General features: G+C 36.5%; 1 protein-coding gene across 3 annotated transcripts; it reads left to right on the top strand.

The window, feature by feature from the left end:
- Positions 1–77,943: 77,943 nt before the first annotated feature.
- LOC131032372 (lysine-specific demethylase REF6) lies at positions 77,944–206,606 on the top strand. 3 transcript variants are annotated; one of them, XM_057963321.2, is made up of 13 exons: positions 157,551–157,973; positions 158,097–158,138; positions 158,360–159,807; positions 160,017–160,095; positions 160,349–160,416; positions 161,244–161,394; positions 163,317–164,047; positions 164,203–164,289; positions 164,408–164,482; positions 164,675–166,015; positions 166,135–166,344; positions 204,182–205,225; positions 205,495–206,606. In XM_057963321.2, exons 3-13 carry the CDS (start codon positions 158,514–158,516, stop codon positions 205,998–206,000), a joined length of 5,586 nt encoding a protein of 1,861 aa, XP_057819304.2. In that variant the 5' UTR covers positions 157,551–157,973; positions 158,097–158,138; positions 158,360–158,513; the 3' UTR covers positions 206,001–206,606. The 3 variants fall into 3 exon arrangements, with proteins under 3 accessions (XP_057819305.2, XP_057819304.2, XP_057819306.2); XM_057963322.2 differs by lacking the exons at positions 157,551–157,973; positions 158,097–158,138 and adding an exon at positions 77,944–78,527; XM_057963323.2 differs by lacking the exon at positions 158,097–158,138.
- Positions 206,607–288,358: the final 81,752 nt, after the last annotated feature.

Raw genomic sequence — 288,358 nt, 5'->3', positions numbered from 1 at the left:
GGATGTATGTTTTCTATATGATGATGTAATATTTACATGATGGATGTATGTTTTCTATATGATGATGCAATATTTACATGATGTATGTCTTTATGTACTATGTGATGCACGTGCGATGAAATGTTTCCTATTTTTATGATGCTTTTATAATTTTATCTACGCATATTAATCTAAGATGGATGCAATGCAATGCAATGATGACACTACTTTACATGATTGATATTTATGCCATGAATGATCGATTGTAAATGAATGGTTGAATGATATACATGAATTATGTCTTATTATGCAATGCTCATATGCGATGAAATAAACTGACTTATCATGCAGGATGGATGAATTAGTTATTTTTGTTAATGTCCAATATACTCAATCACTTAATAAGAGAGATAACACCATGTTGAAGCTTTTGGCCTTGGAAAAGATGAGCTCTTGTGATCCCATGCAAAATGAAATGCAATCTACTTTAAATATGCAAATGCGAATGAAATACAATGCTGTGATCGGACCGGTCATTTGGTCATTGCTTTTTTTATCATCATTGAGTTGTTAAAATGTGGGAAGTGAGTGCAAACATCGATGATATAATTGAACCATGATGACCCGAGCACTACTTTCCTGGGTTTTGATATTGAAAGTTAGCACAAGAATCGAGGTATAATTGAACCAAGATGACTTGAGAGTTGCTTACGTAAAACAGGCAGTATTAACCATTCCTATGTGCAAATCCAAAATATCCTCGATGATACTCTGATGATCATGTCCTAAGACAAACTTTCACATATTAACGATTAATTTACAGACATTAGACATGAAAATATCATGTTCCTTCCTTGTTCCTCTAGTCACAGACATCCTTGAGTCACTCAGGAATTATGATAGCGAAAATCAAGATATACCAATTGAACCATTGTTGTTAAAGTGTTAAAATCATTTGTCAAAAGATATCACCCATTGATATGTGTTTGTTGTGTTTAACTTGATCGTTGATGGTTGATGATTTGATCTTGTGTTCAACGTTGGATGTGTCTCAATTTTCGCTTGACAAGTGTTGACTAACTATTTTTTTGCCTATTTGATTAAGCTCAAAGCGATACCTTGCCCCTATCTAGGTTCAGGATTTTGCCCCCAGTCTAGAAACAAAATTTATTATGGATATACAACGACGATCCAAGTTTTGGTGAGATGGCGTTTCCTGATTATGTACAAAAGGCTTTATGATGGATACATACAAATGTGATGGATGGATGCAGAAAGAAAACATGAACTCATAGATGGAAGAGCCAATTGACAAATAGTGCCTGTTGCCAGGTTTTCACTATCTGTTTTTATTGCATTTTTCCTCATATTTGATTTTTTTTAATTTTTCATTGTTTTCGCTATTTTTATATTTTTCCGCTTTTTCATTGTTTTTGAATTTTCTGCTTTTTCACTATTTTTGGATTTTCTTCTTTTTCACTGTTTTTGGATTTTCTGCTTATTCAGACATAAAACTTCTTCAGATGCATTGTGTTGATAGGTTCTTCAAACCACTTTCCTTCTAGTGTTGACAATTTTAAGGCTCTAGATTCATATGCAACAACCACAACAAAAGGACCTAGCCAATTTGGTTCAAATTTTCCCTTTTTCTCTCAATCTTGTTGGTTGCATGGATTTTCTCTTAAGACAAGATCTCCCAACTGAAATACTCTCAGCTTGACCCGATGATTGTAGCTTCTTACCATCCTTTGTTGATATGTTTTTAAGTGATCAAAAGCATTTTGGTGACGCTCTTGTAGCAAATCTAGTTCTTGTAACCTGGATACTCTCTGCTCGTCATCTGGATTGAGTCCCTTTAGTGATACCCTTAGAGAAGGTATCTCTACTTCAATTGGTAGTATTAATTTTGACCCATACACAAGGTAGTATGTGTTGGAAATTTAGAGGAATTGATTATGTGTTGCATTGTTGTTTGTCATTAATGGCAACACTGGCAACACTGGCTACACTAGCTGCTTTGGCAGTTTACCGGTATCCTTCTGGTCTCGGTAGGTTGTTTGGTGTCTAGTTGGATTGGATCTGGCATGATCCAGTATGCTCCGATATGTTTGGGTTATGGAATTGTCTTATTCATGCTACTCAGATTCATGTTCAGTCAGTTGGTTTTTGATCTGGTGATCAGATGTTATCTTGTTTTCTAGTAAAATTGGTTTGTGGTTCCAGCAAGGGTTTCACCGGCAGAGCTTTGATGAAGATCTTTGATGAATTACATAAGTGGTATTGGTGAAGCTTCTAGTGGAGATTCACGATGCTAATGGTGATCATGTTTGAGACTTGGTTGATGGAGATCATTGCCTTAGCGTGTGTGGACCTATATTGGGTCCCAATGTATCTAGGTTATGGACCGACTTGATGTAACGTGTGGATTGGACCTCTCGATGTGTTGTCGGGATGTCTTATGTGTTGGATATTATTTGTTTGGTCTCATGTTGACATATTTAATAATTATGTAATTGTATTATTGTTTGGTGGCTGATCTTATTGTTTATGGTCGAGGGTTTGTATAAATATGATGTAAGATCTCATTATAGATCATGGTATGGAATCAAAAGATGTCTAGGAGCGAATAATGTAATAATCATACAGGCAGAGGATTTGGTCAATTATTGATGATCGAGTTGGGTTTATGAAAGAGGTTTTGGGCCTCCAGTATTGAGCTTAATAGGAATTGTACTCATGCATAAGAGATTATATACTTGTAATTCAATCTTCTTTTTGGATTGTTGTCTGATGTTTTATGTAGTCAGTGAGACTCCTTTTGTGATGAGCAGTGTGCTCTAGGCTATTGGCCTTCCTATATGTGTAGGCCCCTTTTTGTAATATTTATTCATTTGATCAATGGATAGATATTATGGGTCTCCAATCCCACCGTGGTTTTTCCGCTTTGAGGTTTTCCACACATAAATCTATGGTGTTATGGTGTTCATCTTGGTGATTACATTGTTGCTTGTTTTTATATGCTTTTATGTTTACCGATTGATAAGTTGTTGTATTAATAAGGTTCAATTTCTCCATTCCGGTAGAACACTGATTCACCCCCCCCCCTCTCAGTGTCCTTGGTTTCCAACAATATGGAGTTGCCCCAGTGGATGTTTGGATGCTAGTGCGATAATCCGATAGAGCAGGATTCAACTGAACATGCCAATCCTTCCCAACTTCATTGACTGTTTTCTTCAAAAAATTTAGGATCGTTTTGTTGGATGCCTCAGCTTAACCATTCCCTTTAGGATAGTAGGGTATTGAGAATCTATGTTGGATTTGGAATCGCTCACATAGTTCTTGCATGTCTTGATTTTTAAAAGGTCTTCCATTATCAGTGATAATGGAGATGGGAATGCCATAGCGACAGATGATATAATTGAGGATAAAAGAAGTTATTTGTTTCCCTGTCACTGATGTTAAAGGCACTGCTTCAATCCATTTAGTAAAGTATTCTGTAGCAGTCAAAATGGACTTCTGTCCATTTGAAGATGAAGGGTAAATCTTACCTACCAGGTCTAGACCCCATTGGGAAAACGACCATGATCCTGCCAAAGGATGTAGCTCGTGCTGGTGCATGTATCAGATTGCCATGAATATGACATTGTTTACATTTCTTAGCATACGTGAAGGAATCTCTTTCCATAGTGGGCCAATAATAACCCAAGTGTATTGGCTAGCGTAAGATCACTGGAATTTGTGTTACAAATACCTTCATGGACTTCATTTAAGGCTTTTTCAGATTCTTCACATTCGAGGCACCTAAGGAGAGTGCTATCTAGACCTCATCTATAAAGGGTATCAATGATAATGGTATAATGAGCGGATTGACGGATAAAGTTATGTTTCTGGTTTCTTGAGAGATCTAGGGGAAGGATATTATCTTTTAAGTAAAGATACGTTGGGCCATAACATGATAAATCAGTTTCTAATATATTGCAGATAATTTGTATGTCAGAGGAATCATGGGCTGGACAAAAGATTTCTTCCACCAAGAACTCATAACGTTCTTGATTCTCTTTAGTTTGTAGAAAAGATGCTATCATTGCCATGGCATCTGCTGCTTTATTTTCATTCATTGGGATCTTAACAAAAGTGATCTCAGCAAAATACTTCTTGAAATCATCAACCATTTTCTTGTAGGGCATTGGTTTATCATCCTTGGTTTGGTACTCATCATTTATCTAGTTGATAACTAGCTGGGAATCGCCATAGATATACAACTCTGTGATATTCCATTCAATGGCCATCTTCAGATTGATGACTAGTGCTTTATACTTTGCAGTATTATTTGTACATGGCAAGATCAACTTGTATGATTTAGAGATAGTGTGGCCCTAAGGCGTTATGAATAGGATTCGTGTGTCTGATCCATGTTTTGTGTAGGAGCCATCAAAATATAGTTCCCAAGTCTTATTGTTGATAGTGAGAACATCTGCATCAGGAAATTCAATGTGTAATAGAGTATCATCGCGAAAGGGCGCTTCAACTAGTTGATCAACAATTACTTGTCCTTTAATAGCTTTTCGATCAACATACTCAATGTTCAATTTACTCAGCACCATGACCCATTTAGCTAGTCGACCTACCAGTGTTGCCTTGCTTAGCTGATACTTTAGAGGATCGATCTTTGCAATCAGCTTAACTAAATGTGTGAGCATATAATGCCACAACTTTTGGGTTGTGAAAAATACTGTTAGGCATGTCTTCTCCACTATTGTGTAATTCAACTCATATCCAACTAGAGTTTTGTTGATATAGTAGATTTCTCGCTCTTTGCCTTCACTGCCATATTGCACCAAGAGGGCTCCTAATGATACTTTTGTAGCTGAGAAGTAAAGAAACAATGATTTTCCTTCAATTAGTGATGCTAGAACCAGTAGAGTTACCAAATATTCCTTGATCTGAGTGAAGGATTCCTCACATTTTTCATTCCATCTGAATGGAACATTCTTGTGCAATAAGTGAATGAATGGGTGATAATGATCAACCAATTGTTCTATGAATCTTCTTATGGACTGCAATCTTCCTTGTAGAGAACACAGTTGATTGATGTTCTTTGGTGATATCATTTCCATTATAGCTTTTACCTTTGTTGGATCAACTTCTATTCCTTGAGTAGAGATGATATATCCCAAAAGCTTGCTTGATGTGATCCTGAAAGCACACTTCTTTGGATTCAATCTCAACTTCTATTTCTCTAACCTGTCAAATATTCTATCGAGAATTTCCAGGTGTCTTTCTCTGGTGTGCGATTTTTCTAGTATATCATCCACATAATCTTCCATGCAGGTATACATCGTATCATGAAAAATGGTGGTCATAGCTCTCAGATAAGTAGCCCCAACATTCTTGAGCCCAAAAGGCATGACGTTCCAACCAAAAGTACCCCAAGGGCATGTGAAGGTTTTTTTCTCTTAATCTTCAAGGGCTATCCTGAATTGTTTATACCCTGAGAAACCATCCATTAAATATAACATTTCATGTCCTATTGTAAGATCTACAATGATATCAATGCTTGGTTGTGGAAAATCATCTTTTGGGCATGCCTTGTTCAGGTCCCTAAATTCACACTCTGATACTCTTATCCAGTTTTGATACAGGTATAATATTTGACACCTAGTTTGGATATGTGACTGGTCGTATGAATCCTACATCCAATAGTTTCTTCAATTCTTATTTGACAAGAAGAGAAATGTGAGGGTGTATCTCCCTGAGTTTTTGTTTGACTGGCTTATCTCCTAAAGCAACATTGATGTGATGCATGATGAGGTATGGATCTAGTCCTGGCAGATCTATGTATGACCAGGCAAAGTTGATTTGCCTTCTCTTGAAGAAGTCATTGTAGTCTTTTCTCTCTTGTTCTAATAAAGATGTTGCAGGATGAAGAATCTTAGAATTCTCTGGAGTACCAATGTTGACTGCTTCTGTAGGTTCAATCACGATAGCTAATCTCTCTTGAAAATGTTTCGGGATGGTATCAAATCTTCCATCTTCAAGCGCCTCTAGGAGGTTTTCACCCTCAAATGCGCCCTTTATTTTATCTTTTGATTGATTTAATGTTTCCATAAAATGGTTTTCAGCATTAGACCTTCTTTTTTATTCTCTAATTTCACTTTTGTGACTGGAAGATTTGGCACCCCCCTGACTAGAAGATGTGTTATTAGATTCATTGGTGGAATCTCTTTTGGGTATTATGGGTTCAACGACATTGAGATATACGGCTATAGCATGTTCATTTGGGAAGGTATCAACTTTATTGATTTCGGTGGTTTCCCAGTCAATATGTTCTGGGTGTATTAAGGGTAAAGGATCGTCTAATTGGTTAATTTCAAAAACTTCAACGGTCATGACAGAGTTGTCAAAGTTTGCGGTTATTTTAGTCAAGGACGTCACTCTCCTTAGGATATGTTCTCCCGATCACCCTCTGATTGGTCTCGGTGAAGTTAGAACCAATCATTTGTGATTCCCATTCAAGTGGCCTATATTCTGATGTTTGGCCCGCATACACATGGAATAAATTGATATATACATCTTTTGTATCACAAGATTCTTTAGAAGATATTTTAGAATATGTATGAAATTCCCACTCATGTGAGTCAGTTTCACTGCTACCTTGTAATCTACAGATTTGTTCACATAGATTATGGGTTGCTTCTTCGATTTTCTTTGCCATTGCTTTTCTTCTCTCATATTAAGCTTCTTTAGGACTAATGGTTACTTCTGCTAGTCTGGCTATCAGATCTTCTTATCTTACATCTAAATCTTGTCATTGTTGATTCTTTTTGTTTTCTCTTATTTTCTTCTTCTTGTTTTCTCTTGTTTTCTTCTTCTTGTTTTCTAGCAGATGCTTCTTCTCTTTGGAATGCAAGTTCCTCTTGTCTTCTGTCATGTTCCTCTTTTGTTGTCTAAAATGTGTTTCTTCTTTTGGAGTAACTTGTCCACACCCTAAGCTTGATTTGTCTTTAGCCATTTGAGATTTAGGTTAGATGGGTTCTAGAAGACCTTCTTTTCTTTTCCCCATAAGACCTGTTCTAGTGTATCCCATTTTTTGTAGGATCTTGAATCCTTTTCCATATTTTCCTACGAGTATACTAACATTATTGATTTTTTGTTGAACTTATTCATCCTTATATAACCATTTTAGCACATCCTCGTCCTCAGTTTCTTCAGATAATGTCCCTACTCTAACAAAGGCTCCATCAAATATCTGAAGAGGTTTTTGTGGGATTTGTGATTGTGAGCTTGTTGGATTTCCATAATATTTTGGGGAAAGTGGCAAAGCCTGTAGAGATACTCTCTCATTCCTTTGTCATTCGGTTTTAGCTTCTTAACAAAACTTTCTAAGGTTGATATCAACAATTTCTCTTAGGATGATGGGATGGGAGAGACTGCTTCTCTGTTATGAGGAATTATGGCATCCTGAGCTAGCCTCAGATTGTTGTAATACTGAGTTGAATCTGCTGAAATTGTTACCTCTTGTCCATTATAAGGGAATTTAACACATTGGTGATATGTCGAAGGAACTACCTACATATCATGGATCCACGGTTTGCCTAGAAGAATGTTATAGGATAGATTCAAGTCTAGGACTTGACAGACTATATCTCTTTGAACTGGTCCTATTCTGAGTGGTAATACCACTATTCCTTTAGAGGATCTCTCCTCTTCATTATATTCTTTGATTGTTATTTTCTTTCTGGGATCCACTGCTTCTTCTGAGAAACTTAGGACATGCACTAAACTCAATGCACAAATATTCAAGCTTGCTCCTCCATCTACGAGAACAGGTTTGATGCATGTTTTGTGAATAAGCACTTCAATGTGTAGTGGAGCATTGTGGGGATGTTGCAATGACATGTCATCATGTTCTATGAATGATAGACATTGAGGAGCTGTGAGGTGTCCCACCATAGTTTGGAACTAATCAACATCCAAGTCTTTAAAGATTGTGGTTTCAACTAGAGCCTTTTCTAATATTTCCTTATGCATTGGTGAGAGTTTTCAGAGCTTTAGTATTGATATCTGTGTAGGGTTTTCTGTAATTGATCCACTATGTTATACTTCCTTGAGTTAGATATTGCATTATTTGTCGCACCAAGAAATGTTACCTTAGCCTTACTTCGATTAATGACATTTGTTGGTTCTGTTGGTGTTTTATCTTTGATGATAATGACATTTACTACATTATCGTAGGCATCAACATAGTTAACTTTTTCTTTCCCTTTGTCATTTTGAGTATTTGATGTTTTACCTTTTTCATAATTGGGCAATGGAGTTTTGAAGGCCACATGTGACTTGTTTATTTTGTGACCATCTACTATGACGACCTCATTGTCAATTAAATCTTGAATAACATGTCTGAGTCTTTGACAATCATTGGTCTAATGCCCTTTGTTTCGATGAAACTCACAAAAATGATTATCATTCCACCAACTTGGTTTAATTTTGGGCTCAAAATCTCTTGCTTCGGGTAGTGTAATTAATTTGTTTGCAAGAAGAGTTTTCAAAGCTGATTACAATGGTTCCCCAATGTTGGTAAATTTTTTGTGAGTATTGGGAAAGAATGATTTTGATTTAGCGTTGTTCTCTTGATTACTCACTGGTGCTCTACTTGATGGATTGAAAATAGGTTGTTGTGGTTTAACATTATTGTTATCACCTACTCCATCATTCACAACATTTTTGTTTCTTGTCCAAAATTTGCATTTATCATTATTGTGATTGTTGTTATTGTTATTGTTGAAGGAGTTTGAGGAATTATTTCCTTCTTTATAGAGCTTCAATTCTCCTTTCTTAACCATAACATCCTCAATTTTGAGGCCATTTTCAATCATCTTTGCAAAACTAGGAGGACATTGTAATTTGAGCCTATAACTCATTTGACTTGTGAGATTATCAATGAATATATCAATCTTTTCATGATCAAGTATTGTTCTAGGATATCTATTGAATAAACATCTCCATCTTTGTAAGAAGGTCATGAAAGACTCCCCATTCTTTTGTTTAATATTACACAAATCCAACATAGTTATCTCATGTTGTACGTTATAAGAGTATTGTAAAATTAATTTGTTTACCAACTCTTCAAATGATCTAATCCCATGTGGTAATTTGGAAAACCACTCCATTGATTGTCCACTCAAACTTCTAGGGAATAATTGCATGAGATATGTTTCATTATGAGCAAATTCCACGCTTATTGTTCAAAACTCTCTGATGTGATCTTGTGGATTCATTTTTCCATCACATTTGTCATATTTTGGGATCTCACAATGTTGTGGAAATGCTACCATGTTCAAACTCCTATCAAAAGGATATGGGCAAATATCTTCTAATGAATATCTCTTGGCCCTTGTTCCATTTTGTATATCCTGAATCTATTATTGTAGAGTTCTTATTTGTTGAGTGAGATTTAAAAGAGGATCATTGACACAATTTCTCCTTGGGTCATCGTGAGTTCTTCTTGTGTCTTCGTGACTCCTTGTGTCCTCATTAGTTCTTCTTGTGTTCTCATGAGTTCTTGTGTAATCATGAGATCTTCTTGTGTCCTCATTAGTTCTTGTATCATCATGAGTTCTTCTTGTGTCTTCATGAGTTCTTCTTGTGTTATCATGAGTTCTTCTTGTTTCCTCATGAGTTCTTGTGTCATCATTCCTGTGATTGAGAGTTTCATCATTTTGCTCATTGTTATTGTGAGTATCACTTGATCCCTCCTTTTGTCTTAAGTTGTTTATGTCAAAACCTTGGGGAAGTTTAGTACCAAATTTTTCTAACATTAGGAAGTATTTCTCTTTTTCACCCTCCAATATTTTCTCCATGAATTTATCAAATTTAGGATCTTGTTGGATTTCTCTGATGTGTGTTGTTCAATTATCTCTTCTTCTATTTCACTTCCTTATATTGTTTTGTCGTGATCTTCTACCATTTCAGGTATTTTATTTCAATTTTTTTTTGTCTTTGATCCCTCGTTAAAATGGGCATACACATGATTTAAATGTTTTACGAGGTTTTGATTTTTTAAAATGCATCTCAGTAAGTGATCAATTGCTGAGGTAAATATGCTAAATTGATGCGACCACTTCTATTGAGAGATAGGGATAATCTTGATCTTTATTGTAAGGCTAGCGTTCTCAAAGGTTCGTTGTCAAACTTGTTTCCACGACCACGCAGATAATCACGATAGCAGTGTAAGAATACATGATGTTTCAATAAGAATTTGCGATTTTCTCTTTCTCAAGATTGTTGTCTAACTAAGCTTCCTCTTTTTTAGACGACACAAAATGGTAATTCAAGTATTTGCGAGTTTGCAAATTTTTTGATCCTAGCTTGGAGTGTAAATTTTGTGATTTTGATATTATAGTGTCATAAAATTGTGACCCCTACAATTTTAACCATATTCGGGGTCCTCACCTTGGCGACGACATCTCCTTCCTTAATCGGGACCTATTTTTGCATTTCCAACCCTTCTCTATTCCTCGTTCATGTCTTGTGTCTACTTTAGACCCTTTTCGGACCCCAAAAAAAGGCAGGATAGTGGCGTGGCGCCCTTGTCCCGATGCCTTAGGGTGGCCCTATGTTCGCCCTGCCCGATCTCCTATGCATTTCTTGTCTTCGAGGTTTGTTATTCCTCTTTATCGACCTTCAGTGGTTGAAAATTAATCCTTGAGGCATGTATAAAATAGAATTCAATACCCTCATTCAAGGACAAATGAAAAACAAAAGGACAGATAAAGAGCATAAGGAGAAGATACAAGATTTCAAGGTCATCATCAAGCATTCAAGCATTCAAGCATTTAAGTCTTCTTCATTCATCCATTGGAGCAACATTACAACATTCATTTGCAAGCATGTGTGTGTTAGGGTTTTGTCATGTTGCATGCTATTTCATACAACATTTGTGATTACATTCAAGAAGCAAAGCAATCATCATCAACAAGTTGCAGATCTACAAGGTATACATGTCTATTGTTTACATTCAAACATTTGCAATTACTTTCTTTATAGGTTGATTCCTCAACTGGGGTTTGATTGAGGCAAACTCCCATCCACAACTCCCCCTTTCTTCTATTTTATGTGTATAGGTTGCAGGTGTGCAGCTGTAATTGCAGGTTTGGGCTTCATTTGCAGAGATGAAAGAACCCTTTTCATTTCACGGATTGTGTGGCGGACCATGTACATTCCTGTCACGGTCCCAATGAATTTTCTCTAAATTTGCAAGGCAGATTCACGTCAGTTTAATTAGCTCAGATCCGAAGTTAAAGCGCGATCCCGAACTGGTAGCACCTCATTTCACTCATTTTATCTCTCTTTTCCACATAGTCAACAAGTCAACTTTCTCATTTACAAAAGAGGGTAAATCACACTTCAACCACTTGCAATCCACTCATAATTAACATCCTTGTTTCCCTTGGATTTGGATCTAGCAGATTCAACCCCTCTTTTGAATGTAAAGTTCTTCCTCCAAGTGAAAATCATCCTAGTGGCTTCCTTTCTCTCTCCTAGGTGGGGAGTCTCTAGGATCCAATTTTCCACTTTACATTTTGGTGAACCTGATGTCTTACACATTAATTCTGATTTCTCATTATTAGATCTGATTAATTGCAATTTTAATTTCAAATTTGATCTATTTGCAAATTTTAGAGGTTAATTGCATAAAAACCCTAATTTTTCATTTTGAGAAAATTAAGCAAGGTGTAAAATTTTAATTACTTATTTCAGATTTGATTTCTATTTCAAAACTACAATTCAAATCTATCCCTTTATTATGAAAATTTAGTGGTTAAATCATAAAACCCTAGTTTTTAAGATTCTTCTATTTTTGACCTTTGACTCCAATTTTGACCGATCTAGACATCTCCAAATCAATTGTTTTTTTGGATTCCGCATTAAAATCATAATCTCTATCATCCCTAAAAATTTCAAAAAATGTTGGTTAGACTATGTGCATTCCCACCACGGTCCTCGACTTTTTTCCTAAAATTTTGGGAGACGGAATTGACTGTATTTTTTTGCTCAGATCCAGAAAATCAGCGTACTTTATCAATTTTAACACTCTCTAAGGTCAAACACAAATTCAAATTTCATCAAACTCACATCTTAAAATTAATTTTCATAAAAAGGTCCTAATTTTAGATCTGCTTTTCCAACAAATTCAGATTTCACTTAAGAGACTTTTAATGACAATTAATAAATTGGATTTACTTGCTCTTTCGCATGTGATTACATTAATTTTTGCATATATTTATCATGTGTCAGATAAGAGTTTCTTCCATTTCCTATTACTTCTATTTCTTCATAGCACTTGGTCATATTGTGTTGTTAGGATTTCCAAATTATTAGATCTCACAGCTTTCATGTATCATTTATGTTGCATTATGGTGATGTTGTTAACAACATGCATTTCCTATGTTAATCACTTTAAGGCTTTGCTAGATCCTAAACCTAAAAATCCTAACCCTCGTACCTCTCTTAGGGTATCTTGTGTGAAATAAATGAGGTCTAATGCTTTACCCAATGATCTTTCTACAAGAGAGAAAGCATTGGAAAGTAATATGGATCCATCTTCTTCTTCTACACACACCCTTGAGCAAGGGGAGAAATATGAAAACATCAACATTCTTACATCTTTAGATCCTCCTTATTCTCCTAGGACCTATCTTCAACATCAAAGTATATGTAGAGAGGATGATGTCATGCAATTTATTCATGACCTTTCTCCTCTCATAGAATTCACTAAAAATGAGCTTTTAGATGATGAAGATGATTTTCCCTAATCTTCCAAAAAGTGTTGGCATTCTGGTGCATTTTGTATGACCGGTGAATGATATGGTTGTCATTGTTGGCAACATCATCTTCCAAGTCTTCATAGTCTATCGACAATAAGTAGACCAGTTTACAAAGGTTAACCAGCTAAGCAATGTGTAGATAGGCTAAGAAATGAGTAGACCGGCACATAAGAGGTCAACCGACAAACAATGAGTAGACCAGCACATAGGAGGTCAACTGGCAAGCAGTGAGTAGACTGGCACAGAAGAGGTCAATCAGCTAAGCAGTGAACAGATAGATATACAAGAGGTAATCGACTAGGTAGATTTTGATTAGTACACCGATAGATTTGGTAACATTCAGTTAACATCCAATTAAACTGGAAGTCTTCTCCAGTTAACCGACAGACTTATTGGCATGAATGACTGTTTTGACAGAGATTCCTGGACTAATTTCTGGAGCGTGATTTATGGCGCGGTAATAGAATTTTGAATATGATGTTTTGGAGGGAAAGTTGGCGACAGATTCAAAGGGTAATAAATTCACATAATTCATTTTGATGAGCTTGATGTTCATGTGTAAAGACATATGTGAAAGTGAACATGGGGGGAGTACAGAGCAGAGTGACAAAGGATCGACAAAGTGAAGAGCCGAGTGACAAAGGACTAGTAGAGTGTAGAGTCGAGGATCAATAAATCGGTAGTGCAGAGCTGAAGGTATATTCAGGAAACCGGTGTTGTGCAGAGCAGAGCTTAAGGTATATGCTATGAGAGAAAATGATGCAATCATGATTGAGAAAGATGAAGAAATGCAAATCCTCACTCAGGAGAATGAGTACATACATAAGCATCTGCATGACAACACAAAAGAAAAGGAGAAGATGATGAAAGAGATTGAATAACTCAAGAGTGAGTCTAAAACTGAAAATGAGAGAAATGAGAAGCTGAGGAAATTCAATTAAAGCTCTGAGAAGATAGATAAACAGTTGAAGGCTCATAGAAGAACAAAGGAAACAATCGGTCTTGGTTACTCCTGTACAGGTCCTATGGAAACTGGAGAATCATCTAAATCCAAAAAGATGAAGGATGATAAAAGGAGCCATTCAAAAGTGAAAGGTATGAAGTTTTCTAAATCCTCTTGTAATCATTGTGGTAAACCGGGTCATAAGACTAATGACTATATAAATAAATCGGTTAGTCAAAAGAAGATTTTCACCTTTGATGGTTACTGCCATAATTATCATAAAAATGACCACACTGCTTATGAGTGTAGATCTCAATCTAGCAGTATGTCAAATAGAAGAATATTCAATGGACATTTCTTTACATGCAATAAGTTTGGACACAAATCTGAAGAATGCAGGTTAAAGTCAAATGTATCAAGTTCACCATTCAAACCGGTTAGACCTAATAAAAGGAATAATCAGTTCAATGTCACATGTTCCACTTGTGGTAATTTTGGTCATGTTGTAGCAAATTGCAGAGTGAGATTGGGGCAAATAAATAATGCAAGACCGTGGAGGACAACTGGTATGGCATGTTTCAATTGCCATAAGATTGGTCACTTAGCCAGAGAGTGTAGGAACCAATTCTATAACCGGTCTGGAGACAAGAACCGCTTTGGCAAGAAGAAAGGACAAAATGAATTGAAAGGAGAGAAGACAATTGAAGAGGTGAAGAATGAAATGAAAAAGTCATGGATTAAGAGAGAAGAAAGTAAAGAAGGAGAAAGTCCTCTGGAAACTAGGTCATCATCCACCGATGATGATAGTTCCTCTTCAAACTAGGCATATTGATGCCCAGGGGGAGTGCATATGGTGAGGTTATTTTTATATCCCCTTTTCTAATATAAGGTTATGTTTATCTGCATAGTTGAGATGCATAAAAGTTAGCCTAAAGTTCTTGTTTGAGAAATGTCTTGTGCGTTAATTGTTTGTATATCGGTATTGGTAACTAACAACCGATAAAAGGCAAATCGGTGTACTTTAAGTTGTAAGTTTCTAATCTAACCATTGTATCATAACACCGATAAATCTCAATGGTTAAATAAGGAAATGTCAACACATTTTATTTACACTGATTTCTTGTGAACTTTCTTGAGCTCTTGTGTGATCAAAGGCGATTGATATCTTGTTAGTAATATTTGTACGGAAAGATCAAGCAGAGTGATAGTGGTGGTTGGTATTTCTGAGAAAAAGGTATTCAAACCCCATTTGAGAAAATTTTGTTTGAAGGTCATTATGGTAGTGCCGATACGACTCCTGTGTTGGTTGAAGCTATCATAGAACCCCAACCCGAGTTCAAGCTACATCCGATGAAAGTCAGTAAGATTGACATGACCAATGCCTTATCATCTATGCCCTCCAGTGTATTATTGGTTGAAGACATTCGCTACTACATTCTGTTGGAACTCATAAAATTTGAGTATTTTGAGAGGACCATTTCAAATTTTTTGCATCTGCACTTTCAAAGAACCACCTAATGAGTCAACCTGATATGCTTGTTTTTGAAGAAGGGTAAAATGGAGCCAGTTGATTGTCAAGGGGTAAGGCTTCGGAAATGTGTCCTACACCTTTCATTTAGCCTATGCAGTGTTCTACAACTTTCAGATTTCAGTTTAGATCAGTTTATCAAGTACCCATTTCAAGGGGTGGACTGAAAGTTGTTCTGTGCACAAATTCAGATTTAATTAAGTGGCCCACTTTGAGGCCTTGCATTTTATGACCAGTTGATCGTCATGTTGAAATTATAATTGCATTGAATTTTATGCATATAGGTGTATCCACATGCCAAATTTCAAGTCCCTATGAATATGTTTGCTCAGTTTGGCAAGCTCAATCCATTTGCAGTTTGTAGCTAGTCAGAGCCTCACTTTGCACGTGTAAAAGTTGCCCCGGTGAATGTCATGTCAGAATGTTTATTCTAGGCTACTGCTACTATGAAAGACAAGCTATGTTTCTAGTTTCAAGTCATAGCCAATCCATTTGATCAGTTTTCCAAGATGGTTTCTTGAGCCTTTTTATTCAGTTTTATGCACTTTCATTGTTGCCTTTGTTAAGTTGCCATTTTCATGAGCTCACCATTTGTATCCAGCCAGCCTTTTGGTCAAACTGAACATTCCACGGTCTTCTCTATAATTCAAGGTATCTATGCCCCAGATTTGAGGATCCATGGAGATCATTCAATATTTTTAGTAAAGGCATTTTGTGGTCCCTGCACATTGATTTATCAGGTTCCTTTGCTGATAGAGCCATTTAATCAACTTTGTGCATTAATATCTCACCACCCGAGATTCATCATGAGGAATGGTTTTGCAGGATGAAATTTAGTATATCAGAGTACATGCCTATCAATTTGTGAAGTCTAGGAAGTTGTTCTGACCAGTTTTTAAAATGTATCTTTGGGTTTAAATGCGAAAATGTGGCACTGTTGCCAGTGAGTTGCAAAACTCAGTTTAATGATCGGATAATGGTGTAAATCAACTCCAGAGGTATGTTCAAGATGCCTGAAAGATTTTCGAGGGTTAGTGACACGAAAATGAAAAAAAAATTTAGTCGGACCCACTTTGGGGCCTGATCTGGCTCATGCCCTTGCAGTGTTAATTTTAAAGGCAAAGTGTTCTTCATGCATGCTAATGCATATCACCACCATCTCAGTCCACGTTATGATCCTTTATGTATTGTTACAATGGTGAAGGAAGCAAGGTACTATAATATTCTAGGAGTGGAGCCTGATGTTCTTGCTTATGAGATTAAGAAAGCCTATTATATTAAGGCAAAGCAACTGCACCCAAACAACAATCCCATTGATGACATTAATGAAGCAATCTCTACTCATGGTGGTGCACCAAATGTATCAGACGCTTTTACAATTAATGGCCGACCTGGTGAATGTGTGGCCTTGTTTTGTGCTATCTGTCTATGCTTGGGAGAGGCGACTGGGGGAGGTACGTTTAAAAGCCAGTAAAACCTTCCAAGCAAATGCTCCTGGCAGGCACAGGGCCACTCTCTCAGTGCAGCATTGAAAAAGACATCAGAAAGTTTTTAAGCTAATACAATTGGCAAGTTTTAATGCCAACCTCCCCCTGTGTGGTGTGGTTTTAGAAACTTTTTAGCAAATGCATTGGCAGGTGTAAGCCAAATTCCACAACCTTTGCCAATCCTCTCTTGCTATGAGCTGTGAGTGGCGTGGTGTCTGAGGATAGCATTAGAAGCTCAAGCAAATGCGATGGGCAGGTATAGAATTAGCTCCTCCCTTCTCTGCATGGTGTATGAATAAGACTTTACTAAACTCCAAGCAAATGCGATTAGCATGTGTAAAGACCATAAAACCTTCAGCAAACGTGGAATGGGTATAATCGATGAAACCTTTCTGCAAATGCAAATTGCCATGGTGTAATAGCAATCCTCCCTGCTGCGTGGTACAATGGAGTATGAGAAGCGCCAAGAAGGTTTCTGCAATTACAAATTGGTAGGTGTAATTCAAAGCCCCTCGACCTTTGCCAGTCCTCCTTGCTGTGTGAGTTTTGAAGTGGTTAACTCAGGAGAACATTAAATACTTCCAAGCAAATGAAGCCAAGTCTTGTATGGCGTGATGGCCATTAAAATTATGGTAAATGCAAATGGTAGGTGGTGCGTGGTTAACAAAGGACATCATTAAAAACCTTCAGCAAAAATGCATTGGCAGGTGTTGCCTTTCCCCTCGCGTGCCTCCCAAGTCCTCTCTGTCATGTGTCTTCGGCCTGTGGCGTTGAAAAGGTTTAGAAATTTCAAACAAATTGCACTTGGTAGGCATAATACCAAACTCCAAAATTTGGCAGCTCCTCCTGCCCTACGTGGTATGATTGATGGAAATGGCATTAAAAGAAAAATATAGTAAATGCATTTTGCAGATGAAATGGTGTTTTGATGCCTCAAAAATTTCTAGTTGAATGTAGATGCTAGGGATGTGTAAAACCATTTATCCCACATTGGTAGTGGGGAGGGACTTTTTAGTATTTAAATGTAAGGCTACACACATCCATAGTGTTAAAGCTTAAAGGCTTTTGACAAGAGGTTGCTTGGCGACCCATTGGACCCCATGCGTGCGCGTGCATCCTGAGGCACCCAAATTTTGTGATAAAAGGGCGAATTAACGAACATGCAAGTTCGAGGAGGATCAACGATTGTTGCTATACCACAATGGAAAGATGCTCAACGGTTAACCATCGTGACATAGCGACTAAATGGTGGGCCCGACAAAAGGGAGCAACTCAGATGTGTTAACGAGCGAGCCAGTTGAGAAAGGTCAAATGATTGTTGTTATTCCGCAAGATGAAGATGCGCGCCAGTTACCCATTGCGGATCAGCGACAAAGCAGTGGCGGTCCAGTGGTGGATGAGGTGGCAAACAGGTGGATTTGCAAGTGAATCACAAGGTGCCACGTGGCGAGGTGCAGAAGGTGGAAAATGGAGTAAAAATTAAAATTAAATATAGTCCCAGCTATAGTGAGAAATGCAAAAATTTAAATGATTAATCTGCATGAGAGATTAATTCACTTGAAGGGTATTTTTTACCCAAAATAACAAGTATTATATGTCATTGGAAAGCTCTCGGAATGGGGAGTTCATTTTTGCAATCAGTTTCAACAAATATCAAATATTTTAAGAGCAGTTTCCATGGGAAAGATGCAAGGAATATTGTCAATTGGGGTTAGAGGACACTTGGCAATTTGTAATGCAGATCTGATCTTTCCCCCTTCTTTACATTCTCAATTCTTCTCATTTGTAATGGTTCCAATATTTTTGTGAGAGGGCTCCAGAATTCTGTGTTTCTAATTCTAATTTTTTCTTCCAAGTTTGTACAGTGTAGTGCTATCTTTCAATAATGGAGTATGATTCTTGTTGTAGGTGTTTCTAGTTGCAGGTTTTACTTGTGTAAGGCATGAGTAGATTTCACATAAAATTGTCTCTAAATATGTATTTCCATGTTACAAATTAAATCCTCAAGGAGGCTGGAATTTGTCATCTCAAGGAGATTGTTGTGATTGTTTGTAGGCATTCTTCAGTGAAGAGTTTAAATTCTGTAATCAATCATAAACAATGGAATGTATATTCAAGATCTGATGATTTTGTGAATGAGATGAGTAATGCATTTATGTAAGATATTAATGCAGGAATATTTGATGATGAAGAGGGATTTGTAGTAGAGGTTTTCATTTACAGTTTGATGTATGACTCCATGCCCTTGGATAAGGCACTGGTCTTGCAGATTCTGGGGATTCTTAGAGATTTAAAAAAAATCAAATATCCATTTACTTTTATGTTTGCAGTTATAGTTGGTCCCACCTATCTCATGCTCCAACTTAGTTGAGATGTCAATGTAGATCTAGCCCATCTGCAGTAACCTCCTTGTTGTTGAGCCTTTTGAGATTTATCTGCTTTTGTTGATATTGTTTTGTGTGTAATGGGTCTGATTCAATACATCAAAGGTACACCCACCTAGGTTTTGCAGAGCCTGAAGAGTAGAAGGATTTAGATCCTTGTTATGTTGTCCAAGTCCTGAAGTTCTTCCTAGATTGAAATTGGCTATTACATAGATAAATTGCAGGTGAACTTGGGTTGTTCATTTTTTGAGAACAACACAGTCACTACAAGCTCAAAGAACTTGGAGACAAATTCATTCAGAATAAATTTAAAGGGTTTTATGTTAATGATCAGTTGAAGGTAGAATATCTACCTCTGAAGACCAAAGGTTTGTCTAATGCTGTCAATTTTCCTGATCAGTTTCATGCCAACTGGGTTAGGTATGTACTAAGAAAAGTTCATGATCAATTTTTGTGGCTAGAAACTCAAGCACCGATCAAAATCACAAAGGATGTAATTCAAAGAGTCAGAGGGTTTAGTGCAATTGATGAATCATTAACCCTAAGAATAATTTCATCAACTGAAGTCACCCGGTTAACCAAATCCCGATGTGATAGTAGAGCAATGACAATTACTGATATTGAGGATGCTGAAGTAAAATTTGCCTCTACCGTGCTGGGTTATAAGGTATATCAATCAAGCCAAATGAATAGTGTACCGAGCAATGTCACACATGCTACATATCGAATTATCAAGGAGGATGCAACCTATGATATTTGTGAGATGATCAAAATCCAATTTACGGTGAACATGGAAAGAATTAAGAAGGACAATCCTTCAAATATGGCTCACTACTGGTATGTATATTTTTCTATGTGCAAATTTTTTTCCCCGGTAAGGGTAATGTAGTATGGTCTGAAGAAAAACCTATCATAATTCAGATAGGTGAAATGATTAGAGATCTAGGAGATAGGATTGGTGAAACAATGTGGGGATACTTCAAGGAATTTCAAATTAGGATGCACAAAAGGGAAAGAATTCCAACCGGTATAGTGCAGAAATACAAAGACAACATTTGCTTTCTTGTAGACACAAATTGTTGTATCATTCAAAAACTTTTGGGTTCCACCTATGGGTTATGAAGTTGTAGCAGACATTATTAAAATACATTTCAATATGCTACTGTCCAAATCGGTAGACTCAAAGGCAAAGAGATTTGGAACCTATGAGGAGGCAAGCTCCAAAATAAAACAGGAACTTCAGGTGCCAATCATGAAAAGAAAAGTAAGAAGAATAATTGATACTCTTGAGAAGAAATATAGAGAAGCATCTGGTGCTACTACCTCCACTGGTGCTAGTGTACAATCAGGGATCAACCCTAATAAAGATGAAGAATTAATAGGTGAAAAGAAGAAAGTGTCAAAGACAAAACCCAAGGGGACTACAACAACCAAGCCTACAACATATACAAAAGAAAAGGATTTAGGTACTCCTGTACCTTTGCCAAGTAAAGATAGACTGATAGGATTGACTTATACCAGAAAGAAGAAGAGTGAAGGAAAAGTTGATACAAAGCTCAAAAAGGATGAGAAAGAGGGTGATATCACTAACACCCAATCAGATGTGGAAATTAAAGAGGTTAGAAGGAGTGGATGAAACAAAGCTCCAACAGTTGATGAATTGGTCCATGGGATCAAAGAATTTGGAGGTTTGTCTAGTGTTGGGAAAACATATTCTCTCAGTAATGAAGAAGACAAAAGGAAAATTGAAGAAGCCCTAATTTGGAACTTGCACAAGTTTTGTAGGACTCCCAGTGAATTATATGGATTAATCCCATCAAATTTACAAAGATCAAATTGAAGGGAGATGGAAAACAACTCTGGTTTTTGAGAAAGAACACAAAATAAAAGCACTCATGGAAGTGCAACATGATTTAGATCTTGATCAAGCTACACTAGTGGCTGAAGCATGCATTCAACATTTCAAGATAAGAAATAGAAATAGGAGAGTGGTAGTAGGTGAATTTGAAGCAGTGCACAAAGAAGGTGTTGCCTTGTGGAAGAAAATCATGAATCAACAAAAGGAAGATGAAGAAGAAATAACTAAGGAAACAAAACAGGACCAAGGTGCAACTGCCCTTGACAAAGAAAAAGGTAAGGAAAAAGACTTTACTGAAGGTTTTGATGTCTTCTCAGTTAATGAGATCATAAGAAATGTTGTGTTAGACATTCTCAATCTAACAAAATATGTTGAGCAACTAGTTCACACTACACTGGTGAAAGAAGCTAATCAAACTAAGCTTCCTGGTCAAGATGAAGTGACAATTGAAGACATACCTTATGAGGATACACCTCATAGAACTTCATTGACACCAAATCCTATTCTATTTGAAGAAGGCAAAAAGGAAGAGAAGAAAGTAGAGGATAAGAAAGAAATGATGGATACTCCTCCGACAAAGAGGAAGTTAGACTTAGAAAATGAAAGTGAAAAGAAGAAGGTAAAAATCATCACAACAACTAGTTCAGAGGTTGAGACTGCAGAAAAGGAAGATGAAACAAAGGAGGAGGAAGAGGGAGAATCGGTCATTGATATAAATAAAATGACTCCCAAGCAGTTGATGAAAGTCTCAGAAAAATTGAAAATTCAAGCTGAAAAGGCTAAATTAAGAGCAAAGAAAAAGAAGGCAAGAATTCTCAATTTTGGCAAGACAATTCTCTCTGACCTAATTCCTGACATTGTTGTTGATGATAATGCCCCCATCATTGATCAATTGAGTATTATTGTCACAACAATTGGTTCAGAGGCAATCGATCCGGAGAAGGTTGTAGTAAGGCAATATGAATCAAAAAGAGGAGAAAATTTAATGGAACAAATATGTCATGCCCAAACTTTTGGGCAAAAAAGGGAACAAATTTTTTTTTTTGACAACATAAACTCATAAAATAATCTACATTTAAAATGAAATCAATTAAGTTTTGTCTTAACTAAGATGTAAATAGAATTGTTTACTAAAGTTGGAATAATTAACTCAATCAATAATGCGACAATAATTAATTAAGACTAATTATTCCCTAAGAGGGTCATCGTAATTTAATTAGTTAATTTAATCAACCTAATTAATTTGCCGCTAATTAAAGTCAAGAGATATTTAAATATCTTGATTGTATTAAAATTATTCCAGGCTAATTAAAATAATGATAATGTTATCTTAATTTAAAGTTAATTGATTGGGCGCATGCAAAGTCAATTTCTTTTAAATACAACCAATAAGGTTAACAATCTCAATAAATATTTTCCAAATATAAATAATTTATACTATAGCCAATTAAATCCCCCTAAACCTTCAAATTTTGACTATTAAATAATTTGGCCAATTTTGACCTCATAGGCTAGAATTCGCATAAAATAATTAATAATAGTCATTAATAAAATTTCCCCAAATTAAATTTAACCTAACATCCATAATTAATTCATTATGAAAATTATCTATAAATTATCCTCATTGATAATCCTTGATTAATAAAATTATGCCAATAATTGCGATAATAAATCTATATAAAATTAATCCCCCAATTTAATATTGCTAAATGTGAAATTATTTTTAAAAAAAAACTTCTAATTTTGGACCATGGAGAAAATTGATTTTAATATAGACTTTTATTGAATAAAGAATTAATTGTGTTATAAATGAGGAGGTAATAATGTCAATGTATTGGGGAACACTTGATATACCTTTACCTAGGTAAATATTTATTGAATCGAGTAATTATATTCATGACTGTATAGTAGAGGTTGATCTAATTAAGTATTACATTTCGCATCTAAAATAAAAGAGACATTTGAGTGAATTTATTATCATCCTTATAAAATTAATTTGTTCTGCTTGATAATAGGAGTTATCATAATTGTTACGTAAGTAATAATCAAATTCTAACGTCTAGGAGTTATATCAAAACCTAAAGCTTCTAGTTAAATTTTATTTCATCGTTCTCTTTAGAAACCCATTTTAATATCAATTAAGGTTTCATTGGAACAACTTGTTAAGTTGTCACAACTAATTAAGCATAGGATGCATATAATTAAGTGTTCAAAAAAAAAATTGTCTATGTTCTTGCCCAAAAGTTTGGGCACGACAAAATATCAGTTGGAAAAGTTGCCCTCTCCACCCTAACAAAAGAAGTAAAAAATATACCTCACGAAGTTGGTTAATTATTGGTCAAATCTTCAAGTTTTACCGATTTAATCAGAGATCTAGAAGACAAAAGAAATCAGACTCAAAAAGAAATTCAAGATCTGATAAGTTCTTTTGATCCTTTTACCAGTTCAGCATCAACCTTTACTGGCAAGGTCAAACAACTTAATCATGAAATCAAAAGGTTGAAAGAAGAAGAGGACAAATGAGGTCTTAATTTGTTAGAGGTACAGTGCTATCTGGCACCAATTATCAACTTCATGGAAATGAACATTAAAGAAGCAAACCACCTCATAAGTGAACCAAACTGCAAGATAGTTGATGATATGGAGGTTTTTATTGCAATTATGCATGGACACTTCACCACCATGAAACATGTAAAATATTCATGGGAACCCTCTTTCAAAGTAGCCCAAGAAAATTTCAAGAGCTTTTTGCTTTACTTTGACAAATTATTTTGTATAGTATTTGCCATTGATGGCAAAAGGGGGAGTTTTGGAGACTTGTACATTGTGAGTTACAGGAGTCAGAAACAGGGACCAGAACTGACACATTTTTGTAGTATTTGCCACCAATACCAAAGGGGGAGTTTGTTGGCATCCTGGTACATTTTGTATGACTGGCGAATGATATGGTTGTCATTGTTGGCAACATCATCCTCCAAGTCTTCACAATCTATCGGCAGTAAGTAGACTGGTTTATAGAGGTTAACCGGCTAAGCAATGTGTAGATAGGCTAAGCAGTGAGTAGACCGACACGAAAGAGGTCAACCGACAAACAATGAGTAGACCAGCACACAGGAGGTGAACCAACAAGCAGTGAGTAGACTGGAACATAAGAGGTTAGTCAGCTAAGGAGTGAACAAATCGGTATACAGGAGGTAATCGACTAGGTAGATTTTGATCGATACACCAACAGAGTCTGTAACCAATAGATTTGGTAACGTTCAGTTAACATCTAGTTAAACCGACAGTCTTCTTTGATCAACCGACATACTTATCGGCATGAATGTTGTTTTGACAGAGATTTTTGGAATGATTTTTGGAGAGTGATTTATGGTGCGGTAACAAAATTTTGAATGTGATGTTTTGGAGGGAAAGTTGGCGATAGATCCAAAGGGTAATAAATTCACATAATTCATTTTGATGAGGTTGTTGTTCATGTGTAAAGACATATGTGAAAGTGAACATAGGGGGAGTAGAACATAGTGCAGAGTCGAGTGACAGAGGATTGACGGAGTGAAGAGCCGAGTGACAGAGGACCAGTAGAGTGTAGAGTCGAGGATCAATAAATCGGTAGAGTGCATAGCTAAAGGTATATTCAGGAAACCAGTGTTGTGTGGAGCAAACACAACCGATGCAGATATAGTATGATTTTCAGTGTGATCTGATCAAGCTATCAGTAGCCACTCCAACAGATCATCCTTTTGTTTCTTTCTAACCATTGCAACTAAAATCCCTTAATAGGGTGGACTTTAACAGGTCCCATTGTAAAAATCCCTTAACCGAGTGTCGTCTTAATTGATGATGCTAAGACCTTTAACAAGGCTACCTTTAACAGGGTAAAGGCACTGACGGGCCTGAATCAAAATCCCTTAACTGGGTGGCACCTAATAGTGTCTTTGTAATCTCGTAAAAGGGATGGCTCCTCACTGGGCGTACTCCAGAAGAGTACAAACTTTGTGAGTTTCTACTCACACCGTGGTTTTCTCCCATTTGGGTTTCCACAAGATAAATCTTGGTGTCACTATGTATCTTTTAATGCATGCATATTCTTTTGCAGTAATTATTTATATTGATGAATTTTAAGTTAGTGAAAACTTAAGTTAAAAGTTTTAATTGATTAAAATCAGTAAAGTGTTGATTCACCCCTCCTCTCTCAGCACCGGTTGGGACTAAAAAAAAGGATAAGCTTGATAAAGGAAAAGAGATTGCCATTTCACATGATACTTCTCTTTCATCTACAAATCCTTTTCTACCTCCTTACACATCAGATTTCAAAGAAATTCATGATCTTGTTCCTCTATCTAGTCAATTGCAACATTCTTATAGTCGTGACTTTCATATAATCACAAAACAAGGTTTTAAAGGACAAGGAATTGGGAAATTTGAGCATGGAATTCATGTTCCTATAAATCCTCCTACACAAACTACTACAAGAGGCCTAGGAAGTGGTACCCCTCTTTCTATGGGCGAATTCCTTAGCCTTCAAAACTTTCAAGATTACCTTCAAAAACAACAAATCAAGAGAGCCCACAAGAATGCTTCTTCTTCAAAGCATCCTTTTTGTTCATTTCATCAAACCCATGACCATAATGTTGATGATTGCCCTAATTTTAAAAAATATATTCAAGATGGCATAAAAAGTGGAAAAATTAGAATTGAAAATAATGAAACTCCTTCTTCTAACAAACCTTATTCTTCATGGGAAGATGATATTTACCATCCTAACATATTAGTTGCAAGAATCTATTGGAGATTGAAATATGACAAGAACATTTCCTTTCCTCCTCAAAATAAAAACAAAAATCTTAAGCAAGTGAAAGGTATTGAATATTGCATTTTTCATGATTTATATTCACATTCTCTTGGAAAATGTTATGCATTTAAGAAATCTGTTCAACTACAATATGATCTTGCACACATTTGTCTCACAGAAGATCTAGCTGTATTTCTTGATAAAAATATCGTGCCTCAGCGATTCTTTTCCCTTCATGTTGCTCTTCATCCTATGGCATAATTAGCCCATTTCATAGGAGCTCTTTATCATTAGTGGTGGTATTGTTTCACTTTAATCTACTTTGGGGAAGCAACATGAAGTCCATTTTTCTTTTTCTTTTTATACATTTATCTCTATCTTTGTGCATCATTCATTATTAGATCTCTTTTCTTGCACAAGGTTATTCTTATGTGAGCATATAATTGTTCTTTGGTTTTCCTCTTTGCTTGGAGAGGGGCATCTTTAATGAGTACTGCACTTCTTCTCTTTCCTTCATTCTCTTGGAACTATTGCCTCTTCTATGGTTTTGATTATCCACAAGTATGATATGCCCCTTAGCAAGGAATGATCTCTTGGGAGGTATATATAATTTCCTTGAGAGGATTTGTTCCACTAGGATGGCATATCACTCGAAACTAATCACCATTAGAAAATTGTAATGTTTCTCCTTGTTCTCCTCACTTGGGCGGCAAGTATTTTTGCTCCTTTCCCTTGTATCATTATTTCCTTCAGGGGCTGCATTTTTCATATGTGATTATCAATTCCTACAATGATATGCTTTTATTACTAATCCCCCTTGGGGAACGTATAACGCTTTTTCTCTCTTCTTTTTGAAGATTACCACTTCTTGAGATATGTATTTCACATTTACTAATGTCTTTTCTTGCATGTGGTTATGTAAGTTCATTGCATATTTGATTATGTTTAATCTCTCTCTAGGATATTGTGTAAGCTCTTCTCATTGTCCCATTAGCTTGGGGGACAATGATCCTTCTCTCTCTCTCTTTCTCTAGGGATCCACTTTTGACCTATTAAGTGGATGGTGTGAGTTCTATTACTTGATGTCATTCCTTGTGTAGAATTGTTGGTTATTGGCTTAAGGATTCTCTCTTATACAAGAAGTATTAATCCTTGACTACGACCTCTTTTACACTTGGTAATGTACATCTATGATAAATCCAACCATCCCTCTAGGGGCTGAAAGTGAGTCATCTCTCATCAAGAATCCCTTTCACCTAGAAATAGGAGGAAGGATTGCATTCTTGTTATTTCCTTTTCTTGTTCTAGAAGATTTTATATTTGTCTAAGACAAATCCTCTTGGGGGTAGATGTCTTTTGAACAAAGATCTCTTCTCCTCCAAGGATCACCTTTACACTTACAACAAGAAATCTCTTTTCAACTATCTTATCCTTGCTTGAAGAGTATCCCCTCTCTTGCTTGGATTTATGATATCGTTTCATAGCAGATATCTTCTTTGTGACGAAGGTAGGTATTATTGTTCTACTTTCCTTAAGATATCAACATTAGTCTATGTTGACATCTTAAGGGGAGGGCACCCACACTGCTCCTTTGTACTATACGTCTCTCATGCATTGAACAATGGGACATTCTTGGAACCAGAGGCAAACCTCTTAGAGCAAGATGTCATCACTTTTTGTACAATAGATCATTCTCGGAACCAGAGCAAGATGTCTTCACTTCTTCTTTTCTTGTACAGTGAGACATTCTTGGAACCAGAGGGAAACCTCTTAGAGCAATCACTTCTCTCTTGTACAGTGGGTCATTATCGAAACCAGAGCATGGTCTCTTAGAGAGAGATGATGCCACTTTTCTCTTATGCGGGGATATTATTCTCGGAACCAGAGCACGATCTCTTAGAGTGAAATATAACACCTTTCTTAACACTTGTACTATACATTCTATACAGGTTGTAGCGTACTCGGGCATAGACTCCTATGAGGTGCTTCGAACCTCACTTGAACACACGCGCATGAGGTTGAGTGGAACTAATGGTGTTCTCACTCTTTCTCTTTACATGGATCACCTAGGAAAGCTCTAGGGGCGAGATTTTCCATGTCCTTCTCTCCATGGAACACCTTTTTTTTATGGGCGAGACGTCCATGGTTTCTTTCTTCTTCACCTTTCTTCTCATGGATCACCAAAGTGTGTATTCATGTTCTCTCTCTTCTTCCTCTCATGAACTCATAGTTTTACTATTGATAGTTCATGGATGATGTCAACTTTTCTCTTTTATGTGATCGCTCATGTTTATGTGATGGCATTGGTCTTTGTGTCCTCATTAGTTGTTGAGACATCTGAGCTCGAGATCTCTTTGGCTAGTTAGTTTGTTGTCTTGTGTCTTGTTCCTGTCGTGTGTCTTTTTGCACTTTGTGTGTCTTGTGCCTTTTTGTTTTGTGTTCTCTTGAATATGTTGGCATGAGTTAAAACCGTAAGATTGGGGGTTTTTTGCTCCTCAATATAAGTGATGTCTTATACTCCTTGTGGTTTTGCTCCACGTCTCTCATCTTCATCTCTCTTTTCTTCTACTTTATCGGCAGTGGTGGCATAAGCCATACTCCCGCTAAAGTGGGGGCTAAATGTAGCATCATAAAATTGTGACCCCTGCAATTTTAACCACATTTGGGGTCCTCACCTTGGCGATGACATCTCCTTCCTTAACCGAGACCTATTTCTCCATTTCCAACCCTTCTCTCTTCCTCCTTCATGTCTTGTGTCTGCTTTAGACCCTATTCAGGCCCCAAAATAGGGTAGGACAGGGGCATGCACCCCTATCCCCTAGGATAGGGGCGTGGCGCCCTTTTCCCCACCCCTTGGGTGGACCTATGTTCGGCTTGCCCAATCTCCTATGCATTTCTTGTCTTCGGGATTTGTTATTCCTCTTTGTCGGCCTTCTGTGGTTGAAAATTAATCCTTGAGGCATGTATAAAAGGGAATTAAATACCCTCATTCAAGGACAGATGAAAAACAAAAGGACAGATAGAGAGCATAAGGAGAAGATACAAGATTTCAAGGTCATCATCAAGCATTCAAGCATTCAAGTCTTCTTCATTCATCCATTGGAGCAACATTACAACATTCATTTGCAAGCATGTATATGTGTTAGGGTTTTTTCATGCTACATGCCATCATACAATTTTTGTGATTACATTCACAAAGCAAAGCAATCATCATCAACAAGTTGTAGATCTACAAGGTATACATCTCCATTGTTTACATACAAGCATTTGCAATTACTTTCTTTCTAGGTTGATTCCTCAATCGGGTTTTGACTGAGGCAAACCCCTATCCACAACCCCCCATTTCTTCTCTTTTCTGTGTGTAGGTTGCAGGTGCGCAGTTGTAATTGTAGGTTTGGTCTTCATTTGTAGAGACTGAAGAACCCTTTTCGTGTCGCGGATTTTGTGGAGGGCCATGTACATTCCCGCCATGGTCTCGACGACTTTTCTCCAAATTTGCAGGGCAGATCTGGGTTAGTTTAATTAGCTCAGATACGAAGTTACAACGCTATCCTGAACTGGTAGCACCTCATTTCACTCATTTTCTCTCTCTTTTCCACATAGTCAACAAGTCAACTTTCTCATTTACAAAAGAGGGTAAATCACACTTAACCACTTGCAATCCACTCAGAATTCACATCCTTGTTTCCCTCAGATTTGGATATAGCGGATTCAACCCCTCTTTTGAATGTAAAGATCATCCTCCAAGTGAAAATCATCCTAGTGGCTTCCTTTCTCTCTCCTAGGTGGGGAGTCACTAGGATCCAATTTTCCACTTTACAGATATGGCCAAGTTCAATAGGAATGATATATCATGTGATAGAGAATGAGGTTATCTTAATCAAGCATTGTAGTTTCGTAATAAAGGATGATAGATCCTGATGAGAAACTATGTTTGAGAGATCAATTTATCAAAGAAAATGTGATGATGCACTTTGAGATGTTGGATCTTGAACTTGTTGGAGATGAATACTTGAAAACCTTAGTGTGTCTAGTTTTGAATTTTCTTAGAAAAAAGATAACCTGATTGAGTGCTCCGAGAAGATGATCTAATCACTATGTTTAAGTATCTGAGAAATTTATTATTTTTGTTTTCTGATTTTGATGCAGTTTACCAGAAACGCTGACAAAATGACCAGAAACATTGTGAAATTGACTAGTAACTCTATCGACAGATTGAAAATGCTATAGGACTGACCAGAAACGCAAATGAAATGACCTAAAACACTATCCGACTGACCAAAAATGTTGAGAAATAGACCAGGAACGTTGAGATAGAGACTAAAAATGCTATTTTGCCAATTAGGGACTCTAAAGTTCAAAACAATGATATTTGGACTGCGTAGATGGTTGTTTTGACTCAGAGATTTGATTTTCAAACTTAGGAAACTGATGTTTAGACCTAGAAAGTGCAAACTTGGAGAGCTAATATTGAAACATGAGAAAGATGACATTCAAACTAAGAGAGATGAAGTTTAGACCGAGAGAGCTGACATTTGGACCGAGAGAGATAAAGTTTAAACCAAGAGAGATGACATTTGGATCGAAAGAGCTAAATTTTAAACCAAGAGAGATGACATTTGGATCGAAAGAGCTAAAGTTTAAACCAAGAGAGCTGACATTTGGATCGAGAAAGCTAAATTTTAAACCAAGAACTTTGAAGTTTAAACCAGGAACTCTAAAGTTTAGACCAGGAACTCTAATGTTTAAACCAAGAACTCTGAAGTTTAAAAATACTAAAGTTTAGACCAAGAACTCTAATGCTTAAACCAAGAACTCTGAAGTTTAAAAATACTGATGTTGGATCTTAGACAATGGTTGTTTGGACTCCAAGAGTTGATGTCTAGACTCAAATAAACTGATGCTTAGACTTAGAAAGTCATAACTCAGAAAGTTAATGTTGAAATTGAGAAAGCAGACCTTCAAACTAAGAGAGCTAAAATTTAGATCGAGAGAGCTATTTTTTTGACTAAAAGAGCTACAGTTTGGATTGAGAGAGCTATTGTTTAGACTGAAAGAGCTACTGATTGGACCGAGAGAGCTATTGTTTGGATCGAGAGAGCTACTATTTGGACTGAAAGAGCTACTGTTTGGATTGAGAGAGCAACTATTTGGACCGAGAGAGCTACTGTTTGGACCAAAAGAGCTACTGTTTGGACTGAGAGAGCTACTGTTTGGACCGAAAGAGCTATACTGTTGTGAAATGTGTAAATTTGACAGTTTGAAGTTTTTGTTTGTAATTTTTGTTGATTTTCAATGGATAATATCTTGACGTGATTCACAAAGACATAAGCTAGATTGTCTTTGTCCCAAAGGACACACAAAGTGTATGTTCAAGAAGCTTTAAAGAAAGCCCAAGTTTTCACAAGTTTTGAATAATTGAAAACACACCATTCAGTCTATCCTAGGGAAATTGGTTTTATTATTACTTCTTAGACCACATCTTGGTACCCTGTCAGCTCACACAGTCGTGGAACCCCCTAAAGGGTGCCCGTGTTTTTGCCTTTGTGAGAGCTAGTGGAGTCCCGTTATAAGCCTAGCAATAAGGTCTCAAAAGGGGAGTTCGCACATACGCTCAAGAGAGACATATGGTGAGTGTCTTAGAGAAATATTCTTCCCCCTCCTTACATTGAGAAGATGATAATGTTTTGAGGTAAATCGGGGAGCTTCTAATTTTAATTGGAACTAGTAAGGGATTTGTTCAACGCGTCGGGGTATAAACTCAATTAAGAGATCTCCCAGCCTTGAAAGTGAAGGTTTAATATACTCGAAGGTATGGAGGAGAGCTATCCTCGAGCACTTCCATTGACTTGATTTTCATCAAATCACATTTATTTTATAGTGGGTTGGAGTAATTGTCATTTAGTCATTCCCACTTGGGTTGTTCCCCTCTCATTGGCCTTATGGGCTTCTTGGGAGGGTAGGCCCGCTAAAGATACGCACTAATGAAAGAAAAAGATGAGTCTAGGTTTCTAATCACCTAAGAAAGGTGAGAGCATACTTGCCTATCATCAAATACACATAAGAGATGTTTGTTCATTTGCATTTGTAATTAGTCTATGTGCCTAATTTATCAAAAACAAGTGTAAAATCCCGCGACTACACACAAAGTTAGTAGTTTATCATGTATCCTTTGACGACGAAAAGGTTTATAACTCCAGTCTTTGACAGCGAAATAGGTACCAACAAATAAAATTTGGGAAAATGACAGTTCAAATGCAGAAATGAGAAATACAGAACAAATCATTAAATTGATGAATGAAAAACCTAGAACGTTGCAAAAACTACTCAAAACGCAATCATGTTGTCCAAAAATGCTATTCTGTGGCCCAAACATGCTGCCAAACAGACCAAAAATGTTGCCAAACAAACCAAAAATGCTACCAAACAGACCAAAAGTACTGCAAAATAGACCAGGAACGTTGCAAAATAGACCAAAAATGCTAAGGTAAGGAAAAAGATAGAAACAGAGTTGAAAAATCCTTTATGAATGCCATTTGGGGTGATGTGACACTAAAACAGAGACCAAGAACGCGAATCTGGAACTCGAAAGAGATAATTTTTGCATCCAAAGAGCTATTCAACTTGTCAATGAAATTTCCTACAAGAAAACTTGTCAAAGATCAAAGGGGCTAGGCCCCATGGTGGGTGCCAATAAATGTGCCGCTAAAACTAAAATCAATTATAATAAACAAGCACATAGATGAAACAACAAATGAGAATAGGGAGCAAATTGAAAACTAAATAAATGCAAACAAATGGCCTCTTTTAAGATGTCCCATCTTCCTCTATTTTTGAGGACCTTGAAGGTGTTAGATTGTTGGATCTCAATGAAGCAATGACCTCCAGAGTGGAAACTCAAAAGTTGAGTAGCTACTTCATGATGATGCAAGTGATTTATTGCATGATTGATAAAATGACTCATTCAAGCTACATGTTTGATAAAATGAAACTAGATTAACATGAAAATAAGATATGATTAATCTAATTAACAATTATTAATAGATGATTAAGATGTAAAATGCTTATAGCAAGTATGTAAAAACTATGAATGCATGGGATCTTTATTTCTCCAAAAAGAGGGGTATTTATAGGAATTCCAAGGCTAAAGCTGAGGTGGCAAGAATCAACAGTCTTGATTTAATATGAAGATATCAAGGGCTATAATTGAAGAAGTAGGAGAAGAGGGACACATGTCATCTATGTGGTGACAAGTGTCAAGGAATCTTTAAAAAAGTGCCCACAAGAAGGTAAGTGTCAAAGGGGAGAAGACATGTGGCAAAGGTGCCATGTGTCTCCAAGAGGCAATATCCAACCCACAGGAGGTTATGATAAGGAAGTTAGGATGTGCAAGATAGGATAGGGTTAGTTATACCCTAGGATTAGATGGAAGGGGTTAGTTTAGTGGGTGGTTAGAAGTTAGGAGCCATGTGCTCATATTTGAATTTATAATATAAATAATAGGAAAAAGGTAATTAATCTCAACAAACTTGGATTGTTAATTTTAATTATGGGATTCGAAGAATTGATTTAAATGGAGGGAATTAATTAATCAAAGGGGGGCTATGAAATGAATTATATAAATAAATCATTTAGATTTATTTACAAGTAGATGAATAGGGAAATTAATCAAATTACTTGTTAATTTAATTAATTGAGAAGGGTTATTAATTAAGTGCGTGCATATTTAATTAATTATCTCCAGACCATTTTTAGGTGTATACATATATGACCCAATAAAAACATAAGAAAAGAGAGACACTTGGATAGCGATTACCAACAAGATAAAAACCAAAAAGGGAAATTAATACATAATCGACAAAGACTTTAATGCAATAATGGAACTTAATGAAAAAAGTGGTGGCCTTAATAGAATAAGTAGACCAATTATTTATTTTAGAGAATTCGTGGAAGAGATAGGGGTTGTGGATTGCCCAACATAATGGTGCATACACCTAGATGAACAAAAGGGTGAGATTTACAAACATATCTAAAAGACTGGATAGATTCTTCATATCTCTTGGTTGGTTAGATGGCCTAGATATAACCAAAGCACACATTCTAACAATATCCACCTCAGACCACTACCTTATATGTTTGGAAATTAAATTAGAAAAGAGACCAAACAAGTCGTTCTTCAAGTTTAGCATGTGGAGAAGAGATGAACAACTTCCTCACCTATTAGAGAAATAGTGGAAAGCATGCAAAAATAATGGGACCCCTGGCTTTGTGTTTCAAAATAAGCTAAATTTTCTAAAATCTAAATTGAAATATTGGAACAGGGAAACAATCAAAAATATATTTAAGGAAAAGGAAAAAGTGGAAAAAAAATTGGGAAAACTAAATGAAAAAATCAAACAAATAGACATGTAACAACATTAAGTAAGCAACACAACAAATTATTGGCACAAGAATAAATATACTGGAGAGATAAATCACATGAGCTGTGGCTGAAATTGGGTGACATCAACATAAAATACTTCCATATGTCTACTAAAGGTCATCAATGTAGGAACAAAATAGAGGAATTCAGAATAGACAATGACACATCTATGCAAATAGAAGAATAATTGGAACAAGAGGTAGTTGACTTCTTTAGAAGGCTACTTTAGGGAAAGAACAACTATGATAACAATAGGGATGACTCGATATTGAATAATATCCCTTGTTGTATAATCAAGGCATATAAAAATATACTAAATGAATCCACAACATTGGAGGAGGTAAGGATTGCAACATTTCAATTACACCTGAATAAATAACCAAGTCCAAATGGTTCCCTAGCATCTTTCTTTCTAGAAACTCATAAAAGACTTTAGAAGAAAGAAAACCTTGTGAAAGACCCAAATAATATGGTCATGGCTGTCATTCAAATGAAATAGAAATGTCATTTCTTCAATGAGTTTAGACCCATTTAACTCTAGAATTCGGTCAGTAAATATTAACTAAAGTCTCGACCAACCAATTAAAGAAGGTACTCAATTCAATTATATAAAATAGAATGGATTCACTCTCGGAAGGGAAATAATTGATATCATAATTGTTGCAAATGAGGTAGCAAATTCAATGGTTACAAACAAAATAAAAAGGGATGATGATCAAACTCAATATAAGCAAGGGCTATGATATAGTTGATTGACAATTTTTAATGAAGGTAATACAAATATTTGGATTCAATAGCTCTTGGAATGAAATGATTCTATATGGAATATCATCAGTAAGATATTCAATCCTTGTAAATGAATCATTAAGTGGATTTTTCAAAGTAATGGATATGCTTAAAGAGGGGGGCCCAATTTCTCCATTCTTGTTTGTGATAATGACAAAGGCAATGGGAAGATATTTCAAAGCCTTAAATAATTTAGGAATTCAGAAAGGCATCAAAGTAGTAGAGGGAATGAATCCATTTACTCATGCTTAGTTTGTCGATGACACAATTTTGTTTTGAGAGGCTGATATGAGGGAATCCACAAAGATTAAAAAAGCATTGAAAAGATACACCAAATTATGAAGACAATCAATGAACAACGATAAATCAACAATAATTTTCTTGAACACAAAAAAGAAAACACAAAAGAAGATAGCAAAAGAGATTGGTTTCCAAATATCAACCCTACCTTCTAAGCATATTAGTGCACCATTCATGCTAGGGACTTGCATATGCAAATATTGGGAGGAAACAATTAACAAAAGTAAAAATAATTTCTCAGCCTAAAAAATAAATGGTTAACCTTAGCGAGAAGAATCACAATGTTAAAATCCCTTCTTGGTGCAGTTCCAATATATGTAATGTCAAACTTTCATATTAAACATACGTTTGAGGATAATCATGTTGACAAGATAGTGAAACATTGAACCATTTAATGATGAATGTCCATTTAATAGTGCATATTGTAATTGGGTGATGTTAGAACTAGAATGGTGCAACCCATGACAAAGTAACTTTGTAGAATTCATTTCAAGCTAAGTAAACATATGATTGGTTACTCCCTCCCTGGTAACATGTCATGTATGGTAACAATGAAATAGAAGTTTCTTCAATAACATCAGTATACAGGTTGATGAAGTTATCAAGAAGATCAAAGAAAGCATATGTGACACCGTGAATGCAAAATGCTTTACTAAGGCAAAACATTCATTTACAAAATGGGGCAGAGATATGTAGAATAATGGTTAGATTTGAAAAATCCAAAAGGAATAATACAAGGTAACAAGAATCCCAAACTAAAGGCCAAGTGGAGACAAATAACACTAGGAAGATGGAATATCAACCTTGACGGGGCAGCAAAAGGAAACCCAAGCCCTATAGGAGTGGGATGCATAATCAGGAACTATAAAAGCAATTTAACCTGGGCTTCATCAAAGAAAATTGGAAAGGTTAGGAGTAATGAAGCAGAAATGGAGGCCTTTGCAATGGGACTTCATTTATGCATCTCAAATAATATAGACATAGAAGGTGGCTCGATGATTTATATAGAAGTAGTAATCAACAATCAAGTCCAAATATGGAGGCTCAAAGGCTAGGCTCAAAAATTTGGGGATCTACTAAAGAGACTCACAAACTACGATGCCCACCATATCTATCGAAAAGAAAGCAATATGGCTGACAAACTTGCCAACTATGGAGTCATCCAAAGGAATTTGGAGGAAACTAGTTTCTTACCCATCAATTGGGATAGGTTAAAGGAGACAATTAAGAAAGAATAAGAGATGTCAAATGAATAAGAAAAACTAAACAAAGGGAATGAAAATCATGAAAGATCGAGGAGAAATCCTAGAAATTATAAGGAATATCTAGCTTAAATAGAAAAGTTGATCTAGCCTAAAAAAATTGCAAAGCGATCATTATTTTAAAAAAAAATTAATACCTAAAATTCAATTGGAATCAGTAGATAAAACCACATGACAAAGTTCAAAAATGGTGCATCACGTGCTTGACCATGATGAAATAAATCACTCAAAGGACATGCTAAAGCAAAAAAGATAGAACTAGAATAGACATATTAAGAATAAAATAAAGGAAAGACTGGAGGTATCATAATTTAACTGGTGGATTGATCGAGAACTTGCATACATAAGACCTCTTATATTCTACATGGATATTCAAAATATTTGCAACCAAAGATTTAACCAGCCAAAGGAGATGAAAGAAGTAGAAAAAAAGAAAGCTCACTATAAACATGGAGAAGATAGAGGCCTTATGGATGGAAAGAACAAATACAAAGTCACCAAATGAATAGGATAGTTAAGGATTCAAGCAAAAAAGAGGCCAACAGAGTCTCAAGAAAGAAAAAAGTAAGGAGTCATAAAATTTTATGACCTAGCAGGACAAAAAGAGGGAATACCAACTCCTTAGAGATGAGGGATTAAAGTGAGTATCTCAATATTGTAACTTTATGTCGAAAAGAAGCCACTAAAACTTTGAGGATATCCATTCGAATCCAAGTTTAGTCTAAGATTAATTGGATTTATCCAACATGTGAAATCAGTGGCCACAAAATGGAGGATTATTTAAGAAGGGATGTGTAGATGGAAACACGAATTTGGGTGACTACAAGCAAGGGAAGAGTAGGCAAAAAAGGATGGTGTTCCATTTTGGTGTTGATTGTATCTACAGGGAAGAGATGAAGGAGCAACAATGTAGAAAGTTCTTTCACTATGATAAGGAAGGCATAATGTAGGCAATCTAATAAGTGGTTGGGGATGGCTTTGGCGAATAGGACCATGTACATGACAGATCGATTTAATTTTTTTTCTTTTTACTAATAATTCAAGCTTTGGGGATATGACATCAATGAAAAAGTGGTAATGGCGGACCAGAGCGGTAGGTTAGGGTTCAGGAAACATGAGGGTTTCCACTACAAAGGTGGTGCAGGATCCAGATGGCCTCTCGGCAGGATCTTTAACAATGGCTAGAACAATGGCTTTCAGAAGCAGAACAACCAAAAAATATGGACATGGAAGGCTCCGGTGACTTCTAAAGGATGGAACAATTTTGGGGACCATGGTGGCAGCTTTTCAGGGCTTGTAAAGCTGGTGCATTTGGTGGTTATCAGGATCTTTACTCTCGCTCGAAAGTGGGTTTTCGAACGGTTCAAGAGAAGTTTTGGTGATCAAAACCCTCCTCTGAGGTAACAAAGGTGTTAGAGGTAAACCTTAACATAGAATATAGTAGGGTCCTTTCTATAGAATTAAAAAATGAAGCATGGAAGGATTTGATTAGTTTTCTGTCTGATAAAGCCCTTTTTTGTTAAATGGGGAGGTGCTTAGCCGACCTTCTCCAAGTTTAGGGACTGGTGTAATAAAAACGGGGGGGAAGGGATGGATCTCAAAACCATAGGAAATGGATACTATCAAGTTTTATGCCCAAAAACTCAAGATAGAGACTGGATAATAGAGAATGGGTCGCTTTTTCTAGAAGGAAAAGGACTCACCATTTCAACTAGGAAACCTAACTTCCACCCCTATGCGGCTTTGGTGGACATTGTCCACATTTGGATAAAACTGCTTGGTCTTCCTCAGGAATATAAGGATTTGGAAACATTAAAACAAATAGGATGCAAACTGGGTTAGTTTCTGATGGCAGAGGAATATGTAGATTCCTTTGATTTTAGCATAGTCTCTAGGTTGTGTATTAACTAGCAGCCTATCCACAATCTCCCTGACACCTTAGAGATCAAAACAGGGTCAGGGTTTTGAAAGCAAAAAATACTTTTGGAAGAAGAGATGGAATCTTGTTCCAAATGTACTACCAAAATTCATCCTCCGGGTTTTTGTAAAAAAGATGAAAAAGGCAAATTTGTGATGCAGAACCAGCTAGTGGAGGAAATCATTTGGATGTCAGAGGGTAACCATTGGGAACAGTACTGGAATAAAAAGGATTGGGTGATTCATAATTTTTCAAAATATGGAAATGATTCAGTATATGATCTCAAGACTAATAATTTTGAATTTCAGAAGGGTGCTATTGATGAATCTTTTGTTAATGAATCAAACTCCTTTGTTTTAACTAGAGGTGACTCTTGGATGTTGGATAAAGAAGTGCCCCTTTCTTTGAATAGATCTGGCTATGCAGTGACTCCTCAGGGAAGGAGTGCAAAGGATGCCTCGTGGAGCCTAGAGGAGACTAGCTCAGAGGGTAGGAGATATTTACAAAGGGAAATCATTGTAGATCAGGAAGTAGAAAAAATCCCTACAATCTCGGAATGAAAGATTTATGGTCAGTGTGTATCCCATGTGGAGGAAAAGGATGCACCCTCGACAACACTGGTGAAACCTAAGAAGGATCTTACTGATATGACTCAACAAGAGACCACTATGGTCCTAGACCCAGAAATTTTTCAGGTCATTTCATAAATGCAGATTGATAACCCTGATCCTAATTTGGAGGAACCTATTTTTAAGGACATTCAAATATCCCCGATAAGAAATCTGGAAAGTTCTTTTGAAGGAGTAAAGAAAAGTGGAGGGGATTTAGTAGATTCGAAATATGAGGGTGACTTCTCCTTCTCACAGGATGGAGATGATGAACTGGGATTAACAGCCCTTGCAGGTACCCAAGATAAGAGAACACTTGAGATGACACTATTGGCAATATGGAGGAATTGATTATGTGTTGCATTGATGTTTTGTCATTGATGTCAACACTAGATGTTATGGTTGGTTACCAATAGACAGGTTTTGGTTACCGGTAGAAGACCTTGTGTTACCGGCAAGGGTTTAAGGTTTTACCGGCAGAGCTTTTACTGAGAATCTTTGACAGGATGCACAAGTGGTGTTGGTCCGACTTCTAGATGGAATTCGGGATGCAGAAGGTGATCCTTGATCATGGATCGACTAATTGGAGACATTGCTTTGGCATGGTGGACCCAGTTTAGGTCCGATACCTATCTATGTTATGGACCGGTATCATGTTAAGTTCTCTACACATTATCAAGATGATTTATAGATTGGTTAATGTTGTTTTGGTCTTGAGCCAACATGGCATATCATTGTAATATGGATGTATGTAATGATCTTATTGTAACATATTTTAGGTGGCCGACCTAATTGGTTTAGGCCTTAGGGTTTGTATAAATTGATGTAAGATCTCATTGTAGATCGTGGTGGTGAAATATGTTCATGGTCATAGAATGAAATCTCATATGCAAAGGAGATTTGGTCGATCATAGGTGATCGAATTGAGTTTAAGTAAGAGGTCGAAGGCCTCTGCTATTGAGCTTAATCGAGACTATAATCAGGCATGGTAGATGCTATCTCTGGCAATTCATTCTTCTAGATTATTGTCCAATTATCTTAAGGTGGTTATGACCTCTTTGTAGTCAGTGAGACTCCTTTGTAATGAGAAGTACGCTCTAGGCAATGTGCCTTCCTGCGTGTGCAGGCCCCTTTATTGTATCACATACTTTTTGTAGAAGTATCTTTTGATTATGGGTAGGCTTCCCACCGTGGTTTTTCCCTTTGTCGAGTTTTCCATATACAAATCATGGTGCTATGTGGTATGGTTGCATTATGTTAATTCTTTGTTTCATTCTTAAGTTTTATTGCTTACAAGTATATGTTTCTGCTATTCCAGTATTCAATATTTATGAGCTTCAATTAAAGGTTATAAAGTGGTTTGATTAATATAATTTGTTGACAACTGATTCACCCCCCCCCCTCTCAGTTGTCCACTAGTTATCCTAACAATTGGTATCAGAGCTTTGGTCCTCTTTTGTAGAAGCTTAACCGCTTGAGGTAGATCCTATGGCAACTAATACTTCAAATCCACTCGCAACTATTTTTCAGAAGAGAAATCCCTAAGATTGATGGAACAAATTATGGGATATGGAAAATATGAATGGAGACTCATCTTAGATGTCTTGGAAAGGATATTTGGGAGATCACTGAGAAAGGATATACACCTTATGATCCGACATCTGGCAAGCCTGCTCCTGCAGACTTCGACAAGAATATTGAAAATGATTGCAGAGCTAGAGAAGCCCTCTTGTGTGCACTTATTGATCAGAAAATCATGGGATTGACTGATAAATCATCGACAAAGGTTATGTGGGATAAATTGCAAACTCTAAATGAAGATGACCCTACTGTCAAAATTGTTAAACTTGATGGTTATCGGGTAAGATATGAGAACTTGAAGATGGAAGATAATGAAAGAATTGCTACATTTATGGAAAGAGTAAATGAGATTGTCATGGGAATTCAATGTTGTGGAGGATCTCTAAGTGAAGATGAAATAGTTTCCAAAGTCTTAAGAGCCCTTCCACCAGCTTACAAGATGAAGGCAACTACAGTTAATGAATTGAGAACAATGGCAAACACTTCAATTAATAGAGACATTTTGATTGGGAAATTATCTTCTTTTGAGCTTGAAGAATTTGGACCCTCTGGAGCTACAAAGTCTGAACCTGCTTTTCATGCATCATCATCTACCTGCAAAAGTGATTGGAAAGCCCTATATGCAAAGGAAATGGAAGATATGAGGAAAGAGGATGAATAATTTGAGAAACTTGAATCCTTATTTGCTAGAAGAGTACCTAAAGGACCAACATGAAGTAAGTATGAAGGAAAAGCACCTTTTAAATGTTTTGCTTGTAATAAGATTGGTCATTTTGCATCTAGATGTCCTGAAAGGAATGCAAGATTTGAAGAAAGAGTTAAGAAATCATTTAAGCCTAATCAGAATAGATATAGATTCAAGAAAAGCAAACAATGCTACATAGCGGATGAGGAAGGAGTAAGTGATGACTCAGAGGATGAACTGGCAGTAGACTCTGCTAGTGGATCCAGCAATGGAAAGAAATGGGTGTTCTATGCTTTAAAGGAAGATGAACCGGAACCGGCTATCATGAATGAAGAAAAGGCCTTGGCAGCAAAAGTTGAAGACAAAGATGAATGGGTAATTGATAGTGAATGCTCACATCATATGACTGGAGATAAAAGAAAATTTTTGTCCCTGCAAGAATACAATGGTGGTCAAGTCAGATTTGGGGATAACAAAGCATGTATGATCAAATGTAGAGGTACTATTTCTTTGGATGGCAAGCATAATACTGATAATGTCTATTATGTAGAAGGTTTAAAGCATAATCTTTTAAGTGTTGGTCAATTGGTGGACAAGGGATTCCAACTTCAGTTTAAAGATAGAAAATGCAAAATCATTAACAAAACTGGTTTGGAGATTGCAACCGGTACTCAGACAGGAGGTAATATCTTTCACTTGGACACTGGTAATAAGACATGTTTGATTTCTCATATTGATGAGAGTTGGTTATGGCATAAGAGGTTGTGTAATATTAATTTTGATTGTATTGTTACCATCAGTTCAATAAAGGCAGTTAGAGATATACCTATGATTATAAAGCCTCATAATCCGGTATGTAAGGAATGTCAATTGGGAAAGCAAGTTAGAACTTCTTTTAAGAGCATACATGATAAATCTAATGACGTGCTTGATTTGATTCATATTGACTTATGTGGTCTAGCAAGGACGAGAAGCTTTCAAGGTGATAGGTATTTCATGCTAATAATTGATGACTATTCTAGAATGATGTGGGTGACTTTTCTTAGGGAGAAGTCTGAAGCTTTTGAGAAATTCAAGATCTTTAAAGCAAAGGTGGAAACATAAACTGGATTGAAAATCAAATGTCTGAGATCATATTAAGGCAGAGAGTTCACTTCTCATGAATTTAACAGTTATTGTGAGACAAATGGAATTAGGAGACAGTTATCTGCACCCTGGACTCCTCAGCAGAATGGAGCAGTGGAAAGGAAGAATAGAACCATTTTGGATGCAACAAGAACCATGATGACGGAAGCCAAATTGCCTCTCATCTACTGGAGAGAAGCAGTGAGTACAACATTCTACACATTCAACAGAGTTCATATCAAAGGTGAAACCGATAAGACCCCTTATGAATTATGGTTTGGACATACACCTACTGTTAAATATTTCAGAATTTTTGGAAGTAAATGTTATATCAAATGGGATGATTCAATTGGGAAGTTTGATCCTAAATGTGATGAAGGGATGTTTAGTAGATACTCAATTCAAAGAAAAGCATATAGATGTTATAACAAAAGATTGCAAAAAACTATGGAGTGCACAAATGTGAAAGTGGATGAGCAATACTAAAATCAATCTATATCATATGATAGGGAACCGGTAGTCGAAATGATCATAACTGAACCGACAATGCCTCAACCGATACAAGACACTGAGACAGTTACACCAGTACAATCAGAAAATTCAACTGTGACTGATGATCAGAACAGTGAACCTGAAGTTTAGAAGACACCAAGGTATGTAAGATTAAATCATTCTGAAGATCAAATCATTGGAGATAGGAACAAGGGATTTATGACAAGAAGAAGACTGGAAAATGAAGAGGTATGTCTTATTTATCAAATTGAACAGGCATATGTTATTGAAGCTTGTAAAGATAAACATTGGTTAAAGGCTATGGAAGATGAATTAGATCAGATAAAGAAGAATGAGACTTGGACTTTAGTTCCTCGGCCTAAAAATAAGAATGTTATTGGAACTAAATGGGTTTTTAGAAATAAACTAAATGAGGATGGTCAAGTTGTAAGAAACAAGGCTAGATTGGTTTATCAAGGTTGTTCTCAAATGGAAGGAATTGATTATGGTGAGACATTTGCACCTGTAGCTAGAATTGAAGTTTTTAGACTATTTCTTGCCTATACATCATATAAGAACTATAAGGTCTATCAAATGGATGTTAAATGTGCATTCTTGAATGGTGAACTTGAGGAAGAGGTATACATTGAGAAGTCTGATGGATTTTCACTGACAAATGATAAAGATATGGTTTGCAGGTTAATGAAAGCATTATATGGATTGAAACAAGCTCCTAGAGCTTGGTATGCAAGGTTGGATAAATATCTTTTGAAGTTTTGAAGCTTGGTTAATGAATTATAAGATCACTGATGATGATGTTTTGATTATTGAAGTATTTGTTAATGATATCATTTTTGGAGGTGAAGATAAACTGTGCATGGAATTCTCTAATAATATGAAGAATGAATTTGAAATGTCCATGATTGGTGAGATGAAATTTTTCTTAGGTTTGATTACCCAAACTAACAAAGGCATCTTTATCTGTCAAACTAAGTATCTAAGGGAATTGTTAAAGAAGTTTGGTAAGGATAATTCCAAACCGGTAAGTACTCCCGTGGTGACAAGTGAGAAATTATCTATCAAAGACAAATCTGCACCGGTAAATTTGACAAGGTATAAGTCTATGATTGGTGGCTTGTTATATCTAACTCAGACTAGACCAAATATTATGAATGCAGTAAGTATTGTTTCAAAATATCAAAGTAATCCTAAAGAAAATCATGAATGTGCAGTAAAGAGGATATTTCAGTATTTGCAAGGAACAACTGAATATGGCTTATGGTATTCTAGAGATGATAACTTCACTTTATGTGCATATACAGATTCAGATTGGGTAGGAGATACTAATGACAAGAAGAGCACTTCTAGTGGAGCTTTATTTCTTGGAAAGAAATTGGTTTCATGGATTAACAAAAAATAGTCATGCATTTCTTTATCTATCGCAAAAGCTAAATATGTTGGAGTAACAACAAATTGCACTCAAGTCTTATGGATGAAGCAAATGTTGAAGGATATCAAGGTAAATTGTAGTGAACCAGTAGTTATCTATTGTGATAACTCTATAGCTATTGACATGTCTAAGAATCCGGTATTTCACTCTAAGACTAAGCATATTTCAATAAAATATAACTTTCTGAAGGACAAGGTGGAAGAAAAGGAAGTCAAATTGGTTTATGTGAACACTAAAGAGAAGATTGCAAATATATTCACTAAACCACAGTCTAAGGAATCATTTAAGTATTTGAGAGATAGGTTAGGGGTATCTACCCCTCCGACAGAAACTTAATTGATGGAGCAGTGCATCAGTCCGATATGCATCATCAACTTTATCCTTTGCTCCGGGTTGATGTAGTGGTGCTACTACTTAGGGGGAGTAGTCAGCTTTGAGATTCACAAAATTTTGATATTTATGTCATATCTTTGGCATTGATGTCAAAGGGGGAGAGAGTTATATGTGAAATATAATGGTTATGGGAGAACAATTTCAGATCAATTTTAGATTGGACTGCACTCCTCAGGGGGAGTTGTTGGGATTTTTTAGTTTTTTATTGTTATATCTTCTATGAGAAATGTTTGGCATTTTTTGGCACTAAGATGTTTCGTTTTTCACATATAGTGTTGCCATCAGTGCCAAAGGGGGAGATTGTTGGCAATATGGAGGAATTGATTATGTGTTGCATTGATGTTTTGACATTGATGTCAACACTAGCTGTTATTGGTGGTTACTGACAGATAGGTTTTGGATACCGGTAGAAGATCTTGTGTTACTGACAAGGGTTTAAGGTTTTACCAGTAGAGCTTTTACTGAGAATCTTTGGCAGGATGCACAAGTGGTGTTGGTGTGACTTCTAGATGGAATTCAGGATGCAGAAGGTGATCCTTGATCATGGCTCAACTGATTGGAGACATCGCTTTGGTGTGGTGGACCTAGTTTAGGTTTGGTACCTATCTAGGTTATGGATTGGTATCATGTTAATGTGTTCTCTACACCTTACCGGGATGATTTATGGATTGGTTAATGTTTTTTTGATCTTGAGCCGACATGGTATATCATTGTAATCTGGATGTATGTAATGATCTTATTGTAATATCTTTTAGGTGGCCAATCTAATTGGTTTAGGCCTTAGGGTTTGTATAAATTAATGTAAGATCTCATTGTAGATCATGGTGGTGAAATATGTTCATGGTCGTGGAATGAAATATCATATGCGAAGGAGATTTGGTCAATCACAGGTGATCGAATTGGGTTTAAGTAAGAGGTCAAAGGCCTCTGGTATTGAGCTTAACCAAGACTGTAATCAGGCATGGTAGATGTTATCTCTGGAAGTTCATTCTTCAAGATTGTTGTCCAATTATATTGAGCTGGTTATAATCTCTCTATAGTCAGTGATACTCCTTTGTAATGAGCAGTACGCTCTAGGCAGTGTGCCTTCCTGCATGTGCAGGCCCCCTTATTGTATCACATACTTTCTGCAGAAGTATCATCTGACTGTGGGTAGGCTTCCCACTGTGGTTTTTCTCTTTATTGTGTTTTTCACCTACAAATCATGGTGTTCTGTGGTATGGTTACATTGTGTTAATTCTCTGTTTCATTCTTAAGTTTTATTGCTTACCGGTATTTGTTTCTGCTATTTCGGTATTCAATGTTTATGAGGTTTGGTTAAAGGTTATAAAGTGGTTTGATTAATATAATCTGTTGATAACTGATTCACTCCCCCTCTCTCAGTTGTCCACCAGTTATCCTAATAGACACTATCCCTCCAAACAAAAGCTAAGGTGGGAGAGAAAAAGAAAAGGGGTGCCAAATCTAACAAGGCCAAGTTGGAGATGGCAAGCAATGTAGCAGGCCAAAGCAAATTGAGATCGGGAAAAGGTTATGCCTTTTCCCGAAAGCAATGAGGACCCTATCATGGAATGTCAGGGACTGCACTACCCCTAACAAGATCCGCTTGATCAAAAGGTGTCTTTATCAAGTGAGACTAGACATTGTTTTTTTGCAAGAAACAAAGATTAAAGAAAAAGATTAAAGAGGAAGTTTTAATCTTGGAAATTTAGTCTTGTGGGAGCTGAAGGTGCTTCTGGAGGCCTTGCTTCTCTTTGGTGGGACTTGGTTGTTGATGTGGATGTCATTAGGACAAACAAATGGTGGCAGTGGATGAAGATAAGATCGAAGCAGTTACACACCAACCTTTTCCTTATCAATATTTATGGGCCTAGCAATTCAAATTTAAAATTGCAATTGTGGTCTGAGCTATTAGACATTCTGAGGAATTATAGGTAAATCTTGTTCATTCTTGGTGGAGATTTTAATGCTCTACTACATCCTTCAGATAAGATGGGTGGTGTAGGTTGGAATAGACAAAGTCATAGAGACTTTAGTGCATTTGTAATGGATTTTGGGCTTCTTGAAATTCCCTTTAGGACAGGGGACTTCACTTGGACTAATAGGAGTGGTTTTATGAACATATCTAAGTGGTTAGATGGATTTTTTATTGTTGGGGATTGGTTAGAAAGTCACTAGAATTGTGCGACTAAAATTCTACCTATAACAAGCTCAGATCATTATCCAATTTGCCTCAGAATTCAAGATGACAGTGCTCTAGAGAGGTTCTCTTTTAAGTTGGAAGAAATGTGGCTAAGGGATAGTAACATAAAAAATTTAGTGGAGTAGTGGTGGCGTCATATCCCGAAAAGATCAGGTAATAAAGTCTTTATTTTTTTCAAAAATCTATAGTTTTTAAAGGAGCAATTCAAGAAATGGAATGGAGAATCCTTTTGTAATATTTTCAATGAAAAGTTAGGGATTGAAGAAGAGTTAAAAACACTTCATGAGCAGATCATTAGTCAGGGAATGGATGAAGATGTTTTTAATAAATAATTTTTAAAAAATAAATGCTACTCAGAGGTATTAGCTAGAGAGGAAATCTTTTGGAGACAAAAGTCTAGGGAAACATGGTTGAAGGATGGAGAGAGAAACACAAAGTTCTACCACACTTCAGTAAAGGTTAGGAGGACTCAGAACAAGATATTTTCTATAAAGAAGAAAGAAGGGGTGACTGTTTCAGATTTAAATCAGAACAACTTGGAGGCGATTAAACATTTTTCAGATATTTTTAATGGTGAAGTGAACCCTGGAGGAGATATGCATCAAATTTTGGAGGTCATTCCTTCATGTGTCAAGGAAGAACATAACAAAATGTTAATGGACCCGGTGTCTTTGGAGGAGGTGAAAAAAGTTGTTTTGGGGCTAGGGTTAGACAAATCCCTAGGGCCAGATGGCTTCCATGCCCTTTTTTGTCAATTTTTTTAGGACATTCTGGCAAATGATATCTTGGATGTGGTGGAGGAATCAAGGAAAGGGGGATTTGTTTTAAAGGATTTCAATAACACTTTTTTTGCTTTGATTCCAAAGAAGGTGGACTACACATCCTTTTATGATTTTTGTTTGATCTCTTTATGTAACACCATATATAAGGTGATATCCAAAGTAATTGTGAATAGATTAAAACTTGTTCTGGAATTGGTGATATCAAGTGAATAAAGTGGATTTGCCCCTAGTAGATCAATTTATGAAGGTATCATTCTTGCACATGAAGATTTTCACTCTATTTGGACGGCAAGGACATAAAAAATGATGGTTAAGGTGGATATAAGGAAAGCTTATGATGAGGTAAATATGAACTTTCTTATACAATTCCTCTCAAATTTGGTTTCAGTAAGGAATGGATTGCATGGGTGCAAAGTTGCATCAGCTCCCCTTGTTTTTTTGTTATTGTAAATGGTAGCCCTCAGGGTTTTTTTTAGTCTAAGAAAGGCATTCGGCAAGGTGACCTTTCTTTTCATCATAATGGCAGAGGTTCTTGGGATAATTATTTCGAAGAAGTGGGACAAAGGGTTATGGAAAGGTGTTCAAATTGCAGAAGGTGTGAATCCCCTAACCCACCTACAATTTGTATATGACACATTCCTGGTGGGTGATGCGTCAGCTAGGGAAGCTCGAGTTATTCAGGGGACTTTGGATGTCTATGAAAATGCTTCAGGACAACGAGTTAATTGGATCAAATCTGAAATTTTCTTTTTAAACACCAAACCATGTAAATAGAGGGAGATTTGTACAATTTTGGGAATGAAGATGGGAGTCCTTCCCAGTAAATATTTAGGCATCCCTTTCTTTGGTGGTGTGAATAAGTCTGATTTATGAAAAAATCCGATTGATTGTTATCTAAATAAAATCCATGGATGGAAAAATAGGTGGCTTGCTTCAGTTGGAAGGATTCTAATGTTAAGATCAGTTGTATCTGCAATTCCAATCTTCTCAATGATGTGTTTAAAGATTCTGAAAAAGGTGATCAATGTGATTCAACAAAGGATGAAAAAATTATTTTGGAATGGAGCAAATGATCAAGATAAAATCCCTTTATTAGCATGGGATAAAGTTTGTCAAACAAAGTGTAAGGGCGGTGCAGGTTTGAGAGATTGGGACAAGATGAATATAGCTCCAAGGGATAAGTTGGTTTGGAATATTTATACTAATCCATACCAAATGTGGGTAAAAGTGTTAATAGCTGAGTATTTGGACTCTTTAGAAGATCATAGAATTTTCACAATTTGTAACCCCCCTAAAGGGTTGGCTATATGGAATTTCATAGTTAGTTGCAGAGGTGGTCATTGATCATCTAACTTGGCAGATTTGTAAAGGATCGAAAGCTAAGTTTTGGGATGACTCTTGGGCAGGGTTTTCAGCCATCAAAAATATTGGAGATTTCTCTATAATTAAGGATTATTTGGTGCCCATTTGGGGTGATCGTGTAAAAGACTATATGGTGGCTATAGATGGGGACTTTGGAAAGGAATGAGTATGGAAGGATTTGTCGACAATGGGTCTCTCAGTTCAGTCTCAGTGACATCTCATGGATATTCTGGATCAGAGGAAGATTTTTCTGACAGGATCAGAGGACAAGGTGATTTGGTGTGGTGCTCAGGATGGGAACTACTCAGTCAAAATAGGTTATCAATTTTTGGAAGGCAGCGAGGAGGTTCATTCTAGGTTCTGGGATTTTGCATGGTTAGAAGTTAAAGGTAGAATTATAACAGGGGAGAGAAGGAAACGACTTGAGTTTATGGGCCCTTCCAAATGTGTGATGTGTAGCAAGTTAGAGGAATCAATAGATCATTTATTACTGAGTTGTGATGTGGCAGCGAGGTGTTGGTCAGATCTTCATGAGAAATTAAATTGGCAAGGTCCTCTTTAGTCTATCCTCAAAGAGGTTTTTGAAAGTTGGCCAAGACAGCCAAGCAAGTCGACTCTTTCAAGTGTGTGGCGTATTAGCCCCTCTTTAGTCATATGGGAGATTTGGAAAGAGCGTAATCGCAGAATTTTTTAGGACAAAGTTGAGCATGTTAGAAGGTTACTGGGCATAATTAATTGGGCTATTGAAGAAGTTGTTGGTGCATCAGCCTCCCAATCCCTAACATTGACATCTCCTTTTACCTTAATGGATAGCAGAATACAGAGAGCTTGGTCGAGAATCAAAATTAGGCATGGCTCATGGGCTAACAATAGGGGTAATAATAAGAAGGTGTTGGGTGTGTGTTGGACCCCTCCTGATAAGGGTTGGTTCAAAGCTAATTTTGATGGGGTTGCACAAGCAAGTAGAAATGTGGCAGGGGTAGGGTTCATTATTAGGAATGATTCTGGAGACCTAATCAAGTGTGGAGCAAAAATATTAAGGAGGTGCCTGAATAATGAGGCAGAAGCGCAAGCGGCTCTACTAGCAGTTAGAATGGCTAGAAGACAAGGTGTTTGAAATCTTCATTTGGAAGGGGACTCTCTGATCATAATACATGCCATCATGAATGGGGATACTAGAGTCTGACATTTACAAGGATTTATTGCTTTGATCATTGAATTTTTTTTTTTTTTTTGATAATTTCAAAATAAGTCACATTCATAGAGATGGAAACCAGACTGCAGATAGACTTTCTAAATGGGCATTATCCTTTGAGCTGCAAGGCGAATCAAGAATTGAAGATTTTCAAGGGAATTTTATATTGGATGATGTGATTATGTAATTATTAAATCTTGGATGGAGGATGTGTGGTGATCGGCAGATGATGTCGTCTTGTAGTGTTAAACGTGTGATCCCCCCTTTATGAAAAGTGGTTGTGATGTTTTCCAAATGGGTTGGAAGGACGACCCACCTCTGATTGGACCGAAAAGTTAGGAATGACAGCGTTTAGATTTGTCCCATCTTTTTAATGATGGTGAATCCACGGTTTTTTCTCGGGATACCTCATTCCAAATCCTCCAAAAGGATTTGTGAGCATGTTAAGATGGTTGGCATTTTTGATGTGAAGACTCCAAGGATTATGGGAAGTGCAATGGCACGCTATGCAAGGTGGCATGTCAAAATCCTAATCTAGGTTGTGGATGGCATTTAAGGTGGTGAAGTACGCGTGGCTCATGCTATAAAGAGTTTAGTGGTGATATTTATGTGTAAAAACTGATTTGTGAGGCTGTGAATTGGCAATGTGTTGGTTGTTTTAAAAAACTTGGAAGCGAATTTTACAGTGAGCACAAGAAAACAACGGAAGGGGTTCAAGGGACATGTAAGTAAAGAAAGAATGTTGGGATTGTTACGTTTCAAGGAAGTTGAGGTTGTCAATGTGACACTGGGGGTCGTGGGGCCTTATTTTATGGAGAACTCAATGCGGTGGAAAGTTAATTTGGATATAATATCCATGATCATCACTTGGGGACTGGAAATTGGAGAAGACATAGAGACGGTTAAATGGGTTGTCACCTCTATTTTTGAAGATTAGATGCTAGAAGTTTTGGACTCCATTTTGGAGTGGGTTGTGCCTAGAGTAGGTTTGGATTATTCAGAAGGCTTTGACGATGTAAGGGATGCTGATGAAGTTGGCATAGTTTCCTTTGTTAGGTGGGTTGGGAAGGTGGACAAGGAGGCTTATGTGTTGGAAAGAGTGTAGGCCTGGGAGAGGCTCAAAGGGATAATTTTGTGCCATGAGAGAGAAGATAATGAGTTGACATGAGTATGGCCGAAAGAAATTCCCAGAGGCAGGAAAAATAAGATCAGGCGAAGGAGAGTGACTGGTACAAGCTTTGCAGTAGGTGTTGGGATTGTTTAGACTATGCAGAAGCTTTTTATTCTATAGATAAAATGCTAATAAGCGCCATCCTATACTTATAGTAGTTTTACAATTTTTAGTAAATATTGTGGTTATAAGTTGGGTTAGGTCTTTTTTGCAAGATGATGTTTTTACTGGGTAGGTTTGAGTGCTGGTGGCAAGGTTTTGTTGTTTCCCAAGCTTCAAGGAGCTAACTAAGATTTACATAGTGGGAAGGGTTTGGTTTTTAAGGATGATCCTTAATCTGTTCAAGAGTAGAGGGTTTTTCAGTGATGATGATTGTAAGGGTAATTTCCAAAGATGGGTTGTTTTGCAGGCTGGAAATCCCGGATAAATATTTTATGTAATCCATTTTATATTAAGATGTAATAAAATAAAAACTATTACCAACCCCCCAAAAAAAATCAAGCTTTGGGCTCTAGAGAATGGGGACAACAACTTGGGAGCCATCTGGTCGTGGATTACAATTGGCCCATGGTTTCAAGAGTATTAGATGAGATAGATGAACATATTGTTTATAGATTATTATATGGAAATTTTGATCTAGATATGGAAGGAAAGGATGACAAGTTGAAGTTGGCATGGACAAAGTTCCAAAGGGATTTGAAGAGGAAGATTTATCCAATTTTCTTCAAATCATTAATGCAAAACCTGATTCGTTACCTCAAGAAGAGATCACGGGGCTTCATATTAAAGGGCCAGAATATGTTTTTTTGACACCATTTTTCATAATGCATTCTTATTTTTGAGTTAATGAAAGGGAGATACCCCTATCTCATAATTCTTGCTTAAAAAATAAATCTTTTCCATTCAAACTTTCTAAATTCTAACTTTTCTCAATCTCTTTAATAAAATCCTTCAAAGAAGCGTGGTTACAAAATTTCTAAAAACCAAACATATCCCAAATGAATACAATTTTTTTTCATACATTGGTTGAGACAAGCAAGTAGATTCGCTCTATGATCTACTTGATTCGCTCTATGATTTGCTCATATGAACTTCAATATTCACACATACCAAGTTACGATACCATACCATAATTCCACACTTCATCTCACAAATGAGATCTTACATTTATACAAAACCTAAGACCAAATGTGTAGGTCGGCTCACTAAAAATATTACAATTAAATCAATTAAAAATAAGTCTTGATGTGATACAACATGTCGACTCAGTACATTTACAACAATATCCAATCAATAAATCATCTCCATAACATGTCGTGCTGATTAGGAATAGATAACGTATACCGGTCCATAACCTAGACCTATCTGTCGGTAATAACAAATATGTCAACCCGATTAGACCAAAAACAAAAACATCAAAACCAAGTATCCAAACCATGTCTTCGACATAATAAAGTGATCTCCAGATGATAACAAGTCATCGTCAGTACCAGTGAATCATATAACCTACCGACAAGCATATACCTATGACTATGCATAGGTCACTGACCTTACTGGTGAACACAATGTGTTAGTTCAACAGTAAACCAATATAACCATAGTGCCAAATCAACAATGTAGATCTCCAAAAGGATAAGTGTTGATATCATTGACAAAACCAATGCAACACATCCATAATACCAACAATCTCCCCCTTTGGAATTGATGGCAACACTAGATGGAAAAACATCTAAGTGCCAAAGCAAAATGCCAAAAAAAACAAAAACCAACAATCTCCAGAATAGATCAATACCATAAATTAAAACCAAAATACAAAGGGTATATATCTCTCCCCCAATGAGTAATGTTTTTCCATAGATATCTCTCCCCCTTTGACATCAAATGCCAAGGCAGTTAAGAAAAAATACCAGAACATACAACCAACTACTCCCCTTGAGAAGTATCTCTCCTCCATCAAAGCCGAAAAAAGATTTCTCTGTTAGTTTCTGTTGGTTTGATGCCAATCTTCAATCATCTAAGTCTTTGTGGGTGAGGGTATTACCCCAAGCTACTCTCTGAGATATTCAAAGGCTTTGTAAAGATATCTGCAATCTTCTCTTTAGTATTCACATAAACCAATCTTACTTCATTTGCTTCAACATTCTCTTTCAAAAAATTATACTTGATAGAAACATGCTTAGTCTTAGAGTGAAATACCAGATTCTTTGATATATCAATTGTTGTTGGATTATCACAATAAATGATTATCGATTCTTTGCATTTTACATTTATGTCCTTCAACATTTGCTTAATCCATAATACCCGAGTACAATTAGTTGCTACTGCAACATATTTTGATTCTGTTGTTGATAATGATGTACAACTCTGCTTCTTGCTTATCCATGAAATCAATCTGCTACCAAGAAAGAATGCACCGCCAATGGTACTCTTTCTGTCAACTACATCTCCTGCCCAATTTGCATCGATATATACACATAAATCAAAATTTTCATCTTTAGGATACCATAAACCAAGATTTGTTGTGCCTTGTGTTACCCCCATATTTTTGCTCACTCCTAAAGTCTCATAATCAGCTAAAATCAGTTATTGTTAATATTTTAATGCTGAAGTTTTTGTGGCCAAAGTCCATGTCAGCTGAGAGATTTTAACTGTTTTATTTTTAGCTTACCCATATGCCCAAACAATTAAATCTCACTTTTTATGTGTCATATGCAAAAATGATTTCTGGGTTATGCTTTACTAGGCCCATTTATTCTACTGTTAAAATTTCATAACAAACAGAGCTCTCAGTAAAAATTTATGCAGGTTTTTCTATGGAAGCCCAAAGGAACAATTGTCATTGAACTTGAACCTTGAACCTTATTAGGTTCAAAAGGTTCAAGGTTCAACACGCAGCCAAATATGAAAACAAAGTGATAAAGCAAATGTAATATTAGTGCAGTTTGTATTTTTGAACCTTCTGATTGAACCCCGCAGGTTCAAGGTTCAAGTGGTTCAAAAAGTTCAAAAAGTTCAAAGTTCAAATTTCGGGTTCATTGTAATTTTTGGTCTTTGAACTTGAACTTTGAACCTTCTTTGGTTCAAGCCCGCAAGTTCAAGCCCGCAGGTTCAAGTGCGTAGGTTCAAGGTTCAAGGTTCGATTTCAAAAGTTCAAATTCAGAATTCAAAGATTCATCAGATGCAGGTTCAAAGTGTGTGAGTTCCATATTTAAAAAAAAAAAAAAAAAAAAAGTTCAAAAATCCAATAACATTGGCATAGCTAATGTTTGTAATTTTCAAAGTAATTTGGAACCACAGATTTTCTAAGATGGAAAAACGAAGGCTTGGTGTGGGGGGCATAACTTTCAATTGAACTGTTGGATCGCACTGAAATTTTAATATGTTTTAGAAAACCTAGTTTTCTAAATTGTCATCGGAGCGATTTGAAAAATCTAGTCGAGTTAAAAAGATATTTATCTCTGAGTACGGGTCTATCAAAAATTTCGAGATAAAAGATTTGAAGCAAAATAAAAAAAAGTTGTTGGAAGAAGAGGATAAAGGAAAAGATTAATTAATAATCTTTTCAAGAATCAGTTATTGATAACTGATATTCTTAGCTATATATATGTAATGAAAGAAAAGAGAGGGGGTTCTGAAACTGTGATTTTGGAAACGATAGAAGAGTTTTTGATAGGAATTGTGGGAAGTGAAAACGATAGCTGATTATTAATGAAACGTTGTGATATCTTTGAATCTGTGCATTCTGAGATTCGTAATTCTTCTTAGATTGTTATGTGGGCATAATTTAATTTGATAATCAGTTATCTTTGCATTTCCTTTTTGTTCATATTTATTATAGAATGTTGGATGACTCACATGGTGTTAACCTGCTTGATCCCCTTTGCCCTGTGAGGCACGAGAAAGTCTCGATTAAGCTGCTAGTTTCTCCTGTTGAGTTTCCATTTTGTTTTGAATTTATATAGCAAGAATGTTATGAGTCAGAGTCTGTGAACTCTCTTTCGAATATTCTTTTCAGAAATTTCCTATGTGTGGAGTTTTGAAGGCATTTATTTGTGTTGATGGATAAATGTTGAAGCCTTTCGATGCTTTCTGGTTAAAAGTGTTAGCATATCAACTGTATAATAAATTCATTGTAAATATTCTAAGAGGGAGCTATACCTCTCAATTCAGAGGAAGATTATCAATTCAATGATAATCTATCCAACTGTTGGTGCTCTTTGTCCTTTATCACGGGCATTTGGAGTTAGTATGTGTATGTATTTGTTGAGGGACAAATCTGTTCACTAACACCTTGTAGATACCGAAAAATCTTTTTTACTGTTGATTCATGATTTTCTTTAGGATTACTCTGAAACCTTGAAGCAATACATACTGCATTCATTAAATCAAGTCTTGTTTGTGTCAAATACAGTAAACCTCCAATCATAGATTTGTATCTTGTCGAATTAACAAGAGCTGAATCATCCTTCAATGTCAATTTATCAATTGTAGTCATATGAGTACTTACCGGTTTAGAGTTTTTCATACCAAATTTCTTTAGTAGTTCCTTCAAGTATTTTGTTTGACATATGAATATACTTTTATCAGTTTGTGAAATCTACAATCCTAAAAAGAATTTTATCTCCCCAATCATAGACATTTCAAATTCTTCTTGCATCTTGTTAGCAAAGTCCTTACACAATCCATCTTCTCCTCCAAAAATGATATCATCAACAAAAACTTCAATAACCAAGATGTTATCATTAGTCACTTTGTAATATAAGTTGATGTCAACATTACCTTAGTGTAACCAAGCTTCAAAATATATTTGTCCAATCTAGCATACCAAGCTCTAGGAGCTTGCTTCAATCCATACAAAGCTTTCCTTAATTTGCAAACCATATCTTTATCATTTGTCAATGAAAATCCATCAGGCTGTTCAATGCAAACTTCCTCTTCAAGATCACCATTCAGAAATGCATATTTTACATCCATCTGATATACTTTATAGTTCTTATGAGCTGCAAATGCATGAAATAATCTAACTACCTCAATTCTAGCTACCGGTGCAAAGGTTTCATTATAATCAATTCCCTCTTTCTGTGAATATCCTTTACAAACCAATCTTGCTTTGTTTCTGATTACCTTACCATCTTCATTAAGTTTATTTCCAAATATCCATTTAGTTTCAATTACATTTTTGTCTTTAGGTTGGGGAACTAATGTCCATGTATTGTTCTTTTCAACTTGTCCTAATTCATCTTCCATTGCTTTTATCCAATGTTCATCTTGGCGTGCTTCAATAATAGATGCTGGTTCAATTTGAGAAATTAAGCATACCTCTTCATTTGCCAGTCTTCCTCTTGTCATAACACCTTGATACTTATTCCCAATTATCTGATTTTCTTAGTGATTCAGTCTTACATACCGGGGTTTATTTACATGCTGCTATTCTTCAGTCACTATGAAATTCTCTGATGATGCCGGTGTGATTGGATCCACATTCTGTACTGGTGCAATCTGTATTGGTTCATTTATGATCATCTCAACTACCAGTTCAGAATCTACAGACCTTGAATTTCCTCTAAAGTGTTCATCTATCTTCACATTAGCACTTTCAATAATCTACAATATTTTATTAAAACATCTATATGCCTAGCTCTTAGATGAATAACCAAGAAATATTCCTTCATCACTTCTAGGATCAAATTTACCAACATACTCATTTCTCCTAATATAGCATTTGCTTCCAAATATTCTAAAGTATTTAAGAGTAGGAGTATTGCCAAACCATAGTTCATAAGGGGTCTTACCAGTTTCACCTTTGATGTGAACTCTTTTGAAAGTGTAAACCGTTGTATTTACTGCTTCTCTCCGGTACACATGAGGTAGATTTGCTTCCAATATCATGCTTCTAGTTGCTTCCAAAATAGTTTTGTTCTTCCTTTCCACAATTCCATTCTATTGAGGTGTCTGAGGTGCTGATAGTTGTCTTTTGATTCCATTCACTTCACAAAATGTATTAAATTCCTTAGATGTAAATTGTCCTCCTTGATCAAATCTTAAACATTTGATTTTCTTACCGGTTTCATTCTCTACCATTGCCTTGTATAACTTGAATTTTCCAAAAGCCTCTGATTTCTCCTTGAGAAAAGTAACCCAACACATTCTAGAATACTCATCAATAATCAACATAAAATATCTATCTCCCTGTAGACTTCTTGTTCTTGTCAGACCACACAAGTCAATATGAATTAAATCAAGAACATTCTTGGATTTCCCAGAAATACTCTTAAAAGTTGTTCTAACTTGTTTTCCCATTTGACATTCCTTACATACCAGATTATGAGGTTTCACAATCTTAGGTAAATCCCTTACTGCCTTAGTTGAACTGATCTTTACAATACAATCAAAATTTGCATGACAAAGTCTCTCATGCCATAACCAACTTTCATCAATATGTGCAATCAAACATGTCTTATCACTGTTATTCAAATGAAAGATATTACCTTTAGTCTGATTACCGGTTGCAATCTCCAATCCAGTTCTGTTTCTAATTTAGCATTTTCTATTCTTGAATTGTAACTAAAATCCCTTTTCAACTAATTGACCAACACTCAAAAGATTATGCTTCAAACCTTCAACATAATAAACATTGTCAGTATTGTGCTTACCATCCAAAGATATAGTGCCTTTTCCTTTGATTAAACAAGATTTATCATCGCCAAATCTTACTAGACCTCCATTATATTCCTAAAAAGATAAGAATTTACTTTTATCACCAATCATATGATGTAAACATCCACTATCAATGATCCATTCATCTTTTTCCTCAATTTTAGCTGCCAGGGCCTACCCTACTGGTGGGACAGTAGGTGCCAGTTGATCTTCTTTTATTGCAATAAATGCCCATCCATTGTCTGCCGACTCTTCATCAGAATCATTTGTAACTCCTTCATTAGCATAGTAACATGATTTATCTCTGTTCTTCTTAAATCTGTATCTTTGATATTCAGGGTTAGGCTTATATGATCTTTTAGCTTCCTCTCTCAATCTTGCATGTCTATCAGGACATCTAGATGCTATATGACCAACTTTATTGTAATTAAAACATTTAAACGGTGCTTTACCTTCATACTTACTTCCAACTGGACCTTTAGGCATCTTCCTTGCAAATAGTGCTTCAAGTTCTTCCAGATCTTCATTTTCCCTCCTGATATCTTCAAGTTCTTTTTCATAAAGTGCTTTCCAATCATATTTGTCAAATAATGATGATGATGCTATAGATGATGATGCTCTGAAGGCTAAATCAGTCTTAACTGTAGCAACATGACCAAATTCCTCAAGCTCAAATGCTGAAAGTTTTCCAACCAAGGTATATCTAGATACTAATGTATTAGGCATTGTTCTGAACTCATTAATAGCAGTTACTTTCATTTTGTAAGCCGGTGGCAAAGCTCTTAAAACTTTACAAACAATTTCATCTTCACTTAAGGATCCTCCACAACATTGTATTCTTAAAACAATTTCATTAACTCTTTTCATAAAAGCATAAATTTTTTCATCTTCTTCCATTTTCAAATTTTCATACCTGACTTGGTAACATTCCAGTTTTGCAATTTTGACAGTGGTATCTCCTTCATTCAATGTTTTCCAATTTATCCCAAATAGCTTTAACAATAGACCGGTCTGATAATACCATAATTTGTTGATATGATAATGCGCTCATAAGTGCTTCTCTTGCTTTGCAATTATTCTCCAAGTCCTTACCCAATGTTGGTGGATTAGATTGATTCAGAGTAGGACCAACATAGCCATTCTTTGTAACTTCCCATATGTATCTTCCAATGCAATTCAAATGTGTCTCCATTTTGATCTTCCATATACCATAGTTAGTTCCATCAAGTTTAGGACTGTCCTTGAAAATGTTCATTTCCATAGGATCTCCTCAAGCTGTTAGACTTATGCAAAAAGAGGACTTCGCTTTGATACCAATTTTTAGGAACCATAAGGACAACTGAGAGGGGGGTGGGGGGTGAATCAGTTGTCAATGAATTCCAACCCAATTATAAATTAATCCAACTTAATACTTAATACCGGTTAACCAAACTTAATGTTGGTTAACAGATTGGCAGTTTATATCAATACCGATGAAACTTAATGCATGAAACAGAAAGAGAAACAACATCCACAACACATAACAAAAAGATTTTTGACGTGGAAACCCTGTAAGGGGAAAAACCACGGTGGGAAACCTTACCCACAATTAGATGATAGTACTACAAATAGTATGTGTATACAAATGGGGTTTGCACATGTAGAAAAGCCAACCTCCTAGATTACACTACTCAAATGGGAGTCGCAATGACAATAGTAGGATTATTAAATCCTAGAATAATGTATTGCTTCAAAGTGCATCTGCAATGCTGGATTCAGTACTGGTTTAAGCTCTGATAAACACCTTCAAACCTTTCTTTAACCTTCAAATGATATCTGCTTGATTCGCTCTATGATCTGCTCATATGATCTTCAATATTTGCACATACCAAATTACAATACCATACCATAATTCCACACATCATCTCACAAATGAGATCTTACATTTTCACAAAACCTAAGACCAAATGTGTAGGTTGGCTCACTAAGAATATTACAATTAAATCAATTACAAATAAGTCTTGATGCGATACAACAGGTTGGCTTAATACATTTACAAAAATATCCAATCAACAAATCATCTCCATAACGTGTCGTGCTGATCTGGAATAGATAACATATACCAGTCCATAACCTAGACCTATCTGCAGATAACAACAAATATGTCAACCCGGTTAGACCAATAACCAAAAAACAAAAACCAAGTATCCAAACCATGTCTTTGACATAATCAAGTGATCTCTAGATGATAACAAGTCATCATCAGTACCGGTGAACCATATAACCTACAGGTGAGCATATACTGGTGACTGTGCATAAGTCATTGACCTTGCTGGTGAACACAATGTGTCAGTTCAACAGTAAACCAATATAACCATAGTGCCAAATAAAAAATGTATATCTCCAACAGGATAAGTGTTGACATCAATGACAAAACCAATGCAACACATCCATAATACCAACATTGCATGCCCATTTTAGTCTTGGTGGTACTTCAAGATATTTTGATCGAGAAGTTCCTCTTCTCGATGGGGTCTCTTATGGTCAAGATTCACCTAGACATGTGGCCTTGTTTGGCATTTAGCCTAAATACAAGAGATCCTTTCCTCCAATTCAAAACCTTTCTAACTCAATGGCTAATGAGTTTTCTATATTTATTCCTAATAGTTTGATTGATAAGAATGTTTCACTGTGAAGATGTTGTTGGTGGGTAAATTTTTGAGCATGTCGTTAGTGGGTAATGTTTTGGGCCATCACCTAAATATTAATTTGGTTTGAGCTTTCACAAAGAAGAAATGAAAAAACAAGGACCAAGTTGATGTCTCTGCTATGGCTAGGGCCTTTTTCTCATTTTCCTTCTTTTGTGAAGATGATTTATAGTTCATTTTATGTGAGCCCCTGGTTTATTGGCAAATTGTCCTTGACTCTTAAAAAACTAGAGCCTAGTTTGAATTTATTTGATTGTTGTTTTAATCCAACTTTTTTTTGGGTTAGATTGTTGGGTCTTCCCATGGAATTCTCAGTGGAAGATGTTTTTAAAGGGATTGCAAGTTCCTTTGTTCAACTTTTAACTATGGATGAATTGACTTCTTCCCACAAGAGGATGGTATTTTCTCAGATTTGTGCAAATGTTGAATAGTCAGTTGGTTCATCTCCCTTTGTTTATAAATATTTCCTCTAAGGCAGGAGTTTGGATCCAAAAGTTTGAGTTTAAATATCTTTGTTTTGTGTTCTTTCTATGCAAACGAACTGGTCAACGAGCTAGGAACTGCCCTTTGAATCCCTAGCCTAAATCTTAGCCCCAAAAGGAGGTTTGGAAAGAGAAAGGTAATGAGGTGTCTCAGGATGAAGGAAAGAGAAGGATAACCCAAAGAAGGCTATGCCTAAGGATGGTGCGAGAGTTAAGGATATCCCTTGGTTATCTCTACCTAAGGGTGTTTTGGGTCTTGATTCTTCTATCCATCTAGTGGATTTTTTTTTATCTCAGGGGGATTCAGAGATTTTAACCTCTAGTATCCCCTCTTTTAGAAGGGAGGCTTGTATGTCGGTTGGGTCTCTTTGGGGTGTGATTTGGACCACTAGGTGATCTTTGTTACTTCCCCTTATTTGAAGTTTCTTGCTACAAATTTGTTATGGATAGAGGAGTTCCCTATCCATTTTGAATCCTCAATTAAGGATGGTGTCAGCTTGAGAAGGTTGTTGCTCTTGATGATCGGCTACAATTAGTTTGAGATATTGGTCAGGATTAATCTTAGTTGAATAACTTCATTGTAACAAGGGTTGTTGTGGATCAGACTCACCCTACCTCATTTAATTTCAAGGGACTTATAGAATCAATTTTTGTACTTGGTCTAAAATTGGTTGATGGTGTGCCCAATGATGACATTGTGGGTACTCCTTTTATTACAGTTAAATCTATATAAAGAAGAAAACCTTCTTCTCCTCTATCTTCTCAAGGGGTAAATATTAGAAATAGTCAAAAAGTTGATTTTGGGGAATCTAGGAGAAAAGGATAACCCTCTCTTTAGCAAAGTAGGGAAAAAAAGAGTAAGTTGGAAATAGCTAAAGGACTACAAAAGGCTCTTCTGAAGATGTGCTTGGAAAACACACTTCAAAGAAAAATATAGAAGTCATATTATGGAATATTCAAGGGTTAAATCATCCTCATAAGCATGATTTTTTATCTAATCTAATTATAGATCATAAAATGGATATAAAATTGATTCAAGAAACTAAGATGCAAAAGGATAAGCTAGAAAGACTTAAGAATTCCTTATTCAAAGACTATGGTCTCCGAAGCAATAATGTTGATGGAACTTTAGGTAGGATCACAAGTTTTTGGAATCTTATAATAGTCAAAGGATCTCCTCTCTTTGAGGATGTTAATCATGTGGCAACTTTGTTTACTCATCTCTGTGATGGTTCCTCTTGAATTACTTCTAATACTCATGCTCTAAATGTCAAAAATGGCAAAAGAAGAATTTGGTCTAAGCTTTCTAGTTTTAAGGTATCACACTTGGATAATTATGGGAGATTTTAATACCCTTCTTAAAGAAAATGAAAAAATGGGTGGATCTCAAGTTTCTCTAGTCATCCATCTTAACCTAATTGATTTCATCTGGAAGGTCAGTCACTCTCAAATTTGGACCTTTAGGGAGTGAATTTTATGTAGACCAATAGATGGGTTGGTGCTGATTTGAATTAGGTACAGTCGGATCGTGCTCTATTATTCCCTTATTTTATTTTGTTATATTCTTGTTCTATTTCGATATTATCTAGGATTGGATTTGATCACTTCCCTATTGTCCTCTTGACAGATTCTTTGGGTAGGAGAATGTGTTTTCCTTTTCATTTTGAGAGAATGTGTTTAAAACATCTTGATCTTACATATAAGATTAAGGATTGGTGGAGCATCAATTTTGATGGAACTGCTATGTACAGGGTGGTTAGAAAACTTAGATTTGCTAAATCCAATGTGAAGAAGTGAAATAAGTCTTCCTTTGGTCACATTTTCTCTACAAAGAAAATATTACTAGGAAGCTTAAAATCATGCAAAACGCTATTCAATCGAATAGTTATAATGCTGAAACTCAATTTCAGGAAAGTGTTTTCCTGACTTAGCTCCACAATAGTATGTCTGAGGGGGAGGAATTTTGGAAATAAGGATCTAGGGCTATTTGGTGGCAATGTGGGGATAAAAACACTAGGTTTTTCCATCTCTCGACTTTGAAACACAAAGCTTCAAATCTGATTACCCAAATTATCAAAGATGGTAATCTTTTGGAAAAGGAAGAGGATATTATGGAGGCTTCTTCTAACTTCTTCTCTAATTTACTTTCAATTGAGAGCAACGTTGATGCTAATATTAAGTAATGCTTCCTTAATGTGATCCCAAATTTGATTGGGGAAGATTGCAATAGAATGTTGGGTGCTATCCCTTTAGATGATGAAATAAAGAAGGTTGTTTTCTCCTTTGAAGGAAATAATTCTCTTGGCCCTGATAGTTTCCTTATGTTTTTCTTCTAGAATTTCTGGGATATTATTTCAAAAGACATCTTTGATGCCACTAAAGAGTTCTTTGGTAGCAAGTCTATTCTTAAATAATTACTCTACTTTTATTGTGCTTGTGCCTAAGTTTTTTGGGGCCAATTCTTTTGATAAGTTTAGACTGATAAGCCTTTGTAACTTAGTTTATAATACTATTTCAAATTCATGACGCTAAGACTTCAATATGTTCTTCCATGTATTATTTTGCTGCAACAAATTGGTTTTGTTCCGGGACACCAAATCCTAGATTTCATTACTACTATTCATGAGAATATCCACTCGTTTGGTTGCAATAAGAAAGTTGTTTTCTTTCTTGAGTTGGATATGCTAAAAGCCTATGATCATGTTAGTGGGCAGTTCCTTCTTAAGGTGCTTAAATCCTAAGGTTTTGCCTCTAAGGTTCTTGAGATCTTTTGGTAGTTTATGTCAATGCTAAAATTCTCTATGATAACTGTAGTCACATTAATCTGTCCATTTTAATTAAATGAATATTTGCTATTTATTTGATTAAAAATCCACTAGCCATCAGTTAATTAAATTAATATTTAATTAATTCATCTTCAAACATTCTCCTATTAATTAAATAAATTATTCAATGTATTTTAATTAATTCATTATACCAAATTCACAATCAATTAAATGAATAAAATCTATTTATTTAATTAAATCCCCCTTTTCCTCTTTTAAATAAATTAACATTTATTTAAATCATTAAAACCCCCCCCACTTGCATTTTCCTACAAATGCAACTTGCACACACAAATTGAAATAAATTAATTTTATTTTAAATAAAATCCTATTTTCCCTCACCCATCAAATCCACTTGCACTCCTAAACCCCCTTCTAGATTCTTCTAACCCCTTCCTAATTAACCTAATCCATCCCCTAATTATTGTCACATTTCGAAGCAACTTGGAGTCACTTCTAAAAGACTTCAAAGTCTTTGAAAAGCATTTAATGCTTTGTGTGTTCAAACAAATTAACCTCCAAAGTCTTCCAAACCACTTATGGCTCTTACATGACCATTAATGGCTCTTACATGACCATTTATGGTTAATTCGACTTGCACTCATGGGTCTCCTCAAGCATTTATTGCTTTGACCATGGTTATCCCTTTTGCCTTTGCACAAGAGTTTATCCATTGGATAAAAGCTTTATTCTTTGAATAAAGAATTTATTCACTCAACCCAACCTTGATCTTAACCCCCAAGTTGGCTCCCAAGTCATGTCAAGTATTTAATGCTTATTCCCTCTCCTCTCAACCTATCTCATATTGACACTTGTCATCTTGGGATTGGGTTGAAAGTCCTCACATAGATTAAATATCATTCAATCTTGACCCTTGTTGAGATTACTCAATCTCAACCATCCATTGCTCCATTTTTCCTATAAATAGAGCCCATTTCTTCATAATCCAGATCCTAAAAATTTGTTTGCATTTAAGCTATAGTGAATTCTAGAGAGCATTTAGCATAAACCACTAATATAATTGTTATTTTGGCGTAAAATAAATCATTTTAGCATTATAGCATCTAATATTAGTTTTTATCTACATTGGCATAGCATTCAGAGTAATCATCTACAATCTCAAATCTCCATAAGCATCCATAGTGCAAAAAGTTGTTGAGAGCTACACTAGTTTGGAACTTGGAGAGGAGAGGAACAAAGGAGAAGGAGCTAAGAGCATGTTAAGAGGCATTTGGAGATGCCTTGTTATATTTGTTTCATTTGTTAGATATGTTAGCATGATCTTAGTATCTCTTTTGATATGCCTGCTTACGTTAATCTTTGGTTGAATAACACTAACATTAATCTTGTTTCTTGTTGTTTGTGTGTGTTATACTACCACAAGTTTTAATCTAACCTTCCCTTTTTACAGAGCATCAATAGCAATTATCTTAGCATTAGGAAAAGGGATCCTATATCCTCATCCCTCTTTATAATGATGGATGAAGTGTTGGGCATATTTCTTTTAAAAATGGTGGAGGATGGTTCTTTAAATGGTCGCTTTCTCTCCTCTAGTAATCTGGTTTGTATCACCAACAATTTGTTGATGATACCTTAAAATTATTTCTCTCCGAGTACGAAGTGGCTTTTGGTCAAATGATTAGCTATCCAAATAATTCTCTTTTTCTCGAATACTCTAGAGTTGAGATAGAGAAGAATTTCAAATATTATTGGATGTAAAGTTGAGGATCTACTGGCTACTTATCTTGGCCTCTCCCTATGTGGTAACTCTTTCCCTGCTTCATACTGGGTTGGGATGATTGATAAATTCCAGGTGAAACTTGTGAGATAGAAAGGGGCTCTTCTTAGCCAAGCTAGAAAAGTTCAACTCATCAAGGCTACTCTCCAAACTTTACTAGTTTATGCAACGAGCTTGTTTTAAATTCCCTCAAAAATTTTGTAGAAAATTGAGAATATTTGGAGGTATTTTTTATGGTTTGGTATTGAAGAGAAAAAGAGATTATATCTCTTGGCTTGGGATTAGGTATGTAAGCCTATAAAACTTTGTGGCCTTGGTATTAGAAGATTAAGGGAGATTAATTTGGCACTTTTAGCCAAATAGTTTTGGAGGCTCTTTTATTAAAATTAGGAGTAGGATAAGATTTTGAAGAGCAAATATTTTTTAAGCCCTCCTTGCTTAAATCGATTTTTGGATTCCTAGTCTCTTCCTATTGGCTTGATATTTTGGAATTTTATACTAAACTCCAAATTTGTGATCTTGAAAGGTCTCAGATGGTCCCTTGGTAAAGGTACAAAAATTTGGTTTTGGGGATGACTGGTGACTTTGTCATTGCCCCCTCATTGAGCTACCCAATCTTTGACCCTTTAAGGATATTTGCATTAGGCTTTTTGGAGGAAGGATGTCTAACTATATAATCGATGGTAATTGTAAGGATATTTCCTTTGTAGATTGAGGTGTGTTTTCTAGGATCTTTTGAATCAAACACATATTCTTGTTTCACCTTCCCCTAATCAATTTGTTTGGTCTCCCTCCCCTTCTAGGAATTTCTTGGTTGTTGTTGTTTTTTCTCTTCTTGTTTAGCCAATTTCCCCTACCCCTTTTTGGGATTTGGTGTTGAATCCTAATTTAATTTATAAGGTCAATATTTTATTTTGGCTTCTTGTTCAAAACAAAGTGCTTACATTGGATAACCTTTGTAAATATGGTTTTTCCTTGGCTAATAGATTTCTCCTTTGTTTTCAAGATTCAAAATGGGCTTATCATCTCCTCTTGGGTTGTTTCTTTGTGTGGGATGTTTAGTATATTTTTGGTCTTTAGAACTTGTGTCGGGTCTTCCCCTCTTCAATGACTGAATTTTAAGTCCAATATTCTTCCCCTTCACATAATCATACTCTCTTTCCTTTGGTTCTTAATTATCCCTCATTTGGCTTGGGGTGGGTGAAACAAAAGGAACAACACAATCTTTAAGGATCCTTTAAACAACTCTTATGTTTTTTCCTTTAAAACTTGTAGGGCTATTAAGGAAAAAAAAATTAAGTTGGGGTTGTTGACTCCAACGCTAATCTCTCTAATGTGTTGGTGGTTGATTTTGAAAGGAAAGTTGCTAAAAATTGGGGTTTGGAATTTGACATAACTCATCCTATCAAAAAAGATAAATATTCAAGAGATAATGTTTCTTGGAGTTCTCTTAATCTAGGTTGGATAAAAGATTAATTTTAATGGGGTGGCTAAGGGAAATTCAAGGTCAACTGGTTGTTGGGGGGGGGGGGGGGGTTGTTGTGAGATTAATTTGGTAGGCTTCTGTTAGCGATAACACTCCCTTTGGGAGATCGGACCAATCACCTTTTTGAATTAGTTGCTACATATTACTTGATCAAACTCGCTCACTCTTAGGGGTTTAAGAAAGTTTAGGTTGAAGGTGATTCTCTCAACATCATCTAATATTTCAAGAAAATTAAGAAGCCTAGGTAGTCTATTGAGATTTTGATTAATGACTCGTTATTCCTCATTTGTTCCTTTGATAATTTTTTCATCTCCCATAGCTTTAGGGAAGGCAGTAACTTGGTAGATTCATTTTCCAATATGGAGATGCTTAGGATAGATGAGTTTATTTGGCAGAGGGGTGACCCCCTTCCCCTGCTATCAGGATATTATTAATTATGATTTGATTCATGGCTGGTAATGTTTTGTCTTTTAATTAACTTTCCTTGTCCAAAGCCCTTATCGAAGTTTGGGTGTTGAGTCTCATTAATGATTATAAAGATTATCTATACCACTTCATGGTGGTCACAAAGATTATGGGTGTTATTTGTGTCTGGTTTTCTTTGAGGACGAGTTAGAAAGTAATTTTTAGAGGGTGGTTGATAGTAATTTTGTAGGGAAAGTTCCTAATTGTGAATCTTTGGCTTTTTCTCATAATGGGTGGTGAGAGGAATAGTCTTGAGCCTATAACCCACGATGATGTTAGGAGGAATAGTAAGGTGTGGAATTTTTTGAAGAAGGGTGGCGTGATTCCATATGTGGAGAATCTCTATGGTTTGGATCCAAAAGCCACAAAAATATTCTTCTATGGTTGGAAGGATCATACTCTAATAGTTTATGGAAAGAGCCAGAGGAATTTATTACTGAGATTATTGGGATTCCCATGGAGGGAAGAAAAATCTCCAGAGATAAGGAAGTCTTCGAAAGTGATCATGTATAATTTTCTCAAAAGAAAGGAGGGAAACATGTCAATGAAGAAGGCGAATGGTGGATGTCAAGTGAAGTCACTGAAGCCTTTGTGGGTTTCTCTGATTAAGGTAATTATGCAATATTTCACCCTTGATGGTAGATAAACTACTGTTTTTGGTTTCCATTTTACTTTGTTAAACCATTTCAAACAAAAAAAAAAGGTTTCTTTGCCTTTTTATCTATTATCATCTTTGGAGATAAGGATACAAGAACATAGAAAAAATGATATTAACCTAATTCTAGATGAGGGTTTAATCCTTTTAATTCCTAAGCATTTTAAGGCCCTTCCATCTCCCTCAAGGGTGAAAGGTCAAAAGAATGTGTCTCCTTTGGTCAATAATAAGGAGTTGGGGTTTGAGACTGTGGATGAAATGGACATGGAAATAGGGGTGAAGATTCAGAGGAAGAGGAATGAAGTATCAAGGCGAGTGTTTCTTCTTCCTAGAAGGATGCATCCCCCCTTAAACTGTGAAGGGTAAGAGCAATAAAATAAAGAAGGTTAATGTGGCCAAGTTGGGTTCTAAAGGTCTGGTTTTAAGGGATGAGAATTTAACTAGCATGCAAATCCTAAGGGATGAGCAGGATTACAACCCTAGTGTGGAGTACCATAACAAATACGGTAAAGGTTGTTTGGGGGAAGGCCATGATGATGCTGGGAAAGGTAGCTCGGTGTGTTCTCTTCTCCTCCCTTTCCTCCTCAAGGTGGTGAGGATAGAGCTCCCCGTCCTCTTTTTCCTAGACACATGCAAAAAGATTTCCCATTATTAAACTTTAAAAGAGAGGACCTAAATGATCTGCTTGGTGTTGCTAAAGACGCAATTGTGGATCAATTTAGAATGTCTATGTAGTTGCTATTAGAAATTAACCATATCAATGTGAACATTCATTCCATGAAGAGCAAGAATTAAAGCCCTCGAACAAAGAGATGACAACTCTAGGTTTGAGGAGGAAGAGAAGAAAGCGTTGATGATTCTTAAAAATGTTCACTACTAAGGATGTTAATATCTTAAAAACTGATCATGAGGGGCATAATGGAGCGTTAGAGGCAAAGATGAAAAATATCAATGATAATCTTATTAATCTAGTCAATATGAGTTATATGATGATTCACAACATTGTTGACAACATAAAGATCTCAGTGGATAAATGAAAAAAGACGCGTGCTTCTAAGCCTTCCAATAATACTTACATTAACTTGGATAATGTTGATAAGGGTAAACAAGTTATTGATGAGAAGGGTCCATGTACTCTATCTTGGGGTAACCTTAAGAAGACTACAGAGCAAGCTAAGATTAATCTAAGTAATATGAAGAATTTGGCTTAGAATCTTGATCAGCCAGAGGTTGAAGTTGCAAAAGCCCTCAAAAACCTCCATTGGTGTCTTATGGGTTTTTCTTCTTGCTTTTTATTGGCCTATGTTGTTGTCTTTCAAGCTTTTGTGTTTTTGAGTATTTCTTGGTTGACTGTGAGTATCTCTATGGCAACATTTTGAATTTTGTAAAAAAGGTTTTGGTTCCCTTCAAAACCTATTTTACTCTTAATAGCAAACATAACATATTTACTTTTAAATTATATTTTTACATTGAAAGTAAAGTACAAAAATTAGAATTAGACAATTTAAAAAAAAATTGATGTACTAAATTGTAGAATCTAATATACCTACTTTGACTAGTTTGTCTTTGTATCTTCAATCTTCATTGATATATGAATACTACTCATATATTTTACTTCAACCCAAACAAATATGTCTAAAATAACAAAAACAACAATTTTTTATACTACACGTGTTCTTACAAATCATTGAAATAAAAGTATTAAATGCCTATAAATACAAGGACATGCCAATCTATTGTGATATATGTAATTTGACCTCAAACTTTCAAAGTTCATTATACTTATAATCTTTATCTTCTATTGATACTCTTTTTTGGTACATAAGTTTACTTCAGTTCATTAATGTCTACCTAACTTCAACTTGCATTGCTCTTCTTCAACTTGCATTGCTCTTATTCAACATTGAAATATTACAAGTCCATTTATCTAAAAGAAACATTATATAGTTCAAATCTCCTAATTAAATTCTATTCATACATTTAATCACAACTATCTAATTTTAAATATGTAGTTCATAATGGACCACCCATAAAGAAATTTCAAAACCAAATTGCAAGAGTTTACATAAATAATGCATTTTGCAATGCCAACCTATGAGTCGATAAACAAAGTTCCCAAGCACTTGCCAAATTTCCAAACTTCGGTAACTATCAACAAAACCACATTTAAATTTTTTGGTCATCACATGCAAAAATAAATAAAAAATAAAGAAGTTGAGTAGTGTGCTACTCAAGCTGCAATTGAAAATTTCATAAATAATTATCAATTTGAAGTATTTTTTTCTTACTTTTTGTCATCTTTGATTTCATTAAATCAATATTCTTTTGTTATTATGTTCATTGTAACCATTTGTAGAAAACTAACTAATTTGTTTTATTATACTTTCAACAAAGCAGGAAAAAATTGGTAAAACACTCCTCAACCAACTTCTTCACAAAATGCATATAGATTTCTCAACTTTCACTTTCACCAAATCAAGTCTTGATCATTTCCGACAATGTAATTTAACATTTCATATTGTACAAATTTCTTATGTTGGTGGAAGTGCATAAACAAAAAAAGAAGCAAAAACAAAAGATGCATTTAAAGTATTTAAATCAATTACACAACAAACCGCCTCATCAATACTATATTATAACAACTCAACAACTAATAATTTCATATGTATTACCAACAATTTTTTTTTTAAATAGCTAACTATACTATTATTTACACAAGTATAGAAGAATAAAATATAAGAAGACAAAAAAAACACACATTGTCCCCACATGAACAAAGTGCAAAAGAACTTTTGCAACAAATAAATGCCTTCTACGATGTGGATAAAATGCAACAGTCACAACACAACAATCCATTGAAGAAGAACAATCCGAATAGATCTGTTCATTACTTATTATCATATTTTTTTTTATTGAATAAAATTGAAATTAATACATAAAAGAATATTAGTTCGAACAAATGGAATTGCAATAAGAAGATCAAAGTTCATACAACTTATTATTATTATAATTGTTCAAATGTTTTTTTTTTCAAACTATCATTTTTAAAAACAATTGTTAACATTTTGCTAAATACACAACATACTATTAACTCCCTTATATTATTTTATCTCAAACTTAGTATTGATTCCCTTATATTATTTTATTTGAAAAATAAATATTGCTAATGGATAATAAAATTCCTTATTTATTTAGATTCTAATCTTCACACTTATGACTTTAATGTTTTTTCAACTTCACTATTCAAATTCATATTTTAATTAATTTCTTATACTTAAATATTTGTTTCTAATGCATTACTAGTTCCTTTCATTTCATTAAATTACTCTTTACAATGTATTATTAATATCTTATGCTTGATAATTATTAGTGTCGTAGGCAATATTATTACATTCATTAAGCTTAATTAATCAATTTTTTTTGCACCAATCAAAAGTGATTATTATTTTTGTTTTTAAAATAAATCTAATTTTTATAAAGTTGATATTTATATTTTTAAACTATAAATTATTTATCTACAATATGATTGGATGAATTTTTTTGGTGTTATAGGAGCAAATTTATAAGAATGATAGATTTTATGAGTTTTTTAAAGATTTCTTTATATTTAAAAAAATAAATGTCTATTTTAAATAACTTTTTTTTTTTTTTAAAATTATTTTTGAAAATATAGGTAATAAAATCGATTAATTGTTGTATAGAGATTTGATTCACACCATTTAAATAAAATAAAATAAAATAAATAATTAAATTATTTCCTTACTGTAAACATTACACAACAAATATTTCTATTTAAAAAAAACTCAAATATGTATCTTTTATACTTATAATTTTGTATAGTTTTTTTGGGAATCATTTTATTTTTTATTAATACTTTATGAAAGTCATAATTTTCATCCAAGGGGTTGTGTTCTATTGGTTAAAGCATTGAGTTCTCATTGTGAAGATCAAAGTTCAAATCTCAAAGGGACATCTAATATGTTACAAAGTTGCAACTCTTAGTCTTCCAAAGTTGGCTTCTAGGTGGTTTCTAATAAGTTGATTCTAATTTGTGACTCTTGGTCTTTCATAGGTTGATTCTAGTGTGGTTGCTCGAAACGAGCTAATGGTGGTTTCTAATTAGTGGATTCTAATTTGTAACTCTCGGTCTTCCACAGGTTGATTCTAGTGTGGTTGCTCGAAATGAGCTAGTATTAGTGTCATGGTTGTGGTTACTCAATATGAACAAATGTTAGTGTCATGTAATGGTCTCAAGTTGATGCTCGTATGAGCAAAATATTTGTAAACGATCTGGAATATAAAAAAAAGTCATAATTTTCTTTTTACTCATTTTAATATATACAATATAATTTTATAACATTTAATCATAAACTTAATTTTTTTATTTAGTTATTAAAAAATACCCATTTTCACTTTATTGTTTATATCATATAATTTTATAATTATTAATTTTTTTGATCGATAATAAAGTTTTTTTTATTATTAATAATAAAATACTTACATACACCGATAAAAAAATAAAATACTTACATTCATTGTCACCATATCATAAAAAGGGGATTAACCCAAAGTTTGAGAAAGTATAGCCCAACCTCTACTTTAGTTCCAAAGTTTCATTACCCATTCAACCTCTGCTTTAGTACCAAATGACAAACCCCTAGGCACCAACATTGACACAATATCCATGTTGGTTCTGTACCAAAATTCAGACACCAAATACTAATGTCAATAAAGGCCCCCTCATCACAAAGAAAAATACCGCCCAACCGCTTATTAGAGATACCTCCGAGGAAAGCCAACTATTTCTTGGTGGAATGGAGAGTAAAATTGGCTTCCATTTCCACCAAGAGTAGAAAAAACACAATTATCTCCACACCACTCCCTCACTTCAAACAGAAAAAACTTCACAATGAAAGCAAAAATCTAAAAATTTATAAATAAAGATGAAGCCAACACCTTCGCACGTCATAAAATGTGCCACCCCTCTTGCATCCAATCTTGAAAACCTTAGTCATAATGACAAATTAAGGTGACAGCTCAAATTTAATAATAAGTAAAATTGGCACAAAGAGCAAAAAGGGGAGGGAGAGAATTAATTAATAGTACAACTTCAAGGCCGAAACCATCATGTTAAAGTACTGATCAGGCATCCCAAGCCACATTAGCTCTTGAGCCGTCCCACCTATTAGATAGTTCAAATAACCAGAAGACAACTGAGGGGGGGGATGAATCAATTGTCGTAGATTACCATAACCATCAGCAATTTAAACTTTAATACCGGAACCCAAAACATTAATACCGGAATAACAATTAATCCAATGAAGCATAAACAATAATCACGGAATAAAATCCATCCACATAACACTGAGATTTATATGTGGAAAACCCGGTAAAGGGAAAAACTACGGTGGGAAGCCTACCCACAGTTAGATAATACTTTTGTAGTAAGTATGTGAATTACAGTTGAGGGGCCTGCACTTGCAGGAAGGCCAACAACCTAGAGCGCACTGCTCATCACAAAAGGATCCTCACTGACTACATATAAATCTAGACTACAATCTGGAGAAGTGTTGAACTGCAAAAGATAGCATCTCCTATGCCTGAGTACAGTTCCGGTTAAGCTCAATATCGGAGGACTAAATCCTCTTACATAAACCCAATTCAATATCCAATGATCGACCAACTCCTCTGCCTGGATGATATTACATTATTCGCACATTACATTCCTTGACCATGACCTCTAACAATAACCATGATGATCTACAATGAGATCTTACATCTATATATACAAACCCTCGACCATAAACAATCAGGTCGACCACCAGACAATAAACCAATTACATAATTACAAACCATGTCGACCTTAGACCAAACAAATAATATCTAACAGATAAGACATCTCAAAAAAACATCGATAGGTCCAATCCACACGTTATATTAAAGCCGATCCATAACATAGATCAACCGGGACCCAATATAGGTCCACACGCTTTAGCAATGATCTCCATCCGCCAAGTCTCGAACATGATCACCGACAACATCTTGAAACTCCACCAGAAGCTGCACCAACACCGCTTATGCAATTCATCGAAGATCTTCACCAAAAGCTTTACCGGTGAAACCCACGCTGGAACCAGAAACCAAGCTTCTAAGCAAGAAGGATAGCATCCAATTATCAAACCAAAACCAACTGACCAAATATGAGCATAAGTATCATGAACAAGCCAATTCCATCACCAAACTATACCGGAGCCTACCAGATCCAAGTCAACTAGAAACCATTCATCCTACCGGGACCAGAAGGGTGTCAGTAAAGCATCCAAATAGCTAGTGTTGGCATCAATGACAAAACATCAATGCAACACATAATCAATTCCACCAAATGGCCAACACCACCATTGAATTGTTTGGGGGTCCAAGTCACATGCCACATTGGCCAAGGCATCAACCTTCCCATTACCCTCCTGCCTGACATGCGAGATTTTGAACAAATAACTGATACAAACTTATTAATAGTACGCGAACATTGGGAGGATCCACTTGAGATTGCAACTGTAATGATTTTGGAGTCTCCTTCAAGATGAAGTTTTGAAATTTTAAGGTTGTATGCTAACTCAACCGCCATCAGTGCAACTTGAACCTCAACTTCATCATTTGTCCCATTTTGCAACCTTTGAGCACCTTTTAACAAGATTTTCCCTTCATCATCTTGAGCCACATGACCAACACCTAAAATACCCAGATTTCCTTTTGACACACCATCAAAATTGATCTTCACCCATCCTTTCTCTGGTCTTACCCAAATAGTTACAAAAGCACCACAACCACTAGGATTTACCCTAGAAAGCCCATTAACGGGCCAATTATTAATAATTAATTTTATTAAGATATACTATAATTAATATTACATAAATACAATTAAAATAATATATAATAAAATATAAATTTTATAATGAAATTAGCATTATATTCTTAAGAAAAATAAAAAAATTATATTATCATTAATATTAATTTATTGAAGTGAGAGTTATAGTTAATATTACAAAAATATAATTAAAATAATATAATTTTTAAATAACAATAATTCAAAATTAAAATTCAGCAAATTGATACCATAGGGGGTAGCTCCCTTCCATTACTTAATTTTTTTTTTACATATTTATTCACAAAGAGTATGCATTAGAACTCAAATAGTTTTAATTATCTCCTAAAGTTGTTTGATTTGTGTCGGGGATAAATCTTCATCATTGAAGCATACAGGATAGGCATATGTGTCCATTCTGTTATCCTCAAGAGTCTCCTACAAAACTTCAACAATTTCCTTCAGTTGTTCACTCTCCTTCCAAGCTTTGAGACCGATGGTGTTACCAATAAGCCTGGATTCAGGTTCCAGTGAAATGCCTTTCACCACATCTAGAGCCATATTTTTTAACTTTGGATGCAAAAAACATTTGATGGCATTCACCGTGCATTTTTGGTTCTCTATTATGCAAACTATGTTGTAGACATACTTCTCCAAGATCTCAACATTGTGTATGTGCCCCCTTGACAAATTCTTCTCCCTAATAATGGCTTTGATAACATCTTCTTCAACATCCCCCATGAAAGAAAAAACCTCCTTTAATTGATTGCTAATAAACTTCTGCTTGCAACTACACTTGTAATCTAGGAGTGAGATGGAATCCTATTTCCTCTTTGAGCTTGCCAACTAGCTTGCCATTATACCAGTTCCACAATCCACACTCAAAGTCAATCCTCAACCTGTATTTAACTATTAGTGATCTTGAAGCACAAATATCAATGAATTTGAATCATTCTTGCTTGATTGTGTTGACTCCTTATTGAATATGACCTTACCCCAATTTAGAACTACACAGTGGAGGCGTCCTCTTTCCTTATCCCAACATTGGTTACTTGCCATCCCTTCCAAATCGAGTCATCATTTGAAATGATTGATGGTACACTTTGGTCTATTGCATGGTTGAAGAGGAAATCTGCTTCTCTATTTGCTTCATGATAAATACGTGTGATTGAATATTTTTCAACCTCTCTTAGTAAATTACAAATTCTATCAATCCACATTTGCAATATTCAACTTGGTGCAGATTTTGTCACCACCGCTGTCACCACATTTAAAGAATCCCCCTCAATGTCGATGTTTCGTAGGTTCTTACTCTTGCATAGCCTAAGTCTACAAAAAAGAGCTGCATATTTGACATTATTGTTTGTATTTGATTTAGGGTGGTTCAGTAGAACTTCCAATGGCACAAACAATAATGTCAATGTAGCTAACTTCGCTAACTTCGCTAACTTCGCACCTAGAACTCTTAAACCGTATATCGGATTTTGATGATTTTTTTTGTTGTTGTCTTCATATGCGACTTAACTGCTTATAACTAAGGTTTTGGCTTTTGGGTAGTAACGATGCATGTTGTGGGATCAATTATGCACACAAGGGTCAAAAAGTACACATTTCAAAGTGTCACTTGATACCTAATTACAAATGTACCAATAACCGTCAACTCAAAATAGCCAGTACTAGTGGACTAATGCGCCAATAGTTGTGCACAAATGTCCCAGTAGTGGTGCACAAATGTGCCAATTATGGTCAAAAAAGTCAAAAAATGATCAGTTATTGGTACATATGAAATTTATTAACGAACTTTTCATTATCATTTTTCTGGCTCCTTTAAAGTCTGTAATTGAAGGATTGGGTTGAGAAAAACTTGTCCACTATTGTTACTATGTCCACACCTAGAACTCTTAAACCGTATATCGGATTTTGATGATTTTTTTTGTTGTTGTTGTCTTCATATGCGACTTAATTGCTTATAACTAAGGTTCTGGCTTCTGGGTAGTAACGATGCATGCTTGAGATCAGTTATGCGCACAAGGGTCAAAAAGTGCACATTTCAAAGGGTTGCCTGATACCTAATTATAGATGTACCAATAACCATCAACTCAAAATAGCCAGTACTAGTGGACAAATGTCCCAATAGTTGTACACAAATGTTCCGGTAGTGGTGCACAAATGGGCCAATTATGATAAAAAAAGTTAAAAAATTATCAGTTATTAGTACATAAAATTTATTAACAAATTTTTCATTATCATTTTTTTGACTCCTTTAAAATCAGTAATTGAGAGATTGGGTTGAGAAAAACTTGTCCACTATTGTTATTATGTCCACTAGTGATACTCTTCCCTATTCCATATTAAAATAAATAAATAAAAATAATGTAAGATTACCTAGGACAAAATAAATTCCAGCACTTCATCTTACCTACGAAGGAAGATACGAATCACGGGAAGCACACCCCGAATGCAAGGCTTCGACGAAATTAATTAATAAATTTACAAAGCCGAGATTTTCCTTCCCAAAAAAAAGTATAAAGAAGAGAGAATGAGGATACACACGGAAGGAACATAAAGAAGGGCAGGCAAAGCTAATTATAGAAAAAGAAAACAAATCTTTGACAATTCACAAGAAACTCAGTCATTTGCAGCAGCGGTATCACAGAGCTTTTTGCTTGAATATGCAGACGCTTTTTCATCAGCCAATTCACGCGCCAAGCCATTTTTTTCTTTTCAAAATGCTCTTCTTCACAGCATTATTTCGTCTCAGGACTTCAAAAATTCGTTCATGCACTTATTTTACCTCATTTATAACCCTCAAAAGCTTCAACTGCACCATCGAAGAGAAGCTTTGCTTCGTCAGATTTACCCGCCTTGCAATTTTAACCTATGCGGACCTATTTTTTCCAAAAATCATGTGCGGCGAGCCTGCGCCGGAGCCATCTAGAACATTTCACAAGGTCTGCTGTGCAGGGAAGATTCGGCAAAGTGAAAATGCTGAAATATTTGTCCTCAGATTACGTCACCTAATAGCCTTTTATTTGCGGCAATTGACGTAGTTTTGCATTCCGATCGGCTCATGTTCGACTCGCGGCGGGGTTGCGGAAACAGAGAATAACGAACGAAGCGAGCGCTATCATTTTACAGTACGTATTTTCTGTTATTTTTAACCTTCTCTGTGCACATTATTTTGATGAATTTTGCTTGTTTATGGCGTGTTATTTTACGATGAATGAATAACCTTGCTTTGTTGGTCACTTGTGTAACCCTGCCAGTCAGTACGGTTTATTTTTCTTTCATGTTACGCGATGTATATCCCACTTTACTTAAGCGTAGAAACTGTCAAGTTAAGATAGCCTTAACCAGCTGTGTTGGAAATATTAAAATATGCAACTTTAAACAGTTGCACTTGATGCTTGTTAACTGCTAAATTTAAAAGTGATATTATCTGTCAGATAAGCATGAATACTTTATGGTTATTTGACCGCCATGATAGGGCTTGTTAAAAGGGTTTTGAGCGAATATTTTTGCTGGAAGACATTTGACAAAGCTTATGTAGAGTTTTTGTCATTTTTATTGTAAATATTAAATAATTATCATCGTTTAAGCCTGCATTCTTAAATAATTATCAAGTTTTATATGGCGACGCTCTTTTTCTGCTTTATAGAAAGCTGCACTGTAATACGGAAAATATGCAATAATTCTCTTTTATTCTAAACGCGTTTTGTCAAACATAGTAGATAAGCCAAATAGAAGTAATTAGAAGGAGAACTAATTATATCTACCTGGTATTGGATCAATCGTAGGTCTACAAAAATACAAAGTGTATTTTTCTCCAAAGCAAGGGCAGTTTAACATTCTGCTTAAAGTGTATTTTGGGGTATACAGTCTAAACACTATTCTTATACAAGCTCTACAGAAGTGCAATTCTTACTCCGAGAATCTCAGAGTAAGGATTGCTTATATATCCTTAAATAAAATTTGAGGATATTATTGAATTGTGCTTGATTTCTTTTACTCCGATCATTTATCTGAACGAAATATTTGCCTTGATATGCCTACTCTTCTCATGAGCTAGCATTTCTCCCCTACAATTGCCGCTTTTCCTCAATTTCCGATTGAAGCTATTTTATTTGTTTAGGAAGAAGCATTTTCTTTTCTCTTCATCTTTCTGATCTACCGTTGGAGATTTCTCTCCTCAAAATCGATAGGCCTTCAATTGGTAGGCAAGTTTTAACATGTACAGTTGTCACCTGTGCATATACTATAGTCTTGAAATTATTTGAAGAATCTGCATAGCTGCAACATTCTCTGCCCTTAATTGTGAATAGAAGCTAAGCCTAGGGGATTTTCTGTAATTTCATAACGATCTGTTCTTAGCAACATTCTTGGTGTGAATTACTGAAGATATTAAATGACCAAATCAACCATATCTCTTATATTTTAAAAGTATAGATCCCAAGCTTGTAAGTATGGATTTGAGTTCTAATATACAATGATATTTTGGTCTCTTATTTTGCTTTTCTTAGGATAAACAAATTACTATAAAACTTGGGTTTTAGTAAGTAATCAATCTAGTAGATCATTGTATTTGGTTTTCATGACACCCTGATGGCAAGGCAGTTGGAACGATATAACCTAAATCAGATCGTACTCTGCTTCTGCAACCTGTGTCATACTGTATGATAATATGCTTTGGGCATATGTGACATAATATGGTTCCAGTTTCTGATTGTTATATAAAACATAACAGTTTTGCACAACCTTGCAGACGTAGTCATATAAGTATGAGAAGCATAAAGTTTTTGCTTCTAATCATATACTTATCTTCTGTCATGTATTTTTATATTTTCAAATGATTTTACAAATATTATCTTAATAATGAAGTGAAACTTACTAATGAATCCCATTTGGCTAGAAGGAGCACGTATCTCAGGATAGAGACTTGCTAATATAGGTTCAATTTTCAAATGCATATAGTAAGTGCTTGCGATCTTTTTGTATTTACTATTTATAGATGGATTGAATTTCTAATTTTCTAAAAATAATCCTTTTAGTTTTGGAAATAAGGGAATGAGAGGCAAGGGGAATAAGAAACTGTCACATTAATATAGTTCCATGGATGAATAGGGCTTTGTGAGATGTAATAACTCTGAGATGGTTACTTAAATAAGTATCCAATCAGAAGCGGCCTTTGGGACTCAGTCATGGACCATGGAGCAAGAAGATCAAAGGTTTTTGCTCAGATACTGCTTGTTGTGAACTTTAATGTAGAATAGGTGAAAATGCTGCTATTGACTATAATAAAATGGAAAACAATGGAAACATAGAAGCAAACTAAGCAGTGTACTTTAAAAATTAATGAAGATGATTTGAAGTGAAGGATAATCTCCATAGCTCTTTTAAAAGAATATAATATATGTTATAAGTTATAACATGCTTTTATAAGGGAGTTTATGAGAGTCAAGATATCTATGGTCTCTTGAGTTACCTCCTTTTACAATTTTACAATGCTTTTGCATTCAGAATACCCTTTCACTAATGTTCACATGTGTAAAAGTGTCCACTAGAACAATTACATATTGCGTTATATTGATGAGCACGCAATTAAACTTGGGATGGGGGTGTGAATCAGTATAATATAATCTTTTACTTATTTCAAAACAACAACCATGATTAAGCAATCACATAAGATCTAACAACTATGGAACACAAGATTTACATGCAAAACCTTTCGGGATGAAACCACAAAGGACTGCTTCAATCTACTGTCCAAATCCAGCCACAACAATACTCTTACAATTTTTTTGTAGGCACCAACCCTCTGGAGACACCAATCCTTACTACTAAGCTCCAAATTAGCAAGAGACACCGATTTCTTCTATTGAGAGGCACCAACCTCCAAACCTCCAAATGAGCACAATTTTTGTCTTCTTGAAAATGGCTTCTTCAATGGATAATGAACATAATTTTCTGTATTTTCACTGCTGAGATAAATCTGTACTTTTATACTTCACGTATCTGTTGCAATAAATTTGCACTTTCATACTTCACAAATCTGCTGCAATAAATCTGCACTTTTATATTTTACAAAGGCTTCTGCAATAAATCTGCCCTTTCATACTTACACAAGATCTGCTGCAATGTTTTAACATATGCTCTTCTTCTTCAAACAATCTGCTGTAATAAATCTGCTCTTGTTTGAATGATATTACATTGAAATGGTTACTTTCTAGCTTCAACTTCTATTTATGCTCCAATCATGCCTCTTCAAACAATAGGTTTGGCCTTGTTTGCATATAAATATATTTAATTTAATTTAATTTTTCCCAAGCTGGGATTCCAAATAGGCCCCTTTTAATATTGAATTGCATTTTTCCCAAGAGGGGTTGGCCACCTTTGCATATTAGATCATAATTAAAACAAGATACATCATGGGTTGGTCCAATAAAAATGATAATTCCAGTGCTGCCTTGATTGAGCTAGAGAATTCTTTTAAGAGCATTTTTGGCTATACATTGATTGCAATTAGTGGCCTTCGGCCTTTGTTCCTCATTATTACATAAAGCATATGTTCTCCTTCTTTAATTGTGGCAATATGTTCTACTTTCCTTTGACATTAATGACAACAATATTTCCAACAGTTATAAGTTACGACATGCTTTTGTAAGGGAGTTCATGAGAGTCAAGATATCTATGATCTCTTGTGTTACCTCGTTTTACAATACTTTTGCATTTAGAATACCTTTTCGCTAATGTTCACATATGTAAAAGTGTCTACTAGAACAATTTCTTTCTGCATTATAAAGATAAGAATATTAGGGCTAGAAACATACATATATCTACATCCAAATAGAGGTGCTAGCGCCAATGGTATTTATACTGGTTTGATTGCTAGTTAAGAGGAACTTATGTGACCAGCTGATCCAATTCCTACCCGCTATGATGTGCAAACACAAATGTGTATTCCTCAGTGACTGTTACATGCATCAAATCATCATCATTTGACCAGTGTATACTTGATGCTTTCACTAAGAAGAGTTCCTCTAGGGCTTATGAATGTATATATGTGCCCTTTTCTTTAAACCTTGTACCAATTTTTTGAAGACAATAATGATATATATTCATATTTCAGTTATGGGTACTAGGAAAATCCATGCATGGAATGTAGATATAAATAGGAGAACAAATGAGTTTTACGCTTGCTTCCCAACGCAATTGTGAAAACCGCTGACACACAATCACATGGGTGAGATGATCCCCATTTTGGAGTCCAAATTATATTATAATGATCTCCTTGTGCAATTAATTATCTCTAAACAATGCAAATTAAGAATACTATGTGCAAAAGTTGATGATATCACCTCAAGATAGTAGTAAATCAATCTTAGATGGAATTTTCCACCTTACTAAGGAAAATAATTGAGGTTCTAGCATATCCGCATGGGAGTTTTCCTTATTTAGACATTTATCTTTACAACAATGAAATTACAGATATGTTATTATTGCATAGGCAGTCCAAATGATAAGAATGATGGTGAATGATAAGGAATTCCTTATGTCAGGTTTTATATCAAGGTTGCATGGGTATGGGGTTACTTGGAGACTTTGGAGACTGGTGCTGGTACCGGTACGACTATTTTTAAAAAATAGGAGTCGTGGGTACTTGGAGATGCCAATTTCTTTTAAATATAATTTAATAATTTATAGAAATTCTGAAAATATAATGACAGTGAACAATAAATATAATGACATTAAATGTAATATAATAATTTGGTAGTGGCTGTTGCAACGTTTTAAGAAATCCTTGTGACCTGCGTTTGTTTTGAGCGTTGTTTTTTTTCCGTTTGTACTGCATTTTGATTATTTTGTTGCCTGTGTTTTTTTTTTTTTTTTAACATTTTAGGGTTTTTTTTTTGTTTGGCTTGAAGACGGTGGGAGACGGGCGGATATGTTAGCGGGAAGTCTCCTCTCTATGGAGACGTTTCCAACCAAGTTTCCGGTGCGGGATACGCATCTGAGTCTCCGGTACGAGTACCCATGCAACCATGTTTTATATCCATTCCCTTTATTACTTCAATTGTTGTGCTTGTTTCTAGAAAATGGGGGAAGGGAATTGGATGCTTGCTTAGGTGTGATCTTTTCAATTTTTGTATCCCCAAGTTAATAAGATATTTACCCAATATCAATTAGATGTCAACAAAATATAACCACCATTCACACTCATATGGTAAGGGCTCAAATCCATGTCCTTAGTGCACAACTAAAGATTGCAAACGCATAATTTAATTCAAAATACATCTTACTACAAGCTTGTTTGTCAATTTATCAAGTCTCTCAAACATTCCTTAAGTAAAAAGTGCAACAAGTTACATTGAGAAAATACCATTGTATGGGGATTGATTTACCCAACCTTTGGCCAGTACTCTTGATATAACACTCATACCATTGCCATGTTTGGTGCTAAGTGATGATTAGATGATCCTTTCTCAATTGGCTATGATATCAGATTTGTGCAGGGAAGGTTGAAAACGGGTTTTGGTGCAATTCGGATTCGGGTACGAGCCAGATGTGTCCTTGGGTTCGTCCAAGGTCCAACCTAGGCGCCTAGATTTGTTGTGGGTTTGGCTGGACGAACCCACAATGAATTTGGGTGCCGAGGATGAACTTGGGCTGGACCCGGGCATCCTCAGATGTTTCCATGCCCATGGGTTCCGAAATATGGGTCCCACATACAAAAAATGTACTATAATCGCTAAATTCGAAACATCTAGGATAAGTGGTGTTGTAACACAGTTCATAAATGAACTCATATCTCTCTTTCCTCCTAGCACATGCTGCAATGGGTTTTTTTATGCTAAAGGATGAGTACAAGAGTTGACAAGAGGATTGATAATGTCTTTTATGTGAAGAGATGGAATTAGAACTGACTCAACTTCCTAGAAGAGGCTCAAATTTTTCATTCTGTCATAATTTGGACGTTGTTGCTTGCTGCTGAAATGCTCTGCTGGCCCCATTTCCATTAATGGTGGTTGTGGCTCCTATGGAAATGATAACACCATTTTGCGCCCAGCTAAATATGTCACTATTGGACATAACCTTCCATTTTAGTATGACTTGCACCCTTTTTTCCCATGTTTTAATCAGACTCTGCTGTGAAATTCATTTTTTTCTGGCTAATCAATTCAATCAGCCAGAATTAAAAGTTTTTTCTGATCAATTTTGGATCATGTCTCCCAAATTGGGGGGTTTTTGGTCCCAGAAAAGGTTGCAATAAGGATTCAACTTTTGCTTTCTTAAATGGGAAACCACTCTACTCTCTTGAAGTCTTCTTTAACATGTTTGCAACTCCTACATTTTGTTGTTTGATTTGGTCTTTAACAGTCTATGGTTTTGGCACCAACCAAACCAGTCAAATTATTTGGACCCTAGCAAAATCTGTTATCTGTGATTTTTTTGTTGTTGCTGTTTTGCAAACCTTATGTTGCATTCTCCTACTTTTGTAGGCAATTGGCACTTGAAGTGCCAAGAGTCCTCCATCCTCGAAATAAAAAAATAATCCATACTATGGGTTTGAGATGGGGATGCTTCTGTGTGCTCCTCTTTCATGGCCTTTTTCTTGAACATCTTAGCTCCACCATTCTTTGTGTAAGTGCTCAAACAAATTATTGTTCAATATGGGATGCCTTTTCCTTCCTATATGACTTCTTGGATCTCACCTTGCACTTTTGTTTTGGGTGGAGTTGTGGATGAAGTCTCCTATTTAGCATGCCTATGTCTACTTATGTTGCACTAAGTGCAATATTTTTTTGCCCATAGCCTTGTACAAGGTCTTTTTGCCTTTTTTTTCCCTTGAAGAGTGGTCTTCACATGTTGTATGCCTTTTGCTTCATTCACTTATAACTCTTCTTTGAGAGTGGTGTGAGTTTCCAGCCTTTTCCTTAAAGTGTTTGGGCTGTCTTGTGATAGGCTTGCTCTTCCAACTGAAGAGCACTCAGTTATTCTGGGGGGGGGGATGAATCAGTATAACAACAATCTCTTAACTTTTTCAAAACTTAATCAACCACAACAATAATATTAGAAAATTTAATCACCCATAGCAATAACACACATGTAAGATCTAGCAATAAGGAACACAAGACTAACACATGATTTACGTGGAAACCCTTATAGGAGAAAACCATGACAAAATATTGCTTATATAGATCTTCTTGTAGGCACCAGCCTACTTCATTAACAAAGCTTCTTTTGTAGGCACCAACCCACAAGAGACATCGATCCCCTACAACTGAGTACCAACTCGGTAAGAGACATCAATCTCTTCTAATGAAAGGCACCAACCTCCCGATCTCCTTAATTAGAAGGCGCCAACTTCAAGATAACGATATGATAAATGTTTGGAACTTCTTTTTGAAATAACTTCAATTGTGTACTGAATGTGCTCATTAACCCCATCAAAATCTGCTCAAAATATCTCTAACAGATCTGCAATATTTCTGTTCGTATAATTGCCATGATCTTCCCTTGAAATCTGCTACAAACTTAGAATAAATCTGCTCCAAAATTTTGATTTTTTCTTCTTTGGATCTGCTCTAAAAATAGGAATGATATTCAATAAATTCTTGCATCTTTCTCTCAAAACAATCCTCCATTTATACCATCCATAATGCCCCTTCATCCAAGAGATGCAACTCTCCAAAGAGGTCGGCCCAAAGGAGCATGTAAATGTCTTTTATTTGCTTGCCCAAAGTGGGTGCCCAAACCAAGGGGGTCATCTCTCTTTAAGAGACCCAAAATAAACATTAAAAATGCATTAAGATTTTCTTAAATTGGGGCAGCTCCATGAGGGGAGTTGTCCCAAAATAATAATATAATGTTGTATTTAAAAAAAAAACTCCTCCAGACATGGGTCAGCCCATGCATATACAGAATCATTATTTGTGCAATTTAATAATTTAAATTGCCTCCTTTCTTGTTCAATGAAGTCTCAAAAATAGTGCCATAAATTTGGCACAATCTAACCTTAAATAATTGAGATTTGCCATTTGACATCAATCACAACAATTTTGAACACCAACACTTTTTTGCATAATGATTATCTTTCCACAAAACAAACAGGGGCGGAGGTACCAATATTATTGCTTTTTATAGTAGAAGCCAATAATGGAGGATTTTCTTCTTGGATACCTATATGGAATGCTTTTAGGCTTTGTTGCATTACTTTTTGGAGAGGTGCCATGTTATGTTCCTCCTAAGAAATCTATTTATGCATCATAGGTTTGAATATGTCATTGGATGTAATGAAGTTTATAATGCTATTACCTCTCTTGGGTCATGTTCATTTGGCTAGTGGATTGGGCTCCTTGTCCTGGGATAGTAGTCTTGCTTGAGTGGTCTTGGAGCATTCTCCAAACTCTTTTTTGCAATCAACTATACTAGACCCGCATAGTAAGCACTCTCCTCGATATTTAGCACCATCTTAGCACCAACTCTATTAAAGTGCTTCTCAAAGCTATCAAATGTTCATCTATGTTTTGTTTGGAAATAAGAGCATATATTTGGACACTCATTATGCATACCTTAGTCATGGTTTTTGCATCTTTTGTAGAGAATGGTCTCTTCTTTGCTTCCTCATCATCATCTTGGGGATTGGCTGATTTCTCTTCTTTTGCTTGTAGTTAATTGCATTTTTTAATTTGTAATTCTTCCCTAGTATTTACATCAAACCAAAAATATGATTATGGATCAACCTTGTAAATCACAGGATTTGCTTGTGATAGAGGCAAAGGTTGTAATGAACATAGACAATAATCAAGATTATTTATTTTTTGCATCAACATTTTGTCACCTCTTGGAGCATATATGCTCAAACATACTTCAATTGCACTCAAATCTTGAAGTGTTACATCTTGATAGTTCTCTAAAGATTTGGCACCTTAGCAACAAATCTCTCCCACCATTCATTTGAAACGAGGAAAAAAAATTCAATCTCACAGTCAAACATTAATTTAAACAATGTAAAAGTTTTAAACTTAAAACTACACCATCAATAAACTTGTACATGGTTGTAGCTTTCGAGTTGCCTTACATGTATCTTGTGCAAAGAGGTCCCCTTGCATAACTCTAAAGATCTCAACCTTAGATGTGATCCTCTCTCTAAGTTGAGAATCAACTAACATCCACTCAATGATCCAAGAAAGAGGGATAACTTGTGCACACTGCAAGATAAAAAATGCTTGGGAGAGGCATTAATTGATTGAAATATCAACTCGCATAAATATTGTGGTACGATACTAAAATGTGCAGAAAAGTGCCTCTTGAAGTTGTGCATGAGTTACAAAGCCAATTAGAGACCTTTGAGCAATAGAAATAAGTAGAAATAGGTAAAGAGATGAGATGACAACCATTTATGGAGACTCTTCTTTGATTCCTCCACTTCTTGTATCTTTGAGTAGTGGTGTTGGTAGTGGTAATGTTAGTGTTGGAGCTAGAGCTAATGGATCTAAATTAGATTTATATATCGTACCACACACTGCTCCATCTTCCCGACCATCACTTGAGAGCGTGGGTTGGAATAAGGGCAAGGATAACACATAGTACTCCAGGTTCCCACCCATTACTTGAGAGCATGGTTTGGAATAAGGGCAAGGATGTCATGTCCCCTTTTTAAGGTGAATATATCTAGGAGCACCTTAACTTATTACTTTATTTTCCATAGCCTAAATGAAAGAATAAGGGAAATAATTTAAAATAATAACTTAAGTTGTCTTAGTAACATTATGTTATATTTATTAAAAGGCAACTTATGTTTATTATTAAAACTTCCCAAGTTGTTATAAAGTATCGTTAGGGAAATGGGCCAAAAGTAACGTTTTATCAAAAGGTCGTTCTAGACACTTTAAAACAAAGTTTTGGAGGGAATACATAAAAAAGAATATAAAATTCAATTATATTCCCTTAAAGAGTTTATAAAAGGAGTTGGGCATAGAAGAAGGATCATCCATTGTATTTTGTAAACACCCGCTTTTTGAAGATTAAGCCTTGTGCTCACATTTCTACTTAAGGACAAAAACCCTTTTAGTGAGAGATTTGTTGAGAAACAATGTGAAGAAAGCTTGCAATATTAACTTTCTTATGTGATTACAAATATGAGACGATTACCAAATCTGAAATGAACATGCAATTTACGTGGAGAAACCCTTTTGAGAAAAAAACTACACCAGAGAATGAGGGCAAGTATATTATTATACTTCAAAAGAGAGAACAATACAATAATACACTTCACTACACTTCTGTAAATGATCCTAGAACTACTTGGAAACAATGACTAATTGATGATTAAACAACTATGCCTTGGCTCCAATTTATAGCCAAATGGGAGAGGAAAAACCACTAGTGTTTCCCCAAAACAAGGTGCCAAAACCACTTGCAAAAACCCATGCCTTAGAGAATGAATAGCCAATAGACATAATAAAATAATAACCAACTCTTCAAGTGACTCCTCATGGGTGCCAAACCCAAAGCCACTTGTTGTGTGTGAATCAGATCTATCTTCAACATATCATTTTCATGACCGAGTCTTAGATTTTCATTTCCAGCATCAGTCTATACACATTTTGAGTGCTTTGAAGCTTGCGGTGACTGTTTGGAACCCCAAATGGACACTTTTTCTTTTGCCAAACTTGATCTTCTCATGCATGACCCTTCATGTCTCGTTATGGACATGGGAAGGAGTGTATTTTATCAGTTTTGATTTATATTTATCACCTCTTCATTTTCATCTCTTGAAAATGCAATTACAAATAGCCATAAAGTACAAATATTAAATATTTTCCTCAGATGTCCTAGGGAACACTTTCCAAAGAACATGGAGAGATACAAATGGGTTAGGATTGCAAGGTTAATGTCACCTTATCCTAACTTCCTCCTACCTAACATTATACATTGCAATTACATCCAAGAGATATAAAATAAATCAAGTATAATGATCAAGGTCCATGGCCATCCTGCACCAAGAGAACTTTTCTGTGGTCATTGGCTTCGTAAGAGAATCCACAACATTATCCAAAGTGTCAACTTTTTCTATCAATACCTTACCATTATCAACCATTTATCGCACAAAGTGATACTGAACATCAACATGCTTAGTACGAGCATGATACACAGGATTCTTGGCCAAACACATAGCACTCTGATTGTCACACCTGATCTTCACAGTTCCACAATCAAAACCATTGCCAATACCAAGTCTCTGTAACCATACTGCCTCCTTAGAGACATTAGTAGCAGCCATATACTTTGCTTCAGTGGTGGACAAAGCAATTGTAGGCTGCCTCTTACTCATCCAACTTGTTGATGTGTTTTTTATGTGCATGGGAACACATAATAAAATACCCAATAGTATCTTATCCTCTCTTGAACAAAGCTTCTCAAATGCTGAAGATTGGCTGAAGGATCACTTGAGACAACTCCAAGGTTCATAAATGTTAGGTCTTGACGTGTGGATAAGCACAAGTGGTTGATGTGATTGCTAGTATCACAAAGGGACTTACGTTGAATTGTGGAACGCTTGAATCGCTGGAACTTGATCATTTGATGGTGCAATATGGTGATGCCTTTTGTCCTAAACTAGCTCGAGTTGAAAAAAAAGCAAAAGATGGAGGGTTGAGGAACTCTATCTTAAGACCTAGAATGTAAGAAGATGGATGAATGATTAGATGGAATCCTACTGGGCGAGGTCTCACCATCAAACTGAAAAATTTGACACAAGCTTAGTGCAATCTTCTAAGGGATTATTCAAAGATATCCAAATCATTATCATTGAACATTGATCGCCATTCCAGTTAATGCATCAACAATGGACGCATAACAATTTGAATTTAAGTTCATATCACTCCAGTTGACCACGCGAGGCACACTTACAATTAGTAAAAGGCTAGTGGTATGGACTCAACGGATTCCACACAAATGTATTCAACAAATTCTTCCATTCAATCTAATCAACATGAAAGTAAATTGAGAAGTAAAGACCATGCAAGTTGTTGAAGCAACAAACTAAATTCATCATAACTTCAATGAAATCAATTGTTCTTTACAACAAGGTTTGGCAACAATCTTTGCCTTCTCCTACTTTAACTTCTATTCTATTCTTCTCCTATTCACTAATTCCCTTGCTATTAACTATTCACTACTCATTATTGCTATTACTATTAACCTTTACAAATGAAAGACTTGAGCCTTTTATAGTGCTCTCAATACAATTCAATGGCTTAGATCAATTTGAGATCAATGGCCGAGATTTTACAATGGAACCCTAATTAGGGTTTGTTACAACAAACCTTATTCTGGCCAATGAAATAATTACAATGCTTTGACACATGCCCTCTTTAGAATATTTGGCCAATGAATAGTGGGGGTAGGTACATCGGAGTTTGTGCCCTCATGGATGAGCTTGGTGCATTGAATCGGGACATGCTGAGGTGGAATTCCTCTGATTGGTGGGATGATGACTAGGATGCCACCTCAATCCGCTTGTAGACTTGATAGATTATTATGAAAGAATGTTGAACAATATTGCTTGATACTCAACATCTCAAGCTCACTTGATGTGGCGATAATGATAGGAAGCATTGTTATGGTCAAGTCAATCCTCCATCTTTGCTTGCTTATCTTGTCTTGAGATAATTACATGATCTCTCTTTTACACCTCTTTGACCTCTTCATGAAAGTTCTTGAATATCTCGAAATCCTCGTTGTGTAGTCACGTTCCTCGATACCCTTGTGCTTGCCGATAAACTTTTCCTCTTGAAGTTGCATGGTGGTGTAGTGTTGACGTGTTTTTGTGATAGCGTCGAACACAGAATAAAGTTGCCTAATGGTCACTTCACTCTCTCTTGATCAAAGTACGATTGTGTGCTAAGATTGCAGGAAGATTAGACAATCGACTCCAAGGTTCCTTTATGCAACAAACGTGACTCAGTTGGCTGATGTGTTTGTTGGTAATCCAAGGGGCCTTACATTTGCATCATCCTTTCACTTCTTTGTTGTGGCTGGAACTCCATCATCGGATATGGCAATTCTGTGATGCTGCTGCTTCGAACGGACTAAAATGAACTGAAATTAAAGGGGAAAAGGGGTTTAGAAGGATCTAAATCTACTCTTAAGGGCAGTGCTAACAATGAATAGTGCTCTGGTGGACAAATTCCAAATAAACCAAGCTCTGCTTTGCCAAGTTTAAGTACAACTCCGCAAGAACCGGTGCAGTCTTTTGAGGATGATGAAGAATTTTTCATATTGAGAAAGTGCATTTGAATACTCAACACGGCTGTCCACAACCGAACTTAGCACAAGTTTAGTGGCTCAAGCTAACTTTACACTGCAACTTACAATCAGCAAGATGCAAAAAGTATGAACCATGGAAATTCATTAGACACCATTACATTCTCCATTGAAATCAAAGCACTTTACTATTTCTAATCTAAGTGAGGAAGGTGAAACCATGCAAGCTTTGAAAAAATAACTTAAGTGGACACCATCAGAGAACAATGTTTCACTGTTATTTTCTCAAAAATAACTTATCACAACAATTTCACCTTTGACAATTTTGATAGCTGTTGGTAATGGACTATGCCCTGCTGTCCTGAACATTCTGATCTTGAATGCAGCTAGATTGAATGTGCCCAAATTAGTATCGCTTATTTCTTACCATCTAGAATTCAACTGGGAATGAGGAAGGAAACCTTTCATTTCTGCCTTGATCAATGCCTGCCTGGAGAGGGTAGCTGCCTTGCTTGATTCCGCCATCCTGGAAAGCACCTTGGAAATGATGAAAACAAAGACTAAGTATGACCACTCTTCACTTCTCCAATTCTTCTTTCTTGAATCCTGCACGTGAGAAATGAAATGGCTCTCCATGCTTATATAGAATCCTTCAAAACATCCTGCTAAGTTAGGAGGCATCAAATTAGCAATTGATTTTATGATGCATCATACTTTCCCAATCACTGCGCCATGCAAAAGAAACTTCCCTTGTGAGTGAGTTCGAATTTAGAAGTTTCGTTAAATGCACTAAGCCATGTGTCATACTTGGAAGATTCTCTTCGCCAACTCATTAACTTCCACTCTTTCAAGTTTTGGAGGGAAATTGAAGGATTTTTTCAAGATTTGCTTGATTTCATTCTAACTTGTTGCCTTCTGCTTTTGAAGAATTTTTCATGCCCTTTTCAACATCCTCTATTTTTTAGGGATCCCCCTAAAACTTAGGAGCCAAGTTCATTGGATAGAGAAATTCACCACGATTCCGAATCTATAAAATTATCCACATTCTGACAAGATTCAGTGTCTAAAAATAGGAATTTCAAAAATTTGCCTAAGGGGATTTTTACTTTCGATTCATCCTTGACACTTTGACTTTCCATACCTTAGAAGATTTTCTGAATTTTCAATCCTAGGCGTGCATTTTCACTGGAGAGGGAATTCATCAATTTTGTGAATCCTCCATGACTTCTTGATTTTGGTGCCCAGCTGGAGAGTGGGGCAGAATTTTGCATTGGTGGAGGATTCAGTGAATTTGTGAATCCTCCATGCCTCCTTGATTTTGGCGCCCAATTGGAGAGTAGGGCAGAATTTTGACTTGGTGGAGGATTTAATGAATTTGTGAATCCTCCATGCCTGCTTGATTTTGGCGTCTGTCCTTCATCTTGGGCGGAATTTTGAGCTGGTGGAGGATTCAATGAAATTTGTGAATCCTCCATGCCTCCTTCCTTTTGGCGCCTAGCTGTGACCTGGGGCGGAATTTTGCCTTGGTGGAGGATTCAGTGAATTTGTGAATCCTCCATGCCTCCTTGATTTTGGCGCTTGTCCTTCATCTTGGGCGGAATTTTGACTTGGTGGAGGATTCAATGAAATTTGTCTCCATGCCTCCTTCATTTTGGCGCCTAGTTGTAGCCTGGGGCGGAATTTTGCCTTGGTGGAGGATTCAGTGAACTTGTGAATCCTCCATGCCTCCTTGATTTTGGCGCCTGTCCTTCATCTTGGGCGGAATTTTCACTTGGTGGAGGATTCAATGAAATTTATGAATCCTCCATGCCTCCTTCATTTTGGCGCCTAGTTGTAGCCTGGGGTGGAATTTTGCCTTGGTGGAGGATTCAGTGAATTTGTGAATCCTCCATGCCTCCTTGATTTTGGCGCCTGTCCTTCATCTTGGGCGGAATTTTCACTTGGTGGAGGATTCAATGAAATTTATGAATCCTCCATGCCTCCTTCATTTTGGCGCCCAGCTGGAGAGTAGGGCGGAATTTTGACTTGGAGGATTCAATGAAATTTGTGAATCCTCCATGCCTCCTTCATTTTGGTGCCCAGTTGTGGCCTGGGGCAGAATTTTGCCTTGGTGGAGGATTCAGTGAATTTGTGAATCCTCCATGCCTCCATTTTGGTGCCCAGCAGGAGAGTAGGGCAGAATTTTGACTTGGTGGAGGATTCAGTGAATTTGTGAATCCTCCATGCCTCCTTGATTTTGGAGCCATGTAAGAATTTGGGATGATTTTTCCAGACAGAGAATTTTCTCGAGCTTTCCATTTCAGGAGTGGGCTTCCAGCACTCAACCATCTTCTGGTTTTCTGTGTCTGTTTTCTGACTTTCCGGAATTAGAAATAGCTGCAAATGCTTGATCTTTGTCACCTTGCCCGAATGTTCTTGTTAGAACAAACTTTCCAAAAATAGAAACCTTCAAAGTGTTAGCATTAGACCCCTAGACTGGATACATGAATGACTTACTATAAATAGAACTTACTAAAAATAGAAATTACTAAAAATAGTAAGTTTAATTTTTGGCAAAATGACGACATTCTGGGATTGTAAAATCCCTAAAAAATAGGAACTTTCTAAAAATAGAAAGTTGCTCCGTTTTGGCTCAAATTTTACTGGGAGGTTCCTTGAAGGGTCCTGATTCCAGTCGTATGTTCAGTTTTTCCAAAACCCTAACAAAGACCCCTAAAATCTAGGACAAAAGGCAGAAACCCTAAAAAGGACAAAACATGCCCTAGACTTCACCAAACTCGCTCAAACAAAAAGCAGACTAAATCCAAAATGACCCTCAAACACCTGCAAAGCAGAGAGACTGATGAGACTGCCACCAAAACCCACAAAAAACCAAGACCAAACGACCAAAAGGGCTTAAAAGTTAGGGGGTCCCTATCTGGGATGGGGTGATGTGTGATTAGGTCGATACCTTTGTGCTTGCTGATGAAGTTTTCCTCTTGAAGTTGCATGGTGGTGTAGGTCTTGCAATCCTCCTCCTCTTTTTCTCTCAAGGTGTTGCTTTGCAAATTTGCATCATCATCCTCTCACATCTGCAAAACAAACAATATGGTATCAAATACACATGATATATAATCCTCACACACCTTCTTGATTTGATATATTGCTCCTTTGATGACTGAGTCTACTCCTTGCTGATTAAGTTCACTTCCTTGCTGATTGAATTCGCCACCTTGCTGTCAAATGTGTTTTGATCAATGTAATGATCAAACCTGTTATCAAAATTGCTGACTGTAGATAAATTTGCCCTTTCAAAAAAGAAAATCTGAATAATGATCTTCAAGTTGATTTCTTCCTCATATGCGGCCCTCTTGCAATTTGTGAAATGGTCAAATCCACCTTGTTGATGTAGAGAAATTCGCCTTTCAGGGATAAAAATCTGAACGTTGATCTTCAAGTTGATGTTTCCTTCCTATGTGCCCTTCTTAAAAATCAGAGAATTCCCCTTATGTAATTTGCTGCCTCCTTAATTTGTAGAGCTGATTGCGTTTGTTTGATATTTTGATTGATGCTTTTAGAATGAAGATCGCCACTCCTCCTATATAGGTGTTAGAATTGAAGGGTTGTGCCTTTTCATTTTAGACTTCCCTAGGCCGACCTGACTTGGTGTAAGTAAAATCACAAATTATCTTTTCAATGCCTCTTCAAGGTGGCCGACTTATCACTCATGTAAACATTTATTATTCAAAATCGATTTTTGCATTTTGGCTCCAAAGTAGTGTTTGACTACTCTTTGAAAGTGCATTGAATATTAGGAAAATTCGCTCCCCCTCCTTAATTTGTGAAGTTCGCTCTTGCATCTTAAATCTTGAAGTTCGCTCTTGCATCTTAAATCTTGAAGTTCGCTCTTGCATCTTAAATCTTGAAGTTCGCTCATGTCCCTCAAGTTGTGAGTGTAATAGAAAAGAGGATATTGTGGCAAAGAAGATGTGGTGATGTGGTAAAGAAGTGCCACGGAGGGGATAAGGTGGAAGGGGTAGAGTGAGGCGGATGCTCTCCCTTTTATTTAAAATTCTTTAAAAAAACTTTTCTTTCATTTCAAAATTTTGGTGGGGCCCATGCAATGCAGAAAAACATTCCAAATTTTCAATCCAAAAGTTAGTGGGTCCTAGCAAAGTGTCCTTCAAAAACTTATTTAATTCTCTATTTTGAGTTTAAAGTGGGGCCCAAAATGTGATGTGGCAAGGATGGATAAAGAAATGTGAAGTGTTGTGGGGGGAAGGAAAGAGTGGTAGGGGAAATGCCACGTGAGGAAGGGAAGGAGAGGATGTTTGGGAAAAGGGAGAAATAAGGGGTATGGATGATGAAGGTAGGAAATACGTGGGGTGAGGAGGTTTAGGATGTGGGAGGTAAAAGGGGTTGGTGAAAGGAGTTAAGATATATGGGGAGTAAAATGGAATGGGAGGTATAAGGGGTAATAAAAAGGGTAAGGGGGTAAGGTGGTAGTTAAGGGAAAGGTAGGAAATGGAAGGCGGGTTAGGATAGGACAGGGGTAGGAGGTAGAGTGGTAGGAAATGGTAGGCTAAGGGAAGTAGAAGGGTAAGTGGTGTGAGATGGAGGGTAGAGGATGTAGGTGTGAGTGTAGGTGAAGGGTAGGGAGGTATAGGTAAGTGTAAATGTAGGTGAAAGGTAGTGAGTGAGTATGCTAGGATGGGAAGAGGGTTATGTAGGTGAGGGTATAGGTGAAGGTAGGGAGGTGAATGAGATGGAAGGGGTGATGGAGGTAAAGGTAAAGGTAGTGGTAGGGTTAGGTTAAGGATGTGGGTTGGAAGTTAGGAAATATAAAGTAGGTCATGCAAGTGAAGTGGGTTAGGATATGGGGATGGGTGGAAGGAAGGGTAGATGGAGTATTGTTGTGACCATTTCACACATTGCTCCATCAGGATGGGGACCCCCTCTTGTTTGTTTGCTTTTGCTTTCTCTTAGCTAGGTTTTTTCTCTGCTTGCTAGGTGTTTTGAGTGAGTTAGTGGTCGCCTAGGCTGGGTAAGTTAGGGTTTCCTTCGGAGAGCTCACCCAGGGTTTCTTTCAAAGCTAAATTTGACCTAGGCTTGGGAAAGTCATGTGTTGTCTGCCTTGAACCCTAATGTTATCGTAGAAGGATCTTGCCTTTCAGGAGATGGAAAATGGATAAATTGTGCAAAAGGGATAAAAGTTGTAAGTCAGGATAGGTCAGGGTTGTTGGTTCTTGAGTCACAGTCTTGTCTTTTGTCGAGTTGGAGTCGATTGAATAGAGCCAGTGACAAAGAGAAGATTTAGGAGGCGATTTAAGGCATGATGGGCGAAAAAGGTAAAGAATTTGAACCAAAGAACAGGAATTGCGCTCTTGACCCTTCCAAAGGGTCCAGAGCGAATTCCTCTACAAGACACTCCACCTTGACCCAAAGTATGAGCTAACCCATTCCTAGGCTTGAATGGAGGAAAAACACTTGTTTGAATGAAGAAATGTGAAAGATAGAGTCAAGATTTGAGCCTAAGGGTGAATTTCGCTCTTGACCCTTCCAAAGGGTCTAGAGCGAAATTCATATGAAACCCTAGTTTTTTACAAAATCTTGATCTGGATGTCAACTTAAAGAGCAAATTTGCATGATCATGATGGAAGGAAGCCTAACAAAGTGTGTCCAAGGCATGAAAAGAAGAAAGGAAGTAAGAAATTAGCTCAAAAATGAATTTCGCTCCTGACCCTTCCAAAGGGTCCAGAGCGAAATCCTTATTTGACCCCCAATTTTGGCCTAAGGCATTGAAAATGAAGATTTTGGAGCCAAGTGGATGGCAAATGGACTTGGATGTGGTGAGAGGAGAGCAAATTTGATCAAATTTTGAAGATGGATTGGATGAAAGAGGTAGGAAATCAAGCGAAATTCTTAGAAGATACCTTTTTCCTCTTTGTTTGCACTAAAAGTCTTGTTCCTTGGACATGGTGAGGGTAAATGATGTGTTGTTGCCTTTTGAAGTGATAGAATGTGAAAGAGTGAAGGATTTTTGACCAAGACAAGAATTTCGCTCCTGACCCTTCCAAAGGGTCCAGAGCGAAATTCATATTTCCTCTATTTTGCTCTTTAACTTGACCAAGTTTGGAACTTCTAAGGCATGGTTTGGAGGACTTGGATGCATATTTGCCTTGCAGAGGAGGTTTGAGGTGATGAAATGATGGAAATTAACCTGGAAGGAGAATTTCGCTCCTAACCCTTCCAAAGGGTCCAGAGCGAAATCCTCAATTTGACCTTCTTTTTTGCCTTAAGCCCTAGGTTTTCCTTGTCTTGAGCTAGTTTGATGGTGGATTGCCTTGATTATGGTGAAAGGAGCTTGAAATTGATCAAGTTTGAGGGAGAATTGGATGAATGAAGTGGAAAATCAACCAAGAATGAGGATTTCGTTCCTGACCCTTCCAAAGGGTCCAGAGCGAAAATCCCCATAGCTTTCATTTTCTTCCTTGTTTTGGCCAAGTTTTTAGTTTCTAAGGCATGTTGGAAGGTGGATTGATATGTTCTTGCCTTGGGAAGTGATTGAAAGCATTAAAAGGTGAAGATTTTGCCTAGAATATGATTTTCGCTCCTGACCCTTCCAAAGGGTCCAGAGCGAAATTCCTAAGAACACCTATTTCCCCTTCAGAACAAGTCAAAGTTTTGGTTTTTATGGCCTAGAGAGGAATGGAGTAATGTTTCCTTGACCTTTGAGGTGAATTGAAGTGGAAGAATGAAGGAATGAGCTCAAGAGCAAGGATTTCGCTCCTGACCCTTCCAAAGGGTCCAGAGCGAAAATCCTAAAACCTATTCTATCTTCCAAAATTTGTGTCAAAACAAGCCTTGAATAGGGTGAGATAAGTTGGGAGATGCCCCTAGGATAGCCCTTGAATGGATTATGGCCACCAGAAATGAAGATTTTGAGCTAGGACAAGGATTTCGCTTCTGACCCTTCCAAAGGGTCCAGGGCGAAATCCTAAATAGGTCTTGTCCCTGGCCACAATTTAAAGCAAATTTCCCCTTTCGGGCCTTTTGGGGGTCAAGCAGATTTAGTCAGATTGAGAGATGGATCTAAATGAGGGAGTCAAGGAAGAACAAAGTGAGAAGAATGGAGCTAAGTAAGAGAAAACAAGCAAGGAAATAATTTCGCTTATGACCCTTCCAAAGGGTCCAGAGCGAAATTCTCAAGATCACCTAATTCACTCATGATGGATGCTAAAAAATGAATCCCTAGGCTTTGGAAGAGCTAAGACTAGCATATACTTACCTTGAGGAGCGATTCGGAGTGAAGAAGTGATACAATATAGGCCTAATCATAGAAATCGCTCCTAACCCTTCCAAAGGGTCCAGGGCGAAGTCCTTGGTAATCCTCGTTCTTCACCTTGGTTGAAGGCAAAGCCCACAATGGCAAAAACATTAGAAGAAGGATCAAGATGGTGGAATCATAATAAAAATGGAGAAAAGTGGCAAACATTAAAGAAACATCAATATCTACTAGGCTTGTCTATGCCTCTTCAAGAAATTCACAAATTAAGCCACATTCAAGACTCATTTTCCCTCTCATGAGTTGCTAATCAAACCTCATTTGGGTAAATAATGCAAATCTCCCTTAATTAAACACTTGTAAAATGTGTTAAATTGATTTTTTTAAGCCTTAAAATTCAAAATTTCACCCTTTGCCGCCCAATTATATTTTTTAAAAGCCTTATGGCTAGGTCGGCCACCTTAAGGATGATTTTTTAAAATTTTTATTTGTTTCTCTAGGAGGTCGGCCTCTTGAGGAAATGAAGAAATCGCCATATAAAGGGAAGAAGGTTTGTGAAGCTTTAATCATTCATTCATTTGTGTTTTTCCTAAAAACGAATTTTAGGAGCAGAAATAGCAGAGCAGATTGCAATAAGAAGGCGAATTTCTGATCCATAAAGGCTGATTAAGGGCTGAATCAACAAGGGCGAACCTGAAGTGCAGATCAAAAACTTTTAAAACCCTTGGAATACCACTTGGAAGGAGGGTGAATCCAGCAGAAATCTTCATTTTTATCCATCTTTTCAAATTATAAGTAGAAATCGAAGGTAAGGTGTATAATCTGAATTTTTTTTGACAAGGTATTGAAGATCTTATTCAATTCTCTATTTTGAATTTTCTTAAAGTTAGGTCTTCAATATCTAGTTTAATTTCTAGGTGATGCCAAGTTTGGAAATTCTTAATTTTTAAGGTTTTATCATTTCAATTTTTTAAGGAGTCTCAAGTCACCTAGCTAAGGTTCTACACTTAAACCTAACTTAAGCCTTTTTTTGTAGGTAGCAAATGGCGACCCCCAAGGTGAGTGGATCCGCTACCCGACAGGCTCTCATTAAAGAAGATCAAAAGAATGACGATTTGGAGACAAGGATCCTGTCCAAATGGAGCAATATTGGAGACACCAACTTAGGGAACTTCAATGTGAAGAAGTTTCGAGAAGCACCCTACATCGGCAAGCCATCACCCATAGCCAAGAAGATAATTGAGAGTGGCATCATCAAGGCCGCAGGCTTTCCTCCCGCAGTCAAATGTCATGAGCTGATGATCGAATGTGCCGGGCACTATGATTCACATTCAAGGACAATCGTAGCTGAGGATGGAACTATCCTAGCCTATCTTTCAGAAGAAGCTATAAGTGAAGCTTTTCATCTCCCGGAGCCGAGAGATATGATCTACAAGAGCTTGGAAGGAGCTAGGTCTATCTACGAAGACGATCCTGATACCTATCTAAACTTCATCAATAAGAATTGGTTACTCAAGAGTAGGCCTCGCTTGAACAAGATACCTAATACGTCACACAAAATTGATTTAAAAGAGGAATTCAGAGACTTGATAATCATGCTCAATCGGGTTATAGGTGCCCCTCAAGCCTTCTTCTTCGACAAGTGGATGTTCTTCTTTATTCAAGTGATCGTCCAAGGAAAAGGAATGTTCAATTGGGCCAGAATTATTAGCAACAACCTAGATGTGCAGTTGAGGAGGCTAGTCCCTATTAATTCATTCCACATGAGTTCATATGTTATATATTCTTTAGTCAGAAGTTTTGAGTATGCAGGGCTACCACATAGAGGAGTTGTTGGGAGAGGGACAAGAGAGATAAGAGCATGCGATTCTTATGCTCAATTGCATCATCCGCCTGAGAATGACTCAAGCTAGTCAATGACACCTTCACAATGTATATCACTAGGACATTGCAAGGAGGGATTCACCATCGACTGTCTCCGGAAGCTCGTGAAGAAACATGGTGCATGTTTCATTCAATTTCCAAAATTCACCTACATCAAGGTCCATGGATGTCCTTCACCTCCCTATATGTTGCCAAGGTATCCTACAGATAGAATAATATTACTTGAAGTGACTAGACAATTGGCAGTTTATGCTAAAGCATCAAGACATAAGCATGGAAATGGTATCCCCGTACCTATTTTACTGGGAAATTCAATTGAAGTGTGTCCTAATCGTAATCATTGTTCAGTGGTTGATGTGAATTGCTGTGTTTCACTTGGGGACTTACGCAAATGTTTGGATTATCATGAATGATGCAAAATAGGTGTGCTGACAACTTAAGATTTATCAATATGGCTCTGGATTTACTTCTTACTAAAAAGGGGAAAAAGAATAGGGTTTAGGAAATCTATTATAAACCTAGGAATGTAGGAAATGATGAATGGATTTAGTGGAATCAAACCAGGCAAGGTCTCACAATCAGGTACTGACACAAGCTTAGTGCAATTGTCTAAGGTATACTTAAAGATTTTCAGGCTATCACCATCAAATGTAGACACCATTCAAGTTGATGATTGTCAACAAACGCGTAATAGTTGAAGCTATGCTTACTCAAATTCCAGTTGACCACACAAGGCGCACTTACTAGCGACAAGAGGCTAGTGGTATGGATTAAGGATTCGACACAAATGAATTCAACAAATCTTCCACTCAATCTGACATACATGAAAATAAATTCTAATCTAAATTCTAATCTAACTTGGAGGAATTGAGAACCATGAATGCAAATACAACACTTGAAGAGCAAAATCACCAACAATTGAACAATGATTAGGATTCAAATAGCTGTAGCATATACCAACAATTCTACAAAAACTCTCTTACAAATGAGAGACAAAGTGGCATATATAGAGTCTCTTACAAAATGGATGGCCCAGATTGATCTAAGATCAACAACCGAGATCATGCCAACAAAACCCTGGAATTGCCCTAATTAGGGTTACATAAAAATGGTGCCACCAACATATGGCCCAATGAAAAGATACCTAGTCATCATATAAGGAATCTTCTAGAAGATTCCTCCTTGCATCTCTCTCTCCCCTAGCATACTCCAAGAATCTAGCCAATACTGAATCTAAATCCTCCATGGAAATGCTAGGCAAGGTATCCTGCTGTAAATCAATCACATCCAGTGAATCCGAGCAAGCATTCAAAGTGTTCTCCCATTCTGGCATGAGCTTCTGCGATCTATGAACATGAATCAACAAAGAGACCAAGTAATCTATTTGACTCTTCTTCAAAGAGTCCAACTGGCAAAAATACATAAATTTCATCTTGTCTCTTAATTCGGCTAAGTGTAAATGACTAGCATCACTAACATCAACGCCCAATAATTCCTCAATCGAGGCAAGGATCTTCATCTGAATGTCCTGAATTAATCCTTCCATCTCCATGCAACTCGACTGGGCGTTCTCATAAGTTGATTTCTTCACGGCTAGTGAACAATACCAGCCATGGAAATCGTATCTGTCTCCACTGTGCACAATGTTCTCGCTGACCAAGGTGGAATTAGGAATCCTCTTCAATGCCTGGAGGTGTGGAATAGTCTTGTCTTGAATTGGCCGGAATTCTTCCCAACCTCCCTCCAAATACTAGATTTTGAATATAAGCCCTGTTGTCCTATCATATGCATGAACAAACTAAGTAAGGAAATCATCTGTTTGCTTTCTTGTGCTTTCAATCCACTTTTCCACCTTTGAGTGCGTACCTCTCGCTACCTCGCAGTGTGAATGTATTCCATGGTCAACTGCAATAGGCGAAATAAGGGTGGGATCTCCATGCCTTGTCCCTGCAATATACTCTCTAAGTCTAATATTTTCTTCTCTGTACCTTTCATTCTCCGCAACCGTTCTATCTAACCTTGCATTGATTGCTTGGAGGTTTTCACCAATCTCTTGGAATTCCTGCTTTTTGGATGTCTGACCAAGGGCAACTGAAGTGATATGGAAATCCATAGGAGTAGCAATGTCCGCCGTCACGCCTGCAATAGGAACAACAATCTGCGCAATCCGCATTCCTGTCTCATCCTAGCTATGTGCGACAAAATCTTTGCTCTCTTGGGCTCCTTCTCCTTAGCACTCCTAGCTTGTTAGTCATCAATATCATCAATAGGCTGTACCTCTATCATTTTTTTACTTTTTTCCATACTTCTCATCAGCCATTCAGGAATAGCGGCCATCTCCATACCATCATTGAGACATATTTCTCGATCAAGTCCTTTCAATGGTGAAATAACATCATCATTATCATCAGGATTATTACTGGTCCAATCATATACCTCATTTCCCAAGCTAACTTCCAAAAGGACAGTAGGGGATTCCGGCTGATCATTATTCTCATCAGGAGGTGCAGATGTCGCTGTGGCATGGAACTCCTGAATATTCTCTGGTAGTATAACTGTTTTGGAACACTAGTGAGTCTCTTTGTTCTGTTCTATTACTTGAATCACTTCAATTGATGAGACACTAGGAGGGGGTGAAGGAACGATAAGTGGAGGAATGATAGTCTTCTGTTTCTTCTTCACTTTTTGAATCTTCTTCCCTCTGGCCTTGACTTCTCCTGACGTGTTCTTCCTTCTCTTGGGAGCTTGACTCTCTTTGTCTGTATAAATCCTGACATCACTGACAATCCTCTGATCATCGTCGGAAGTAGACTCTTTCGGCTTCATCTTTTCATAAGTGAAGGGAACACCCATTTCAACTAACTTATTCATTTGTATATCCACCCATAGGCGGGAGAAATTCAAGACCTCTCTCATCAATATATTCAGGTCAATCTCTTCTAACTTTGATCAATTAGGCAATAGGATTGCCTTCTTCATTTCACTCTCATATTGTGGATGTGTATGATCTCTATCATCTAATACCTGATCAGGAATGAGGAAAAGTCCACACTTCCTCATGAAATCCATTGACATTCTGGACCACATTCTTCTCTTCATTGCTTGCTCGGCTATTAGGTTAGCCCAATAATCTTGTATGTCAATCTGTTGAGTGAACTTCTCTCCCCCGATCCTTCCGACCTTCTTGTCTGGATCGAATTTTTCTCTCTTTTTATATGTAGCAAATCGATAGAATGCAAGCTCCTCACTCGCAGTGCTGGCGGCTATGGTGGACTGACAAACCTCTGATGTCTTCCCAACTGAAATAGGGAACGTCATTCCTGTCCTGTGCTTCTCTCTCTGGATAACATCGAACTCTAGAAGCTGTCATTATGTTTGTAGGATACCTAGGAAGTCTGTAGGGTTCAGATTGAAACCCATGAATCCTGAGGTATGTGAAAGTGGAAAACTGTATATACCACGATCCATACTTTTCTATTATTTCTGTTGTCTCCTTGGACAATCTTCTGTGGATTCTGCCTTGCAGCATCCGTGTGATGTACATAGTGAATGCATCATTCACTCTCTTATAGTCTTCAATTCTATGCATGCTTAGCAGGGGGTAGCATTCATAACTTTTGAATTGTCCTTGCCCATTCTCGATTTCACCTTTGCATAATAATCCTTTGTATGAAACAAATCGTGCAAGCAGGTACACCAGGTAAGAAGTCATGGCGAATGACTCGGACCGCTCTACATTTCTCAGCTGAAAATCCAGGTTGTCACTTATAATCTTGGACCAATTCACTAGTGTTCCTCTAAGACAATCCTGGATGAAGTAGAACATCCATCCATCAAATATTGCTTCTTGCGGCATCCCCATCACTCTGTTGAGTAGGAATATCAAATCACTATATTCCTCCTTAAAATCTATGCACATGAGTGTCTTGGGAGCCTTGGAATGATGAGATCTAGGCTCAATCATCCTCTCTTTGTTAATTAAACTCTTGCATACACCCATCTTCTTTGTGTATCTTTCTGCATAATCCTCTTTGGTCACATCCTTCATGTCTGTTCCGCGTAGAATTCCAAAGACCTCTGCAATGGCATCCTCAGCAAGGTAGGCGATGACAACGCCCTTAGGAGTCTTAATCATTCTTGTGAGCGGATTGTAACATCGTGCACATGCTAGGATAAACTCACTGCATTGTATGGACTGTGGAAATCCAGCGGCATGGAAAATGCCACTCTTCATAATATTCGCATATGCTGGGGAAGGAACTTGATCTCTGACTCCGAACACCTGATGCTGCATCTGGTCGAAGTCTAGGAAATGCATGTTTGTATTAGTGATCTCCTTCCATCTGGATGAAATCTTAAGCTCTGGATAAAATCCAGTCTCCAGCATCTTCAATAGTTCTTTCCTTTCCTTATATCCTAACTTTGACATCGCACCTATATGAAGCTCGAAGTTAGACTTAGGAAAATAATATTCGTAATAAAATTCCTGACTTTCTAAAGATTTAGTTAATTTAGAGCATGGAGTAAGGAAAATAATCCATACACTTGGTAAATTTAGCAATTAAGTTCAAAGTGTGACAACACTAAGGCATGGAAGCCTTCCATAAAATTCATTAATACCTTCTTGTGCTTAGAAAATATGCAAGCTAAAATGCAAAGGAGTATATCGGATAAATGATGACTAAGGAAATGTGTGAAAGGTTGTGTTTTCACACAATGAATGTCTGAAGACACCTTCCGCAGTTAACAATGGAGGTCAACAATTCTGAAGACAACCTGAAAATCAGACCTTTAAAACATGCTGTAATCTTAAAAATGTGTATAATCTGGATAAAAATCAGTTCTAATGATCAAAACAGGAATGTAAGTATGGCTGGTAAATTTTTTTTTTTCTGAAGACAAGTCTGAAAATTGAATACTTTAGACTTACCAACACCTTGCAAAGTGGTTTAAATCCCTGAAAATGATGAAAAATGGCTAAGGAAACAGCCCCAAGCAAAATCGCCAAAAATGGTTAGGTGGCTGGAAATGAAAATTTCTGAAGACAACCGCCTAACAATGGAGTTTCAGACCTGCAACAACGATAAAATGGTCTAAAAAATGCACAGAAAACTCCATAAAACACCTCCAAATGTAAAATGCCTAAGTTGGAATTGTCTGGGCAATAAAAACTTAAGTCTGAAAATTAATGGCAGCCATTAATGGAGGTCAAAATCTGAAGCAAAGCTCAGATCTGAAGTGAATCAGCAGGCTGGAAATGATGGCAGCCACCAAGCATGAATAAAAATCACCAAAATGTGGCACCAAATCACCTCCCAAGCAAAACCGAATTTTCCAACTATGGCGCCATACTAAAATCTGAAAATTGTTGTCAATGGCAGCCTTGATCTTCAGCAATGAAGGTCTGAACAGCAAGCAAAAATGGTGGAGGAAAAATCGCCCAAGTCTCCAAACATGAAATTGCCAACTTTCACCAAAAAATGCCAAATTTGGAAAAAATCGCCAAATTTAGCAAAATCGAAATTCTGAAACCGGTCTTTAATGGCAGCGAAGGGGAATAGATCAGCAAGCTGGAAAAAATGGAGGAAAATAAATCTTCAATCCCACACTTCACAAAAACGCCTTGCTAAAAAATTTGCCCAACTTGGAGAAAAATCGCTTTCATGGAGACACCTGGCATAAATAATAATAAAATAATGCTGTCTCCTCCCTTATACTTGCTCTCACCTCTCACTTTCACCACACAAGCAATGTGAGATAAAACACTTGTATAAATACTTGCTTGGTGAAACCCTAACTTGCTTCTAGAAGATTCGAGTATTAAATGATTATTGCAAGTTATTAAATTTTGCTTTTAAATTTTAAATAATCATTAATAATTATTTAAAAGCAATTAAAATGGGGCTTATTTATTAAAACATTGCAAATTAAATCCAAAATAAGCCTCCAGGGGAAAATCGATATAGGTTGGGATTGAAAAATCCCTCCAAAAATCATTAAAATGTCAAAATTTACCCCAAAAGGGAAATTTGACCCTAGCTTGGATAAAAATCCATGCATAACTTCATCAAAATTGCACACAAAAACCTCCTAGGGGAAAATCGATTATGAGCTTGGAACTTGGACAAAAATCCACTCTATTTGCAAAAAATCACCCCCAGGGGAAATTCGATGGCAGTTTGGATTGAAAAATCCACATTCCAAACTCACTTAACTTGGAAAAAATCTCTTTGGTGGAATTTCGACCTCAATTTGGATGAAAATCCGGACAAAAATCCTTACAAAAGCTCTCAAGGGAAAATCGATCCCTGTCTGGATGAAAATCCGTACAAAAATTCTCACTTAGTTGTCACAAAAATCCTGGTGGAAAATTGATGGCAGTTTAGATAAATCCTGACACTTAGCCAAATTTTAGCACTTCCAGGGGAAAATCGATCTAGGTATGGATAAACATTGGGGGAAAATAGTAGCCATTATGGATTTCAGGGGAAACCCATGTGTAGTGTGGATTTTGAGTGGGGGAATGGGTTGGGTAGTCTGGAATGTGAGGGGAAAAGCACCTCTAGCATGGAATTTGACCCTTTAACCCTTGGAATAAGGATTTCCCTTTGGATTTTATCATTTTAACCACTCAAAATCACTCAGAAACATTAAATTTACACTAGCACTTAGACAAATTTTTCAAAAATATGAGCGAAACGCTAGGAAAATATTGGAATAAAGTGCGAAACCAACTTAAATAATACCTTAGGAGCGAGAAAACAACTCCAAAAGATCTGTGAATACCTTGGCACTTTAAAATCACTGATGCGCGTGTTTAAAAACACATTAACGCTCAATAGGTCCACACTTAGCAAAACTTAGGATCATTAAAATATCAACTTTTTGCAACTTTATCCTATAACTTCAAAAATCCTAGACGACACTAGGCATGATCAAAACTTCGAGACTCGGACACGGAAAACGTTAAACTGCCCACTAAGCAGCCAAAACCCTAACCTAACAATGTAGAAAGCCGACAAAGAGTGGGTCCCCGTTAGCAATGGGGCGATGTGTGAAAAGGTCACAACAATATCTCCAATCATCCTATGAGAAGGAAGATAAAGAAGTGAAGATAGATTGGAATGAGCAAGAAGTTGCAGACCTAAGAGCATTGATGGACCCAGTTTTAAATTGCACTCGTAGATGGGTGGACGTACAACATCAAAAATGAAGGAGTAGAATATAGCCATGACATTCACCCTAGAAGCAAGAACAAAAGAAGGAGAAGGAAGTGTGAGTGAAAATACTTCTCATTGCAAGGGGTCGAAGAGAAAAGAAGGACCTGAGAAGAGAGAACCCTCCAAGAAGAAACAAAAGGTGAATCCTGATCGTCCATCGTGTACTTCTTCTAGACATGAAAAGGAGATAAGTCAAGGAGAGGATCAAAGAGAGATAGTGTATGAAGTTGATGAGTCTATGGAATCTACGGTGCAAAATGATAAACAAGGCAAACGATGAACATCTCTGCGCTCATCAACTCAATCTCTTCCTCTCCAAGTTGGTGCTAATGAACAACAAGAAGAAAAGAATGATGATGAAGCAACATCCCCTTTTAAAGATGAGAGACCTTTGCCTGAGGAAATACAAGGGAAAGAAAGTCTTCCATTCCAGATTGGCTAAAAGAAAGACTGACAAGGGTAGTTGTAGTTGAAGAGGAAGAACAAGTATTTGATTTGGAAAGTCTCATAGGAAAATCCCAAGAAGAAATCGAAAAGAGAAAGGCTACAAAGATGTCAAAAGTAATTAGAGATGATGCAGGATCTAGGAAGATACAGGTAGCCACACCAGCGGTGGACAAGTATGAGGATGAGATTATGGCAGAGGAATATGATTTAGAAACCTTTGATTTTGGTCCACTTACCTGCGAGCAGGCTATGGAAGAAGCGACTGATTCAGTGAGAGCACTTAATGATAAACTCAAGGAAGAAATGGAAAAGAATAAGAGGCTGGAAAAGGAGGTTAGCGCTTGGAGGAATTATTTTAGCCACCTCAACCAACCATTAAGGCGACAAGATCCAACGGTATCACCCTTGCATGCACTTCCTCCTGAGTCAATAAATAAGGCAGAAAAGATGAAGAACTTAGCCCAACTCATGAGTTCATTGATTGATGAATCTTACAAGGTAGCCATTGAATTTGTAACAAGAATGATGAAGGCAGTCCATAGGGCTACCCAAGTCCTTGAGATCATTCATAATCTATTGATAATTGTAGATGCATTCACTCACACTAGAGACATTGTCATCCCGGTCTTACAAGTGATAAGGACGCAAGGCAGGTTTTAGCACAAGAGAAGATAATGGATGGAGGAACCCATAACCTTCTGCAATGGTCAACTTTGCTCCAAATGAAGGAAGTTCTTTTCGAAGACATCAATAGTAGATGCAGTCGAGTTGAGGGCACCATCCATCCTATTCAGGATAAGGTGTTTGGTGTATTATGTACAATCCTTAACAAAAGGATAGAGATCGAAACAGATGTGGATGTCCAAGAATTGGAAGACAGGATCAAGATTATTTTTTGCAAAGAGGAGAACATGGTCACAGAAAAGCAGCGAGATCAGATGTATGTTACTATGTTCCTGATCGAGAAAACAAAAGAGCTAGAGCCTGGATGGGAGATGACCCTTCTTGCAGCTTTTGATCAAGTCCTTCACTTGGAAGAACGAGTAGAGAACCTACATAACAGAACCTTGGAGTTTCTCCGATTGATCCTTTTGCAAAATCTTCAGCATTCGGGGAGCTTTATTCAAGAGAGGATAAGATACCTCTGGGTATTTTATTCTGTGTTTGGTCGTGTACAAAAGACACATCAAGTATAAAAAGGTAGGTGGGTAGAGGATATTGAGTGAAATGGAAGGCAGCGAGAAGTGAAAATGGTGGTGGTGACGGTGAGGAATGGAAATGGGAGTGTTTGGGTTTGGGCTTGGGCTTGGGCGCCCACTGACAGGACTAGGAGAAGTGGAAGGGATTATGCCTTTGCTGGGCAAAGGGAGTGTTGAACCTCACTTCATCTCAAAGAGAGAGACTTGGCCAACTTCTGAGCATGTAATGAAAGGCTAATAGCAAAGACTCGACAACTACCAACAACTAAGTTAAGACAACTAATCTAGAAAGTGAAGAAGTGGGGGTCCTGTTGTGACCTTTTCACACATCGCCCCATTGCTAATGGGGACCCCCTCTTTTCCTGCTTTCTGCGTTGTTAGGTTAAGGTTTTGGCTGCTTAGTGGGCAATTTTGCGTTTCCCGTGCCCAAGTCTCGGAGTTTTGATCATGCCTAGTGCCGTCTAGTGTTTTGAAGTTACAGGATCAGGTTGCAAACGTTGATATTTTAATGATCTTAAATTTTGTCTAAGTGTTGACCTTTTGAGCGTTAACGTGTTTTTAAACATGCGCATCAGTGATTTTAAAGTGCCAGGGTATTCCTAGACCTATTGAAGTTGTTTTCTCACTCCTAAGATATTATTTAAGTTGATTTCGCACTTTATCCCCATAATTTCCTAGTGTTTCGCTCTTTTTTTTGGAAAATTTGCGTAAGTCCAGTCTAATTTTGAAGTTTCTAAATGATTTTGAGTGGTAAAAAGGCCAAATTCCTAAGGGAAATCCATATTCCAAGGGTTAGAAGGTCAAATTCCATGCTAGAGGTGCTTTTCCTCTCATATTCCAGACTACCCACCCTTTTCCCCACTCAAATTCACACTACACATGGGTTTCCCCTGAAATCTATACTGGCTATGATTTTCCACCACTGTTTATCCATGCTTGGATCGATTTTCCCCTGGAAGTGCTAAAATTTGGCTAAGTGTCAAGATTTTTCCAGACTGCCATCGATTTTCCACTGAGTGCGGACTATAGTGCAAACAACGTAGAGGATGATTCCATGCTTGGATCGATTTTCTACTAGGATGTTTTATGACAAGTTAATGCAGATTTTTGTGCAGGCTCTTAGTCTAGACCCAAGTCGATTTTCCACTGAGAGCATTTTGATGAGTTTTAAGTCCGGATTTTCATCCAAATTGAGGTCGATTTTCCATCAGGGAGTGATTTCTGTGAATGAAATGAATTTGGAGTGTGGATTTTGTGTCTAGATTGCCATCAATTTTCCCCTGGAGTATTTTATGTGCATTTTGATGAAATTTTGCATGGTTCTTTATCCAAGCTAGGATCAGTTTTCCCTTATGGGGAAATTTTTGACACTTTAATGATTTATAAAGGGATTTTTTTTAATCCCAACTAAAGTCGATTTTTTCCTGGAGGCTCAATTTGGATTTAAATCGAAATATTTAATAAGTGAGCCCCATTTTTAATTGCTTTTAAATGATGATTAATGATTATTTAAAATTTTAAAAGCAAAAATTAATAACTTGCAATAAACATATAATATTTTAAACCTTCTAGAAGCAAGTTAGTTTTTTTTACCAAACAAGTATTTAAGCAAGTGTTTTATCCCACATTGCTTGTGTGGTGAAAGTGAGGTAAAAGCAAGTATAAGAGAGGAGTTTTCCAGCAATATTTTATTATTAAATCTGCCAGGTGTCTCCATGAAAGGCGATTTTTCTCCCTTATTGGCAAATTTTGGCAAAGTGCTGAAGTGAAGTGTTGGGTTGAGGATTCTTTCCTCCATTTTTTCCAGTTTGCTGTTCCATTCCCTGGCTGCCATTGAAGACCATTTCTAGATTTAACGATTTTTTCAAGTTTGGTAATTTTTCCAAATTTGGCGATTTTTGGTGAAAGGTGGCGATTTTTGTGTTTGGAAAGTTGGCGATTTTCTCCTCCATTTTTTGCTTGCTGTTCCAACCTCCAGTGTTGCAGATCCAAGTTGCCATTGATGACATTTTCAGAATTTACAAAATGGCACTATAGTTGGAGAAATTTCGATTTTGGTTTTGGAGAGGTTTGGTGCCACATTTTGGTGATTTTCCATGCGTATTTGGTGGCTGCCATTGTTCCTACTTGCTGATTCGCTTCAGATTTGAGGTTTGTCTTCAGATTTGACCTCCATTAATGGCTGCCCATTAATTTTCAGACTTCAATCTTCTTTGCCCAGGCAATTCCAACTTAGGCGATTTGTATTTGGAGGTGTTTTATGGAGTTTTTAGTACATTTTCAGACCATTTTATCGCTGTTGCAGGTCTGAAAACTCCATTATAGGCATCTGTCTTCAGAAATTTTCATTTCCAGCCACCTAACCACTTTGACGATTTTGCTTGGAGCTGATTCCTTAGCTATTTTCTATCATTTTCAAGGATTTTTAACTACTTTGCAAGGTGCTGGTAAGTCTGAAGTAACCAATTTTCAGACTTGTCTTCAGAAATTTATTTTTTACCAACCACACTTACATTCCTTGGATGTGATTTTTTCCATCATTCAAACTGATTTTTATTGAGTTTGTGCATATTTTGAAGGATTGCAACATGTTTTAAAAGTCTGATTTTCAGGTTGTCTTCAGATTTGTTGACCTCCATTGTTGACTGCGAAAGGTGTCTTCAGACATACTTTGTGTGAAAACACAACCTTTCACACCTTTCCTTAGTCATTGTTGATCTGGTATACTCCTTTTCATTTTAGCTTGCATATTTTCTAAGCATAAGGAGGTATTAATGAATTTTATAGAGGGTTTCCATGCCCTAGCGTTGTCACACTTTGAATCTAATTGGCAAAATTTACCAAGTGTATGGATTATTTTCCCGACTTCATGCTCTAATTAGCTAAAATCTTTAGAAAGTCAGGAATTTTATTAAGAGCATTATTTCTTTTCCTAAGTCTAACTTTAAGCTTCGTACAGGTGCGATGTCGATGTCTGGATATAAGGAAAGGAAAGAACTATTGAAGATGCTAGAGATTGGATTCTATCCAGAGTTTAAGATTTCATTCAGATAGAAGGAGATCATAGATACAAACATGCATTTCCTAGACTTCGACCAGATGCAATAGCGGATGTTGGAGTCGGAGATCAAGTTCCTTCCCCAGCATATGCGAACATTATGAAGAGTGGTATTTTTCATGCCGCTGGATTTCCACAGTCCATACAGTGCAGTGAGCTTATCTTGGAGTGTGCACGATGTTATGATCCGCTCACGTGAATGATCAAGTCTCCTAAGGGCGTTGTCATTGCCTACCTTGCTGAGGATGCTATTGCAGAGGTGTTCGGAATTCCACGTGGAACAGACATGAAGGATGTGTGACCAAGGATGAATATGAAGAAAGATACATGAAGAAGATGGGTGTATTCAAGAATTTGATAAACAAAGAGTGGATGATTGAGCCTAGGTCTCATCATTCCAAGGCTCCCAAGACACTCATGTGCGTAGACTTCAAGGAGGAGTATAGCGATTTAATATTCCTACTCAACAGAGTGATGGGGATGCCGCAAGGAGCAATATTCAATGGATGGATGTTCTACTTCATCCAGGATTGTCTTAGAGGAATGTTAGTAAATTGGTCTAAGATTATAAGTGACAATCTGGACTTTCAGCTGAGGAATGTAGAGCGGTCCAAGTCATTCGCCATGACTTATTACCTGGTATGCCTGCTTGCACGGTTTGTTTCATATAGAGGATTAATATGCAAAGGTGAAGTCGGGAATGGGCAAGGGCAATTCTAGAGTCATGAATGCTACCCCCAGCTGAGCATGTATAGAATTGAAGACTAGAAGAGAGTGAATGATGCATTCGCTATGTACATCACACGGATGTTGCAAGGCGGAATCCACAGAAGATTGTCCAAGGAGGCAACAAAGTTAATAGAGAAATATGGATCGTGGTATATTCAGTTTCCCACTTTCACATACCTTAGGATTCATGGGTTTCAATCTGAACCCTATAGACTTCCTAGGTATCCGACTGACAGAATGATCTTGTTGGAAGTGGTGAGACAACTTCTAGAGTTCGATGTTATTCAGAGAGAGAAGCATAGGACAGGAATGACATTCCCTATTTCAGTTGGGAAGACTTCAGAAGTTTGCTAGTCTACCATAGCAGCCAGCTAAGGAAAGATTTGATCCAAATAAGAAAGTTGGAAGGATCAAGGGAGAGAAGTTCATTCACAAAGTAGACATAGAAGATTATTGGGCCAACCTGATGGACGAGCAAGCAGTGAAGAGAAGAATGTATGAGAGCGAAATGAAGAAGGCATCCACAGTATGAGAGCAAAATGAAGAAGGCAATCCTATTGCCAAATTGGTCAGAGTCAGAAGAGATTGGCCTGAATGTATTGATGAGAGAGGTCTTGAGTTTCTCTCGTGCATGGGTAGATTTACAGATGAATAAGTTAGTTGATATGGGTGTTCCTTTCACTTGTGAAATGATGAAGCCGGAAGAGTCTACTTCCGAGGATGATCAGAGGACTATCAGTGATGCCAGAATTCATGCAGACGAAGAGAGTCAAGCTCCCAAGAGAAGAAAGAACACGCCAGGAGAAGTCAAGGCCAGAGGGAAGAAGATTGAGGAGGTGAAGAAGAAACAAAAGACTATCATTCCTCCACCTATCATTCCTTCACCACCTCTTAGTGTCTCATCAATCAAAGTGATTGAAGTAACAGAGTAGAACAAGCAGACTCAGCAGTGTTCCAACACAGTGATACTACTAGGAAATACTCAGGAATTTCATGCCACAACGACATCTGCACCTCCGAATGAGAATGATGATCAGTCGGGATCCCCTGTTGTCCTTTTGGAAGTTAGTTTGGGAAATGAGGTATATGATTGGACCAGGAATAATCCTGATGATGATGATGATGTTATCTCAGCATTGAGAGGACTTGATCGAGAAATATGTCTCAATGATGGCATGGAGATGGCCGCTATTCCTGAATGGCTGATGAGAAGTATGGAAAAAAGTAAACAAATGATAGAGGTACAACCTATTGACGACATTGATGACTACCTAGCTAGGAGTGCTAAGGAGAAAGAGCCTAGGAGAGCGGAGATTTTGTCGCACATAGCTAGAGATGAGACAGGATTGCGGATTGCGGATTGTGCAGATTGCTGTTCCTATTGCAGGCGTGACAGCAGACATTGCTACTCCTATAGATTTCTAGATCACTTCAATTGCCCTTGGTCGTACATCCAGAAAGCAAGAATTTCAAGAGGTTGGCGAAAACCTCAAGGCAATTGATGCATGGTTAGACAGAGAGATTGCAGAGAAAGAAAGGTACAAAGAAGAGAATATCAGACTTAGAGAGTATATTGCAGGGATAAGGTGTGAAAATCCCATCCTTATTTCCCCTATTGCAGTTGACCATGGAATGCATTCACACTATGAGGCCGTGAGAGGTACACTCCCAGAGGTGGAAAAGTGGATTGAGAATACAAGAAAGTAGGCAAATGATTTCCTTACTCAGTTTGTCCATGCATATGACAGGACAACATGGCTCGCATTCATAATCCAATATTTGGAGGGAGTTTGGGAAGAATTCCGGCCTATTCAAGACAAGACTATTCCACGCCTGCAGGCTTTGAAGAAGATTCCTAATTCAACCTTGGTCAACAAGAGCACTGTGCACAGTGGAGACATATACGATTTCCATGGCTGGTATTGTTCATTAGCCGTGAAGAAATCAACTTATGAGAACGCCCAGTCGAGTTGTATGGAGATGGAGGGATTGATTCAGGACATTCAGATGAAGATCCTTGCCTCGATTCAGGAATTATTGGGTGTTGATGTTAGTGATGCTAGTGGTTTACACTTAGCCGAATTAAGAGACAAGATGAAATTTATGTATTTTTGCCAGTTGGACTCTTTGAAGAAGAGTCAGATAGATGACTTGGTCTCTTTGTTGATTCATGTTCAAAGTTCACAGAAGCTCATGTCAGAATGGGAGAACACTTTGAATTCTTGCTCGGATTCACTGGACGTGATTGATTTACAATAGGATACTGTTGTGACCATTTCACACATCGCCCCATTAGAATGGGGACCCCCTCTTTTTCGCTTTTGTTTTGCCTGTTCTTCTCTCTGCTTTTAGGGTTTTGAGTGAGTGAGTGGTCTGTCTGGGCTAAGGCTAAACCTTAGGGGTTTCTTCTGACGTTATTCAAGCTGAGTCCAGTCAAATTTTGAAAGTTATTAAGCATCCTCCCGAGGATTAAGATTGTTGAAGTAAAGTGAGCTTGTCAGGAGAGTCAAGTAGGCCTCAGGTTAGGTCTAGGTTCAGGTTTTTTTGAAGTAAAATCCAAATTTTGTCTAAGTGTTAGCATTTTGAAAGGGGAATTGTGTTCTTGCCTAGGTAAATTTTGATCAAATTTTGGAGGCAAGATGATGCCTGAAACAGAGAATTCGCTCTTGTCCTTCACTGGAGGTCCAGGGCGAAATTCATTCTAAGTACAATTTCTTGTTTTGAGAAGGCTTGCTAACTGGTTCCTGGCCTTGAAGATGACCTAACTTTGTCTTGTGAAGTAATTGGAGACTTAAATTTTTGGATAGATTAGCCAGAAAGGACAAAATCGCTCCTGTCCCTCTCTCAGGGACCAGGACGAAAATGTTATTTAATGCATATTTGTCACTGACTTTTCTATTTTGTTTTGTGCAGGGTCTCCAGGAGGGATAATTGAACGTAACTTGATGCTTCGTAGGATTTTTGAAGACATGAAAATGATGAATTTTGAAGGATTAAGACAAAGTCGCTCCTGTCCCTCTCCAAGGGACCAGAGCGAAAAGGCTTGGCAGAGTCATTCCTGACCTTGTTTGGTCAAATTGAAACATCAAAGGCATGGTGAAGGACGAAATGAACGTGATAGAGCATCCAGACTCGATTAAAGACAATGAAATGATGGAGTTTTTGTCTAGAAAGGTAAAAGGCGCTCCTGTCCCTCACTGAAGGACCAGAGCGATTTTCTTCATATACACATTTTTAGACCTTGTTTGGACTTGAACTCTTATTCATGGTGTGTAACAAGATGAAATCTTCCCTAGCAAAGAAATTTCGAGATGAAAGATGAAGCACTTTGGCCTAGAAGGCAAAAAGCGCTCTTGTCCCTCACTGAAGGACCGGAGCTTGATTTTCAAATTTGCACTGTTCTTGCAGGATCAAGACAATTTTATGATTGGAAGAGATCAAGGGAAACATGTTTTGTCCATTGAATATAATTTAAGTGGTCCACAAAGGAGGAAATCAACTCAAATGGCAAAAGGCGCTCCTGTCCCTCTCCAAGGGACCAGGGCGAAATTTCCAAATGTGCCCATTTACCTTACATTTTGAAATGATATTTTTGTTCCCAAGACTCAAGGAGGAGTGGGGAATGATGTCCTATGCCTTGAAGGTAATTTGAAGTTGAAGTGATCAAGCATTTGTGCAATGGACTCAAAAGCGCTCCTGTCCCTCACTGAAGGACCAGGGCGATTTTTTATAAAATCAACAATTTCCCTCCGAGATTATGCTAAGGCAAAGTTGAGCAAGATTGGAAAGGTCTTCTAAAGCACGGTGAACAAAGATTTGACTTCAAAATTTGAGAATCCTAGCCTAAAATACAAAAAGCGCTCCTGTCCTTCACTAGAGGACTAGGGCGAAAATCTTTTAAGAATCAATTTTGCCTTGCAGTAACAAGTTAAGCATTCATAGAATGAACGAAGGGGATCATTGCTTACCCCACAATGAGAATTGGCAATTAAAAGATGAAGGATTGAGGACGAAAGTGAAAAGGCGCTCCTATCCCTCACCCAGGGCCCAGGGCAAAAATGTCCTAAGGCACGTTCCTTCTAAAGATCAAGTGAAATTAAATTCGAAGTTCCAATTAAAAATGCCATTTTAAAAGCCTAGATGAAGTTTTGAACGTAAAAAAGTGAGGAATACAAGGCTTAAAATACAAGTTCGCTCCTGTCCCTCTCCAAGGGACCAGGGCGAAGTTAGTGGCATTCATTATTTTTTTACCATACTTGGGTGTTAATATCTTCCAAATCGCATTAGATGCCAAAATTGCCAACTTCGAAATATTTGAAAAAATGGATTAAGTTGGCATTTAATAAAAGGCGCATTGGTATTTAATAATTAATTTTGAGCCTTAGAAAATCGATTTTTTATTATTGAGGCATTTAAAATTAATTTTTATTAAATTAAAATTAAAAGATGGAGCGCTTGGAGGTTTATTTTCATTCATTTTATCAAGTCGGCCCCTCCTTTTGCAATTTTATTTATTTATTTTTGGCCTATTTTATCAAGTCGGCCTATGGGGAGGTGAAGTGGTGAGCGCCCTATATAGTAGGGGTGTTTTGAGCAATTTTAAACAATCATACACTCATTATTTCAAGTGCGATTTGCAGAGCAAGAGGAAGTGCGAAGGCTGGTCTATTTGGAGCGAATTTGTCTTAGACTCTTAAGTATTGAAGACTAAAGGAGGTGCATTTTGCTAAAGGGACGACTTCGATCTACATTTTGCCTAGGCAAAATTCATCTTATTTTTGCATCATTTCTTAGAGTTAATTCTCAAGAGGAGGTATGGCTAAATCACCTTGACACCATTATTGAAGATTTGAATTTTGCGCTTTGTTTTGAAAATCCTAAGTTTGATAATTAGGAAATGATAACTCAAGATTTATCATGAAGTTTCCTAATTGAAATCTTAAATCTTCCTTTCTATTCTATATTTCTACGCTTCAAAATATGTTACTTATTATGAAATGTTGTGTAGGTGTCAAGATGGCGACTCCAAAGGCAGGAGCATCCACTAGTCGTCCAGCTCTCATGAAGGAAGATCAGAGGAATGAAGAATTGGAGACCAAGATCGTGTCCAAGTGGAGTAATATTGGAGATACCAACTTGGAAAACTTCAGTGTGAAGAAGTTTCAAGAGGTCTCTTACATTGGAAAGCCATCACCTGTCGCAAAGAGAATAATTGAAAGTGGTATCATCAAGGCGGTCGGTTTCCCTCCAGCAATCCAGTGCCATGAGCTGATGATTGAGTGTGCCCGCCATTATGACTCACAATCGAGATCGATCGTGTCCAAGGAAGGAAACACTTTGGCTTACCTATCAGAGGAGGCTATAAGTGAAGCTTTGCATCTTCCAGAGCATAAAGATATGATTTACAAAAGCCTAGAAGGAGCTAGATCAATGTATGAAGATGATCCAGACACTTGCTTGAGCATCATCAATAAGAATTGGTTACTCAAAAGTCGTCCTCGCCTGAGCAAGATCCCCAACACACCACATAGGATCGACTTCCAGGAGGAGTACAGAGATTTGATAACTTTACTCAATCAAGTTACAGGGGCTCCTCAAGCCTACTACTTTGAGAAATGGATGTTCTACTTCATCCAAGTGATAGTTCAAGGGAAAGGAACGATTCATTGGACTAGAATTATTAGCCATTGCTTGGATGTGCAGTTAAGAAGACTAAAGCTTACCAAGTCATTCCACATGAGCTCATACGTCATAGATGCCTTGATCAGGAGTTTCAAATATGCAAGACTACCTCACAGAGGAGTGATCGGAAGAGGACCCGGAGAAGTGAGAGTTTGTGACTCTTATGTTCATTTGCATCATCCACGTGGAAGTGACTACAAGTTAGTCAATGATACCTTCACGATGAACATCACTAGGATCTTGCAAGGCGGGATTCACAATCGACTATCTTTGGATGCACAAGAGCTTGTAAAGAGGTATTGTGCTTGGTTAATCCAGTTTCCAAAGTTTACACATATCAGAGTTCATGGGTGTCCTTCACCTCCCTACATTTTGCTAAGGTATCCGACAGACAGGATAGTGCTACTCGAGGTGACTAGGCAGTTGGCAGACTATGCGAAGGCATTTAGACATAGGCATAGAAATGGAATTCCCGTGCCCATCATATTGGGGAATTCAGTTGAGGTATGTCCTAATGCTCTAGCCTTAGATGGTGCGAAGAAGGAATTGGCCTCATATTCATTCACGTTCTTTGCCTTAAGGGAGAATTTTGATCCTTATGGGTATATAGAAGAGACATATGGTAGGAAGTACAAGCATGAATTTCAGGTAGAGGACTTTTGGATGAATCTCTCAAGTGATTTAGAAGTGAAAAGAAAGATGCATTCTAGATTACCTTTAGATTTCATCAGGAAATGCAAAGTCTACAGAGTGGCCGATCAAGCTTAGGACGGTGGCAGACATCTCCAGTCATCCTATGACAGAGAAGACAAAGCAGTGAAGATAGATTGGAACGAGCCTGAGATTTTAGACTTGAGAGCTTTGATGGCCCCAGTTCTGTCATGTACTCGCAGATGGGTGGATGTACAACATCAAAAGTTAAGAGAGCAGAACGTACCAATGACTTTTACTTTGGAGGAAAGACCAGAAGAAGGAGGAGCAAGCGCAAGTGAAGGCAACTCTCATCCTAGAGGCGCAAAGAGGAAAGAAAGACCTGAGAAAAGGGAACCCTCCAAGAAGAAGCAAGAGGCCAATCGAGATTGCTCATCAGATACATCACCCAGACATGAAAAAAGGACAAGTCAAGTTGAAGGACAAGAGAGGATGGTGCTTGAGGTTGATGAATCTATGGAGTCAATGGTACAGAATGATAAACCTGAAAAGGGGAAGGCACCTCAGCATTTGTCAAGTCGATCTCCCCAAGTCAATGAGCTACATGAAGAAAAGAATGATGATGAAGTAACATCTCCTCTCCGTGAAGATGAACCATTGCTTAAGGGAATACAAGTTAAAGAGACAAGATCTGCCATTCCAGATTGGTTGAAGGACAGACTGACAAAGGTGATTGTGATTGATGATGAAGATGATGTAATTGACTTAGAGAGCCTTATAGGAAATTCTCAAGAAGCAACAGAGAAGAGGAAGGCCACCAAGATGTCCAAGATGATTAGAGACGAGACAGGGTCCAAGAAATTGTAGATAGCTACACCAGTAGTGGACAAGTATGAAGGTGAAATCCTTGCAGAAGAGTATGATGTAGAAACGTTTGAGCTTGGTCCACTCATTGCTGAACAGGCACTGGATGAGGCAACCGATTCATTTGAAGTACTTAAGGACAAGCTTAAGGAAGAAATGGAAAAGAATAGAAAGCTTGAGAGAGAGGTCGGTGCTTGGAGAGGTTACTTTAGCCATCTCAATCAGCCTTTGGGACGTCAGGATCCAGCAGTGTCTCCTGTGCAAGCACTTCCCCTTGAATCAGTTGGCGAGGCAGAGAGAGTCAAGAGCTTGGTTCAGCTTATGAGCTCTTGGATTGACAAATCCCACACAGTAGCAGTTGAATTTACAACAAGAATGATGCAGACAATCCATCGAGCTATCTAGGTTCTTGAGATCATCCACAACCTAATGATAACTGTAGCCGCTTTCGCTCATACTAGAGATGTTATCATTCCTGTTCTGCAAGTAATCAGGCAAACACCAAGGAAGATCCTAGCACAAGAAAAGATAATGGATGGAGGAGCTCATAATTTACTTCAGTGGTCAACTCTACTCCAGATGAAAGAGGTTCTTTTTGAAGACATCAGCACCAAGTGTAATCAAGTTGAGGGCGTCATCCATCCAATTCAGGGCAAGGTGTTTGAGGTGTTGTGTACCATTCTTGGCAGGAGGATCGAAGTTGAGACAAATGTGGACCTTCAAGAGTTGGAAGAAAGAGTCAAGGTCATCTTTTGCAAAGATGAGAATGTCATCACAAATGAGCAACGGGATCTGATGTTTACTACTATGCTCCTGATTGAGAGGATCAAAGAACTCGAACCTAGATGGGATACGACTCTTCTCAAGGCCTTTGATCAGATTATCCACTTGGAGGAACGAATGAGGAATCTTCTCGAGATTCCTATTGTTGAGATTGAAGGAATTGTGTCCAGATTCGTTGCATATGCTAAGAAAGAGCATTGGAAAGGGAATAAGGTTCTAGAAGAGAGGTTGTTATGAAATGATGTGGCATCTTAATTATCATTGGTCTATGTTCCCTCGATTTTTGTGCCAATTAAATATTTGGCTATGCATTTAATAATGTTCAACTAACAAGGGAACTTTTTGTAACAAACCCTAATTAGGGTTTAGGTGTCAGAATCTCAGCCGTTGATCTTCTTTTGATCTGGGCCATTCATTGTAATTGAGGATGCTATATATACCTGTTGACGTGTATTTTGTACACCATCATACACAGAATAAAATACCTAAGGGCATCTTATCCTCTCTTGAATAAAGTCTCTAACTGCTGAAGATTCGCATAAAGGATCAGTTAGGATGACTCCAATGTTCTGGTTAGTAGGGTCTCTACGTGTGGATAAACTCCAGTGGTATGATGTGATTTGCTGGAATCACAAGGGGACTTACATCTGATGATTGAACTTCTGATCTGCTTTGCTGGAACACAGGCTCTTACTGGCTTAGATTTGAAAAAATGGAAAAAGGATGAGGGCGAAGAGAAGATCTAATCCTAATACTAAGAATGTAGGAGCAATGATTTGATTTTTGATGAAACTCTAACTAGGTCTTGTTTTGACATCAATGGACCATCTCCACAAGGCTAGTGCGATCTTCGAAGGGAAGCTTTATGATGTTCAAATCATCACTGCAGGCACAGACACCATCAGGTTGATGCATATCAATGAAGAAGCGACAATTGAAGTTAAGCTTAAGCTGAATGATTCCAGTTGACTACGCAAGGCAAGTCTGCAATCAACAAACTGCTAGTAGTATGGATATACGAATTCCACCATTAATCAATCGCATTTCCTCCATTCATCTAATCATCTACCATCTAGGATTGAAGACTCAACAAGAAACCATGCAAATTGCAAGAAACGACACACTTCACCATTACTTCAATGAAAATGGAGTTTGTTTACAATCAATGGCAACAATTTCTTGCCTTGTCCTCCTATTCTACTCTAATTGCTATTCTATCAATTTCTAACTACTCTCTATCTACTAACTGCTTTCTATTATTTACAACTCTCTCTCTAATTATTTCTAATTATCCTTTACAAATGAAATGCCAGGGCTTATATAGTGCCCACAATACAATTCGATGGCTTAGATCAATTCGAGATCAATGGCCAAGATTTTACAATGAAAACCCTAATAAGGGTTTGTTACAACCATTACATAACATTTAATGCTTGACCAATGATAAAATTGTATTGCTTGGACACATGTCCTCTCTAGAAAAATCGACCAATGGATAGCCGGGGTAGGTACATCGGAGTTTGTGCCACCTTCCATGAGTTAAGTACATTGAATCTGGACATGCTGAGGTGGACCTCACTGATTGGAGACGTGATGACTAGGATGCCACCTCGTCTGACACTTGGTTGATACTCAATTTGGTAGCGTTGAGAAGTTATCTTTGATTAACTCTTCTAAAATTATTTGCTTCTTCAACGAGCCCTTGTTCTAACTCCTTGTGTCCTTGATGTGCAGGATGATGATGTACCTCGCCTTGGAACGCTGGATTGAAAGAGGTCACCCCTATCTTTGCTTGATCGTCCCGGCGAAGACCGTCCTTGATCCGACTTGATTTTCCTTGATGAGATCTCCATTTGATACCTACACAACATTTCAAAATTAGTAACATGATTTTGCAATGAATAACTAGATTAGAGATTAATTTTTTTAGGAAACTTCATAATAAATCCTTGAGTTATTATTTCCTAAAAAACGATTGGGCTATTACAATTCAAAATTCAAAATTTAAGGTTATGACGATCAAAATTCGAAATTAAAACAATAAATCCATATCGCCATACCTCTCTTGAGAGCTAACACTAGAACGCAAAATGAGGAATTTGCCTAGGCAAAATTAATGCTTGAAGCCTTTTCCACGTGATCTTCAAGTGAACGTCCTTCCTATCAATCTTGCCACCTTTGGAGATGTCTTTGACGTGATCTTCAATGTCCTTGGCAAGTTCGCTCAAGTGGAAACTAAGTTCGCACTCCTTTGATGATATTAGCGCCTTCCTTTGCTTGAAATGAAATTCGCACCTCTAACACACAATTCGCACTACTCCTTTGTCTTCCTCAAATCGCATTTGAATGATAAAATGGTAATGTGAAAATAACAGTCTTCACCACCCTTTATAAGCGCTTACACCACCAATTCACTTAGGCCGACTTTTATAAAATAAGACAATTTAAATGATTTTTAATAAATAATAAAGGCCGACTTTCATAAACCAAGCGCTCCATTTAATTTTTTAATTAATTAATAATTAATTATTAAATGCCATCGTTTTTTAATTAATAAATTCGATCTTTTCTTGCAAGGCAAAAATAATTAATTAATGATCAAGCGCAATATTTAAATGCCATTTTTAATTAAATTTTCAAATTATCGAATTTTCTAGCATTTAAATAAATTCAATTGTTTTGTTTTGGAGCCAAAATGGGAAGATGAAAAAAATACAAACCTCATCGCCCTGGTCCCTGACTGAGGGACAGGAGCGATCCATTAACTTTGTCTTGATCCTTGCATTTTTGACGTTCAAAGTCTTCATCTCCACGTTGAATTTGCCATTTTCGTTGGGTTCTTCGAGCTTGATTGACTTGTTTTTGCAAACGAATGCCCTTTAGATGTGATATCGCCCTGGTCCCTTGGAGAGGGACAGGAGCGATCTTCATGCTTTCTCCTTGATTTTGCATCTTCGGTCTCCAATCTTCATCATAAGGCGAATAATGACATCATTTCTCCACTCCACGCTTGTTTCATTTGACTTCTACGAGGCATATTTGATGTTTAGAGGATCATCGCCCTGGTCCCTTGGAGAGGGACAGGAGCGATCTTGATGTTTTCTCCATTTCAAGCTCAAATTGGTAACATTTTAACGTTCTCCTCCTTTGTATCGCCTTCCAAATGATGTTTTAAACTTTGTGCAACTTTGCTTTGACGTGATCTTCAAAGGATAACAAGTGTTCTAGCAAATATCGCCCTGGTCCCTTGGTGAGGGACAGGAGCGATCCTGGTGTCCTGGCTCAAATTTGCAAACTTCCAATCTTTGCTTCTTGTTCATCGCTTTCCAAATGGCGTCCTTGATCTTGCCTATCCTTGCCTTGTCTTGATTTTGAAGGAAAATGAATGATCATGTGCAAATCGCCCTGGTCCCTGACTGAGGGACAGGAGCGAATTTGATGTTTCAAGCTCAACTACACTTGGCCACCTTCAAAAATTATCTTCAATGGTCTTATTGTGCCCCATTTTATTCATCTTTGGCTTGGAAATCATTCAAACGTGGCAAGAAATTCATCTAAGACAAAAATCGCTCAGGTCCCTCCCTGAGGGACAGGAGCGAACTTGAGCATTTGGGTCCCTTGTTGATGTTTCATAATCTTCAATTTATCTTCAACGGGTTCAACTCACCTCCTTTTTTGCCTTTGAACTTAAGACTTGCTTGATCTTTGCCCAGAACGTGCCTTATGAAGAATTTCGCTCTGGTCCCTGGGAGAGGGACGGGAGCTACAATGGTTTTCGCCCTGGTCCCTGACTGAGGGACAGGAGCGATTTTTGTATTTTGAGTCATTCTCCTTCATGACGGCACTTCAAGTTATATTCATTTGATAAAACATCTCTCCTTGGACTTCTTCAAATCGTCAAGTCGTCAAAATCCTGCAAGGACAAAGCAACATTTGATTTTGAGCTCCGGTCCTTCACTGAGGGACAGGAGCGAAATTTGCTCTCTAGGCCAAATCGTTACAATTTTCATCAAAAAATGTCTTGGCTAAGGAAGATATCATCTTACTTAATGTTATGAATAAAAGTTAATGTCCAAAAAAGGTCTAAAATTGTGCATATAAAGAAAATCACTCTGGTCCTTCAGTGAGGGACAGGAGCGAAATTACCCTTCTAGACAAAACTCCATCATTTCATTGCCTTTGATCAAGTCTGGATGCTCTATCATGCTCATTTCGTCCTTCACCATGCTTTTGATGTCTCAATTCGTCCAAACAAGGTCAGGAATGGCTCAAATAAGTATTATCGCCCTGGTCCCTTGGTGAGGGACAGGAGCGCTTCGCCTTGGTCCTCTTGGGAGGGACAGGAGCGAAATTCGCTCTGGATCCTCAGTGAAGGACGAGAGCGAAATTTGACTTTTCGAACTCTCTATCAGGATAACTTTTATGGAATATAACATTTAAGTATAAGTGACATTTCCTTTCTTATACTTTAAGTTATATTCCATATATACTTTCAGGATGTTTGAGAGTGGTTTCAAACCTCCAGGAGTTATATTGCAAAATCTAGTTTTTTTGAGGTTTTTCAGTTTCCAGACTTAGTCAAATTTCAGGATCAGGACATTCCAGACTTAGCCAAATTTCAGGATCAGGACATCACTCAAGCCGGACTTGCTTATCCATGTGATCACCTGGGCGACACTCAAAATGCAAAGGCTAACTAACAAAACCCTAAAAGACCAAAAACAAACCCTAAAAAGCAAAAAAAACATGGGTCCCCATTTGCAATGGGGCGATGTGTGAAAACGTCACAACAATACCCTCACTCATTTTCATTTTGTGATTAGATAGTTAAAAATTAGAAGATTAGAGCTTTTGGAGAGAAGAAAGTTATTTTGTAGCAAGATTGAGCGTTGAAGAAAGAATTTCAAGCAATTGTTGTCTATTTTGGCTTTGAGATCAATAAAATATTGAAGTTATGGTGTTTTATTGCAATTCTTGTGGCTATTTTCATGGTTTACTTTCTTGAATCATTCTCAGTCGAAGTAGTATTTAAGTTTGAAGGACTAAGTGTTGGGCTTGATCTTTTGGTGAGATTCACGTTCCAAACCACTAGCTTCTTACTGACTGTAAGGACGCCTTGTGTGGTCAACTGGAGATATTTGGATTGCTTGAACCTTCAATCATTATTGAACTATTGATATGTACCTTTATGGTAGTATTTATAATTCTTGATGATTTGAAAATCATTAAACACCTTAGAAGATCGCATCAATTTCAGTAGAGTTGTAATTGCTTGGCAATACTGAAATTGGTAGAATCTTACCAAGTCTAGCCTACATTGAGTCATTCTTAGGATTAGATTAGAATTCATCTCTAACCCTATCTTTTGATCTTTTTTGAGAACCTGTTAGTTTTAGGAAAATTCTGTTCCTGCAGTTCGAAAACGTAAGGCCCCTTGAAGAAACAACATTTACAACGACCACTGGTGCTTATCCACATGTACAGATCCTACAACAAAGAACATTGAAGTCACCCTGATTGATCCTTTCTCGCGATATCTTCAACATTCAGAGGCTTTACTCAAGAGAGGATAAGGTACCCCTGGGTATTTTATTCTGTGTTTGATAGTGTACAAAATACACATCAACAGATACCTTGCCTAGCATTTCCATCGAGGAGTTTTATTCATTATTGGCTAGATTCTTGGAGTATGCTAGGAGAGAGAGAGATGTAGGGATGAATCTTCTAGAAGATTCTCTATTTGATGACTAGGTATCTTTTCATTGGGCCATATGTTTTGGGCAATTCTAGGGTTTTGTTGGCATGATCTCGGTCGTTGATCTTGTATCAATCTTGGCCCTCCATTTTGTAAGAGACTCTATATATGCCTCCTTGTCTCTCATTTGTAAGGGAGAGTTTTTGTAGAATTGTTGGTATATGTTGCAGTTGTTTGAATAATAATCGTTCAATTGTTGGTGATTTTGCTCTTCAAGTGTTGTATTTGCATTCATGGTTCTCAATTCCTCCAAGTTAGATTAGAATTTATTTGCATGTATGTTAGATTGAGTGAAAGATTTGTTGAATTCATTTGTGTGGAATCCTTAATCCATACCACTAGCCTCTTGCCGCTGGTAAGTGCGCCTTGCATGATCAACTAGAAATTTGAGTAAGCTTAACTTCAACTATTATGCGTCCCTTGACAAGCATCAACTTGGATGGTGTCAACGTTTGATGGTGATAGCTTGAAAATCTTTAAGTATACCTTAGACGATTGCACTAAGCTTGTGTCAATACCTGATTGTGAGACCTTGCTTAGTTTGATTCCACTAGATCCATTCATCATTTTTGACATTCTTAGGCTTAGAATAGATTTCCTGAACCCTATTCCTTTTGCCCATTTTTTTAGTAAGAAGTAAATCTGGAGCCATATTGATAAATCTTAAGTTGTCAGCACACCTATTCCGCATCATTCATGATAATCCAAACATTTGCGTAAGTCCCCAAGTGAACACAACAATTCACATCGACCATTGAGTTACCCACTTGTCAAGACCTGACATGTAGAAACCTTGGAATCATTTTAGCTGATTTCATTCTTAGCATTTGAGGTGATTTTGTTCAAGAGAGGGTAAATTACCTTGGTACTTTATTCTGAAATGTTATGTGCATAAAAAACACATCAATAGGTCCCCATTGGCAATGGGGCGATGTGTGAATACCTCACAACACAACTCTTTGCTCCAAACAAAGTAAATACATAGTCACTAGTGGACCTTTGACTGCCCACATCACCTTGCCCAAACTGCATCAACAAATCCTTGTATGTACAATGACTTAGGCACATCATCAATACCATAATAAACCAAACAATAATTAGAAATACCTCACAAATATCTAAAAACCTGCTCTACAAAGGTTCAATGCTCTTTTCTAGGATTAGACATAAACCTGCTCAGAACTCTCATTGCTTGGGCTATATTTGGTTTAGTTCTAACCATTGCATACATCAAACTCCCAATGGCACTAGCATAAGGAACCTTAGGCATATCCTCATAATCATCATCAAAACTCGGACACATGTCTAAACTCTACTTAGTACCAACTGGAAAAGGAATACTAAGTGGCTTATAGTCATGCATATTAAACCTCTGCAAAATAGTATCAACATTCATGAGATTACAATGATAACCTCGTCGGGGCTATGGACGCTCTCTGGCAGTGAGGCTCTATCCAAGATGCTTATGAAGTTAGGATAACTCACGTAGCTTGTTACGGTGGATTCTAAGGGTTAGAATGGTCTTCTGAGTTGGAATGAATACATTTGCACACGTCTTGTGAATTTCAAGGTTGAAAATTGCTAAAGGTTGCTAATGTTGTCAAAAGTTGTCAAGTTGCTAGGGGTGCAAGATGTCTTTAGGAGTTGATGGCTGGGAAAGAGTGGTAAGTGTTGGACATTGCTGCTGCTAGGATATGTTGTTGTCATTGATGTCAACATATTCCTGTGATTTATTGCTCCGCTGGTTGCAGATTGGTTTATTGGGATTATGGTTCGGTTTATAGAGTATTTCTAGTATCGTTATATCTGTCTATATTGGTTTCAGTGATTCATAAGCTTAATTGATCATATCATATGATCCATCTTACAATTTGGTTTTTTTGGTCAGTGCTTTGTAGAGTTCGGTATTTCCTCCGGTATATTCCGGTGTGATCAGATCTTGAGTTGAGATTTTGGTAGATTGTTTTGGATGTTCATGTGTATCTACATTTCAGATGGTTTGTGATTTGGTGCTCTGCAAGCTATCTTTCTAGTCCGAGTTGCTGCTGTTTGAGTGTTCTTGAGTTTCAGATGTTGATCGATGAAGATTTGATAAGTGGTGCTGGTGCAGCTATTGCAGATGGTTCTAATGTGCTTGTTGGTGTTTCCTGATTGTGTCCTATTTGTTTTGGTGGTCCACATTGATTCTTGTGCGCGTTCTTGGTGATTTTGCTAAGTCGGTGATATTCTTCATGTTATGCGGTATTCTTGGTGGTGTAGTGTGTTGCGGTTGATCTTGGTGTGATTTCCGGTGGTGATGCGTGTTTGGAGATTTGGTTTAGGTCCATGTTATGTCATGTATATCATTATATTGGTCCGATGGTCGATCTTTGTATCGTATGATATAATTTTGTAATTGTGAGTTGAGGGTTGAGCCGACCTTGTTGCCAAGGTTGATGATCGGTATATATAGATGACTTAGCCATGTAATTTGAGTATCGATATAGTGTCTATATTATCAGAGAGTGGTATATGTGGTGCTTAAGCGAATTTATCCTTCGGTGTGGTGTATTGAACAGAGATTGTTGCAGGGCAGACAAATGTGCTTAACCAGAACTGTCATCATGCATAAGGAGATGCTATACTTGCAGTTCATATAATCCAGATTGTAGTTTGATCATTATTGTAAGGTAGTGAACCTTTCCTGAGGGTTGTAGCCTTCTGGGTCATCCGATTTTGAGCAGTGAGCTCTAGGCAGTGTGTCTAAATGCATGTGCATTCCCCTTTGTAATATTTACACACTACTGCAGAGTATAATCTTATTGTGGGTAGGTTCCCATTGTGGTTTTTCCCTTAACCGGGTTTTCCACGTCAAAATCTTGGTGTTGTGTGTTGTGTTGTAAATTTGCTTATCTTTGTTGTTACTGCAGTTTATCAGATTTGCATTTGAGGTTAAGTTTGTTAATTCGGTGAAAACTGATTCATCCCCCCCCTTAGTTTTCCTTCATTATTGTTGCCAACAGTAAGTTGCTTGTAGTTCCATCAGGAACTTCAAGCATAGCATCAAGGGTCTTGGATTTCAAGCACACATTACACTGGGCCAAGGAGGTAAAAATAATAAAAAAATTGGCTATGTAAAATTCAACCCCCTCTCGATATGTATAGATTTATGTGTGGTTTAGGGGGGTAATTTGTGTAGGGCCTAGGTGGATGAAGAAGAGAAAAATTTGTCTAAGTTTACCCCCTTGTAGCATGTATGAATTTTTGCATCTGATCCCTTGAATCTGCCCAAGGCTTGTCTTTACCCAAAGTGCACTCTAAGGCGAAGTTTATACACCTACACTTCACGTGTGTTTCACTCACATTTGTGCTTTGCATGGGTCTTAATGCGTTCCTATTGAGGTTTGTTTAAGTGTTAGGGTAGAAGTGGGAAACTATGTATAAATTTGTACAACAATAGACTTGATCCCGACTTACCCCCTTTGGACATGTAAAGTGTTTTGCATCCGTACCCTATAAACCTGCTATGCATGCTTGACCATGAAATGCGCTCAAGGATGGAAGTTTTTATTAAATTGCAAAGTGTTATTGACTATAATTTCAGAAGTTTTAGTATAGATTTTTGCTGATCTTGGAAGTGGAACCAAGGAGGATGTTTGGGATAGCCCTAAGTGGGAAACTTTTAAGTCACAAGAACAAAGGTATCAAGTATATCTTAACCATGCCTTTGGTAGTTGAGATGTATGAATATGTTTACTGAAGCCCAAGGTATGATTTAATATTTCCTACCATGTCTCTACAAGATTTCTATCAATTTGTAAAATGTTCTAAAGAGGAAGATAGGAATAAGGATGTAATTTGCAGTTTAGAACATGAGGGCATATTAATTCCAAGTCAATATTTCTTTGGTATATGGGACCCAAGCGAATCTATTCCAAGAGATTTTAAATGATTTTTCCATATTACTCTCTCATTCATGCATATTGGAGTATGTAGCATAGATAGAAAGAGGTTTGGAAATAGTTCATGTTAATGCTTTCACCTTTAATGCTTCAGGTTGTTTGTGTTTCACTAATGAGCCTACATTTATAGGAGTGGAAGTGTTGAAGGGAGGATCAAAAGTTTTAGAAATTGAGGATGCGATGGAATATTGGCATGACTCCAAGGTGACTACTATTCCAAACTCAAATCATATCATCATGACACACGAGAATGCCATAGTAAGGACATTTGACGGATATATGGAGCTAATCAAATTATGTCTTGTGTTTTACATTTCTGTTTTTTCACATCCATGTGTAGAAGAGTACGATGTTGCAGTAGAAGCTAAGTGGACAACAATTTTTTGATGATGAAGAGCATGCAAGTTATGATTTTCACCAGTAAATATCATAGATCCCATTCGTTCAACTACTTCCATACTTCCATATTAGCAAAGAAGAGTGTCTAGACATATGCCTCTAGGATCATCTTCAGAGAAGATATTTCAGCATACCATTGGTTGTGAAGACACCAATATTATTTCATATTGTGATTTGACATCATGTCACTCTGAATGATCTGTTTACAAGGAGTGCATGAAGCACACACTCTCTCTTTATAGGGTGACTTTACAATTCATGGTGAATTAGGTGATAGATTTTGATTTCATTATTGTTGATGATATTTTGATCCGTAAGAAGTTTTGGAAATATACTTGGGAGATTTTGGAAATAGCTATGGGTATATATCAGCAACAAGATTTCTTTTATAAGCCACCTTCTTGGGGAATTGACAACACACACTTAGGTTTGCATATTAGCACTCAAGGATATGTTGTTTTAAGGAGACGTGATAGAAATTTTCACTCTTATGAGAAGGTAATTGGTATCACAAGGAAACTCCAAGGAGATGTTTAATATGTTATGGTGGTACTACATAATCCTTGTGTAATGATTCTTAGAGTGTTGTTGATTTTGAATGTTTGCAATAGTATACAAGTGCTTATGGAAGGAATATCAACCATTGTATGGTTAATCCAAGCTTTCCCATGGCCTATATTACAAAGGCATTTTTGTTGTATTCCATTTATATTGCTGAAAATAATGTTTTCCAACCTTGTATGGCTGATTGAAATCTTGCACACTTGTATACAAGGTGACATGAACACTTTCACGAGTGTTGTAGGTCATATTCCAATGGAAACTTTAGGCTTGGGAAGGAATGATCTTCAGTTTGTGACTACTCATAGACATCTTGCATCCCTTACTTCCTCACCCATCTTAGAAGGGACACATCATGGTTTACTATTCAATTCGGTCATTCATGCAATTATTTCATCATTGATATATTGCTGATCTTTATAACCATTGTTTTGAGTAGCTATAGATTCTTGCACTTGGAGATTGTTATCTTACATATTGAGGCTGGAAGATCATCATTGTTAATGATAAATGATCCTACAACTATAGATTTAATTTGGAGGATACTCTTCATTGAAGGAAATCATATGGAGGAGAGTGATGGACATAGTGGTTTTTATGATGGGTTTTGGCAAAGGTTTCATGATGATGGATATAGAGGGGGAAATGAGTTCAATTTTCATATTGATAAGAACTATTATTGTCCTAAACACAAGAAGAAGAGGAGGATTTTGTGGGCAGCTCCTAACGATTTGTATACAAAGGGTGTCGACTATGTGGTAATGGATGAATTTAGTGCATACTTCACTTTCTATCAAAGTGAGTTGTTATCTATAGTTTGAGTATCCAAAGTGTTATGGCATGAATGTTGCTGTTATACGTTGCTATTTACTACTCCATTGTTGTGCCTTGACTACTACATATCAGTCCACAGACTTGGAAATGATCACTTAGATTGGGGTAAAGTATGAGCTTGCTACTATACTTTTCAGTTATGTTTGTTTCAGTAGATTGGGGCTTAAGATAGTACAAGGGATGCCTATTCAAAAAATAAGAATTTTTTTAAAATATAAAAAAATTTCAAATATTCATATGATAACATTGATAAAGCATTCATCATAGACATTATAGAACCTTTGTGAGCATGGGTAATTGAATAGGCATTATGATGTTCTTTATATATACACATGAGCACGAGTTCATATTTTTCTCAAGTCTTAGGTTGCATGTTTTGTTGTTGAACTCATTAACAAAGAGGAGTGGTTAAGTAAAAAAATAACTGTTTATGTTCTAGTTTGACCTTAGATTGGATTGTTCTATGAGTTGTTTGTGCAAATACATTTGTGCATTATGAAAGTGGCATTTCCTGCAAACTATGACTTAACTCATATTCAATAGTATAATAAATATAACATGCCAACTTTGTCTATGGTAGTCCTTGTATACTAAACATTCTGTCCATTGTATGAAACAAGATAATCCTTGATTGTGAAGAAGCTGGATATGCAACAGGGGATATGTATTTTGTGATCATGATTCATCATTGGTCAATTCCTTGGTCAAACTCATAACTTGATGGGGGTTTGTGGGCAGTGCATTGGCATGCTTCCGTTGCCAAGTCAAAACCGCATAGATCTTCATGGTGAACATCATTTTCATATTTTTTTGTGAATCCTTGCAGGCATGTCTTAAACCAAATAAGCATTGAAAGGTTGTAAGTTATTTTTTTTAAGTAACTAAAATTGTCTTTAGGTATGTTAGGGGATGGCTAGCCATCCCTAGGATAGACGGGGGTTTTTTGGATGTCCCTTGGCTGTCTTGGGCACGACTAGCCATCCCCTAATGTACTCTGTAGTTTTTTTGATGTCCTGGGGACATTTCCTAAATTTTGACAAAAATGAAGATGGTGGGGGAATGTTTCATAGGCATCCTTGCATCCCTAAAACATCCGCTATAAGGGATGGGGGCAAAATGGTAGGGGATGCATCCCCAAGGAGCATTGATTTGGAGTTATTTATCTAAAACATAGTTCAAGGACTCTCCAGGACTCTTCGAGTTCTGGCGAGTCCCGAGCCGAGTGACCCTAGCCCAGTCTTAGGGACTTGGGACTCTCCAAGAACTCACTCTAGGCAATACTCACTAGAAACTGGTTTTTTGCTGAATTTTGCCAAGTCCTGCCGAGTCCTACTGAGTTTTTTGTCGAGTCCCGATTCGGGTCAGCCTTGCCGAGTCTGAGTCTCGTTTCTATGAGATTCTAAAAGCTTCATCTAAAGACATTTAGACATCATGGGAAGATCAAAATGAATACATTCATATTGACACCCCACTTTATATTTTGAGGGAAGTTAAGATTTTTACATATCTTTCTATATAAAATACAATTTGCATAACCCTTCCACCTCCTTTTGGTACAAGAGCTAGTATATATGATTATAAATATCTATACATAAAGCTAAAGTAGAACATATGTGATAATATATATAAATATAAAATGTTTTATAGGGTTTTGTAATATGTAGGGAAAGTAATAGCAAAATATAAAAAGAGATATGATTATAAATATATATACAGAAAGCTAAAGTAGAACATATTTGATAATTTAGACAAATAAAAAATGTTTTAAAGGGCATCGTAATATATAGAGAAAGTAATAGCTATAAAAATATTAAAGTTGCATTAGTTTGTCTTGGTTTATGTTTTTTCCGTTCTTCTCTATTGATAGCTGAGAAACAAATGGATTTGGTCATTATGGTGGAAGGAAATGAACCACTAAATCTATGCAATTGATAGAAGGAACTTGGAAGGGTATGGATTTGGGTTGCAACTCCTGCTTAATGACTTCCAGAAGAAATCCATTAACAATGCTTTGTGACTGTATGCACAAGACGTTCTATGTTTGCTATGAATCCACCTGAAGAATGCTGTTTGTTGTTAGCTGCGACTTGTCAAACACATCAAAATATTAAATGACCATTTTTCAGGGTTTTGGTGTATTTCTAAGTTAAAAAATCTAAACAAAATACATCAATTTATTTGCCTGCCATTGGAAATGCCCTCCAAATGCCTTGGCCAAGTTGGTATTGCCTGGCAATGCTCATGGATGATTCCAAATGAATCTGACCCCAAAAATTGTACCCTAGATGATTCCATCAACGTTTCATACCCAAATCCAATTTGAACAATATCTGGTTACACGGGATTTTTTATGCCGATTCAGCAACATAGATATCACTTATTTAAAATAAAGTTTTTAACTTATTTTAGTGCACACATTAATTGTTATATAACATCTTAATTGTTGCTGCAAGCTGAACCCCTACTATTCCCAAAATCTGTTAATTTTTTTGCTGTTCCCAAAAATGCATCTCTTTGAGCCTGAAATCCAGAGAAATGCTGTGACTGACCTTGATTTCAAATTAGTGAACAAGTTCTTCTAAGTTCTGACATCTTTATGTTCCAGAAGAAGCCTTCTGATGCATATCTACAGATCAATGATGGCCTCAAAATAACCTTTTAGGTTGTGTTTGAAGAAATAGATTACTTAGCAGCACCAAAGTTGCCCACTATGGAGACAATCCCCTGGTGCCCAGATAGTCTCTATTCCAAGATAAACCATCAGTTCTAAATTTTACAACAACAAGAACATTATGATAGTTATTGAACTTGCTTTAGTAATGCATAATCATAACTGTATACACCAAAGTTGATGTTATTATGTAATCTTAAATTGCAACTGCGGCATTTAAAGCCATACAGTTCCACAACATATACTTATTTAGAGCTCCAGGTATACTCTTTTCAACTTTAATACTCTTCAATAGTGCATTCCTCGAAATTGTGTTGTCTTGAATGAAATCTGATTGAGAGGAAAGTTGACATGCTTATATAGAAGTCTGCAATTTTTTTTCTTAATCAACTGCCATCTCTCCTTAAGGAGAATCTGTAAATATGATTATTTTCAGAGCTGATAAGGGTGTTTGTATTTCTTCTTGAATTGCCAAGAAAAGCTTTGTTCCATGATCAGTAAAATGTGGTGAATTGCTTGTTTAACTTTTGGTTCTCTTAAGATCTTAGAAATCATGAAGAACCAAATTGTGGATAGGTTCTGTTGATGTGTATTTTGTACACGACCAAACACAGAATAAAATACCTAAAGGTACCTTATCCTCTCTCGAATAAAGCTCCCGAATGCTGAAGATATCGCAGAAGGATCAATCGGAGAAGCTTCAAGGTTCATGTTATGTAGGATCTCTACTCGTGGATAAGCTCTTTGTGGTATGATGTGATTTTGTTGGAATCACAAGGGGACTTACACTTGACGACCTAAACGTCTGATTTGCTGGAATCACAGGATTTCACTAGCCTAGATTTTGAAAAAAAGAAAAAAAAGATGAGGGCGAGGGAAGGATCTAATTCTGACACTAAGAATGTAGGAGCAATGATTGATCTTTGATGTGAAATTCTAACTAAGTCTTGTTTTGACATCCCAGGACCATCTCCACAAGATTAGTGCGATCTTCGGAGGAAAGCTTTATGATGTTTAGATCATCGCTATAGGCGTAGACACCATCAGGCTGATGCATGTCAATGAAGAAGCGACAATTGAAGTTAAGCTCAAGCTGAATGATTCCAGTTGACTACACAAGGCAAGTCTGCAATCAACAAACTGCTAGTAGTATGGATATACAAATTTCACCATCAATCAAACACATTTCTTCCACTCATCTAATAACATGAAATCAAAACTGAGAAGTATAAAGACCATGGAAATTGTTGAATCGACCCATAGATTTCACCATTTCTTCAATGAAGTTTTACAAGCCTTTTACAACGACGTCTTGGCAACAATCTTTGCCTTCCCTTGCTATTCTAATCTAATTACTATTCTATCAACTGACTATTCACTATTTCTAACTACTGACTAACTATCAGCCTTTACAACTGAGGAGCCAGGGCTTATATAGCACCCTCAATACAATTCAATGGCTTGGATCAATTTGAGATCAATGGCCAAGATTTTACAATGAAACCCTAATTCTGGGGCACCTGCTGACTCCCCTGGCTCAAGCAAAGCCTACCATCCTATTGATCCCCTGGCGACACTCAAAATGCAAAGGCTAACAGACAAACCCTAAACACCTAGAAAGCAAACCCCAAAAAACAAAAAAAGTAGGGGCCCCCATTTGCAATGGGGCGATGTGTGAATACGTCACAACAGGTTCAAACTTTGAATCCCTGACATCATCAAGTATTTTGCCATTGGATTATAATAATTTAATATAATATTTTTCTATAAAATAAAGAAACTAAAAAGATAAAGTAGCGTGTAATTGGTATAGAGTCATAGACAATGGCCACTGAAGGATAGCACACCAGAGAAAGATAATGCAAGAAAACAATGGAATCTCCTTATGTAGCTGGTCTGAATGACAGCAATCTTTGAGAATGGAACACACCAAACCGGAGGAAAGCACAGAGAGAAAAATGAGACCTCCTTGGGGAGCTGATCTTAATTGACAGCAGCACAAAACCCTAGGAATCTTCTTAGTTGTTAAATATTAAAACTTGTTTAAAGGAAATTCCCAATTGGAATGGGCATTGTATCAGAAAAGTAACCAAAAGAAAACCCATGTAAATATTGAGGTTGACAATCAGGGATGAAGCTTTCTAGTTTGTGACTTCCAAAAGTGGTCCCAGTTTCAACAAAGCAAACCTTTTGCATATAGCTCTTCTCATAATTATCTCTTCAAGAATGGATGCTTATTCAACAACATTTTTTCCGCATCTCATTGCTTTTGGGATTATATACTTGCTTAGGTATGATTGGAATTTTTTTCCATGACACAATTTTTATTGAGTGTAATCCAATCTGCTACAATTGCATAATGCTTATATTATGCTACTTTTGTATTTGACATATTTATTGTGTATGGCAGATTTAAATACATTTTCAAAGCTGGGATTGTTCTAAAAGATGCAATTTCTGGGTTTTTAATTTTATATTGTTTTAATGTTTGTCTTATTTGTTTTTTACAATTGCAGATGGTTCGTGTTAAATTCATATTTTTTGGAATATGAATATGGTTCTTTTATTTTTTGATAATTTAGTGAATGTTGCAGGTGCCATCTCTCAACAAATGTAAAATAAATGGTCACAAACAAAACAGTCTAAATGATCATCAAACAAAAAGGACATACAAAAATAGAAAAAAGACACTAGCAACAAAAGCCAACATCCATCTGCCACTTGAAGCCAACAAGAATGAACAAGCAAGGAGATTTTAAAAATTAGGATGGCCATCATATGAGTTCGACACACCTTGACTACAGATTTTGACATGCCCATCTTAGACCTCCAAATCTACTACTACCATCTGAGCTTGTCCACATTTCTTAGACATAGAAATCAACCCCATCGTTGCTGTATCCAGAGTAGAAAGCCCCATTGAAAAAACTGTCCATTTCTAGTGTGACTCAGTATATACCTATCTTATGTTGGTAATATCAACAAACTGGAAACTACTAAATGATGTTTATTATGAATTACCAACAGATTTTTCAAAACTATTTGCTGATCCAAGCGAAAGCTTTGATTTCCTACAACTTGTGATACACCACTAAAACTTACTAACAACAGTCACATCACCATTGGATGCCAGAGATTGCAGGCCTTCCAATTCCACTTGGTCTTCTTCCAAACCAACCCCAGCTGTATTGGACAGGTAGGAAGGCACTCAGAACACATCCCTTCAGTTCTGTGGATGGGATAGCAGCAGATGGGCCATAAAATCCTTTTGTATAGAGGCACTTAAAGCAAGCAAAACCAAAGTCACCGCGTCCTGAAAACCCCAACATACATTTAACCAAGTCCAAAGACACCATATCCAAGCAATAAGATGTAGCAAAGGCATTTTTTAGAAACCTTGCACTTAGGATAGGGGGCTGTGGGCTTAACTGAACAGTGGTGACGAGCCATAATAGCTGCACCAGCACCAACCAGACAAAGCTGCAACTAACACCCTAAAAAAATTCCTATAAAAATACCCTGCAACTGCAAAGAAACAAACATAATGACAAAAGAGAGGACACTGGAAGGTCAAAGTTCCAAGACCATAAACAGAAATCTGCCTTGGTACAAATAACGATTCCTAGTATGATCCAAGGGGATAGTGTTTTACCAATCATCAAAACATCACAAGTCAAATCACCAAAAACATCACAAGCTAAAAATATAGCAGGTGCCACCACCCGAAACCCATTAATCACAATCTATTGATCATCACTTGGTGATAATTAAAAGTCACCTTCAAAAAAACAACAGGCCACATGACAGATGGCTAAGGGGCCAACTAAAATCTTAATGGTGGCGTAAAATCAAAGAGTTTATCGATCCCTGACCTTTCCCTCTATCACAATGAAGGGCTGAAAAAGGTGTCTGATCAATTCCAACAGTCGCAAGGAAATCTGCAGCTGCATTCATAGCTTTAAAACAATGCATGAAAAGACTTAAAAAATCTAATGCTTCCTCTAGAAAGTGTCTATTTCCAACTTGGGCATGATTCCTTACTCAACCCTTGAATTACCATCATGGAATCACCTTCCACCACTAAATGCTTGCACCTCAATGAGGAGGCCAAGGCAACACCTACTACAATAACTTGCCATTTCCCCTTATTATTTGCTTTAATCCCAACAAATGAGAAACCCTTTTCACCAGGCTGCCAACTGCATCCCCTAACAAAATTTCAGCCCGAACCATTCTAGGATTACTCCTAGAAACACCTTTAAAATTAAGTATAAGAAACCCAGCTGGAGGTTTCTTTCAAGAGCTTTCTTTTGCATACTATTTATTGATTACATAATTGGGAGTCTTTGGTGCATGAATTTTTGTTCTCAAGGTATCACTAGACTATATACTGCGGGCAATTGTTAGAAATCCATTGCTTTAGGCATTGAAACTAATTGGGTTTCTATTTCATTTTTCTAATGAGATTTTTCCTTGCATGGAGTATGAAATTTGACTTTTCACCCTCTAGCTTCTTTCTCAATTGACAAAAGTCTTTGGTGTATGTATTCACAATACTCTAGTCATCATCATGAAAGGAAGCATTTCACCCTCCAAATTATTCTCTCCTAATTTATAAAGCTTTTAGTGCATGAATTTTAATAATCCAATCATTATAATTTCAATGTTATAGTTGACTGTTTGAAATCCATTACTTGGATGACTTGGTCTCTTTTCAATTTGCAAAGCTTTTGGTGCTAGTGTTCTCATGCTTAAGTCCCCACCATGATGTCCATAAGGAATCTGTTGTTTGTGCCGTTTACCAACTAGCCTCATTTGCAATTGGTGTGTAATGCCTAATAAACCTTTTGGTACATATGTGATGCCTTATAAGCATTCAGTGTTTCGCAGCTATTATCCATATGTGATGCCTTATAAGCATTCAGTGCTTCACAGCTATTATCCATGTGTTTGTCACAGCCTAATATTTTGTTATTGGAAGTGATTGGAATTTCCACAGCGTCTAGATATTGTATTTTTAACTGTATCAAATATAATAAAACACTAAATGATCTTTTTAAAAATCTTGTGTTTTTAACTTTTTTCAAACAATAAAGGAAGACTGAAGTGATTATATTAAAAAACTGTCATTACATGATGGATGGGTTCTATCCTTAATCTTCTCGTTGGCTCTGAAATTTGTTGTGTTCCACACACGCTTAAACCAGTGGATACAAATCCTACAAAGAAAACAAGTTTTTGGGCTAGATCTCTACTAGAAAAAAAGTGAATTCTCTTGCCAGTGAAATATAACAGTTTAATAATTTATCTTTCATTGTACAACTTATCTTCTTGAAGAAACTATCCAAGACTAGTTTCAATCAATTCCTATATCTAATAAGAAAGATAAAAGCCATGTGGTTCGTTCTAGGAGTCATTATCTAGTTGTTTTATTGGCTGAATATAAGTATATTATACACAAACAAGAGAAACAGTACATGCATTTTCTCTTGTTGCAAACATTGTTTGGAAATGTAAATCATAAAAACTGTTGTGAAGTTCAACATTTGCTTCGTAATGTTGTCATAATCTTCCTATGCTTACCAATTTTAGTCTGGCAAAGCTCATCCCATTTGAATATGAACTAATCCATTTGAATCTTTTCCATGTGGTTGTTAACTTTGCCTATTAAATGTTCGTATCTTTAGACACATTGTTCTCAATTTCCTTGTTTTTGCTACAATTACTGTTTTTTTTCTCCTTTTTTTTAATAACCAGGAGAATTTGAAGGCCCCTTGGGTTCTTACACCTCCTCTATAACTCGTGGGCAGAAAGATGGCTACTGCTTTCACAAGTAGTCAAGATTTGAATTTGGGTGGCTGGGAACACAGTTTCCTTTAACCATGCTGTCCCAACCAGTTGAGTGAACCCTCAGGGGCATGCTACAGTTACTGTTACCCAAATGAGATGAGCCATATAGGTGAAGAGCGATATGATGATCAAAATGGAGAACATGACTAGAAGTTTAAGAGCTAGAATTTGGATTGAAAGGATGTCAATGGAATTTACAAGAGGGGATATGATTGATTTGGTGAATATTAGTGGATGTTCTAGTATCAATCTTTTGGATGTTCTAGTGGAATTTACAAGAGGGGATATGATTGATTTGGTGAATTTTTGAGGTTGGATTTGAACTAAGCCAAAAACTTTTTGCTTTGTTGTAAGAGTTATAATGTCAACTAATCTCAACATATAAGTTTCTTAAATATTTAGGTTGAAACAGAATAAACTGCATTTTATTTGTTTCTCAGTAATACGTATTGTAAAATAAAATAAAGTTTAGAATCTGCACTTTTAGAGCTTTAATTCTTGTGAAAGCAAATATACATACATATATATTTTGCTTTTCTAAGGTTTGTTTATGTTTTTGCTTAATTTAGTCAGTTTATAGAATACTATAATGGTTGATAAAACAAAATAATATATTGGTCCATCCAGTTTTTAAATACACTTTATTATTTGAAGTACAACCTACATATTTATTTTTACTGGAAAAGAGGTATAGGTAGTCATTGGTTGTAAGGATAATGATTGCTGGAGCTGGAATAGGAGGAAAATCATAATGAGGTGAAAAAGTTACTGATGTTCGTTAGTTGGAAGGGTAGAAAAAAAATGTCAGTGGATGCGGAAGATTGTTTGTGCCAGAACAGTTTTTAAACTCTGAGTTTCTTGTTTTTTCCTTGAAGCCTTTGCCAGTCCTTTCTGTGAAGTGTGAACAATGTGTTTCTTAACTGAACAATATTTATTATCATTTTATATATGAGGATTTTGCTTTTGATAAACCTTATTTATCAAGAAGTTTAAGTATACTCATAATTAGTATGTTAATATTTGTGTATAAATATGTTAATTTTTTTTTCATCATTTTTAACGTTACTATTTATTAAATTTATAAATGTTTTATATGAAGGTTATGATAAAGACCTTTAACATCCTTTAGAGTGAATTGGTATGTGTGACCTATTGTGATGTTTTCACACATCGTCCAATTGCAAATGGGGACCCCTTGCTTTTTTGGTCCTCTTGGTCTTTTGGTTCTGGTTCTTTGGGTCTTTTCGTGGCAGTTCCTTTGGTCTCTCCCATTTGCAAATGTTTTTGATCAAATTTGATCAAGTCTGCAAGTCGTTTGAACAAATTTGGCTAACTCTAGAACTTGTTTTGACTATTTTAGGGTTTTGCCCTCCAAACTTTGGTTTGAAGTCTGTTCCTTAGGGTTTTGGAAAATTTGAATGTTGCAATGAAGTTAGAGCTCTTCAAGGAAGCTACTAGTGAAATTTGAGCGAATTCTGAGCACTTACTATTTTTAGTAAGTTTCACTACGTCTAGGATTGTTTTTATTTTGCCAAAAATCAAATTTATTATTTTTAGTAGTTTCTATTTTTAGTTAGTGTCACCTTGTCTCGGTTTGCCCAGATTTGATGTTTTGAAGTACTTACTATTTTTAGTAAGTCTGTTTTTGGCAGGTCCACCTCAAGCAATGGTCACAACATTGAAGGCAGAGCATTCCTAAAAATCTTTGTTGAAATTCAAAAAGTTGAAAAAGCAGGTAGTTGGTCAGAAGAGCGGCTAAGTGTGAAATTCCGTCTTGAAGTTGAAAAGACATTGGAAATCTTCTAAGGTAGAGAAATTCACTTCATCCTGAAATGGCATCCAAATTTGGTAAATGAACAAAAATGGACGAGTCAAGAAAGATTTCTAGGATTGATGTTGAAATTCCTCCATCATGGCGAAAATGCACCCAAATCTGGAAAGGGCCGCCAAATAGAGGTCATTGAGGAATTTGTCTTCAACACCAAAATTCCTTCACATCATGGTTTTAGCGCCCAAGTCAAAGACATAGTGCTAGATTGAGGTTGTGGAGGAAAATTTCCTCAAGGTGAAAATCCTTGCATAAGGTAGATTTAGCGCCCAGAGAGGGCGCCAAATGAGGGGTGTGGAGGAATTTTTCTCCAAGTCCAAAATTCCTCCACATGATGAAATTTCCACCCAAGCATGAATGTGGGCGCCAAACAGAGGTAAGGAAGGATTTTTCCTTCCAAGGTAACATTCCTGCACACCATGAAAATCCGGCCCAAGTATGGATTAGGGCACTAGATGAGGGAAGAGAAGGAAAATTTCCTAAGGCAAAGAATTCCTACATAAGGTAGAAAATGCACTCAAGGAGAAGTATGGGCGCCAAATAGAGGTTGTAGAGGAATTTCATCCTTCAAACCATTTTCTTGCACCATAGTGAAATTGCACCCAAGTCAAGGGTTAGGGCGCCAAAACAAGGTTATGGAGGAATCTTCCTCCAAAGAACAAGTTCCTGTAGAGCATGCTTTTAGCACCAAGGTTGGAGTGGAGCGCTAGAATGGAGTTGGGAAGGAATTTTCATTCCATGACCAAATTCTTGCATCATGTGAAAAATCTACCCAAATCAGGGAGAGTGTTAGAATGAGGTGATGTAGGATTTTCCTCCCAATGCACAAAAATCCTACATGGGGTCTAAATTGCGCCCAAGTTAGTAAGTGGGCGTCGTGGAAGAGGAAATTTCCTTCCAAAGACAAATTCCTCCACAAGGTAGAAATGATGCCCAAGTATGAAATTGAGAATGGAATTCTAGACAATGTAGAAATTATGTCTAGAATGAAGAAATTCCAAAGCATAGAAAAAATTGACCAAGAGAGAGAATTTTCTCTCCTGAATTTCGGAGCTCAGAACGGAAAAATATTCCTAAAAAATAGGAAAAGTGATGAATTGATCAAAAATCTCCTTCGGAACAAGATGAACATAAGAACAAGAGAAAATTGCTTCAGGATAAAAATTCTCTACAAGAATTTTCTCTCTTGAAAATCTAGGCGAACATGAATCCTTCAGAAGTGGAAAAGATTGTTCAAATTCTTCCAAGGCAAGAAAATCTTTCAAATGAGCTCGAAATGGAAAGATTATTGTAAAGGATGAGTTGGCGACATGCAAAGAGAATATTCTGTATTAATGAAGCACAACTCAAAAAATTATAAGTTCCCATGACGACGGGGTCCACTTGCATGACGAGAATCTTTTGACCACATGAGGAAGTGGCGCATTCATTACTGGAATATTTGACCAAGTGGTGGTGGAATGCATGGCAGCCGTTGTATTTAATAAGATAGTGGAGCATCTTTTGCATGTGGCCGATTTAGGAGGTGGTGGTGCATTTATTGCACAATGGGTAGTTTATTGCACGATGGAGCATTTATTTCACATTGGGCGAACTTGAAAGATAGTGGTACATTTAATGCATTTATTTAGGAGGTGGTGGTGCATTTATTGCACAATGGGTAGTTTATTGCATGATGGAGCATTTATTTCACATTGGGCAAACTTGAAAGATAGTGGTACATTTAATGCATAGTGGTAGTCATTTTTGGTAAGCGGGAATTCATTGATAAGTGGGCATGATGGATTATTAATGTTTATTCGCACCTTGCTGCATCATGTGTGTGGAATCTTTTGGGTCAAACCCTAATTAGGGTTTACACGTAATCAAGGCTGGAGGCCTATATAAGGGGGTGACCCCTTCATTTGTAAAGTAGGGAGATTTGTATGAAATTGTTGCGATAAGTTATTGAGATAATAACAATGATGCATAGTTCTCTGATTGTGTTCACTTAAGTTATTTTTCAAAATTTGCATGGTTTCACCTTCCTCACTTAGAGTAGATTTATTTCAAGCATTTAGATGAACAAGATTGATTGCAATGTTTAAAGGTGAAGATCGAATGCTCATACCTTTTGTTGATAGACGATTTTTATCAATAGTGCAAGGTTGGACTGAGCTATTTTTACGTGTATGCTTAACCTAAATTGTTGGATAAACATTGTTCTCTGATGGTGTTTATGAATGGTTTAGAATCTTTCAAACACAGACTTTGAAGATTGCACCCGTTTTATGTAGTTGTCTACTAGTGGCGAAGTAAAGCGTGGTATATCACAGTTGAAGCATTGTCATCTATTGAGTTCTTAGTCTTAGCTTAGTTTTCCTAAACACTTACCCTTTTAGTTTTAGTCCATTCCAATTTAGTTCATTTGAAGTAGAAGTATCACAAAATTGCAATATCCGTTGATGAAGTTCCAGCCACAACAGAGTGAAAGAATGATCCAAACGTAAGTCCCCCTTGGATTACCAGCTACATCACCGCATGAGCCTATATCCATCGGAAAGTCGCTAGTACGTAGTTGGAACCTTGGAGTCATTGTATGATCTTTCAATCTTAGCATACATATGATTTTGATCAAGAGAGGATAAATTGACCCTTGGAAAGAGGATAAAGTGATCGTTGGAAAACTTTATTTTGTGTTGGTGTGGTCACAAAACACTACTCAACATGACCCAAACTAAGTGACTAAACGATACACTTTATTTTGATTTTTTTGTGAATTGTAATTTAGTAGTTGTCTTGCTAGCCCAACCTTTACGATCTTTGAACTCTTTTTATAAAAAATGTAATTTTTTTCTAGTAAAATATTTTAAAGAAAAATAATAACAAACTAGAAATATTAAAAAAATATATAATAAAACATTAAATGAAATAAAATTGAGAAAATATTCAGCAATAAAATTATCTAAAGAAAAATTGGACAGCCAAAGTTTGCTTGTCTAAGTATTGATCACTACTTGTTTATATATCAGCTAATTTGATCAAAATAATTTTTTTCACTCTTATGGACTTTGTAATCAGCATTATAGCACAATGATTAGTTATACTAAAAATAAACGGATGATTACACTACTAGGGGCTAATAATATGCTAACATCTAATTGTATGAGAGAGTTCTAGCTATGTTTATAAATAATAAAAAAAGTACCGTTGGATTATTTTAAATGTCCAAGTTTACTCGATTTTTTGACAAAACCTTAGAATTTGTTTGTGTTGAAATGAATAGCGAACATTTACATATTGAAATTGTTTGCTTAAAACATAAGAGGTTAGTCGGTAATGAAGTTGAAGTGAGAGGCTCGTTTGGTTTTGATGCCTGTTTCTCTAAGTTCTTGATGGTCATGTTTCCTTGTAATGGTGTGGTGGGATATATTTTTTATATTTCTTCTATTTATTATAGAAGCTTTTAGGTTTTCTTAGACTTAAGGTGGTTGGTTTTCTTTATATGGCAATTCAAACCTAATGCTTTTGTTGTTATTGCTTAAGCGACTAGTGTTGGAACACATTTCAAATATATCTCACAAGGTATGGGCTCTAAAAATCTCCCAAATGTACATCTGCCGTTAGCATTTGATAATGTTTGTAGGTGGATGGAACAATTTGCACTCATGGGGTATATTGTAGGAAAAATCAGATTTGAAAGCATGCTTAAGAGTTGGTTAAACACAACTTGGGTCCCTCGTGGAGTAAAAATGGACAATCCAAAATTTGACCAAACATTTTTTCCTATTTACTTTCCAAAAGCTACCCATGCAGATATCATCGTTAGATATGGCCCATGTTATGTCTGAAAGAGTTAAAATGGGCAATCCAAAATTTGACCAAACATTTTTTTCTCTTCTGCTTTGCAAAATCTACCCATGCAGATCTCATCGTTAGATATGGTCAATGTTTCTTTTGAAACTAGCCTTTGGTTTTCTCTCCTTGGACTAGGTCTTTTGTTGTGTTTAACCACTAGGACCTCAAGGTGTTAGTATGGTTGAATTTCCTAGCCTACATTTTTTTTTACTGGACAAAGAACAAAGAGATTAGAAGGAAAATAAATAGCAGTCCAAGAAATGACTGTCTAGAAAGAATAAGATTAGAATATCAAACCATATTTAACACGTACACATGTAGCGGCTAGAATCACTAGCTTACAAAACAAGAATCAAAGTACTTAAAAATATATATCTAACTGATCTAAACATCTCCCTAACCATAACAGCAAATATAAAAACTTTTTACAACCATATACATGAACACTGCTGGATATGAAAAAAAAGTGGCAAGGACTCTTGTTCTAGTCTACATTTGCCTTATTGGTCATTTTTGGACCACAGTGCTTCCTTTCTGGGGAGTATGCTTTGTGTCGAAGTGGACAAGTTCTATTTAAACTAATGTCAACATAGAGTTTGTGTGAAACTAGACCTTTCTCACTACCTTAAGGAAACTATTGATAAAACACATTTACAACATGCACTACGTCCAGAGAGTGTTGTCTATAAAATTACAAAAATGCTTGTTTCAAATTGCAGTTATCTCTACACCGAAAATCAGAGGATGTCCTCTAGACTCTCGCAATAGTAAACTAGCCTTGGGATAGACTTATGTTGACAATTATTAAGGTGGTCACAATGGTCTTGGCAAGCAGCAGCCATAAACCAGTGGCCATAATATGTTTCACGCCAATAGTGTGACTAACCAGATTCTCAACATTGGTGATACAACCAATATTATTGAGAGAGACAAATGGTGTGGCTTTGGGAAAACCTATTGTTTTACTATTTAAACTAAAACAATTTAGGTTTTTAAAGGGCCAAATCACATTGTTCAAACATTTAACAAATTCAAAGCTACCTCAATTTTTACTTCAGAGATGTAAAATGGATATAAACTACTTTCATGTTAGAGTTTATTTAATGAGGTAAAAATAATATTTTGAAAGACATCTTTTAAAGTCTTCCTTAAAAGTGAAAAATTAAGAGTTTATTTAACGAGGTAAAAACAATATTTTGAAAGACAACTTTTAAAGTCTTCCTTAAAAGTGAAAAATTAAGTTCCTTAATGGTATTTTTTTAATGAAAAAAATAATAAGATAAAAGGGTTTGTTCAGTACTTGGTTGAGACATAAAACTTACAAAACTCTTTATTAAAGATTATATTTAAACTTTGTGATGTATTATTGTTGGCTCTCATATTTACCAACCACATTTATTGCTTATAAAAGTAATTATTTGTTATTTTTTGAACATCTGCAGTCATCCTAATTGCACTATGGTATATTGGCCTTTCTTTGTCAATGTTTGTTCATTGCATTTTTTGAGTACATTTGATGTGGTGATTAGAGCCTAGGGATTTGACCCGAGAACATGTGAGCCTAGAGCCTCAACCTAAGGCACATGTGGCTTCCTTAACGATGGTCTTTAGTAGTGCAAGATTACTAATTGTGTCTAGCTTCAAGCGTGATTTTTGCATCTTGTCATTTACCTCTTTAATTAGGATTTGTTAGAGCTCATTGGATTTTTTTTCCTTTTGAGATTTAGATGATTCTTTTGTATAGCTCATTTAGAGAAGCCATAAGACTTAGTTTCATAACATCCATTGTCTATTTTGATTTTTCCTTGAAGTATGTTGCTAAACTTTTGTTTGATTGATCTAAAAACTTGCAACCCTCTCTTAGTAATACTAATGTAGAAATTGTCTCTTATTTCTTAACATTTGATATTGGAGCTTGGTTAGCTTGTGAGATTAGTTGGAGGAGTGGGTTGTATATATATTAATACTTTTTGGCGTGGAAGTTTTATAGTTGATATTTTTTTAAGGAAACAATGGCTTGCACTTGTAGAATGGAGATGGAGAGGTTTATGAAGATTTTTACTACGACGCCATGAAAAATTTGGATCACATGTAGTGAGAGTTTTGAATGTGATTTAAATTTGGATCTTTTGAGATGATTGGTTGTGTTGCTAATTTCATGTGAAGCTTATTTTAGTTTGAATTATTTTTGACGATGGTTTTGAATTTTAGATTTGATCACCATTTTAATTTGCTCTTGTCTAGCCATTAACTTTTTTTTTTTAATGAGGGCGGGGACACAATTTCTTGATTGTGTTTTTTGGTTGCAAAGGGAGCATATGTCTTTCCAAGTGGAAATTAGGTTTGAAGTTTGAAATAATGACAAGATTTTCAAACGTTAAAATGGAAAAGATCTATGGGTAATAGTGTGTCGGAAAATGAAGATGGGTTAGAGTCCTCCGTGATGTGGAATGTGCTATGATATGTTATTTGCTATTTTTCTGAACATGATTTGTATCGTATTATGGGTGATTTGTTAATATCCTTTCATTATACTATTGGGTAAAAGGTTAAAGTTGTGTCCTACTTTTATAAGGGAAGTGATCAATTTTTTAGTGTATTTTTTTAATATTCTAAAAAACAAAAAAAAAATAGTTTTAAAAAAATGACAGTATAATTTAGTTGTTGAAAAAATGTTCCAAAATAAGATTAAATGGGACACATCTTTATATATATAGCAAATTTTACTTCCATTGTCTTTTTTTTTAAATAAAAAAGTAGAACTTTAATGCATGGATTAAATGTTGTAGTTTGATAGACATTTTAAAAAATAAGTCGAAAAAGTTGTATGTATTGAAAACACGAGTATTTCAAGATTATAACTTTTTGTTTTAACTATTTATTGAAAATAGAAAAAAAAATATCATCTTGACATCATAGAGTTTTGAATAGACTTAAACTTTTTTTCTTGAGAAGATAGTCACACACATTATTTCATATTGATGACTTATTTTTATTAAAAATAAAAAAATAAAATATAAATATTAATTAAAATTATATGTTTGAAAAATTATACTCATAAATCTACAAAATAAATTTTTAATTTTTAACTTTGCTTTATGTTATATATGTTAGCAGTTGTTAGAACATAAGTTTTCCGAAATAATTTCATTGTTTTGATAAATTAGTGCTTAAGTGGACACTTCTAGTAGGAAAGTTATGGTCCAATAATAGTTTAATTAGAATGAATAAATTTATAGAATATATGTTTGACCCAAATTGACTAATAAAAAAGAAAATATAAATATTAATTAAAATTATATGTTTGAAAAATTACTCATAAATCTACAAAGTAAATTATTAATTTTTAACTTTGCTTTATGTTATATATGTTAGTAGTTGTTAGAACATAAGTTTTTCAAAACAATTTCATTGTTTTGATAAAGTGCTTAAGTGGACACTTCTAGTAGGAAAGTTATGGTCCAATAATAGTTTAATTAGAATGAATAAATTTATAGAATATATGTTTGACCAAAATTGACTTTCAATTAGAAATGCATAGAATCATGTGTTTAAGTTAACTTAAAGTGAGACCTCTACAATTTGGACTATCTAGCTTTTAAATAAATTGTATTAGAATCTTGTTTTGTCAGCTTTGGTGTTTAATTGATTTGTATGTGTTTGAAAATTGTTTAATTGTTCATGGATGGGTGGAGCCATGTTATAGATGGTTTTAGTTTGAATTTCTACCTTATCAAAACTAGAAAGGCTATATGTCATTCTAGGTCAGAGATTTGATATAGTAAACCAAGATCCCATAATTGTAGGTCACATAAAGAATAATTTACCATGTAGTGCCTTGACCTAGAGCTTTAGTCCTTGAAAAATAAGCTTTGAGCAAGTAAAATGCTATTGATTTCAACTACACCCCCGAATGCAAAGTAATCCATTCTAAAGCCAACGATTCTTACTTCATTTTCTTTGCCACCTCTTTGTCATTATCTTTCATTTGGAGGAGTCGTAGAATGAAAGTTGTAAATAAAAAATAAAAAATAAAATAGCAATTAGGATGAGCTAAAAGAATATCAAATTACCATTGAAAAAATCCACAAAAGATTTTAAATTGTGAGATGGTATCGTTTGATCAAACTTTGTAATATAGGTGGCCTATCTTAAGGTTGATAGGTGATGCAAATGTTGTAGAATAAGTCGATTTAAGTCAATATGGAGAAGACTATAACCATGAAGAATGAGGAATTGATCATTGAGGAGGGTCTCATGTGGTTTATTTTAGGGAAATTAAATTGTTTTACTAAACAAGAAGATAAATTAAACTTGAAGTATGATATTGATTTAATTCAAAATGAAAAACATTAGATTATCTGCATTGTAATGGGGGAGATATGACTAGTAGCCCAAGATACACATTTGAGTGAACATATCCATCATTCTTTGACTAGAGTTCATGAACTCTCTAAATACACTTAGAGAGTGAAGGGGTCTTTGTGTATATAATAATGTACAAGGAGACAAAAATGTTGGGATGGGTTTTGTAATAGCAAATGTTGTATAGTGTACATGCACTCAAGCTCTACAAAGTGCATACCAAGCTTTCACTTTGTATATCAGAAACACATTTGTTTTATTCTATAATACGTATTTCATTCTTATATTTAATTATATTTCTATATTTTTAATTTTACAATTTAATTTAAAAATATTTAATACAATATTTTGGTTTTTATGTACACAATTACAAAATGAGATTTCATGTTTTACTACTGATTTTATTCTTATATTTAATTATATTTCTATATTTTTTAATTTTATAATTTAATTTAAAAATATTTAAAACAATATTTTGGTTTTTATGTACACAATTACAATATGAGATTTCATGTTTTACTATTGTTATAAAATGTCTTTTAAATTTTAAAAAATAAATAATTTAATTTCTTTTGTTATATTTTTTGTAAGATAACCTTGTAATTTATTACAATATTTGTGAAGAGGCAAGATAGTAGAGATTGAAAAATTAAAGCAATTAAACCAAAAATGAATACTAAAACCAAACAAGTCATTTTAAAAAATTAACAAATAAGTGACATAAAAGGTCACACTTATTTGTATGACACTAATACTATATGATTGAAAGTAAAATATATGAATTGTATGTTATTCTTGAGATATACGAGTCATTTGTGAAAGTTGAGAAGGGTGTCATGTCCTAAACAAAGCTCAAAGTTTAGAAACACAAGTGAGTATTAGAGGATATAAACAATTAAATCCCCAACAAAATATGTTCGATTTTTTAAACTATCTAAATAACCATGTCAATTTTGACATGTCTATTTGATTAATGGTCTAATGAACTATAATGGTAAGAAGACTTTGCAAATGCAAGGGAAACTTAAATGCAAGTATTTTAAAGCCATTGATAATTAACCATTCTTTATAGGAGTGATTTGTCCATAATGTGGAGTGAAATCTCTACTTTCATTTAAGATTAATGAGCAAGAGGTTATTGAGGAAGGATTAGGATTTCAATATAAGCCTCTTCAAAGGAAGATAGTTGAAATGACAAAAAGACATTCATCTCCAATCTTTAGAAAAATTACATTCTTTGGGAGTACATTATTTCATAGAAAGATTAAGAGGAACTAGTGATTGCACAAATATCAAAATCTATTTATATTTATTACTCAACTTGTAATGCTCTTTGATATTTTACCATGGAGCCTAATCAAACACATTAAAATCTTAAAATCCTTGAATTGTTGAACCCTTGTTTTGCATAAAGAATACACATGTTTAAGAAAGTTAATGGTTGGTGGTTGATTATATTAAATAATATGTTTATGCCACCAAATTGATGTTGAGGAAAAATTAAAATCATGTTGCACGGACGAATCATTTCATTTCAGAAGTTGACAAACTTATTGCCAATCTTTTCAAATAGACTATAGAGGAAACAAAGCTTTGATTTTAGAGAAGGGTAACATGACCATTTTACTTAACCAATTGGTAGCTTACCACTTCTTGATTGAAGTTTCCATGATTTGATGACACCCTTAAATTTTCCATGGTTCATCTTTACTAGTAGCTCTAATAATCCATTTTGTATCAAGACATAATTCTTGAGTTTTGGGTTTTATGAGCCTTATACCACATTTAGATCTTGATTGAATGCAATGCGACCAAGAAGAAGCAATGAATCTAGCATTACCATCCCACTTAGACCACATAGATTTTTGAATTACTTTGGTCAATTCTTCATAGCCTTCCAAGTATGGTATCTAATAGGACAAATAATACACTAATGACAATGATAATTTTATTAGCAACTTGAATCTTACCTACTAAAGATAAGTATTCGTTATCCAAGTTAAACGACTTATTTTTAGGTTTGTTTGATAATCAAAAGGAATACTAAGAAATCTAATTATCTCCCCATTTTTGTTTGCCTCCACACTTTAGGAATCCATTGAGGGATAGAGCAGTTTTAAGACATCAAAAATTCAATTTTGTTATGAGCTAATTGAGAGCCACAAATAACGTAATTATAGATTTTGGATGTTCAAGGTATTGTTCAATTCGTTTCTAGATTTTTCAAGAACAACATATTTTTATCAACATTTAGTGGGAGTTAATAACCAACTTATTTTGAGAAATAGATATACCTTTAACAAGCTTCATCTGATTAGCTTTTGAAGAAGATATCCTAAGGTATCAGTTGTAAGCATGCATAACAAGGGAGGTAAATGACGTCCCTGCCTTATAAAACATTGTAATTTGAAGGAATTTATGCTAGAATTATTAATAAAAAAGTGAGCATTAGCGTCTTTGAACATCATTAAAACAAAATCTTGGGATTTTTGGCTCAAATCCAACCAATGTAGCATTTTACAAATGGAGCTCCAACAAATTCTACTATAGGCTTGATCAAAGTCTAACTTAACCACTAAAACATTTTGGCATTATTGTTGGTCCCATTCAATTGTCTCCCAAGCCAACATTAGATTGCCAAGTATATTTCTACCTCTTATAAATCATGCTTGCTCAACTCTCTCCAAACCTTGCACAACATGTTTAATTCTCATAATCAATGCCTCACAATGATTTTATAAGCAGTGTCTAATAGGATAATTTATTGCTAACCAATAATACTATCCTCATTTTCCCCCTTTGGAATATATTTGATTAGGCTTTTATTGATACTTGGTTTTTAGGATCCATTCTAAAGAGCACTTCTAAGTAGAGCATATAAAAATGATCTTTGGTATGATTCCACAAGATTTAATAAAATTTGGTTGAACACCATAAGAGTCAAGGCTTTGATTGGATTTCATAGAGAGAATAGCCAAGTTGAATTTCTTTTAGGGAGAAAATATGATCCAAAAATTGGTTGTAATCTAGATTTCTTGTAAGGAGAGAATACAATCCAAAAATTGATTGTTACCTAGATCAATCTTGCTAGTTTAGGTTTAGATCTTAGCTACAGTTGTAGTTGAACCCCTTGTTTCCCCAAGAACACACTCTTTAATAATCTTTCCTGCACAGTCAACTGTTGAATGATGCTAAATTGGTTTTGCTATTTGAAACTCTTTGAAAAATCTTTTTTTGTGAATGAATTCCTCATGACAATAAACTTCAATAGCCATGTTAGGGTTTCTTGTAATTTTAAACGACGACAAAATACCTTTGTTTTTTATTCGCCACTCAACATCAACTTGCGTGCCCTAGCTTAGGCTTCTTAGAAAGATTTTCTCCTCTCCCCTTGTCTTATTTTCTTGGTTTCGAGGACATTTTCCTCCCACTCTTCAATGTGTGGTAGAAGTTGAAGCTAATTTGACATTGTATCAGGCTTTAAAGTTTACTTGAAATTCGTTGCAGTCTAAGAATGGAATATAAGAACAACTTCATGAACTAGAGAATGAAACAACACTATAAGAACTATTTTGCAACAAGAGAAAAGTCATTACAAAATGCATAACCCAACAAAATAGAGTAGCGCAACAACAATGTAAACAATTAACAATATTTGAAAATGCTCAACAGATCAAGTTGCAATGGTTGTGACAACAGATTGCTAGATAAAATATAATAGGGCAACAATCAATCTTGAAAAGAAGGCTTTAATGCTTGTGCCATCACAACCTTCTTTTCATGGAGCAATTGCTTAACTTGTAGTTTGATTTGTTGAATTTGAAAGTGTACCTTAAGATTCTTCGCAGCCTCTGCTTGTAGTATAGAAAATAACGAAGTAAGACAATACAAAATGTCAAACTAAAGCCGGAGATTTTGACTTTGTTGGTGGAAAAGAGAATGAATTTTTTAGTTTATTACTTGTTCTAATTGATTATCTATTAGTATTCCTTTGACTATGAACCCTAATTCTATTGATATAAAACTTTTAATTCTTGTATACAATATGAAGTTAAGATCCCTTTAATTAAACCATAATATATATGTTTATGTGAAGGGTCTAATGACTTTCTATGTTGAATTATTGTCTTGCCACAAAGTTATAATTCTAGTGTTTTTTATGTTCTCAATTTTGTAAGGGGTGTTTGCAAAAACTATTTACCATGCATCCTAAATTTGACTACCATTTATAAATAAAACTACCATTTAATAATAAAAATATATTTTTCCCCTTAAACACAAATTTAAAAATAAAAAGAATTTCTTTTACAGTACATTTGACCTAGAAGATAAATGTTTCATGGTCTACCATAAATTAATTCTAAAGTGAAAATAAATTAATTTTGTGTCATCTATTTGTGTATTTGGAACAATTCAAATAATATGTTTTCGTAAAATTTTGGTACATATTGAAGATAAATAAATAATTTATTAAAGTTTTAGATAATTTTTTTTTTAAAATACATCTATCTAAAAATCAATAAATATTAAGAAATATCTTTGATTTTTGATTTTTATTTTTTAAAATAGATATATTCTATATATCTATATACTAGTTGATAAATTCTTCTTGCCAGTTTTACACATTAGACATGAAAAAATTGATTTTTAATTGTATTAATATTTACATATATTTGTTAAATAAACTTTTTGATTATAATTTTTTAATAATATATTATTTGAATTTATCTTATTTGAATTTATTTTTAATTACTATTATTTTGGATTGATTAATATAGTCATTTTAAATATATTAGGTAAAAAAATAAAAAAATATTAGTCGTGAGATACATATATTAAATTTGTTATATAAATTAGGTTGATACTCGAAGACTAGACTCCTAGGTTGATGCTTATTTTGTTTTGAACACATAAATAAGAAGAAATAAATAATAAAAGTTATTTATTTTAATTTTATTAAAAGATGGGGTTTTTCCCATAGTGTGTTGGTTTCCCGGTGTTGTTGTTGTTGTGACCACCAAGGCTCAAATCCTTGCTCAATCATTGTGATGGAGAGCTTGTGCCTTTGTTGATACATAATTATAATTAATTATTTTATTTTGAATAATAATGTGATAATTTATAAAAAATTATGCACAAATTTTAAAAATTTAAACAAATAACGTATTTCATATTTCATATACTAGAGAGAGACAAATTTCAACTTTTATTTAAGAACATTTGTTTGGCAAAGTTCATATGGTAGACATCTAAATGGTGTTGAGTTCAAATCTTCTATAATCTTCATATTTCATATACTACAAAGAGACAAACCTCAACTTTTATTTAAGGATATTTGTTTGGCAAAGTTCATATAGCAATCATCTAAATGGTGTGGAGTTCAAATCATCTGTAATACAAAAAAAAAAAAGAAAAGGAAAAAAGAAAGAAAAGTAATATCTATTTAAATTATAATATATGTGTGAACATGTATATAGATATTTTTTTGAGCTTTTGGGTTTAATTGTTTGTATTTTATTATTAATGTTTTCAATTATAATATACAATTAATATTTAAAATAATGAATATTAAAAAAAAAATATAATACATATCTAAAATGATCCAAAATATTGATGTTAAAAAAATAGAGACATTTTTATCTGAAATCTCTCAATTCACTTCTATTAAGTCAAGAAAATTGATAAATGTTTTATTTTAATACTCCCTTTTTAATTCAAAGAGTTATTTATTTTCTAATAATTTATTATTCAATATTAATTTGATGTAGACATTAATTTATTGAGAGTTGAGGATTGAAAGGTATTTATTTTCTTCCAAGTCTCTTGTAATTTATTCCGTTATCAATTGTGCTCAATCAATTAAACTACAATGTTTCATAGGACCATCATTTTTTTTTTTCAAGATATTCATACTATTGTAATCCATATATTATTATCATTAATATAATTACACTTTACAACATAATTTTATTTTTACATATTAAGAAAACCCTCCGAACCTAAAATACTTGGTTGAGAATAAAACGAAAAAATGCATATAGAATTTTGAGCACAGAGGTGTTTTCCTTGGGGTTTCCTTTCTTCTAAGGAACATAGCAAGAGCTTAATAGTTCAGGTACCTCACAAACAAATAAGCAACGGAAGAGCCTAATGCCATTAGTTAAAGCCTTATGCCATAGCAATTTGACGGGGAACAATTAGTTAAAGCCTAATGCCATTAGTTAAAGAATGCCTCGATCCTTAACTATAAGCTTGAAAAAAGCCCTTTAATCTTGTAAGCGTAATGATTAAATTTACAAGTATTTTCAGAAATAAAAAATACCAATTATTCTGTTAGTGTAAGGGTAGTAGCACAATCGATTTATGATCCGTTTTCAAGAAAATCAAAACGAGCGTAAGATTAGAGTTGGAACGCAGGCTATGTCCTCAATGAAATCAACCGGGCAAGTGGCCTATCCGCGGGAATCTTTACTTCACCACTAACTGGATAGTGTAAGTGGTTACTATTATAAGTTCGAATCAAATTTCTCTTTTAAAAAATGGTTTCTGAAATCAGCGAGAGCTTTGGATATGCTGGTTTTGACCGAAGTTATATTTTGATTTCCATGTTTTTAGGTTGATAAGGATTGCAGCTTTAACAAGACAGTACATTTCCTGGTAGTCCATACTCATTTTATTTGGAACCCTTGGAAAGTACTCTTTTTCTCAGTTTTTAAAAATCCCAGCAAACATGCCCAATTAATTTTTTATTTTCTTCCCATTTTGTTGAATCACATTGGATTTCCATTATTCTTTTTGGGTTCTATATCATTTTATCTTTCCAGTCCTCGAGTTGAGTACTCATTATGTAAGCATACGTTTATGGGCGAGTAATGCAGATTGTAAGAAGAGGTACCCTGCGGGGTTCCATGTCGAAAATTAAGAAAAAAGGAATTGGTGGGTTGTTCTCGTTTTGAAGGATCTACAGCGGGTAATTGGATTTCTTTCTTTGTAGTTTGTCGCTCCCGGAGTGAGTGATTGCCAGATTTTAGGATGGGAGACGAGGAAATATCCCCTTGGCTTAAGTCTTTACCTGTAGCTCCAGAATATCATCCCACAGAAGCTGAATTTGCTGACCCAATAGGTTACATTTTGAAGATCGAAAAAGAGGCAACTCAGTATGGCATATGCAAGATTATACCTCCTTTCCCTAAGGCTTCAAGGAAGCTGGTCATTTCGAACCTTAATAGATCTCTAACAGAGTCCCAAGATACTGCTCTAGCTGGTGTTCACGGCTCTTCTATTTCTTCCTTAACTGTTTCACGAAACATGAACACAACGGTATCAACTTGCTCGGCTCCTCAGCAGGGTAGTGATTATAAAAGCGAGACTTTTGAAGTTGCCTCTGTGGGTGATGGGGATTGTAAGGCCAGATTCACCACTCGTCATCAACAAATAGGGTGGAGTCCTAGAAAGTTACGAGGCCCTATGCAGTCTGTTGTGCAGAAACCAGTATGGGAAAGTGGGGAGAGTTATACACTTGAGCAGTTTGAGGCCAAGGCAAGGGCTTTTCACCGGTCGCGGCTTGGTACAGGCAAGGAAATTTCTCCACTGGCAATTGAGACAATGTTTTGGAAGGCAGCTTCGGACAGACCCATCTCAGTTGAGTATGCTAATGACATACCTGGTACAGCTTTCGGGGAACCTAGTGAATCTTTCAGTTGTCAATCCACTTCTCAATCAAGGAAGCGAAAAATGGAGCCACAGTCTCAGGTTGTTTTTGAGAACCAGGAGAAAGTTGAAACTGATTACAGCATGCAAGAATTAGGTCTCAAGGACAATAGCAATGTGAATTCTGAAAAAGCGTTTGCCTTAAGTAAAGACACTACAGAGGATAACCATGTTTTGAGCACCAAATCAGCTGAGGATACTGATATTACAGAATCACCCATAACCGGCAAGCTGACAACAGATGAAATGTCTGACCATATGGAAGATGGAGTGAAGAAAAGAAATAAGACTTTGGACGGTAATGCTGACAGAGAAATAGGAGGTGCTGGATGGAAACTTTCAAACAGTGCTTGGAACATGAGGATTGTTGCTCGTTCTCCTGGATCTCTAATCCGTCACATGCCTGATGAGGTTCCAGGGGTGACTACGCCAATGGTTTATATTGGTATGTTGTTTAGTTGGTTTGCATGGCATGTGGAAGATCATGAACTTCACAGTTTAAACTACTTACAGACGGGCTCTCCGAAGACCTGGTATGCTGTTCCGGGGGATGCAGCTGCATCATTAGAGGATGTTATACGGGTACATGGCTATGGGGAACACCTTAGTCCTCTAGGTATGGTTTATTACATATTCACATGTTTTTTTTGCATAACCGTATTTTTATTATATTAATTACTTTATTGATTCACTTCAATGCACTTGGATGATGTTTTTCAAGCTATATATTGACTAAGTGACTAATAACTATTCCAACATTTGGATTTCATAACAACTGGAGTTTTTTTGACAATCAACTGTTTGCAACTTTATATTGTTGGCCAGCTGCATTTGCAATATTAGGTGAGAAGACAACTCTCATGTCTCCAGAAATACTGATCCAAACAGGGGTTCCTTGTTGCAGGTGTTGTTCTGATCTTTTCTCTTCTGAATTGCAGTTACTACCCTCACTTTCGGACTGAATTCTGCTTTTTTTTATTAGATGTGCTTCAGACTAACTTTGATGTGTGTAATTTTAAATAAGCCCGTGTTTTTAATTTTGGTCTCTTACCTGATAAAGCTTTAGCCAAAAAAGAAGTTATGATTTTGAGGTTCATGCTTGATAATAGTGTTGGTAATGATGGCATAGTTTCATGAACTTATTTTTTGGCTTTCAGGTTAGTGCAGAATCCAGGAGAGTTTGTTGTTACTTTTCCGAGGGCATATCACCTAGGATTTAGCCATGGTAAGGTGTTTAAATTATTCTTTCTGCTCTTCTCTGTTTCCTGAATTTGGAACACTACAAATAATGAGTAAGTCATGACTGTGTCAAAGAACTCAAGAGATTAGTTTGCTGCCAATTATATATGATGATGCAATATATTTTAAAGACTAAGAGCTGTTTTCTTTAATAAAAGAAAACTACAATTTTTACAGTTCAGGTTTGTGAGACTGCACAAAGGATCTTTGTTCCAATATTTTTTTTTTTTGGTCCCGTAATCTGAGTTTTTATTTATTAATGGTGTTATTTTCTTCTATCATCAGTCAATAACATGTTTCAGTGGGAAATTCTATAGAGAATTTTGTGCTTAAGGCTGATGTTATTGCTGGAAAGAGTTTTTATTTTAAGACATGTTGTTTGTCTCTAATTTTATTCTGATTGCATATTTTATATATCTATGATCTTCCCAATGGATTTTTAGTTTTTTCCATACTTAGGATTCAGATTGTACATTTTGCAAGCTTGTTCCTCTACATTTCTTTTAATTGGAGCGTTTTCTTCAAGTATTGTCTTTTTACAGCATATGTATTTTCTAAGGTGGATGAAGAACCTCTAACCACTAGTATGCTTTATAAATATATATTGCTAATTTGGATGAAATAAAAATAGGATGCCCTGTGCAAACTGTTGCCAAATCTTATGTAGTTAATTTTCATGATTACTGTATTATCACATTTTGAAATACCTGTAATTTAGGATTCATTTTCCAATGAGAAATCAAGTAATTTGTTGACGAATTTTATTGTGGTTTATTTTCAAAGGCTTTTCAACCTCTGTTCTTCTCTGGATAGGTTTTAACTGTGGAGAAGCTGCTAATATTGCGACCCCAGCTTGGCTTAAGGTGGCAAAAGAAGCTGCAGTTCGTAGGGCTGCAATGAACTATCTCCCTATGATGTCTCATCAGCAGTTGCTATATATACATTCCTTGTCCTTCCCTTCCTGGTTTGTGCCTTTCTATTATTCTATGTTTTTGATACTATCTAACTATAAAAATGCTTGTCTCTAAGTTTAGGATGTGGCCTTTTGCAAACAGAAAACTTGGGTTTTGATAAATCTGCAACGGAAATTGGAAGTTAGAATCTTACATTAATTTCTGGTTTCCATAAGCTTATAAAATGAAAGTGATTAGCCAGGAAATTACTATGGCAAGGGGTTTGATTGGGATGCTGTACCTTTTTTCCTTAAAACAACAAATCATGATTTATGCAAATTATCTTGAATGGAAATTGGCATGTTACACAAATTTTATTTATTGTAAATCAGCTATGTTACCCTGAGTTTTTGGGATGGGGGGAAGAAGGGATGGGCAAATGGGTTTCCAGGACGGAATTTTTATTTGCCATTTTCGGGGACAGAGGGGATGGTTATATAAAAAATAGGGGAAATTTAAAATATTTATATGATAATATTGATAATTATTCATTATATACATTATACATAGAAATTGAGTTGAATTGAGAGTTGAAATTCATAAATTCATATTCATGATGTAACTTTATAGTTAATATATGAGGGGCCGTCGCCCCATCCCCGGACGTTTCCGTTTCCAGCACGGCCTGGTTTTACCCAGGAAACGGGTCCCTTGGTAACACTGTAAATTAGTCTTCTAAACATGACAATAAAATTCTCCAATATTGTTTTAGGGCCAGGGATGGCGGGATGATAGTAAGAGAGCCTTTGTGTATACAGATAGATAGCGGTATATTGTATGATATAAGAACAACAAAAAAATTTCTGATTTTAATTTCATTGTTCAAGTTTTTATGTGTTGTTGGAGTCTATTGATATTTGATAGTTTGCTGATCCTAAATTCTCAAGGTACTGCAATTAGCTTTTCTGCTTGTCTAGAGGTAAGATTGGTTCTCTTGATTCAGTTGATGAAGCTATAAGTGGATCAATTCCTCTTTGCAATAAAGTAATTAGCAATCATTGAGAGTAGAGAAATGGCAAGTTGCTTCAACTCCAATGTGTCCTTCCCATGAATTTTCCAACATCAAATGGGGTTATTTTGTGCAATAGCCTTTGATTTGTTGGATGTAGGACCTTGAAGATCAGAAAGTTGAAGCCATTGCTCCCAAAGTATGGTTGCCTCCTCATTGCCTTCATAAACCCTTTCATTACCTCATAATGCTTAGAAGGAATAATTTGGCCAAATCTAGGTGTGTATCACTTTGAGATTAAGAGCATAGGAAGCCATATGAAGAGGGGTGATACATTGTGCTCCACTCGTCATGCTTGGAAGGAATGATTTGGCCAAGTCTAGGTGTGTACCACTTGAGATTAAGACAATAGGAAGCCATATGAAGAGGGGTGATACATTGTGCTCCACCTCTTTATGACAGTAGGCTTGATATGCTCCTCATAGAATTGTAATTAATGACCTTTTTCATGAATTGCTTGTCCCATTTGATCAAGTATGCTATCAAAAGTCTCATAAATCTCTCGAAAGCTAGGAGATTTGTGTTGACATGCCCATTCACTCTCACAGTAAGTGATATGATAGAGCATATATAGTTGCAATCAACATTTAAAAAATTAGAAGACATTAACAGTAGTAGCACTTAAAATTTTAAATTAAAAGTAAAATATTTAAAACAAAGTAGAAAGTAAAATACAATAGACATTAACAATAGTAACAGTTTAAATTTTAAATTAAAAGTAAAATATTTAAAATAAAGTGGAAAGTAAAATACAAGAGGTATATGCCATAAACACAGAAAGCTGTAGTTCTCTCCTGTTATTCTACAATTATGTTTTGACTGTGTTTTGCAATTGGCTTTATGGACTCTTTGGAAAGGTTGATGAAGTTACTTATGATATGTAGGCAGTTTTAACTCAATTTTGTATGATTTCTACTGTGACAGGATACCTGCAAGCTTAGCAGCTGAGCCACGGAGTTCCAGATTAAAAGACAAGAAGAAAAGTGAAGGAGAAATGGCAGTAAAGATTTTTTTTGTAAATGATATGATTCATAATAATCACCTGCTTAATGTTCTTCTTGAAAAGGAATCCACTTGCTATGCAGTTCTGTGGGATTCTGCTGATGTTCCTAGTGGTTCACCATCTTCATGTGTTTCCTCTATGAGTTATCCAAATTGGAGGTCAACATTTGGAACCAGCAATCTGGAAACATTGCAGTCCGACTCAGCTATAGCTAGAGGCAGCTTGGTATGCAAAGAAGAACAACTGTGTGCAGAGGGCATCCTGGAGATGAATAAGAAGTTATCTGATTCAATGAGTGTGAAAACTTCAACTGACAGATGCCAGCAGGAGAATCCACATAATTGCTCTGATGATAGGCACATGGGGATTCGCAGTGAAGAAATTTCTATAGGATGTCAATCTCTGGTAATTGATTCACCGTCTGGTGATTCAATGCACCTTGATACAGGCACACTGGCATGTGCTGCTTGTGGATTATTGGGTTTTCCATGTATGGCTATAATCCAACCTTCTGAAGCAGCAGCAAGGAAGCTTTTTCCTTCTGGTTATAAAGAAGTTGATAAACACTTTGGGGCATCTGAAGTAGGTAATGTGGGAAAAGATGTTTCAGCTGCGGAAGCTGAAGTTATTGCTACACAGAGAACATGTGTTGGTGAGGGCATATGATCTTTATTTTCATGTTATTCTCATCCATATCAGACTTGTGCAAATTGTCCTGGCTATTTATTATGTTAATTAAGTCTTGGAATCCAGCTCAGGTTATGGTATGTTTAGGTCTTTGATTGTTTTGTATGTTTCTATTTTCAGTGGATAACTGTGCTGTGGACTTTCTTCTCGAAACGCCCATTGCTTTGGTATCTAATGGTGTCAATCATCAAGATCAAGTTGGTGAAGGTGAGCTGTAACTTGCAAATGTTTTGTACACACATATATGTTTCTTTCACGCCCAAACTTAATAGGTTTTTGCAATCAACTGGCATTTTGCCATTTGCTGACATAAAGTACATAACAGGTTTATGTGTCCAACCATCAGAAGTCAATACTGTTGGAGACTGTACTGCATCGTTAGTACACACTAATATTCTTGGTATTCTGTTCCTTTCTCACTACTAAAATCAAAAGTTGTATATGTATACAAGTATTGGGATAAAAAGTTCTCTCCAACATATCTGAGGAAATGCTGGTTTTAATTTTTAATTTAGGGAAATCATTTTGTAATTAATTGTATAGCGATTTTGATTATGCTCACTTGCATTGTCAACTTCATTTACTGTAACAGAACCATCAATCAAAGATCGCAAGATACACTTCAGCAAAAGAAAAATTGAACATACTGAATTTGAATCTGCTATAACACCAACAGTAGAAGTTACTGAAAGGGATGATGTTTTGGCAGAACACAGAAAATCCACTTCTAATCTTAATAGTCTTTTGAGTCTGGCCAGGCTTATAGAAACTTCTGCTGTAGATGTTTATGATGAAAAATCACCAGATAACAGCAAAGCAATTTTGCAACATACTGCTGAAACTTTTGCTGCTTTATCTTCTTCTAGGAATGTGATTATTGATAAGGGGGAGTCTCATTGCCAGGATCGACCAAGTCCATTTTGTTCAGCAAAGATGTTTTCTGGTAATAACACAGCTTCTAGCATTTCATTGAGCAGAGAACTAATTGTTGGGGATGCAACCTTTAGCACGAAACTGCCTCAAGAATATACTGAAGAATCATCAGGAATAAATAATCAAAATAGAGATCTTGATGCTTCAAACAAAACCATAAGCAAATCTGTATCAAATATGTTATCTGTCAGTTCTCCCATTACTGTGCCATCAGCACTCGATCTTCTTGCAGCCACTTATAATGATGCATCAGATTCTGATGAAATGGATGATACTATTGAAGTTAGTGGGTCTTACCCATTTTGTGGACAATCAGAAATTGCATCTGACAATAATGACATTGCTGGGGCTGCAAACACCCTACTATCTTCATTTGGATCAACTAGGGAAGCTATTAGGGAGCAGGCTCATGATGACTTCATTTTGAGTGGTCCTTTGCCTTCAGACAAAGTATCATTAGTATCCAAAGATCACAATTGTTCTACTAAAGATAGTTTGAAGCAGGATAATAGTTTCAGGAAAGTGCATCTTGATTCATTGGACCATTCTGCAACAAGGAGGCCACATATTTCTCAACATGGAACTGACATTTGTGGGGATCTTCATGTTAATGATTCGGAATTATCTTCAATACAATCTAATGACTTACAAGAGCAGTCAATTGTAACTCTCACACTCTTTAAGAATTCAGTCAAGGAGACTTCTGTGTATGAAGCACAACAGAGAGATCAGTCTGTAAGTAAAAAAGATAAAATTGAAGGTGTTTGTGCACAGGCTTCTAAATGTGCTGAAGGGCTTTTAAATATGACACTTTCCTCTGTGCCAGAAGCCGAAAACATTACAGTACCTACTGTGGGCACAAACGTTTCTATATCAGATGCTGATATAGTATCTGAATGCATTATCAAGTCCAAAGGGCTTAATTCTGGTTTTGAAGCAACATGTGGTAATTTCTGTACAAGCTATTCTCAAGAAGAATCTTTTAGTGAAGGCTGTGCAGGTAAGAAGACCTTCTTATGCAATGTATTAATCTAGAGGATTCCAGCCTTTTGTCTATTTCTGTTGTGAATGGTAGTTCATGCAAAGATCATATTCTTAATGTACATATTTGTGATGCAGAAGGTGGCAATGTAGGAGGTTGTGTGACAGGATATGCATTACAAGAAAATATTCCTGACATGGCAGCGTTAAATGGAAAAACTGCATCATTATGGAAACCGTGCAATGGTGTCATGAGACCACATGTTTTTTGCTTGGAGCATGCTCTTCAGGTGGAGGAGGAATTGCATTCTATGGGAGGTGTACATTTGCTTCTCCTGTGCCATGCAAGTGAGACAATGCTATCTTTTTCCTTATAGATTATTGAGTTACATGGAATATTCAAATCCTTGCTACTATTTTTCTATCTTTGTAATAAATTTGAAAAGGGCTCGCAATAAGTAAGAATGGAAAAGGTGTGGAAGTTAGGGAAATCATAGATTTTGGGTGCTTTAGCTCTTTCAACTTACTTGACAATGTTTGAGACACCTTGACACTGTTGAATCATCCAAAATCATAGGTCAAATATTTATTTAGGCGTGAACATAACAAGAGATTGTTGAGGCTCTCCTGCATGCCAAGTATATGCTGCTGTCCCCAGAAAGTGTCAATTATTGTCCACTAGTTTTGCAAATAAGGACAACACCTCCAATCAGTCCAAAGTAGTTAGAGACCTTTTTCATCTTTGGGGTCTATATTTCTAACCTGGGTGTGTAAACGCCAGTTTGGTACATGGCTTTCCCACAGACGAACTCCCTGAAGTTGAACATAATTCCTGTTTTGTTTTTCATCATGATCAAAGTTGTCCTGTGGAACCTTTTTTCAAATAAAGGCACGTGACATCAAATTCATTTCAATCATTTTATCCAACAATGGCTGGACACAATCTTCATCGATTCTGTTGATCTTCATATCTGTTAAAGTGGTCTTGTGGTCTTATTTTTCATGCTAAGTTGCTCTGGTGTATTATGTACTTTGTCATTAAAAGGGTCCACATTTAAGTTGTATTTATCTTTAGCTGTTCAGGATTCTTTAGTTCTTTTTGGCAATTAATTAATTATCTAAATGTACAAATATATTTTACTGGAATTAATCAATTGTAATTTGTAGTTGGAGGTCGTGACTAGAGGAAAACTTGAAAAAGTCATGCAAAAATTTCACTGTATATTGTAATAAATAAATAGAAATATGATGTCATAAGGGTTAGAAGATGTAAGTTTTTCTAGGGGTTCCTTGTGTTGGAAGTTATTATCTAGATGCTTGTAGGCAGTTATTTTCTCTTATCTGCAACTTCCTATGTATTTTTGTTATAAATGTTAATGGAATGCAGTATTTAGCACGATGGAATTCAGTATTTTCTTGCCAAGTTACTGATCTTGGTGCTGGTTTGGGTTTGGGTTTGCGGGTCAAGTTTGTGGATTTGGTAAAAAGTTTTTGGGGGTTGAGTTTGTTTTAGGTTCATCCATACAAAAACATATAATATCAGAAATATATACATAAATTTCAACAGTAAATAAGTTTATAGTACTTCATAACATTATATCTAATACTATAAACAAATTACCATAAAATATTAAAATTAAAAAACTACAATGTAAAATAGGCAAACTCAAATGCCATGCTATATATTAAAATTAAGAATAATAATACTGAGTTAAAAAATTAGCATAAAATAATTAAAAACCGATATTTACATATATTGCACCCATGCATACGAAGTGTCATAGGTAAGAGAGGAGGCCAAGATGTATTTTGAAATGACCTTTGGAATTATTTAGAGGTCATCCTCAGGTTCATTCTAATTTAGAAATCACTCAAGGTCCAAGTTGTTCTCGAGTTTCTTTTTACCATCAAGCTTGTGCCTTTGAAGCTTAGGGAGCAATTGAATTGGATTTAATCATGACTTCACAGATCACTAGTCTTAACAATGAAAAATACAGCTAAGAGTGAGGAGCTTTGCCTTGTACACAAAATCCTTACCAGTTTATTGAAAGATCTCTAACCGGTCTGGACTGAAATTTTTCTTGCTTTCAAGCTGATGTAATGATGTTTTATAACTGTTTTGCTGATGGTTTTTGATTGAGTTTGTTTTCAATAGTTTGCATAGTATTTTTCCATAATCAAATGGCAATAAACCAACACTTGGAAAGCAAAATGCAAGAATACAATTGACTGATTTAAACTTCAGAATTCTGATTTCTTATTACAGCAACATAATAACTTCCAGAATCTAGGAAACTATTCCATCAAGGCATAATGAACATACCAGGAGTCCAACGCTCGACCAAAAGAGGGGATTTATTGAATAATCTTGAATAAGTGACAATGGGTGAGGGCTCAAAGATGTCCAATGACTCCAAAGGAGTTTATTTGCATCAACAATAATTACTAAAAACAAATATTCTGAAATTGCTAAGGATTGTGCCTGACCTCTAGGCAAGATTATTGAATTTCCTAAGTTTTCCTCAAAGAATCCTTGATCTATATCCCGATTGACATTTGTAGCATGTAGAATGCACCAAATCCCTGTAGGAAAGTGAAGACAATGAAGATTGTAACAATTTCCAGCTTCCCTCTGAGTTGTATGACCCAAATGATGAAGCCAGAGGGCTGCAAGTGGTACGACCAGCAAGGAGGAGGTACGGCTGGCTCAAGAAATGGTATGGCTGCCTTTGGGGTTCTCCAAATCCTCTTGAATCTGCAATACAAAGTCTGAATCTGCTGGTAAAGTATTGAATTTGCTGATATAACTCTCAACTAAAGCACAAATAGGAATCCTGTGTGAATTCCACACAATTATGAACTGGGTTGACGTCCAATTCATTGATCCCCAAGGAGTTTTCGTTCCATGGAGGCTTGTTTGCTGCTGAAATCCATTTGCAGAGCTCAATTCCCAAGAAGTTGATTGTAAAATGATTCAAAGATGCCAAAAATGGAGCCCCACACATTGCTTTATTACTTCCCAACCCTAATCGCACATTTTTGGGTTCTCATGTTTTAATTTATTGAAATTTATTAAATGTAATAAACTTCTTGCCAAATCGCCCAACTTGAGGGTCTTACTATTCATTGACTTGGCCCCACCTCTTAAAAACACTTTATGCTTAGGAAAATGTGCCATGGGGTCCTTTTTAACAACTTAATTCAACTTTGCACTTTATTTCATATTTCATAAAGACATTTTAATTAATTCTTTTTCTATTTTTAGAAAAAGTGACTTTATATTACAATAACATTATAATATCAAATAATAACACTATCAAGCTCCCAAATGCCAAGTGTAGACCTCCATGTGCCATCGCTATCATCTCCTATTCCCTGAATTCACCCGCGGAGATGGCTAATAGCTGAACCTCTATATTTGAGTGATCTACTAGGAAAGAGGGGACATTACATTTATGCTCGCGGTTGAAAGGATTCCAAGGCACATCAACCATTTTGTAACTATCATAATATTGTTAGAAGGTGTGATATCTATTGTTAGGCCAAATTAAGACCATATGGTGCAACTAAAGACCAAATCATCATAGTCCACTTACTGAATAAGACTAAGTTGCTTCCTAACCCTATATACAAGTTATTGTATTCTTGTATTTCAGGTTTGAGCTAATGTATATAACAATCGTGTAGACAACCATGAGGAACAATTGCAAATATTGGAGATAGTATCATTAACAAAATGGTTAGGGATTCTTCTACTGCAAATATTCAATTAAGATTCAGCAAACAATTATTATCCACTTAAACGTGGATTTGGGAGGTGGAGAGATAAAATAAAAATGAACGTAAGCCCTTGTTGAGAATAAAATTCTCACACACTCTTTTAGCTCTAATATTTTACTCCATACTTGTAAATAATTCCTATTATTGCTGAAGAATTAGAACAAAGCTAATATACCGGTCTTGGTATTGGTATTGGTTCGGGTTCGGGTTTGAGGGTTTGGTCAAATTTTTTTTTGGGGTTGGCTTCGTCCATACAAGAACATGTCAATATTAGAAATATATACATATTTGCAGTAGTAATTAAGTTCAAATAGACCACAAATAGCATCTAAATTATATAATAAACAAAACCACCAAAGTAATGGTCAAATACTAGTCAAACTGGAATGCCAGATATATATCAAAGTTAAAAACTAATAATGTCAAGTGCCAACTACCAAGTATCATTGATATAAAATCATATGGGTTTTTAAAAATATTATCATCACCATTAATATTAGATGATGTAAGTAGTGGTAAATTAGACGTACCAAAAATAGTGCTAGTGCTAGTAGCACTGGCATTGGCACTAGCACTAGCAATCCCATGCTCATTGGTTGGTTCATAGTCATTGTCAATATCAATTGCAACAAAGTGGGTAGTGGAAGCTGTTGTCACAAAAGTTGAACCCGCTTGATGAACAACCTTGATCATCAACCTTGTGCAACATGGAAACAACTTCCCAAGTGTGGGACCAACCTAACTCTGATAAACCTAAACTATTGATTTGACAGGGAAAAGGGAGAAAGAGGGGATGCTTGAAAGGGGGGAAATAAGGTTTGCACCTAGACTGAAATGGTGATCTTCCCTGTCTATAGCTGCACGAAACATCAATAAAACTACCCCGAATATGCACAAAATTCTATCCTAATCAGTCACCTAAGTGCAAGTGAAGGTTGGAATTCTATGAAATGAGGAGAGGAACTGAGCTCAGTTCACGGTCAACATCCACAAAGGGATCAACACAGTCACCTACAGCTAAGGAAAACAAACAAGAATGCATTCAAACAGGAAGGTAAGCGCTTACACAATCTGCTCAAATTGAATAAAGGCAAGAAGACTAATTTTATTTATGTAAAGGCAAAGCAAAATTTACAAGTGCAAAGAAACATAATTTTTTTGCAAAAGAAAAGAAAGATCCCTAAATAGGGCTACAAAATTGCCTTTAAAGCTCATGCATAACTCAAGTTGAGATGGAGTTAAGGAACCCTAACCTTGGGCAGGGCTAGGTTATAAACTCTTTGAGAGGAGGAAGATTAGATCAAGGATGATTTGATGGCGTGTTGAATTCGGCTCTGAGAGCGTCCTCTACCTCTGAGAAAGTAAAATCCCTGTAGAAAAGAGGAAATCTCTACAATGAATGTAGTGGGATGGCATTTGCAGGCAGAAAAGTCTTCAATCCGCATTGAAAGAGCATGGTGGTGTCCAAAATTGGGCCTGCAGAGTCGTGCCAGAAGTTATGGAGACGATCCCCAGTGGTTGGGTGTAAAACGGATCAGATTTGGGGTGTTGATCGAGTAGAAAAGGACCTCGACCATCGGGTCGACAACACTTGCACTTAGATTGATAGGAAGTTGGCCTTCTCTGGAGATTCAACCTCACTTTTGCAAGTCCCTCACTTGGGAGGTTGTTTCCATGTTGCACAAGGTTGATGATCAAAGTTGTTCTTCAAACGGGTTCAACTTTTGCGACAACAGAAGCATCCAAGTCAATATGCTTTGCCTCGATATACCACTTGCGTGTGCCCCCTTCTTTGTAGCCACTTTGTTTGTATTTTAGAAGCCACGAGTTTGAATGCATATATACCAAGCCCTTTGTCTTTGTTGAGTTTAGTCGATTGTGTTTTATTGGATGGTGAAGTATGTGCTCTAGTTCCTCTTGGATGTAGATGCTCTGGGAATCGATTGAGACAAAATTAGAGAGTTAAAAGAGTTACAAAATTCAAAAATTTAAATCATAAAATTAAAATATAAATACAACTTAAAAAATAATTTATTAACTTGCAATCAAATTTTGATTGCAAGAGGTTGTAGTTGTGTGAATTGTTGGCCATAAAAGTACCACCAACTATGAACATTGACCATATACTTGTCCCATTAGTCGTTGGAGCATGCAAAATCCATGAATTCAACCCTCATTGCATCCCATATGTCATGATTAACGAAGAGTCTACGAAGTGCTGCCCGATAGATACCCTTGATTGAATTCAACATCAATGTATGGGGCAACTTTTGTTGCCACAAAAAGGAGCTCAACACTAATATTTTGGACTCATCCCTCGAGGTCCTTTCTTTAACAAAGGATAATTTGATTTTGGCTTGTTGCTTGATCTGCTTTTTCTTGCTCTTCAATATATGCCAAGATTGTGCTTTTGAAATGTCATTACCTTTTTCTTGGACAAAATTTGATTCCTTGTGTAGGGATCTTGCAGAAATGGCTTTTCGCTTGACTCTATGAGTTTGAATATCTAACTTTATAGTTACTACAAATCCAAACATAACCTCCAGTACCTGAAAGCTTCTGTACTATTTCAACATATTTCGTTTCTATTGTAATACCCAAGACAACAAGTTCAATAAAATAAATGAAAAAAAAATATAAATACAACTTAATAGTTAGTTAATTTTAAAAATTATGCATGTTTTATAGATACCTATAAGAATGAAAAGAAACGAAAAATTTCAAATCAAAACAAGGTAGGTCATTTGAAAAAAAAAATGTAGGAAAAAATAGAAAACCAAAAACTTTCAAAAATCTCTTTTAAAAAATATTCCTCAACAATCTCTTTAAAAATAAATGAACTCTTGCAAATGCATAAGAATAGCACAAAAACCACAAATCAAAACAAGATAGGTCATTCAAAGAAAAATGTAGGAAAAATAAAAAAAACCAAAAACTTAAAAAAAAGTCTCTTTTAAAGAAATATTCCTCAACAATCTCTTTAATAATAAATGAACTCTTGCAAATATGTAAGAATAGCACAAAAACCACCTTGGAGCATTTAGTGACTAATCGTCAACTCTATTTGTGCAATGGCAAGCAAGAAAATAAGTACAACAATGGATGATAATATTTTTGTTTTTCATTGACAATATGAAAAATGAGCTTGCTTTTGCCTTTTTGATGTTTTCTATACCATATTTTAGGGTTTTAGGGGTGAAGTGCACATTTTAGTGGAAAAATGTCAAAAAAGAAAAGGTTGCAATTTGCTTGTTTGGTTAGGTTGCCTTGGGTTTGCCCAGGACAGATCCATAGGGAATCAGCAAAACCTTATTGAGACCCATAGAGATTTGGATTTGGACCTCGAACTCAGGCTGCACAAGCAGTGAATCGGTAACGTATGTACAAAGTAAATCAATTGTTAATGGCTTCTTTGGAGCAGATTGAAAAAAGATGAAAGAATAATAGCAAACACATGGATCTGTTGTGAGTACTTGAAATATATTGAAATTTGTCATGGGTTCATTGCGAAAGGAGGCAAAACTTGGGATGGGTTCGCCTTGGTTTGCCATAAACGAATTCTTATATCTTTTGCAAAACTCTGGTTAGAACCCTTGCTGAACTGAACTTGGATCTGTACCCGGCTCAGATTGGACCTGAGTTTGTAGGTCAAGTAACTAAACTGGTATCACAATTTCTTGCAAGTGGTTGTGGTGATCTCCTTTTACAACATCTGCTTTTCTGCTTGTTGCATGGAATTCAATAATGTTTATTAAAACTTTTTCAGCTGTATGTAATGTAGACCTCTACTTCCATACAGTGTGAGGCCAGGTCTGAATGGTGAGGCTTTGTATCACCTACATATTGCTAGATTTGGTGGGAATTTTGTGTTCCTGTGATATTTCAGTTGCCTCACTGTGTTAAATCACACATCCATTTTTATTGAAATTAGGAGGAGAGCTTAATCTGACTTGTTTTTCTTCCTTTTGATTTCATGTTTCCTTAGTACTTTTAGTTGAAAAATACATAAAAGACAAAAACCTCCATGATATGAGGGAGCTCCTTGTCCCACACATAGAGATAAATCATCTTATTCCTAGCCAGAGGCCCAAATATTGTAATGGAGTTTGCCATTGTCCATTGGCTGAGTCACACTTATTTTGCAAAGTACAGAGGTGGAAGATCCAAACATTAGTAAATGGAGATATGTAGTTTTTACAATTCTTATCCAAGGAAAAATAATATGAGTACATTCTAGAGGAATGTAGAGCTTTTGGTGATTTCATGAGAATTTCTTGTTATAGATCTTTAGATTTTATATGATGGATATGTCTTGTGAGAGCTCTATTAGATTGCTTGGAATTTTTCAGAATTCATCTAAATGTTTTCTGCTAGGTGATGGCACAAATAAAGATGTCTTCGATGTTTTGGGTTTTTGTGAATTTTCTATCACTGTCTGATCAGTCAACAAGGAAATGAGTTTGAGCTTTGGCCTAATTAGTTTGTTGTGAAGAGTGACAAATATTGGGTGATTTCTAGTAGTAAACTTGATAAGAAAGCCAAGGCTTATAAGCATACAAGATTTAATGACAAGTGTGAATTTTTAAAATCAGCTATGACAAGGAGCTTTGGTTCTCCCCCTATCTAGACCAATGATACAAATCAGAGTAAGACATTGAGCTACGCTATGAAGAGTCCTTTATTGTGATTACTGAGGCTCTCAAATGGCGATGTTTAATATTAGGTTGCATTAGTAGAAGGTTTGAAGTAGAAAGCATTAGTTTATCACTTCATTTGTATCACTGGCTGCTGATGTGACACATGATATCCCAACTTCGTAAGAGTTAAGGGGGATGAGATATAATTGAGGTCTGATCTTGCCACTTTTTTTTTTTCATAACTAGAGTAATTGTAATATCCCAGTTATTTTTTTTGTTTTGTTTTTTCGGCCAACAATAGTCATCCACAAACAGGTAACCCGTTAAGGTTAGAAAGCATAAACTGAAAACATGCTGGAAAAGCAACCCTTCCACTTTTTGATCACCAAGTGCCCAATGTGGGAAGGTGAGAGCATATGGTGTTGAGGGGATCGTTAGCTTCAAATAACTGGAAACAATACAATGCATGGGCGGCAAGCCAATCCCTTCCGCTTATCCAACGGGAATGGAAGAAACTTGGCGGTGAACCAGCCAAGAGAGACACACAAAGGCACGAATCACTGAACTGCAACAATCCCAACTCAACTCATGAAATTACATAACAATCTCAACTCAACTGCTTATGCAGCGGGAGGACCATTACCCTCAGACATCACTCGACCACTTATGTAGTGGGAGGACTGAATTACAATTTACTTGAATCTAGGCGGCAAGCCAGCCTCTTCCACTTTTCAGCGGGGTGAGAATTACAAATCAGAATTGGTTAGTAGTACTACTACTTAACCTTACAATAATAAAGATGATGTGAGAAGAGAGTAATGCTGAATATCCAAATAAGAACATGAAATTCTGCTAACATCAAATCTGCAGGCTGGAATTGCAAAACCAGCAGCCTAAGGAATCACTAAAAAACTCTCAACTCTCTCAATACTTATCCAAAACACCCAAAATCAGTCCCAAACCCACACTAGGCTAGCTACGATGACAACCAACCAAGGACAAGCTTTCATAACTCCCTTATTAATTTGGCATGCATCCCAATGCACTTCAAAACCCCACGCTTAGCTAAGGAATTTCGATTTTATCTATTAAATTCAATGCTCAACCAAGGGTGCCACAAACTTACAGTGTAAATCGCTAGTACTAGGAAGGATGAATGAGCCAATACCCATAACGGTCAGTCACTCCAACAGAGAGGTATGATCAAAATGTACTTAAGCCACAAGCAAACCAGCAAATTCCAAAATCGCTCCAAACACCAAAAAGGACTAAGATACGCATTGAGAGTATGGTAGATTACAGCACACAGCTAGGTACTATATTTCAAGTACGAAACCGGGAAGCACTAGGGAGCCGCACTCCGAAGCCTCAAAGTTCTGACGCCAATCCGGTAGCATAACAATGCAAATTTTCAAAGATGCCAAGAATGGGAGCCCAAGACTCTTATTTATAACCTCAACATCACCAAATTCAAATGCAAATGCTTCAAATTCAACTTTCCCATTTGCATTTCATTACATCTCACGTGGACCCCAAGGATGGCGCCATTCCTCAAGTCAAACCTCACGCCAAATAGCAAGGACCACGATTTTTACTTAGCAAACACTTGAGATGAAATAAAATAATATCTCCATTAATAATTTGACGTCCCCTTCTAGACATAGAATTCGCCTAGCATTTAGGAGATATTATGCACTATTTCCAAAGCCAATAAATCAGTAGTAAAACTAATCAAATTAATTAAATATTAAACCTTAGGATAAGGAAATAATATTCAATTATGTCACTTATGACTCCAATACTGATTATTGTCAAAACCAGGATGAAGTTGAGCCAGGAAGACCACTGAACTGTTGCAGGATTAGGACCCTGTCCACTGCCAAAAATAGAAACATGCCATACTGCCACTTACTAAAAATAGTAAGTCATGAACTACTACTCCGAAAAGCATGATCTTCGCGTCCAGTGATAGAGCATGGAGAGCTTAGTAGGACAGTATCACCAAAATGGCCAACCCTTGACTTACTAAAAATAGTAAGTTCTCGCCTCATCAATGCTTGACCCTCATTTTTCATTCCACCTAGCCTACGGGTCTCAGGAATAGGCTAATGGACCACTGGAAGGACATCAACGAGAAGGGGACATTACAGTAATGGATTATTATGATCCACAATTCTATGTGGAAGCAAAGGAAAAGGATGAATGGGAGAGTGTGGTGGTGGAAGAAAACAATTTCTTAGTGAAGGACAATTTCTTCAAGATCAAGTTCTATCAAATGAATCCATTGAGGGGTATAAGGTGTGCCTAGTGTCAAATGGATATTCCAAAAGGAAGTATTGATAATTGGGTGACATGCTTCGATTGCCAACAATGAGTTTGTCTATACTATTCTCTCTTTCAACGAGGTTTGGTTGGGAATTGCATTAGATGGAAGTGAATTTTGTATTTTCTCAATGGATATCTTTAAGGGAAGATCTCATGGATTAACCAAGACAATTTTGTTTAGCACAATGAATCTGAGCTTATTAACAAATATTGAAAACCATTTAATTGGTTGAAGTAGGATGAATGAGCTTGGTATGAGAAGATTGATGATGGTCTTCCTTTCGTGTGGCATCAATAGATGTGAGGTAGATCAAAATGTCTATGCGAAAATTGTAGAGGGGCATACCTTGGTTGTGGTTCAATATATTGATCACTTGATTATCACAAGTTATAATTTTTCCTTGATTTGTTGTTTGAAAAAGGATTTGGATAAGCAAATTTTTATTTCTCAACCCGATGATGCACTTGACTAGTTAAAGGAATTCAATATGGATGTGTTAATCTTTGTCTACCTTGCATCAATTTAGAGTGAAGTCATTGACACAATGTTTTTTGCCTTGAGTTGATGCCACCTTATGTAGGAAATTTGTGAGAGGCATACTTTAGCTATCTCATACTTGCCCAAATCTTTTCATTGTTGATGACGTTGCTTGTAGGTTTATGCAAGAGCTTGAGTAGAGCCACCAAGAAGCTACTAAAAGGATTTTGACATATATCAAGGGAATTGGTAGGGTTTGGGGTCATGTATTGTTGGAAGAAGGAATGCATGAAGTTGAAAGAATCGAATGGCACATGTTTCAATGATTGTATGCTTGTATTTATTATTGTATAGAGAAGTTACATTGGTGTTTGTAACTTACATTGTAAGCTACTTTGAAGACATAACTAATATGGTGTTATTACATCCCGTTTACAAAATGTAGTCTAAAATTATATTATATTCAAATTTCAATACCCCTCTCTAATGACTATATTAGAAAAATTAATGGAACACGATTTTTTAATATTCTATTAAATAATAGGATACAATTACAAATAGGTTCAGCTCCTTATATAGAGATTGGAGAATGAAACCATGCAAAAGGATAAACATAACATGATTCACCCAACACTAAAAATAACGAACTAAAAAAACAAAAAAAACACTTAGCACTAAGGTGACTTTATTATAATTATAAGCCTTATCTTCTAATAATTATTAATTATTATTCTAATACCTCCCCTTAAGGCTTACTTCATTGAAAAAAATAATATCAAAATAAGAACACTTCGAACCATGAATTTTCCATTCTTCAAAAGCGTTTCCTTAGAAACAGACCATACACCAAGCTGAACTCCATCAAATTGTCTCTAACCTTCATAAATCTGTATCTTTCAAGCTGAATTCCCAAGTTCTCAGATTACCACTTCCATGAAACCTCAAGTCATTGATCTCTCGAACCATTGGACGACAATCCATGCTAAGCTACAGGCGTAGAGCTTAGTTAAGTTGTTTCATAACCTTTGTAAGGGTATGACTCCCAAGATCCACATACTTCCAAGAGAACTAGGCAACCATCCATTTTGAGCTTTATGTACATTGGATTCCTAACTAACTTCAAAGTGTGGGCTTCTTAAAATATGTGCAATTCATCTTGGCATTGTAATCCTTCCAGGCTCTCTTGGCTGTTAGAGGATCTTCAATATGGCGACTAAGTGTGTCGACATTAGCTTCAAAAAGTAGCAACTAAGCTAGCCCAATCCAAGTCCATATATCTTGTCAAACAATGATCATTTGTCCTTTAACAAAGAATGTCAAAGTCAGGTGTACCTTTTGATGTATCGCAACATTCATTTTGTTGCTTGCTAATGAACATTTTTCAATTGGACCGAAAATTGAGAGATATGTGGATGTAAGATATATCAAACAACCCACTAATTGTCAATAGAGTGGCTTGTTGACTTGTAATGTATCATTATAGGCTATCAATTTCAGCTTGATCTCCATAGTTGTAGTGGAAGGATTACAAGCAACCACATGAAGTTGTTTCAAAATATTCATTACATGCATGGCATCTAGATTCAAAGGAGGCTTTCTAATATGAACCTTAATGTCTAAAGTGATGATGGTGGCTCTCTAATTATGACCCCGCCATCACAGCTAATAGGGTCACTACATTGCAACACATGAAATATGATCTACATTTTGCTTTTGGCACGATTGATCTAGATCACCTACTCTAATGTGAAATCTTATGAGAGGAGATTCAAATAGATCGATCACCCAACAATGAAGTACCTGCAAAGAACACACATGCAAACCAAAATATCAAAATTGAAACACACACATGCATGCTACAAAATCCTACTCCATTGCCCTCCTATTTCTCAAGATTTCATGTTTAAAATTATTGCTCTCAGACACACTTCTATGAAAAGCTATGTGAAAATGGAGACTCAAGATGAAAGATAAACAAAATAAAGATAACAAGATCAAGATATGCAAGATGAAAACTAGCTAAATGGATGCTAAGAGTGCTCAAGAATGCATAAACAACTAATGGATGCTCAAAATGCCAAGACAATAGATTTTGAATGCAAAGTCGTGGATCCCAAAATGGGAGACGGGCTTTGTTTCAATAGGCATCCTCGGGTGAATCTAGATTATGGGATGAATGTGGGACAAAAGATGATTTTAGAATTTGTAAGTGTTTATCCCACATGTGTGAGGTGGATGAAAATAGGTAGAGGAGGAAGCATAAATGAATGATGCAAATGCATGTATTTGTGAAAATAGATAAATGATATTATTATAAAATATATAGGTGATAGATGTTAAATAGGTGATAGGATAATAATATTATTAAATGATTAATGGAATAATAATAATAATATTAATAATGGCTAAATGATGAGTAATAATAATATTAACAATAATATTAATAATGGATAAATGGTGATAAAATTATATTAGATGGAATAATGCATAAAAAAAAATGAACTGGATTCACGCGGGATTAAGATGACAAATTCTATGTGTCTACACCTACAATATTTGCTTAGGTATTAGAATTTTTCCATGGTTTCATTTTGGAATATCTGGGAACAACTTCACTATTGAGCCAATCAACCAAATGAAGTTGTTCCAAAATATTCATAACATGCATAGCTTCATTTTTATGGCTTAGTGATTGGTCTAGATTGTTCACTATTTCTAACAAAGGAATATTTCAAGTTTTTCAAATCTAGTTTACTCCTTTTGTTGTAATTAACCAAAACATATGGAGCTAAACCAAAAACACAAAAATGTGTTTATGTTTGGTTTGAAGACAGTCCTGGACTCTTTTTGTGTGGCATTTTGCAAGGCTTACGTAAACTTTTGTTTAGGTGACAAATTGTTATGTTAACTCCTTGAATCCTATATATCTTTGGAACTCTTATATTGTGCATCATCCATCAAAGTATCTCCATGATAGTTCCCTTTTTCTTCTCAAGCGCCCCATTCTGTTGATGGGTGTAAGGGGCTCTCAAAAGTCTTTGAAACCCTTTGTTCTTGTACTAGTGCTAAACTATTTGGAAATGACCTTGACCCCATTGCCAAACTATAGTGTTTTGATACATGTGATTTTTTCATTTTAAATCAATGCTTTAAAGTTGACAAAGGTTCCAATTCAATTAGGCTTCGTGAAAGAGTATATCCACATATTTCTAGATAAATCATCAGCCAATGACAAAAACCACCTTGCATTTAGTATGGTGGATGGTTTTAGGATATTTCACATGAATTTGCACGAATGGGATTTAGTGCTCTCTTTGCACAACATGCCAATTTGATAAGAAATGACTTGTTTTTGCCTACATGCGAAACACTCTACATGTATCTTGCTTCTTTTAAATAGATGGCAATTTGTGAACCATTTTATTTCTACTAAATTTGACAAAACATTGAAGATTGAGATGGCCATATCTCTCATGCAAAAAAATAATATTTTGATAGAATCAACTAGCTTGTACAACCACGTTGTGTAATGCCTAGGCAAAAAATTTTCTCTCGCTTGATGTTTGTCACAATAAATTTTCTTTTATGAAATTTTTACAACAATATTATGTTTTTTACAAATTAATTGATAGACAATAATTTTTTGTTCATAACCTAACATTTTTGACTTGAAATTTTTATTGCATCATTGAGAACAATCCAAAACATCCCTTATCCTTTCTATTGAATGTGTCTTACATCAAAGGAACATAATTTGTAGAGCTAATTACTAATGTCAACAGTAAACTTCATATACTAATGTTTGTGGTAGGTGAATTCACATGGTGCACTAGAATCAAAGAGCCAACCATTGGTTGCATGATTGTTATCTCAATAAGCAGTATAACAATATACTCTTTCTATTTAGGGTCTTCCTCTCCTTTAGCTACCACATTAACCTAAGCTCACAACTATATGTAGGATGGATTTTTTTTTTTTTTTTTTAATATTGGTAACATCAGGTTTTTGAAAGGGCCTGACCCTTTTACAATGAAACAGCCAACCAAAAAAGAAAAAAAGCAACATGAGATATGGGGCAAACCAAACAACCTATCAAAATGAAACAGAGATAGACAAAGCTGCAACCAAGCTGCCAAGCTCAACCTAAAGCGAACAAGGATCCCTAGGATCTGTTGATGTGTCTTTTGTACACGACCAAACACAGAATAAAATACCTAAAGGTACCTTATCCTCTCTTGAACAAAGCCCCCCAAATGCTGAAGATTTCGCAGAAGGTTCAATCGGAGCAACTCCAAGGTTCCGTTATGTAGGTTCTCTACTCGTGGATAAGCTCTTTGCGGTACGATGTGATTTTGCTGGAATCGCAAGGGGACTTACATTTGACTGCCTGAGCGTTTAATTTGCTGGAACTTGAATCCTATCTACTAGTTGGAAGATAAAGAAATGGCAAAAGATACAGGGTTTTGAAAGTCTACTCTAAGACCTAGAATGCAAGAAGATGGATGAATGACTAGTTGGAGTCCTACTGGGTTGGGTCTCACCATCAGGCTGAACAATTCAACGCCAACTCAGTGCGATCTTCTAAGGGATGCTTCGAATATGTTCAAATTGTACACCATCATACACTGATCACCATTCAAGATAATGCATGAACAATAGACGTGCAACGACTCGAGATTAAGCTCATTCTATGCTAGTTGACCACGCAGGGCGCACTTACAGTCAGCAAGAGGCTAGTGGTTTGGACTAGGCAGATTCCACGCGAGTGCATTCAATAACCTCCTTCATTCAATCTAATTATTTACCATCTAAAATGAAGATTCAACAAGAGACCATGCATATTGCAAAGAAACAACACATTTCACCATAACTTCAATGAAAATGGAGTTCATTTACAATTTAGGCAACAATATCTTGCCTTTTCGTCCTATTCTATTCTAATTGCTACTTTATTTTACTGATTATTCACTATTGACTAATTTCTAACTATTCACTATTCTCTATTAGCTAAGTATTAACTATTAATCTTTACAAATGAGGAGCCAGGGCTAGGATTACAAGATAGAAACCCTAATTAGAGTTTGTTACAACAAACTTCCTTAGCCAATGAGAAAATTACATTCTAGGAGTGAAGACCAATAGGAAGCAGGGGTAGGTACACCGAAGTTTGTGCCGTCCTCGATGAGTCAGGGACATTGAATCTGGACATGCTGAGGTGGACCAATCCGACTGCATGAGCAATGATTGGGATGCCACCTTGTCTGATGTTTGTGTCTTGTTTAATCCTCCTCTATCCTTGATGTGATGAATGATGTACCTCTTTTACTCCCATGTGCTTGATGATGCTTCCTCACTGTCAAGTGTTCTTTCTCTGGTAGCATGTCTCGCCTTGAAGTGTTGGTAAGGTCATTCTTCTCTGTCATCATGTGGTTCCTTTATGTGGTAGAATGAGGTCTTGAGGCTACCTTGCAATTCCTCGAACATTTGAAGTCTTCCAACGCTTTAGAAGCACCTTGAGTCCTCCTCCATGCCTTTGAAGTGTCGTTGATAATGATGGGATTGGAATAGGTCGTCCTTGTCCTGGCTTGGTCTTCTTTCATCTACAAAACAAACCAAAAGATGATTAAGGACACATAATAAATTCGTTCTAACATAGTAAATTCGTTCTAACATAGCATTTTCTACCTTAAATCATCAACAAGAGTTATCAAAATGAAGTTTGCTTGAAATCCTTCTCAGGGACAGGCCCCATAAAATTTCGCCCTGGACCCTGGCCAAGGACATGACCTATAAGGGATTTCGCCTTGGACCCTTTGGAAGGGTTAGGAGGGAAATCCTTGTCCAAGCTTAGAATCTTCATTTTTGGAGGCAATAATCCATTCAAGGGCAATCCTAAGGGCTTCTCTCACCTTGGTCTAGGCCTGGCTTGGCACAAATTTTGGAGGATAAGATGGTTTTAGGATTTTCGCTCTGGACCCTTTGGAAGGGTCAGGAGCGAAATCCATGTTCTAGGACAAATTCTACCATGCTTCTCACTTCAACTCACCTCCAAGGTCAAGGAAACTTTGCTTCATTCTTCCCTAAGCCATAAAAACCAAAAGCTTGACTTGATTTGCAAGGAAAATAGGTGATCTGAGGAATTTCGCTCTGGACCCTTTGGAAGGGTCAGGAGCGAAATCCATGTTCTAGGACAAATTCTTGATCATTAGTGGCCACAGTCAATTCAAAGGCATGCCTATGGGTCTATCCTAGCTCAATCTACCTTTATCCACCCTTAGCTTGAAACAAAATTGAGAGGAAAAGAGGGATTTTGGGAATTTCGCTTTGGACCCTTTGGAAGGGTCAAGAGCGAAATTCAAGTTTTAAGCTAAAATTTACATCTCCTCCACCTACAGTCACTCCCTAAGGCAAAAAACATGTCCAACACTTCCCAACATGCCTTGGAAACTAAGAATTTGGTCTAAACAAGGGAGAAATTGAGGTTTATGAGGATTTTCGCTTTGGACCCTTTGGAAGGGTCAGGAGCGAAATCCATATTCTTGGCTAGTCTCCCACTTCCTTCATCCAATTCTCCTTCAAACTTGATCGAAATCAGCCCCCTTTCATCCCACTCAAGCGAATCTACCATCAAGTTAGCTTAAGACAAGGGCATTTCATCATTTTAGGCAAGATAGGGGGTCAAACTAAGGATTTCGCTCTGGACCCTTTGGAAGGGTCAGGAGCGAAATTTGCATTTTAGCTCAAATTTCATCATCTCCTTGCCTTGAACTTCTTTTGACCTTTGAATCGCTTTCTCCTGAAGACATCATTGATTTGACCCCCCAAAAGACCAAAAATAGGATTTCACTCTGGACCTAGGCCAAGGACAGGACCTATAGGGAATTTCACTCTAGACCCTTTGGAAGGGTCAGGAGCGAAATTTGCATTCTTGGCTCAAATTCTTCTCATTTCTTCATTCCAAAATGCCTCCTAAGACAAGCACATGCTATCCTTCTCTCCACCAAGTCCTAGGAATCCATCTCTTAATCTCAATCATGGGCAAATTAGGTGATTTTGGGAATTTTGCTTTGGACCCTTTGGAAGGGTCAGGAGCGAAATTCAAGATTTGCTTGATTTCCTTCACCTAGATCTATCCTTCTCACTTTCTATACCTGGACTCTCATCTTTGGATCTCTCCCCTATGAAGACAACACTTTGTTTGACCTCAAAATGGCATGAAAGGAGAATTTTGCTAAGAACCATGGCCAGGGACATGACTTATTTAGGATTTCGCCTTGGACCCTTTGGACGGGTCAGGAGCGAAATCCTTGTTCTAGCTCAAAATCTTGATCATTGGTGGCCACAATCTATTCAAAGGCACGCCTAGGGGTCTTTCCAAGTTCATTTCACCCTGATCCACACTTGGTTAGACACAAAAATTGAAGGAAAAGAGGGATTTTAGGAATTTCGCTCTGGACCCTTTGGAAGGGTCAGGAGCGAAATTCACCGTCTTGAGCTTATTTCATCATTTTTCCACTTCAATTCACCTCAAAAGGGTAAGGACATATCAATCTATTCCTACCCAAGCCATAAAAACCAAGAACTTGACTTGTTTTGAAGGGGAAATAGGTGTTCTTAAGAATTTCGCTCTGGACCCTTTGGAAGGGTCAGGAGCGAAATTCTCCTTCTAGGCCAAAATCTTTCACATTTGGTGATCACTAGCAACTCAAAGCCATGCTTAAGGACATCTCCAATCCTAATTCACCTTGACCCACACTTGACTTGGCACAAAACTGGGAGAAAAGAGTGGTTTTTTGGAATTTCACTTTGGACCCTTTGGAAGGGTCAGGAGCGAAATTCCAACTCTAGGTTTGACTCTATTAGAATATTTAATTATATTTTAGTCACTTATATTTAGTTCCTTGTTTAATGGTCATTTAGCTTTTTAGTTAATTAGCTTTTAAGCTTTATTTAGGATTTAGCTTTTTCTTTTTAGTTAATTAGCTTTTAAGCTCAATTTAGCTTTCACGCTTAATTTAGCGTTTAGCTCTTTAATCTTTTACTTCAGCGTTATGTTCTAATTATAGAACATCGTCTTGTAACCTCTATATATACGTGTGTATATCGTTCAATGTAATCATCTGATTATTGAATCATTCATTCAATTTATTTTTCATGGTATCAGAGCGGGTCAATGGGATTCTTTAAAGTTTGGTGAATTTTTTAATAAAAATTCATGGCCTTCTTTCTGGAATATTTTCCAGATTTTTTTTAATTGTTTTTTTTATAAAAAAAACGATTTTGCTTTTTTGAAGGTTTTTTGAGGGTTTCTGGTTCGTGGGTGAATTTCTTTGTGCTGGGCAGCAGTTCATGTTTTTTTTTAGCGTTCTGGAGATTTTCGGGCTTGCAACCTGGGGTTTTTTGGGCAGATTGAAAATTTTCCTAGGGTTTCTACAATTTTCGACTAGGGTTTTGACCCTTAAGTTCAAGTCGAAATTTAATTTTGCTTGCAGATTCTTGGTGGGTTTTGCAAGACCTCAAATGGGTCATCATCAGATTTTTTTGGGTGCATTGTTTTCCATGCCTCAATTTTTGAGCCGTCGGATCTGTATTCTGTTTTCAGATTCTTGGTGGGTTTTTCGAGAGCTTTTCTGGGTTGGTCTCAGATTTTTCTGGGTGCCTCGTTTTCCGTGCCTCAAATTTTTGTGTTAGCAAATTTGCCTTAGAATTTAAAAACAGTTCACAATTTCTGCTATTTCTGTGGACGTTGGGATTTTTGCTATTTTTTGGGCACCATTTATGTTGTTTTAAGTTTGCAAAAAAAAATTTCATTTTTGGGTTTCTTCCAAACCTCGAAATTCGCGCCTTAGAATTCATGCCAGAATTCTCCTCCAGGGTTTCAGATTTTTTGTGCAGCTGCTTCTATTCTGATTTTTAATTAGAATCTTCCGTCTCATTCTTTGTGCCCTCACTAGGTTGACCACGTTCAACCTTAGTTTCTGTGATGGCATCTGTGACCAACATCATGTTGGAACACAGACAGAAGTTCAACAGCTACCACAACACTTGGAAACAGTGCATATTCACAATATCTGAATATCGTTACCTTTATCAGATTGATTTAGGCCAGACCTCGTCTTACAGGTCCCAAGGTTTTTACGATTTTTTCTTGAAAAATTGTCTATCGGTTTTCTAATTTTTTTCGACAAAAAATCATGGGAAGGTTTTCACGATTTTTTCTTGAAAAATTGTCTGTCGGTTTTCTGATTTTTTCCACAAAAGATCATGGGAGGGTTTTCACGATTTTTTTCTCAAAAATTGTTCGCAGGGTTTATAATTTTCCCTTAAAAATTATTTTAAATCTATAATCCACGATATTCGCGTAGATTTTAGTTATCTGGGTTTTACCATTTTTTTCCACAAAAACGGTGATTTGTAACCTCAGAGTTCTTGGTTTTTCGATTTTCTCCTCAAATCGTAAATTCTCTTTTCAAGGGTTCCCATTTCAGGGTTTGACAGTTTTTTCCTCAACAATCATGCTTTGTTGCAGTCAGTTTGGGTCGCACCTGCCAGGGCGAACATTTGCAACCATGGTATCTTGCAGTCAGTTTTGGAGTTGGTATTCTTCTGCAAAAGAGTTTGCCAATTTTTCCTCAAAATCATGGTTTCAGGTTTCAATTTGGTTACCCAACGTCAGGTTGGATGGATTCTAGTAATCTTGGTCATTAACACTTTTTAGATCCAGGGAGGTTCTCCACTGCAACAAAGTGTTCTTTCCATTTGTGATCAAAAGACCTGCAATGTCTTCTGTAGGGTAGTTAGTAGATAGAATGACCATTAAGGGAGGGTATTAGAATATTTAATTATATTTTAGTCACCTATATTTAGTTCCTTGTTTAATGGTCATTTAGCTTTTTAGTTAATTAGCTTTTAAGCTTTATTTAGCATTTAGCTTTTTCTTTTTAGTTAATTAGCTTTTAAGCTCAATTTAGCTTTCACGCTTAATTTAGCGTTTAGCTCTTTAATCTTTTACTTCAACGTTATGTTCTAATTATAGAACATTGTCTTGTAACCTCTATATATACGTGTGTATATCGTTCAATGTAATCATTTGATTATTGAATCATTCATTCAATTTATTTTTCAGACTCTTCATCTCTTCAACTCCAATCTTCTCTGGAAGGCAAAAATACATCACTCTCCACCCAAGGAACAAGGTTTGTAGCCTAAGCAAGGGAGCAAATGAGGTTTATAAAGAATTTCGCTCTGGACCCTTTGGAAGGGTTAGGAGCGAAATTCATCCTTTAGGCAAAATCTTCATCTTTTAATGCCTTCAATCACCTCCCAAGGCAAGAACATACCAATTCACCTTCCTGCATGCCTTAGAAACCAACACTTGGCCAAAACTAGGAAGAAAATGAGAGTTATGGGGATTTTCGCTCTGGACCCTTTCGAAGGGTCAGGAGCGAAATCCATATTCTTGGTTGATTTTCACTTCATTTATCCAATTCTCTCTCAAACTTGATCAATTTCAAGGTCCTTCCATCATAATCAAGGCAATCCACCATCAAACTAGCTCCAGACAAGGCTAACCTAGGGCCTAAGGCAAAAAAGGTCAAATGGAGGATTTTGCTCTAGACCCTTTGGAAGGGTCAAGAGCGAAATTCTCCTTCCAGGTTGATTTCCATCATCTCATCGCCTCAAACCTCCTCTCCAAGGCAAATATGCATCCAAGTCTTCCAAACCATGCCTAAGAAGTTCCAAACTTGGTCAAGTTAAAGAGCAAAAAAGAGGAAATATGACTTTCGCTCTAGACCCTTTGGAAGGGTCTGTGTTGATTGTAACTAGGTTTATATGGGTTCGGATTGCCTTAAGGCAACATCCGAACCCCATTTAGGATCGGGTCCTATCCTAGGGTAACGTGACCCTATCTTATGCACAAACAAATACCACGCTATGCAAAAAATACTCACCATTTAATATTAGCGCCAAAACCCAAGGAGGCTGACTTGCATTTCAAGGAATAAAAGATGTATATATAAATAAGTGACAAATTGCAAGTTAAGACACATTCATTCATTTTCTTCACCTATGCGAATGAAAACAACTTTGCTTATCAAGTGCGAATTAACAAGGAAGAAGGCGAACTAATTCAGACTTATGCGAATTGGTGCAAGATAACCTAGGTGATGTTGTGCATCTTGAAGAACATGAAAGAGCAGATCTGCTACACAGATCAGATCTGATACAGAGCTAAGTATTGTAATTGTGCATTTTAAGAGGAGAATATATAATCTGACCTGTGGGTCTTTCATGCTGGGTTTTTCCTCATTAGAGGTTTTCCCAAGGTATGCTTGTTGTCTACTGTTTTTATTTCTGATTTATGTTGACTAATTAAATACTGCAAATCTGATTACAATCTAGGGCATATTTAATTTCTGCTGGTCTATTAAAATACTGTGAATCTGATTACAAACTAGGGCATAGTTAATTATCTAAGCCTGATTAACATACCTAAGGTCTAAAATCAACAGTCTGGAGTGAAATCCATGTCTTAGGTCAAAATATTCATTCCTCAATGATTTCAATCACTTCCTGAGGCAATAACACATCAATCTACCCCCACCATGTCCAAGGAACAAGGATGTTGGCCCAAACAAGGGAGAAAATAGTGTCCAGGGAGAATTTCGCTCTGGACCCTTTGGAAGGGTCAGGATCGAAATTCTAGTTTTGGGTTGATTTCACACTTCTTTTCTCCTTCTCATGCCTTGGACATACTTTGTTAGGCTTCCTTCCATCATGATCATGTGAATTTTCTCTTCAAGTTGACATCTTGCTCAAGATTTTGTGAAAAATAGGATCTTACAAGAATTTTGCTTTGGACCCTTTGGAAGGGTTAGGAGCGAAATTCACATTTAGGCTTAAATCTTGACTTCATTTCTCACATTTCTTCATCCAAACAAGTGTTTTGCCCTCAATAATGCCTGGGAATGAGTTAGTTCTAAGTTTGGGTCAAATTAGAATGTCTTATGGAGAATTTCGCTCTAGACCCTTTGGAAGGGTCAGGAGCGAAATTGAAATTCGCTTTGGACCCTTTGGAAGGGTTAGGAGCAAAATTTGACATTTTGGTCTCTCCGTTAGGATTCATATATGGAATATAACATTTAAGTATAAGTTCTTATACTTTAAGTTATATTCCATATATACTGTCAGGATGTTTGAGAGTCGTTTTGGACCTCCGGGAGTTATAATGCAAAATCTAGTTTTTGGAGGATTCTTCAATTTTCCAGACTTAGTCAAATTTCAGGATTAGGATGACATTCCAAACTTAGCCAAATTTCAGGACATTTGAAGATCAGGATGATATTCCAAACTTCATCACTCACCAACTTGACCTAACTCAGATCTTCAAAGATGATATTCACTCACCGAGCTTCATTGACCTCCTGAAACTCAAACAAGACACTATTAGCAACAAGAGCAAAACTAGGCCTAAGGGAGACTTTCAAAGAAACCCTAACCTGGAGCACTTGTTGACTCCCTCTGGCTCAAGCAGAACCTGTCATCCTAGTTATCCCCCTGGCGACCCTCAAAATGCAAAGGCTAACAGACAAAACCCTAAAAATCTAGAAAGCAAATCCCAGAATGCGAAAAAGTAGGGGTCCCCATTTGCAATGGGGCGATGTGTGAATACGTCACAACAGGATCCAACCTAGAGAATGGTAGATCTAATTCTATTCAATCTCATGCTCTTTGCTCAAGTCTAAGATTGAGAAATAAGTTTACAAAGACACTTCTTCTATCTTTACACGATAACCAAGATATATTGTTATCCATGTCCTTAGAGCAAGGAGAAGTAGGGGAGTATTCCTCCATGAAGGGGTCATCTATGTGTGTAGAAGGAGCGATGGAGTATTGAGGTGGAGTGGCCATTTACCAAACAACACGCGGCCACCACTTGAGAAGGTTGATGCAGATCCAAAGCCACAATTATAGCAGGTTGAGTCAAAGTAGATTGTTGGGACTTGCCATTAGGAACTGTTGTAGAAGGGGTGGGATTTGTTAGAGTTGTACCATTTGCATGAGAATTAGTGCCTTGAGAATACATGCCATCTTGAGAGGAACCATTAGCTAGGGAGTTAGAGGCACGAATAGTCAAGTGGTCTTTGTAGGCATTTTTCCACCATGTCAACATGCCTCTGTGCTTGGAAAGGGGGCACTCAATAGCCAATTGGTCAATAAAAAACATCATTTGCATTAAAGGGGGAGGCCCTCATATTAAGGTACTTGAGTCCAAGGCTTATCTCTTACCATCAAAGCTATGTCCTTGTGAAGAGGCTTTGATGTTGTCAACACCCACCAGAATGTAGGAAAATGTTGAGTGATCTTCAAGAATCAATTGATAGAGTTTCCTATGGCCTCATAGCAAGAGTCTTCCTATAATTGAAGAGGAAGATGTGGAAGGTGACCAACATAGGCCTGATATTGAGTGGTTTGTAAAAGGGGTTAAGGAAGAAGGCCAAGGCTTGATAGGATGAGAGTTCTCTCCCCACATCTACATCTTGCCATCAAGCACCAAATCCTTATCCTTTGATGAGTCAAAAGACACAATGGAGGAGCCTCTTGCACAATGGAAGAGCTTGATCTTGCTGACAACAAAGGGCTGGTAAGAATTCAAAACCCACTTATGTAGATGAGGAAGAGAAGGCCTGAAATTGCTGAATCTACAAACCAATCACCTGCACATTTTTAATTTTTCAATCACATCATATCCACATATCGTCATCGGGGAAGATTTAGCACAGGGGAGAGGCTGTAAATTCACTTGTTGAGGGTGAGCAACATCTCCAACATCTGCAATTTTAGCATAGGACTGTTTCCCAATAGCACTATTAGAGGCAACATTCACATTATTAGTAGGATAGGCACTTAGAAGAAAATGATTCTTTGAAATAGATGCCACAATAGAAGCACCATTGTCCCTAAGAATTGGATGTGTGTAGAGGGATTACTAGTAGTGCATGGAAAGTCAACCATAACACCAACAACACCAGGAGCTGTTTGGAGAGATGACACCACGAGCGAACAACCAACAACTTTTGGTGTGAGCATATCTAGTGAACTGCCAGGTGTTGGGAGGATAAAGTCGGCACCCTTGGGAGGTGGAGAAGTGATTGCAGGAGGGATAGTGTTGACGTGTATTTTGTACACTATCAAACACAGAATAAAATACCTAAGGGTACCTTATCCTCTCTTGAATAAAGCCTCTGATTGCTGAAGATATCGCAAAAAAGGATCAATCAGGATGACTCCAAGGTTCTTCGTTGTAGGATCTCTACGTGTGGATAAGCTCTCTGTGGTATGATGTGATTTGCTGGAATCACAAGGGGACTTATATTTGATGACTGAACTTCTGATCTGCTTTGAATATTGCTGGAACACAGGATCTTACTAGCTTTGATTTGGAAAAAAAAAAAAAAAGGAAAAAAGATGAGGGCGAGGAAAGAATCTAATCCTAATACTAAGGAATGTAGGAGCAATGATTGATCTTTGATGAAATTCTAACTAAGTCTTGTTTTGACATCCTAGGACCATCTCCACAAGGTTAGTGCGATCTTCGAAGGAAAGCTTTATGATGTTCAAATCATCACTGCAGGCATAGACACCATCAGGTTGATGCATATCAATGAAGAAGCGACAACTGAAGTTAAGCTTAAGCTGAATGATTCCAGTTGACTACACAAGGCAAGTCTGCAATCAACAAACTGCTAGTAGTATGGATATACGAATTCCACCATCAATCAAGCACATTTCTTCCATTCATCTAATAACATGAAATCAAATATAAGAAGTATAAAGACCATGCAAATTGTCGAATCGACCCATAAATTTCACCATTTCTTCAATGAAGTTACAAGTCTCTTACAACAACATCTTGGCAACAATCTTTGCCTTCTTTCTCTACTCTACTCTAATTGCTATTCTATCAACTAGCTAATCACCTTCTAACTACTCTCTATCTATCTTCTATTAACTGCTTCTATATATCTTTACAAATGAAATGCCAGGGCTTATATAGTGCCCTCAATACAATTCGATGGCTAAGATCAATTCGAGATCAATGGCCAAGATTTTACAATGAAAACCCTAATTAGGGTTTGTTACAACCATTACATAACATTTAATGCTCGACCAATGAAACAATTGTATTGCTTGGACACATGTCCTCTCTGGAAAATTCCACCAATGGATAGCCGGGGTAGGTACATCGAAGTTTGTGCCACCTTCCATGAGTTAGGTACATTGAATCTGGACATGCTGAGGTGGACCAATCCGATTGGAGAAGTGATGACTAGGATGCCACCTCGTCTGACACTTGTAACTTGGTAGATATTCAACTTGATGTTGTTGAGAAGCTAGCTTTAATTAATTCATCTAGAATTAGCTGCTTCTTCAACGAACCTTTTGCTCTGACTCCTTTTGTCTTTGATGTGCAGGATGTTGATGTACCTCGCCTTGGAATGCTGGATTGGAAGAGGTCGCCCTTGTTGACGTTTGATCGAAGAAAGCCATCCTTGTCGATGCTAGACTGGAGGAGGTCGCCCTTGTCCTTGCTTGATCTTGGAGGAGACCGTCCTTGATCTGGCTTGATTTTACAACTCCGGGATCTCCATTTGATGCCTACACAAAATATTAAAGTTAGTCTTTTGAGCATCAAACCTCAAAGCATGAAATTTAAGACCTTTCAAAGGCAAAACTTAAGATATTAATTTGAAAAAGTCATGATAAATCAAGAACTATACATTTTCAAATTAATAATGAATGGAATTTGGATCTTCAAGACTTAGACTTTACAAAATTGCAATGGGATCATAATAAGTCTTGAATAAGAACTTAAAAAAATGATTCTTCATACCTTCCCTTTGAGTATTTAAGTACAAAACCTTGAAAAATGAAGGAAGAGGACCGGATTTTGTTGGGCAAGATTTATAGTCCTTCCTTGGATGAAGTACGCCTCCTCTAGTTTGAAAAAGAATAAACTCCACTAGCCTCTTCAAAAATTTGGAAATTCGCCTTCAAATGTCTTCAAAAAATTTGGAAATTATCCTCCAATCTAGCAAGAAATTCGCCTCTCCAATAGCCTTCAAGATGAATTTCGCCCACCTTAGTCTCCACACTTGGTAGAAATTCGCTCCACTCCAGCTAGATTTCGCACCTTCAATTAGCTCTCCACACTTGCACTTGAAAGGATGATTGAATGATTTAAATTGTGAAAAAACACCTCCAATATATAGAGCGCTCACCTTCTACTTACCCATGAGGCCGACCTAGCAAATAAAAGGTGAAATAATAAATAAAAACCCAAAAGGAGTAGGCCAACTTGTCAAATAAAGGCAAATAATGCCTTGTGCGCTCCACATTTAATTTTTTAATTTAAAAAAAAATAATTTTAAATGCCTTCACAATAAAAGTTCGATTTTTTAAGGCCTAAAATCAATTTATTAAATGCCAATTTAATTTAATTTTTTCAAATATTTCGAAGTTGGCAATTTGGCATCTAATGCGATTTGGAGGATATTAACGTTGGGATATGGCAAAAATAAAGAATGCTAATGACTTCGCTTTGGTCCCTTGGAGAGGGACAGGAGCACTTTTTCATTTTTAGGCTAGGATTCTCAATTTTTTGAAGTCAAACCTTCGTTCACCATGCTTTAGAAGTTCTTTCCTATCTCACACAACTTTGCCTTAGCATAATCTCGGAGGGAATTTATTGTTTTCATAAAAAGCGCTCTGGTCCTTCAGTGAGGGACGGGAGCACTTTTGAGTCCATTGCATGAATTCTTGATCATATCAATCTTCAATTTACCCTCAAGGCGTAGAATATCACATTTCACTCCATCTTGAGCCTTGGTAATAAAAATATCCTTTCAAAATGCAAGGTAAATGGTCATATTTGGAAATTGCGCCTTGGTCCCTTGGTGAGGGACGGGAGCACTTTTGCCAATTGTCGTCAAAATTTGCAACTCTCACATCTCAATTCCACTTCAAGGCATTTTAAACACTTTTTCAAACTTGCGCCTTGGCCTCAATTTGTCCAAAATTGGTGAAAAAGGCTAGATAACATGTTAAGTGCTCTGGTCCTTCAGTGAGGGACGGGAGCACTTTTGCAATTTCAAGCCTATCCGTCCTTTGCTAGCTTCCCAAATTATCTTCAATGGGCTAATCATGTCCTCTTCCATTCATTTCAATCACAAACTTGCCTTGTCTTTGCAAGAAATTTACACTTTCTTGGAAAATCGCTTTGGTCCCTTGGAGAGGGACGGGAGCACTTTTTGGAAAATCGCTCTGGTCCCTTGGAGAGGGACGGGAGCACTTTTTACATTTTGGCATACTTCTTTGTTCTTTAAACCTCTCAATTGCGTCCAAGGCATAAAACATCATTCGTCCTTCCCATCCAAGTCAAGTTTTGCCATAAAATATCAAACAAAGAAGAGAAACTTGAAAAAGTGGCATGGCCCTTCAGTGAGGGACGGGAGCACTTTTTGTCATTTGGGTTGATTTACTCCTTCGTGAACCGCTTAAATTATATTCAATGGACAAAACATGCTTCCCTTAACCTCTTCAAATCATAAAATCACCTTAACCTTGCAAAGATAGTGCGAATTTGAAATTCAGTGCTCCGGTCCTTCAGTGAGGGACAGGAGCACTTTTTGCCCTCTTAGCCAAATTGTCTCACTTTTCGTCTCGAAATTCCTTTGCTAGGGAAGATTTCATCTTACTTCATGCTATGAATAGAATTTAATGTCCAATAAAGGTCTAAAATTGTGCAGATAAAGAAAAGTGCTCTGGTCCTTCAGTGAGGGACGGGAGCACTTTTGACCTTTTAGGCAAAAACTTCATCATTTCATTGTTTTCAATCAAGTCTGGATGCTTTATCATGTTCATTTCGTCCTCCACCATGCCTTTGATGTCTCAATTTAACCAAACAAGGTCAGGAATGGCTCCAATAAGTCTTTTCGCCTTTGTCCTTCAGTGAGGGACGGGAGCACTTTGCCTTGGTCCCTTGGCGAGGGACAGGAGCACTTTTTCCTTTAACCTTCAAAATTTGCCATTTTCATGCCTTCAAAATCTTCAAAAGTATCAAGTCATGTCCAATTATCATTCTGGAAGACCCTGCACAAAACAAAATAGAAAAGTCAGTGACAAATATGCATAAAATAACATTTGTGCTCTGGTCCCTTGGTGAGGGACAGGAGCGCTTTTGTCCTTTCTGGCTAAAATATTCAAAATTTAGGTCTCCAATCATTTCACAAGGGAGAGTTAGGTCATCTTCAAGGCCAGGAATCAGTTAGCAAGCCCTCGCAAAATAAGAAATTGCACTTAGAATGAAATTCGCCCTGGTCCCTTGGAGAGGGACAGGAGCACTTTTGCTGTTTCAAGCATCATCTTGCCTCCGAAATTTGATCAAAATTTACCTAGGCAAGAATATACAATTTCATTTTCAAAATGCTAACACTTAGACAAAATTTGAATTTTACCCCAAAAAAACCTGACTAGACCTAACTTGAGACATATCTGACTTCCTGACAGACTTATCTTACTTCAATAATCAACCCTCGGAAGGATGCTTAATAACTTTCAAAATTTGTCTGGACTCAGCTTAAAAAATATGCAAAAGAAACCCCTAAGGCTTAGCCCTAGCCCAGACAGACAACTCACTCATTCAAAACCCTAAAAGCAGAGAGAAGAACAGGCAAAACAAAAGCGAAAAGAGGGGGTCCCCATTTAAATGGGGCGATGTGTGAAAACGTCACAACAGATAGGAGAAGGAATTGTAAAAGAAGTGCCATCACTAGTAGACATGGCCCTCGAATCATTGGACACATCATAAATACGACCCAAACATCTGCCATTTGTAGTGGCATGAAGTAGAGAACTAGGTGAGTGGAGAGCTGACATTTCAAAACCTATAAAACAAGGAAATTGTTATAGAAATATAAGAGATATTACATTTTGATTTCTTTGGTTCTTTATGTTATTATTATTGGCATTCTTTTTAGATATGCCTAAATTTATGATAATAATAAAATTTGACTTTGTCCTTAGATTGTGAATTAGAAGTTGAAGTTTTCTTTGTCATGTTTTTATATTGTGCACTAAGTGCATTTTTAGATAGTCTAGAACTCAAATCAGCCTTTTGTATTTGTCTCCATTCTTTTTGCAACAAATTGAATTGAATTTTCAAAGGTGAATTTGACTATATATCAATAGAAGTACAACCTTTCATAATTTCTGCCGTTTGAAAGAGTCACAAGCTTTCAATCGTGAAAGAGTACAATCCTTCATAATTTCTGCCCTTTGAAATAGTCACTACCTTTCACAATTACCACCCTTGAAAGAGCACAACCCTTAATAATTTCTGCCCTTTGAAAGAGTCACTTTCTTATTTCCCTACCATTCCTTTCTTCTTCCATTTATCCTTCCTTGATTCATATGCTCCATTCACTCTTCCATCCTCCCCATTTGCAATTTATTATATTCTTTGCTTCTGTGATTTATTATATTCCTTCTATATCTCCTCCCAAGGAAATGATCTCCCTTATATATCTTATTCTTGAGGGAGTCACAACCTTTCATTTCATGCCTTTTGACCATTCATTGAACTTAATTAAATTTTAATTATATTATAATATTATTTTATTTTTTAATATTTTAATTTATTATTAAATCTCATATCAAAAAGGGAACATAACATGTAACTCAGTCTGTACAATTCTGTACTATTTCTGTGCAGCATGATCATACATCCTGATGGCTGCTGTCCATACAGTTGGATGTGTGTCGATTTTTTATTTCTTCCTTTTGACTGCATAGCAATTTTTTCCTCTTTTGAACAGACCTTCAATCAGTCCTCTTTTGACAGAAATTTGCCCTTCCTACAGTCGGCATTCAAAAATGCCCTTCAATAATCTGACATATTGATTGAGTTACACATTTATAGGATTCTCATGTCATATTAATTCATATGTCATATTAACTCAATCAATCTGACCACCTGAATTGATATGATATAGCACCCCCGCCCCCCTCATGATAGCTTCTATGAGCCCAATCATCCATAACAAGTTGGTAAAGTGCTTCTCACCAAGTGACTCGGAGAACATGTCTGCAATTTGTAATATGGTCAGATTGATTGAGTTTCTTATAAAATACTTTCACACTTGGAAAGTCAAGCTTTAATTAATTCTTATTGAAATGAATGGTACTATGTCAAAGCCGTTTGATGCTGGTGGAATCTCAAAGTGGATAACAAAAGATTGAAGGGCAATAACTTTGATTGGTCTTGGACTTTCAGATGCATGCCTCCACCTCATTGATTTCTCAAAGACTTCAAAGCAAGTTTGGGATGATTTGAATGCTTTGTTTGGATCACAAGCATCAAGTGCAAAGATAGGATTAAAACAGAAATTGTTCGGGTTGAAAAGGATGGAAGGTGACAATATTGTTCAACATATAAGTTTCAAAAAGCTAAAATAGATGATGTTGATTATGCAAAATATTGTTAAATAGCATGCCTCCTAGATATGGTAATATTGTGTTCACAATGAACAAAGTAGATGGTACCCTAGAAAATATAATATTTACTTTGATTGATGGAGCTAATAAGAAAAATGGCTCAACTATAGAGGAGATTGCAATGTTGGGAAAAATCAAGCCTAACCATTCCTCCAAATCCAGTTCTACATCAAAGAGAAATCATTTTTTCATGGATAGAACTTTGTGTTACTATTGCAAGAAAAAGGGACACATTATTATGAATTGTGTTCAGCGTGCCAAGTATCTCCTTGACGGAAAGATAAATACAGATAAAGCATTGGCTGCAGACAATGATGAAGAATGTCTTTTTGAAATAGCTATTGAAGACCCTCCACACAGGTTTAGTGAAGAGGAATATATCTTCTAAAACAAATCAAAAGTTTGTATTTGTGGTTGGATGTGTTTGTCCCCAATCACAATTGGTGGTTGTTTGTGAATGGATGTGTTTGCCCCCATTCACAAGATGTATGTGATTGGAAATGTTTGTCCCCAATCACATTTGTTGAGTAAATACGATTGGATGTGTGTGTTGTCAATCATAATTGTTACGAGGAAAAGTGTGTGTCCCTGTTCATAGGTGTGTTTGTTCCTATCCCTCGATGAAAGTACAATAAGCGTAGTGAGGCTTGTTCTACCGTTGATTGTCATGAGTAGATGTGTATGTCCCTACTTATACCTTATGATGAACTATTGAACATGGTCACCCGAGTATTGTTGATCCAATTATCTCCGTTTGCAGAATGATGCAAATTGGGTGGGTGTTAGGAATATTGCATCATAGGATGCATATAATAATCATTTGTTAGGTTTGTTATAGTTTATTAAATAGTTTAATATAATAGTGGTATGAATGTTTGTTTTAAAACAACTCAATATATTTAGGGAGTTAGTTTATGGAGTTCCCTAAGAAATAGGAAATGAGAACCCCTCTAAATATGTAATATGATTGAATGAATAGGGTGTGTGTTGACGTGTATTTTGTACACAATCATACACAGAATAAAATACCCAAGGGTACCTTATCCTCTCTTGAATAAAGTCTCTGATTGCTGAAGATGTCGCAAAAAAGGATCAATCAGGGTGACTCCAATGTTCTTTTATGTAGGGTCTCTACGTGTGGATAAGCACTAGTGGTCGTTGTGAATGCTGTTTCATCAAGGGGCCTTACGTCCTCCAAGCTGTAGGAACAAGATTTCCAACACACCACATAGGATCGACTTCCAGGAGGAGTACAGAGATTTGATAACCTTACTCAATCGAGTTACAGGGGCTCCTCAAGCCTTCTATTTTGAGAAGTGGATGTTCTTCTTCATCCAAGTGATAGTTCAAGGAAAAGGAACAATTCATTGGGCTAGAATTATTAGCCATTGCTTGGACGTACAGTTGAGAAGACTGAAGGCTACTAAAATCCTTCCACATGAGTTCGTACATCATATATGCCTTAATCAGGAGTTTTGAATATGCAGGATTACCTCGCAGAGGAGCAATTGGAAGAGGACCTGGAGAAGTCAGAGTTTGTGACTCTTATGTTCATTTGCATCATCCACCTGGGAGTAATTACAAGTTAGTCAATGATACCTTCACAATGAACATCACCAGGACACTGCAAGGCGGGATTCATAATCGGCTATCTCGGGAGGCATAGGAACTTGTAAAGAGGTATGGTGCTTGGTTTATCCAATTCCAGAAGTTTACATATATTAGAGTTCATGGGTGTCCTTCACTCCATATATGTTGCCAAGATATCCGACAGACAGGATAGTACTACTTGAGGTGACTAGGCAACTGGCAGCTTATGCGAAGGCATTCAGACATAGGCATGGAAATGGAATTCCTGTACCTATCATATTAGGAAATTCAGTTGAGGTATGTCCTAATGTTCCAGCTTTAGACGATGCAGAAAGGGAGTTGGCCTTATATTCGTTTTCATTCTTTTCATTGAGAGAGAATTTTGATCCTTATGGGCATATAGAAGAGACAGTTGGTAGAAAATACAAGCATGAATGTCAGGCAGAAGACTTTTGGATGAATCTCTTAGATGATTTAAAAGTGAAAAGAAAGATGCATTCCAGATTGCCTTTGGATTTCATCAGGAAATGCAAAGTTTACAGAGTGGCCGATCAAGCTCAGGACAGTGGCAGACACCTCCAATCCTCTTATGATAGAGAGGACAAGGTAGTAAAGATAGATTGGAATGAACCTGAGGTTGTGGACTTGAAAACTTTGATGGCTCCAGTTTTGTCTTGTACTCGCAGATGGGTTGATGTGCAACATCAAAAGTTGAGAGAGCAGAATATATCAATGACTTTTACCTTGGAGGAAAGGTTGGCAGAAGGAGCAAGCGTAAGTGAGGGCCATCCTCATCTTAGAAGCGCAAGCGAAGGCAATCTTCACCCCAGAAGCGTTAGTGAAGGCAATCCCCATCATAAAGGTGCGAAGAGGAAGGAAAGACCTGAGAAAAGAGAATCTTCCAAGAAGAAACAAGAGGCCAATCGAGATCGCTCATCCGGCACATCTTCTCGACAAGAGAAGAGGACACTTGAAGTTGAGGAATCTATGGAGTCAATGGTTCAGAATGATAGACATGAAGGAGGACAGGCATCTCAACGTTCATCAAGTCAATCTCCCCAAGTCAATGAGCTGCATGAAGACCAGAATGACGATGAAGCGACGTCTCCTCTCCGGAAAGAAGAGTCACTACCTAAAGAAATACAAGTTAGAGAGACAAGATCCGCCATTCCAGATTGGTTGAAGGAGAGATTAACAAGGGTAATTGTGATCGAAGATGAAGATAATGTGATTGATTTAGATAGCCTTGTTGGAGATTCTCAGAGAGTAACAGAAAAGAAGAAGGCCACCAAAATGTCCAAGATGATCAGAGATGAGACTGGATCCAGGAAGTTGCAGATAGCTACACCGGCAGTGGACAAGTACGAGGGTGAAATCCTTGCAGAAGAATATGATGTAGAAACCGTTGAGCTTGGTCCACTCACCACCGAGCAGGCACTGGATGAGGCAACTGATTCATTTGAGGCAATTAAAGATAAACTTAAGGAAGAAATGGAAAAGAGTAGAAAACTTGAGAGAGAGGTCGGTACTTGGAGAAGCTACTTTAGCCACCTCAGTCAGCCCTTGGGACGTCAGGATCCAGCAGTATCTCCTATGCAAGCACTTCCCCTTGAATCAGTTGGTGAAGCAGAGAAAGTTAAGAGCTTGGTCCAGCTTATGAGCTCTTGGATTGACAAATCCCATACAGTTGCCATTGAGTTTGCAACAAGAATGATGCAGACCATTCATCGGGCTATCCAGGTCCTTGAGATCATCCACAACCTAATGATAACAGTAGCCACCTTTGCTCATACTAAAGAGGTCATCATTCCTGTCCTTCAAGTAATCAGGCAAACATCGAGGAAGACCTTAGCACAAGAAAAGATAATGGATGGAGGAGCTCAGAATTTACTCCAGTGGTCTACTTTACTCCAGATGAAGGAAGTTCTTTTCGAGGACACCAGCGCCAAATGCAATCAAGTGGAGGAGGTCATCCATCCAATCCAGGACAAGGTATTTGGGGTTTTATGCACTATTCTTGGCAGAAGGATCGAAGTTGAGACAGATGTGGATCTCCAAGAATTAGAAGGGTCAAAGTCATCTTTTGCAAAGGTGAGAATGTTATTACAGATGAGCAAAGAGATCAAATGTTTGCTACTATGCTCCTGATTGAGAAAATTAAGGAACTCGAGCCTGAATGGGACGCAGCTCTTCTCAAGGCCTTTGATCAGATTATTCACTTGGAGGAACGAATGAGGAATCTTCCTGAGATTCCTATGGCTGAGATTGAAGGAATCGTGTCTAGATTCATTGCATATGCTAAAAAGGAGCATTGGAAAGGGAACAAGGTTCTAGAAGAGAGGTTGTTATAGATGACATGGCACCTTAATTATCATTGGTCTATGTTTCCTAGATTTTTGTGCCAACTTAAATATTTGGCTATGCATTTAATATTGTGCAATAAAAAGGGAACTTTTGTAATAAAACCCTAATTAGGGTTTAGGTGTCAGAATCTCAGCCGTTGATCTTCTTTTGATCTGGGCCGTTCATTGTAATTGAGGATGCTATATGTACCCTCACTCATTTTCATTTTGTAATTAGAGAGAGAGAATAAGAAATAGTTAGAAGATTAGAGCTTTTGAGAGAAGAAAGTTATTTTGTAGCAAGATTGAGTTTGAAGAAAGAATTCCAAACAATTGTTGTCTATTTTGGCTTTGAGATCAATAAAATATTGAAGTTATGGTGTTTTATTGCAATTCTTGTGGCTATCTTCATGGTTGTTTACTTTCTTGAATCATTCTCAGTCGAAGTAGTATTTAAGTTTGAAGGACTAAGTGTTGGGCTTGATTTTGGTGAGGTTCACGTTCCAAACCACTAGCTTCTTACTGATTGTGGGAACGCCTTGTGTGGTCAACTGGAGAGACTTGAATTACTTAAACCTTCAATCGTCATTGAGCTTTGGATATGTGCCTTTGTGGTAGTGTCCATAATCCTTGATGAATTGAAAAATCATTTGTTACCTTAGAAGATCGCATCAATTTCAGTTGGGTTGTTATTTCATGGCAATATTGAAATTGGTAGAATCTTGCCAAGTCTAGCTTACATTAAGTCATTCATAAGATTAGATTAGAATTTATCCCTTGCAAACTCTACCCTTTGATTTTTTTTTGAGAATTTGTTAGTTTAGAGAAATCTTGTTCCTACAGCTTGGAGGACGTAAGGCCCCTTGATGAAACAGCATTCACAACGACCACTGGTGCTTATCCACACGTAGAGACCCTACATAAAAGAACATTGGAGTCACCCTGATTGATCCTTTTTTGCGACATCTTCAACAATCAGAGACTTTATTCAAGAGAGGATAAGGTACCCTTGGGTATTTTATTCTGTGTATGATTGTGTACAAAATACATGTCAACAGTGTGGAATAAAGAAGCACATATAATTTGTGTAAATTCTTTTACCGATTTCTCTCAGTTCTCAAGTTCTTGGGACATCTAGATGATCACTTGGAGCCCCAGGGCCATGTACTCATGGAACAGTTTGGAAAACCCACGGGTCTTGGGTCATGTACACATGGAATACTATAGAAAACCCACCTTAATGGGTACCTTCGAGTTACTAATACTTGTGATGTACTACTGGGTTATGTGTACCTTGTAGGCATAATCTGCATGTGTGTGTACTTTTTAGGTGTAACTTACACTATACTTGTATTGGTATAGCCGTATAGGAGTTAGGGCCGTAAGGGGTCATCCTACCTATATCTTGAATAGTGTATAAATAGAGGCTATGTATCGCTCCACAGTAAGGGAGATTCATGTTCACTTTCATTCTTCATATTCTATATCAAGTGTGATTCTTTTGGTGCTGCTTGACACTACCTCTATATTGCCATTCTTTTAATGCTGGTGGATTTTATTTTTTGTTCAATTACTGATTAATCTCTCAAACATCTATTCATAATTTCATATTTTTTTTCAAATAATTTTTACTCTTTTAATTGACTGAAATACTTGTTTTGCCAAAAGTTGCAATAATAATCTTAGGACATTCCTTTTTTGAAGGCAACAAATTCCTACTGTAGGAATACTGATTTAACCCACCCAATTCCACAATCTTAAAAAGTTAACTTTTGCTGATAATTTGTAGTCTAATGTCCTCAGGTATTTGGCTTAAAATCTGGGAAGTTTAAAGTAGTATTTACCTTCAGGAGAGAATTTTGTAGGGGAAAACCCTTCAAAGTTCACCAAACATGGGGCATCTATTCTGTTGCTCAAGGCCTATGTTTTCACTACAAATAAACTATCAATACTTATGAACTGGCACATTCCATTTTAAACCCAACAGTTGATCAAGCTAACCTTGAAGACCCTACTATAGAGATGGCATTTACATTCAATTCCTTTGAGATTTTACAATTACTATCTGAACTATTGATTAAAAAATATGATCTTTTTGTCTGAAACAGAGTCATGCAAGTTACTAGACTTTGTTGTGTGCTTGATATCCACATTATGCTGTAATAAATATGGAATTTTTCTGGCTAGAGAAGCCTGAGAAGATGCGGCTCTTCTTGTTGATTTGATTTTGAGCCTCTGATGCCCAGTTCTGAAATGCCAATCCATACTCATAAGGATGCCCCCAATGAATTTATCTTCCCTCATTCATACAGCCAATCAAATCGTAGTGCAAACATCTTTCAAAAAGTTAACCACTGACTTCTTATATATTTACTTCCATCTTTTCTAAATTTCAAAGGTTATGGCTATGGCTTTCCTATTTTTAGCATTTGATAGTTTTATCAATCTAATCGACTATACATTGTTTTTAACTGCAGATTATTCTAAAATAGAAGAGCAAGCAAAATTGCTCGCCAAAGAAATTGGTGTTGATAATGAATGGAAGAGCATTCCTCTTAGAAATGCTGTTGAAGATGATCTACAAATGATAGCTGTAGCTATTGAGGAGGAAATTGATGCAGAACTAGGCAGGGACTGGACTGCACAGCTTGGTGTGAATTTGCGCTACAGTGTGAAACTTAGCAAATCGCCACTTTACAGTAAGCAAATGTCATATGGTAGAGTATTGGATGCATTGTTTTGCAACAGCGGCTTTGATGTTCCTGATTCTCCAAGCCGTAAGTGGCAATCCGGGAAGTCACATTCTCACCACCCACCAAGAGGCACAGAAGATTGTAAACAAAAAGTAAGTAAACATAAGAAGTTAACAGTCGCAGGAAGATGGTGTGGAAAAGTTTGGATGGTTAAGCAAGTTCATCCATATTTAGGGAGGTGTAATGTTCAAGAGGAACCTGCTTTTGTAAGCAACCAGATAGGATGCACCAAATTTGATAGATCTTGTAGACATTCGAGAAAACAAACCAGTCTAATTTTGGACAATAAAAACATGTTTGAAGAAGGCATGAAAGAAACTTCCAATGAAAATATATGCATTCCATACACCAGTAATTTGAAAAATCAACCTATAAATGAAAGTTTATGCGGGAAAAGAAAAGCAGACATGGAAGAACCAATTTGTGATAGTAAGAGAGATGTTCGACTTTTCAAGAACAGAATATTAGATTACTCAGATCCTGTAAAGAGTGGTAACCTTTCACTCGAACAAGTAAAGAGTGGTAATATTTTGTCTGAACAAGCTGATTCATGTAAACAGTATGAACAGTTATTATCCACAGTAGCTGGATCTATATTGTCACAAGAAGGTTCCTGTCAGAACACATGTGCAGGAAAATCAAGACACAAAAGAAAGAAACAAACAGGGTGGATCAATGGTGTCGATTCTGTTCAACTATTTGCAAATCCTGCAGAAAACAGTGAAGACAGAAGTAACATGATGGTTTCTGAAGAGCATGCCGGTTCAGGTACTGAAGCACTTATGTCATGTGATCCTTTTTCTTGCAAAGAAAAGACCAGTTTATATTTCGCTTGTACATTAGGTGACATGCAGCTAACATACTTTACTAGAAGCTTACAGAAATAGTTTTTAATATTCTAGTCATAGCTTTTAATTTCATTTTAAAATTGTTTTTGTAGCTTTTAGATCTGTAACTGTTTTACATTTACTGACTTGCCTGATTTTAATTTTGATAATCTTTTGATTCCAATGATATTGTTTTTATTACAACTACAGGCCCAAGAACACGTTTGAGAACTAGAACAGTGCAAAGTAAGGTACCCATGGTAGCCACACATGTAGACAAGGTGTCTGGAAAGCAGTGCCGGTCCTCATTGAGAAAGGTGTCGACAAGAAAGAAGATTACAAAATCTACCATTTATAAGGATGATGAAGATGAGGGTTCATATCATTGTGACATTGAAGGATGTATTATGACTTTCCAAACAAAACAGGAACTTCTCGTGCATAAGCGCAACGCCTGCACTGTAAAGGGATGTGGCAAACGGTTTGGTTCACACAAATACCTTTTACAACACCGGCGTGTCCATTTAGATGACAGACCCCTGAAGTGCACCTGGAAAGGTTGTGAAATGACTTTTAAGTGGCCATGGGCAAGAACTGAGCACATTCGAGTTCACACTGGAGAACGACCTTATGTTTGTTCTGTTGCAAGTTGTGGCAAGACTTTTCGATTTGTTTCTGACTTCAGTCGACATAAGAGAAAAACCGGTCATAAGTAATGGTGCCTTTTAGTACATTCAGTACTTGGCTTTCTGATACAGTGCAACATCTATCCTCATTCTTCTTAGATGCACAATTTGGTGGGTCATCATGGTTGAATCTTGGACTTTAAACAGTAGATTATTTAAGCAGCATTCATGCTTAAGAAATTAAGGGATTTCATGAAGTGCTTACTCAGTCTTATTGTTGCAAGTGTATTTTTCAGAAAATATGACAGATAATTCATGTTCCATGAAAAAGAGATTCTGTATAGGATTATGCAAAAAACTACATAGACAAGGTATTCATGTCTTGGAACTTTAAGAAGGTCCAGTCGACAAAGCCTTCCATTTATCTTGTACATTATAGATGTGGAGAAATTGATCTTTTTGTATTGATAATTGTCTTTGTAGATAATGTTCACAGTTAACAGCATGGAGAATTGCTCAGGCACGTGATTCTCTATATTTTTTAGTGCTGTGCATGCTGAATCCGTTTCATTCCCTGTTGTGTTTGGATTCCCCAACCTCTCAATTTTTTCTATAAAATCCAGGAGAATTTGAAGTGATGGGTATAATAATCAATACTCACTAGCCTCTGCCTATTGCAGACTAGAAATGGCTCAATTTATTGCACCCATTATGCAAGTTAGTGGTTTCTGGTACCATTGATTCTAAATTTATAGGTTTATGGGAAAAGATTACATCATACGTATATTTTTGAATTTGATGGTCGAAGGACAATCCATTGTCAATCTTTACTTGTATCTTCTATCTGTTCTTTTTAGAATATTAGGCACCTCGAAAATTAGAAGCATGAAGCTAACTGCGTGCCACTGCCAGGATTCCGTTCTTTCGTAGATTTTTAGTGCAGACATTTGTTGTTTTTACTTCCCATCGTATAATGCTAATGTTACCTAGTCTGATTTGGCTCAACACTTACTCTGCAAATGGAGTTCATGGGATCCAAATTTACTTTGTTAAAGTTCTCATTATTTTGGTTTTATAAAACTTGGTAATATTTATTATCATTTAAGATCTTTCTAGCAAACATTAGTTCTTTGATTGATGGATGCCATTGCATTTCTACTAACTTGAAGACCTTACTACCAACATTACCCAATGCCAAAAGCTAATGCAAATTGTTCTTTGTGAGATCAAACAACATGACGAGTCGTAAAATTAACTTCTCCTAAAGGAAGCTGATATCATAAGCGTACCATTCAGATCTGTAGGTAAATATGTGGAGGAGATTGAATCCTTCCTTGATGTATTTTCTTGTTCTGGATTGGCTACTGATCTCATCAAAGGTTAGTGTCTGATATCAATTTTCATTTACTAAGGACTTATGTAGGTTAAAGTTCTGATACTTGTTGAATATGAGCCAATTAGTGTTTCCCATTTACTCCAAAAGGAACTGTTTGGAGGTGGGTATATTGATTATTTGGTCGGAAAAATTCTCCCATAATCATTATTGAATATTGATAAAACATCATATAATTTGTTGAATGTATTGCAAATGCAGTAAAAAGTTTAGAGTTTAGGAAGCTCTATGACAATGGTTCATAAGGTAAAACACTTATTGAATGTATTGCAAATGGGGTAGACAGCTAAGTCAGTTTGGAGGTGGGTATGAGTTTTATTGATTATTTGGTTGGAAAAATTCTCCCATAATCATTATTGAATCTTGATAAAACATCATATAATATGACATGGTACAAAAAAACACCTAATTGATAATAAATTAAATGAAATCTATAGTAAATGGTCATAAGGCATAACACTTGTTGAATGTATCGCAAATGGAGTAAAAAGTTTAGTGTTACTTGTTGAATGTATTGCAAATGGGGTAGAAAGCTAAGTCAGTTTGATCTTGGTAGAAATTCTATAATTAAGTATGCTCAAGTCAGAGTAGTACTATGATGGGTGCTAAGTGGACCATTCATGCTCGTAAGATACATGTTCTTGTAAAACACTACTAATGGAATATGGGTTGATGATTTTTATTCAAAAACTATTGAATTGAACTTTCATAAAACATTACATGATTTGATACATTGCAAAAAATCACCTATTTGAATGAATGAGTTAAGGAACTCTACAATGAATGGTTTATAAGACAACACTTAATGGAGGTTTTGTAAATGGGGTAGTGATTTGTTTTGTAATATGATTTCAATTAATATGATCAAATGGTGGGATTTGCTTTCCAATAAAGAAAAAATGGTTATGTTACAATAATGTGCCTAAATTGAAAAATCATAGGGAACTAATCACATCCACCTCCTTTGCTCTTCCTTTGACATCAACATCTGTAACTTGTGTCATCTCCAAAGTTTGTAATCTAGTGAATTCTAAAGATTAGCCAAATATTATGATCAAATACATTGTGAGATTTGGCAAATAAATAAGGAATAGGTTTTACACTTTTCTCTCTTGCACTTCTAGCTTTGTAGGCCCTACGGGGTTTCCCCCTAATGACATTGAAGGAAAATATGTAACCAAATTACAACATGGTGCATATCAAATGTAAGACTTTATACAATTATAACAAGGATTCGTAAACTATTTCTAACTATTGCCTTGTAATCTTCAAATCTAAGGTATGAAGTTAGCAAATAATTCTAAATAAAATATAAAAATGGCCTTGGATTTATAAATATTTAGAAGTGGTTTTGAGTTTCATGTATGCAGAGAAAAAGATCGGTGCCTATCATAGGTTACATAGTCATATGTCATGTATTTCATATCATATCACTAAACACACCTTGATGACCAACCAATATATTATCGCCTTATGATAATAAGACTTGCAAAAGCCTACAATGTTACTTAATAATCTATTTGAAACTATAACTCTTATTATCCCCAAATGAACATTTACAACCTTTATTGAATATAAAGCAAATTGTTATGAAAACTCAAAACAACAAATGTGTTTGAAGAACTTGAAAATCCTTGATTATTTTATTCATAGAGCATTACATTCCAAAGTTGGAGACAATTGTACTACAATATGATATTCATCTAAGCACAAATCAAGATACAATAATGATGTTATTCATGACTAACAAACGTATTCATCACCCTATGACATAATTCCTATAATCTAACTCTTCCACAAAATTCTCTTTGCTCTCAAAACCATTTCGAAACCCTTGAAAATGACCTTTTGTCCCTTTTAAAGACTAGAACAAACTTGCATGTTGCTAGGAAGAGTATTCACCCTTGGATTTGTCGAACTACATCATAACATGCAACTTCATGTGCCTGTCTTCATGAACAATGACATACCACACTTTTTTTTGTAGTTAAACTTGAGGTATGCATAGCTGAACTCCCCATGTGGCATGCATTTTTCTTTGATAAGGCATAAGAAAATAATGAAACTAGTGCAATACTTGCTCAATTTGGTGCAAAATGTATTTTGGGTGCTTTGTTGGCATTTATGCAATTGAAGATTTTTTATTGGCATTAAAATGATATCAAAATGACACATTGGATGTCTTAAATGATGATTTGACTCCCTTTTAGGGGCTTTTATCGATGATCTATAATTGACCCTGAACAAAATCAACACTTAGAGCATGATTGGGAACTAATCAAGAGTTATGGGTGCTCTTGGAACTCCTAGATCCTTCGATTTATTCTTTTTTTCTTTCTTCATTCACACTTTACCCTTGCATTGATAGCCTTTGTCTTCAATCTTTATCAGTGTTTGGCCCTCACTTCAGAACAAAATTGGAGCTTTAAGTATTATTGACAATTGGTCTAGTGTTCCAATTGTTTTCGGAAGACTCAAAATCTCTAACTTCTTCAGTTGTCCTCTTTATTGATACTTACTTTTTATTAAGCACCTTTACTTCTCCCTCATTTTTGCTTCCCTTTGGTTGCGAGCTCTCATCCAAGTTGGAATTATTCTTACTCTTGCCACCTCTTCATTTTGTCTTGCTTGTTGGGGGTTCTTCAGGAATTGGGAACTTTGTCAAGGCTTCTTGAGGTTCCAAGAACTTCTCCCTGTTTTGAATCCTTCCTTTCTTGGCACTTAGGTCAATTCCAAGGATCATTGTTGGTGTCGATAGATGGTGGTTCAAGGACCCACTTCCAATTCAAATTGACTCTATACTTAGCCGATTTACCTCAAGCTTCTCAAAATTGATATTGGAGGCATCCATTTTGGCCTCACTTCATTCTAAATCTTTAATGACTTGATAACCTTACTTGATAAGTTTTAATAGGGGTTCGTACCCCATCAAGAACTTCCATGTGCACAATCCTTCCCTTTGTCAGTGTTGATGATCGTTTTGAGAACCTTGTTAGGGGTTGAGAAAGGTTGTAGGACCTTAAGAAGTGTCCGACTTCTTAACTTAACCATTTTCCTTCACCTTACTCTCTTTGTTGCCTCTCCAATTGGGGTTCACGAGGAACCGAGAACTCCATTGGGAATTCCTAGGGTTTTGGGAACCTCTCCCTACTCTTGACTTCTTTAAGACATGCATTTTTTTCGCATGGTTTAGGGGAAACAGAGGAACATATGTCAAAAAATGGTAAGCAAGGACAACAATCATTGAAACATTGATAAAGAAAAAGACAAATGATAAAGCAGTGAATATTATTGAAGTTTGGCAATCAGGAGGAATGAATATTGCATGCCAATGAATACACTAAGGCATAGGAAATAACAATAGGCCAAAGCCTAATAAACTTAAAACACTTAGAAACTTAATGAAGGAAATCTTGTCGGCACGTTGACTAAGAAAATGAATTGATTAAGTGTTCTAGGTGTTCTAAGAACAACCAAAACCTCTGACTTGCCAGAGTTTCACCAATATTAGTTTAGTTTGTTTCAAATTTGAAATGCAACTACCCATTTGGCTGTCTTACAAGATGAGAACCTTACTAACCCACATAGACACAATTTTGACTTTTTCAACTTGGATCCTTAGGCAAGGATATTAACATGGGGGCATGAGAATTCACATGGTCTAACAACTTGAACACCATGCTCCGAAAAAACTTGTTTCTTAGCCCAAATTAAGACATCTTTTGAGATGACATGAAGAGTTAACATCCCCACGTAGAATTATCTACAACCCATGTACACATATCACAATATCTCCACAAAAAGAATCCTAATCCTCTTTTTGAGAATACACTAATTGAATCTACCTAGGTAGGGCCAATATATCCTTTGGACGACCTTTTGCATGAAACTCTTCTTTGGTGTTTCTATTGTGTGTAACTATCACATAAAATAACATTATTTATAGAAGGCAAAGCTCTAGTTGAGACCCTCTTAATTTTAGCAATCATTTTTTAATATTAATATAGTTCAAAACATATACATCATATCCATTCCGAGGATGTAATCAAACTGGTGTTATGCAGTCACTATCTAAAGTATCATTACATGTGATTCAAAAATGGCCATAGCCCTATGTTAGATCACTTAGCTTTACATCATATACAATATAGAAGAGGTTTTGTACAACAAAATTGCCTCCTGTGTCAGTATAAATATAACCCACAATACTAGTCAACGAGCACCAAGAACATTCTCCCCAGTCCTAGGAGAAGGACCATCTGCATCTTCAATCTCGAGTCTTTACATATACTGTACCAATGCATCAATTTCCTTTGGGTGTAACATGTCCATGTGCTTTTTGAAGTATTGCAATGACTGGATATCCTCCTTGTAAATCTGAAGAACACCCTCCCCGACCAGAATCATGAACCTATCTTTTGAGATCTCCAAAACAATAGAAACCTAAGACATAATGTAAAAGTGTGTGGGTTTAATATTAAACCCAGTAAGCTTCCTCCTCTTGTTTTGAAATACCTCTCCATTTCTTTCTTTCCAGAGAAACCACAAGATTTCACAAGACGAAACAGACCAGAACCAGTTCAAACTAAGATCAAAGGACTCCACAAAACCAGCAAGGATTTCACTCCAAGAAGGACCAAGCCGATGGTTCCAGACAATAGGAGAGCCAAGGAAGATGGAACACACACCACATGCAAATTCACATTCAAAAAATAAATGCTCAAAAGACTCCTGAACAATGCACACTTCACACCTAATAGGTTTAGGACCCACATCAGATAAAAAAGAACCTACATCTAACTTTTTCAGAAGTAAAAGCCATCTAAAACAAGATTTCTTAGGATCAATGGGGGAGTGCCAAAAAAATCAAAAACAAATTGCCACTTGGACTTAGGCCAGTCAAGACCCCAACACTGATTGACTCGAGTGAAGATAGAGTAATCATATTTCAACATCATGTAGATCTGCTTAGTAGAAATGTCCGAAAAAGAAGAGCCATCCAACCATTTTAGTTGCTTCAAAAAAGAATCAGTATCCAAAATCTTGCTAGGAAAAAAAAACCAGTAGCTTTAACAATAAGAGAATATGTTTTCTTTTGTGAGGGAGGAATCCCATATTAGAGCTGAGCTCGACCCAAGATCCTAGCCGGTTGTCAAACAGTACATTACTAATTAGAGAAATATCTTTATCATTCCAGATTTTAGCAGAGCAATTTTGAGTCAAAGCAAGAGGTTTATTGTTTAAATTCACCCCCACCAGATAGATATGTCCATAACAACATATGAAGGAGAATTACCTGTAGTATCCCTAGAAGGGAGTAAACTCCTTACCTCTGACCATGCCTTCCATAGTGAAGCAAATACATTAGAACCAAACACCTTCATATTATAGTTCCCCAAAACAATGTCACATAAAGGGATAGTCTTCCATTTTTTGCCCTTTTTAATAGCAAACCTTTTAATATTATTTCTAATCAACACCTTCCATGGTTCATTACCATTTAGAGATTTGACAATCCATTTAGAGGCTAGAGCAATGCCATGGGCCCTGAGGTCTTTGATACCCAATCCACCCATAATCCTTGGTTTGCAACACCAATCCCAATTCAGAAAATGTCTCTTATTATTACCCATCCCATCAGACCATAGAAAGTCCCTCATGATCATCTCAAGCTTGTTGGTTTGATAGCTAGAAAACAACCATGCAGAGGCACAATAAATATGATGAGAGGAAAGAACCTTTTGCACAATTTGCACTCTTCCAGCCAAGGAGAGAAGATGAGTTTGCCATTTTAAGTGCTTCCTCTCAATTTTAGAATATAACCAAAGCCACATATCTTGAATAGAAGGGTTAATAGAAAAAGGAATACTAAGATATCTAACAATAGAGGTCGGTTCGACCCACTGCCAACCTTTGCAGGAGACCCAACTTGGAGGAACATCAGACCAACCAAGAACTGTAGATTTGTGGGGACCTACCTTGGCTCCAGAAGCCAAGCAGAAAAATTGCAATCTATTCATAACGTTATCAAGGTCTTCCTCATTCAAAACAAAAAATAAAGCAATATCATCTCCAAATTGGGCATTGATCATATCTTTAGAATTAGGTAAGGTTAGCCTTCTGATAGAAGGACCGAGGGCAGGAGCTCTCAAAATGTAGAAAAGTGCATCAACAACAATGACAAACAAGGTCGAGGCAATGGGGAAACTTTGCTTGATAGACCTCATGAGGGGGATAGGTTTAGAGAGTTTACCATTAACCTCAACGACTCTGGAAGAGTCCTTAAAGAGAATATCCATCTGCAGAAATAAGAGGGAAATCCAAAAGCTTGCAACATCCCTCTAATGAAGGGCCACTCAATTCCGTCGTATTCTTTCTCAAAGTCTAGAAGAATCATTGCAACATTCTGCTTGTCAGCTTTAGCCCAATGCATGGCCTCCCAACTGGTAACCAAATTTTCTAGGATATATCTACCTTTGATGAATCTAGTCTGAGTGGCAAAGATGAAGTTGTTTAATAACCCAACAATCCTCCTTGCCAAGACTTTTGCAACAATCTTGTATGAGATATTCAGTAAGGTAATAGGCCTCCAGTTTTTAACTAAAGTCTTATCCCCACCTTTAGGTATCAGTTTGATGACACCTCTATTGATGTTTTCTCCAAGAGATCCCTGATTAAATACATCTTCATATAGGGCAAACAGTTCCAAGCTTATCCATTATGAGTGTATCTTATAGAATTCAACAGGTAACCCATCTAACCCTGGGACTTACCATTGGCTAGTGAGCTAATAGCAGCTTTAATTTCCTCAAGTGAGATCTTTTGGCCTAGAGCCTTGGCCTTCTCACAAGAAATTTTCTTAGGGATTAATAACAGGCATTTCTCAAGAGCCTCCTGGTTCATAACACAATGTTAAAAAAAAAAAGGCCATTGTAGAAATCGAAGAAAGCCTCCTTAATGGACACCAGATCATTGGTGAGAGTTTTGTTGACTTGAATATCTTCAATAAATTCCCTTCTATTCTTGGCTCTAATAAGATTGAAGAAGTAATTGGTTCCCTTGTCACCACCTCTAAGCCAATTCATTTTAGCTCTTACCTTCTGCCCTTGGATCTTGAAGTGTTGTAATTTCCTTGAGAGATTTTTGACCGAAGATAGCTCCCCCTCTAGGGCCAGGTCATGCCCCTTACTCTAAAGCTCCTTCTCAATACCATTGAGCCTATTATGTAAATAGGACTCATCCCTAGACCTGTCCATAACATATTTGTTACCAATGATCTAAAACATTTTCCTCCAAGTAACGATGAGAGCCTCCCATTGCTCCCTAGGTCTGAGATCATGATTACAAAGCTTAGTCAAATGGGAGACCATCTTAATAGCATCCCCAGAGTCCTCATCCTTAAGCAAGGAAACATTAAGCTTGAATCCATTCTGCCTTTTTGGCCGGATCACATAAGAGGGATCAAGATCCAAATTTATAGTGACAAAGATAGGAGAATGATCTGAAATACTAGCGGGAGAAACATAAATAGGGGCCTGACCCCTCTGTGAGGAAAATGAGAAAATAGAAGTATTTGCATAGCATCTATCCAATCTATAGTACATTCTCTGCCTACCACTTTGATTATTACACCATGTGAACCAAAAAAGGAGCCCTTTTTCCTCTCCAAAGTATTTGCCAGATTAAATCTCCTCTTGAACTTAGCCTAGAAGAAGTGTTCATTACCCTTCCAACAATGCTTATTACCACCACTTTTGTCCTCACTATGCTCGATCATGTTAAAATCACCCACAAAACTCCAATGAGCATTTGGGAGGCCAGTTGTCAACCAATCCCAAAAACTGGCTCTATCTCTATATTCATTGGTAGCATATATATTACAAATACCAAAAACACAGTCCTTCTCTTTGAAAGTTACCTACAAAGGCCTCTGGCAAGGGGATACACCATTAGAAATGATCTTATCTGCCCACTTAGGACCAACCAAAATGACAGTACCACCTTTACCCCTATCATGATTAGAGTGGAACCCAATGGCCTGACCCCACAAAAATTTCAACATAGTATAGGCATGAAACCCTACCACTTTGATTTCTTGGAGGCAGATAATGTCTTTCTCCTTTGTTACACCATTTCCTAACCACACATTTTCTATCAGGCATCTCCAAGCCCCTAACATTCCAACTATGAATGTGCATCATCATAAATTTATTTAGTGGAGGGTTTTTGGTTCTTGTACAACCTATTAAAACATTCTAACACTTCATTACCTTTTTTACTATTATCATTAGAGAGAGATTGTTTGTTTGATGTTTTCCTTTTCTTCCTAACCCTTTTACTAACAACCTCTATAAACTGCTCAGAATTGCTGATAGCCATACCATCAGCTCCAAAAGGCACAATATGCTTATCAAAAGATGCATCCACCATGGAATTCATGATACCAGGTAAGGAGTTACTCATATTCAACTTAGAGGGGACTTGGAAGGCATTCCTTAATAAATCAACTTTCTCCTTAATACTTGCAAGAGAAAGCTGTTGAGCATTCAGTCTGGGGGGGAGAGATTTTCAACCTTAACTTGATCACAATTAGAAGGATTAGCCTATACTGAGTGACACCTGACTAGGATGTTGGAAGGGGCATCCATGTTAGAGGCTTGGACAACCTCGTACTCATCCTCAAACTGAGGATTGGAGAGGCTAACAAATTTGTTACCATTACTATCATCAGTCGGACAATCAAGACCTGATTTGACCTTCTCAATGCCAATATCAGAGGTGCTATCCACTGGTAAATTATTACCTTCTTTAGTATTATTAACAGAGTTATGCACTTTACTAGGATCACTTCTCATATTTCCTTTAGAAGCAATGTTAAAGTTAGCACTGTGAGAGTTTTTCAGAGAAGGGCAATCTTTCCTCATGGGCCCATTAATTTTGCAGAAGAAACAAGCCCCCAAATTGCCCAACATGGATAGTTCCCAAGCAAAGCTCTCATCTTCAAAATCTAGAGAGATAATGTCGAGAAAGACAACCTCAAGATCAAGCGCTACAAGAGCCCTGACATTCAGGTGAGGGAGAGTGGTTCTCGATTCCTCAACTTGCAGAACCGAACCCAAAGGTTTCAAAATCTAAGGAATAAATGGCCAAAATCCGGGCTAAAGGTTCTTAATTTCTACCCAATTAGGGGAGGAACGAGCAATAACCTGCTCGATATTCCCTTTAGGGGACCATGGAAATGCCCTAAACAAAGAGTCCCACATTCCAAAAATTCTTCTTCAAAACCCTATCTTGCATATTATAGGATTTCAAAAAAACCATAAATAATCCCTTCTAAATCATTCTGCAAAAGTTAACATGAATACCTAACTGCTTACCCCAGACATTAGCAATCCAATGATCAAAAAATTTCCGTGAGGGCAAAGACACTCTATCCATATAGACAAAGAAAATTGCAATATTTTTTAAATGTGACTGCTCAGATCTAATGGCTTTGATCATATCTTCATTAGGAGACAAGGAGAGGGTCTTCAACCCGAGAGGACGAGACTTACCATTTCCTCCCCCTCCGGGGTCATTGGTTGGATTGCCACCACCAGTTCCAAGTCTATCTCCATCGGTTGAGGGCCCTCCCAGACCGATCTTTGTATCCATGTGCTTTTGCCTGCAAAATCTTCCATCGAAATTAGCAAAAGGAGAGCAAACCGTGGTCGATTGATTCGAGACCATTGCTTTGTATGAGGGTTTTTCATGCTTGCCCTTCTGCGAATTAACAATCTCATTCTCCAAACTCCCACTATTATTAATGATATGCTCCTTATCATTCTTGCAACTGGGCTCACCATCATTAACACTACCCATCCACCTTCACACGAGTAGCCTCAGAAAGGGTCACGACCGCCTAAGCCCAAGAGCACCCGACGAAGATCATGAAAAGAAAAAACACATAAGCAAGAGGTATGCAGGGAAAGAAGCACACACAAGGCAACCACCAAACAAAACAATCAAACACCAAGGAAGAGATAGGAGTAAGACATAAATCACACAAGATGATGCAGGACACTAACAAAAACACATGAGCGCTGGCAAGCCAAGTCCAAATATCGAGGAGGGCGAGTAGACAACCTTCTTGGAATCCTACCAGTTGCATAACACTCTCTCCTCTTCACCCTTATCCGTTAGCAATGTAAACTTAGAATTTTAGCAATCATTTGAAAACATATGCACTATAAATATGATACAATAAAACAATCTCTATTAATATAGCAAACTAATTGCATTATATCATTGTTCGATTCGAGTAATAAATACTTTTAAGTCTAAGTGTAGACACCTAAAAATGTCTCATTGATCATGTGCTAATTATTCCTCTAATTGATTAAATAATTCTTTAATTATTTAATTAAGTTAATTAATCTTATTCTTCTAATTTCGTATTTCCTCATATCTTACTAATCATTCTATTTCTTATTCTTTCATCATTTAATCATTTTAACCATTTTCTAATGTTAATTAAATATTAATTATTTAATTAATTCTGATTAATTCCCCAATTTAAATAATTTTTATTATTTAAATAAATTCTAATTTCTAGCTCTAATCAATTAATCATTCAACCCTTTTCTAAATATTAATTAAATATTAATTATTTAATTAATTGTGATTTAATCCTTTAAATTAAATAATCTTTATTATTTAATTAAATTCTATTTCTAAAATAATTAAATAGTTTCTTTAAATTATTTGATTAACTAATTATTCTCCATTCCCAAATCCCCAAATTCTAATTTCATTTAATTTCAAATTCTTCTAATTTCTTCTAAATTCAATTACATGTGCATGATTTCAAAAATCAAATTGAAAATCAAAGTCAAGTTCTAAATATATTCAAATACTAAATTGAATTTAAAATAAATTCAATTATTTGAATTAAATTTCATGCAAAGATTAAATTGAAAATCTAAGTTAAAGTGCAAGCACATGCTAAATTAATTAATTCAATCAATCAATTAATTAAATAATTTATCTCTCCAATCTCTATTTTCATCTTTTAGTTAGCTTTTTTGAAATAAAGCTTTCTTTGTCATCTTCTTTAATTTCCTCCAATCATTCTTTTTCTTCCTTCACTTAGCTTTTTCTCAATCAGTTGATTCAATTAATCTATTCAATCTATTCAGTTTCACCTCTAAATCAGCAGTTCAACTATCAATTTTCATGTGAGCTCACTTGAGTTCCACCTCTTGATCAATCTGTTCCACCTTTCAATCAATCTTCTCCAATTATCTCTAAATTGAGCATTCAATCTCCATTTTCAACAATCACGAACTTTGAATCTTTGTGTCAATTGCAGGTTGCCAGCGCAATATCTGAGAGCCATCATACCACAGAGAGGAGAAGAACAATGGAAGTTATACTCAGTCACAAAATAGGGAGTTTAGATTGAATTACTTTATAATTCCTATTTTAATTTGATTGTGTTATTTCATTGTCTGTTTGTTTGAATTCTTTGATTAGATAGAGATTCGTGATTTCTCTTTGAAATCTAATTGATGCTTTAGAGATGAATTCTTTTACATGCAACATTTTGGTGAACCTGATGTGAAACAACAACTAATTAACCTTCTCTGTTTTTTGTGTTATTTTTGCAGATCGTACAGATTTATTATCTTTTTGCAGGTTTTGCACGGATTTCAAAAACATATCTCTTCGTCACGCATTCGCGGTTGCATCATTACAGAATCGCATAGACAAAACTACACAATCGACCTTTCGGGGTCACACAATCGACCTTTCAGGGTCACGCAATCGACCTTTCAAGATCACGCAATCGATTTCTCAGAACCACGCATTCGCTTTGAGATTATTATGCATTCGCTAGGAAAATTGCTGCTCTGTTATTTTTATTCTTATTTCCTTTCTATTCTCTGATATGTGTAATTCTGCATGAAATTGAGTAAATCTGGAAACAAATTATTTTTATTGCATGTTGTTGTTATAACAATTTATGGCACATAAGATACAATTTGGGATTTCAGGTGCCAGAAGGACAAAGGAGCAGAGAAGACAGGCCAGATGCTATCAGAGAATTCTCAAAGTAGAAAAGCAGATACAAGATTGGGAAGACCAACCTACCATTAACAGATACAACAACTTAGTTCTCTCATATTGGGTGAAATATGATTTGGTTAACATTTAATGGATGATGAGAGATCTAGCTAGAGCCTCACAATCTGTTTTGTAGGTTTTTGATCAAATTTAAATTCTTTTTTTTTATATATTTTTTGTGTTATTTGCATGTGTGTCATGCAATCACTTTGTTATCATCACACAATCGAGTTGTTAGGATCACGCATTCGCTCTGTCAGGATCACACAATCGATCTGACAAAATTATGCAATCGCCTATTCAGGGTCACACAATCGCGCAAGTATCATCAAACATTTGTTTCTGTTAATTTTGGGTTCTCTATTTTCCGTTGATTTAATTTTACTACTAATCATCTATTTGCAGCTCGTGGTGAATTTATAGAAAGGATTAGATTAGTATTAGATTAATTGCACTCATGCTCTCACACTTCATTTTTTGGTGCTTAAAATCAACATTGGTTAAAATTGACATGCATGCATAACACTTCAGTTTAGGCTTAAAATCAACGTTGGTTAAAATTGACATGCATGTCTAACACTTCAATTTGGGCTTAAAATCAACAATGGTTAAAATTGACATGCATGCCTTCATATTTCAGTTTGGTGTTTAGAATTGACATGCACATGCATATTCAACACCTCAATTTGGGTTTTAAAATGAATGTGAACCAGGCTGCATATAGATTAAATCACATTTGATTTTCTTAAGGGAAAGAACTTTTATCGTGTTTGGGGTGGACCTACTGTTGCATTAACTAAATTTCCACCCGCCTTCGGGGTCTTGGGAGAAAGGAAGGAGGTGACAACGACACTCGATTTTATTTTATTTCATGTAGAAAGGGGTATATTTGACTAGGGATTTCATCACCCCACAGAGGTACTTCAAATTGGGATGCTTTGGGGATATCATCTCTCCCAGCGTACTCTCTAGTAGGTTTTTCGAGTCGCTATATAAATATACTGGTCAGGCGGCTAGAGTGTTGAGTGAATTAGACGAATGTGGGGGCCTTCCCTACACTGATAAGATCAACTAAAGTCTTAAGTGGCTTGCTCTGAGAATCCGTCATTGGATCGAGACCCCTCAAAATTTTACAATAAGAACCAACTTAGTAGCCCAAAACCCTACATTCAGTGATTTTGGGAGTGCGGATCGTATCCCATAGATACCCTTCATGTACCTTGCATTATGATACAAAAAAACCTCGGTTATAAGATCTTCAGATCTACGGGGTAAGAGAGACTGGCATGCCTGAGAAGTGTGTGCCGTGGAGTGGAGCCAGTGCTGCCAGACTCTCTATCTGTTCGTTTTGTTTCAGTATTTTATTGTAAGGGCCTCATTTGAATGGTTTCCAATTTCCAGCCTAAGATTGTATTCTGTGTCTTTTTATGTATCGTTGTATTAGACCAGTATTGAGTCTATTATTTGGGCTATTTCAGGCCCTATCCTGCGTATCTCTGAATTTTTTGAAATTGTTTGAAAACTAGTTGAGTCAGCTATATTTACCTCCAAACAATTGTTCTCAGACTTGGAAAAACATAAAACTTGTCCTAAAAACGGAACCACTGAAAACAAAGTCCATTTTTTGAAACGTCAAAACTCAAAGGTTTATACACTTGTGACCATAAGTAGTCCTTGCATAGTCCTCATTTACATCCTTATTATCATCCATAGTCCTTGCATAGTCCTCATTTACATCCTTATTATTGTCCTTAGTCCTTGCATAGTCCTCATTTACATCCTTATTATGGTCCTTAGTCCTTGCATAGTCCTCATTTACATCCTTATTATCGTCTATAATCCTTGCAAAGTCCTCATTATCATCCTCATATACATTTGTCTTAGCCCGTCATCATTTGCATAATCATCCTATAAAGTCATACCTCAAATGTCCAAAACACAATCAGAGGATCAATCAAACTCAATCTCAACTCAAACAAGTTGGTCAAGTTCAATCAAACACTGCCACATTCAGAGAAATGGAGAAAACATCTTACATGTTATGATCCTAGGTCCAAACCAATCAAGAAAACATCAAGGATTGGCATTATACATTTCGTAGGGAAGGTAGAGGATTCATCCCTTCCATTCTTATTCCATCGCCATCCATAGAAACCTTAGCTCAACAAATTAATATTTTGCAACAACAAGTGATAGACATGACTAGTCCTAACAACCATAGGGGCTGGTTAGAAAACATGATGAGAGAAGTGATGACCACAAGGGAATCAATATCAGGCCAACCTTCTTCTTCTTCTTCTTGTGAGACCATTCAAACATGCCAACCTTCATTCTTCAACAAAATTGTTCCTACCTTAGTTCAACCAACATTAGAGTCATGTGAACCTTCTTTTTCTTTCAACCCAATATATCAATCATACCAATCATATCAACCCAATATTAAGAGTACCTCTTTCAACCAAAATCAAACCCTATTCAACCAAAGTCCAAATCAAAATTCACAGCAACCCAACATTCAAACCTCTTTCAACCAAAATCAAAACCCTTTCAACCAAAGTCCAAATCAAAATTCACAGCAACCCAACATTCAAACCTCTTTCAACCAAAGTCCAAATCAAAATTCACACCAACCCAACATTCAAACCTATTTCAACCAAAATCAGAACCCTTTCAACCAAATTCGAAATCAAAATTCATTCAACCAAAATCAAACCTATTTCAATCAAAATCACACTCCTTTCAACCAAAATAAAATCTCTTTCAACCAAATCCCAAATCAACCATATCTATCCACCATTTCATCATCCCCTAAAGTCACGCAAGACCAATCCATGCCATCTCTATCTAATAACACAACCTCCCAAGGGCTATCCATCGTACAAATCCAATCTAATTCAAGTCATGATTCAGAGGTTCTCATTCAAAATCCTTCTTCATCAGGCCAAAATGTTGAAACATTCCAACAATCTCCCATGCATTTCCAAACTCCTTCCCCGTGTCAAGAGGATGATCCAAAATCAGAAGAAATGAGTCCTGAAACAAATAAATATCAAGAACAACCACTTCCATCCTACCCAATTTTTGATCAAGATCCCACTGACCAAGAATCTTATGATGATCCCCTCACTCTTTTCTATTCCATTCATAATGACACCCTTTCATCTCAAGAACAATTTGTCCTTTCAAGTCCCATCCAACATCCACTTCCTAAGCAAGATCAAGACATCCCTTCCATCCTCCCTAGTAATCCCTTTACAAACCAAGATCAAAGCATACCTTTACCTTCATGACCTAAACAAGATCCCATTATTTCTCCAAATCCTGATCAAGGTCCCTCCATCCCTTCATCTCCATGTCATAATCCTCCATGTTCCTCACAAGGTTGCCTCTCAAATGAGTTTTTACCATTTCTCCTAATGATCCCAATCCCTTTACACAAGTTGTTCATGAACTCCTTATTAATGAAATCACCAATCCAGATCATACTACACAGAGCAACTTGTCAACAATTGTATGTGAGCTATCATCAAATGCCAATGTCATGACATAAACAATCATAACACCAACTAATGAAATCAACACCCAAATTATTCCATCATCTTCTTCAAGCACAAACTTAACACCATCTAATGAGATCGACACCTGGTTGGTTTCATCATCCTCTTCAAGTGCATCAATAAAAACAAACATAACACCCGCTCATGTCACAACTTCAGAACTAGAATCTATTTACCTCATAGACTGGGGGCAAGAGGATCTACCACATTTGGATTGCATTGAAAATGATAAGTCTATAGCTGAATTCATGGGTTCCAGAGCTAGATTTCTCTCCGATGATCCACAAAATCCAAAAACTAATAAAATCAACATTGTAGATACTGAACATGTACACTTAGTTGAGTCCTTATATCCGATTGGAAAAGACATCTTTATTCGACTCTTCAAACAAAGATCAATTAACTACCTACACAAAACTTCTTGACCCTATGAGCAACATGCACCTTAAACAATATTATACCTAAGGGCTGGGTTAGTTTAGGTTTTAGTTTCTGCATTGCATATCATTTTATTCAAAGCACTGCATTACATATAGTTTCTTTTTCAAGCATATCATATTTAATTTCATATATATCAGCACCAATAAAACAAGACAACTGTCGAAGTTTGTCATTCATTTGTATTCAAGAGAAACAAGGGTCATCTCCTTTCTTAGATATTCAGACATGAAGTCTTTGAGGTTCTAAGGTCATTCATTTTCAATATGACCCTATGATGACACTTTACTTATGGTTGGGTAGTGATTTCACTATTTGAGACTTGTTAACCCAAAATCTATCAATTGCTATATCTCAGACATATTAAGAAAATCTCTAATTTATTCTAGACACCTAGTTGATCATATGACTAGTGAAAAATCTAAAATTCTACTTCAGCGCCGTTGTAATTGTCACACCCAAGTAGGTTTCATTACTTACAAAGTCAAGGCAATAAAATAAAAAGAAAAAGAGCTATGCCAAATATTCATCTCAAGGAAAAAGAGCAATGATATATAACTGAAACATCACGCATACAAAATGTGACAAAAAGCTTGACTATGGGAACATGCAAGTAACTCCATCAAGGCTATGAACGCCTGCTGGCAATGGAGCAATATTTGAGAAATTACAGTCTATAACCTTGTTGGAGCTCTAAAAGCTTGTTGGCAGTGAGGCTCTATTCGGGATGCTTTTGAAGTTAGGATAATCCACGTAGCTAGTCATATAGGATGCTAAGGATCTTTAGTGAATACAAGAGAGGGAATTAACTCATCTACACACACATGGGCAAAAGAAGATCAAAGTTTCAAGAATCAATGGGGAAGTTTTCCGCGTCTCCATTTGTAAATCCTAGTCATTAAGTGTGTTGATTTGTATGTTCCAAGGGACCTTAAGGATTGATTGACCGCTTATCTACTAAATGTTTTGTACCTCCATTTTTAATTGGCGTATTACATAATGCCAAACAAACACAATCGACCTTGTTCGAATAGGAAAGGCATCTTCATCATGCATCTTGCATTAACATAGGTCATGTCAAAAATTCATTGTCTGCGTATGCATTTCGTAGATCATCATGTCATACAGGTCTGCACACTGAGGGCATAATTGAAAAAATTCTACAAATCATAAAAAGTCCTGAAAAAATCAATCAAAAACATTCATGTAACGTCCTTTGAAAAAACCAAAAACATTAGAAAGAGTAGTGAAAATACCAAAAACATTCATATAACGTCCTTTGGAAATACCAAAAACATTGGAAAGAGTAGTGAAAATACCAAAAACATCTAGAAAATGTCCTGAAAAAATAAAAAAACATTCAAATATTGATCCACATAATCCAAAAACATCGAAAAAGCTCTTGGAAAAGAACTAAACAATCAAAAATCAATCAAAAATCTTGCAATAAAATGTCTTGCAAGAAACAAATACCCTAGCAGATATCCAACAAACGCTTCACACGAAGTTAACAAAGGATATGACTACCCAGTCAAACATCTGCAATCAACTAATCGAACTGTCTTATCAATCGTATCATATCCATATCAAGTGATCATTATCTTGTCTTAAACAGAAGAGGATACACTCGAAATCAGACAGGTCAGTCTTAAATGGGGTCCGCAACTTTTTGAGATCAGACATTATCAACCATCACATCAAGCAACTGAGAACGAAGGCACAAGGGCAGTATAGCTGCTAAATTTTGTCCGGGTCAGTCTTTATCTTTTATCATTTGGCGACAAATCATGTTCCTATGCTACTCAAGGATGTCCACAAGTGACTAGAGGAGCCATGATGGGCATTATCTTTTTCTTTGTTTGTTGTTTGTGGTGTGAACCGATGAAGTTCTAAGGAAATTGCTCTAGTGGGTGTTTGTGATAGGAGCATTCAGCTATTGAATGCCACACATACCTTGACCCCTAGTGTATTTCCCAGAATGGAGGGGTTCAGTCCTTGTTTGCTACGTGTTTGTTTCTTCAATGAGATATCTTTACATCTTGGTTCCTTATACCGTGATGTGCTAAGCTTCATTGTTCAATAATAAGGGTTAGTGATGAATATATATTGCACAATAAAATAAATGACACAAGTTCGTGCTTCATTCAATTTCATTCTCATCTCATCTATTTATTGATAGTCTGTTGATTTCCCATCTTCTTTCTAAATCATTTTCTATCATCTAACATTATTCTTTCATCAATCTATTCTCTCATATTCTATATCGATATCATCTTCACATCATCTATCTCTATCTCTAATTAGCTAACCATTCTTCTATCTTTCATCTCACATTTTTTTTTCGAGAGATAATTCATGTCTTTAATGCACAAACAATCTCTCGAGGGGGCATTACACCCTAAGTATCACCGGGGCATACTGGGGCATAATTTTTCGTTTTCTTTGAAACGTCGTTTCGACATTGTCTCAAAGAGGGGCAAATGTAGACACCTAAAAATGTCTCATTGATCATGTGCTAATTATTCCTCTAATTGATTAAATAATTTATTTAATTATTTAATTAAGTTAATTAATCTTATTCTTCTAATTTTGTATTTCCTCGTAATCTTACTAATCATTCTATTTCTTATTCTTTCATCATTTAATCATTTTAACCATTTTCTAATGTTAATTAAATATTTATTATTTAATTAATTTTGATTAATTTTCCAATTTAAATAATATTTATTATTTAAATAAATTCTAATTTTTATCTCTAATCAATTAATCATTCAACCATTTTCTAAATATTAATTATTTAATTAATTGTGATTTAATCCTTTAAATTAAATAATCTTAACTATTTAATTAAATTCCATTTCTAAAACAATTAAATAGTTTCTTTAAATTATTTAATTAACTAATTAATTCTCCATTCCCAAATCCCCAAATTCTAATTTCTTCTAAATTCAATTACATGTGCATGATTTCAAAAATCAAATTGAAAATCAAAGTCAAGTTCTAAATATATTCAAATACTAAATTGAATTAAAAATAAACTCAATTATTTGAATTAAATTTCATGCAAAGATTAAATTGAAAATCTAAGTTAAAGTGCAAGCACATGCTAAATTAATTAATTCAATCAATCAATCAATTAAATCATTTATCTTTCCAATCTCTATTTTCATCTTTTAGTTAGCTTTTTCTAAATAAAGTTTTCTTTGTCATCTTCTTTAATTTCCTCCAATCATTCTTTTTCTTCCTCCAGTTAGCTTTTTCTCAACTAGTTGACTCAATTAATCTATTCGATCTATTCAATTTCACCTCTAAATCAAGACTCAATTAATCTATTCAATTTCACCTCTAAATCAACAGTTCAACTATCAATTTTCATGTGAGCTCACCCGAGTTCCACCTCTTGATCAATCTGTTCCACCTTTCAATCAATCTTCTCCAATTATCTATAAATTGAGCATTCAATCTCCATTTTCAACAATCATGAACTTTGAATCTTTGTGTCAATTGCAAGTTGCTAGTGCAATATCTGAGAGCCATCATACCACAAAGAGGAGACGAACAATGGAAGTTATACGCAGTCACAGAATAAGGAGTTTTGATTGAATTACTTTATAATTCCTATTTTGATTTAATTGTGTTATTTCATTGTCTGTTTGTTTGAATTATTTGATTAGATAGGGATTCGTGATTTCCCTTTGAATCTAATTGATGCTTTAGAGATGAATTCTTTTACATGCGACACTAAGATGATTCTCTCTTGCTTAGGTATCAACAAATATATATTGTACTCAACTAAAGACTACTACTAGTTCCCCATACATGTGATACATATTTTTATTTTAATTAATTCATGGGATGTGTTGGCTCCGAAAAATGTTGACTATTCTCCCCTAAGACCACTACTCACAACCAAGACAAAGGGAACAACCAAATTTGGATAAGGAGGTAGGTTTTTAATAGGGTAAAGGCAACTTGATTCCATAAGAAATCTTTTTTGATAGAGGTTTATATCATGAGTATGCTAGCCTTGTAGGGGAATGAAGTGCATGAGCACACCAACCCAACGAGGGCCTTCACAAAGAAGTTCTAAAACCTGATACGAGAGCACGATCCTGTAGGCTGAGCCAAGGACTAAGGGGTATCCATTCAGCCAAATTCACCTGGGGTACGGTCCCAACCTCACCCCTTATGATGTCAGAGCTTTGCACTCAACAAGAGCTAATCCCTCGTGGGCCCATTTGGAGCCATTCAACTTCACCAACAAACCAAGGACCCATTTACATAAGCAATCTTTTGAATACTATATGGAGTACAAAAAATTCATACCAACTAGTGTATATGGTTTTTATTTTTATTTTTAGTTTTTCATTTTAGATAATTTATTTATAGAAAGTATGATCATATCTAGTACTAGAAAACCTTTAAGGATTGACTCTTTTGTGACTTTAAGGATTTTCGTATCAAATATTTTTTCTTGTGCAACTATTTATCTCTAGCCATATTTTTTCTTGTTAAAAGTGTTTATAGGCTAGAAATGATAATAGTGCATTATTCTTATTTTTACATCTAGTTAATTAATTTTATTATATCATATGCACCTAGGATAAGATGGGCTTGCTTAGGTAGGTCGCACTTGCATCACATGTCCTGTTCATTCCTTGTTGGTGGAGTTGTACTACACAAATGTGAGTACATCTCTTATTATCCCACATTAGTTGTACATCCAAATCTCTTGGAAAGGTATTTGTGATGTCCCCATCCTTAAATCAATAATAATTTTAAACATTATAGCAATTTGTGGACTTGTCAACCATTAGTCTATAAGAATTAGTTAGGAGAATCACCCTTAATTATATAAGTAGCTAGGGGAATATGAAATAGAAATAATAAGGGATTGATCCCAAAGAATCAAGATTACAATTCATTAAGATTACAATTCATTAAGACCTACTGCCATAAGTGGAAAGACAAGTAAGAAGTTGACACATTATCCTTCTGGTGAGAGATAAAGACTTTCAAGCATCCAAGGAAAATGATATACCTCAATTCTAATCAGGATCCTTGCATATATAACCATTCCATTATGTTTAACTAAATTGGTTAACATGACCGAATATAATCATTTTGTTATGCATAACTAATCGGTTCATATTAACCAAAATGTGCAACTTTACAAACTCCAAAGGAGATATCAAATCGTGGAGAATCGGTAATAGGATAAGAACTTTCCCATTCCATTCACCATATCGATTTGAGTTTATATATTTTGATCTCTTAATCCAGTTTGGATAGCTGGTGAAGAGAAAAGGCCGTAGGCCCTTAATCGTGTGCATGATCCATTCAACAAGACATAAAAAACAACACCTTTCAGTATTGCAAGGTACCATAGTCAGATCTGAAACACCAATCGAAGCAATTGTGCAAGTTATCCCCTCCACATCAGGCACAACAACTTCATATCTGTTGCAAGATTCTATCTCTATATCCGATTTAGCAACCATATCATATATCAGATTTTACAAGAGTTCACAGAACATATTAGAGATAGCAATCCGATTACTATAAGCAGAGTCGTATTACTAGTCATTGGATGCATTAAAGACATATTCCGGAATAGCAATCCAATCAAGTTCGTGGCACATTATTGACATATAAGAATATTTCTGTAATCTTTATCATTTATTATTTGATCATTTCCAATTACATATGTTCATTGCAAAATTAGACATTGTAAACTAGGATGTATAAGTAATTGTCCTTTAAATTGTAAGTTGTTAAAAAGAGGGACATTACAAGTGGTATCAAAGCATTACATTTTATGGTTATATTTGATTGTTTCTTCTTATCCCAATTTTAGTTGAGCATAGTTTGGGGATAACCCCCAGAATTTTTGTTCGAAATGGGGGTTCATTAGCTTTGTGTTCATTTTGATTCCGAGCGTTTAATTTGTCTCTCAGATCTTTTTTAGAGTTAGTTTATTTTTGGGTCTTTTGTGTGTCTTGTTAGACCTTATGTTGAATATCCGGGCAACTGAGAGGGGTGGAAGGGTGTGACGTGAATCAGTTGACAATAAATTTTTCTTTTAACCTTAATGCACCGGTCTAGAATATTTATACAAAATTAATAGAATTTGAAAACGCATGCAAGAATCAGATCAGACACAAGAAACACCAGAATTTACGTGGAAAACCCAAGAAGGGAAAAATCACAAAGAATGATAATTTTTAATATTTAACCACTAGTTAAGGTGATTTTTACAAAAGGTGGCTCACTGCCAATGTGCTCATTGTTGGTGGGTTCACTGCTCTTAAAGGCTTACTAACAATATGCTCACTGTAGATGGGCTCACTGTCGTGAAAAACTCATTGTTGAAGAAGAAAGAAAGACAAAGAGAATCCACCACAAGAAAAACACAGTCCGCACTACCAAAACTACTTTCGGTAGTAATCCACAATACTATACTCACACAATCTTTGGATTCTTTTAATCTCACATGTCTTCAACACAAAAAGCCATATCCCAAGTTATCAAATCAAACTCCTATATATTCTGTCTTCAAAAAACATAATTCTCAATGTCGACTAAGACAAACATCAAAAAAAGGTCTCCAGTAAACATTTGGTGGTGGTAAGAAATGAGAAGCGGACCATATCACACCATTCCTCATCGAACATATCAATACACTACATACATCACCAAAGTCGAACCTAAAATGCATCCGCACACTATACAACCTCAATATCTGGTCTAAGGCCTTGAGCTCCAGATCAATCCAGACTGAAAGATAATGCATAGAAACATCTTCCGAGATATCAAAATGCATCTGGTAAAATCGGGAAGCCTCCAATCGCACAACGTACCTAGATCAAATAATCCTATTCACTATATCACATCCGGACTTAATCCAGACCAAAGGATTTGACATCAATGACAACACATGATGCAATGCTAACAATCTCCCCCTTTGTCATTGATGGCAACATCCATCAACAACAACAATATGGTAAAAGATCATCCTTGTGCACAACCATCTCTCTCTCCCCTATTGACAACAATGACAAAGGTGGACACTTCCCCCTGAGAAACACACTCCTTCTCCCCTTGAGAGGAAGCACACTAGCATCAGTCTATTGGCAATTTGGAGGAATTGATTATGTGTTGCATTGATGTTTGTCATTGATGGCAACATTGACAACATCGACTACACTAGCTGCTTTGGCAGTTTACTGGTATTTGGTTGGTCTCGGTAGGTTGTTTGGTTTCTGGTTGATTAGATCATGTTGATCCAGTATGCCTTGGTCTGAGGAATTTTTTTGGATTGGTCATTCATGTGTTCCTGATGTGTATCACATTCAGTTGGTATTGATTTGATGTTCCAGAAACCTTTTAGTTATTGGTGAGGGTTTCACTGGCAGAGCTTTGTTGAAGATCTTTGATGATATGCATAAATGGTGTTGGTGCGGCTTCTAGTAGAGATTCAGGATGCTGATGGTGATCATGTTTGAGACTTGGTTGATTGGGATCATTACTTTAGCGTGTGTGGACCTAAATTGGGTCATGTGCTATCTAGGTTATGGATCAGTTTCTGTAACGTGTTGGAGGATGTTCCTGATGTGTTACCGACAAGATTTAAGGATTGGTTTACATTGTTTTCGGCCTAAGTCGACTTAGTTGATCATTTGATTATGGGTTTATAATATGAATTTATTGTATTATCTTTTAGGTGGTCGACCTAATTGTTTAGGTCCCAGGTTGGTATAAATATGATGTAAGATCTCTTTGTAGATCATATGTTCATGGTATGGAATACATGGGATATTGTGTGCAAGCAAATAATATAATAATCATTCATGTAGAGGATTTGGTCAATCATAGGTGATCGAGCTGGGATTGTGGAAGAGGTTTTAGGCCTCCGTTATTGAGCTTAATCGAAAATGTACTCAAGCATGGGAGATGCTATACTTGTAGGGCAATCTTCATTCCAGATTGTTGTCCGATGTTTTATGTAATTAGTGAGACTCCTTTTGTGATGAGTAGTGTGCTCTAGGTTGTTGGCCTTCCTCCATGTGCAGGCCCTTATTGTAATATTTATTCATCTGATTAGTGGATAGATATTGTGGGTCTCCAATCCCACCGTGGTTTTTCCTCTTTGAGATTTTTCACATATAAATCTATGGTGTTATGGTGTTCATCTTTGTGGTTGCATTGTTGCTTATTGTTATATGCTTTTATGTTTACCGGTTGATAAGTAATTGTATTAATAAGGTTAAATTTCTCCATTTTGGTAGAACATTGATTCACCCCCCCTCTTAGTGTTCTTGGTTTCCAACAATTGTTATCAGAGCCTGGTGCCTCATAGGAAGTTTAACAACTTGAGGAAGATCTTGTATCTGAAATCTATGGAGATCAATTTAAGGAAGGAACTTCAAGTAGCTATTGAAGACTATGATGCTGAAAGATCGAGGAACATGAAGATGCAAGAGGAGTTGAGATCTACAGAGGAATTCATTTTTACCCTGCAGGAGAGGTTGTAAACTGCCCAAGCTAAAAGGAAGGAACTTTTACAAAATCAGGATAATGAAGAGAAGGATGCCCGTAAGGAACATTGTCAGAAGCTGAGTGACGAGAATATGGTCATGAAGAATGAAATGTAAGCCCTAACTATGAGGATGTCAAAGGAGATTGAAGACTGAATGAAGAAGGAAGAAAATCTTGCTTTTACTCTGAAAGACAGATTTGATGAATGCATTAGGTTGGTTCATGAGAATGATATGTTGAGAACTTAATTGGTGCAGTCACAAAACAATGAGCAAGAATTGGAGAGAATGGTAACAATCTTAAGAGATGATCTGACTATTGCAAATGAGTACAAAGATAAGTTCAAGGTTAGTTCTGCTAAGCTTGATGAATTATTGAAGGATCAAAAGGACATTGGAGACATTAGAGGTCGTGGATTTGAGCATGGAGAGAGCTCCGGTATTGCAAATGAAGATCAGAAGGTCAACTAGAATCAGAGGTCTCTGGTAAGGCAACCCGATGCATATAAATTTAATAGTAGATGCTTTGTTTGTAATATATTTGGTCATATGGCTAGGCATTGTAGAAATAGAGCAAATCAGAACAATGATACAGTTCTCGGTGAATATTCAAACTGTAAGAAGTATGGTCATATTTCAAAAGATTGCAGAATGAATATAAAATGCCATGCATGTGGAAAGTTTGGACATATGACTAATCAATGCAGGTCAAGGAATGGTCAAGATTACAGCAAGGCAATTCAGAAGAACATTGTTACATGTTATGCATGCAACAAAGTGGGATATATTGCTAAATTTTGCAGAAGCAAGGATCCACAAGAAGGAAGTGATAAATCTAATGAGAAGGGAAAGAAAAAGGTTGATGACACTCAGAAGGAGCAGGAGAAGAAGTGGGTTATGAAGTCCGAGGCTCAACTGACATAATCAATTGCCCCAGATGTTCATTTGGTTGAAGGATATAACCCGGTTACTCAACTGACAGAGCAGATTGTTCCTGCACCGACATGAAACTCATTCGACAACTAAGGCATTCACCTTAGGGGCAGGGAAATTGATGACAAATCTTGCATTGCCCTTGGTAGTGGTCTGAAAGCCTGTTTTAGATCTTTGGAAGTCAGTTTGGAGGTTAAGCGATAAAGATTTGTTGGATCTTGGATCTAGTTTGGTTCACCGGCAAGTCACCTTATGAATTATGATTTGGCAATACACCTACAGTTAAGTATTTCAGAATCTTTGGTAGTAAATGTTATATCAGAAGAGATGATTTCATTGGCAAATTTGACCCTAGATGTGATGAAGGAATATTTCTTGGTTATTCTAATGAAAGAAAAGCATATAGATGTTATAACAAGAGATTGTAGAGAATTGTGGAGAGTGCTAATGTCAAGGTGGATGAGCTAAATAGAAGTCAAATCAGAGCAAGAACCGATAGTGGAAATGATCATAACTGAACCGCTAACACCTTTACCGGAACAAAATGTTGAACTAGTTGCTTCGACAGTATCAGAAAATTCAACAGTAACTGAAGGACAGGGAAGAGGAACAGAGAATCAGAAGATTTCAAGGTATGAAAGGCCAAATCATTCAGAAGATCAAATATTTGGACAAGAAGAAGGTTGGCAGCTGATGAGGTATGCTTAATTTCTTTAATTGTACCTGCATCAATTATTGAATCTTGTAAGGATGAATGTTGGATGAAAGCTATGGAAGAGGAATTGGACCAATTAGATAAGAACAACACATGGACTTGGATGTTATTGGAACTTGGCTTGATTGGTTTGCAATGGATATTTTCAGAAGGAAGGAATTGATTATGTTGAATCCTTGCTCCGATAGCTAGGATTTTCAGATGCTTCCAAGGATTATTTGGTTTTTTTTTTTTTTTTTATGATGACTTTACACTTTGAGCATGTTCAAATACGAATTAGGTTAGTGATACATGTAACTAGATATGCTCATTTGGTGAAGCTTTCTTTCTTGGAAAGAAACTTGTTTCATGGGTCAATAGATGCAGTCATGTACTTCTTTATCTACTACTGCAACTGAGTATGTTTCCGTTGTTACTAATTGTACACAAGTTCTATGGATGGAGAATATGATGAAGGATATAAGGCTGGATTGTAATGTATTGGTAGTTATTCACTATAATAACTTTGCTACTATTGACATATCAAATAATCTAGTATTTATATCAAATACAATTTTCTGGAATAGGTGGTAGAAAATGAGGCCAGATTGGTTTGAGGAATCATTTGAGAATTTGCGAGACAGGTTGAGGTTTTCTGCCCCTCCAGTAGAGACCCGAGTGATGTTATTTGGTATTAGTTCGGTATGAATTAACATAGATATTATTCATTTTGGATTGATGTGGTGATGCTACTACTTAGGGGGAGTAGTTAGTCTTGTGATTCAGTGGTTTATGTTTTTGCTTTTATATTTATCTCAAATTTCTGGCATTAATGTCAAAGGGGGAGAGATATTCATGTGAAAAATATAAGCAGTTATATAAATTAGAGGGAGAGATACTTATGTGTAATACATAGATTAACAAAGATATCAGTCTAAGGGGGAGATTATTGGAACAAAGAGGAGGAATAGAATTTCAGTTTGGTTGTATCCCATTGGAGGAGTTTGGTTCAATTCTATGGATGGTTATTTGGTACAAAGACATTTCTGAATCTTATTGTCATATCGTGCTGTGGGAGATTGTTGGCTTCCTTCCATTGGGGGAGACTTGTTTGGCATTTCTTGGTACTTGGATTTTTTTCACATCTAGTGTTGCCATCAATTCCAAAGGGGGAGATTGTTGGAAATTTGGAGGAATTTATTATGTGTTGAATTGATGTTTGTCATTGATGGCAACACTGGCAACATCGGCTACACTAGTTGCTTTGGTAGTTTATCAGTATCTGGTTGGTCTCGGTAGGTTGTTTGGTTTGTGGTTGATTAGATCATGTTGATTCGGTATGCTCCAGTATGCCTTGGTCTAAGGAATCTTTTTGGATTGGTCATTGATGTGTTCCTGATGTGTATCAAATTCAGTTGGTATTGATTTGATGTTCCAGAAGCCTTTCGGTCATCGGTGAGGGTTTGACCGACATAGCTTTGTTGAAGATCTTTGATGATATGCATAAGTGGTGTTGGTGAGACTTCTACTAGAGCTTTAGGATGTTGATGGTGATCATGTTCAAGACTTGGTTGATTGGGATCATTGCTTTAGTGTGTATGGACCTAAATTGGGTCCTGTGCTATCTAGGTTATGGACCGATTTCTGTAACGTGTTGGAGGATGTTCTTGATGCATTACCAACGAGATTTAAGAATTGGTTTACATTGTTTTCGGCCTAAGACGACTTGGTTGATCATTTGATTATGAGTTTATGTTACGAATTAATTGTATTATCTTTTGGGTGGCCGACCTAATTGTTTAGGTCCCGAGTTGGTATAAATATGATGTAAGATCTCTTTGTAGATCATATGTTCATGGTATGGAATACATGTGATATTGTATGTGAGAAAATAATGCAATAATCATTTGTGCAAAGGATTTGGTCGATCATAGGTGTTCGAGCTAGGATTGTGGAAGAACTTTTAGGCCTCAGGTATTGAGCTTAACCAGAACTGTACTCAGTTATTGAAGATGCTATACTTGCAGTTCAATCTTCATTCCAAATTGTTGTTTGATGTTTTATGTAGTCACTAAGACTCCTTTTTTGATGAGAAGTGTGCTCTAGGCTGTTGGCCTTCCTGCATGTGCATGTCCCTTATTATAATATCTATTCATTAGATCAGTGGATAGATATTGTGGGTCTCCAATCTCACCGTGGTTTTTCCTCTTTGAGGGTTTCCACATATAAATCTATGGTGTTATGGTGTTCATCTTTGTGGTTGCATTGTTGCTTATTGTTACATGCTTTTATGTTTACCAATTGATAAGTAATTGTATTAATAAGGTTAAATTTATCCATTCTAGTAGAACACTGATTCACCACCCCCCTCTCAGTGTTCTTGGTTTCCAACACAGTCTGGAAAAGAATATACATGTTTCTCACTGGACCAATGCACACATGAAATGTACATTAGTTAAAAATAGTAGGGGGTAGTACCCCTAACTTCTATCGGAGATACTCAAATGTATCTTTGCATAATGCCTTAGTGAAAATGTTTGTAATTTGTTTTTTTGTGGGCACATACTCAAGTCTAACCTCATTGCCTAGAAATTTTCCCTCAAAAGTGATACCTGATAGATATATGCTTTGTTTTGGAATGCTGTATCGAATTCTTTTAAATATTTATTGCACTGGTATTATCACACATGATTGGAATGGGGTCATCAAATTTTACACCAATGTCCTTCAAAGTTTGCTTCATCCATAAAATCTGACTACAACAGGAAGATGCTGCAATGTACCCTGCTTCTACCATAGATAAGGACACATAATCTTGTTTCTTGCTTGACCAAGTAGCTAAGGAGACCCAACAAAGAATTCTTCTCCACTTGTGATTTTTCTATTATTAACACTTCTGGCTTAATCTGCATCTGTGTAAGCTATGAGGTTAAAATCCGAGTTCTTGGGATACCACAAACCAAAATATTTTGTACCTTTGAGATATCTAAAAATCCTCCTTATTGCTGCAACATTTGATTCTTTCAGTTATTGCCGAAACCTTGCCGCCATACATACTGCATACATGATATCCGGTCTGGTAGCAATTAGATATATCAGTCCTCCAATCATTGACCATTATCGACTTGTATCTGCCTTTGGTGATTATCATATTTAGTTAACTTGCATCCAGTAGTCATAGGTGTACATACTGGTTTGGAATTCTGCAACCCAAATTGTTCAACATTTCTTTGACATACTTATATTGAGAAATGAAAATCCCTTTATCATTCTAATTAAATTGTAGTCTAAGAAAAAATTCAACTCACCTATCATAGACATTTCAAATTCTTTCTGCATCTCAACAACAAATCTTCTACACATATCTTCATTTCCTCCTAAGATTATATCATCAACATATACTACCACAATTAAAATTTTACTTGAATCTGTCTTGAAGTACAAGTTACTGTCTGTTGAACCCTTGATCAATTAGATATTTGTCTAGCCTTCCATACCAAGCTCTAGGAGCTTGTTTCAGTCTATACAAAGCCTTTTTCAATCTACAAACAATGTTTGGATCATCCTTCAACTTGAATCCTTCTAGTTGTTCAATGTAAACCTCTTCTTTCAATTCTCTATTCAGAAATGCTAATTTCATGTCCATCCGATAAACTTTGAAGTCCTTGAATGCTGTAAACGCCAGGAACATCCGAATTGCCTCCATTCTTGCAATCGGGGCATAAGTCTTATCAAAGTCAATTCCTTCAATTTGAATGTATCATTTGCAAACCAACCTTGCTTTATTCCTTACAACCTTTCCATCTTCATCCATCTTGTTTCAGAATACCCATTTAGTGCCAATCACATTCTTGTCTTTCGGTTTGCTGGCTAGTTCCCATGTTTAGTTTTTCTCAATCTGATCTAGTACTTCTTTCATTGCCTTCATCCAGTTTTGATCATTACAAGATTGTTCTATAATCTTTGGCTCAATTTCAGATAGCAAACACAACAAGACCCATTCTTGTGTTGCTTTTCTCCTGGTGATAACACTTTTGTTCTTATCTCCAATGATTTGTTCTTCTGAGTGATTCTTCTTGACATACCTTGGAGTCTTGGATGAAGATGCCATAGCATCTTGATCATTCTTTTCTTCAGTCCTAGTTTCTTCTTTCCTTTCTTTTTCTCTGGAATCATCTGAGTCATATCCTATTGCTATCTTTAACTCCCTTGAAATATTCTCATCAACTTTTACACTTGCACTTTCAACAATTTTATTCAATCTTTCATTGAAACATCGATATGCTTTTCTCTTTGTTGAATAACCCAAGAATTTGCCTTCATCCTCTCTGCTGTCAAACTTTCCAAGATTATCTACATATCCTTGAATATAGCACTTTCTTCCAAAAGCTTTGAAATATTTCAGTGTCAAAGTTTTGCCATACCATAGTTCATAAGATGTCTTACCATACTTCCTCCAATACATAATTATATTAAGTGTGTATGTTGCTGTGTGAATTGCTTCTTTCTAATAGACTTCTGGTAACTCTGCTTCTTGTATAGTCTAGTTATTTCTTTCAATTACACCATTCTACTCAAGTGTCCAAGGGGAAAATAACTGCCTTTTGATGCCATGTTTTTCATAGAAGTTATTGAACTCATCTGAGATGAATTCTCCTCCTCTGTCAGACCTTCAAAATTTGATTTTCCTGCCAACTTCATTCTCAACTTTTGCCTTGAATATTTGTAACTTTTCTAATGCTTCAGATTTTTTCGTCAAAAACACATCCCAAGCCATTCTAGAATAATCATAAATCAGTAACATGAAATATCTCTCACCTTGCAGACTCTGTTGGGAACAATGCATCAAATTGAGAGGGGGGGGGGGTGAATTAGTTTGCAACAAAAACTTCTACAACTTAAACCACAATTTAGATATGATAATTAACAGTTAAGCATTAAACAACACCACATCATTATCACACATAACACCAAGTTTTTTCAAGTGGAAAACCTGATCAATGAAAAAACCACGATGGGAACCTACCCACAATGAGATAATACCCTTCTAGGAGTAAATGAAATATTACAATGGGAAATGCATATGCATTCAAGCACACTACCTCGAGCTCATTGCTCAAATAAGAAACCCTGAAAGGCTACAACCTTATGGGAAGGCTCACTGCCTTACAAGAAGTCTCACTTACAAAATTATTTAGACTATAATCCAGATTACATGAACTGTGGAAATAACATCTTCATATGCCTGAGTATAGTTTTGGTTAAGCACACAGTGTGCTTTGCAACACTTCTCTTCTTCACACTTTCAAAAGATGAAATATTTTGCTCACACATACAACGCGACCATACACACTTTTTTATGATCGTAAACATATATTTTACATGATTATTACATTTATTATACAAGACATTAACTTATATTTCAAGGTCAGCCAAACCCTCAATACAAATAAAAAATAATAACCTCACACACTACCACAACATATGCAGACTAAAACAATGTCAGCTAAGACATACTCTAGACCCAAATCAACACTGTAAATACACAACACTTCCAAAAATTACGCCTCGATCATGCTCAAAACTCTACAACTCCATAAATATCATATAACACGAAGAATATCACTGGATTAAGAAAATCTTTAGTAACACGCACAACGATAAATGTAGACCACCAATACTCATAGAACACGATCTAGAAATATTCACAAGCAACATGAATTGCACCAGAACAACCGCAACCACTCAGATTACCAGAATCATTACCATCTCATCACTGAAGCTCAAGAACAATATCATAACTATCTGTCAACATGAAAGATTTTCTTGTGGACATCCAAATCATGAACCAATCAAACTGAGGATGCACATCAATGTCCAGAACACATCCCATACATCCGCAACTAAAGATATAGGAATTCTAGAGCAATTCGTAGTACAAACTAGAATACCAAATAACACTAACAACTAAATATCAATCTCAATACCAAATCTCATAACTCGATCAAAATATTACGTGGACCACTAAAAATTATGTTGAATCTGTTTGATATTGCTACTGCTAGGATATGTTGTCATTGATGTCAACATATTCTTGTGTTTTGGTGTTCTAGTATTGTAGAAAGTTGAGTTGATCTAGCTGGTTTATCTATTTGATATGATGCATCAACTAGAGATACTTGGTTTAGTGTTGATTACATGTTGGTTTCATGATGCTATGTGGTGATTTGGTCGAGTTATGGATTCCGGTATGGAGATTGGTTTTTCAGTGTCCAATGTTGTAGTGTTTTGGTATCTGATCTGATGTGCTCTAGAATGATTATATATTGAGTTACGGTTTTGGAAGAGTGTTTGGGATGTTCGTGTGTATCTTCAATTCAGATGGTTCATGATTTGGTGCTCTTCAAGTTATCTTTCTATTCCCAGTTGCTACTATTGAGTGTTAGCGTGTTGATCGATGAAGATTTGATTGAGTAGTGTTGGTACAGCTATTGCGGATGGTTCTAACATGCTTTTTGGTGTTTCCTAATCATTTCCTATTTGTTTTGGTGGTCCGCATTGATCATTGTGTGCGTTATTGAAGATCTTATGGGTTTGGTGATATTCTTCGTGTTATGTGGTATTTTTGTTAGTGTAACGTGTTGCAGATGATCTTGGTGAGATTTCCGGTGGTGTTGCGTATTCAAGGATTTGACTTGGGTCCATGCTATGCTGAAAACTACATTGAATTGGTCTGGTAGTTGATTTATGTATCGTGTGATGTAATTTTATAATTAGGTCTTGAGGGTTGAGCCGACCATGTAGTCAAGGTTTATGATTTGTATAAATGGGTGTTATATTCATGTAATTTGGGTATTGTGGTTGTGTCTGCATTATGAGAGAGTGGTGTATGTGTGAATAAGCAAATTCATCTTTCAGTGTAAAGTATTGAGCAAAGAGTGTTGCAGGGAAGATGAGTGTGCTTAACCATAATTGTCATCAGACATTTGGAGATTCTATTCTTTCAGTTCATCTAAACCTGATTGTTGTCTGAATGTTATTGTAAGGTAGTGAACCTTCCCCGAGGGTTGTAGCCTTCTGGGTCATTGTATTTTGAGCAGTGAGTTCTAGGTAGTGTACTTGAATGCATGTGCATTTCCCATTGTAATATTTACACATATACTACTGCAGAGTATCATCTTATTGTGGGTAGATTCCCACTGAGGTTTTTCCCTTAACTGGGTTTTCCATGTCAAAATCTTGGTGTTATGTGTGTTGGTGTTATTATGTTCATTTTTTCTCTTGTTGCTATTGATCAGATCCGAGATTGTGCTTAAATGGTTTAATCCAGTAAAAACTGATTCACCCCTCCTCTTGATTTTTCTTCATTGTTTTTGCCAATAATTGGTATCAGAGATAGATCCTTCAGAAGAAGCTTGACCACTTGAGGAGATCCAAGATGGCAACCTATGTTTTCAAGAAAGAGAGTCTGAGATTTGCTGGAAGCAATTATACTATATGGAAGGATCAGATGGAGTGTCATTTCAAGTGTCTTGGAGATGAATATTGGAAGATTACAAAGAATACCTATATTGTTCCTTAGAATGGTCCGGTTACTGCAGCTGAGATCAAGGATACTGAACATAACATAAGAGCTAAGGAAGAATTGTTGAGTGCCCTGATTGATTCAGAGATGACTAATGTGATGGGCTTGTAGGCTGCACATGAGACATGGGAAAAGTTAGAGACTTTGTATGAAGGAGATAAACATGTCAAAGTTGCTAAGCTATAGAGTTTGAAAGAAAATTATGAGATGTTGAAGATGGAAAAAGATGAGAACATAACATTCTTTATGGCTAAAGTGAATGAACTTGTCATGAACATCAGATGTGCCGATGGAACTCTTGAAGAAGATGAGATTATTGCTAAGGTGATGAGATCTCTGCCTTCTGCTTACAAATCTAAAGTTGTTGCAATTGATGAGATCCAGACTATGACTACTATGAAAAGAGACATGTTGGTTGGTAAGCTTGCTGCATTTGAGTTGAGTGAATTTGGAGAATCATGGTAAATCTGAGATTGCATTTAAAGCTACTGTATCCGAGAAGCAGAAGTATGATCTGAGAGAGCTCATGTAGGGTTTCTAGATATGAAAGAGAAATAAGAGAGATGGAAGAACATGAAAGAGAGTTGGATGATCTTGAAGCAATTATTGGTCGAAGATTGCCTAAGGGAGATGGTAAGTATGATGGGAAGTTACCTTTGAAATGTTTCTCTTGTAATGAGATAGGACATTTTTCTTCTAGGTGTCTTGAAAGAATGTCAAGGTATGATAAGCATGATAGATCTGATAAGCATGATAGATATGAGAAGCATGATAAATATGATAAGCCCTATAAGCCTAACTGAAAGTATAAATATCAGAAGAGATTCTATTATGATACTGATGAAGGTGTGACAGATGAAGATTCTAAGAATGGAAATTCAGAAGATGAATTTGTATTTATATCTATCAAGGAAGATGATCTGGTACCAGTGAATTGTACAAGCTGCATTGTTGAGGAGAAAGCTTTGTCTGCTAAGATTGAAGAGAAAGATGAATGGGTAATTGAAAATGGTTGTTCACATCATATGACAGGTGATAAAAGAAATTTTTTGAATATGGAGAGGTATGATGGTGGTATAGTAATATTTGGAGATGACAAAGCTTGCGTGTTTCATGGTAGAGGTTCTATTTCTTTTGATGGTAAGCATAATACTGATGATGTCTTATATGTTGAAGGTTTGAAGCACAATCTTTTGAGTGTTTGATAGATTGTTGATAAGAGATATGATTTACAATTCAAGAATGGTAAATGCAAGATTCTGAATGCCTCTAGTATAGAGATTGCATTAGGAACTAAGACTAAAGGTAATATCTTTCTGTAAAGCGGAAAAATCGCGATCGAACCCTAGTTGCTCTCCCCTCTTCCAACTCCAAGGAGAGAGAAGGGAGGTTCGCTAGGATTCGATGGTTTTCACTTAGGGGGGAGACTTTACATTCAAAAGAGGGGTTGAAACCCACAAGATCCAATCCCACACAATGCAAGATTGGATGCTAAATGAGTTTCAAGGGTTAAGACAGCAAGGCTACCCTCTTTTGTAAAGAATGTGTATAGGAGAATTAAGCTAGGAATGCATAGAAAGTGACAAAGATTCGCTTATAAACTGAGATAGGAATACAGTATGAAGCTCCGGACCTGGAATTAGCAGTAAAATGTCGATACGGCACTATCCTGCAAATTTGAGCAAAATTTGTCGGGACGATGGCACCCGGCGCCACGGTCCTCTGAAAAATCTGCGAAACGAAGGGGGATCTGTTCGTCTCTGCACAAGGATTCCAGATCTTCGATCTCAGCCGCGTACCTGCAACCTACACACAAAAAAGTGAAGACGATTGGGGGGTTAGGGATTAGGGGTTTGCCTTTAGGTCAAACCCCGGTTTTGGAATTAACCAAGAAATGAGCAAGAGCTATAAATGTAAATGACTGTAAAACAAGTACTAATACCTTGTTCTAAGGATGTTTGTATCCTTATGTGCAAAGGTTTAGATGTTGTATCTTGTATGTTGTAGTAGTATGTAGTAAGTGATCTCCTCTTCAATGGTTGAATCCTTGTCTTGAATGCAACACTTAGCCTTGAATGGAGACTTGGAATGAATGCTTGAATGCTTGAATGCTTGAGTATAGTTTCCACGCCTTTTTCATCCTGTATGTGTTATCTCCAAATGAGAGAGAAAAATATAGTTTATATACTTGTCAATTAGGGCTGATAGACTGATTTTCGCGACCTTAGGCCGACCAGGAAAGTTAATTTCCAAATTGCAAACAAAAAGACCCGAGACCCCTTAGGAGACCGGGCCCAAAATGGGACCCAGGGACCAGGGCGCTGGGCGCCCTAGTCCTGAGGGACCAGGGCGCTGGGCTCTCTGGTCCCACCTCCCGGGACAGTAGGGTGCAAGGAGGTTCAGGCCAGGGTACTTGAAAAATGTAGTTTTTGGTGTCGTGAGCAAGCTTCGGGGTCTCCATTCAGGTTGCGTGTTGCGTTGCCATCGTGAAGACCGAAATGCAGTCAAAATTGCAAGTGTCACAATTTTAGGATGCTACATTTAGCCCCCACTTTAGCGGGAGTATGTATGCTCATACTTTCGGTAAAGTACAAGGAAACAACATTGAAAAACTTTCACCACGTCAAGGAGGCAAGACACACCAAGCCCCCAGTGGACTAAGGATCTTACGACTTCGATTGACAAAGTAAAAGGGAAGATCACGAAGGAGAACCATGACTGTCAGTAGTAAGGTTCCCTCACTATGAGTCATGCAAGAAAGATATCAAGAATTTTCAAGGCAAAGCTAAATTTACCAAGAAATTCTCAAGTATCTTGAAAAGATATGAACGGGATGTATGCCCCCCTACGTTAAAGCGATCACACACGCCTCACCGGGGGTGATTGTTTTAACGTAGTGATACACATAAGAATGAGAAAGGAAAGGAGCACGTTATCGCAAGGATTTAGCCCCCAAGTGTGAGATAAGCCCAAGGATAATAGACACAAAACACAAAGCACGAGGTGACTTCGCTTTCCTTGGGGTCAGTATGCTGTATGATAAGTCATGTATATATCATATGTATGTATGCATAATTGTTCTTCATTCCCCAATCAAGGAAGGTCACCCAGAAGAAGGGAACACATGTGTCTTTTGAGTCAACATGAGAGAGATCGAGAGATCTCAATGCTTTGCATCATCCTCAAGTAGACAACACTAAGGACAACAAATAGAAGAATGAGAATAACATATAGAAGAAGTAACAAAAGAGATCAAGAGAGGAGGAGAGAATCTGCTATGCTAATGAACTAGTCTAGCACGTCATCTACCCCCCGATCTTGCTGATCAATGTTTCGGGAAGGCAGGGAACACGCTAGAGGAGGAGCATTCAACACAGCAGATGGAGCTATCACAAGATCCAAACAAGGGCTATGTTCATGTTCCGAGCCACATTGTTCTTGTCTAGGAGCTAGGATAAGTGCTTTAGAAAATTCATTAGATAAATGGTTATCAACATCAACAAGTTCATATTCACTATCAGAAGCAAGAGAAGTAATATTTTCATCATGAATAACATTTTCATCTATATCATCATCAAGATTTATAAAAATAGGATCTTTAACTCGCACAGGATCAAGACCATCATGCATCTTATGTTTAGGAGATTTAGGCTCAATGTCCGGCTGAGGAGAAACTGGAATAATGCTCGTTGAAGGTGTTTTTGGAGATGGCAAAGTTTGAGAAGCAGCTGCTTGAGCTCTAAGACGACGCTTTCGTCGGTGTTCACGTGCAGAACGATTTCGTCTAGTCTTAGTAGGAAGTGAAGAAGATTGAGGAGGAGGAATGTTCTCATCCCTATCACTTGGGTGTTTAGGTTGTGGTCTCTTAGGCTGGATAATAGGAGAAGAAGAAGGTCTCTTCTCTCTATAAAAGGAAGGAGGAGGAACTGCTCCATATAAAGGAGGAATTTTTGGTTTAGGAAGGAGACCAAGTCCATCATGACGAGGAGAAATAGGTCTACTTTTAGGAAGTTTATTAGATATAGACATAGTCACATCCATAGGGATGGGTTGGGAATCTTCTTGAGTAAAGACATTAGTTTTATCTTTCAAAGGAAGAACTTCCTTCTCAAGAATGATAGGAATGTCAAGTTTAGGTGTTCTAGGTTCACTTAAAGATAGGATCATATCTGTTTTCCACTTTTGATAAGATTTGAAAAGATGATCACTTCGCGGAGGAAGAGATTGGAATTGTTTAGGCCAAAAGTAATCAAGAGGAACACTAGAGGTTCTTTCAGCTGGTTTAAAGAGGCTATGATTGACAGTAACAACTTCACCATTATGGGGAAATTTCAAACACTTATGACTAGGAGAAGCAATAGCTTTCATGGAAGATAGCCAAGGATAGCCAAGCTTCACACGAAATTGTTCGGAAGATGGAATAATAGCAAAGTTCACATCAAGGGATTTGTTATAGACCTCAATAGGCAATGTAATAGAACCAATTGCGGGAGAAGAAAATGCATCAAATAGTTTCACAATCACATCTGTTTTATCATAAATCACTTGATTCAATTGCAAAGTAAAAAGAAATTCTTCAGTAATAACATTAACCATGCACGAAGGATCAATAAGCACTCCATGACAAGGTGTATTCTTGACTTTTGCAACTATGTATAAAGGACCATCAGGTGCCCTAATGGTTTCACTGGAATCAAATGTGATGGAAGGTTCTTTAGGGTTTTCTTGCTGCTCTACAAAGTTAATCACATTTGGAGTCATAGACACAAGACCATCAGATGAAAGAGAGGAATCATTAGTCTCAATCGCATTAGAGGTATGAGAAGGTAATGGATCAGTGAAAATCTGAAGATTTTGATTAGGAGGAGCTACAAATGTATTGCCTTTATCATTCACTCCAGAAATAGAAATAGTATTATTATCAATCAAATCTTGAATTTTACCCTTTAAAGAAAAACATTTTTCAGTATCATGCCCAGGCTGACGATGAAATTGACAAAAGGCTTTGTTATCAAAATAAGGTGAAGTAATCTTTGCAGGATCAATTTGTCTTATAGGAGGAAGAGTAAGCACATTTTGTTCCAATAATTTATTCATAATACTATGCAATGATTCATTCAAAGGAGTATACTTTCTTTCTTTCTTGAAAAATTTAGAAATAGGAGGCACACCTGATGCTGCATTCACATTGTTGTTGATGATGTTTTCATTGAATTTGATGGAGTCTCTGTTTAGTTTAAACTTCCCAAATGGTTGTTGACTGCTATCACCCTTATCACTCGGAGCCATAGGATGTGATTGTTCCATTTGACTCACAGTCAGTTGATAATTGTGAAGAGTGGCACACAACTGTTGGAAAGAAGTAAACTCAGAAAATAGAAGTTTGTCTCGAATATCTTTTTGTAAATTAGAAATAAAGATTCTTTGAATATCATTGTCAGGCACTGGAAAAGAAATTTGAGCATACAAATGCTTATATCTACCAATGAAATCAGTCACTTTTTCTTTAACACCTTGTTTACAATGCATTAAATCAATCAAAGTAACTTTAGGACTTATATTGTTTTGAAATTGTTGAATGAAAGCATTTGCAAGTTGTTCGAAAGAAGTAATAGAATAGGAAGGCAACAAGCAATACCATTGTAGGGCTTTGTCTCTTAATGTTCTCGTAAATAGTTTTGCAAGCAACCTTGGGTCATAAGCAAAATCAGTACAAATTGTTTGAAAAGTCTTAACATGTGTTAGAGGATCACCTTTACCATTATAAAGTTCCAAATGTGGAATTTCAACATGTTTAGGGGGAATAGCTCGAACAATGTCAAGAGAAAGTGGGCTCGCAACATCAAATGTGGGCACACTAAACTTAGATTGATTCATAGAGGCAATTTGTTGCTGTAAAGAAGAGACAGTTTGTGCAAGATTGTTAATGGTCGCTTCAGTCGAAGAGTTCATATTAGATGTGTTAGATTGAGATGGAGGTGTTATGTTATTGAAAGGAGGTAAAGAGTAAGGTGGTGGGACCCTATGATAATTAGTCATAGGAGATGATTGGACAGGAGGAACACTACAAGGAGGAATGGAATGATTAAATGAATTGCCCCCTTGCGTCATGTTCATTTGCGGAGATGTAATAGGAACACTCATTGAAGGAATGAATGAAGAAGTCGGATTGAATGAAGGAAGAGGGTTAATTGAAAAGGAAGGATTGCCCCCATGACTGGTGATCACAGGAGGAATGTCTTGTGTAGAAGTAGCCATTATGTTTGATGTAAAGGTAGGTATGCTAGCAATAGAAGTTGTCAAAGGAATAGAATGATTGACTTGTGTAGGAGGTTGTGTATAACCTAAAGTTTCGGCACAACTCTTCATAGGCATCACGTTTGAATCCACAATGTGTGAAATACCACGCAAAATATCAATTCCATTCTTATCACTTTGAAGCATACGTTTTAGACCCTCAATTAAAGGAAGAGCTTGACTATCAGGGTATTCTTGAGACATCCATTGTCGAAAATCGTCAAATTGGTTATCCAATTTCGAAAGTTGTTCTTCAGAAACCTCATGGAGAGCTTCTTCATCATTAGGAGGATTAGAGGAATTACCCATGTCCTTGTTAAAAAGGCTATTCAAATTAGGTTCCATCTCCTCAGTAGTTAAACCTCGGAAAGACTTAATTCTACGGCTTCGTCTAACGGGAATAGTGTAAGTAGGGCTTATTGTTGTAAAACTCATGCACTAGAGAAGGAGAGAAAATTTTGATTTTAGAGGTAGCAATTTTCAGTAAAATCAGCCAATCTTCTGGATTTAAGCTGTTAAATGCAATCATGATAGTCTCCCAAAATTTCGGAAAAAATGTCCGGGACCGTGGCACTCGGAGTGCAACACGGTCCTTGCAACTTTTTTCGAAATTTGCAAGGATGAAAGGTATGATGATTTTAGAGCTAATCTGAAAAAATTGAGTGATTTTACGATCTGTAGATAGGCCAAATTAAAGTTGCAATCTCAAAATTGAACCCTACCCAGATTGTCGAAAAATGCAAAATTTGAATTTTGAAAAAGAGAGGGAAACTGAAATTTTGAATTTTATGATTTTAGAGGGAATGTCAAGAGCAATGCAAATTTTGAAATTTAAAAATTGACTCAATTTCATGCAAAAATTCAATTTTGAAAGCGGAAATCAAAGTTGTTGTAATTAAGCACTTAATTTCAAAAGTCACAAAATGCAAGAATTTGAATAAAGCACTGAAATTTTTAATGAATGCAAACACACTTTTCAGATTTAGGACAGTAAGAACACAATTTTGACACAAAATTTCAGTTTCAATGATCTTTGAATGTTTAAAAGCCTTAATCCAAGCAATCACAAGACCAACTTTGACTGTAATTTTGAAGGTGTTAAAATTGATAAAATCAGCCAAAATTCTGGATTTTAGCAGAAAAATACAGTAAGATCTCGCTCCCGAAATTTCGGAAAAAATGTCGAGGACGATGGCGCTCGGCGCCACGGTCCTCGCAACTTTTTTCCAAATTTTCAGGGATGAAAGATATTGTGATTTTATTGCGGAATCCAAAGTTACAGCTAATTTGGAGATGTTTTGATCGGTGAAATTGTCGAACAAAGGTTGAATCAAGAGGGTTTCAAAAATTAGGGTTTTGACACTTAACCACTTAATTTTCAAAATTAAAACATAGATATGAATTGATAATTTGTAATAGAAGGACAGATCTGAAACAAGCATTAACAATTAAAAATTTCACAAGCTTAATTACTAAAAAGAAATTTTAGGGTTTTTATGCAATCACCTCTAAAATTTTGCAAAAGATCAAACATGGAAATGTAATCAATTTTTTTTTAGATCTAAGCATGAAAAATCAGAAAGGATGTTCACGTCGGGTTCACCAAAATGTAAAGCGGAAAAATCGCGATCGAACCCTAGTTGCTCTCCCCTCTTCCAACTCCAAGGAGAGAGAAGGGAGGTTCGCTAGGATTCGATGGTTTTCACTTAGGGGGGAGACTTTACATTCAAAAGAGGGGTTGAAACCCACAAGATCCAATCCCACGCAATGCAAGATTGGATGCTAAATGAGTTTCAAGGGTTAAGACAGCAAGGCTACCCTCTTTTGTAAAGAATGTGCATAGGAGAATTAAGCTAGGAATGCATAGAAAGTGACAAAGATTCGCTTATAAACTGAGATAGGAATACAGTATGAAGCTGCGGACCTGGAATTAGCAGTAAAATGTCGATACGGCGCTGTCCTGCAAATTTGAGCAAAAGTTGTTGGGACGATGGCGCCTGACGCCACGGTCCTCCGAAAAATCCGCGAAACGAAAGGGGATCTGTTAATCTCTGCACAAGGATTCCAGATCTTCGATCTCAGCCGCGTACCTGCAACCTACACACAGAAAAGAGAAGATGATTGGGGGGTTAGGGATTAGGGGTTTGCCTTTAGGTCAAACCTCGGTTTTGGAATTAACCAAGAAATGAGCAAGAGCTGTAAATGTAAATGACTGTAAAACAAGTACTAATACCTTGTTCTAAGGATGTTTGTATCCTTATGTGCGAAGGTTTAGATGTTGTATGTTGTATGTTGTAGTGGTATGTAGTAAGTGATCTCCTCTTCAATGGTTGAGTCCTTGTCTTGAATGCAACACTTAGCCTTGAATGGAGACTTGGAATGAATGCTTGAATGCTTGAATGCTTGAATGCTTGAGTATAGTTTCCACGCCTTTTTCATCCTGTATGTGTTATCTCCAAATGAGAGAGAAAAATGTAGTTTATATACTTGTCAATTAGGGCTGATAGACTGATTTTCCCGACCTTAGGCCGACCAGGAAAGTTAATTTCCAAATTGCAAACAAAAAGACCCGAGACCCCTTAGGAGACCGGGCCCAAAATAGGACCCAGGGACCAGGGCGCTGGGCGCCATGGTCTTGGGGACCAGGGCATTGGGCGCTCTGGTCCCACCTCCCGGGACAGCAGGGTGCAAGGAGGTTCAGGCCAGGGTACTTGAAAAATGCAGTTTTTGGTGTCGTGAGCAAGCTTCGGGGTCTCCATTTAGGTTGCGTGTTGCGTCGCCATCGTGAAGACCGAAATGTAGTCAAAATTGTAAGTGTCGCAATTTTAGGACGCTACACTTTCACTTGAATGCTAGTGAGAAAAGTTGTTTGATTTCTTAGATAGATGAAAGTTGGTTGTGGCATAGAAGGATGTGTCATGTTAATTTTGATTGCATGATAAGGATAAGCTCTACTTGTTGGCAAGAGACACTGTTCCAGTGATTCTCGTGAAGATTGGTGCATGATAGATGCTTAGGGGTTGTCATTGATGGCAACTCAGTTTGTAGATCCTATCCAATGTACATAGAATTGGTTTACCGGAAGTCATATTATTCATAAGGCATAAGTTTGGAAGGTGGAACTTAATATTCGGTAGAGTATGGGTTCATGGTGCACTCTTGATTTTGTTGATGTATTTTTGGTTGTGGTGATCAAGGAAGTTGGTTTGAGGTTCGAGACAGATTACTTTGTGATCCTGATATCCAGTATTGAATTATGTGTAAGTTTAGAGCTGCGGTATTCGGTAATTCAGTTAGGGCAGAGCTATTTTGATGTAATGTGTGTTGTGGATTTGTTGGGATAATTTTGGTGACCAGTTTCATGTTTGAGGTGATTGGGCCAACTTATGGGAAGAATTATATCATCTTGGTTTGGTTCGCATTTGGATTTGTGTTTGGATTGAGCCAACTTTGTGAAACACATTTCATGTTGTGTGTTACGCAGTTTTTTGAAGCTGACTTAGTAAATGATTCTTTTTGATGGTGCAGATATATAAGATTGATTTGGTTGATCATTTTGAGTAGAGTGAAGAGAGAAGGAAGTCTGTGTGAGCGAGTTTGTAAGTTTGGTGCTCCGGTATTTGATAGAGCTGAAGAAAAGAGCAAAATACCAAATCAGTTGCTGGAGTCAACCAGAGCCTAACCAAAACTGTATTTTGGCATAGTTAGATGCTACACTTTAGTTCATTTATCATTGTAATCATTTAGCATTAACCTATAAGGAAGTGAGCCTTCCTCCGAGTTGTATCCCTTTTGTAATTGATCAGTGAGCTCTAGGCAGTGAGCCTGAATGCAAGTGTATTCCACTTTTTTAATATTGTTCTACTACTGGCCATAGTATAATAATAGTGTGGGTACTCAATCCCACTATGGTTTTTCCCATTCTGGGTTTCCACATAAAAATATTGATGTTATGGTTGTGTAGTTATTTACCATATGTTTCTGCACTTTGATTACTTTCTCATGCATCCGATGGTTTAAGAATCAACTTGATAAGTTTGAAAATTATAAAACATTGATTCATCCCCCCCTCTCAGTGTTCATTGATTCCAAAAATTGGTATCAGAGCCTAGTTCCTCTGAAGAAGCCTAACAACTTGAAGAAGATCCAGAAGTTTGAATCAATGAACTCTGGTTTGTATACATAGCTTAGTGTGGCACTTTAAGATCTTGATGCAACAAGAAAAGAAATAAGTTCTCTAAAAAGGAACTTGAATGCAACTGAAGATTTCATTGAGACATTAAAAGATCAATTGAGTACTTCTAGATTAAAGAGAAAGGAGCTGATGGATAAGTTGAAGGAGAAAGAAGAACAAAGTGTTGATAATCAAGTCCTAGAAGATAAGATAGATGGATGCGAGAAGTTGGCTAAGGAGAATGCAATTTTGAAGAATGATATGCAATCAATTGTAATGAAGCTGACTAAGGAAATTGAAGACCGGAAGAAGAATAAAGAAACCCAGAATCAGTCATTAAAGGACAGATATGATGAATGTTTTAGATTGAGATAGATCAACATAAGAAGATGTGGATGAAAAAGGAAGATTCAAATGTGCAAAATGGCTCCACACTTGAATTCGGTGTTGGATCCTCATCTGGTAACTAAGGTACTTTGGCCTTAGGGGGAAGATTTTTGTGCAGATCTTTAGAACCCCCTTTCGAAGATTTGTAACCGGTCGAGGATGGTTGCAAATGGTGAATACTGACTGTGTAGTTGTTGACTAAAAGATTTCATGGCGGTTTGAGATTCCAGTGAGTGAATTCATGAAAAGCAGAGTATTCAGAAGCCTTTAGGGTTGTTCATTTATTACAACTTTAAATTGGGTTTTTGATGGATAAAAATGCATTTCAATAGCCCATTCTTCACAATGCGAATGAGAGTGAAGAGCACAGTAGTAGAGTAAAAGAGTTTTAGCACATAAATCCGAGCCTATAGTGATCAATCAGTGATTTCTTGCATCCAGTTGAGAATCAAAAGATATTTTTTCATTTGCGAGCTATCTATTCATACCCTTATTTTAAAATGGTATCTACATCTGCATATAGTATTGCGACTCCACTGTTAGTCAAAATTACTGAGAGGGCAAGGCCCATATTCAAAAGGTACCTGTTCAAATCCACTAAGGATGATCCAGAAGGTGCATTTTCTTCTACCACATATGATGCAATTCACAATGAAGATATTAGGGAATACATCCATTGCAACATTGTAGAGCTTGGGAATGCAGACATTCTCTCACTTTACACCAAGAATATGATGGATGGTATGGGAAATTTGAAGCCGAAATTCAAGTCATTGGACAACAACGATTTTATCCAATTCATTCACTTCCCGATGTTTGATAAACTCAAATGGGTCTGATACATTCTGAGCCAAATCCATGCTGAATTCATGTGGTCAAACCAACCTCACAAGCTTTCCAAGCAAGCCATTGAAGCAGTTACCCGTTTGAATTCAACCAGTGAGGTTGCCGGATTGAGGAAAGTACAAAATACAATGGTAACAAAGGTTACTGGATTCCAATTTGATAGCCGGTCAATGAAAATCAACGATATCATAGAGAATGATGTAAAATTTGCCTTGATGGTGACTGGATACAAGGTATATCAATGTGTTAGGACCCAGAGGCAACTGAGAGGGAGGGGGGGTGAATCAATTGTCTAATAATTTTATCTCAAATACAACTTAACCAAACTGAAACTTAATACCGGTAAATAGATTAGTAGTTAATAACAGTACCGATGAAACTTAATGCATGAAATAGAAAGAGAAACAATATCCACAACACATAACACAAAGATTTGTACGCAGAAACCCTGTAAGGGGAAAAACCACAATGGGAAACCTTACCCACAATCAGATGATACTACTACAGATAATATGTGTTTTACAAATGGGGTTTGCACATGCAAAAAGGCCAGCTGCCTAGAGTTCACTGCTCAATCACAAAATAGGAGTCACACTGACTACAATTGGATGATTAAATCCAATGATGATGTACTGCTCAAAGTAGCATCTCCAATGCTAGATTCAGTACCGATTAAGCTCTGATTGTCTTCTTGAAACCTTTCTTGAATCTTCAAATGATGTCTATGTGAGTAGCTCTACTTATATTTGCATATACCAAATATCACAACCTTATAATACCTTATTACATACCACCTCTATATGAATCTCACAATTGAGATTTTACATATTTACCAAAACCTAAGACCAAATGTGCAGGTCGGTTCACTAAGAATAATACAATAAAATCAATTACAACAAGTCAAGATGCGATGCATCATATTGACTCAACAACAATATTAATTGATTAAACCATCTCCATAACGCGCCATGCTGATCTGGAATAGATAACGCATGTTGGTCCATAACCTAGACCAATTTGCCGGTAATAGAAAATATGTCAACCCGGTTATACCAATAACCAAATCTCCAAAACCAAGTGTCCAAACCATGTCTTCGACATAACCAAGTGATCTTGAGATGATAACAAGTCATCCTTAGTGTCAGTGAACAATATAACCTGTCGGTGAACCAAATACCGGTGACTGTGCATATGTCATTGAACTTGCTGGTGAACATAACCAAAGATCTCCAGAAGGATACGTGTTGATAAGTGTTGACATCAATGACAAAACTAATGCAACATATCCATAATACCAATAATCTCCCCCTTTGACACTAATGGCAACACAAGATGGAAAAACCATCTAAGTGCCAAAGCAGAAATGCCAATAGACCAAAAACCAACAATCTCCAGAATAGATCAATACCAGAAATCAAAATACAAATGCAGAGAGTAATAATCTCTCCCCTAATGAATAATCTCTCCCCAAAGGATAATGTGTTTTTCCATAGGTATCTGTCCCCCTCTGACATCAAATGCCAAAGAAATACAAAGACCAGATAAAATCAGTTTATAGAACCAAAATACCAACTTAACCAACTACTCCCCCTGAGAAGTAGCTCTCCTCCATCAAAGCCAGAAAAAAACTTCTCTGTAAATTCTGTCAGTTTGATGCCAAGAATCAACTGTCTAAGTCTCTACCGGTGAGGGTATGACCCCAAGCTGCTCTCTGAGATATTCAAAAATTTCCTTAGGCAAAGGCTTAATAAAGATGTCTGCAATCTTCTCTTTAGTATTCACATAAACCAATCTCACTTCTTTTGCTTCAACATTCTCTTTTAGAAAATTGTATTTGATAGAAACATGTTTAGTTTTAGAGTGAAATACCGGATTCTTAGATATATCAATTGCTGCCATATTATCACAATAGATGATTATAGGTTCTTTGCATTTTACCTTTATGTCCTTCAACAATTTCTTAATCCATAATACCTGAGTACAATTGGTTGTTGCTGCAACATATTCTGATTCTGCTGTTGATAATGATGTACAACTCTATTTCTTTCTCAACCATGAAATCAATCTGCTATCAAGAAAGAATGCCCCGCTGGTGGTGCTCTTTCTGTCATTTACATCCCCTGCCCAATTACCATCGGTGTATGCACATAACTCAAAATTTTCATCTTTAGGATACCATAAACTACGATTTCTTGTGCCTTGTAAAGACTGGAAAATCCTTTTTACTACTGATTCATGATTTTCTCTAGGATTACTCTGAAATCTTGAAACAATACTCACTACATTCATTATATCAGGTCTTGTTTGTGTCAAATACAGTAAACCTCCAACCATAGATTTGTATCTTGTGAGATTAATAGGAGCTGAATCATCCTTCAATGATAGTTTATCAGTTGTAGTCATAGGAGTACTTACCGGTTTAGAGTTTTCCATACCAAATTTCTTCAGTAATTCCTTCAAATACTGTGATTGACATAAGAATATACCTTTATCAGTCTGTGAAATCTGCAATCCTAAAAATAATTTTATCTCCCCAATCATAGACATTTCAAATTCTTCCCGCATCTTGTTAGAAAAGTCTTTACACAATCCATCTTCTCCTCCAAAAATGATGTCATCAACAAAAACTTCAATAACCAAAATGTCTTCATTAGTCACTTTGAAATATAAGTTGCTGTCAACATTACCTTTAGTGTAACCAAGATTCATAAGATATTTGTCCAATCTAGCATACCAAGCTCTAGGAGCTTGCTTGAATCCATATAAAGCTTTCCTTAATTTGCAAACCATATCTTTATGATTTATCAATGAAAATTCATCAGGTTATTCAATGTAAACTTCCTCTTCAAGATCACCATTCAGAAATGCACATTTAACATCCATTTGATAAACTTTATAGTTTTTGTGTGCTGCAAATGCAAGAAATAATCTAACTGCCTCAATTCTAGCTACCGGTGCAAAGGTTTCATTGTAATCAATTCCTTTTTTCTATGAATATCCCTTACACACTAATCTTGCTTTGTTTCTGATTACCTTACCATCTTCATTAATTTTACTTCTGAATACCCATTTAGTTCCAATTACATTTTTATTTTTAGGTTGGGGAACCAATGCCCATGTATTGTTCTTTTCAATTTGTTCCAATTCATCTTCCATAGCCTTAATCCAATGTTTATCTTCACATGCCTCAATGACAGATGATGGTTCAATTTGAGAAATTAAACATACCTCTTCATTTTCCAGTCTTCCTCTAGTCATAACTCCTTGATACTTATTCCCAATTATCTGACTTTCAGAGTGATTCAATATTACATACCTGAGTGTGTTCACTTGCTGTTGTTCTTCAGTCACTATGGAATTCTCTGATGATGCTGGTGTGACTGGATCAACATTATGTACCGGTGCACTTTGTATAGGTTCATTTGTGATTATCTCAATTTCTAGTTCAGAATCCATAGACCTTGAATTTCTTCTAAAGTGTTCATCAATCTTCACATTTGCACACTCAATGATTTTCTGCGATCTCTTATTAAAACATCTATATGCTTTGCTTTTAGATGAATACCCAAGAAATATTCCTTCATCACTTGTAGGATCAAATTTACCAATATACTCATCTCTCCTAATGTAACATTTGCTTCCAAATATTCTGAAGTACTTAAGAGTAGGAATATTACCAAACCATAATTCATAGGCTGTCTTACCGGTTTCACCTTTTATGTGAACTCTGTTGAATGTGTAAACAGTTGTATTCACTGCTTCTCTCCAATACACATGAGGTAGGTTTGCTTCTGATATCATGCTTCTAGCTACATCCAAAATAGTTTTGTTCTTCCTTTCCACAACTCCATTCTGCAAGGGTGTCTGAGGTCTTGATAATTGTCTTCTGATTCTATTCACTTCACAAAATGTATTAAATTCCTTAGATGTGAATTCACCTCCTTGATCTGATCTCAAAGTTTTGATTTTCTTACCGGTTTCATTCTCTATCATTACCTTGAATAGTTTTAATTTCCCAAAAGCTTCTGATTTCTCACTGACAAAAGTAACCCAACACATTCTAGAATAATCATCAATGATTAGCATAAAGTATCTATCTCACTGTAGACTTCTTGTTCTTTCCGGACCACATAAGTCAGTATGAATTAAATCAAGAACATCATTAGTTTTCTCATAAATACTTTTGAAAGTTGTTCTAACTTTCTTTCCCATTTGACATTCTTTACATACTGGATTATGAGGTTTTACAATCTTAGGTAAATCCCTTACTGCCTTAGATGAACTAATCTTCACAATGCAATCAAAATTTACATTGAGAGTCTTTTATGCCATAACCAACTTTCATCAATATGTGCAATCAAGCATGTCTTTTCAATGTTATTCAAATGAAAGATATTACCTCTAGTCTGATTACCAGTTGCAATTTTGAAACCAGTTCTATTCATGATTTTGCATTTACAATTCTTGAATTGTAACTGAAATCCTTTTTCAACTAATTGACCAACACTCAAAAGATTGTGCTTCAAACCTTCAACATAATAAACATTGTCAGTATTGTGCTTACCATCAAAATATATAGTACCTTTTCCTCTGATCAAACAAGCTTTGTCATCTCCAAATATTACTAGACCTCCATTGTATTCCTGAAAAGATAAGAATTTATTTTTATCACCAGTCATATGATGTGAACATCTAGAATCTATAATCCATTCACCCTTTTCTTCTATTTTAGCTGCCAGGGCCTGCTCTACCGGTTCAACAGTAGGTGCCGGTTGATCTTCTGTTATTGCAACAAAAGCCCATCCATTGTCTCTTGGTTCTTCATCAGAATCATCAGTAACTCCTTCATCCACATAGTAACATGATTTGTCTCTATTCTTCTTAAATTTGTATCTCTGATATTCAGGGTTAGGCTTATAAGTTCTTTTAGCTTCTTCTCTCAATCTTGCATGTCTATCCGGACATCTAGATGCCATATGACCAATTTTATTACAGTTAAAACATTTAAAAATTTCTTTACCTTCATACTTACTTCCAATAGGACCTTTAGGCATTTCCTTGCAAATAGTGCTTCAAGCTCTTCAAGTTCTTCATTTTACCTCCCGATGTTTTCAAGTTATCTTGCATAAAGTGCTTTCCAATCAGATTTATTAGCTGATGATGAAGATGCTGCAGATGATGATGCTTTGAAAGCTAAATCTATCTTAATTGTAGCAACAAGACCAAATTCCTCAAGCTCAAATGCTGAAAGTTTTCCAACCTAGGTATCTCTAGACACTGATGTATTAGGCATGCTCTCAACTCATTTATAGTAGTTACTTTCATTTTTTATGCCGGTGGCAATGCTCTTAAAAATTTAGAAACAATTTCATCTTCACTTAAGGAACCTCCACAACATTGTATTCCCAAAACAATTTCATTAACCCTTTCCATAAAAGCAAAAATTCTTTCATCGTCTTCCATTTTCAAATTTTCGGAAGCATTCTAGTTTTTCAATTTTGACAATGGTATCTCCTTCATTCAATGTTTCCAACTTGTCCTAAATAGATTTAGCAGTAGATCGGTCTGACAATCCCATGATTTGCTGATCTGACAAGGCGCTCAAGAGTGCTTCTCTTGCTTTGCAATCATTCTCTTGATCCTTAGCCAATGTAGGTGGATTAGGTTGACCTAGTGTAGGACCAACATAACCATTCTATGTAACATCCCATACATCTCTTCCAATGCAATTCAGATCTGTCTCCATTCTGATCTTCCATATACCATAGTTAGTTCCATCAAGTTTCAGACTGTCCTTCCTGAAATAGTTAGTTGCCATAGAGTCTCCTCAAGTTGTTAAACTTCTGCAAAGAGGACTTAGCTTTGATACCAATTGTTAGGACCTAGAGGCAACTGAGAGGGGGGTGCATAAGTTGTCTAATAATTTTATCTGAAATAAAACTTAACCAAATTGATACTTAATACCGGTACACAGATTAATAGTTAATAATAGTACCGGTGAAACTTAATGCATGAAACAAAAAGAGAAACAATATCCACAACACATAACACAAAGATTTGTACATGGAAACCCTGTAAGGGGAAAAATCATGGTGGGAAACCTTACCCACAATTAGATGATACTACTGTAGATAGTATGTGTTTTACAAATGCGGTTTGCACATGCAGAAAGGCCAGCTACCTAGAGCTCATTGCTCAATCACAAAATAGGAGTCACATTGACTACAATTGGATGATTAAATCCAATGATGATGTACTGCTCAAAGTAGCATCTCCAATGCTGGATTTAGTATCGGTTAAGCTTCGATTGTCTTCTTGAAACCTTTATTGAATCTTCAAATGATGTTTGCATGAGTAGCTCTACTTATATTCACATATACCAAATATCACAACCTTATAATACCTTATTACATACCTCTATAAAAATCTCACTATTGAGATCTTACATGTATACCAAAACCTAAGACCAAATGTGTAGGTCAGATCACTAAGAATAATACAGTAAAATCAATTACAACAAGTCAAGATGCGATGCATCATGTGAGCTCAACAACAATATTAATTGATTAAACCATCTCCATAACATGTTATGCTGATCTGGAATAGATAACTAATGGCGGTCCATAACCTAGACCAATTTTTTGGTAATAGCAAATATGTCAACCCGATTAGAACAATAACCAAATCTCCAAAACCAAGTGTCCAAACCATGTATTCGACATAACCAAGTGATCTCCAGATGATAACAAGTCATCCTCAGTGCCAGTGAACAATATAACCTGTCGCTGAACTAAATATCGGTGACTGTGCATATGTCACTGAACTTGCCAGTGACCATAACCAAAGATCTCCAGAAGGATAAGTGTTGACATCAATGAAAAAACTAATGCAACATATCCATAATACCAACACAATCTAGTAGGCATAATTCTTTATCCGACACAACTATATTTGCAACCTATGAGATGCTAAAGGAAGGCAAGAGGTATGATCTTTGTTCAGTTCTTATTAGTGAGTTATTAAGCAAGACAAGAAACATGTATTCAAGTTCGGTTCCTTGATTGTTTGCTTGGCATTGTATTTCCTAAATGAAATCCCTGGTATTGGAAAGATTGAGTGGGGATATGATAAATCGGTGGCCGTTCAGATCAAGGAAGGATTGCAAGGTTTAGGTGATATTGCTGCTCAAAATTCCACTCTATGGGGATACTTTAAATCATTTCAAGCCATAATGTAGAGCAGGGAAAGGATCCCTAAAGAAATTGTTGAGAAGTATGAGAAAACCATTTACTTCATGGTAGATAAAGACCAATGCCATATGGAGGGAGTTGAACCAAGAACTATCTGGATCATGCCCCTGGGGTATGAGGTAGATGCCACCACTCTTGATGCATATGCTCAACACTTGTTGAGCCAATCGGTAGATGATAAGGAAGAAAGGTTCGGTACCTACAAAGAAAAAGACTTAGACTTGCATAAGAAGTTTATCAAACCTGCTAGGAAGAGGAAAGTAAAGAAAGAGGTAAAGGAGTTAGCAGAATGGATGGCTTTATCTAAGGAGGTTGTACAAAGGGAAAGAGAACAAAACATTCTGAGGGAGGAAGACATGGCAAAGAAGACTAAACTTGTTCCCTCTCCTCTGAAGAAGGCCAAGCCACGATAGTCTCAATCTGCACCTACTTCTAGTTTGCAAAATCTCACTCCACCCAAATCAAAATCAACATCATCAACTGGTGGGGTGGTGAAGAGGAAGAAGGAGAAACCTCAAAGAGTGTATGTTCCTGTGACTTCTGATGATATAGAAACAAAATTTGATGAAGTAGTGAGAGAGGTAAAAAAGACTGCCACCTATGCTAGAGTGTTGAAGAAACTACAATCCAATGGAGTTCAACAAATAAAGAAACCAAGAGTACAACCTGAATCATCCGGAAGAGCCAAAGCAAGCAAGAAGTAGAAATTGGAGATAGATACACCTCTCAAATCTAGTAAGATTGAAGGAAAATTTGAAATAGTGCCCCCATTGACTCTAAAGGAGTTAATTGATGAAATTCTTAAGGATGAGAATCTGAAAAGTGTGTCTACATATTATGAAAATTTTGATGATAAAGATCAGAGGGCAGTTAAGGAAGCAATTGGTAAATTTATAGATGTATATAGTAAGACATTGATAGAACTTGCATCCATGATCCCTAAAAGTTTGTATGACATTTTGGATGCGAGAAGTTATACATCTAGTCAAGAGGATGAGAAAATAAAGGAGCATGTGTTAGTAAACCTATCTTCCATAATTTCTAGAGATGAAGCTATCAGATTATTAAAGCTTGTCAAGGATAGATTTTGAAGTAAGAAAAGGGTGAATAAGATTATGCTAGGCAAGATAGATGAGGTAACCAAAGAAACAAAGACAATTTTGAGATAGTTTTTGATAGATCAAAGAGTTGATGTGAATTTGGAAGAACCATCTCAAGATACATCTATTTTGGAAGTTCATGCTGCTGTCCCTGATAAGCAAAAGGATTAGACACCTGAGAAAGCCACTTCGGAAGGACAACCAATTGATCAAACTGTTAGACACAATGTGCCACTGAGAGGGGGTGAATCAGTGGTACTCAATTTCTTTTCCCTTAATCTCCTAAGTATATGTACCGGTTAACATACTAAAGCCAAGATAAACTACCAGTATGCTAAGGAGAGATTACTCAATGCAATCACACAGAAGGGGACACGACATAACACCAAGATATACGAGGAAAACCCAAGATGGGAAAAAAATCATTGAGAAATGTTGCTGGAGTCTACTGTTCCAATCCAACCTCACAATGAATCTTTGATTACAATGTTTAGGGCACCAACCCAAGGAGGACCAACCCCTAATTTAGGGTACCAACCCAAGGAGCACCAACCCCTAATTTTAGGGCACCAACCCAAGGAGCATCAACCCCTAATTTAGGGCACCAACCTAGGGAGTTACAACCCCTACACCAAAACTCACTGATTACAAAATCATGTTTTTATACCAAAGTTATCTTCTTGTTACAAAAGAACTTTGTAACTCTCAAGTATGTCTCTTCACCAGTTCTTCTCTTTATAGATCTTTGTCGGTTTTGCACTCTGCCAGTTCTCTCTTCTCTTTGCTACACCACTGCTCTCCACTGGTATTACACTCTGCCAGTTCTATGCTTGCCTTCTCTGCAATCTTCTGCAACTCTTTTCTGTCAGTGTGGTCACTGTCGGTTCTCTCCTCTGTCAGACTCAATGGTTGATTGCCGGTAGCCTCACTGATGCCGGTTGAACACTTCAAACCTGTTCTTCCTCACACTTAGTCTATTCTTCTTCTTCTTCTTCTTCTTGATGTGAACTTGACTGATTTCAATGTTAGGATTCCCATAGATACTGAGAGGGGGGGGGGGTGAATCAGTATCTAACCAGTGTACAAAATTTCTTATTTTAAAACATGCAGAACACATTATAACAGTGTACCAATATGCAAGAAATAAAGCAATAAACAGAATTAAAAACATCCACATGAAAAACACACCATGACACAAGGATTTAATGAGGAAACCCAGTGTGGGAAAAACCTTGGTGGGATTTGTAACCCACAATATCCACTTATTGGCCAATAAGAGAATATTACTTACAAGAGGGGCCTGCACATGCAGGAAGGCCAACTGCCTAGAGCTCAATGCTCAATGGGAAGTCTCACTGACTTATAGTGTGGATTATACAAATCCAATATCTTGTATTGCTTTACAATAGCATCTATAATGCCTGATTCAGTACCGGTTGCTGCTTTGCTTCTTACATAAACCCTTTAACCTATATTTCACATAATAGGTCTGCCTTAATATTTCGCATACATCACTTCCTTCACTTTTTCCTCACTTATAAAATGTCTACAATGATCTCTTTTATATATAAGAGTCATTTTACAACATGCCAAGTTGGCCTTTGTGCCGGTAAACTTCCTTTCTTTGTGTTGGTGCCGGTGTCCTGAGTGCCGGTGTAGAGTCTGATCATTGATGTTGATGAACTATCTTGCCGGTGCCATAGGATTGTAAGGTTGCCATCAATGAAAAAACCTTCAATCACCTACAATGTCTCATTGGAGTGTGCATATGCCAACAATCTCCCCCTTTGGCATTGATGGCAACACTCATGAGAAATTTCAAAAGTGTATCAAAAAATGTGAAGTCCAAAAAAAAATGTTACCAAAAATGTGTGTGCTCTTCTTGAGCATATGATTCCATGATGTTGAATTTTCTCATGCCACTACTCCCCCTTTGGCATCAATGACAAAGGTTGTCAAGATGTCAGTAGAGTTTGTAGTTTCAACCTTGTAACTGGGTAGTTACAATTTGAAATAGATCAGCCAAAATCAAGTTTATACTCTCCATAAACTTTTTGCTGTCTCTTATTGCTATCTCTGTTCTTTTAACTATACCAATCAGATGCTACAAATGCTCTGCCGGTGTTTTCTGTCCCTGTATTAGTGCCTCAGATATTTCCTTCCACAATGATGCTAGATAGTCCAATCTTGGACTCAATTTTAATCTCAGATGCTTTGCCTTATTCACTATTCTCTCTTTTTCTCTTTCCAATTTAAGTAATTCTTCCTCAAAATTTGTTATCTTCTTTTCAAAAACTGATAATGTATCAGGTGAGTTAACAAAATTATCTACAAGTTTGTTGATTTCATCCTATACCTTGCTCATCTTCTTATCTATATCTGCAGTCAAAAATTTTGTCTTACAGGTGTCTTTGTACAGAGTTTTGAACTCTTTCAATAAATTACACAGTTCCGGTAGAAGTGTGTCAAAATCTCTGGTACACTTCTTTATCTTCTCATCAAAGAATCTTTGCTTTTCAATTTCCAATTTGTCCTTCAATGTCTCTTCCTTTATTTTCTCAATGCTCTCTATGATATATTTACACAAGGTATCAAGCTATCCTAAAGAATCTTTATTATCTATATTAGAGTTAGGAGCAATTACATTCAAGATTGGTATTGTGTCATCTATTGCCTTATAAGCTTGTGAGCTACAATCTGTTATCTTTTTAATTGAATCCAATAGTACTTCAATCACATTAGTTGATTTGTAGCTTGATGATGAACCTACATTCTGAGTACCACCAGTGGAAGTAAACAAGCTTGTATTGACCTCTGGTAGGTTTGTTTGTGTTTGCATTTCCTTAAGCAATGGTTTTTCTACTTCTTCAGTTTCCGATGGCACTGTTTCCTTATGGACCTGTTCCTGTTTCTGTTGTTGTTCCTATTCTGGAGCCTTTTGCTCTGTTTGTTTCTTTGTTTGTTGCATTTTCTTAGTCTGAGTCTGAGTTTCTACCTATTGCTCTTTGTCATCTGCTGGTTTCTTTTGTGTGTTATCAGTTTGCTCAACTACCGAAGGCTCACTAGCCATTTCAGTCTTATCAACTGTATCTTTGTCTACCATAATGTTGATCTTTTGAGTATCAACATCCACTGTATATAAGACTTTAGGATTAGGATTAACATCCTTTACATCCATACTTTCAACTGTCGATTGATCTTTTGTAGCTGTTGTTTTTATCGGTGGAGTAATAAAAGGAGGTGGGGGTAAGTTGTCTTTAACCTTGATACTGGGTGGTCCACCAAATTTACCTTTACCCTTGTCTCTTTCGTTCTGATATACCTTTATAGGTTTGTGGCTCATGTATTCTTCTTGTTTTTCTTTTTCCACTAGGAAAATGTCCCATGCATTTTCTGTCTCCTCAGTCGCCTCATTAACTCTTCCAACCATTAAAGCAATGTGCCGGTGTGCAGTAGAAAATACTGAACGGTTGGCTTCAGCTATTAAGTCATCAATTTCTTTGGGTGAGTTCACTGGGTATACAACAAGTAGCTTTTCTATCTTTATTTTCTTGTCAAGTTCTACTACTGCTTGTCTTCTTACTTCCAGTCTCTTAAATAGTTCATCTACTACTTCCATCAGAAATTTCTTATACATATCCATATGCAATATAACATTGTTTTCTACTTGTTCTTTTTCATCAGCTATCAGAGTGTCATATAGTTTCTCTATATTCTTTAGTTTCCCTTCCTCTATAATTTCATTCAACAGTATGTCAAGGGAGGACAAGTCCTTGTTTGTCCTCTTCTTCTTCTTGGGTGTCAGTTTCTTCTTCTTTGGTGTAGCCTTTCTTACCGGAGATCTCACTGCTTGTTGTTTTTGTCTTGTCCTCCTAGGTGAGGGCGTGGTTGCCGATGAGGGATCTCTTTTCCTTACAACTCTCTTGAAAGTTGCAGGCATGTCATTCTTTGAAGATGTACCTACTGGTGATAGATGAGTTTCAGGTTGTGGATCTGCTAACTCATCCTCTGTTATACCAGTTTGTTCCATTACTTTATCCTTGATCTCCTTTGCTTGCCTAGAACCTTTTCTTACAACTGCCTTAACCTTTTTCACTCTTTTCTTAGATTAAATTTGGCTTTCAATAGTTTCTGCACTATCAAATATTTCTTCCTTAGGTTCTTTAGGGGCTTCCAGAAGTGCTTTAGCATAAGTTTCAATTATATGATCATCTATTTCGTAGCCCATCTCTGTCACCCAAACTATCCTAGGGATGATTGCTTCCATCCAGATCTCATCCTTCTTGATTACAAAGCATATTTCATCCTTATATTTGTCAACAATCTTTTGTGATAATCTGATTCTTTTCTTCATTTTGGCTTTAAGTGCTTGAAATAAATCATGGATATTGTTTTCCTTATCTTCTCCCATATTATTGAATAGTTTTGTTAGCTATTTACCTACCCGTATATCATATCCAAGTTCTTTGTAGCCTATACCGGGAACCTATTTGGTTATATGTAGCATCAGACATACTGACAGATTTCCAAATTTAAAAGTTCCTTTCTTGTCCTTCTTAATCTTGCCTAAGTTGTCAATTAATTCATCCTTCAACCACTCACATACATCAATCTTTGCATTATCTGTGACCATATCATAAGCACTCTTAATGCACGTAATTGAAACTGAATTGAGTCTATTTACATGAGTAGCTTTATATCCTAATATCATGCTGATAAATCTCACATTAATGTCTGTTACATCATTTACTCTTAAGGACCTTTTGTCGGATGTTGCACTAGTTAGGTTTATAACTAGGTCATTGGAGACCTTTTTAGTCTTGTCTGGCCTTTTACAAGTGGTCGGTAACCCTATGACAACTTTCACAGCTTCCTTGGTGATTTTGTGAATTGCATCTATATGCGGGAAAAGCGGCTCGATAGAACTTGAAATGTGAAAAATGGAGTTCTAGGGAGCCTTGCTCACACACCCACAAGACTTCTTGGTGCAAGCTATGGAGTCATGAAGTATGGCTCAACTTGCCAAGGTTGGTTCCATGGTTCTCTATCTCACAAGGTCCCTCAAACCAATGTTTTTGCTCTCAGATCACTGAGCAAAATGGTTTAGGGATGACAAATGCAAGAATGAGGGATGCTTTGGTTGATTTTAAGATGAAATGCATCCTAAGCTAGGCATGATCCTATAAATGCAATAAATTAGTTTATAAGATGACAAGATTAGTAACAAGACTATCCTAGCATGCTATAGTTGTCTATGATTAAGCTAAATGATAAAGAAAATACTCTAAACATGCATATTTTGATTAATTCCTATTGAAAAGAGAGGCTAAATGATGAGCATAAAATGATATATTAAAGCTTGGATGGATTTTAGTATAAGTATGATGCTAAAGACTTGGATCTCTTAAAATGGAGAAATGAGAGCTCTATTTATAGCAAAAATAGGGGAATGGATGGCCAATATTGAAAGATTTAATCAAGGGTTGAGTTTGAAAGTTGGGAATCCATGCTTGTAATTTGTACCAATGAAATGGTGACAAATGTCAACATAAGAATGGGTTGAGAAGAGAGGTAGGAAGCATTAAATGCTTGAGAAGACCTCATGATTATCTTAGGGGTAAGGGTTATGGTTAAGTTAGGGTTACCCATTGGATTAAGTTTTAATCCAAAGGATAAACTCTTGTGCAAATGATTAAGGGATAACCATGGTCAAAGCAATGAATGCTTGATGAGACCCTTGGGTTACATGGAGGTTGAGTTAAAAGAAATTCTTTAATCATGCTAGAGGGTTGAGTTAACCATTAATGGTTAGGAAGACTTGGAAAATTAAGTGGTTGAAGCCTTTAAGGGTTTCCAAAGACTTTGAGGATTTGAGAAGTGACCTTCCCTTGCTTAGGGATGTGACAAAGTTTAGGAGATGGGTTTAGGCTAATTAGAAGCAATTAGAAGATTCTAGAAGGGGTTAGGAATAGGGTTTAGGAAGCAAGTGGGAGGTGTAGGTTTTTGCAAGTGGATGAAGGGATAATAGGCTTTAATTGAATAAAATGGATTTAATTCAATTTGGTTGCAATTGCGGAAATTAAATAAATTAGATTTATTCAATTTAGGATAACTATTTAATTAATTTTGAATTTAATTAAAAAGTGGATAGGGGATTTAATTGAATAAAATGATTTATTCTATTAAATGGTAAAAGAGGTATAGCGAATTTAATTTAAATAAATTGAGTAATTTACTTAATTAAATAGAGGAATATGGGTTATTCAATTAAATTGGATTTAATTAAATAGAGAAATGAACATAAAATATTCGTTTAGGAATATGGTTATTTTTATACGTCTACATTTTGCCCCTCTTTGAAGTGACCTGTGTGCACATGTTAATTCAAAGAAAATGATGTGTCGTCGCGATTTTATGATCAATGTTGCTTTTATGGATTTTCATGTCGTGTCCCAAATTTGATGTGTGATGCCCCAGATTTGATAATCGATGGTGATAATGCCCCCTCAGGAGATGAATCAAAATTTTGGAAAATTTGATTTGATTTGATAATTGTGTTTGCCTTGCAAAATTTGGCTAGGTGGAATGTTTAAATTGATTAATCTCTTGATTGTTGACGTGTGCGAGGGTATGAGGGAGACCACGAGCAAATTACATGCTCATTTCCCTAACCCTAATTTTATTTTACCCTATAAAAGGGAAAAAGTGCATTGTTTTGTCTCATTTGTGCTTGTTGACCTTGGAGAAAGAGACTTTTGGAGAGAAGACAAAATTCCTATTCCATATTCTACGCATCGATTCAAGTGCATTCAAAGGTATCAGAGGCCTGCTGCGTATGGACCACCAATAAGCCAACCTTTTTGACCCCTTTTTGATTTTTAATTTGGTCATTTTTGGTCAGTTTTTGAATTTTGAAATGTGGTTTTCACGTTTTGGTGCATAGGAGTCTTAGTTTAGTGCATACAAAAAATTTCGTAGTGCATAGGGTTGTAATTTAGGGTAGCGCATGGAGTTTTTAGGTTAGCGCATGGCCTTAGGTTAGCACATGAGGGACACAGGGTAGCGCTTAGGGTTAAAAGGGTAGCACATCGGGTAAACCTAGTGCGTAGGGTGCATAGGGGGTCACATGGGCAGGGGTATTTAGTGCATAGGTTAGACCTAGCGCATAAGGTTGAATAGGTAGCGCAGATGCGGGATAGTTTAGTGCATGAATCAAGTTTAGCGCTTAGGGTAGATTAGTTGGTGCATGGAGAAAAAAGAGTACCGCGTAGAGTTAATCTAGCACATAGGGTAGATAGGACAACGCGTGGAGAAAACAGGGTAGTGCATGGATATGGTTTAGCGTATAGCCAAATTTAATTAGCGCATGCAGTAGGTTTTACAAGATAGGATGATTTGTAAATGTAGAAAATTACATATGATAAGGTCAGTTTTGCCTGGAGAGGTGGATTTTTTGCCATTTGCTGTGTCGGCTGTCATGTTTTTGATAGCTTGTCCAATATGTGTACTGATATAACTTGGTTTGATTTGCAAATTTTTCAAGTTATTTATGTAGATATTAATGTGTTTGTGATCTAAACTTGATTTGATTTACATTGTTTCAAGTTAATATGTGTGGAGCTTGAATTGTGTTACAAGCTGATATGATTGTGGAACTTGAGTTGTATTACAAATTGATATGGGTTGGAAACTTGAGTTGTTTTACAAGTTGATATGGGTGGGAAACTTGAATTGTTTTACAAGTTTATGTGATGTGGAGACTTGAGTTGTGTTACAAGTTTTGATATGGTTTTTGAAAACTTGAGTTGTGTTACAAGTTGATATGGAATGAGATGATGTGGAACTTGATTAGATTTGCAGAATGTTTCAAGTTTTTGATGTGATTTTGATTTTGATATCTTTGTTTTGATGAGGAAAATGATATTGGACTTGTTTTTCTTTTTAACAAGAGCGATTGGGAGTGGTTTAGTCGCGCAAGCAGTTCCCCAGACCATGGGCATTGATACCATGGTTGGCATAGGCTGATTTAGATATTATTGAGAGATGTGGCATGTCGTCTCTATTAGATATGCCTCGGTTTACTGTGAATCAAGGTTTACTCACAGCGCTTGCAGAGAGATGGCATAGTGATATGAACACCTTCCACTTTGCCATAGGTGAGATGACGGTGACTCCTGAGGACTGTTATAGGATATTGCGGATTCCTGTAGTAGGTACATTATTGCTGTATGAGCAGACAAAGGAGGGTGGGACAGAGGCACTGCGTCACATATTTCATGATGAGACAATTTGTGGATATGAGATCGCTTGGCAGGAGTTCTCGGATTTGGACTATGCGCCTCTTCCATCAGTACTAGCAGGTTTTATTGGTGGATTCCTATGTCCTGACCGTAGGTCGAAGGGATTCTCTGTAGGATGGGGATTGGTTTTAGAGGAGATGGTGACACAGGGCCATAGGTTCGCATGGGGGTTGGCCATGTTAGCCCATTTATACAGGGACTTACATGAGGTGGTATACCTGGGTTACAACAATTTGTTAGTTGGCGTGACACTCCTACAGGTATGGTGTTGGGAGCATATTCTAGTAGCTAGGCCACTGGTGGATAGAGACAGGCTTGTTGGGCGAGCATATGCATACGGATACAGGGGGCTAGTTGTCCAGTGGAAGCTGGGCAAACTTGAGCACTTGAGGAGGGTATTGGATGACATTGATACGGTCATCTGGCGATCATATACAGATTGTGAGGTATGGGCCAAGGATGGGCTGGAGATGCCGTATGTTTTTATGAGTCAGTTTTTGATAGGGCGGATGCCCTTTGTGATCGAGAGATTTTAGGTTTGCAGAGTTTTGCGACAGTATGGTTGGCAGCAGGGGATACCATAGGGGACCTTCTTGTATGCGCGTCGGAGGTAGGATATACCAGATTGGGGTCCGACTATTGATAGTGGAGCGACTGTAGAGGAGTTTTCTAGTTTAGCGGGCCATATATGGGACTACGCTCCTGAGATATTAGATACTGGGATGACACATGAGTTTGCTGGTTTATTTGCAGCTCGTGCTGTGGCTAGGATATCAGATTCTGAGGAGATGCGGCTTGCTTTTGATGATGACGAGGATGAGGTAGGTGAGATGGTGATGAGGGAGATGATGGAGGTGGAGGAAGATGATGAGGGAGAGGATATCAGGGGAGGAGAGGAGATAGAGGTAGAGATGGGGGTGATAGGGGAGTGCGGATGGAGAGAGCAGTTCGACAAGCTATGATGAATAGAGGGAGAGGAGGGGAGAGTGGGAGAGGTGATAGCAGTGGTGGGAGGGAATAATGAGTGGAGATGGCTAGCACAGAGGAGGAGGACTAATGAATTACCTCCACCAGCACCGAGGATAGGTAGAGGGACAGGGGGTACCCCTTCACAGGTGCCTCACAGTTCTGGATCCCGACGCATGTGGAGGACACCCAGATTAGGACTCTATAGTTGATAGTATAGCAGTTGCAGTCATAGCTATTGACGCAGCAACGCGAGATTACCCAACTGACCCTAGAGTGCGATACTGAGATAGAGTGGCGGGGTGGAGCGGAGGAGCTAGCAGGGAGCATGTAGAGAGCGGCAATAGGTGGCCCTATGAGGGACATCATGAGAGAGCTGTCCTTGAGAGTTAGGGAGGTAGAGTACTATCGACGCCAATATGAGGATGCGGTGCCCAGGGAGCGCAGAGTGCAGAGATTTACACAGTCGAGATCGATTCGATCTCGAGAGACTGGGTCACGGTTAGAGAGTAGAGGCGTGACGGGGCCTTCGAGACAGGATCCTCTTGGAGATCCAGGGGCTAGGATATCAGTGGCGAGACCATCCCCCTCAGGAGATAGTCATACTCGAGAGATGATGTCTCTATTGTATTTTGGATTATTGTTTTTATTGTACGGGGCACAGACATGATAGATATTTGTACATTTTGATCATTTTTGATATATATATATATATATGACACCATTTTCTTTGATCATGTGATGTGTTATGGATGCATGTTCTAGATGCTTTTACTTTATTTTTATGATGATGCAATGCTTAGATAGATGATATGATGAAGTGAAATGCATGATGTAAATGTATGATGTATGATTTGAGATGCTGTGAGATGTATCTTGAAAAATGAGATGTATGATTTTACATGCAACTAATTGTAAAATGATATGCAACTACTTATTTTTGGAGCATCCTCATTGTGCATTTGTCATCCAATATAACCACATGTTTATTTGCTTTCGATATATGTATCATCATTGAGAATTGATTTGTTTGGGATATATTGAAAATTTATACAAGCACAATGGTATAATTGAACCATAATAACCTGACAAAAATTTACATGATTTTTGATTTTGCAAGATAGCACAAGCGTCCAGGTATAATTGAACTAGGACGACCTGAGTGCCGATTGCGTATAAACAGACAAGATTAAACCATTTTTATGCATAAGGTGGAATCATGTCTTCAGTGATATTCATTGTATCACGCCCCGAGACAAGTATTTACACAGTACAAGTGATCACCTCACAGATAGAAGACTAAGAAAAATATTGGAGTTTCTCGATGTTCTCTAGCATGGAAGCATTGTTGAGAAAATTTAGAGAATCCAATAATTCAAAAAGCTCAATGCAAAAATAGTCAAGACTTTATGCAAAATGCAACATTTGATACTTCAGAAAATCATCCATCTTATTGTTTTTGTGATTCAATGTTTTGCTTTGTGATTGAGTAATTTTTTGGTTGCTAGATGTAGTGTTTTTAGTTTTGTAAATAGTCTTGATGGTTTGAACATGCTACAAGTTTTGACCATTATTGCCCCTAGCTAAGTGTGTCTCTCAATGTGGATATGTACAGTGATTACCAAGCCATGGTAAAGTGTGGTGAAAGGATATATGGATAAACCAGGATAGTGACTACGGTAAGTATGTCCTGAATGGATATTTGCAAAGTGTCGGGCGATGGCCGATAGTGTTGTACTACAGAGATAAGGATGTGGATATAGATAAAGGAGCTATCCTTTCACAATAGCGCCTATTACCAGGTTTTCACCAGTTACTTTTATTGTACCTTTTTATTTGCTTTTTCTTGATTCTTTTATTTTTTTGTTTTTGACTTTTTCCGTGCATTTAGATTACTCAAGTGTAGTATTTCTTCAAATGAATGCTCTTAGTTGGTTCATCGAGCACATATCCTTCTGAAGTTGTAAGTTGATAAGCACTTGATCCATAGACTGATATGATGAAATAGGGACCTAACCAGTTAGGTTCAAATTTCCCTTTATTTTCTCGATCTGGCTGATTTCTTGGATTTTCCTTGAGGACTAGGTCACCAACGTTAAAGTTTCGAGGGATGACCTTGTGATTGTAGCTTCTGCACATGCATTGCTGATACACTTTGAGATGAGTGTAAGCATGTTGACATCTTTCATCTAATAGTTCCAGTTCTTGCAGTCGGTTGACTTGATACTCTTCATCTGGGATTAAGCCTTTTAGAGAGACTCTAAGAGATGGGATTTCTACCTCCAGTGGTAAAATAGCTTCTGATCCATAGACCAATGAGAAATGTGTTGCTCCTGTAGGTGTACGGATGCTAGTTCTATATGCCCAAAGTGCTGGATTGAGTTGTACATGCCAATCTTTGCTTGCATCATTTACTGTTTTCTTTAGGATTTTTAGTATTGTTTTGTTGGATGCTTCTTCTTGACCATTCTCCTGGGGGTAGTATGGTGTAGAGAACCGATGTTGTATTTTGAATTGTTCACATAGTTCTTAAACATCTTGGTTTTTGAACGGTCATCCATTATCGGTGATGATGGAACTTGGAATACCATAGCTGCAGATCAAATAGTTCAGGATAAAAGAGGCAATTTATTTTCCAGTTACTCTGGTCATGGGGACTGCTTCTATCCACTTGGTAAAGTATTCTGTTGCAGTTATAATGAACTTGTGTCCATTTAAAGATGAAGGATGAATTTTGCCAACCAAGTCTAGTCCCCATTGACAAAAGGGCCAAGATGTTGTAAATGGCTGCAGTTCCTGTGCTGGTGCATGTATCAGATTGCCATGGATTTGGCACTTAGGACACTTCTTGGCAAAGTGGTAAGAATATTTTTCCATTGTAGGCCAGTAGTATCCCATCCTTAGAAGCTTTTTAGCAAGAGTAGTTCCACTTGAATGTGTGCCACAAATACCTTCATGAAGCTTGTGTAAAGTGGAATCGGATTCATTACGATCAAGGCAACGAAGAAGAGTACCATCTAGATGTCGACGATACAAAATATCGACAGTAAGGGTATAATGGGCGGCTTGTCAGATAAAATTACGTTTTTGGTTTCAGGATAAGTCAATGGGTAGGATGTTGTTCTTTAGATAATCATATATCGATCCATACAAAGGAGAATCCGAACCGGTTAAGGCATGATAACATGGGATTCAGAGTGGTCATAGGCTGGGGAGAATAGTTGCTCTACCAGAAACTCGTAACGACTCTGTTGTTCCAGAATTTGTAGTAATGAAGCGATAGTAGCCATGGCATCGACTGCTTTGTTGTTCAACCTTGGTTTTTGCTCGAAGGTGATGTGTACAAAATATTGTTTGAAGTCATCCACCATTTGCTTGTAGGGTAGTAGCTTGTCATCCTTTGTCTGATAGTTGTTATTGATTTGATTGACAACTAGTTGTGAGTCTCCATAGACCTTTAGCTCTGTGATTTTCCATTCTACGACCATTTTGATGCCTATAACCAATGCCTCATATTTAGCCACATTATTTGTGCATGGGAACATAAGCCGATATGATCTTGGTATAGTGTGTCCTTCAAGAGTGATAAATAGAATGATAGCACTTGAACCATGTTGTGTGTAGGATCCATCAAAGTATAGGGTCCATTGTGTGGTAGAAATAGCAAGAACGTCCTTGTCCAAAAATTCAATCTCCATAGTTTTCTTGCCTGGTAGCAGTGCTTTAGCTAGTTGATCTGCAGTTGCTTGTCCTTTGATAGCTCTTCGTTCTGTGTAGTGGATGTCAAATTCACTGAGAATCATGACCCATTTAGCCAGTCAGCTTGTAAGAGTTGCCTTGCTAAGTAGATATTTGAGAGGATCAATTTTTGCCACTAGCTTAATGGTGTGTGCTAGCATATAATGTCAGAACTTTTGAGAAGCGAAGACTACTATTAGATAAGCCTTCTCAATGAATGTATAGTTGAGTTCATACCCATTCAATGTCCTGCTGATGTAGTATATGGCTCGTTCCTTTCCTTGTTGATCTTCTTGTGCCAATAGTGCCCCTAGTGATATATCTATTGTTGAAATGTATAAAATGAGTGACTTTCCTACTATTGGTGGTACTAGAACTGGTGGGTTCATCAGATACTGTTTGATTTGATAAAAAGATTCTACACACTTGGCTTCCCATATGAAAGGTATATTCTTATGTAGCAAATGATTGAATGGTAGACTTTTATCAGCTAGTTGAGCGATAAATCGCCTGATTGATTGGAGTCATCCTTGTAGAGATTTGAGCTGACTGATATTCTTTCGTGGTGGCATTTCCATAATGTCTTGTACCTTTTCTGGATCCACTTCAATACCTTTAGCTAAGACTATGTAGCCTAGTAACTTACCTGATGTAACTCCAAAGACACACTTCTTAGGGTTGAGCCTGACTTGGAATTTCTCCAATCGATCAAAGATCTTTGTTAGGATGCTGAGATGTTCTACTCTAGTGAAGGATTTAGCTAGTAAATCATCCACATAGTCTTCCATGAAGGTATGCATCATGTCATGAAAGATTGTTGTCGTTGCTCGTTGATAAGTAGCTCTTGCATTCTTTAAGCCAAAAAGCATAACATTCCAACAGTACGTTCCCCAAGGACAGGTAAATGCTATTTTATCTTGATCCTTTGGGGATATTTTTATTTGATTATAGCCTGAAAAACCATCCATTAGTGAGAGCATTGCATGGCCCGCTGTGAGGTCTACAATTATGTCGGTACTGGGCAGAGGAAAGTCATCCTTTGGATAGGCTTTGTTGACATCTCTGAAATCAGTGCAGATTCTGATACTGCCGTCTGGTTTTGATACTAGTACTATGTTGGAAATCCATTCTGTATAGTCGATGGGTCGAATGAATCTGACATCTAATAGTTTCTTTAGTTCATCCTTGACCATGAGTGCCACCTGTGGATTCATCTTTCGTAGTTTTTGCTTGACTGGCTTAACTCCTAGAGAGATGGACAAGTGATGCATGATCAAGTGTGGATCAATTTTGGGCATATCTGCATATGACCAAGCAAAGTTAATTTGCTTTTCTTTAAAAAAAAAAGAGAAATGCTGATCTTTCCTCCTCTATCAGAGATTCTGCTAGGTGTATGTTTTTGATACGAGCCCCACGTGTATCGTTTGAGGTTGAAGCTCCATCTTTATTGTAGTTTGGAAGAGGATTTTTACAGGTTTCATGGTCACCTTTTTTTTTGAGATCATCCATCGTTAAATCACCTCGATCAATCATATCCTAAACAATGTTTTTCAATCTCATGCAATCGTTTGTTTGATGACCTTTGTTGCGATGAAAATCACAAAAGTGTGAGTCATTCCACCAAGGTGGTTTGATTTGGGGTTCATAGTTGCTGTTTGTGGGCAAAGAGATAATCTTATTTGTCAGGAGTTCTCTGAATGCTGACTCCAACGATTGTCCCAGTGGTGTGAAGACATGTTTTTGGAAATTGTTGGTGCTGTCTCGCGAATTGTTATTAGGTCCTCGATTTGTGGCTTTGTTTTGAGTATCGTTGGTGTTTTTTTGTGTTGGGTTGACCTTGATTGGTATTTGGTGCATATGTGTTAGCGTCTGGGTTAGCACCTTTAGGATTCTTTGTAGCTTGAGGATTTCTTGATAATACGAGCACTGGTTGTTTAGATTTTGGATCATGTGATTCATTGCCGCCTTCATTTTTGTTTCGAGTCTAGAATCTAGATTTGTCTATGTTGTTATTGTTTTGGTTATTGTAGTTTGATGAACTTGTTCCTTCTTTGAAGAATTTGAGTGTTCCCTTTTTGACACATGCTTCTTCTACTTGAATGCCATTTTCAATTAGTTTAGCAAAAGACGGTATGCATTGGAGTTTGAGCCTATAACTCATCTCACCATTCAAGTTGTCGAAAAAAATTTCCATTTTCTCCTTTTCAGGAATGTCTCGAGGATATCATGAAACCATATGTCGCCAACGTTGAAGAAATACCATAAATGTTTCTTTGTTTTTTTGTTTGGTGTTGCAGACGTCTAGCATGGTTATAGCATGTTGAATGTTATAGGAATATTGTGTTATGAATTTGTTGACCAATTCATCAAATGATCTGATAGGAGGTGTGATCTTGGATAACCATTCCATTGTTTATCCTCCCAAGCTTCTTGGGAACAACCTCATCAGATAGGTGTCATCATGAGCAAATTCAAGACTCATGGTACAAAATTCTCTGACATGATCATGGGGATCACTTTTTCCATCATACTTGTCAAATTTAGGTATGTCTGAGTTTGGAGGAAAAGGGATCATGTGCAATCTTCTATCAAAGGGATAAGGACAAATTTCATTTAATGAGTACCATACTATCGTCCCTTGTTGCATGTCTTGCATTTGTCTCTGTAACATTTGCATTTGTTGAGTAAGGGCATCCAAAGGCGCATTGTTTTGCCGAGGGAAGAGTTCTTCCCTTGCATTAATCTTGGGTTGAAATGGTGTATGGAACAGTATGTTTTGCTCGGGGATGTGTTGCTCAGGGATGTTTTGCCTTGGTGTATGTTGTTCCGGTATGTTTTGTTCAGGAATATCATGTTCAGGATCGTGTGCTTCCCTTTCTCATTGTCGTTCTTGATATTCGTAATGTTGAGGTCTCGTTCTAAACATGTCTGTGTCAAAGTCTTCAGGGAGTTTGACCCCTTTGCTTGTGAGCATGAGCAAGTATTTTTCCTTGTCATTTTCCATGAGTCTTTCCACAAGTTTTTGGAATGAAGCATTTTCTTGGCATTCCTGAAGAAGTTCTTCAGAAATTTCAGTATCTTCTAGATGTGGACCTTCAAAAGGATTTGATAACCTCTGATTCATACTGGATTTTGCTTGTGCCTCGCTTTGTTTGTTTTGTTGAGAGCGAGTAACAGGCATTTTAGTAGAAACTTTCTGTGATGAAGGGGACAAAATCCTCTTCAATATGTTGTTTGGGGGTTGGTGGTTCAAGTCAGGGTGTGTTGTAAGTGATGCACTCATCGGGAAAGAATGCCGGATTGATCTTTCCTCCACAGTTTATGATTTGATTGAATGCAAATTTTTGACAATATGCCCTAGTCTTTAAAGGCTCTTTGTCAAATTCGTTGGATTTGTTTTGGATATAAAGTTTGACATGATGAAGGAACGTTCGATGAGATTTGAAGAGTTGACGATTGATGTATAAAAAATTATTTCTTTTGATAAATTTGGAAAAACTTGGTTGTTGTTTCTTCAACGTGGTGTTACGATAAATATTCTTTCTTCTCAAAATATGGGGATTAGTCATGCATAAATGATCAATGGTTTCCTTTGAATTGTTTTGGATTCAGTTGAGCTTGCTTTGAAAACTAAAGTTTTACTTTATCAAAGTGAAGGTTTAGATGCTCCCTCATGACAAAGCATGTCAAATGATATGGATAAAGTCTCCCGATATGGAAACTTGATTTGACAACCTGAGGTTTTAAACAAGTTTTTTTGAGATAAAATCCATGAGATGATAAAGGACCTATTTGCCACTTGTGATGATGTTTCCTGATTTTGATAAGATAGATATGTTTTATCGTGCGATCACTTTTGGATTTTTACAACTTTTGTTTGACACAAATTTGCTTAAGAAATAGTTTTTAAAGCTCTGTTTTTGATACTCTGGTTTGATGAAAAATGAAGTTGATGAAAAGAGGTTTTCAAAATTCTTCACTGTTTTGGTCATGCGCTAAAATAGAGATGGGATGCGCTACAAAAGTTTCTTCATGCGCTAAGAAAAAGATCACACGCGCTAAGCTACCCTCGGTCACGCGCTAATTATTTCAGACTACTAAAATTTGTTTTCTGTTTTGCTTAAAAAGTTATGCGCTAATATGGGCCTGCTACACGCTAACTGTTAAACCTTACGCACTATTGTTTGACTCCTACGCGCTAAGCTTATGTTTCAACACGCTAGGCTGTTTTCCAAATGCGCTAACTGTTTAATACTGTTTTAAAATTTTGGTAGAATGCTACTGTTTCAACTGGACATGCTAACTTGATGTTTTGATGTGCTAACATATGTACCACACGCGCTAAGAAGTTGCTCTCATGTGCTAGACTGTCCTGATATTTTCCTTTGGTTGGTTTTTTACAATTTTTGGATTTTTGTTATGAGTTTTTCAGTTTTGATGGATGATTTTCTGAAGTAATAAATGTAAACATATCACCAAAGAGACAACCATTTTGCTTAATCTAACAAAAAGTGTATGTTCTGTGAGGATGTGTTCAAATCCCCAATGTTTTAATAGGTTTGGATACAAATAATACACTTTAGGAAGACTCTTTATTCAAAGGTCATAAGTAATATCATAGCCCACTAGTCTCGATACTCCGTCAGCTCAAACAACCATGTCACCCCCTAGAGGGCACCCGTTTTTTTGCCTTTTGCTAGAAATTAACTCAAAGCAAATTGCTTCACAATTGAGTAGTTATCTTGGGAGATATATGGTGAGCGATCTTGGGGGTGGATTCTTCCCCACCCTTGCACTATGATATTACAAATGTTTGGTTACTGACTCGGCTCAAGGTTTCTATTTCTATGGTTCGTAATCAGGCTTCTTGTTTGGCCATCAGTGATAAACTCCCTCAGGAGGCTTCCCAACCTTTAGAACAAAGGTGTTACGTATCTCAAGGATACTGGGGGAAGGCTAATTGCTACGTGCAACTGTTGAAAAGGACTTTTGTCACTTTCCACTTTTGATTATAGTGGGTTGGAACACTTGGCGTCAAAGTCATTCCCCACTTAGGTCGTTCCCTTCACACTAGCCGTAAATGGCTTTAAGAGTTGATTTCAACTCCTGGGGAAGGAAGGCCTGCAAAAGGATTGTAAAATGCTTGAAATGATTGAAAGCGTAAGAGTAGTCTGGCTTTTTGATCACCCAGTTAAGGGGAGAGCATATACCTTCTACTTTCGAGACAAGGCAATCAAGTTGTTCTTTTTAATTTTTCAAAGCAATGATTTGTTAATCCTATATGGAGATGTTGCTCCATGAAAACATGGTGTTCTTTTTAACTTTTCAAGGCAATGATTTTTGGATTTATTGAAAATAAATGGTCAACAAAGTAAATCCGATGTTTCGTCAACAAAGTAAATCAATTCGAAAGGGGAAGATCTTCCCTCTTTAAGTTTGTAAATGACCTTTGGACTTTGTGTGATTCTTTACTTTTCCAAAATTAAAGATGGATCCTTTTATGCACCAAAGGATGGTGAAATTCTTTTTAAGCCTTTTGATTTGCAAATTTGCTCTCCTAGAAAAGCAAAAATGATGGTTTTTGTTGTTCCTTTTAAAGCCCAAAACAAAGTGAGTTCAATTTTATCCTTTAAACAAGAAATTAAAAGAATTCAAACTTTTAACTAACTTTGCTAAGTTAGTAAAAAAAAAAATTTAAACTATTTTAAATCCTAACTAAAAAAAATAACATGATCTTCCAAACCTGCAAGAAACTGTCAGTAATCCTGCAAAAACAATAAGTAAAGTAGTCAGCAAAACACTGGCTTTGTGGACTTCTACAAGTCTAAATCTAATTTCTGTTACAAAGTAAATTTTGTTCTCTGTCTGTGATGCACTACAGGACAAACTATACGCGCTACAATATAATTTGGATGCGCTATCTAATAAGCATGATGTGCTAAGCTGTGTTTCAGATGCACCACTATGTGTTTTGGAGTCGCCGCTCTATTTTTCTCCCGCACTGAGACCTACAGGAAAATATTAGTGGGACGATGCGCTAATTTAAAGGCTTCACGCGCTATTAAATAGACCCCACATGCTAAACATAAAGCTGGATGCGCTAGGGAATGCTTCCTACGTGCTGATTTTTGTTTCCCACGTACCTGCAAAAGAGGTTAAATTTAAAAACTGATTTGATATATGGGGTCGGGCCCCACGGTGGGTGCCAGAAATCTATGCAGGAAAAGCGGGTTGATAGAACTTGAAATGTGAAAAATGGAGTTCTAGGGAGCCTTGCTCACACACCCACAGGACTTCTTGGTGCAAGCTATGGAGTCATGAAGTATGGCTCAACTTCCCAAGGTTGGTTCCATGGTTCTCTATCTCACAAGGTCCCTCAAACCAATGTTTTTGCTCTCAGATCACTAAGCAAAATGGTTTTGGGATGACAAATGCAAGAACGAGGGATGCTTTGGTTGATTTTAAGATGAAATGCATCCTAAGCTAGGCATGATCCTATAAATGCAATAAATTAGTTTATAAGATGACAAGATTAGTAACAAGACTATCCTAGCATGCTATAGTTGTCTATGATTAAGCTAAATGATAAAGAAAATACTCTAAACATGCATATTTCGATTAATTCCTATTGAAAAGAGAGGCTAAATGATGAGCATAAAATGATATATTAAAGCTTGGATGGATTTTAGTATAAGTATGATGCTAAAGACTTGGATCTCTTAAAATGGAGAAATGAGAGCTCTATTTATAGAAAAAATAGGGGAATGGATGGCCAATATTGAAAGATTTAATCAAGGGTTGAGTTTGAAAGTTGGGAATCCATGCTTGTAATTTGCACCAATGAAATGGTGACAAATGTCAACATAAGAATGGGTTGAGAAGAGAGGTAGGAAGCATTAAATGCTTGAGAAGACCTCATGATTATCTTAGGGGTAAGGGTTATGGTTAAGTTAGGGTTACCCATTGGATTAAGTTTTAATCCAAAGGATAAACTCTTGTGCAAATGATTAAGGGATAACCATGGTCAAAGCAATGAATGCTTGATGAGACCCTTGGGTTACATGGAGGTTGAGTTAAAAGAAATTCTTTAATCATGCTAGAGGGTTGAGTTAACCATTAATGGTTAGGAAGACTTGGAAAATTAAGTGGTTGAAGCCTTTAAGGGTTTCCAAAGACTTTGAGGATTTGAGAAGTGACCTTCCCTTGCTTAGGGATGTGACAAAGTTTAGGAGATGGGTTTAGGCTAATTAGAAGCGATTAGAAGAATCTAGAAGGGGTTAGGAATAGGGTTTAGGAAGCAAGTGGGAGGTGTAGGTTTTTGCAAGTGGATGAAGGGATAATAGGCTTTAATTGAATAAAATGGATTTAATTCAATTTGGTTGCAATTGGGGAAATTAAATAAATTAGATTTATTCAATTTAGGATAACTATTTAATTAATTTTGAATTTAATTAAAAAGTGGATAGGGGATTTAATTGAATAAAATGATTTATTCTATTAAATGGTAAAAGAGGTATACTGAATTTAATTTAAATAAATTGAGTAATTTACTTAATTAAATAGAGGAATGTGGGTTATTCAATTAAATTGGATTTAATTAAATAGAGAAATGAACATAAAATATTCGTTTAGGAATATGGTTATTTTTATACGTCTACAACATCTAACCAGAAAAATTCACCATGTACCCTGCTTAAGACTATCCAAATCACATCCTTGGGGAATTCAGGAATGCTAAGGATCTCTGTAAATCCTAGGGTTTCAATGATCTTATGTTCATCTTTTACATTGCCAGATTTATCACATATGGTAGTTTTAAACATGGTTTTAATCTCTTCATCTCCTAGTTCCTCAATGTTACAATGAATGTAAATTTTGGGATCTTTAGCATAAACAACTCCTTTAGGAATTTGAGAAAAAGCACCTAAAGTATCATCTTTCTTTGCTACTTTGGGAACTAATTGAAATATGGGCCTAGGTCTTTTTATAACTTCAACAACAGTAGGGTTTACTATATATTCAAGTGCAGAGGTGGATGCGATGATGATAAATACCTTTTACTGCCTTTAGGATGGATGATTGCTTGAAGTGTTCTTGCCTCTTGCTCAAAATGCCTTAGCTCAGAATCTTCGCGCTCTTCGTAGGTTTGAAATCTCGGTAAAATGAAATGGAGCCAAAACCTCAAATTTATAGTGTCTTTTTGCCATCTACCACATTAAATGCATGCCAGTTAAGTATTCACTTAACATTGTCTGCCGATAATAAAGTAATTTCCAACTTCTTATCTCTAATTGAGGGAATAATAGCACATGTGTCATTAGATTGCCAAACCCTCAAGGAAACTTTCTTCAATTAGATGAAGAACTTCCTGTCGGTGGAGCACTGCTCTGTCCTACCGGTGAAGCATCACTCTATCCTACCGATGAAGCATCACTCTGTCCTGCCAGTGAAGCATTGACTGGTTCTACCGGTGGAGGAGTATTCCCAATATTTAGATACGTTTTTCTAATCCATTGTTTTGAGATTTCTTGCTTAACCTCTTCAACTTTTTCTTTACCTTTCAAGATAGAAATTTTGTTGTCTACAGGTGATCCTTTACTTCTACAAAATTTTGCAATATGCCCAATCTTGTTACATGCATAACAAGTTACATTATTCTTCTGAATAGCTTTCCCATAACCTATGCTAGTTTGTGTTCTGCATTGATTAGATAAATGTTGAAATCTTCCACAAACATAACATTTCACATTCATTCTGCAATTTTCAAAGTTGTGACCAACTTTGTTGCATTTAGAACATTGACCGGTGGGTGTGTTGATATTCTGATAATTTCTAGATCTACATTCATTTTCTCTATGACCATACTTATTACAGTTAAAGCATTTTCCATTGAATTTATAAGCATTAGGTTGTCTTACCAGTTTGCTATGATCCTGAGTATTTGCAGTACCGGAGCTTTCACCAACTTCAAAGCCAATTCCAGAAGTGTCACCTTTAGGTTTTTGATTCTTCAACAAGGTGCCAAGTTCCTCTGAGCTTTTCTTGAATTTTTCTTTATGTTGATTGCAGTTTCTAGTTCTCTTTCTAAGACCTCTTTCTGTCTCATCAATTCATTGGAGTCATTCTGAGTGTGCATCAGATCTGTCTTCAACATGTCATTTTCATAGCTAATTCTTGTGTTCTCATTTTCTACATCAGTTAGTCTTTTGGTCAATTCTTCTTCATTCTTCTTCCTATCCTGAATTTCTTTACAAAATCTCATAGTCATATCCTGTATCTCATTCTTTGTTGTCATGTTCTCCAGTTTCAGCTTGCTTATCTGATCATTAAGTGATTCCTTTTCATCATTCTCATTTTGCATCTTTTCACAAAGTTCTCTTCTCTTATTTCTTGCAACAGTAAGATTCTCTTGAAGTGCCTGAATGATATCCCGAGCTTCCTTTAAATCATCTTCTAGTTTGATATTTTTCAATTTTTTTGCATCATAGTCTGAGAGAGCTCCTTAAGTTGCTTCATCAGATTTTCTATCTTTACAGGTGTCAAGATATTCCTCAAGCTGTTAGGCTTCTGAAAATAGAGGACCAAGCTCTGATACTAATTGTTAGGATTCCCACAGATACTAAGAGGGGGGGGGGGGGGGGTGAATCAGTATCTAACCAGTGTACATAATTTCTTATTTTAAAACATGTAGAACATATTATAATAGTGTACTGGTATGCAAGAAATAATGCAATAAACATAATTAAAAACATCCACATGAAAAACACACCATGACACGAGGATTTAACGAGGAAAAATGGTGTGGGAAAAACCTCGGTGGGATTTGTGACCCACAATATCCACTTACTAGCCAATAAGAGAATATTACTTACAAGAGGGTCCTGCACATGCAGGAAGGCCATCTACCTAGAGGTCACTGCTTAATGGGAAGTCTCACTGACTTACAATGTGGATTATACAAATCCAATATCTTGTACTGCTTTACAATAGCATCTATAATTCCTGATTCAGTACCTATTGCTGCTCTGCTTCTTACATAAACCCTTTAACCTATATTTCACATACATCACTTCCTTCACCTTTTCCTCACTTACAATATGTCTACAATGATCTCTTTTATATATAAGAGTCATTTTACAACATGCCAAGTCAGCTTACAAAGTTTTTACAATAATAAATAAAATATAATATAACAAAATCTTGTCGGCCTCTGTGCCGGTAAACTTCCTTTCTTTGTGCCAGTGCTGGTGTCCTGAGCGCCGGTGCAGAGTCTGATCGTTGATGCCGATGAACTATCTTGCCGGTGTAATGCCTTGCTGGTGCCATAGGATTGTAAGGTTGCCATCAATGACAAAGCCTTCAATTACCTACAATGTCTCATTGGAGTGTGCATATGCCAACATTCACTCCTTCCGTGTCAATACTCTCTCATCCAGCGCAATATTCATCGATTTTGGCTTGCATATTTATAAGCAGGTTTTCCCACCAAAAGACAATTCAAATTTTAGGCGGTTAGGGTTTCCTCATCGACCTTGAGGAAAACCAAATCTAATCATATCTCATCACATCTAATCACCTTGATTGGTGAACTGCAATGCATCAATCAAGCCCTCCATTGTCATGCCTTCTAGAACACACCTTCTATTTTTAGCATCTTGCTCTTAACCTGTCAGTGAATTTATTGGTTGATCACCAAGAATAGTTTTGTGGTTTCCTTCAACTTCCTCATTCTTCTCAACCAATCTGTGATGGATCTTTGTTGTCCGTTTGACCTCGAGATGCAAACCTGTGCTATGCATCCCGTGAATCACGTAGTCGACATAAATGTCAACCTGTCACCATCTACCTCGATGCTTGAAACTTCATCTACTCAACATGTTGTCTTGTGCATGCATGACACTTCACCTCCACGTGGCCTCTGTGTCAGCATCCACCTTTGCTTGATCATCTATGTCAGTGTGGATGGGATCACCGACAAACTCCATTACTAGGTTCTTCTACCGACTCACAAGCCCTGTCAGTTATACCCTAATCGGTCTGTAATCAACCTTGCACTCTGCTTCTCTTCCCGTGGAACACTTAATCAGTTAGCACATTTACTAACCTACCTTATGAACATCCTTACCAGATGGGAGTCTTTTTGCATCTGTACTATGTCCATATTACTAGTGGACATACTTACTGATAAACACCTTTGATGAAACCATGTCATCAACCTTCAACTGTTTCCATCTAAGGTATCTGTATACTTGTTGCACTCTCTATCTACAGCTGCTCAACCTTGCCTTCTTCATCATCAGACCGTCCATCATCTCAAACGGTTTGTCAAAGTGACAAACCCATCACTTCTTTACCTGTCCCAACAACTCATCATGCCTTCTCTATCAGTCTAGTGCATAACATTGATTTCATGCACTTGAGGCATCTTTGTGATTCACTAGTAGATCTAATGCGAGCCTTCAAACACCTTCCTTTAACTCTTCTATCTTATCTCACAAACTATGATGTACATTTTGCATAAAGGAGATAAGCTCCTCTTATTGGTGGTAGTGGATCCTTGTCATTTGCATCTTGCAATGTACTCATGTGGCTTCCCTGTTTGTGCAACATATATTCAAACATGCACATGTTATCCAGTGTGGGGCACACTAACTGTCAGTCATCTCATCACATGGTGACTGAATCTTTATCCGGTGGGATTCCTGCAAATCTGCATCCACACAGTGTACTAGTGGCCTGTACGTCCTTATCCTTTGGTGTTGATGTTATTTAGGTAACTTTCCTCATCTTCATCACAATCAACAACTCAACATCTTGCTCATCCTTCGTGTACACTGGACATAAGCTTGCCGGTTGACAACCACTTGCTTGGTTGATTTATCTTCTCCATGTCAACACATCACTTACCATTTGACATACTCTCCTTACTGGTGGTATACTATACTGCTAACCTATCCATATCTTCAACACAAGTCAAGCACTAACTTGTGTACCAGTGAATCCAATGGTCATTGTACTAAATGACATTTCCTCCCTTATTGGTGACCTGCAGCACTAAGTGACATCAAAGATATCACATCCGGTATGCATCCATGATAGTGTTGCATATACATCTCTTATACCGGTAGCCATCCTATACTAGTTGACATCAATTACAATACAATGCCAACAATATCCCTTTGGCATTGATGTCAACACATGTAGTATCTGACATACTACATATTCTCTCTTCCACTTTGTGAGATCCAGATCTCCCCCTTTGTATAATGGATTCTCACACATGTAGTATGCAGTATACTACATAATATTTCTCCCCCTTTGACAACAATGGCAAAGGGCACTGTCAGGGTCTCTCACCTCCTTATATTTACCGATCACTTTTAGATATTTTTTCTCCCCTTTTGCTCTACCAGATGTTTCTCCTCCTACAACCATCATTTGTTGCATCTTCTCAAGTCACAACACTTGAGATTGAGGACTCAACCATCAACAAACTCATTTTAAGCATGCAAATCTGATACTAATTGTTAAATCACTCAATTGCAGAAGTATGTGTTAGTGAATACTACTTACTTGCCAATCAAACTGCATCTTTCCTTGTTTGATCCAAAATTTCTTTAGAATCAAGTGTGATTGTACTATGAGTACAACCGATTGGGAAGGTAGATAACCTTAAGCGTGAAATTCTCCTCGATATTCCTACCACAATTTCAATCATCTGTAGTTTAGGAAGTCAATACACCCACAAGTTCAAACATGCCGATTCTGCTTCATAGGTACTTGAACTCCCCCTGAGTCATACATCTTAGGTCCATAATGCCGGTCATGTCTAATACTGAGGCTCCAATCAACTCCATATACCGGTTGAGCTATGCATATGTGATCATCTGATGATCTTTCAGCTCCATTATATCCACCACAACCTATGACATGATCTTGGATATAGATAATGCCATACAATATCATTATCATGCCATAAATCAAACCAATTAGCCCAAAAACATGCATGCATACATAAGCAACAACCGGGCCATCACATGTCATTCAAGTCTTTTCCAATACCACCTGAGACATAACTTTCTCATTTCATGCTACTAGTGCTAATGCGATTTCTAGCCTCATTGTCTTACATAACCTGTAAGTATCTATTAGCATTCATACCAGTAACATCTTGCATATACGGTTTCCTGTATTGGTCAATCATCACTACCAGAGGACCTTCCTGTAACTCCTGACATTTTGTGTCACTTTGCATCTGAATCCAATTGTTAATCTCCATCTATTGACATATGCAGTATTCATCCAACTTTGATCTGTAGGTTTGTAGCTAAGGCCGCCACTATACACACTTATCATCTCATTTTCTTCCTTCATAATGACAACAACTTGTTTTTCCGTGTGTCCTACTTCACTGAGGGGGTGAATGATAAGTTCAATTTACTACTCCCCTTAAGGTCCTACATCTCCTTTAAGCCTTAGGATATATCACGTGTACATTGAATGCACAATGCCAATTCATGGATGCATCCTCTTTCTTCTTCCTCCATTCCTGATTGATCTCATTTTTCTACCCATTTTTTAGTTTTGGGAGTAGGTCTTACCTTCTTTTGCTGATGGGTCCTTCAATTTCTGGATTCTGCATCACAGCCTGAAGTAGTGCTATAGTAGGAAACAACATCCATCCCAACCTCATGATTGGGGAATCTCTTAACACATCGGTTTGACCATCTTCTTTTGGTCATGTTGTTGTGACTAACAACTGAAACCAGTGGACCTCTTGATCCTGCAGGGACATTTCTCCTTTTGTTTCATGCAAGTCTTTTATGCTCATATCTTCTATAACTGCTACTATACTGAGCATGATTGTTCCACTCATTTCCATAGAACATTGAGTTCTTCTTCTTGCATTCATAACTTCTATGGCTAGATCTATTGCAGTTATAACACACACTATTTGCATAACTGGGAGAGAGGATATGCATGTAGCTACTCCTTGATACATTTTTCTCATTTGCATGATATTTGTGCAATACTATAGTATTCCTTCTAGATCCCTTTCTACATTCTTCTTCCCTATGACCATGACCATTACATGCAAAGCAATAACTAGAGAAGGAAGGTTTATTACTTAAAAACTTATTCTTCCAT

This window comes from Cryptomeria japonica, chromosome 8 (genome assembly GCF_030272615.1).
Source record: "Cryptomeria japonica chromosome 8, Sugi_1.0, whole genome shotgun sequence".
NCBI classification, from domain to species: Eukaryota; Viridiplantae; Streptophyta; class Pinopsida; order Cupressales; family Cupressaceae; genus Cryptomeria; species Cryptomeria japonica.
This window is presented reverse-complemented; position numbering and strand designations above follow the sequence as displayed.

Coding starts and splice junctions, on each gene's coding strand:
- LOC131032372 (XM_057963322.2), top strand. CDS start 158,514: ATGGGAGACGAGGAAATATCCCCTTGGCTTAAGTCTTTACCTGTAGCT. Junction 160,417..161,243: donor TCACCTAGGATTTAGCCATG/GTAAGGTGTTTA, acceptor TTCTCTGGATAG/GTTTTAACTGTGGAGAAGCT. Junction 164,048..164,202: donor TACACAGAGAACATGTGTTG/GTGAGGGCATAT, acceptor TTCTATTTTCAG/TGGATAACTGTGCTGTGGAC.